General features: G+C 40.3%; 7 protein-coding genes across 10 annotated transcripts; 3 read left to right on the top strand and 4 right to left on the bottom strand.

The window, feature by feature from the left end:
* Positions 1 to 3,027: 3,027 nt before the first annotated feature.
* hsp90ab1 (heat shock protein 90, alpha (cytosolic), class B member 1) lies at positions 3,028 to 9,467 on the bottom strand. The gene is made up of 12 exons (XM_041063749.1): positions 9,323 to 9,467; positions 7,981 to 8,124; positions 7,598 to 7,804; positions 7,230 to 7,389; positions 6,756 to 6,889; positions 6,335 to 6,649; positions 6,050 to 6,215; positions 5,705 to 5,895; positions 5,057 to 5,204; positions 4,685 to 4,953; positions 3,666 to 3,999; positions 3,028 to 3,574 (listed from the first exon to the last, which is right to left on the bottom strand). Exons 2-12 carry the CDS (start codon positions 8,122 to 8,124, stop codon positions 3,456 to 3,458), a joined length of 2,187 nt encoding a protein of 728 aa, XP_040919683.1. The 5' UTR covers positions 9,323 to 9,467; the 3' UTR covers positions 3,028 to 3,455.
* Positions 9,468 to 11,376: 1,909 nt separating this feature from the next.
* On the top strand, positions 11,377 to 22,977 carry rbm25b (RNA binding motif protein 25b). The gene is made up of 17 exons (XM_041064239.1): positions 11,377 to 11,515; positions 12,044 to 12,144; positions 12,416 to 12,633; positions 13,022 to 13,079; positions 13,297 to 13,457; positions 13,622 to 13,807; positions 13,922 to 14,005; positions 16,431 to 16,702; positions 16,912 to 17,029; positions 17,309 to 17,398; positions 17,760 to 17,833; positions 18,177 to 18,327; positions 18,562 to 18,973; positions 19,751 to 20,046; positions 20,358 to 20,456; positions 20,557 to 20,604; positions 21,147 to 22,977. The coding sequence occupies exons 2-17, from the start codon at positions 12,066 to 12,068 to the stop codon at positions 21,237 to 21,239; spliced, it is 2,439 nt and encodes an 812-aa protein (XP_040920173.1). The 5' UTR covers positions 11,377 to 11,515; positions 12,044 to 12,065; the 3' UTR covers positions 21,240 to 22,977.
* A 286-nt stretch (positions 22,978 to 23,263) lies between these two features.
* LOC121199944 (RNA-binding protein 25-like) lies at positions 23,264 to 27,672 on the top strand (the record flags this gene model as incomplete). Its single annotated transcript, XM_041064961.1, has 5 exons — positions 23,264 to 23,627; positions 24,427 to 24,722; positions 25,032 to 25,130; positions 25,231 to 25,278; positions 25,842 to 27,672. Coding segments are annotated over 5 exons (900 nt in total), but the record flags the coding sequence as incomplete, so codon positions are not given.
* On the bottom strand, positions 27,066 to 65,846 carry eif2s1b (eukaryotic translation initiation factor 2, subunit 1 alpha b). Its single transcript, XM_041064242.1, has 8 exons — positions 65,673 to 65,846; positions 63,882 to 64,124; positions 63,123 to 63,202; positions 62,721 to 62,872; positions 62,415 to 62,521; positions 62,199 to 62,296; positions 61,915 to 62,058; positions 27,066 to 27,748 (listed from the first exon to the last, which is right to left on the bottom strand). The coding sequence occupies exons 2-8, from the start codon at positions 64,120 to 64,122 to the stop codon at positions 27,623 to 27,625; spliced, it is 948 nt and encodes a 315-aa protein (XP_040920176.1). The 5' UTR covers positions 64,123 to 64,124; positions 65,673 to 65,846; the 3' UTR covers positions 27,066 to 27,622.
* Positions 65,847 to 65,885: 39 nt separating this feature from the next.
* Positions 65,886 to 69,606, top strand: atp6v1d (ATPase H+ transporting V1 subunit D). The gene is made up of 9 exons (XM_041064243.1): positions 65,886 to 66,137; positions 67,114 to 67,231; positions 67,471 to 67,550; positions 67,636 to 67,703; positions 67,792 to 67,836; positions 67,947 to 68,050; positions 68,336 to 68,402; positions 68,503 to 68,581; positions 68,875 to 69,606. Exons 1-9 carry the CDS (start codon positions 66,097 to 66,099, stop codon positions 69,017 to 69,019), a joined length of 747 nt encoding a protein of 248 aa, XP_040920177.1. The 5' UTR covers positions 65,886 to 66,096; the 3' UTR covers positions 69,020 to 69,606.
* Positions 69,607 to 69,830: 224 nt separating this feature from the next.
* Positions 69,831 to 86,254, bottom strand: pals1b (protein associated with LIN7 1, MAGUK family member b). 2 transcript variants are annotated; one of them, XM_041064240.1, is made up of 14 exons: positions 86,059 to 86,254; positions 82,733 to 83,214; positions 82,058 to 82,266; positions 79,009 to 79,086; positions 76,324 to 76,443; positions 75,439 to 75,600; positions 74,576 to 74,653; positions 74,300 to 74,483; positions 73,275 to 73,343; positions 73,069 to 73,140; positions 72,224 to 72,385; positions 71,731 to 71,933; positions 71,339 to 71,449; positions 69,831 to 70,869 (listed from the first exon to the last, which is right to left on the bottom strand). In XM_041064240.1, the coding sequence occupies exons 2-14, from the start codon at positions 83,058 to 83,060 to the stop codon at positions 70,693 to 70,695; spliced, it is 1,953 nt and encodes a 650-aa protein (XP_040920174.1). In that variant the 5' UTR covers positions 83,061 to 83,214; positions 86,059 to 86,254; the 3' UTR covers positions 69,831 to 70,692. The 2 variants fall into 2 exon arrangements, with proteins under 2 accessions (XP_040920174.1, XP_040920175.1); XM_041064241.1 differs by having other exon boundaries at positions 76,324 to 76,431.
* A 2,035-nt stretch (positions 86,255 to 88,289) lies between these two features.
* gphnb (gephyrin b) lies at positions 88,290 to 167,296 on the bottom strand. 3 transcript variants are annotated; one of them, XM_041064257.1, is made up of 26 exons: positions 167,230 to 167,293; positions 142,716 to 142,794; positions 134,706 to 134,763; positions 134,479 to 134,571; positions 130,744 to 130,838; positions 130,481 to 130,547; positions 125,621 to 125,893; positions 123,942 to 124,080; positions 112,817 to 112,834; positions 112,145 to 112,196; positions 104,858 to 104,877; positions 103,134 to 103,153; positions 100,764 to 100,806; positions 99,374 to 99,511; positions 96,442 to 96,534; positions 94,946 to 95,001; positions 94,253 to 94,372; positions 94,088 to 94,146; positions 93,773 to 93,926; positions 92,439 to 92,560; positions 92,159 to 92,246; positions 91,805 to 91,878; positions 91,514 to 91,578; positions 91,298 to 91,401; positions 89,719 to 89,815; positions 88,290 to 89,155 (listed from the first exon to the last, which is right to left on the bottom strand). In XM_041064257.1, the coding sequence occupies exons 1-26, from the start codon at positions 167,291 to 167,293 to the stop codon at positions 89,022 to 89,024; spliced, it is 2,325 nt and encodes a 774-aa protein (XP_040920191.1). In that variant the 3' UTR covers positions 88,290 to 89,021. The 3 variants fall into 3 exon arrangements, with proteins under 3 accessions (XP_040920191.1, XP_040920192.1, XP_040920193.1); XM_041064258.1 differs by lacking the exons at positions 103,134 to 103,153; positions 104,858 to 104,877; positions 112,145 to 112,196; positions 112,817 to 112,834 and adding exons at positions 102,065 to 102,095; positions 106,515 to 106,533; positions 116,449 to 116,463; XM_041064259.1 differs by lacking the exons at positions 103,134 to 103,153; positions 104,858 to 104,877; positions 112,145 to 112,196; positions 112,817 to 112,834 and having other exon boundaries at positions 123,946 to 124,080; positions 167,230 to 167,296.
* Between the last annotated feature and the right edge of the window lie 41,844 nt (positions 167,297 to 209,140).

Below are 209,140 nucleotides of genomic sequence, written 5' to 3'. Positions count from 1 at the left end.
AAGACTTCCTGTCCATGCTAATAGTTAATAGTTGAGCTTCGAAGTTCATTCTTGACCTTGGAAACATAAGTCAACAAACCAGCTTATGAGTCCACAGCCATGCTAGCAGCTCTGTGAGACTGTACTTGGACATCCTGGTGCTTTGAGCTAAATGCTAATCTCATCATGCTAATGTGTATGTACCAGATTTCTTGGCAGTCCATCTCACATTTGTTGAGACATTTCTCTTAAAATCACAAATGTGAACCTCATGGTGGTGCTGGAGGAAAAAGTCAGGGGATCACAAGCATCACCTTTAGGATTCATCCTCTGGGTGCCACGAATGCCATGGCAATCCATCCAGAAGTTGTTGAGATATTTTTTTGTAGACTTGGCACCAATTAAGCTCACACTATAGGGCCAAAAGTATGTGGATGCTCCTGTACACAATACAATGATATTACACACAGTAGTGTCCTTCCCAGTGTCCATGTACTGAGTGTGAGGTCCATTAAGAATTGGTTTTCCTGGTTTCTGTGGCAGTACTAAAATCGTCTGCACAGCAGCCCAGACCTTATCACCTGACATCAGTGTCTGATCTCAGTTGTGCACTTGTGGCTGAGTAGGAGCAAATCCCTGCAGCGAGGTTGCAAACTCTTGTGGACAGATTTCAGAGAAGAGTGGAAGTTGTCATAACAGCAGATTACCGTCCACGGGTCTGTTCAGCAGTCACACAGAAGGCGTAATGTTTGAGTGCCCACGTTCTTATATCTTTCTTTCTGTCACAAGGCTTTGACTATTGATGTCAAGCAGAAGACAGGTTTATGTGCCAGTTTTACAAAAAGAGAGACTATGGCCAGAGACCTATAGTAGAATAACATGTATGGAATTTTAGTGTAAACTCACTTCGAAATGCAATATTTCCACATTTATTTCCATTATGAAGTTGGTACTTGGTCATGGGCACTATGTGTTAAACTTTCCTCTCCAAGGATTATTAAATACAGCAAACGTAAGGAGGTGGTCAAGTTAAGCTGTCAGAGGTGGCACAAAAACCCTGTAGTCTTTAGCATGTTTCTGAATGACACAGCTGAAGTTCCCCCGCTATCAGTCTGACTGGAGCGAGTGTGTGTGCGAGTGTGTGCTCAGGAGGGACAGACACCCACACTTCACTGTTTTACTGACGAGTGCAGAAAAGCTGCTGCCGCCTCCTCAAAATTTAAACAAAACACATGACTTCCAGGAAAACTACAAGCTTTACATTTCCCCCAAAGTGTTCAGCTGATGATGCCTCACACTTTCAAGAAACCCGTGCGTTCAGACCGTGCCTGCATTTTATAACATCATTCTGTCCGCTTGCTTATTTGATTGACGAATTAGCGGGAAGGAGTCATGTGCATGTTTCCTTTTCTAAATGCCCTGTTCCTTACTACTCTGCTTTCTCTACTGTACCACGTGACTTATTGCTGGTAACAGTTACATTGGTTAAACGTTTTACAACACCTCCATTTTTTTTTGTTTTTTTATTGAAATTTAAGCAGTTCAAATCCAGTGAATAACCCTAAATAGTACAAAGGTAAACAGTGAGGTAAAAGTAAAGTTTAGAAAAGTAAAATCATGTAAATTTCACAGAAAACAGATCTCTTTCAGAGATTGTTAAATTACTTGACCTATAGATTTTCTGCACCAATGGAAGTTGTACAAGTTAAAGCACTTCCTACAGGTGCCTTGACTTTTGCTGATGACTTACAAACCCTCTGTCTGTACAAAGGCAGTGCTGGAACAAACTGTGTTACTACACCTTCTGATCTATTATTAGGACAATACTATACTGCAGGAAGCAGTACTGCATATGGCCATCAGAATGGTGAGGAAAAGGCAAATAACAAAGCAAGACACACTGGTTGGTCAGGGGTTCATCCTACAGCAAGATAATGACCCAAAGCATTAGAAACAAAGAAGCAAACAATGGCTTCAAACCCCACTGATCTTCTGGAGCAGTGCTGGGCCAAACTTTCTGAACAGTTTCATTTCCACTGTAGAGAGAACATCACGAGTGTGTTTGGCTACTGAATGGGTCTAAAATTTAGATTAAATTTAGTACAAGAAGATGATTCCAAGATTCCTTGGATTTAAAATCTCCAATTGTTTATTTGTTCTGTGATTTAATTTCAGAGAGACGGAGTTGTTGAATTATGTGAATTTAAATAACAGCTGTAAAAATGGAGGCATTCTAAAACCTTTGATAGTATATTTGTAACCACACACAAAAGTTTTCTTAAAACCTATAAAAAAATACTATAACAATACATTTCTAATCTAAATGAAGTGCCTATAGATTCATACTAGAATCCATAAGACCACTTCTACAGCATTTGTTATTTTTAGCTCAGGCAGATCTGGTTCCATTTACAATCATCTTGTGAACAAAACACAAAGTCTTATAGAAACAAAATCAGTCACCAACAGAGGTGACCAGGAAAATATTTTAATGACTTTTAAATCTTTGTAATCTCCGGTACAGGCATGATTCTAATTCTTTGTATAGAATGGATTTCTGAATAGGCTTTTTATGGTGAGGATTAAGATTGACTTTTTTTGGCTATTAGGATATAGTAAGGGTTACGCTTCAGTAAAATGTCAACTTCTAAAGAAAGTTGTGTTGTGTTTCAGTAAGTGAAACTTTCATGTGGCTGATTTCAGTTGAACACCCTCAGACAGGAGAAAAAGTTCTTTGTTTACAGTAATGAAAGAAGCTCCATTAACATCTGACAATTTGTTTTGCCACTGCAGGAGTTTTCTTTGGAATCTTAAATGTCTGTGTGGGTGATACCTGTGATACTTCTGCCATGATCTCACCTAAGAAAGTGACTTCAATACTACTTGAAACTGTATGTAGCATGTCTCCACCTAGTGGCCACTGGGAGGAACAGACTTTTGAGGCTGGAGTAAAAATAACTGGTTCCTTTTTTTGGTCTCACAAAATATGTTTATGGATTTTAACTTAAGTCTCCCTCTGTTTAAGACATACGACAACAAAAAGTCAAATAAGGTATTACATCTTTAATTTTTTGCAAAACAAGACTTGGAATACAGACAAGCCTGGACTCAGGCAAAGGAATCATACAGTCCTCTCTCCATGCAGCGTGCAGTGTTGCACATGAGCAGAACCTCCCCAAACCCGATAATGGAATGTGCCATTCCCATGTTCACACATTTACCACGCCAACATTTAACACTCAGTGCAACAGGATACTTTGTTAAAACAAATGTGCTGTCACCATGAACTTATACAGCAAAAACCAAAACTGCTTTTCTTAAAAAGGTCTTGCAGAGTAACGCTCTAGACACGAGCAACACTGGTCCACCACACAACATGAATGACTATTTGTTTTGCAGTTACTGCAGTTTTAAGGATGAACAATTGGAAAGTGAGACTAAGTGTTAGAAATCTGTGAGAGGGGGGGGGGGTTGGTTTAATCAACTTCTTCCATGCGTGAAGCATCATCGTCACCATCGCCTTCTAGGGGAGGAATCTCATCTGGGACGGATGTAGAAGTGGTGTCCTCTGTGGGAACATCGTCATCGTCGATACCTAGAGATACAAAGGATTATGTTATTTGTTAGAGATCAATTCAAATAACCAGTGTGATAACTACCAATGTTTATCTTCTGTGTGCACTTACCCAGTCCGAGTTTGATCATTCTGTAGATGCGGTTGGAGTGAGTCTGTGGGTCGTCCAGGGAGAAGCCTGAGGACAACAGGGCGGTTTCGAACAGCAGGATGACGAGGTCCTTCACAGCCTTGTCGTTCTTGTCAGCGTCAGCCTTCTGCCGTAGAGTCTCCACGATGGGGTGGTCAGGGTTGATCTCCAGGTGCTTCTTGGCCATCATGTAGCCCATGGTGGAGTTGTCCCTGAGTGCCTGGGCCTTCATGATCCTCTCCATGTTGGCTGTCCAACCGTAAGTACTTGTCACAATGCAGCAGGGTGAAGACACCAGTCTGTTGGACACTGTCACCTGGATGAGACAGCCAAACAGTGAATGTTAAGAGGGAGATGGGGGTGCGGGGACGACATGCGTAGTGTTTGAACAGCAGGCTGGCCTACTTTAAAAAAATTCATGAGGGTGAATTCGAGTTAATGAACGCATGCAGAACAGTCATGTTAGAAATAACACACCAGCTTGTCCAGAGCAATCTTTTGTTCTACAATAACTTGAAATATTCAGTCTGTGTAAACCAATTTCATGTTAAAACAAACAAACAATTCTGGCCAATACATATTTAAACCAATTGGTTAAACTTCCACTAGCGTCAGAAATTGAAAAGTCACATTCTACAAAACCAAGTATGCAAACTGAAATCCAGGCATGTTAAACCAGAATCAAAAATCACATTCATGAGTTAGGTTTTCAGAAGGTTCTGGGCTTTCAGCATCTCTATGTTATCACCTGAAACCCATAACTAGTCAAAACACATTTGGGACAAACTGCAAATCATTCGGGGGTACGCCTGATAACAGAGATGACCTAAAGTGCCACCTCAAGTCTGCAGGAACTCACCACAATACAAGTTGGGACGAATTAGGGCACCTGTCATCAAACAAAACAGTCAATTGCAGTTATGAACTTTAAGAGCCTGTACCCTAAAATATGAAAGGAAATTTTAGCTGAAGGGGAAAAAAAAAATTTCAGGATCACAGACCTTCTCCACTTTCTTGTCAAGGATCTCCTTCATGAGCTTGCAGAGGTTCTCGAACTTGGCCTTGTCCTCCTCCATCTTTTTCTTCTCCTCCTCATCCTCTGGCAGCTCCAGGCCCTCTTTGGTGACAGAAACCAGGCTCTTGCCGTCAAACTCCTTCAACTGCTGGACACAGTACTCGTCAATGGGCTCTGTCATGTACAGGACCTCGAAGCCACGCTTGCGGACACGCTCGACGAAGGCAGAGTTGGCCACCTGATCCTTGCTCTCACCTGGAGATAAACAAAATAATTTTACTTACAAATGTAATTTTTTTTTTTTTTTTTTTTTTTTTTACTACAAAAAACAAAAAGCTTTTCTCTGAGACAGACTCACCAGTAATGTAGTAGATGGACTTCTGGTTTTCCTTCATGCGGGACAGGTACTCTGTGAGGGAGGTTGTCTCATCTCCAGACTGGGAGCTGTGGTAACGCAGCAGCTCAGACAGCTTTTTGCGGTTTTGAGAGTCCTCGTGGATACCCAGCTACAGAGACACAAGATAATGGACAGTGGTTCAATACTCAGAAACTCAAACCCCATGTGTCAGTATCAAAGTGAGATTATTTGATTTCAGATTAGATCCGTTGTCACAGGCTAGTAGTACTGAAGTAATTTAGTACAACTAGGTGCAAGTCTAGTTACTAATTTAATACTAAAGTAACTAAAACACTAAGCGACTTAAGTCTACAGTACATAAGACTTGTAACTTATTACGTAAACAAAATTCTGTACACTAACTGATGCTTAAGTACATACAATTTTTTAGTTGACTGAACACAAAAACTCCAACTTTTCAACTATGTAGTACATTTGAAGCTGGAAGTAACAGAAGTAAACCTTATGAATCCATGGAGATGCACTGAAGATACAAGGAATGCAACATGGAGAAGGAACTTTCATTAAGAGCTTGTTGAGATTTTTTTTTTTTTTTTTTTTTTTTAATTAAAAAATGAATGCTGCACAACAGAAATTTATTTTAGATACCTTGATGTTCTTGGAGAAAGCTTCATAGAACTTCTTGTAGTTCTCCTTGTCCTCAGCCAGTTCAGCAAAGAGCTCCAGACACTTCTTGACGATGTTTTTGCGAATGACCTTGAGGATCTTGCTCTGCTGCAGCATTTCTCTGGAGATGTTGAGGGGCAGGTCCTCTGAGTCCACCACACCACGGACAAAGTCTGAAATAGGTGCAATAGGTACAGTTTAGCAACATATTGCAATATTACATTGAGGTTTAGCAGTTAAAGACTTCCCTGTAGACAGAGTAATGGTCAGTGCAGAAGTGAGAATATTTTAGTCCTTAGGGGGAAAAAGAAAAGACCATCAGCTTACTCAGGTACTCTGGGATGAGTTCTTCACAGTTGTCCATGATGAAGACTCTCCTGACGTAAAGCTTGATGTTATTCTTCTTTTTCTTGTTCTCAAAGAGGTCAAAAGGTGCACGGCGGGGAATAAAGAGCAGGGCCCGGAACTCAAGCTGGCCCTCCACGGAGAAGTGCTGTGAATGGGAAAAGAGTTTGAATTAAATTTACCTTGTATTTTTTCTTTTTTTTTTAGGCAACGTGCTGCCTGAGGAATATATACACGAAGCAGTTGTTTTGGTGTTGCATCCTTTACCTTGACAGCCAGGTGATCCTCCCAGTCGTTGGTCAGACTCTTGTAGAACTCGCCATACTCCTCGTTTGTGATGTCATCAGGGTTTCTGGTCCAGATGGGCTTGGTCTTGTTCAGCTCCTCCTGGTCGATGTACTTCTCCTTGATCTTCTTTTTCTTCTTCTTGTCCTTGTCTTTGGAGTCCTCCTCATCGTCTGAGCCCACATCCTCGATCTTTGGCTTGTCCTCACCGTCCTCTTTCTCCTCTTTCTCCTCCTTCTCTGCCTTTTCCTCCTCTGCCTCGTCGTCGCTGATCTCCTTGTCGCGCTCCTTCTCCACCTGCAAATCAAAATATCCAGAGTTTACCTTCACTGACAAGGCAGCAGTTTAACTTGCCTGAACTAAAGCAAAGTGGAACAAGGTCAAGTCAAATGTAAGTACTTACAAACAGGGTGATGGGGTAGCCGATGAACTGAGAGTGCTTCTTGACAATCTCCTTGATCCTCTTCTCCTCGATGTACTCTGTCTGGTCCTCCTTGAGATACAGGATGATCTTTGTTCCACGGCCAATAGGCTCACCTGTTTACAGTTTTACAGCCATTAGTACAGTTTGTCCTAACAAAATACCATGTTGAAAGATGAAACATATAAAATACTATAAAACAAAAATACTACTGGAACAACTAAATTTGACATTTTATCTTCAAAGAATTTTATCTGAACAACATAACTGTCAAAACAGCTGCCACTTTAATTTACTTATTGACTAAACTTTCTAAGTTCTAATGCAAGCATAGTGAATGACAAAAAGCTGTCAAACATTTGAAATACTTTGTCAAATAGATCGAACAAGTAGCAAATTAATGAAAATTTTGCCATTTCAGCTGCACTGATACTGTAATGACGCCAGGACACGCACCGTTGTCAACCTTGACTGTGAAGGAACCTCCAGCAGAGGACTCCCAGGCATACTGCTCATCATCATTGTGTTTGGTGATGACAACGACCTTCTCGGCAACAAGGTAGGCAGAGTAGAAACCGACACCAAACTGACCAATCATGGAGATGTCAGCTCCAGCCTAAAGGGAACACAGTTTTGAACTTCAGATTATAGCAGTCAAAACAGTCTTGAACACTTTGATAACTGAAGGTAAACATCATAATCGCAGATCTTTGTGTTGCAACTGTAGACTTTATATTGTTACACGGAAGTGATCTTGTCTTGTTACATGCCGTTTGCCCTCATTTCCCACATGCTGCAATCTAGATCATGTTTTGTTGCAGTACCTGCAGGGCCTCCATGAAGGCCTTAGTGCCAGACTTGGCGATGGTACCCAGGTTGTTAATGAGGTCGGCTTTGGTCATGCCGATTCCAGTGTCGATGAGGGTCAAGGTGCGATCAGCTTTGTTGGGGATGATGTCAATTTTCAGATCCTTGCCACTGTCCAGCTTGGAGGGGTCAGTCAGGCTTTCATAGCGGATTTTGTCCAAAGCCTATGAGGACACATTGACAAAATATGTCAAGACTACAGCTTATATTTACAAAAGAAAAAATTATATTTGTAACTTTTAGTTTGGGTATTGCATGCCCCTTCATCACAGAATCACTTAAGAAAGAGCCATAATATGGTGTGAGATGAGAGGCCACCACCAAGCTCCTGAAGACTTACATCAGAAGCGTTGGAGATCAACTCCCTGAGGAAGATCTCTTTGTTGGAGTAGAAGGTGTTGATGATCAGGGACATGAGCTGAGCGATCTCTGCCTGGAAGGCAAAGGTCTCAGCCTCCTCCTCTTGGTGCATTTCTTCAGGCATCTGCACAAAAGAGGCACAATCAATCAATCAATTAATCAATAAACAAAAAAAACAAATGTTTGTGAACTGACTTAAGTTTGAAAAAGCACAAACTGAGGCAAATGTACATTGTTGTCAGGAAATGATAAATTATGACTCCACCTAAGACTACCAGACATGGAAGGCTGTCATTTGTGAAGAGTGAGGATTCACTCTTTCGGTTTCATTGATTGTGAAGCGGAATCACAACTTGAAAAAGCCCACAAGCCGGTTTTGTAAAACTGGACCGTTGCCATCGTGTTACTACAAATCGGCGGAAGTAGCCCTTAACCAACATGGCGTCGACCGACAGACAATGGACTCCGCAAACACGTGCTGAGGAACGGCCAGAGACGAAAACAACGACACCGCTGGGAAATGCGGCCCTAAACGACCGCTCTAGATTAAAACGTTAATGTGTGTAAGTGTAATATAAGTTAAAAGACAAGAAAATGACGAGGACGGTGGTTAGCGTAGTGTTACTATGAGGCAGCTTTATCCCCTGAAACAAAGATAAAACCAAACCAGCCGCTTGCCTGTAAGATAACGATACTGAATAAATCAAAAATAAATCTGAAACTACGTTTATATTAACATTAACCAAATCCGTTCTTTTACGTAAGTTATGTAACCGTTAACTGGCCGTTAAGGACACCAACCACATTGCGCAAACTCCACCTAATCAGCCATTACTCTAACAATCTTAAAATTCACACGTTTGGCGAGTAAGGTGGGGGATTTAATGAGGGTCGTTATATGATCTGGCCCAGTCGGATGGAGTGTGAATTATCACGCCTAGATCCGTAAAATAAACCAAGTCGGCGTTGTCATCTCCACCACACCTGCCTTGGTGCAACCCAAGTCTGGCCTAGCAGTGCGGCAGAGTGCAGCATATACACTGTTCAGCATCGCAAATTGTCGGTCTGTATACAACAATCACTGTGTAAGGATTAAGCATTATTATCTAACGTGTATGGAGAGTTTGGTGGAGATATTAAGTGATAACATTAATAGCCTAACTGCAGCCTACAAGACAGTAATGATGCTAAGGTTATCGTCGTGACTCATGAGCTCTCATTATAGATACATTCATGGAATAGTTCAGTGACGGGCTGACAAAACTCAGATATTAACGGAGTAGAAAGTATTCTACGCACAAGGAAAACAAGCGTGAACATACCTTGTTAATTCCGTTGACTTTTCTTGAATAAAATGCAACCAATGTTATGTCCCTTGTGCTCTCTGACGCAGGGAAATGGAAAGGGACTTCCTTTTAATAGACCGGAATCTTTATACACATGCGTTTCTACGTGAGGCCGTATCCGTCCGCGGCGCACCATCTACCACTAAAACTAGTCTGTGGGTAAAAGACAGTCAGTAAAATGATTATTTTACTGAAGCAGACAACGACAGTTACAATTTGGAATTACATTGATATATAAAGCGATAGTTAATAATAATAACAATAGTAATAATAATAATAACTGATATAAGTGTATTGCAATTGTGTATTAAATGTTAGTAACAACCTCTCTAGAGCATGGTGATGTGTAAATCATGACAATGAGAAATCAAGTCTGAATTTGCTATATGTTTAGTTTACAAATTGAACACAATGTACACAGTAGTCAGGGATGAGGAACTGGCCTATCAGGCACTGACCCAGTGGCCAACTACCACAAAGAGACACAAAACAACAATAAAGACACTTAAAATGACAACGAGACTCAAAACTGCCACAGACAGACACTATATCTCTTGCACATGCTCCTGTAAAGGAATGGTATTTGGCCTTTTTCATGTTTGCGTCCAGGCACCAGGTTTATCATAATTCGTCCAAGGTAAAAGCTGGTAATAAAGCTTGTACCTTTGAAAATACTGCAATATTAAAATAATGAAGTCAAGCCCTGTGGCCAGCGCACCTTTGCTGCCACCTTTCGACTGTTTATTACCGAAGGATAATTTTAGTCAGAGACCAGATTTTTGGTGACAGACTAGGTGCCATAGCTGCCGCCATTTACTATCGTGGCATAAATATCAGCATCGACTGAAGTAGTCTCATCAATAAAAATGACAAATACATTGTTTGTTTAATGGTAAATTAGCAAAGATTGAGGGTCTTTTTAATCCGATGGAGGAATATTTGAAAAGCAGGAGGGTGTGCTTCGTTTCTTCTAGCACTTTCCACGAAAAAAAAAAAAAAAAAAAAAAAAACCGCCTAAAGTGACGTCACTGACTTGTCAGATGCAGCCCTCGCGGCTCGCAGCACAGCTGCTGTCAGAGAGAACAAAACACCATGGTAACCAAACATTGAAGCGTTCTGTAATGTTAAAATATACGAATAGCTGCGTTACAACGCGGCATGGGCAGATGGTGTAATTGTTTCTTCATTAAAATAAAAATGTCTTACAGATATTTTAGGATTATAGCGCCTGGTAAAATACACATTTTAAAGGTAAAGTTTGCTAAGCCACACAGAGTAGACTGCTTGTCTTTCCAGACTATTTGCATTACACAGTCCCGAAAAGCTGCTAATGCATTGTGTTTTTAAATTTCCGCAAATAAAGACATGGATAAAGCTTGACAGATTGGTTGATTAATTGATTAGTGAGTGGCAAGAAGATTAATAAGCATTTACTTCTGTAATCACTGAATTGTTGTTTGAAAAGTTTTTCGAGTAAAACCACGAAACAGTTGCACAAAACAAAACATCTGGAAATGTTACCTTGGTTTGTGGGAAACCATTGTAGACATTTTTGTGACATTTTATTGACAAAACAGATTGACTGAGAAAATAAAATAATCGGTAGGTCAATCATCATCTTGCCCTTGACATGAAGGCACAATTAAACCAGGAGATCCACTGATATTTAAAGCTAGTTACTGCAAAGGGACAATATCACTGTTGATTGCTTAGTTAACTGCTGCAATTGAGCAATCAGCTGACACACTTTGTATGTACCTGTTAGCTGTCCCTGGCGCCTTTACCTGTGTCAGGGACAGCTGATGATTGTTTCAAAGTAACTCTAAAAGCTTGAACTCAATTCCAATTATTAAATAAAATATTTATCCGATTATTATTGTTGTTAGAAATTGTAATTTCCAACTACAATGACTAGTTGTAGTAATGTTAGAGCAGTACCAGCTAGTACCACTAGTCGCCCTTTTACCTCTATCTTGCCCCGCCCAGCGGTAGCGTCCCTACACACAAACCAAGCGCGCTTACGATCTAGTACGTAATGCGCTTGCGTCAATGTTTTTGAAGGCCCGTGACTAGCCAGCGTGCTAACCCAACATACGGATCGTTACAAACATTTTCATAATTAATAACCCCCAAGCTGTTTCTGCTTGGTTATACGCCACCTGATTCGGGGTATGTATATATGGACATTTTCACATTTATCTGGATCCATATTTAGTCCGCAAAAGTGAGTTTTGCCTGTTAGGTAACATCAGCTCTAGCTAATGTTAGCTTAGCCAGATTTAGCTTTGCCGGGTACGGTAGCGTGCTTAATGCTAGCTATAGCTAACTAAGCTACTAGTTTTTTAGTAACTTAATTTGAGGTTGAGTTACTTTGCTACATAACTTTGTACAGCAACAGATGAAAGTAATAACAGACGAACTGTGGGACTTCGTGATATTGGGTTAATGAACGTTACCTCGCTAAGCTAACAGCTGGATAGTAAAAGTCTCAAATATGATTTGTAACGTTAGAGTAAACTAGCGCCTCAGTTTGTCAGTATTTCACTTAATGTTTGTTTTTAACAAAGTTAGCTGTTGCTGGCAAAAGTTTGAACCGTATTTCTAACGTCGACGTTACGTTGTTTAAAGGACTCAGTCCAATTGTGAATTTAGCATATCAGGCATACACAGACTGCTGACTCTCACTGTTCCCTTCAGGTCGGTCTGATTCACACCCAGAATGTCCTTCCCTCCTCATTTAAACCGGCCGCTGTTGCCCCCTCCTGGTATTCCCCCTCAGTATGCTGGCTTCCCCTCAGGTAAGCACTTATCTATTCTGCCATAAACTTGTATGACATGCTGTTTCACCTCATTCAGTGCTGCACAAAGAATTTTAAGATTAGCAGCCCTAAGGTTCTGAGAAGGAGGGTTGTCATTGTAAGGCTCTATACTTTTATTATCTGATTGTTAAGAAACTATCTGTTGGAAGTTAAAATATTGTACTGATATTAGTCAGCCTCTTTCAATCAAAGTATTTAATTCCAGATTGTCCTGTCTCTCTTTGATGTTCATTTCCTTTGGTGGTTGTAGGAGCTCCAATGATCCCAGTTCACATGGGCATCATGACGCCCACCCCGGCAGTGATGGTGCCTTCTGTGTCGGTGGTCAGTAAGCCTGCAGTTCATAAGAAGGAAATTGCTGACATGCGAGCCAAAGAGAACGATGAGAGCAGTGGCCCCACCACCACAGTGTTTGTGGGGAACATATCAGAAAAAGCTTCAGATATGCTGATCAGACAGCTGCTGGCGGTAAGCAACAGAAAAGGCTTTACAAACATAGCATATAGCCACTCGGTTGTGGAATACTTATGTATTCCAAAGAGAATTGTCCTCTGAGCATGGAAATTGCATCCAAGATTTATCTGAAACAACACAGATATTATTTTACGGTCCTTTTTTTCAAACAGTCAAATCTACACACTTTGATTAGTTTTTAATAGATGTAACATATATCCTCTTTGCATTATATATATATGTATATGTATATATATATGTGTGTGTGTGTGTGTGTGTGAGAGAACTGTATTACCAAAGTACTTAGGCAGCCTGTTGAGATTGAATTCTTTGCTGTTGTGTTAAAAAAAAATCACTTCCACTTGAGTCATGAACTCTTTTTCCCTTTGTGCAACTGTTTTAGAAATGTGGAATTGTTCTGAGCTGGAAGAGAGTCCAAGGAGCCTCTGGCAAGCTTCAAGGTAAGTCATAATATATGCATCAAGCATCTATAGATCAAGAAATACTTTCATTTTTTGCTAACTTGGGTAATCATCTCTAAATACACAAGACATTTTTACTTTAAACCAATCAGTAATGACATGAGACATGAGGTCTGAAACTATTATCTTATTAAATCATAAATGACCACATTTTAACCTGCCTCAATATATATTTCTTTGTCAATATCTGTTGCAGCTTTTGGGTTTTGTGAGTACAAGGAGCCAGAGTCTACGCTGCGAGCCCTGCGGCTGCTTCATGACCTGCAGATTGGAGACAAAAATCTCCTGGTGAAGGTGGATGCCAAGACAAAAGCTCAGCTAGATGAGTGGAAGGCTAAGAAGAAGACCGCGAATGGGGTATGATATGCTGCTTCAGGAATTGATCATATACCAAGATTCATTCCAGACCTCTGAATTGATGACCACATTTCATTCTCACAAATTTTTTAACGGATTCAAATGCATGTTTCTTTTTTGCAATAATTAAATTAGATAAACAAGGTTGTTTTTTGAACTGGCAGAATAAAAAGGCTGAAGATGGAGGAGATGAAGAGGAAGAGGTTCTAGACGAGGAGACCAAGAAGAAAGATCAGATTATTAAAGGTGCGATCGATGGCTTGATGCGGGAATATGCTGCCGAGCTCAACGCACCTTCACAGGACGAGGACTCCCAGCGACGAAAGAGAAAAAAGGAGAAAAAAGAAGAGGTACACTAACTAATTATTTTCCAACTTTGTACCATTGTTTTCTTGGAACTTGCAAGTAAAAATGAGCAGCATTATTTCAAACTGAGAGCTGACTTTTCCTTCCTTTTCACATAGGATGACATTAACACCATTGATATGGAGGAGGACAAGAGAGACCTGATTTCCAGAGAGATTAGTAAATTTCGTGACACTCACAAGGTAAAGTGGCTCCTTTGATCTTGTAGTTGATATTACAGGTTTTGGACAGCAGCTGCTCACATAGTTCACTCCTAGAGCTTGCACATTTAGTTGACACATTTACCAAGGTTTTCTTGATCTCAGTAACATGCATTCCTCGCTACAAATTGGCACTCCTTAAAATTTACTCAACCAAGCATCTTAATTCGCCCCATATTATATGAAATGTTTCATGTTCAGTGCTCAGACACCACAAGTAGGCAGACAGCTAGTATTTTTCTCACCTTTCTCAGGCCTGATTTGACACCTGTGACCACCGTAGTGAAACTATCTAGGTGTGACCATTATAGATCCATTCTTCATTCATCACACAAAAATGCATGGAGACGATGTAAAGTTACTTAAAAGCTAATCTATTCATTAAACCCCACCATTATGATAGTGATCATATGGTGACTAAAGCAAGATGAATCTCAGAGCTTTGGAAAAAGTTACGAGGATAGGATGTAAGTATCAGCCTTCATTTACTATATACATATACTGGGCGTCCCCCTATTGAGGACTTGCATAGGGGCAACTGCACTGCGCGTTTGCATGTGTTGGCCTGAGCTTATGATGCTCGTTATTCAGTCAACCCTTTGACACTATAAAGGAACTTCTCTACTTGATCCTGAATTTATGACAGCATTGGCAGTTCCCCAGAAAGCTGGAAAGTCAGTGAACCTGTGCGAGTCCTCTATGAATTATGGTCTGTCTTACTGGTGTTCATGTTGAAGCACAAGGACTCTGTCAATAACCACTGCAGTGACTTTGGCTGTAGCCTTTATTATGCTAGTGTGGGGGGGCGCCCTGTCCACAGCAGCATGCTGAACTGAAGACTGACAAGGTACGTGCTCTCTGTATGTGTTGTTGTGTGATTTTTTTCTTTCTCTCTTCCATCTCTTGCTCTCCATCAGTATGAGACACTCTGCCTCTTTTCTTTTTAGTAAGATATGATTTATATATAAGTAAAAGATCTATTATAATAATGAAACAGCTGCTTAAAAAAGCACCACAGATGATGAATAAATTCTACAGTGTCTGATAGACTGTTAGATTGTAATAGCAAAATAATCTTAAGATAATTTTTGCTCAGAACAGTGCAATCGGACAAGTATTTGTTTAAGGAGCCCAGGTTGACACTATACAGAGGTAAGTAAAATAGACCAAAATAGATATCAAAATTGGATACCTGAAATTAAATAAATAAAACAGATTTGTAGTAGAGGCAAGGCAATGAAGTAATAAATAATGAAACTTAACCTGAATATTTTAGTAATATAAACATCTCCTGCCTTTCCTTCTCTGGACTTGCATTACACCCAAGGCTTTTTAGGTCTGTGTTTCTTGCTTAAGACCAGCTGACGTCATATGAGCGTGTGAACAGTTAGTTCACATTAAACTGAGTTAATTCTGCTGTTGTACTCACACAGATGCCCTAAAAGCAATATAACACATTGAAAATTGAATTTTATTTTATTATGTACATGGCTATTGTTCTGAATCAGATTTCATTTGAACTATATATGTTACCAAATGCACTCTAAGCCTTGTGTGTAATGCTCACAAAGGCAAAGTTGTGGTGCTTGTGTGTGAGTCTGAGTAGTGAGTCATGAAGATCTGCTGAAGACTTCTGCAAGGGTAAGACTGCTTCTACAATTTCATATATCTGTGCAGAAATGTAACTGATGTTCCTTATGTTCATTTCTTGATTTAGCACTTTACTGAATGACATTGAAGTAAAGGCTATTGATGATGATGATTATTATGATGATGATGATGCTTAAGCAAGACAGAATCCCATAACGTTTTTCCCTTGTATACCGTGTGACCTGCTTTCCTCCCAGGCCTAACTTAAAAGGCTTGTAGGGGCAGCGAAGGGCTGAGTCCGTAGTTCAACACCTGTAAGTCACAAACAACTAGTTCAACAAAAGACTGACGCCTGTTTTCTGTTTTTGTTTTCCTTGTTCTGAGAGGAGGACTCTTAAGGAGAGAAAAAGCATTGTCTTTTGCAGCGCCTTTTTCTCATTATGAATGCCTCAAGCTGAACATGTTCCACAGATCTTTTTGACGTTTAAAGTGGTTTCCAGTAACATCCTTTTTAATCCGTAGTTTACACTATAAGTTTGAAGCAAAAAAACACTTCATTGTGTTGCTTTTGATGTATGTTGAAGCTGTCTCACTGTGATGGAGAGCCTTTTGATCCTTCCAGGTTTTCCCCAGTTTGAGTTCTAGGATTCCAGCTTCTCTTACAGGCCTTGCACTGATTAGTATAGGGCATGTTACCATATGAAATCTCGTAGTCTATCCTCAAAATCTGGAAACCACTTGATCTGTGCACAGTAGCAAATTGACTCGCTGGACCACACGTGGCATCGGCTGAACCTGTCTGTGTTTTGCTCTGCAGAAACTGGAGGAAGAGAAGGACAAGAGGGAGAAGGAGCGGCAGGAGTTTGAACGGGAAAGGAGGGAGCGAGAAAAAGAGCGAGAGCGGGAAAGAGAGCGGCGGGACCGCGAAAGGGAGAAGGAGCGAGAGCGGGAGCGGGAGAGGGAAAGGGAGCGAGAACGGGAGAGAGACCGAGACAAAGACCGTGACCGCAAGACCAGAGAAAGAGAGCGAGACAGAGACTGGGACAGAGACAGAAGCCGAGACAGGAGCACTGACCGCAGCCGATCCAGGTAAAGGGGAAAAAACAGTCACGTCAAAGGTTTGAAATAGAAATACATTAGAGCTGTGTAAATGGCTGTGAGGGATCATCTGTCTGCAGCAAGTCTAAAAATTGATGAGATGTTAAGACTTTTGTTGTGGGCCTATACAGATTGTATATTTTTGACCACTGTTCCAAATCAGATTCATTGATAATATACTTTTACCTTTGTTTTTGCAGGGAAGTGAGTCGAGACCGAGACAGAGAAAAGAAACGCGACCAAGAGGATGAAGAGGAGGCGTATGAACGCAGGAAGCTGGAGAGGAAACTCAGAGACAAAGAAGCAGCATATCAGGAGGTAGGGGAAGGCAGAATGGTGACCTGGAGGGTTGGAGACTGATGCATAGCTGTAACTGTAACTGTCAATCACAGCTCCTACATCTTAAATATTAAGGATAACAGTGAGACTTAAAGGAGACTTTAATGTTTAAATCTTCACATATCACATTACAGGGTCTTTTAGTCCGATTTTTTTTTTTTTAAGAATAACATCTCACGTAATACTTTTGGTAGCTTTGTGTGTTGTGGGGTGTGTTTGTATTTGGTTGTGGCTTACCTAACACTCTGTTTACTACAGCGTCTCAAAAACTGGGAGCTCAGGGAGAGGAAGAAGGCACGGGATTATGCCAAGGAGACCGAGAGGGAAGACGAGCGCCGACGAGAAATGGTGAGAGGAATGAATGTCCAGTGACGTTCATGAACACTTGGTGTACACATTATCCTCGTTTAACTGTCCAGAATGTTACCTAGTTTTACCCTAAGCACAATCATTCTACGACAGAATCTGTTTGAGCTTAGAGTTTCAATTTGAAATGGATTTTCCTTGATGGATATATTTTATAACTTGTTTCAAGGTCTGTTCAATATTTTTTTCCCCATTAAACAGCACTATTAAATGTGCATATGTTACGGTGTTTTCCTGAAGAAAACTTTAATGTGGTGCCATGTTTTCATATAAATATAAATGCATGCAGTTTGTGAGTGAATTTTTCTTGAAAAAGGTTAAGCGTGGTCCTTTGTGTCTTCAGGTGAAAGAGGGCAAAAGGCTAAAAGAGTTTCTTGAAGACTATGATGATGACAGAGATGACCCGAAGTACTACAGGTGAGCAACTGAAAATAAATGCAAACCTGTGCCTCCGTAAAGAGGATTTGCATCTGACAGCCTTTCAGTGGCTTGAATTTACACTTTTTATAATAATTCAATTGAATTTGTCAGAAATGCTGTGAATTTTAAGTAAACATATCAAGAATGTATGTTCCTAAACATCATGGTATTTATTTCATTGCTCTGTGTGAGAGATCTCTGCCATTTGGCACCTAAACATGTAAAAACATAGTAAAAAGTCACAGCAGATGCTCTGTGACCTATATTTGACTTGTAGCAGATGCAATACTGCAGCTACGGCCATTGTTCTGAAGGCTGTTATTTTTGGTGTGACCCCTAGGGGCAGTGCACTGCAGAAGCGTCTCAGAGACCGAGAGAAGGAGATGGAGGCGGACGAGCGTGACAGGAAGAGAGAGAAGGAGGAGCTGGAGGAAATCAGACAGAGGCTGTTAGACGAGGGACATCCAGACCCAGACGCAGAGCTACGCAGGGTATGCTTCTTTATAATAATACTGTGTGTGTTTGCCTGTATATCTGTAGCGAGTGAGCATGCTGTCTGTTGTCTTTGTGAAGGTCACTTTATCATCTGGGTCTCTCTGTAGCTCTGCACAGGCTGTCCAGGGGTTGTCAGGGGTGTCCAGCTTTCATTGTGTGTTGACCTTCTTTTCTGGAAAACACAGCGATTGGATGTTTATTTTCTTCATATGTTCATCTTATTGGTCCAGATGGAAGAGGAAGAGGAGGAGCGTCTGAGACAACCTCCCATCATCCAAGAGCCAGAGCCCGAGGAGGAACGGGAACGCCACAGGGTTCCACGAGACCACCGGGACCGTCGAGGGGAACAGGACAGAGGAGACGCCCGTTCAAGGCCCGCCCACTCAGACGACGAGGTGGAGGAGGGTGAGGAGGAGGACTATGACAACGATGAAGATAACCCTGATGCAAAACCGTGCCTGAAGCCCACGATGCGGCCCATCACAGCAGCACCCTCAGTGTCATCGGCCAGTGGCAACGTGTCCCCCAACACACCCGGGGACGAGTCGCCCTGTGGCATCATCATCCCCCACGAGAACTCGCCCCCAGAGGCCCTGCCACAGGAGGAACACCGGCCAAAGATCGGCCTCAGCCTCAAACTCGGTGAGTTTAAACGAAATGTGTTAAAGCACGCACAGAGAGGACTGTCAGTCGGTCGATTTAACAGAAATTTAATGTGCTACAATTTTGAGTATCAGTTAAATGTTAACTCACTTTTCTGACTGCCTACTTCACTACCAAACACTCAATTTGTTTAGCTTCTTAAATGTCAGATTTTCTCTGTTTTATTGTACATTTAACGAGAATTAATTTCGGCTTTTAGTTTTTTTCTTTTTTTAATATAGAAAGTATAAATATAAATGTACTGGTTGATGTGGGTTAGAAGACGTTGTCCCTTTATGATAATGTTCAGCAACCAAATGGGGAGAAATTCTCAAGATTCAGATACAGTAGAATTTTCTCCTCTTACTGTAGCCTGCATAGACCACAATGCACACTTAGCATGCCTGTTGTCAGTGCTGTTTCTTCTTGAATGGATTTTTGCCATTTTCACAACCACCCACCACACACCATAGTTCTACTGTCTTTTCACACACACTTTCATTCGACTGGAAAAACGCACAAAGCATTCTTTGTTGTGATTGCTCTTTCCACCTTTATGTATGGAGCACAAATTCTCAGTTGAAATTTAGTCTGGGTAATGTGGGAAATCACTAACTGAAGAAGATGTGGATAAGTAAGAGGTCAAATTAAAACCAACAATTTATGAGACTGAACAGTATTTCAGGGTGAATTCTTAATTTAAGTGCACACATAAATTCCTATAACTTTAGCATTTCTAAGTGAAAATTGTATTTTTAAAATCCTTGTTCTCTCCAGGTGCCACAGGAAGCCCAAGTCAGCCCAACGTAGGTAAAAGGAAGAAGCTGCCCGTGGACAGCGTCTTCGACAAGTTCGATGACGAGGAGGCCGACGAACAGCCCCGCAAGAGGAAACTGGTGCCGCTGGATTACGACGATGACAAGAGCCTCGGGGTGGACGGGGCCGGGCTCTCCAGCATAAAGGGAGCTAATGCCGAAGAGAAACGCAAACACATTAAGAGCCTGATCGAAAAGATTCCCACGGCAAAACCTGAGCTGTTCTCCTACCCGCTGGACTGGTCGATGGTTGATACGGTGAGGAAAGGAAGAGATTTAGTTCATGGAATCTTTTTAATACCTTTCCAAGTATAGAAGTTATTTAGAATATTGGCCTCGAGGAGTAATTATAAAGGGGTGACATGGTTTAATAAAAAAAAAAAATAAACAGTGAGTGTATTCACAAACTGCGCTCCTGACATCTGAGCAGCTTCACGCTTTATATTTATCGAGAGAGCAGACAGAAAAATGATTTATTCACTTATCACTTCCTGATCTCAATTAAACTGTAGTAGTCGTGCAGAAATGGTTGCAGATGTAACCAGTGCTTTTATTTTTTTCTTTCACAGACATTAATGGAACGACGTGTTCGGCCCTGGATCAATAAAAAGATCATTGAGTACATCGGAGAGGAAGAGCCGACGTTAGTGGACTTTGTCTGCTCCAAGGTATTGATCATGTTTATACGTTTGACTTCATTCAGATTTGGAAGCAAAGTGAAACCATGAAAATTAAATGATCCTGATGTTTTTGTCTTTGTTTTCTCAGGTGATGGCTCACAGTATGCCACAGAGTATCTTGGATGATGTTGCTATGGTGAGTAACGTTGTTTATAAGTAATCTCTCACACTGTTAAATGGTTTTATGTTATGTTCATGTTAACTTTGGTGACGTTATGGAGAGACGGGCAGTTCTCATTGGAATATTCAGTTCAGTTCTTGTAATAGTCAAATAATGAAAGGGTCAAATCTGTGGGCGTTACTCTACAAACTTGCAAATTTAACATTTTTTTAAAAATTGTGACGTGAGAAATTATGTCTGAATCCAAATGTCCATTTTTTGGACATGCTGCCTGCAGTAATACATACCGTGACATGGTCACCTTCACAATATCAGGCCTGGTAATCCATTTCCATGAATTTGAATGAAAACTTTGAACAAATTTTCATACAAAATTTTTTTTTTAATGAAAACCAGGCTTTGCCATCATTATTCCTGTCTTATATGTTTTAATATTGCTATGATTTATAAGTAATCTGAGCAAAGCCTGAACCCCAGACGGACTTTGGAAAGCTGCTTGAGGACCCTGTGGACTTCTAACTTTGTCTCTTCTAAATTTTCTTTTTGCTCCTGCTTAGGTTCTTGATGAAGAGGCTGAAGTCTTCATTGTGAAGATGTGGCGGTTACTCATTTATGAAACGGAGGCAAAAAAAATTGGACTGGTGAAATAAGTAAATTAACCACTGAATGAAGATCAACTGTTTTTTGTTATTTTGTTCTTTTCATACATAGTGTATAATAGTGTAGCGCGGTTATGTCACCCCAAACTAAGCAACTTGTCCATACCAGCACAGACTGTAACTGCAAATTCTGCTCATTCTCACATTTGCACCAGTTGTTCACGTCTTGTCTATTTTTGTCTCAGCATACTCAGGCTGCATTCACCTCTCCTCACTGTTTGCAGGTGCTGACTGTATTGGTGTACTTTCGTGTATATACAGTACGTCATTATTTTACTATGATAAAATAACTCTGAGAGAAAGCTGCTGACAGGCACCCAGGACTGTTGTTGTGTTACCAGATAATGCTTCTTGGTCCTAGACTTTTTGATTTACATACATGCCAACACACATTTTGTGGAAAAAGTCTGTCTGCAGGATTGTGACAGGGAGCCAGTTTACTGGTCTTACAAGCTTTTCTTTAAAGTAACTAAGGTGTGAAATCTGGCTTGGTTAAGCAGACAGACTTTACAGTATGCATAACTACAATAAGGATATGATTTTTTTACAGGGTTATTTATTCAGGGTTTTGGATTCAGCTCCAACTTACTAACATACTTTGCTTCATTTTTCCTTGTCACATTCCTGATAAACGTGTTGGCATGTTCCTATCCTCAGACCTTCTCAAAAACACCTAGTTGTCATTTGAAATGCGTCTGACAGGACCCACAGAATGTCTTAGGTGGTGACATCCCAGCAGCCCCAAAAGCACACACACATCATGACCACTATAGGAAAATGAGCTAAGAACGGGAAAAATGATCTGAAGTTGTGAGGATGCTGTCCATTCGTTTTTGTATCGGTGAACATTTGATTAAAATTGATTTTTGTAACTAACGGTAACTGCCTTTTGTTTTCCCTCAACCTTGTTTCCTTTTGCAGTTAGACAGTAGAAATTTGGCAAAATGTATTACAGTTCCAAAACAGCTAGCAATGTAATTGAAACTACTGCAAGTGAAAATTAATTCTTGACCTTAGAATCAGCACTTCACAAATCCTTTGGTTAATTTACCCATTGATCAGCGTGTAAGGTTAAGTCTACTTAACAGTCTACTCATAACAGCAGACAAAGACGCATTGAGATCAAAACTTCCAGAACTTTATTGATGTCATGTGAGCTAAACAAGAGCAGATCTTGCCAGTAAAAACTCTAACTGGAAGAGAAACAGCAAAAAATAAAGTCACCACTGACTGGTGCAAAGACAGACGAGCCTATGCGTTTCCCCTTTAATCAATCACATCCAGTGACCAGCCAGAGATGAAGCGCCATGGATACTGAAGACACTGGGCTCTGAAGCAAAACGCAAGTGAAGGCCACTGCTTGTAAACAGCTTTTGTTTTTTTAGAATTATCATTTATTCAAATCGGTGTACTTAAAAATAGAAACTATATTGATGTGTAATTGGAAATTTAACTCTCCATGTGTCCATGTCTGGATACGAAAACAGTATTTTGAGTGACTGTCCTCTGAGACAAACCCTGCTAATGAACAAACCTGGATGTTTGCCAATGAACTATTAACACCAGTTAATGTTTGCAATGTGAAAGTTAACATCTGTTGGACCTAGTGACTGTGGCCATGTCCGTCCACATTTTCTCCATTGATGTTTTTCCCACCAGCCTTCTTCCAATGAACAACTCTAGTCCTCTGCTTTGGCCTCCATCTCCTCGTCGTCATCATCTCCGTCCACCTCAGCGTTCTCCCGCTCTAACCTCTCCAGCTGCCGGGCGAGCTCTGTCTCATCCGTGTCTGTCACCACCTTGGGCTGAAGGGGACAGATTACAATTTTACAGGTTTACAGACTTACTATACTATGACCATTTTTATGACATTTTGAGGCTAAAAAAATTGTGACTTTTTTGGTCCGATTTTGACGCCTTACTATACTATGACGTTTTTTATGACATTTTGAGGTCAAAAAAAAAATTGACTTTTTTTGGCAGATTTTGACGCCTTACTATACTATGACTACTAAGAGCCAGAGCCCGAGGAGGAACGGGAACGCCACAGGGTTCCACGAGACCACCGGGACCGTCGAGGGGAACAGGACAGAGGAGACGCCCGTTCAAGGCCCGCCCACTCAGACGACGAGGTGGAGGAGGGTGAGGAGGAGGACTATGACAACGATGAAGATAACCCTGATGCAAAACCGTGCCTGAAGCCCACGATGCGGCCCATCACAGCAGCACCCTCAGTGTCATCGGCCAGTGGCAACGTGTCCCCCAACACACCCGGGGACGAATCGCCCTGTGGCATCATCATCCCCCACGAGAACTCGCCCCCAGAGGCCCTGCCACAGGAGGAACACCGGCCAAAGATCGGCCTCAGCCTCAAACTCGGTGAGTTTAAACGAAATGTGTTAAAGCACGCACAGAGAGGACTGTCAGTCGGTCGATTTAACAGAAATTTAATGTGCTACAATTTTGAGTATCAGTTAAATGTTAACTCACTTTTCTGACTGCCTACTTCACTACCAAACACTCAATTTGTTTAGCTTCTTAAATGTCAGATTTTCTCTGTTTTATTGTACATTTAACGAGAATTAATTTCGGCTTTTAGTTTTTTTCTTTTTTTAATATAGAAAGTATAAATATAAATGTACTGGTTGATGTGGGTTAGAAGACGTCCCTTTATGATAATGTTCAGCAACCAAATGGGGAGAAATTCTCAAGATTCAGATACAGTAGAATTTTCTCCTCTTACTGTAGCCTGCATAGACCACAATGCACACTTAGCACGCCTGTTGTCAGTGCTGTTTCTTCTTGAATGGATTTTTGCCATTTTCACAACCACCCACCACACACCATAGTTCTACTGTCTTTTCACACACACTTTCATTCGACTGGAAAAACGCACAAAGCGTTCTTTGTTGTGATTGCTCTTTCCACCTTTATGTATGGAGCACAAATTCTCAGTTGAAATTTAGTCTGGGTAATGTGGGAAATCACTAACTGAAGAAGATGTGGATAAGTAAGAGGTCAAATTAATGCTTATGAAAACTAAATCATGAAAAACCAACAATTTATGAGACTGAACAGTATTTCAGGGTGAATTCTTAATTTAAGTGCACACATAAATTCCTATAACTTTAGCATTTCTAAGTGAAAATTGTATTTTTAAAATCCTTGTTCTCTCCAGGTGCCACAGGAAGCCCAAGTCAGCCCAACGTAGGTAAAAGGAAGAAGCTGCCCGTGGACAGCGTCTTCGACAAGTTCGATGACGAGGAGGCCGACGAACAGCCCCGCAAGAGGAAACTGGTGCCGCTGGATTACGACGATGACAAGAGCCTCGGGGTGGACGGGGCCGGGCTCTCCAGCATAAAGGGAGCTAATGCCGAAGAGAAACGCAAACACATTAAGAGCCTGATCGAAAAGATTCCCACGGCAAAACCTGAGCTGTTCTCCTACCCGCTGGACTGGTCGATGGTTGATACGGTGAGGAAAGGAAGAGATTTAGTTCATGGAATCTTTTTAATACCTTTCCAAGTATAGAAGTTATTTAGAATATTGGCCTCGAGGAGTAATTATAAAGGGGTGACATGGTTTAATAAAAAAAAAATAAACAGTGAGTGTATTCACAAACTGCGCTCCTAACATCTGAGCAGCTTCACGCTTTATATTTATCGAGAGAGCAGACAGAAAAATGATTTATTCACTTATCACTTCCTGATCTCAATTAAACTGTAGTAGTCGTGCAGAAATGGTTGCAGATGTAACCAGTGCTTTTATTTTTTTCTTTCACAGACATTAATGGAACGACGTGTTCGGCCCTGGATCAATAAAAAGATCATTGAGTACATCGGAGAGGAAGAGCCGACGTTAGTGGACTTTGTCTGCTCCAAGGTATTGATCATGTTTATACGTTTGACTTCATTCAGATTTGGAAGGAAAGTGAAACCATGAAAATTAAATGATCCTGATGTTTTTGTCTTTGTTTTCTCAGGTGATGGCTCACAGTATGCCACAGAGTATCTTGGATGATGTTGCTATGGTGAGTAACGTTGTTTATAAGTAATCTCTCACACTGTTAAATGGTTTTATGTTATGTTCATGTTAACTTTGGTGATGTTATGGAGAGACGGGCAGTTCTCATTGGAATATTCAGTTCAATTCTTGTAATAGTCAAATAATGAAAGGGTCAAATCTGTGGGCGTTACTCTACAAACTTGCAAATTTAACATTTTTTTAAAATTGTGACGTGAGAAATTATGTCTGAATCCAAATGTCCATTTTTTGGACATGCTGCCTGCAGTAATACATACCGTGACATGGTCACCTTCACAATATCAGGCCTGGTAATCCATTTCCATGAATTTGAATGAAAACTTTGAACAAATTTTCATACAAAATTTTTTTTTAATGAAAACCAGGCTTTGCCATCATTATTCCTGTCTTATATGTTTTAATATTGCTATGATTTATAAGTAATCTGAGCAATGTCTGAACCCCAGACGGACTTTGGAAATCTGCTTGAGGACCCTGTGGACTTCTAACTTTGTCTCTTCTAACTTGTTCTTGTGCGACATGCTAAATTTTCTTTTTGCTCCTGCTTAGGTTCTTGATGAAGAGGCTGAAGTCTTCATTGTGAAGATGTGGCGGTTACTCATTTATGAAACGGAGGCAAAAAAAATTGGACTGGTGAAATAAGTAAATTAACCACTGAATGAAGATCAACTGTTTTTTGTTATTTTGTTCTTTTCATACATAGTGTATAATAGTGTAGCGCGGTTATGTCACCCCAAACTAAGCAACTTGTCCATACCAGCACAGACTGTAACTGCAAATTCTGCTCATTCTCACATTTGCACCAGTTGTTCACGTCTTGTCTATTTTTGTCTCAGCATACTCAGGCTGCATTCACCTCTCCTCACTGTTTGCAGGTGCTGACTGTATTGGTGTACTTTCGTGTATATACAGTACGTCATTATTTTACTATGATAAAATAACTCTGAGAGAAAGCTGCTGACAGGCACCCAGGACTGTTGTTGTGTTACCAGATAATGCTTCTTGGTCCTAGACTTTTTGATTTACATACATGCCAACACACATTTTGTGGAAAAAGTCTGTCTGCAGGATTGTGACAGGGAGCCAGTTTACTGGTCTTACAAGCTTTTCTTTAAAGTAACTAAGGTGTGAAATCTGGCTTGGTTAAGCAGACAGACTTTACAGTATGCATAACTACAATAAGGATATGATTTTTTTACAGGGTTATTTATTCAGGGTTTTGGATTCAGCTCCAACTTACTAACATACTTTGCTTCATTTTTCCTTGTCACATTCCTGATAAACGTGTTGGCATGTTCCTATCCTCAGACCTTCTCAAAAACACCTAGTTGTCATTTGAAATGCGTCTGACAGGACCCACAGAATGTCTTAGGTGGTGACATCCCAGCAGCCCCAAAAGCACACACACATCATGACCACTATAGGAAAATGAGCTAAGAACGGGAAAAATGATCTGAAGTTGTGAGGATGCTGTCCATTCGTTTTTGTATCGGTGAACATTTGATTAAAATTGATTTTTGTAACTAACGGTAACTGCCTTTTGTTTTCCCTCAACCTTGTTTCCTTTTGCAGTTAGACAGTAGAAATTTGGCAAAATGTATTACAGTTCCAAAACAGCTAGCAATGTAATTGAAACTACTGCAAGTGAAAATTAATTCTTGACCTTAGAATCAGCACTTCACAAATCCTTTGGTTAATTTACCCATTGATCAGCGTGTAAGGTTAAGTCTACTTAACAGTCTACTCATAACAGCAGACAAAGACGCATTGAGATCAAAACTTCCAGAACTTTATTGATGTCATGTGAGCTAAACAAGAGCAGATCTTGCCAGTAAAAACTCTAACTGGAAGAGAAACAGCAAAAAATAAAGTCACCACTGACTGGTGCAAAGACAGACGAGCCTATGCGTTTCCCCTTTAATCAATCACATCCAGTGACCAGCCAGAGATGAAGCGCCATGGATACTGAAGACACTGGGCTCTGAAGCAAAACGCAAGTGAAGGCCACTGCTTGTAAACAGCTTTTGTTTTTTTAGAATTATCATTTATTCAAATCGGTGTACTTAAAAATAGAAACTATATTGATGTGTAATTGGAAATTTAACTCTCCATGTGTCCATGTCTGGATACGAAAACAGTATTTTGAGTGACTGTCCTCTGAGACAAACCCTGCTAATGAACAAACCTGGATGTTTGCCAATGAACTATTAACACCAGTTAATGTTTGCAATGTGAAAGTTAACATCTGTTGGACCTAGTGACTGTGGCCATGTCCGTCCACATTTTCTCCATTGATGTTTTTCCCACCAGCCTTCTTCCAATGAACAACTCTAGTCCTCTGCTTTGGCCTCCATCTCCTCGTCGTCATCATCTCCGTCCACCTCAGCGTTCTCCCGCTCTAACCTCTCCAGCTGCCGGGCGAGCTCTGTCTCATCCGTGTCTGTCACCACCTTGGGCTGAAGGGGACAGATTACAATTTTACAGGTTTACAGACTTACTATACTATGACCATTTTTATGACATTTTGAGGCTAAAAAAATTGTGACTTTTTTGGTCCGATTTTGACGCCTTACTATACTATGACGTTTTTTATGACATTTTGAGGTTGAAAAAAACACCTTACTATATACTATGACATTTTTTATGACATTTTGAGGTCAAAAAAAATTTTGACTTTTTTTGGCCGAAAAAAACGCCTTACTATACTATGACGTTTTTTATGACATTTTGAGGTCGAAAAAAATTTTGACTTTTTTTGCCCGAAAAAAACGCCTTACTATACTATGACGTTTTTTATGACATTTCGAGGTCAAAAAAAAAATTGACTTTTTTTGGCAGATTTTGACGCCTTACTATACTATGACGTTTTTTATAACATTTTGAGGTCGAAAAAAATTTTGACTTTTTTTGGCCGAAAAAAACGCCTTACTATACTATGACGTTTTTTATGACATTTTGAGGTCGAAAAAATTTTTGACTTTTTTTGGCCGAAAAAAACGCCTTACTATACTATGACGTTTTTTATGACATTTTGAGGTCGAAAAAAATTTTGACTTTTTTTGCCTGAAAAAACGCCATACTATACTATGACGTTTTTTATGACATTTGGAGGTCGAAATTTTTTTTGACTTTTTTTGGCTGAAAAAAACGCCTTACTATACTATGATGTTTTTTATGACATTTCGAGGTCAAAAAAAAATTTGACTTTTTTTGGGAGATTTTGATGCCTTACTATACTATGACCTTTTTTATTACATTTTGAGGTCAAAAAATTTTTTGAATTTTTTTGGCCGAAAAAAACGCCTTACTATACTATGACGTTTTTTATGACATTTTGAGGTCGAAAAATTTTTTGACTTTTTTTGGCCGAAAAAAACGCCTTACTATACTATGACGTTTTTTATGACATTTTGAGGTCGAAAAAAATTTTGCCTTTTTTTGGCCGAAAAAAACGCCTTACTATACTATGACGTTTTTTATGACATTTTGAGGTCGAAAATTTTTTTGACTTTTTTTGGCCGAAAAAAACGCCTTACTATACTATGACGTTTTTTATGACATTTTGAGGTCGAAAAAAATGTTGACTTTTTTTGGCCGAAAAAAACGCCTTACTATACTATGACGTTTTTTATGACATTTTAAGGTCGAAATTTTTTTTGACTTTTTTTGTCCGAAAAAAACGCCTTACTATACTATGACGTTTTTTATGACATTTTGAGGTCGAAAAAAATGTTGACTTTTTTTGGCCGAAAAAAACGCCTTACTATACTATGACGTTTTTTATGACATTTTAAGGTCGAAAAATTTTTTGACTTTTTTTGTCCGAAAAAAACGCCTTACTATACTATGACGTTTTTTATGACATTTTGAGGTCGAAAAAATTTTTGACTTTTTTTGGCCGAAAAAAACGCCTTACTATACTACGACGTTTTTTATGACATTTTGAGGTCGAAATTTTTTTTGACTTTTGTTGGCCGAAAAAAACGCCATACTATACTATGACGTTTTTTATGACATTTCGAGGTCAAAAAAAAATTGGACTTTTTTTGGCAGATTTTGACGCCTTACTATACTATGACGTTTTTTATGACATTTTGAGGTCGAAAAAAATTTTGACTTTTTTTGTCCGATTTTGACGCCTTACTATACTATGACGTTTTTTATGACATTTTGAGGTCGAAAAAAATTGACTTTTTTTGTCCGATTTTGACGCCTTACTATACTATGACGTTTTTTATAACATTTTGAGGTCGAAAAAAATTTTGACTTTTTTTGGCCGAAAAAAACGCCTTACTATACTATGACGTTTTTTATGACATTTTGAGGTCGAAAAAAATTTTGACTTTTTTTGGCCGAAAAAAACGCCTTACTATACTATGACGTTTTTTATGACATTTCGAGGTCAAAAAAAGAATTTGACTTTTTTTGGCAGATTTTGACGCCTTACTATACTATGACGTTTTTTATGACATTTTGAGGTCGAAAAAATTTTTGACTTTTTTTGTCCGAAAAAAACGCCTTACTATACTATGACGTTTTTTATGACATTTTAAGGTCGAAAAAATTTTTGACTTTTTTTGGCCGAAAAAAACGCCTTACTATACTATGACGTTTTTTATGACATTTCGAGGTCAAAAAAATTTTTGACTTGTTTTGGCAGATTTTGACGCCTTACTATACTATGACGTTTTTTATGACATTTTGAGGTCGAAAAAAATTTTGACTTTTTTTGGCCGATTTTGACGCCTTACTATACTATGACGTTTTTTATAACATTTTGAGGTCGAAAAAAATTTTGACTTTTTTTGGCCGATTTTGACGCCTTACTATACTATGACGTTTTTTATAACATTTTGAGGTCGAAAAAAATTTTGACTTTTTTTGGCCGAAAAAAACGCCTTACTATACTATGACGTTTTTTATGACATTTTGAGGTCGAAAAAAATTTTGACTTTTTTTGGCCGAAAAAAACGCCTTACTATACTATGACGTTTTTTATGACATTTTGAGGTCGAAAAAAATTTTGACTTTTTTTGGCAGATTTTGACGCCTTACTATACTATGACGTTTTTTATGACATTTTGAGGTCGAAAAAATTTTTGACTTTTTTTGCCCGAAAAAAACGCCTTACTATACTATGACGTTTTTTATGACATTTTGAGGTCGAAAAATTTTTTGACTTTTTTTGGCCGAAAAAAACGCCTTACTATACTATGACGTTTTTTATGACATTTTGAGGTCGAAAAAATTTTTGACTTTTTTTGTCCGAAAAAAACGCCTTACTATACTATGACGTTTTTTATGACATTTTAAGGTCGAAAAAATTTTTGACTTTTTTTGGCCGAAAAAAACGCCTTACTATACTATGACGTTTTTTATGACATTTCGAGGTCAAAAAAATTTTTGACTTTTTTTGGCAGATTTTGACGCCTTACTATACTATGACGTTTTTTATGACATTTTGAGGTCGAAAAAAATTTTGACTTTTTTTGGCCGATTTTGACGCCTTACTATACTATGACGTTTTTTATAACATTTTGAGGTCGAAAAAAATTTTGACTTTTTTTGGCCGATTTTGACGCCTTACTATACTATGACGTTTTTTATAACATTTTGAGGTCGAAAAAAATTTTGACTTTTTTTGGCCGAAAAAAACGCCTTACTATACTATGACGTTTTTTATGACATTTTGAGGTCGAAAAAAATTTTGACTTTTTTTGGCCGAAAAAAACGCCTTACTATACTATGACGTTTTTTATGACATTTTGAGGTCGAAAAAAATTTTGACTTTTTTTGCCTGAAAAAACGCCATACTATACTATGACGTTTTTTATGACATTTGGAGGTCGAAATTTTTTTTGACTTTTTTTGGCTGAAAAAAACGCCTTACTATACTATGATGTTTTTTATGACATTTCGAGGTCAAAAAAAAATTTGACTTTTTTTGGGAGATTTTGATGCCTTACTATACTATGACCTTTTTTATTACATTTTGAGGTCAAAAAATTTTTTGAATTTTTTTGGCCGAAAAAAACGCCTTACTATACTATGACGTTTTTTATGACATTTTGAGGTCGAAAAATTTTTTGACTTTTTTTGGCCGAAAAAAACGCCTTACTATACTATGACGTTTTTTATGACATTTTGAGGTCGAAAAAAATTTTGCCTTTTTTTGGCCGAAAAAAACGCCTTACTATACTATGACGTTTTTTATGACATTTTGAGGTCGAAAATTTTTTTGACTTTTTTTGGCCGAAAAAAACGCCTTACTATACTATGACGTTTTTTATGACATTTTGAGGTCGAAAAAAATGTTGACTTTTTTTGGCCGAAAAAAACGCCTTACTATACTATGACGTTTTTTATGACATTTTAAGGTCGAAATTTTTTTTGACTTTTTTTGTCCGAAAAAAACGCCTTACTATACTATGACGTTTTTTATGACATTTTGAGGTCGAAAAAAATTTTGACTTTTTTTGGCCGAAAAAAACGCCTTACTATACTATGACGTTTTTTATGACATTTTGAGGTCGAAAAAAATTTTGACTTTTTTTGGCCGAAAAAAACGCCTTACTATACTATGACGTTTTTTATGACATTTTGAGGTCGAAAAAAATTTTGACTTTTTTTGGCAGATTTTGACGCCTTACTATACTATGACGTTTTTTATGACATTTTGAGGTCGAAAAAATTTTTGACTTTTTTTGCCCGAAAAAAACGCCTTACTATACTATGACGTTTTTTATGACATTTTGAGGTCGAAAAATTTTTTGACTTTTTTTGGCCGAAAAAAACGCCTTACTATACTATGACGTTTTTTATGACATTTTGAGGTCGAAAAAATTTTTGACTTTTTTTGTCCGAAAAAAACGCCTTACTATACTATGACGTTTTTTATGACATTTTAAGGTCGAAAAAATTTTTGACTTTTTTTGGCCGAAAAAAACGCCTTACTATACTATGACGTTTTTTATGACATTTCGAGGTCAAAAAAATTTTTGACTTTTTTTGGCAGATTTTGACGCCTTACTATACTATGACGTTTTTTATGACATTTTGAGGTCGAAAAAAATTTTGACTTTTTTTGGCCGATTTTGACGCCTTACTATACTATGACGTTTTTTATAACATTTTGAGGTCGAAAAAAATTTTGACTTTTTTTGGCCGATTTTGACGCCTTACTATACTATGACGTTTTTTATAACATTTTGAGGTCGAAAAAAATTTTGACTTTTTTTGGCCGAAAAAAACGCCTTACTATACTATGACGTTTTTTATGACATTTTGAGGTCGAAAAAAATTTTGACTTTTTTTGGCCGAAAAAAACGCCTTACTATACTATGACGTTTTTTATGACATTTTGAGGTCGAAAAAAATTTTGACTTTTTTTGGCCGAAAAAAACGCCTTACTATACTATGACGTTTTTTATGACATTTTGAGGTCGAAAAATTTTTTGACTTTTTTTGGCCGAAAAAAACGCCTTACTATACTATGACGTTTTTTATGACATTTTGAGGTCGAAATTTTTTTTGACTTTTGTTGGCCGAAAAAAACGCCATACTATACTATGACGTTTTTTATGACATTTCGAGGTCAAAAAAAAATTTGACTTTTTTTGGCAGATTTTGACGCCTTACTATACTATGACGTTTTTTATGACATTTTGAGGTCGAAAATTTTTTTGACCGAAAAAAACGCCTTACTATACTATGACGTTTTTTATGACATTTTGAGGTCGAAAAAAATTTTGACTTTTTTTGCCCGAAAAAAACGCCTTACTATACTATGACGTTTTTTATGACATTTTGAGGTTGAAAAATTTTTTGACTTTTTTTGTCCGAAAAAAACGCCTTACTATACTATGACGTTTTTTATGACATTTTGAGGTCGAAAAAAATTTTGACTTTTTTTGTCCGATTTTGATGCCTTACTATACTATGACGTTTTTTATGACATTTTGAGGTCGAAAAAAATTTTGACTTTTTTTGGCCGAAAAAAACGCCTTACTATACTATGACGTTTTTTATGACATTTTGAGGTCGAAAAAAATGTTGACTTTTTTTGGCCGAAAAAAACGCCTTACTATACTATGACGTTTTTTATGACATTTTGAGGTCGAAAATTTTTTTGACTTTTTTTGGCCGAAAAAAACGCCTTACTATACTATGACGTTTTTTATGACATTTTGAGGTCGAAAAAAATGTTGACTTTTTTTGTCCGATTTTGACGCCTTACTATACTATGACGTTTTTTATGACATTTTAAGGTCGAAAATTTTTTTGACTTTTTTTGGCCGAAAAAAACGCCTTACTATACTATGACGTTTTTTATGACATTTTGAGGTCGAAAAAAATGTTGACTTTTTTTGGCCGAAAAAAACGCCTTACTATACTATGACGTTTTTTATGACATTTTGAGGTCGAAAAAAATGTTGACTTTTTTTGTCCGATTTTGACGCCTTACTATACTATGACGTTTTTTATGACATTTTAAGGTCGAAAATTTTTTTGACTTTTTTTGTCCGAAAAAAACGCCTTACTATACTATGACGTTTTTTATGACATTTTGAGGTCGAAAAAAATGTTGACTTTTTTTGGCCGAAAAAAACGCCTTACTATACTATGACGTTTTTTATGACATTTTGAGGTCGAAAAAATTTTTGCCTTTTTTTGGCCGAAAAAAACGCCTTACTATACTATGACGTTTTTTATGACATTTTGAGGTCGAAAAAATTTTTGACTTTTTTTGTCCGATTTTGACGCATTACTATACTATGACGTTTTTTATAACATTTTGAGGTCGAAAAAAATTTTGACTTTTTCTGTCCGATTTTGACGCCTTACTATACTATGACGTTTTTTATGACATTTTGAGGTCGAAAAAATTTTTGACTTTTTTTGGCCGAAAAAAACGCCTTACTATACTACGACGTTTTTTATGACATTTTGAGGTCGAAATTTTTTTTGACTTTTGTTGGCCGAAAAAAACGCCATACTATACTATGACGTTTTTTATGACATTTCGAGGTCAAAAAAAAATTGGACTTTTTTTGGCAGATTTTGACGCCTTACTATACTATGACGTTTTTTATGACATTTTAAGGTCGAAATTTTTTTTGACTTTTTTTGGCCGAAAAAAACGCCTTACTATACTATGACGTTTTTTATGACATTTTGAGGTCGAAAAAAATGTTGACTTTTTTTGCCTGAAAAAAACGCCTTACTATACTATGACGTTTTTTATGACATTTTGAGGTCGAAAAAATTTTGACTTTTTTTGGCCGAAAAAAACGCCTTACTATACTATGACGTTTTTTATGACATTTTGAGGTCGAAAATTTTTTTGACTTTTTTTGGCCGAAAAAAACGCCTTACTATACTATGACGTTTTTTATGACATTTTGAGGTCGAAAAAAATGTTGACTTTTTTTGGCCGAAAAAAACGCCTTACTATACTATGACGTTTTTTATGACATTTTGAGGTCGAAAAAAATTTTGCCTTTTTTTGGCCGAAAAAAACGCCTTACTATACTATGACGTTTTTTATGACATTTTGAGGTCGAAAATTTTTTTGACTTTTTTTGTCCGAAAAAAACGCCTTACTATACTATGACGTTTTTTATGACATTTTGAGGTCGAAAATTTATTTGACTTTTTTTGGCCGAAAAAAACGCCTTACTATACTATGACGTTTTTTATGACATTTTGAGGTCGAAAAAAATGTTGACTTTTTTTGGCCGAAAAAAACGCCTTACTATACTATGACGTTTTTTATGACATTTTGAGGTCGAAAAAAATTTCGCCTTTTTTTGGCCGAAAAAAACGCCTTACTATACTATGACGTTTTTTATGACATTTTGAGGTCGAAAATTTTTTTTGACTTTTTTTGGCCGAAAAAAACGCCTTACTATACTATGACGTTTTTTATGACATTTTGAGGTCGAAAAAAATGTTGACTTTTTTTGGCCGAAAAAAACGCCTTACTATACTATGACGTTTTTTATGACATTTCAAGGTCGAAATTTTTTTTGACTTTTTTTGGCCGAAAAAAACGCCTTACTATACTATGACGTTTTTTATGACATTTCGAGGTCAAAAAAAGAATTTGACTTTTTTTGGCAGATTTTGACGCCTTACTATACTATGACGTTTTTTATGACATTTTGAGGTCGAAAAATTTTTTGACTTTTTTTGTCCGAAAAAAACGCCTTACTATACTATGACGTTTTTTATGACATTTTGAGGTCGAAAAATTTTTTGACTTTTTTTGGCCGAAAAAAACGCCTTACTATACTATGACGTTTTTTATGACATTTTGAGGTCGAAAAAATTTTTGACTTTTTTTGTCCGAAAAAAACGCCTTACTATACTATGACGTTTTTTATGACATTTTAAGGTCGAAAAAATTTTTGACTTTTTTTGGCCGAAAAAAACGCCTTACTATACTATGACGTTTTTTATGACATTTCGAGGTCAAAAAAATTTTTGACTTTTTTTGGCAGATTTTGACGCCTTACTATACTATGACGTTTTTTATGACATTTTGAGGTCGAAAAAAATTTTGACTTTTTTTGGCCGATTTTGACGCCTTACTATACTATGACGTTTTTTATAACATTTTGAGGTCGAAAAAAATTTTGACTTTTTTTGGCCGATTTTGACGCCTTACTATACTATGACGTTTTTTATAACATTTTGAGGTCGAAAAAAATTTTGACTTTTTTTGGCCGAAAAAAACGCCTTACTATACTATGACGTTTTTTATGACATTTTGAGGTCGAAAAAAATTTTGACTTTTTTTGGCCGAAAAAAACGCCTTACTATACTATGACGTTTTTTATGACATTTTGAGGTCGAAAAAAATTTTGACTTTTTTTGGCCGAAAAAAACGCCTTACTATACTATGACGTTTTTTATGACATTTTGAGGTCGAAAAATTTTTTGACTTTTTTTGGCCGAAAAAAACGCCTTACTATACTATGACGTTTTTTATGACATTTTGAGGTCGAAATTTTTTTTGACTTTTGTTGGCCGAAAAAAACGCCATACTATACTATGACGTTTTTTATGACATTTCGAGGTCAAAAAAAAATTTGACTTTTTTTGGCAGATTTTGACGCCTTACTATACTATGACGTTTTTTATGACATTTTGAGGTCGAAAATTTTTTTGACCGAAAAAAACGCCTTACTATACTATGACGTTTTTTATGACATTTTGAGGTCGAAAAAAATTTTGACTTTTTTTGCCCGAAAAAAACGCCTTACTATACTATGACGTTTTTTATGACATTTTGAGGTTGAAAAATTTTTTGACTTTTTTTGTCCGAAAAAAACGCCTTACTATACTATGACGTTTTTTATGACATTTTGAGGTCGAAAAAAATTTTGACTTTTTTTGTCCGATTTTGATGCCTTACTATACTATGACGTTTTTTATGACATTTTGAGGTCGAAAAAAATTTTGACTTTTTTTGGCCGAAAAAAACGCCTTACTATACTATGACGTTTTTTATGACATTTTGAGGTCGAAAAAAATGTTGACTTTTTTTGGCCGAAAAAAACGCCTTACTATACTATGACGTTTTTTATGACATTTTGAGGTCGAAAAAAATGTTGACTTTTTTTGTCCGATTTTGACGCCTTACTATACTATGACGTTTTTTATGACATTTTGAGGTCGAAAATTTTTTTGACTTTTTTTGGCCGAAAAAAACGCCTTACTATACTATGACGTTTTTTATGACATTTTGAGGTCGAAAAAAATGTTGACTTTTTTTGTCCGATTTTGACGCCTTACTATACTATGACGTTTTTTATGACATTTTAAGGTCGAAAATTTTTTTGACTTTTTTTGGCCGAAAAAAACGCCTTACTATACTATGACGTTTTTTATGACATTTTGAGGTCGAAAAAAATGTTGACTTTTTTTGGCCGAAAAAAACGCCTTACTATACTATGACGTTTTTTATGACATTTTGAGGTCGAAAAAAATGTTGACTTTTTTTGTCCGATTTTGACGCCTTACTATACTATGACGTTTTTTATGACATTTTAAGGTCGAAAATTTTTTTGACTTTTTTTGTCCGAAAAAAACGCCTTACTATACTATGACGTTTTTTATGACATTTTGAGGTCGAAAAAAATGTTGACTTTTTTTGGCCGAAAAAAACGCCTTACTATACTATGACGTTTTTTATGACATTTTGAGGTCGAAAAAAATTTTGACTTTTTTTGGCCGAAAAAAACGCCTTACTATACTATGACGTTTTTTATGACATTTTGAGGTCGAAAAAAATTTCGACTTTTTTTGGCCGAAAAAAACGCCTTACTATACTATGACGTTTTTTATGACATTTTGAGGTCGAAAAAATTTTTGACTTTTTTTGTCCGATTTTGACGCATTACTATACTATGACGTTTTTTATAACATTTTGAGGTCGAAAAAAATTTTGACTTTTTCTGTCCGATTTTGACGCCTTACTATACTATGACGTTTTTTATGACATTTTGAGGTCGAAAATTTTTTTGACTTTTTTTGGCCGAAAAAAACGCCTTACTATACTATGACGTTTTTTATGACATTTTGAGGTCGAAAAAAATGTTGACTTTTTTTGGCCGAAAAAAAACGCCTTACTATACTATGACGTTTTTTATGACATTTTGAGGTCGAAAAAAATTTTGCCTTTTTTTGGCCGAAAAAAACGCCTTACTATACTATGACGTTTTTTATGACATTTTGAGGTCGAAAATTTTTTTGACTTTTTTTGGCCGAAAAAAACGCCTTACTATACTATGACGTTTTTTATGACATTTTGAGGTCGAAAATTTTTTTTGACTTTTTTTGGCCGAAAAAAACGCCTTACTATACTATGACGTTTTTTATGACATTTTGAGGTCGAAAAAAATTTTGACTTTTTTTGTCCGATTTTGACGCCTTACTATACTATGACGTTTTTTATGACATTTTAAGGTCGAAATTTTTTTTGACTTTTTTTGGCCGAAAAAAACGCCTTACTATACTATGACGTTTTTTATGACATTTTGAGGTCGAAAAATTTTTTGACTTTTTTTGGCCGAAAAAAACGCCTTACTATACTATGACGTTTTTTATGACATTTTGAGGTCGAAAAAAATTTTGCCTTTTTTTGGCCGAAAAAAACGCCTTACTATACTATGACGTTTTTTATGACATTTTGAGGTCGAAAATTTTTTTGACTTTTTTTGGCCGAAAAAAACGCCTTACTATACTATGACGTTTTTTATGACATTTTGAGGTCGAAAAAAATGTTGACTTTTTTTGGCCGAAAAAAACGCCTTACTATACTATGACGTTTTTTATGACATTTTAAGGTCGAAATTTTTTTTGACTTTTTTTGTCCGAAAAAAACGCCTTACTATACTATGACGTTTTTTATGACATTTTGAGGTCGAAAAAAATGTTGACTTTTTTTGGCCGAAAAAAACGCCTTACTATACTATGACGTTTTTTATGACATTTTAAGGTCGAAAAATTTTTTGACTTTTTTTGTCCGAAAAAAACGCCTTACTATACTATGACGTTTTTTATGACATTTTGAGGTCGAAAAAATTTTTGACTTTTTTTGGCCGAAAAAAACGCCTTACTATACTACGACGTTTTTTATGACATTTTGAGGTCGAAATTTTTTTTGACTTTTGTTGGCCGAAAAAAACGCCATACTATACTATGACGTTTTTTATGACATTTCGAGGTCAAAAAAAAATTGGACTTTTTTTGGCAGATTTTGACGCCTTACTATACTATGACGTTTTTTATGACATTTTAAGGTCGAAATTGTTTTTGACTTTTTTTGGCCGAAAAAAACGCCTTACTATACTATGACGTTTTTTATGACATTTTGAGGTCGAAAAAAATGTTGACTTTTTTTGCCTGAAAAAAACGCCTTACTATACTATGACGTTTTTTATGACATTTAGAGGTCGAAAAAATTTTGACTTTTTTTGGCCGAAAAAAACGCCTTACTATACTATGACGTTTTTTATGACATTTTGAGGTCGAAAAAAATTTTGCCTTTTTTTGGCCGAAAAAAACGCCTTACTATACTATGACGTTTTTTATGACATTTTGAGGTCGAAAATTTTTTTGACTTTTTTTGGCCGAAAAAAACGCCTTACTATACTATGACGTTTTTTATGACATTTTGAGGTCGAAAAAAATTTTGACTTTTTTTGGCCGAAAAAAACGCCTTACTATACTATGACGTTTTTTATGACATTTCGAGGTCAAAAAAATTTTTTGACTTTTTTTGGCAGATTTTGACGCCTTACTATACTATGACGTTTTTTATGACATTTTGAGGTCGAAAAAATTTTTGACTTTTTTTGGCCGAAAAAAACGCCTTACTATACTATGACGTTTTTTATGACATTTTGAGGTCGAAAATTTTTTTGACTTTTTTTGGCCGAAAAAAACGCCTTACTATACTATGACGTTTTTTATGACATTTTGAGGTCGAAAAAAATTTTGACTTTTTTTGTCCGAAAAAAACGCCATACTATACTATGACGTTTTTTATGACATTTCGAGGTCAAAAAAATTTTTTGACTTTTTTTGGCAGATTTTGACGCCTTACTATACTATGATGTTTTTTATGACATTTTGAGGTCAAAAAATTTTTGACTTTTTTTGCCCGAAAAAAACGCCTTACTATACTATGACGTTTTTTATGACATTTTAAGGTCGAAAAATTTTTTGACTTTTTTTGTCCGAAAAAAACGCCATACTATACTATGACGTTTTTTATGACATTTCGAGGTCAAAAAAACTTTTTGACTTTTTTTGGCAGATTTTGACGCCTTACTATACTATGATGTTTTTTATGACATTTTGAGGTCAAAAAATTTTTGACTTTTTTTGCCCGAAAAAACGCCATACTATACTATGACGTTTTTTATGACATTTTGAGGTCGAAATTTTTTTTGACTTTTTTTGGCTGAAAAAAACGCCTTACTATACTATGACGTTTTTTATGACATTTCGAGGTCAAAAAAATTTTTGACTTTTTTTGGGAGATTTTGATGCCTTACTATACTATGACGTTTTTTATAACATTTTGAGGTCAAAAAATTTTTTGACTTTTTTTGGCCGAAAAAAACGCCATACTATACTATGACGTTTTTTATGACATTTCGAGGTCAAAAAAAATTTTGACTTTTTTTGGCAGATTTTGACGCCTTACTATACTATGACGTTTTTTATGACATTTTGAGGTCGAAAAATTTTTTGACTTTTTTTGTCCGATTTTGACGCCTTACTATACTATGACGTTTTTTATGACATTTTGAGGTCGAAAAAAATTTTGACTTTTTTTGTCCGATTTTGACGCCTTACTATACTATGACGTTTTTTATGACATTTTAAGGTCGAAATTTTTTTTGACTTTTTTTGGCCGAAAAAAACGCCTTACTATACTATGACGTTTTTTATGACATTTTGAGGTCGAAAAATTTTTTGACTTTTTTTGGCCGAAAAAAACGCCTTACTATACTATGACGTTTTTTATGACATTTTGAGGTCGAAAAAAATTTTGCCTTTTTTTGGCCGAAAAAAACGCCTTACTATACTATGACGTTTTTTATGACATTTTGAGGTCGAAAATTTTTTTGACTTTTTTTGGCCGAAAAAAACGCCTTACTATACTATGACGTTTTTTATGACATTTTGAGGTCGAAAAAAATGTTGACTTTTTTTGGCCGAAAAAAACGCCTTACTATACTATGACGTTTTTTATGACATTTTAAGGTCGAAATTTTTTTTGACTTTTTTTGTCCGAAAAAAACGCCTTACTATACTATGACGTTTTTTATGACATTTTGAGGTCGAAAAAAATGTTGACTTTTTTTGGCCGAAAAAAACGCCTTACTATACTATGACGTTTTTTATGACATTTTAAGGTCGAAAAATTTTTTGACTTTTTTTGTCCGAAAAAAACGCCTTACTATACTATGACGTTTTTTATGACATTTTGAGGTCGAAAAAATTTTTGACTTTTTTTGGCCGAAAAAAACGCCTTACTATACTACGACGTTTTTTATGACATTTTGAGGTCGAAATTTTTTTTGACTTTTGTTGGCCGAAAAAAACGCCATACTATACTATGACGTTTTTTATGACATTTCGAGGTCAAAAAAATTTTTTGACTTTTTTTGGCAGATTTTGACGCCTTACTATACTATGACATTTTTTATGACATTTTGAGGTCGAAAAAATTTTTGACTTTTTTTGGCCGAAAAAAACGCCTTACTATACTATGACGTTTTTTATGACATTTTGAGGTCGAAATTTTTTTTGACTTTTTTTGGCCGAAAAAAACGCCTTACTATACTATGACGTTTTTTATGACATTTTAAGGTCGAAAAATTTTTTGACTTTTTTTGTCCGAAAAAAACGCCATACTATACTATGACGTTTTTTATGACATTTCGAGGTCAAAAATTTTTTTTGACTTTTTTTGGCAGATTTTGACGCCTTACTATACTATGATGTTTTTTATGACATTTTGAGGTCAAAAAATTTTTGACTTTTTTTGCCCGAAAAAACGCCATACTATACTATGACGTTTTTTATGACATTTCGAGGTCAAAAAAATTTTTGACTTTTTTTGGGAGATTTTGATGCCTTACTATACTATGACGTTTTTTATAACATTTTGAGGTCAAAAAATTTTTTGACTTTTTTTGGCCGAAAAAAACGCCTTACTATACTATGACGTTTTTTATGACATTTTGAGGTCGAAAAAAATTTTGACTTTTTTTGGCAGATTTTGATGCCTTACTATACTATGACGTTTTTTATGACATTTTGAGGTCGAAAATTTTTTTGACTTTTTTTGGCCGAAAAAAACGCCTTACTATACTATGACGTTTTTAATGACATTTTGAGGTCGAAAAAATTTTTGACTTTTTTTGCCCGAAAAAAACGCCTTACTATACTATGACGTTTTTTATGACATTTTGAGGTCGAAAAAAATTTTGACTTTTTTTGGCCGAAAAAAACGCCTTACTATACTATGACGTTTTTTATGACATTTTGAGGTCGAAAAAAATGTTGACTTTTTTTGGCCGAAAAAAAACGCCTTACTATACTATGACGTTTTTTATGACATTTTGAGGTCGAAAAAAATTTTGCCTTTTTTTGGCCGAAAAAAACGCCTTACTATACTATGACGTTTTTTATGACATTTTGAGGTCGAAAAAAATTTTGACTTTTTTTGGCCGAAAAAAACGCCTTACTATACTATGACGTTTTTTATGACATTTCGAGGTCAAAAAAATTTTTTGACTTTTTTTGTCCGATTTTGACGCCTTACTATACTATGACGTTTTTTATGACATTTTGAGGTCGAAAAAATTTTTGACTTTTTTTGGCCGAAAAAAACGCCTTACTATACTATGACGTTTTTTATGACATTTTGAGGTCGAAAATTTTTTTGACTTTTTTTGGCCGAAAAAAACGCCTTACTATACTATTACGTTTTTTATGACATTTTGAGGTCAAAAAAATTTTTGACTTTTTTTGGCCGAAAAAAACGCCTTACTATACTATGACGTTTTTTATGACATTTTGAGGTGGAAAAAAATGTTGACTTTTTTTGGCAGATTTTGATGCCTTACTATACTATGACGTTTTTTATGACATTTTGAGGTCGAAAAAAATTTTAACTTTTTTTGGCCGAAAAAAACGCCTTACTATACTATGACGTTTTTTATGACATTTTGAGGTCGAAAAAATTTTTGACTTTTTTTGGCCAAAAAAACGCCATACTATACTATGAAGTTTTTTATGACATTTTGAGTTCGAAAAATTTTTTGACTTTTTTTGGCCGAAAAAAAAAAACGCCTTACTATACTATGACGTTTTTTATGACATTTTGAGGTCGAAAAAAATTTTGACTTTTTTTGGCCGAAAAAAACGCCATACTATACTATGACGTTTTTTATGACGTTTTGAGGTCGAAAAAAATGTTGACTTTTTTTGCCCGAAAAAACGCCATACTATACTATGACGTTTTTTATGACATTTTGAGGTCGAAAAAAATTTTGACTTTTTTTGGCCGAAAAAAACGCCTTACTATACTATGACGTTTTTTATGACATTTTGAGGTCGAAAATTTTTTTGACTTTTTTTGGCCGAAAAAAACGCCTTACTATACTATGACGTTTTTTATGACATTTTGAGGTCGAAAAAAATTTTGACTTTTTTTGGCCGAAAAAAACGCCTTACTATACTATGACGTTTTTTATGACATTTCGAGGTCAAAAAAATTTTTTGACTTTTTTTGGCAGATTTTGACGCCTTACTATACTATGACATTTTTTATGACATTTTGAGGTCGAAAAAATTTTTGACTTTTTTTGGCCGAAAAAAACGCCTTACTATACTATGACGTTTTTTATGACATTTTGAGGTCGAAATTTTTTTTGACTTTTTTTGGCCGAAAAAAACGCCTTACTATACTATGACGTTTTTTATGACATTTTAAGGTCGAAAAATTTTTTGACTTTTTTTGTCCGAAAAAAACGCCATACTATACTATGACGTTTTTTATGACATTTCGAGGTCAAAAAATTTTTTTGACTTTTTTTGGCAGATTTTGACGCCTTACTATACTATGATGTTTTTTATGACATTTTGAGGTCAAAAAATTTTTGACTTTTTTTGCCCGAAAAAACGCCTTACTATACTATGACGTTTTTTATGACATTTTAAGGTCGAAAAATTTTTTGACTTTTTTTGTCCGAAAAAAACGCCATACTATACTATGACGTTTTTTATGACATTTCGAGGTCAAAAAATTTTTTTGACTTTTTTTGGCAGATTTTGACGCCTTACTATACTATGATGTTTCTTATGACATTTTGAGGTCAAAAAATTTTTGACTTTTTTTGCCCGAAAAAACGCCTTACTATACTATGACGTTTTTTATGACATTTTGAGGTCGAAAAAAATTTTGACTTTTTTTGGCAGATTTTGATGCCTTACTATACTATGACGTTTTTTATGACATTTTGAGGTCGAAAATTTTTTTGACTTTTTTTGGCCGAAAAAAACGCCTTACTATACTATGACGTTTTTAATGACATTTTGAGGTCGAAAAAATTTTTGACTTTTTTTGCCCGAAAAAAACGCCTTACTATACTATGACGTTTTTTATGACATTTTGAGGTCGAAAAAAATTTTGACTTTTTTTGGCCGAAAAAAACGCCTTACTATACTATGACGTTTTTTATGACATTTTGAGGTCGAAAAAAATGTTGACTTTTTTTGGCCGAAAAAAAACGCCTTACTATACTATGACGTTTTTTATGACATTTTGAGGTCGAAAAAAATTTTGCCTTTTTTTGGCCAAAAAAAACGCCTTACTATACTATGACGTTTTTTATGACATTTTGAGGTCGAAAATTTTTTTGACTTTTTTTGGCCGAAAAAAACGCCTTACTATACTATGACGTTTTTTATGACATTTTGAGGTCGAAAAAAATTTTGACTTTTTTTGGCCGAAAAAAACGCCTTACTATACTATGACGTTTTTTATGACATTTCGAGGTCAAAAAAATTTTTTGACTTATTTTGTCCGATTTTGACGCCTTACTATACTATGACGTTTTTTATGACATTTTGAGGTCGAAAAAATTTTTGACTTTTTTTGGCCGAAAAAAACGCCTTACTATACTATGACGTTTTTTATGACATTTTGAGGTCGAAAATTTTTTTGACTTTTTTTGGCCGAAAAAAACGCCTTACTATACTATGACGTTTTTTATGACATTTCGAGGTCAAAAAATTTTTTGACTTTTTTTGGGAGATTTTGATGCCTTACTATACTATGACGTTTTTTATGACATTTTGAGGTCGAAAATTTTTTTGACTTTTTTTGGCCGAAAAAAACGCCTTACTATACTATGACGTTTTTTATGACATTTTGAGGTCGAAAATTTTTTTGACTTTTTTTGGCCGAAAAAAACGCCTTACTATACTATGACGTTTTTTATGACATTTCGAGGTCAAAAAAAGAATTTGACTTTTTTTGGCCGAAAAAAACGCCTTACTATACTATGACGTTTTTTATGACATTTCGAGGTCAAAAAAATTTTTTGACTTTTTTTGGCAGATTTTGACGCCTTACTATACTATGACGTTTTTTATGACATTTTGAGGTCGAAAAAATTTTTGACTTTTTTTGGCCGAAAAAAACGCCTTACTATACTATGACGTTTTTTATGACATTTTGAGGTCGAAATTTTTTTTGACTTTTTTTGGCCGAAAAAAACGCCTTACTATACTATGACGTTTTTTATGACATTTTAAGGTCGAAAAATTTTTTGACTTTTTTTGTCCGAAAAAAACGCCATACTATACTATGACGTTTTTTATGACATTTCGAGGTCAAAAAATTTTTTTGACTTTTTTTGGCAGATTTTGACGCCTTACTATACTATGATGTTTTTTATGACATTTTGAGGTCAAAAAATTTTTGACTTTTTTTGCCCGAAAAAACGCCTTACTATACTATGACGTTTTTTATGACATTTTAAGGTCGAAAAATTTTTTGACTTTTTTTGTCCGAAAAAAACGCCATACTATACTATGACGTTTTTTATGACATTTCGAGGTCAAAAAATTTTTTTGACTTTTTTTGGCAGATTTTGACGCCTTACTATACTATGATGTTTTTTATGACATTTTGAGGTCAAAAAATTTTTGACTTTTTTTGCCCGAAAAAACGCCTTACTATACTATGACGTTTTTTATGACATTTTGAGGTCGAAAAAAATTTTGACTTTTTTTGGCAGATTTTGATGCCTTACTATACTATGACGTTTTTTATGACATTTTGAGGTCGAAAATTTTTTTGACTTTTTTTGGCCGAAAAAAACGCCTTACTATACTATGACGTTTTTAATGACATTTTGAGGTCGAAAAAATTTTTGACTTTTGCCCGAAAAAAACGCCTTACTATACTATGACGTTTTTTATGACATTTTGAGGTCGAAAAAAATTTTGACTTTTTTTGGCCGAAAAAAACGCCTTACTATACTATGACGTTTTTTATGACATTTTGAGGTCGAAAAAAATGTTGACTTTTTTTGGCCGAAAAAAAACGCCTTACTATACTATGACGTTTTTTATGACATTTTGAGGTCGAAAAAAATTTTGCCTTTTTTTGGCCGAAAAAAACGCCTTACTATACTATGACGTTTTTTATGACATTTTGAGGTCGAAAATTTTTTTGACTTTTTTTGGCCGAAAAAAACGCCTTACTATACTATGACGTTTTTTATGACATTTTGAGGTCGAAAAAAATTTTGACTTTTTTTGGCCGAAAAAAACGCCTTACTATACTATGACGTTTTTTATGACATTTCGAGGTCAAAAAAATTTTTTGACTTATTTTGTCCGATTTTGACGCCTTACTATACTATGACGTTTTTTATGACATTTTGAGGTCGAAAAAATTTTTGACTTTTTTTGGCCGAAAAAAACGCCTTACTATACTATGACGTTTTTTATGACATTTTGAGGTCGAAAATTTTTTTGACTTTTTTTGGCCGAAAAAAACGCCTTACTATACTATGACGTTTTTTATGACATTTCGAGGTCAAAAAATTTTTTGACTCTTTTTGGGAGATTTTGATGCCTTACTATACTATGACGTTTTTTATGACATTTTGAGGTCGAAAATTTTTTTGACTTTTTTTGGCCGAAAAAAACGCCTTACTATACTATGACGTTTTTTATGACATTTTGAGGTCGAAAAAAATTTTGCCTTTTTTTGGCCGAAAAAAACGCCTTACTATACTATGACGTTTTTTATGACATTTCGAGGTCAAAAAATTTTTTTGACTTTTTTTGGCAGATTTTGACGCCTTACTATACTATGACGTTTTTTATGACATTTTGAGGTCGAAAAAATTTTTGACTTTTTTTGGCCGAAAAAAACGCCTTACTATACTATGACGTTTTTTATGACATTTTGAGGTCGAAATTTTTTTTGACTTTTTTTGGCCGAAAAAAACGCCTTACTATACTATGACGTTTTTTATGACATTTTAAGGTCGAAAAATTTTTTGACTTTTTTTGTCCGAAAAAAACGCCATACTATACTATGACGTTTTTTATGACATTTCGAGGTCAAAAAATTTTTTTGACTTTTTTTGGCAGATTTTGACGCCTTACTATACTATGATGTTTTTTATGACATTTTGAGGTCAAAAAATTTTTGACTTTTTTTGCCCGAAAAAACGCCATACTATACTATGACGTTTTTTATGACATTTCGAGGACAAAAAAATTTTTGACTTTTTTTGGGAGATTTTGATGCCTTACTATACTATGACGTTTTTTATAACATTTTGAGGTCAAAAAATTTTTTGACTTTTTTTGGCCGAAAAAAACGCCTTACTATACTATGACGTTTTTTATGACATTTTGAGGTCGAAAAAAATTTTGACTTTTTTTGGCAGATTTTGATGCCTTACTATACTATGACGTTTTTTATGACATTTTGAGGTCGAAAATTTTTTTGACTTTTTTTGGCCGAAAAAAACGCCTTACTATACTATGACGTTTTTAATGACATTTTGAGGTCGAAAAAATTTTTGACTTTTTTTGCCCGAAAAAAACGCCTTACTATACTATGACGTTTTTTATGACATTTTGAGGTCGAAAAAAATTTTGACTTTTTTTGGCCGAAAAAAACGCCTTACTATACTATGACGTTTTTTATGACATTTTGAGGTCGAAAAAAATGTTGACTTTTTTTGGCCGAAAAAAAACGCCTTACTATACTATGACGTTTTTTATGACATTTTGAGGTCGAAAAAAATTTTGCCTTTTTTTGGCCGAAAAAAACGCCTTACTATACTATGACGTTTTTTATGACATTTTGAGGTCGAAAATTTTTTTGACTTTTTTTGGCCGAAAAAAACGCCTTACTATACTATGACGTTTTTTATGACATTTTGAGGTCGAAAATTTTTTTGACTTTTTTTGGCCGAAAAAAACGCCTTACTATACTATGACGTTTTTTATGACATTTTGAGGTCGAAAAAAATTTTGACTTTTTTTGGCCGAAAAAAACGCCTTACTATACTATGACGTTTTTTATGACATTTCGAGGTCAAAAAAATTTTTTGACTTTTTTTGGCAGATTTTGACGCCTTACTATACTATGACGTTTTTTATGACATTTTGAGGTCGAAAAAATTTTTGACTTTTTTTGGCCGAAAAAAACGCCTTACTATACTATGACGTTTTTTATGACATTTTGAGGTCGAAAATTTTTTTGACTTTTTTTGGCCGAAAAAAACGCCTTACTATACTATGACGTTTTTTATGACATTTTGAGGTCGAAAAATTTTTTGACTTTTTTTGGCCGAAAAAAACGCCTTACTATGCTATGACGTTTTTTATGACATTTTGAGGTCGAAAAAATTTTTGCCTTTTTTTGGCCGAAAAAAACGCCTTACTATACTATGACGTTTTTTATGACATTTTGAGGTCGAAAAAAACGTTGACTTTTTTTGCCCGAAAAAACGCCATACTATACTATGACGTTTTTTATGACATTTTAAGGTCGAAATTTTTTTTGACTTTTTTTGGCCGAAAAAAACGCCTTACTATACTATGACGTTTTTTATGACATTTTGAGGTCGAAAAAAATGTTGACTTTTTTTGCCCGAAAAAACGCCATACTATACTATGACGTTTTTTATGACATTTTGAGGTCGAAAAAAATTTTGACTTTTTTTGGCAGATTTTGAGGCCTTACTATACTATGACGTTTTTTATAACATTTTGAGGTCGAAAAAAATTTTGACTTTTTTTGTCCGATTTTGACGCCTTACTATACTATGACGTTTTTTATGACATTTTGAGGTCGAAAATTTTTTTGACTTTTTTTGGCCGAAAAAAACGCCTTACTATACTATTACGTTTTTTATGACATTTTGAGGTCAAAAAAATTTTTGACTTTTTTTGGCCGAAAAAAACGCCTTACTATACTATGACGTTTTTTATGACATTTTGAGGTGGAAAAAAATGTTGACTTTTTTTGGCAGATTTTGATGCCTTACTATACTATGACGTTTTTTATGACATTTTGAGGTCGAAAAAAATTTTAACTTTTTTGGCCGAAAAAAACGCCTTACTATACTATGACGTTTTTTATGACATTTTGAGGTCGAAAAAATTTTTGACTTTTTTTGGCCAAAAAAACGCCATACTATACTATGAAGTTTTTTATGACATTTTGAGTTCGAAAAATTTTTTGACTTTTTTTGGCCGAAAAAAAAAAAACGCCTTACTATACTATGACGTTTTTTATGACATTTTGAGGTCGAAAAAAATTTTGACTTTTTTTGGCCGAAAAAAACGCCATACTATACTATGACGTTTTTTATGACGTTTTGAGGTCGAAAAAAATGTTGACTTTTTTTGCCCGAAAAAACGCCATACTATACTATGACGTTTTTTATGACATTTTGAGGTCGAAAAAAATTTTGACTTTTTTTGGCCGAAAAAAACGCCTTACTATACTATGACGTTTTTTATGACATTTTGAGGTCGAAAATTTTTTTGACTTTTTTTGGCCGAAAAAAACGCCTTACTATACTATGACGTTTTTTATGACATTTTGAGGTCGAAAAAAATTTTGACTTTTTTTGGCCGAAAAAAACGCCTTACTATACTATGACGTTTTTTATGACATTTCGAGGTCAAAAAAATTTTTTGACTTTTTTTGGCAGATTTTGACGCCTTACTATACTATGACGTTTTTTATGACATTTTGAGGTCGAAAAAATTTTTGACTTTTTTTGGCCGAAAAAAACGCCTTACTATACTATGACGTTTTTTTATGACATTTTGAGGTCGAAATTTTTTTTGACTTTCTTTGGCCGAAAAAAACGCCTTACTATACTATGACGTTTTTTATGACATTTTAAGGTCGAAAAATTTTTTGACTTTTTTTGTCCGAAAAAAACGCCATACTATACTATGACGTTTTTTATGACATTTCGAGGTCAAAAAATTTTTTTGACTTTTTTTGGCAGATTTTGACGCCTTACTATACTATGACGTTTTTTATGACATTTTGAGGTCGAAAAAATTTTTGACTTTTTTTGGCCGAAAAAAACGCCTTACTATACTATGACGTTTTTTATGACATTTTGAGGTCGAAATTTTTTTTGACTTTTTTTGGCCGAAAAAAACGCCTTACTATACTATGACGTTTTTTATGACATTTTAAGGTCGAAAAATTTTTTGACTTTTTTTGTCCGAAAAAAACGCCATACTATACTATGACGTTTTTTATGACATTTCGAGGTCAAAAAATTTTTTTGACTTTTTTTGGCAGATTTTGACGCCTTACTATACTATGATGTTTTTTATGACATTTTGAGGTCAAAAAATTTTTGACTTTTTTTGCCCGAAAAAACGCCTTACTATACTATGACGTTTTTTATGACATTTTAAGGTCGAAAAATTTTTTGACTTTTTTTGTCCGAAAAAAACGCCATACTATACTATGACGTTTTTTATGACATTTCGAGGTCAAAAAATTTTTTTGACTTTTTTTGGCAGATTTTGACGCCTTACTATACTATGATGTTTTTTATGACATTTTGAGGCAAAAAATTTTTGACTTTTTTTGCCCGAAAAAACGCCTTACTATACTATGACGTTTTTTATGACATTTTGAGGTCGAAAAAAATTTTGACTTTTTTTGGCAGATTTTGATGCCTTACTATACTATGACGTTTTTTATGACATTTTGAGGTCGAAAATTTTTTTGACTTTTTTTGGCCGAAAAAAACGCCTTACTATACTATGACGTTTTTAATGACATTTTGAGGTCGAAAAAATTTTTGACTTTTTTTGCCCGAAAAAAACGCCTTACTATACTATGACGTTTTTTATGACATTTTGAGGTCGAAAAAAATTTTGACTTTTTTTGGCCGAAAAAAACGCCTTACTATACTATGACGTTTTTTATGACATTTTGAGGTCGAAAAAAATGTTGACTTTTTTTGGCCGAAAAAAAACGCCTTACTATACTATGACGTTTTTTATGACATTTTGAGGTCGAAAAAAATTTTGCCTTTTTTTGGCCGAAAAAAACGCCTTACTATACTATGACGTTTTTTATGACATTTTGAGGTCGAAAATTTTTTTGACTTTTTTTGGCCGAAAAAAACGCCTTACTATACTATGACGTTTTTTATGACATTTTGAGGTCGAAAAAAATTTTGACTTTTTTTGTCCGAAAAAAACGCCTTACTATACTATGACGTTTTTTATGACATTTCGAGGTCAAAAAAATTTTTTGACTTTTTTTGTCCGATTTTGACGCCTTACTATACTATGACGTTTTTTATGACATTTTGAGGTCGAAAAAATTTTTGACTTTTTTTGGCCGAAAAAAACGCCATACTATACTATGACGTTTTTTATGACATTTCGAGGTCAAAAAATTTTTTTGACTTTTTTTGGCAGATTTTGACGCCTTACTATACTATGATGTTTTTTATGACATTTTGAGGCAAAAAATTTTTGACTTTTTTTGCCCGAAAAAACGCCTTACTATACTATGACGTTTTTTATGACATTTTGAGGTCGAAAAAAATTTTGACTTTTTTTGGCAGATTTTGATGCCTTACTATACTATGACGTTTTTTATGACATTTTGAGGTCGAAAATTTTTTTGACTTTTTTTGGCCGAAAAAAACGCCTTACTATACTATGACGTTTTTAATGACATTTTGAGGTCGAAAAAATTTTTGACTTTTTTTGCCCGAAAAAAACGCCTTACTATACTATGACGTTTTTTATGACATTTTGAGGTCGAAAAAAATTTTGACTTTTTTTGGCCGAAAAAAACGCCTTACTATACTATGACGTTTTTTATGACATTTTGAGGTCGAAAAAAATGTTGACTTTTTTTGGCCGAAAAAAAACGCCTTACTATACTATGACGTTTTTTATGACATTTTGAGGTCGAAAAAAATTTTGCCTTTTTTTGGCCGAAAAAAACGCCTTACTATACTATGACGTTTTTTATGACATTTTGAGGTCGAAAATTTTTTTGACTTTTTTTGGCCGAAAAAAACGCCTTACTATACTATGACGTTTTTTATGACATTTTGAGGTCGAAAAAAATTTTGACTTTTTTTGTCCGAAAAAAACGCCTTACTATACTATGACGTTTTTTATGACATTTCGAGGTCAAAAAAATTTTTTGACTTTTTTTGTCCGATTTTGACGCCTTACTATACTATGACGTTTTTTATGACATTTTGAGGTCGAAAAAATTTTTGACTTTTTTTGGCCGAAAAAAACGCCTTACTATACTATGACGTTTTTTATGACATTTTGAGGTCGAAAATTTTTTTGACTTTTTTTGGCCGAAAAAAACGCCTTACTATACTATGACGTTTTTTATGACATTTCGAGGTCAAAAATTTTTTTGACTTTTTTTGGGAGATTTTGATGCCTTACTATACTATGACGTTTTTTATGACATTTTGAGGTCGAAATTTTTTTTGACTTTTTTTGGCCGAAAAAAACGCCTTACTATACTATGACGTTTTTTATGACATTTTGAGGTCGAAAATTTTTTTGACTTTTTTTGGCCGAAAAAAACGCCTTACTATACTATGACGTTTTTTATGACATTTTGAGGTCGAAAAAAATTTTGCCTTTTTTTGGCCGAAAAAAACGCCTTACTATACTATGACGTTTTTTATGACATTTTGAGGTCGAAAATTTTTTTGACTTTTTTTGGCCGAAAAAAACGCCTTACTATACTATGACGTTTTTTATGACATTTTGAGGTCGAAAAAAATTTTGCCTTTTTTTGGCCGAAAAAAACGCCTTACTATACTATGACGTTTTTTATGACATTTTGAGGTCGAAAAAAATGTTGACTTTTTTTGGCCGAAAAAAAACGCCTTACTATACTATGACGTTTTTTATGACATTTTGAGGTCGAAAAAAATTTTGCCTTTTTTTGGCCGAAAAAAACGCCTTACTATACTATGACGTTTTTTATGACATTTTGAGGTCGAAAATTTTTTTGACTTTTTTTGGCCGAAAAAAACGCCTTACTATACTATGACGTTTTTTATGACATTTTGAGGTCGAAAAAAATTTTGACTTTTTTTGTCCGAAAAAAACGCCTTACTATACTATGACGTTTTTTATGACATTTCGAGGTCAAAAAAATTTTTTGACTTTTTTTGTCCGATTTTGACGCCTTACTATACTATGACGTTTTTTATGACATTTTGAGGTCGAAAAAATTTTTGACTTTTTTTGGCCGAAAAAAACGCCTTACTATACTATGACGTTTTTTATGACATTTTGAGGTCGAAAATTTTTTTGACTTTTTTTGGCCGAAAAAAACGCCTTACTATACTATGACGTTTTTTATGACATTTCGAGGTCAAAAAATTTTTTGACTTTTTTTGGGAGATTTTGATGCCTTACTATACTATGACGTTTTTTATGACATTTTGAGGTCGAAAATTTTTTTGACTTTTTTTGGCCGAAAAAAACGCCTTACTATACTATGACGTTTTTTATGACATTTTGAGGTCGAAAATTTTTTTGACTTTTTTTGGCCGAAAAAAACGCCTTACTATACTATGACGTTTTTTATGACATTTTGAGGTCGAAAAAAATTTTGCCTTTTTTTGGCCGAAAAAAACGCCTTACTATACTATGACGTTTTTTATGACATTTTGAGGTCGAAAATTTTTTTGACTTTTTTTGGCCGAAAAAAACGCCTTACTATACTATGACGTTTTTTATGACATTTTGAGGTCGAAAAAAATTTTGACTTTTTTTGGCCGAAAAAAACGCCTTACTATACTATGACGTTTTTTATGACATTTCGAGGTCAAAAAAATTTTTTGACTTTTTTTGGCAGATTTTGACGCCTTACTATACTATGACGTTTTTTATGACATTTTGAGGTCGAAAAAATTTTTGACTTTTTTTGGCCGAAAAAAACGCCTTACTATACTATGACGTTTTTTATGACATTTTGAGGTCGAAAATTTTTTTGACTTTTTTTGGCCGAAAAAAACGCCTTACTATACTATGACGTTTTTTATGACATTTTGAGGTCGAAAAAAATTTTGACTTTTTTTGGCCGAAAAAAACGCCTTACTATACTATGACGTTTTTTATGACATTTCGAGGTCGAAATTTTTTTTGACTTTTTTTGGCCGAAAAAAACGCCTTACTATACTATGACGTTTTTTATGACATTTTAAGGTCGAAAAATTTTTTGACTTTTTTTGTCCGAAAAAAACGCCATACTATACTATGACGTTTTTTATGACATTTCGAGGTCAAAAAATTTTTTTGACTTTTTTTGGCAGATTTTGACGCCTTACTATACTATGATGTTTTTTATGACATTTTGAGGTCAAAAAATTTTTGACTTTTTTTGTCCGAAAAAACGCCATACTATACTATGACGTTTTTTATGACATTTTGAGGTCGAAATTTTTTTTGACTTTTTTTGGCTGAAAAAAACGCCTTACTATACTATGACGTTTTTTATGACATTTCGAGGTCAAAAAAATTTTTGACTTTTTTTGGGAGATTTTGATGCCTTACTATACTATGACGTTTTTTATAACATTTTGAGGTCAAAAAATTTTTTGACTTTTTTTGGCCGAAAAAAACGCCTTACTATACTATGACGTTTTTTATGACATTTTGAGGTCGAAAAAAATTTTGACTTTTTTTGGCAGATTTTGATGCCTTACTATACTATGACGTTTTTTATGACATTTTGAGGTCGAAAATTTTTTTGACTTTTTTTGGCCGAAAAAAACGCCTTACTATACTATGACGTTTTTAATGACATTTTGAGGTCGAAAAAATTTTTGACTTTTTTTGCCCGAAAAAAACGCCTTACTATACTATGACGTTTTTTATGACATTTTGAGGTCGAAAAAAATTTTGACTTTTTTTGCCCGAAAAAACGCCATACTATACTATGACGTTTTTTATGACATTTTAAGGTCGAAATTTTTTTTGACTTTTTTTGGCCGAAAAAAACGCCTTACTATACTATGACGTTTTTTATGACATTTTGAGGTCGAAAAAAATGTTGACTTTTTTTGGCCGAAAAAAACGCCTTACTATACTATGACGTTTTTTCTGACATTTTAAGGTCGAAAAATTTTTTGACTTTTTTTGTCCGAAAAAAACGCCTTACTATACTATGACGTTTTTTATGACATTTTGAGGTCGAAATTTTTTTTGACTTTTTTTGTCCGAAAAAAACGCCTTACTATACTATGACGTTTTTTATGACATTTTGAGGTCGAAAAAATTTTTGACTTTTTTTGGCAGATTTTGATGCCTTACTATACTATGACGTTTTTTATGACATTTTGAGGTCGAAAAAAATTTTGCCTTTTTTTGGCCGAAAAAAACGCCTTACTATACTATGACGTTTTTTATGACATTTTGAGGTCGAAAAAAATTTTGACTTTTTTTGGCCGAAAAAAACGCCATACTATACTATGACGTTTTTTATGACATTTTGAGGTCGAAAAAAATTTTGACTTTTTTTGGCAGATTTTGATGCCTTACTATACTATGACGTTTTTTATAACATTTTGAGGTCGAAAAAAATTTTGACTTTTTTTGTCCGATTTTGACGCCTTACTATACTATGACGTTTTTTATGACATTTTGAGGTCGAAAATTTTTTTGACTTTTTTTGGCCGAAAAAAACGCCTTACTATACTATGACGTTTTTTATGACATTTTGAGGTCGAAAAAAATTTTGACTTTTTTTGGCCGAAAAAAACGCCATACTATACTATTACGTTTTTTATGACATTTTGAGGTCGAAAAAAATTTTTACTTTTTTTGCCCGAAAAAACGCCATACTATACTATGACGTTTTTTATGACATTTTGAGGTCGAAATTTTTTTTGACTTTTTTTGGCCGAAAAAAACGCCTTACTATACTATGACGTTTTTTATGACATTTCGAGGTCAAAAAATTTTTTGACTTTTTTTGTCCGAAAAAAACGCCTTACTATACTATGACGTTTTTTATGACATTTTGAGGTCGAAAAAAATTTTGCCTTTTTTTGGCCGAAAAAAACGCCTTACTATACTATGACGTTTTTTATGACATTTTGAGGTCGAAAAAAATGTTGACTTTTTTTGGCCAAAAAAACGCCATACTATACTATGACATTTTTTATGACATTTTAAGGTCGAAATTTTTTTTGACTTTTTTTGTCCGAAAAAAACGCCTTACTATACTATGACGTTTTTTATGACATTTTGAGGTCGAAAATTTTTTTGACTTTTTTTGGCCGAAAAAAACGCCTTACTATACTATGACGTTTTTTATGACATTTTGAGGTCGAAAAAAATGTTGACTTTTTTTGGCCGAAAAAAACGCCATACTATACTATGACGTTTTTTATGACATTTTGAGGTCGAAAAAAATTTTGACTTTTTTTGCCCGAAAAAACGCCATACTATACTATGACGTTTTTTATGACATTTTGAGGTCGAAATTTTTTTTGACTTTTTTTGGCTGAAAAAAACGCCTTACTATACTATGACGTTTTTTATGACATTTCGAGGTCAAAAAATTTTTTGACTTTTTTTGGGAGATTTTGATGCCTTACTATACTATGACGTTTTTTATAACATTTTGAGGTCAAAAAATTTTTTGACTTTTTTTGGCCGAAAAAAACGCCTTACTATGCTATGACGTTTTTTATGACATTTTGAGGTCAAAAAATTTTTTGACTTTTTTTGTCCGAAAAAAACGCCTTACTATACTATGACGTTTTTTATGACATTTTGAGGTCGAAAAAAATTTTGCCTTTTTTTGGCCGAAAAAAACGCCTTACTATACTATGACGTTTTTTATGACATTTTGAGGTCGAAAAAAATGTTGACTTTTTTTGGCCAAAAAAACGCCATACTATACTATGACATTTTTTATGACATTTTAAGGTCGAAATTTTTTTTGACTTTTTTTGTCCGAAAAAAACGCCTTACTATACTATGACGTTTTTTATGACATTTTGAGGTCGAAAATTTTTTTGACTTTTTTTGGCCGAAAAAAACGCCTTACTATACTATGACGTTTTTTATGACATTTTGAGGTCGAAAAAAATGTTGACTTTTTTTGGCCGAAAAAAACGCCATACTATACTATGACGTTTTTTATGACATTTTGAGGTCGAAAAAAAATTTGACTTTTTTTGCCCGAAAAAACGCCATACTATACTATGACGTTTTTTATGACATTTTGAGGTCGAAATTTTTTTTGACTTTTTTTGGCTGAAAAAAACGCCTTACTATACTATGACGTTTTTTATGACATTTCGAGGTCAAAAAAATTTTTGACTTTTTTTGGGAGATTTTGATGCCTTACTATACTATGACGTTTTTTATAACATTTTGAGGTCAAAAAATTTTTTGACTTTTTTTGGCCGAAAAAAACGCCTTACTATGCTATGACGTTTTTTATGACATTTTGAGGTCGAAAAAATTTTTGCCTTTTTTTGGCCGAAAAAAACGCCTTACTATACTATGACGTTTTTTATGACATTTTGAGGTCGAAAAAAACGTTGACTTTTTTTGCCCGAAAAAACGCCATACTATACTATGACGTTTTTTATGACATTTTAAGGTCGAAATTTTTTTTGACTTTTTTTGGCCGAAAAAAACGCCTTACTATACTATGACGTTTTTTATGACATTTTGAGGTCGAAAAAAATGTTGACTTTTTTTGCCCGAAAAAACGCCATACTATACTATGACGTTTTTTATGACATTTTGAGGTCGAAAAAAATTTTGACTTTTTTTGGCAGATTTTGATGCCTTACTATACTATGACGTTTTTTATAACATTTTGAGGTCGAAAAAAATTTTGACTTTTTTTGTCCGATTTTGACGCCTTACTATACTATGACGTTTTTTATGACATTTTGAGGTCGAAAATTTTTTTGACTTTTTTTGGCCGAAAAAAACGCCTTACTATACTATTACGTTTTTTATGACATTTTGAGGTCAAAAAAATTTTTGACTTTTTTTGGCCGAAAAAAACGCCTTACTATACTATGACGTTTTTTATGACATTTTGAGGTGGAAAAAAATGTTGACTTTTTTTGGCAGATTTTGATGCCTTACTATACTATGACGTTTTTTATGACATTTTGAGGTCGAAAAAAATTTTGACTTTTTTTGGCCGAAAAAAACGCCTTACTATACTATGACGTTTTTTATGACATTTCGAGGTCAAAAAAATTTTTGACTTTTTTTGGGAGATTTTGATGCCTTACTATACTATGACGTTTTTTATAACATTTTGAGGTCAAAAAATTTTTTGACTTTTTTTGGCCGAAAAAAACGCCTTACTATACTATGACGTTTTTTATGACATTTTGAGGTCGAAAAAAATGTTGACTTTTTTTGGCCGAAAAAAACGCCTTACTATACTATGACGTTTTTTATGACATTTCGAGGTCAAAAAAAAAATTGACTTTTTTTTTGGCAGATTTTGATGCCTTACTATACTATGACGTTTTTTATGACATTTTGAGGTCGAAAAAATTTTTGACTTTTTTTGCCCGAAAAAACGCCATACTATACTATGACGTTTTTTATGACATTTTGAGGTCAAAATTTTTTTTGACTTTGTTTGGCTGAAAAAAACGCCATACTATACTATGACGTTTTTTATGACATTTCGAGGTCAAAAAAAAAATTGACTTTTTTTGGCAGATTTTGATGCCTTACTATACTATGACGTTTTTTATGACATTTTGGGGTCGAAAAAAATTTTGACTTTTTTTGCCCGAAAAAACGCCATACTATACTATGACGTTTTTCTTGACATTTTGAGGTCGAAAATTTTTTTGACTTTTTTTGGCAGAAAAAAACGCCTTACTATACTATGAAGTTTTTATGACATTTTGAGGTCGAAAAAAATTTTGACTTTTTTTGGCCGAAAAAAACGTCATACTATACTATGACGTTTTTTATGACATTTTGAGGTCAAAAAAAAAAAGACTTTTTTAGCAGATTTTGATGCCTTACTATACTATGACGTTTTTAATGACATTTTGAGGTCGAAAAAAATTCTGACTTTTTTTGCCCGAAAAAAACGCCATACTATACCATGACGTTTTTTATGACATTTCGAGGTCAAAAAAAAAATTGACTTTTTTTGGCAGATTTTGATGCCTTACTATACTATGACGTTTTTAATGACATTTTGAGGTCGAAAAATTTTTTGACTTTTTTTGGCCGAAAAAAACGCCTTACTATACTATGACGTTTTTTATGACATTTTGAGGTCGAAATTTTTTTTGACTTTTTTTGCCCGAAAAAACGCCATACTATACTATGACGTTTTTTATGACACTTTGAGGTCGAAAAAATTTTTGACTTTTTTTGCCCGAAAAAAACGCCATACTATACTATGACGTTTTTTATGACATTTTGAGGTCAAATTTTTTTTTGACTTTGTTTGGCTGAAAAAAACGCCATACTATACTATGACGTTTTTTATGACATTTCGAGGTTAAAAAAATTTTTGACTTTTTTTGCCCGAAAAAAACGCCATACTATACTATGACATTTTTTATGACATTTTGAGGTCGAAAAATTTTTTGACTTTTTTTGGCCGAAAAAAACGCCTTACTATACTATGACGTTTTTTATGACATTTTGAGGTCGAAAAAAATTTTGACTGTTTTTGTCCGATTTTGACGCCTTACTATACTATGACGTTTTTTATGACATTTTGAGGTCGAAAATTTTTTTGACTTTTTTTGGCAGAAAAAAACGCCATACTATACTATGACGTTTTTATGACATTTTGAGGTCAAAAAAAAATTGACTTTTTTTTGGCAGATTTTGATGCCTTACTATACTATGACTTTTTTTATGACATTTTGAGGTGGAAAAAATTTTTGACTTTTTTTTGCTCGACAAAAACGCCATACTATACTATGACGTTTTTTATGAAATTTTGAGGTCGAAAAAAATTTTGACTTTTTTTGCTCGAAAAAAACACCATACTATACTATGACGTTTTATGACATTTCGAGGTCAAAAAAAAAATTGACTTTTTTTGGCAGATTTTGATGCCTTACTATACTATGACGTTTTTTATGACATTTTGAGGTGGAAAAATTTTTTGACTTTTTTTGGCCGAAAAAAACGCCTTACTATACTATGACGTTTTTTATAACATTTTGAGGTCGAAAAATTTTTTGACTTTTTTTGGCCGAAAAAAACGCCTTACTATACTATGACGTTTTTTATGACATTTTGAGGTAAAAAAAAATTTGAGTTTTTTGGTCCGATTTTGACGCCTTACTATACTACGATGTTTTTCCATGACATTTTGGGGTCAAAAATTTTTTTGACTTTTTTGGTCCGATTTTGACGCCTTACTATACTACGATGTTTTTCATGACATTTTGAGGTCAAAAAAATTTTTGACTGTTTTGGTCCGATTTTGACGCCTTACTATACTATGAGGTTTTTTAGGACATTTTGAGGTCAAAAATTTTTTTGACTTTTTTGGTCCAATTTTGACGCCTTACTATACTACGATGTTTTTTTATGACATTTTGAGGTCAAAAATTTTTTTGACTTTTTTGGTCCGATTTTGACGCCTTACTATACTATGACGTCTTTTCTGACATTTTGAGGTCAAAAATTTTTTTGACTTTTTTGGTCCGATTTTGACGCCTTACTATACTACGGTGTTTTTCATGACATTTTGAGGTCAAAAAAATTTTTGACTTTTTTGGTCCGATTTTGACGCCTTACTATACTATGACCATTTTTATGACATTTTGAGGCCAAAAAAAGTATGACTTTTTATATCTTACTATACTATGACCTTTTTTATGACATTGTGAGGTCTTACTAAAGACCTATTTTTGGCCTATTTTGACGCCTTACAGCTGTATGACGTTTTATCACATTTTTAGATCTTACCAAAAAAATCTATTTTTTTGGCATATTTTGAAGCCTTACTTAACTATTTGGAGAGGGGTAGTCTAAAAGAAGGTTACTCTTTATGGGTATCTGTTTTGAATGTAATATATATTTACTGTTAACATGATTTCCTGTTTTTCTGACTTTCTTTTCTGACATTACACTTACCCAATCGGATTGGAAGTGAAAAAATGTGGATCAGTGCATTCCCAATAAACATATATATATATATGGACCCCTCAAAAGCAGCAATAGAATTTAAACCTAAATGTCCTTTTATTTAAAATTCATTCAATAAACAAAAAAAAACCCAAACAAAATTAGAATTCACTTCAGAAACTAACATGCTGAAGCAGTTAAAGGATCAGTCATGTTAGAATATGCGGGGAAACCAGGGATCTGTGAACATTTGTAGTGTGTAAATAATAATAATTCATAGTTGAGATTAAAATTATCGCTGTTAAAGCACACTCAACCTAAGACAACAGACATTTTGAAGAAACTAAATCATAAAAAACACACAGCAAAGGCTTCTCATGATTGCAAAAGTGAAGTCACTCACCTCCATCTGGATGTTAAAGACACCCCTCTTCTCTTCAATCTTCTCCTTGATAGCAGCCATGGCCTGGTTGAGGACAGACAGACCCTCTGTGCGCTCCAGGGTGGTCGTTGTCATCACATAGCGAGGGGGAGCAATCAGGTTGATCTGCCAAGCACAAGACCACATCAGCCTCATTTACACTACATTTCAAACAATGACAGTAGCAGCCTTAAAAAGCCAACATATTCAGTAGGTTCACACACAAAAAAACGGGTGATTGTAGTCGATAAAGGGAAGAATATTACCTTGATGGGCATAGCCTCTGTGGAACAGCTGAGACCGGCCCTCAGAGCTTCCTTGACTGCATCAATGCCCTCATACCCGTAGCACGCCACTTCAATGTCTGCAGGGAAAAGCAAATGTTACTTCATATTTTAAGACCAACTCAGACACTATCACACTACAGCTTTGCTGTTTTGTGCCTAATTAAAGCCACTGCTGCACGAGCAACAACTTTTTACCTGCTCTGATTTTGACAGCCTGCGGAGTGAGTCGCCTGTTGATGTTGTCAATCAGCACACTCCTCTCTTCCTCTGTTAAGTCCAGACCATCCAGAATGGCTGGATCTCTGGATGACGGAAGACATTCAACATTTGATTTGACCTTATCAAATAAAATAATCGTTGATGAAAAGTAAAACTCAATTTGTAAAAAAAAAAAAAAGAAATAAAAATACTGACGTATTGTGACTGTTTGTGGTTTCAAGAGGATGCAGTAAACACAGAATCTAACTGTGAACAGGTTTTTGCTCTGAAATAATAACTTACGATACAGCCTGTTTGAAGACATCATAAGCTCCATATCCTGGCCGCTTGTATTTCTCATCAAAGACCCAGGCAGTGCGCTGGTACAAGCTCTCTAGCTGCTCGTCCTTACTGTAATCCAGCACCTCCGCCACATGTCGCAGGATACTGTATACCTGCACGCACACAACACTTCCAATCAGCCCAGTTCAAACCCACAAAATTGCTGATAGGTTTACAAATAAGGGAGCTTTTAATAATTCAGAGACTTAACATGATTGATGAGAGGCTTTCAACTGCATTTACAATATGTTTTGGCACAAATAAACAAAATTGATCAACACGTGCAATGATGATTTTAATGTTTATGAGGAACAGAAAAAAAACAGACCAAACTTCTCTGAGTGCAACAACAATTTGACTTACAGTTTTAGATTTGGTGAATTTGTCTTCACACTTGATGGCCTCCTCTGGTGAAACTCTTCTTTTTGATAAATCAATGTATCCTGAAGAGAAAGGATCAAAAAGATCAGGTGTCACTATTACTTCAAATATTATTAACTCATCAACTGAGCAACAGGAAATCAATCAATGCCAACGTCAATAGTCATTTCATCAAGTAAAATCTCTGATCACTTGTTGAATAAAGTTTCACAACATGCTTGCTTTTCTATCATTACAAGCCTAACACTGGCATTTTTGCAGCTGGTGTGACTAAACACGCTATTTTCTCTTATCTCTTCTCTTCAGTAAATAATTCAACGACATGAGTTTGTCTTCTGGAAATTTCTGATAAGCAGCTGTCACTACTAATATCTTAGGGTAAACAATTTTTCTAGTTCTCTAACAAAACCTTTTAATGATAATAAATTAACAGTTACTAATATCTTTAGCTGCAGCCCTAGTTGATCACTATGAGACATACAACAATATATCAGTAACAATCACTATTATGAGGGACATTACATCCATATCCTTAATACTTCTACTTTTGCTGCACATTGTGAGAAGACTTCTCTTTCCAGTTTGCAATGTCTTGTGTTTACTTCCATGGAACTCACAGATGTTTACTGTGGATGATCCATCATGTCTATTCCAACAGCCACTTTGCCACTGGCAGCCAAAAGAAAGCGTGCAACCAAACACAGACCCTTGGTTCCCAGGTGCAACTCTGCCTGCACTCACCCTTCTCTTTGTCTACTCGGATGACAACCACACACTCATTGCGGCCTATGCGGATGAGCTTGTTGATGGAGCGGATACGTCGACGCGACAGCTCGCTCAGGAGGATCATGCCCTCGATGTTGTTGTACTCCAAGAGGCTGACGTAGGCACCCATCTCAGCGATGGACCTCACGTTCACCATCACGACATCCTCCACCTCTGGGAACCGGTGCTGGTAGAATCTACAGCTGAGCCCCGGCATCGCTGCGTGGATAGAAACAGTCAGTCAGGGGTTACATATTTAAAGCAGACAGTGTATTACAGGTGTTGGCATAAATCATCCTGGGAAGGGAGTACCATCAGTTTTATACATTATGACCAGTTTGTATGGCATGAAAAGCAAAATTCGACTCATAAAATCAGCAGAATAACGTTAGTACATTGTCTACTGTGTGTCTGGAGGGAGCTTAATAAAGTTTGAGAAAATAACCCTGATGATATGATGGAGATGTAATCTAGGTCATCTGGTTTGCACTTGAAGGCTACATATTTTTTAACTGAAAGCCTGTGTTCCAAACCGAGCCTGTGGACTTCTGAAAGTCATGGGAATTTACTGAGAGAAGGAAATCTTCATCAGGATTTTTTGTGTGTCTCAAGTCCCACAATCTTATCAAAGTGCAATACAAAATTAGTAGCAAGTCCATCTAAACAGATTAATTGTCATTTTCTTTTTTTTTACATTTTCGAAATTGTACAGCTCAGTTATTATTTGTGAATTTGATGATGATATCATCTTGAGACATGGTTCCCAACATGAGGGTCCAGGCCCTCAAGGATTCCAAGATACTAAGATTCATTCACATTTTCTTAGCTCTTAAACCTATTATTAAAACACAACTCATATGGATGGAGTGATCCAACTAAATCGATTAGTTGTTTGGTCTATAAATAATCATAAAACTGTGTCCAGTACAGTTTCCTGAAGACCAAAGTAATCAAATACTTATATAACATATATAATATATAATATATTATAATCTGACAAAGTGCAAAACCAAAGATATTCAGTTTACTATTCAACTGAGACAAAAAACCTATAATTGTTTCAAACAATTTCAGATTTGGGAAAGATGATTTGGGAACTGGAAGCTAACTCAAGCGTCGTACCTTCACGAAGCATTTATTGTTTACTTGTGGCGCAGCTGAATGGTACTGTGCTCTACTAAAAGGTGTTTCTAACACTTAGATGATAGAAATGCTGTGGATAAGATAGCAGAAACACCCCTCAAACGTTACCGGAACAGTCCAGAACCATTTGAATGGCACATTTGTTCAGTTCGATCAGTTTCAGTTCGCGTTTTGCACTTTCAGAGGTCAAATACCTGAGTTTAGCCTGTTCCCAGAACAACAGCAGGGAGGTGAAGCAGTAATACGTGAAATGGCAGCGTTGGTACTGGCATTTTTATTTCACATTTGTTTGCCAGTGAATGGGATGATGCAACGCAGACAAACGAGAAGCCCCTTTACTGTTAAAGAGCAAAAACTGACATGAACAGAATCTGGAAACAAAAAGGCCCTTAACACTACGTTTAGCACAATAACAGCGTTTGTATCCGGAAACAAATATCACATTTAAATAAAGGATGAACACGGCTGCTTTATTATCCGTTAGCTTCCCAGCTAATAACCTGGTTCCCAGCTCACATGCGGCACATGTACCGCTCCCGAGGCTAACAGTTAGCTAGCCAGCCAGCATCCCCGTCTGTTCCCCAATCCCCATCAAATAAATCTCTTCTATCAATAAGAACTCACCTGTGTCATATGGTTACAGAACGATACACTGGAATCTCCTGTACTGGCAGTGTTTAAATGTCCGACTACGTTTTCTTTTTGGTCTTTTTTAAATGAAGAACCCGGGCCCGCTAGCTCACATTCATGGGTGTGCTAATTTCTCGACCCGGAAAAAGATCGTACGAGCTTTTCGGCGTGCGGATGTGCAGAGCGAGTTTTGTTCTATCACATGACCAGAGGCCAGCTGATCATCACTGACAGAGTCTCGGACAAGATCACGACCGAGAGCTCGGTCTCTGCTGCTAATCCTGCACGAAAAAAACAACTGCTTTTCTTGTATTATATGTACAGATTAGTACGTTAATACCAAATCTAACGTTTTGGTATTTATTTGAGGAAACGGAGGTAAACAGAAGACAGCAATTATCGACCAAAAGACGAGAAGATGTCTGGAAAAGACAGGATCGACATATTCCCCTCCAGAATGTAAGCAGCTTGTTTGCAAGCTAGTTGCTAACCCACCGTAGCCTCTTAGCCAGCTAACACGATGCTGTTTTGTTGATTTGTTGCTCTCAGATTAATGATTTCCTGCTCACATCTGCTTGTATCTGATATGAATGGATGCCGGTGCTGTGCTCCGATCCGAAACTAATTTCAGTTTACATTAGTGTTGCGTTTAAAAGAGGAAGAGTCTGTTCTGTTGTCATGTGATGTATCTAACATCACCCAAGTGTGAGCTGTCAGTCTGAGGTATTGACTGAAACCTACTGACCTTCCACACAGTAAAAATCTTGACTTTAACCGTTGTGTAACTTGAAAATCTACTGATCAGTTGGATGTTCCTGTATTGTCTGCAAGGAATAAGCACTTTGCCATATTGATTCAATCATGTCTGGAGCTTCTGTCTGTCTGTGTGTGTGACATAGAGAGAGAGAGAGAGAGAGAGAGAGAGGAATCCTAGAAATAGCCCTTTTTTCTGATGAAATGATAAAGCACCAGTCCTTGGTTGTAAATGTAGATGAGTGATTCAAACCAGGAATACATGTATTCCAAGGGGAACATGGTGGGGTTGTGGATCAGCTGAGCTACTTGTTACAGTAACTTTCCTACTGTGTTTTCCAACAACTCAGTTTTCCCACAACCTGATTCCATTAACAGTCAGTGATTTAAATAAGATTGTATGAAAACTAGTCAGAAAAGACACCAAAAATAATGGATACATGGTTTAAATGCCCAGTTTGTGCCTAAAGCTAAAGCTAAAAAAAAAAAAAACAGAGAAAAGACACCAACTCCAACATCAACAACACCTGGATAACTGTGCCTTGTATGGATTCACATACAGCCGTGTTTTTCTTTTTACTCACTTGTGTCAGAGAATGTAAATGATTGAGCCCTGCATACTTGTGACTCCAGATTCAGATAAGCATTCAGATGTTATGGCATGTTTTGTTTGTTGCTGCAGGGCTCAGACCATCATGAAAGCTCGGCTGAAAGGGGCGCAGACCGGCCGCAACCTGCTCAAGAAGAAATCTGATGCCCTCTCCATGCGCTTCCGTCAGATCCTTCGCAAAATTATTGAAGTCAGTTGAAAAAAAAATATGAATAACTGACTGTCTAATACAACAGTCCTGCAACAAACCCTCCCTTCATGAAGAGATGTGTAGATTCAACTGTATGATCATTTTGGAAGCTGTTAGTTTGTGGTACCGTTGGATTGAATTGCATTAGATTGCATAAATTGGCAGCTAAATGTATTTCTCTTGTGTGTCACAGTTGTCTCCTAAATGTGGACTTTGTCTTCTTATCTCTGTTCATTTAGACTAAGACCAAGATGGGAGAAGTGATGAGAGAGGCAGCCTTCTCTTTGGCTGAAGCCAAATTTGCAGCTGGAGACTTCAGGCAAGAACCAGAGTGCGATGATGTGGTGTGGTGTGATTTTTCTTACAGATGCATCTGTAACTCCCATCTGTAATTCTGTCCACAGCACAACTGTAATCCAGAATGTCAACAAAGCCCAAGTGAAGGTCCGAGCCAAGAAAGACAATGTGGCAGGTTAGCTTAAAAACAGTCATCCTCTTCGTTTTAGAATCATCACTGAGTGATGGGACAAGTTCTTACGTGTATTTTGACCATCTTTCAGGTGTTACCTTGCCAGTTTTTGAACACTACCAAGAAGGCGGGGACAGTAAGTCATGTCTCAGTTGTTTATTTTGCAATGAATCCACATTTTGTCTAGATAATAGTTTTTGTGACGAATGACTTACAGAAAGTTCTCACCCTTGCTGTGTCTGTCAGGCTATGAGCTGACTGGCCTGGCCAGAGGAGGAGAGCAGCTCTCCAGGTTGAAGAGGAACTACGCCAGAGCTGTGGAGCTGCTGGTGGAGTTGGCCTCCTTACAGGTAGGGGGTGCTGTTACAAATAGGTCACATTTATTTTAGCTCAGCTTTGTTGCTTCACATTGGTGTAAAGTAAGTGCATTTATTTAGGTAGAATTTCTAGCTATGTGTAAGTAACTTGAACATTTCCATTTTATGCTACTTTATAAATACACTTAATTTCAGAAGGAAATCTCTGTTAAAACTATGTTTTTGTCAATGAAACCCTGGTGAAAATTAACAGAACTTCACTGTATATGTTGTAAGACTGAAACATTCTGACACATGCTGCCCACTTTCCGTCTGCAGACATCCTTTGTCACTCTGGATGAAGCCATAAAAATTACCAACCGCCGTGTGAATGCTATTGAGCATGGTAAATTCAAAGTGTATATCAAGTTGTTGCCTTGCCTTTTCAAACGGCATAAGAGAAAGGGTACTATCGTAGCTTAAATCGTCTTTATCCCACTTTCCAGTGATTATCCCCAGGATTGATCGCACCCTCACCTACATCATCACGGAACTGGATGAGAGAGAACGAGAGGAGTTTTACAGGTGAAAACATTTTATTTAAAAAAATCCAGATTTTTACCATTACCTTTAAAATTTAAAAGACAGGTTTTCCAGTGAAGGGTTTATCTGATTACGTATGAAATTAAGTGCACTGATTATTCATTCAGAAACTACCTCAGTTGATTAGCGTTAGCTGATTCTTTTTAAGCTGACCAACTAGCCACTTCTTTAAATTTATACTATCACAACCCCCAACAAGTAAAGTCCATGTACTAGACACATGATCTCAATTTTTGTTGTTGTTGTTATAACACTTACATTTTGTCCTGTTCCAGGCTGAAGAAGATCCAAGAGAAGAAGAAGCAGCTCAGGGAGAAGACAGACCTGGAGATTGCAGCTCGCCTGGCAAAGCTGGGTCCCATCGCAGAGCCCTCCAACATGCTGACAGAGGAGATGGATGAAGACCTGCTGTTCGAGTGATGGGCTTCTTTGGGGTGGCAGTCACAGACTTCACCTATCATCCTATTTATTCTGTGCCTCTCTGGCCAAGTCTATGTCTTCTCATGCAAGTGATGAAAGTTGTTTTTTTGTGTACTTGTCATTGATGATTTGATCTGTTGTTTCAGTGCTGGAAAGTACTGTGTGTCTCCAGATGTGTCACTGTACAGAACCAAAGTGTTGTTGCACTTGGTAGTTACCCACAAGGGAGTTAATTTACTGTTATAAAATCTAAATAATAAGAATATAAGTATGTTTACACATGGCTTGCGAGTGAAATTAAGAAAGCATTCTGTGTGACTGATTAACTTGTACATACTTCAGTTTGCTCACAACATTTAGAGCCATTGCATGCTGAAAAGCTTAAGGTGGTTGTAGATTTCAAAGAGTGAATGAGTCTGTGTTGTGGAGGCCCGTCCCACTGCTGACCTCATATCACGGGGTTGTTGTTGTTTCCTCATTTCATGAGGATGTTTACCATTGAACTAGAGCCCCTAATGTGACCCCGCTGTAAAATGTGTGCAAGTCAACAATGTCTTCATCCAAATAAAGATATTCGAAACATTCAACCATTGTGTGAACGTCTTGTTAAGACTGCTGGGATCAAATTTCTCTCAGCTTGTGCTGAGGAGCATTTTGTCTCAGCTATGTGAGGGATGGTGGCCATTTTGCACCAGAATGCTACATGTGACACAGTCTGTTTAGATAGGAATTTGCAAAGGTTCAATTAGTATTTAAAATAACAATTCCTCCAAGGTAGAAAAATCACTGCATGCAGTGCATTACATCCATCAATTGTTCACATATGAATCTTATTTTATTAACACTTTTCAAGAATTGTGCTTATAATTAAATAAGTATCCTGCAAAGATGCAATACAGTATTTGTTGGAGTTACTGTTCACTAAGTGATATGTTTTGTTCTTACAACACTGGTAAAAAAAAAAAAAAAACCCAAAACAATCTCAGCAGTACTTTTCAGTATGATATACTGACAGTAATGATACCAGCTAGAGACAAAACCTTAGATTTAAGGTCTGTTTAAATCACAGCGTAAATGAGACATGAGACAACACAAACTAATACTGACATTGGTGAAGAAAGTACCCAACAACTGTGCAGGTTACAGCAGATTTTGCCTTAGTGTCTATGAATGGAAGACGTTACACTGCTGCCACTTTTAGCTTCTCTTCTGTTTGGTACATTAACAAATTTTGGCTTACTGCATTGACAGGAAGCCATTCAATCATTGTGACATCAGCACTCTGTACTGTTTTAGATGTCACACACACAAAACGTAACAATAAAATATTTTGTCTAGAAAATATATATTTACAATTATAAATAGCTATTAAGAATAGGAAATAGTTCTATTTGGTTGATAAATGACTTTGCATAAAACTGTGAGATCAAGAAAATTAACAAAAAACAAAAAGACACACACACAAACAAAAAGAAATGTAAGAATCTTGAGTCCGTCCCTGCAACATGTGGTACCAACCACCTCCTCTACAAACGAGGATGCGTGCAAGTGAAAATCCGCAGACAATTCACCACTGTCTGTCCTTCAGTTTTCAATCTCCAGCAACATAAATGTTTGCTCGCCCGTTTACCTCTGTCCACCCTGAGACTTTGTGCGTTGACAGCCTGTGACCTCTAGCACAGCCAGGAGGTGGGCACCCACTGTGGCTCAGTGTCCAGCTTGTCTATCAGCCTGCGCAGCTCGTGGAAAGCCTGGTCCGGATCCATGTTCACGATGGTCGCATCAAAGAAGTGACCGAAATTGTGCTCCATCTCACGGGCCTTTTCAATGACCTCCTTCAGCTCCTCTGGCTGTGCCCAGAAAATGAGACATCAGTTGAGAGGGTGAGAGGGTACTGGACATGAATACTGGATGCTTAATGTTTTATTTTTTATGATATTCATAGGTTGACATATATGATAGCAACAAATGCCTCTTTGTTATTTTACAATGTGACACAATATTGCTTATTTTCTGTGAATTGTCTATTTAAAACACCAGGTGTAAACAATCTATTTTTGCCTTTTCTGCCCTGATAAAGACCCTGTGAGGTTAAAACCAGTATTTTAAGCAGCATACCTGAATAAAAGAGGATTTAAATATAACGTCTTTCCTTGATGTGCCTGAAGAATGTTTTTTTTTCCTATGATAAATCTTAAATCCATAATTTTGTTGGAATATATTTCCTTTGTTATGCAAATAACACCATGCATCATATACAAACTATGACATTTACAACACAGAGTGAAAGAAAATTTTGCAACACTGTGTAGTGGATACCTTTGGTGTTTTCCCCGCTGTGGCCAGCAGGGTGCGTAGTCGTTCCTGAGAAGGAGGAGCGATGAAGATGACATATGGCTTGAGGTTGGAGGATCTCAACACTCGCAGTGACTGACAAGAGCAAGAACAGGGACATACACATATACGAAATGAAAAGAAAAAAAGCAGGACTTTAAACACACCAAACCAAGCACTATAAAGAGTATATATATATATAGTAGCAAAGGACAAAAATGATTGAAGATTTATGTTCGGGATATGAAAAGGTATAATTATGTTCAGACCAAGCCACCATGGTTAAGATCATGGGTGTGGGATAAAGTAAGTTTCGTAATTAATATGTTAGACAGAAACAATGTTGACAGTTGTCCCAACAGTGACAAGTCTCCTACCCTCGTGTGCAGACAGAGCAAACAGATGCGTCCAGAGTTGACAACGTGTCGGACTGAGTCGGTGCTGGTCCCGTACAGGTTCTTCTCATATTCTCCTGACTCAATAAACTTCCCTGCTGCCAAGTCTGTTTCAAAGGCAGACCGACTCACAAAATGGTACTCACGCCCATTTCGTTCATGTATCCTTGGGTTCCTGGTTGTGTCTGAGTCATGAAAAAGATGGGGAAAAAAGTTGAATTCGACTTATTGCAACAATCCTCAAGCCACTTTTGCACTAAATGCACTTTAATCATGTTGTAAGTCCTAAATCACAGTTCTAATTTTTTCTCAACACTGACAATGAGCATTTGTGCAGTAAAAGTTGACAAAGCTGATGCTGATTTAAATTCTTTATTGAATCACCCACACGTTTGTGCCTCATTTGAAATACTGAAAAATGATTGTGCATTTAACACTGCCATGTCCCCCAGACCTCGACAAAGAGCAGACTTACGTGGCACCGCAACAGCAAACTTCTCTGGTTCGATGGAGAGGAGCCTCCGACGCACCTCATCGTGACCGCTGTTCGTGGGACCAATCAGAGCTATGGGGCGTTTACGATTGGCAGGCTGGTGATAAAGGGACATCTCCTCATAGGTCAGGATGTCATCGTAGTCTGAGGAGACAGTTGGGAGGGGTTAATGAAACATCCCTGACCAACATACTAAATCTCCTCTAGATCTTCTGTTCTGTAACTTACTCTGACCTTTAACCTGTTAAAGTGTTGAGAGGATTTAGAGATTGAAAAAATATCACAAGATCATGTTATCATTTGAGTGTTAGTGTGAAAGTTTTTCAGTGGATCCATAGTGTTCCCTTCCCTACGTCCTGCTTTGTACAAACAACCACAGCCCTCTACCATCCGCCAGCGAGCCGTGTGCGTCTGTGTGTTAAATGTGTTTCTATTTGTGAACCAGTAACACCACAGGTCCCTCCAAAGCATTTAGGCACCTGCTGGGCACCTGTTGGTGCCTCCTCTGATCCTGTCTGTGAAGACGGGACTAATCTGACATGTAACACACCGAGTCTGGACAAGCTGCTGCGAGAGTGACAAAACGTGTCAACTCCAGCTAACCAGTGGGGTTAATACTGACAGTGTGTGGACACTTGGCAGCTGCCCAGTGTGGAAGCGATCTGTGACAAGTGGTAAATGAGGAGAGACAGTGGGAGATGTTTTGTGGGTTAAGTGAGTAGCTTCTCAATGGTAGTGATGAGTAAGAGGGAGCAAATTATTGAGCCAGCAACTCTCTTCTCAATTTGTAAAGCTGCTGATGAGAAACAGAGAGAAAAAAGTCTTACCAGTATTTTTGCTCAAGTTTGATGTGCTCTTCTTCCTCTGTTTCTTGTTCTTCTTTGAATACCAAAGTTTCCCTGAAATAATGGCAAGTGAAAAGAATTTAGCTGTCAAAGTCGGATTATCATTTCACTTTTTTTTTCTAGACACTATGAGGCAAAATGTTTCACTTTGCAAATCATATCTATTTTTTTCAACAATATCCATTTACCTTGGTGCTCTCGACTCCTGTCAGTTATAGTTTTCTTCAAGGACTCTCTCTGCTGCTGGAAGCTTTTCCCTGAGAAAAGCAAGTGGAAACAGGTCAGTTACCCAACACTGCATATATAGATAAAGGAATCCAGCGTATTTTCCATTTTAAAAAAACACATATTTATTTTAAAATGTGTTTGAACTTTATGGTTGGTGTTCAACAACATATTGATGGGATAGTTGATAGATAATGTGCACCACTGAATGCTCTGGACGACCGTAATAAGTGGTATGAAAACATTACAAGTCCAAAGCTTTTGTAGACCTAGAAATATTTTTCATACTCTTTCTAGACTTTCCAGACGAGGCAAAAATGTCCTGCTTTCCATTTCCAATGCTTAACCTAATTTTCTTCCAGCCACAACAGGCCTGGGTCAGAGAGTAATCACAAATAATTCTTAGGTGTTTATTGTAATCTGCTTGACGTGCCAGATGGGTTGTGTTTCCAGCCAGGATAGTTCATGTAGTGCCAGGTGAGTTATGAGTCACAGACAAGTTTCAAGCACTTTCCTGTTACTGTACTACTCTTTGTTTTATGTGTACTGGTGGATTTCACATACTATTTTTTTTAGAAGACATAAGCCATGTGTTATTTTAGAATGCTACTACAAAACATATAAATACATTATTACCTCTGTCAAGGAGGTTATGTTTTCACCCATGTCTGTTTGTTTATTTATCAGCAGGATTATGCAAAAAGTACTGAGCCAATTTGCACCAAACTTGATGGAGGGATGGGGTATTGGCCAGGGAAGTTATGGTGCAGATCCGGTTAAAGGGGAGGAAGCAAGGAATTTTTTTAATCATGTTCCTCAACATTGTGAGACAGGGCATTTTTCCCTTTGGGAGAGGTATGTGATCTACTGAGTACTATTCTAGACTCTTTTTTTTTGGGCATTGGTAGAATTATGCCACTGTAGTTCTTATCTATCCTTGTGAAGTATTACACTAAATATTGATATTCAGCTCCAGTTTGATCCTAACCTGGAATGAGTCCAGCCAAGGGCTGGTTGTCCTCGTCTCCGTCCCTGTAGGCCTGCCACCAGTTGGGGTCGTCCTGGCTGATGACATGGAGGATGTCTCCCTTCTGGAAGGACAGGCCCAGCTCCCGACATGGCACGAAGGGATCATCAGAGGGATCGTAGTCAAAGTAAGCTCGTACGTGCATCTGAGGACAGGGTTTACAATGTCAAGGTTGCCGTTACGTGCATGCAGATAGGCGTTCTCACACACGCACACGTCCACATCATAGAGACTTACCACAGTCTGTCTGTGTGGGGCAGGTTTAATCTGAGAGCTTGGGATGAGGAGGAAGGTCAGAGTGCCGTGCATTTGTTGCTGATGGAAAAGATGAGATGCAATGAATTAAACATGGCTGAAGCAAATTTCAGAAGTAAATGCAGTCAGCAATAATGTTAGTTATTCTTTTAGGTTTACAATAAAATGTATGTATATAATCACGTACAGTGGTTTTGCTGCAAATTGTCTTAACCACACAATCTCAAACTTTTTTCTGTCCACAACTCCAAAAGAAAACAATTTCATTTTAATTATGACAGAATTATTTTGTTGAGTATAGCGTTTGAAAGAAGAAGAGTAATGAGAATGAAACAGACAAACACTAACAAATGTCAGAATACAGATGGTCCAAGCAAGACCACTATTAAATTCTGATGCCTTTTATGGCATCCAATGTACGAGCCAGGACTGATAAGTTCATCAAAATGGTGATCACTAAGCTCCTTCTTCACCTTGGTGAAGAGGCAGTAGTCTGAAGGTGCCAAATCAGGCCAAGGACCTCTTTGGGTGACATGCCCTTGAGACTGAGCTGGCACATGACTGCACAAACTCTGATGTCCATTTCCTCCGACAGTGCTGACTTGCAACTTTCAATTACCCGAAACAAAAAGTGTTGAACTACACATGCATGTAAAGAGGGCTGTATAACTCATCTCCTTCTACCTTAGGCCACGAACTTATCAATAACCCCTCGTACATCACTTTAAATGCCAAAACATCTCAACACCTGTAGGTACACTATAACTATTCTCATGAATTTCTGCAAATAATAAAAAGAGCTACAGGAGTTTCTGTGCACCACTGAGATAACCCCTGGCCCTCACCAGTAAGTCGTGGACTTCATTGACATGTTTCCCACGTATAGAAATCCCGTTGATCTCCAGGATCTCGTCTCCCTCACTGAGGAGGCCGCTCCGCTCCGCCGCTCCGCCTTTCACCACACGACTCACCACCACGCTGTCCATGTCGTTACGTACCGTCGCACCCTGATGGCCACACATACACACACAGAGTTCATATACAGTAGACAACTGAGATGATATTACAAAACAAGCAACACACTGGACTACTAACATGTCAATGAAATGAATCATCTGAAACTGATAATACTCAAACAACACCGATCAGAGAGATCCTAGTCCAAAAGGAGAAGGAGAGGCAACAGCTCGAAACATGTCACATACTGTGAACACCGTTATGTCATTGCAAACGTTTCTAGTTGGATGTCTGGAATTCATACTGACAGGCATTTTGCTGCCCTGTTGGCTTGTGGGTACACTGACACTGACACGCCCAAGTGATAAATGTGAGAGGTGGTGCATAGTGAAAGCTGAGATTGAAGGCCCATTCACTGGACTTACACACAATACACAAAAACCCATGCAATAATTCAATATTCAGTGATGTTGAGTGCCCATATATATCTGTGATTCATGGATCCTTGTGTTTTTTTGTTGTTCTATTTAAATAACTCAATGTGAATGCTGTGTGACATTTTTCAGTTTTTATTGTACTGTAATTAGATTCATTTTTCCTTGTTTCTCATGCTTTGCTTTGCCTTCTGCTATGCTGATTTACAACATTTACACAACAAGTTGATTATAAAGCATAATCCAGTTTAAATGTCTGAGAGGCTGTGATAAAATGTAGACAGATGTATGCAAACAGTAGGCACAAGTGCCTGAAAATGAATAATGGTGGTGTCTTACCAGCGGAGTGTCACGGGTCTTCTCTAGCCGCACCAGTTTAACCGTCTCTCCAAGGTACTGGGTCACATTTTCCTCTGCCATTTCCTGCACTGCCACACTGTCATGGACCTGCATCAGTGCCTGCCATATAAAACAAATACAGAGACACATACACAGACAAAGAGTACATACACACAGAAATTTTACAAACACACAAGAGACAGAAACACAGACAGACAAAAATAATGGAGGAGGCAGCGTGAGATAAAGAGACTGCATGGGAAATGTTGTCCTTTATTACAGCTATGGTTGAAATGGAAATAAAAGCATTACGTTCATAAATCTAGCACCGTTTCAGTCAAACTGTATGTGCTTTGTGCTTTTATGATACCAAACTAGTCTCCAAACCTTTTACCTTACACATGCACCTGCTACCAGAAACCTACCTACTGCCCATCTTTTTTAACAAGAGCAGTCAACAAACCCACCTCTAAGCCAGAAATAATACAGAGATTGCTCCTTCACTTCATTTAATGTGACAAGCGCTGCGTACCCCACAATTAATAACTGTCGGTCCAAATTAGTTTCTCTGTGCTGCAGCAGAGAGAACCTGAGAGACCAGAGGCCGGGCTAAGCTTTGGCGTACACACAATCCGTCTTAATCTCCCCTTGCATTTAGGAGTCAGGATCCACTGCCATCAATCATCAAACACCTTTGGCTTCCCTGCTCGTGAGGATAATGTGTCTTAGAAAATGGTGTAAGGGGTGGACTTGAGGGGGACTTATTCCTCTCACACACGCACCTGTCTCCGTTAGTTTCGGGTATGAGGTTGTTTACCTGTGCAGACTACAGGTTGACTCATGTGATCCTCTGTTCCCCGCAGAGAAACCATCATAATCTGTTCCACTTTCTGTGCCACAAGGCAAGCTCACATCACATCACAACGCCCCCGCTGGCTGCATGGTTCCGACTCAGCGGAGGAGTTAACGGGCCAGTGGGAGAATTGGAAATTCACACGGTCACATGGGTCAAACGTCAGACCCCTGGCGCCCCCTTGTCAGGACCCTCAACCGTAAAATCACAACAGAGTTGTCCACCTGAGGTCTTTTCTCACCTTACTGCCTGGCTAATGGACGATGACAGTCTGATAATGTGACTACGTTTTTTCTACAGAAAAATCACTGAAGCGTAAACTGACAAATGTAGAGCATCAACAGCTGAAGCCACTTCAAAGCGATGCAAGTTGAATATCTTTGATTCTTTTCATGTTGACTTAAAAAAAAGCTAAACAGACGTCCCATTAAATGAATGAACAGGTAATTAGGTAATAATGTTGTGGAGGTGACCTGCTTATACCTGTGATGTTTGATCACTTTTGTAAGGATAGAGCAAGCGGCATACCTAAGAGGAACATCTAAACTGTCCAGCTAATCAGCTGTGCCATCAGCAACCTTGGTAAGATCATTACTAAACAGGTTGCAGCCACATTGAACCTCCTTAAACTCAACCTTGAGCATGTCCCACAAGTGGACAGAAGCAAAAGTTCTCTCCATAAGCAGCAGGGCTCCCCCAACACCAGTGTGACAATAATTTTGCTAACACCTACAGATTAGAAGTTTCTGGACAGATATTCTACCTCTTTGCAAATCATTCATTACATACACTCTAAATCTTTCATAGTATAAAATCCTTCATCTAAAAATATCTGCTCACTTGCATCCAGATGCTCTGTCATAACAATGGCACTGTTTTTTTTTTAAGTATTAGATACTTTTTGGATCACAGATTAACCATTTACATTTTACCTTAATAAAGTCATCGTAAATTTGGCCTTCATCAGTCTAAGCTACTGTGTATCACTGCAAATAAACTATAAACTACACCAATTCTACAGGCTGTGTTCAAAAAGCAAATACACAGATCCATTACTTTTCACACAGCCTTTTTATAAAATTAATTTAAAGGAAACTGACAAACACTGTGCGGCAAAGAACAAACCAGAGATGCTTTTTCATTACTGAGAGAGCTGACCCATATTACAGCCTAATCTACATAATGGCCTTTCTTGAGACCAACTAGATTAATCTTTGGAGCAAAACACTAAGCACGCGACCTTGAAAAAATTGACTTTTGCACACCCAAAAACAACAGCCAATAATAACTATGTGTCTTTAAGAATTTAATTTGTAAAACAATCACCTTACCCCTGCCCAAGTGTCCTTGAGCAAAACAATGAATTCCTGCCTGTTCGAGGGGCACAAACATGATATGACCGCATGACTTCCTTCATGAAGTGGGTGCTTCATTCTTTCCGGATGTACAGTGTACTGTATCATGATGGAGCAACCTGCCACTTGGTCTGCCTTTTAATGATGCACACATGGTGGCAACAAGTTGGCAAAGTGAAACTGTCCTTTAGTTGTCTTTGAGCTGGTAAGCCGCTAAGTCCTATTCTTTCCTCTGATAGTATATGGGCTATTCTATACTTAACCCTGACCTCTGATCTCCCAGTGGAAGGTGCAAGAGAAACAACTGTCCCACTGGAATCAGTATTCCAGTGGGACAATTATGAGCACTTTAACTAAATAAATGAGTTGACCTATAAGGCTCTGCAGGCTTGCTGAGCCTCACTGGTGTTATATTATAATCATATTGGGGGTCAAGGGGAGATATGATAAGCCACAGCTGGCAAGCTGATCTCTGACCTGGAGATGAGGATTTGTGAGCAGAGTCCTGAGCTCCAAACCCTCCTTCTGTTGGCTGGACTGGAGAATCCTCTGTACCTGTACAGAAACACAGACACACAGCACTATGGTGAGGTAAACTGTACGACTGCTGCTAACAGCTATAAACTGGTGACCAAGTAAAGAAAGAAGAAATGAATACATATTATATATAATAAGTTTCTAATACCACTTCTGTTAAATTAAAGCTTCCAACTTTACATCAGTATCTGAAAAGCAGAATTCCATGATATTCGCTGAATACATTAATACTCCTCAGAGGATAAATTCTTAGGCATTTGTGCAAACCCTGACAGGAAAATTATTTTATGATTGTGTGCCTTTCTTTCTAATCACATGATATATTCTACAATTTACAAAAGCACACTTTAAATGAAGCTGATGTGCTGGCAAATGTTGCAGACTTTACCACCAAATGCAAGCTAGATAAATATCTGTATGAAGCCTAGACAATGTGATTGTGATTGTATTCTAAACCTAGATACAGTACATTAAAAAAATATCATGTTGCTACTTTAGTAATGAGCCAACTGCATGATTAAAACAGTTTGGATTCTCACAGAGCTGCAAGAAAAAATAGAAAGAAATGTGTACAGACATACGTGTGCATATGTGCACAAACACAGCACACACACGCACACACACACGCACACACACACACACACACACACACACACACACACACACACACACACACACACAGTGTTTGGCTACCCACTGATAACTCACAGTAGGGTTTCACATTCCAGACAGAGAAGTGCTCCAAATTCACTCTGCTGTAAAGCAACTTGTTGAGTGCTGGCTGTTATCCTTGGAAAAACAAAAAACTTAGGCAAAATCCACAATGGGATTCATTTTCACTGAGTGTGTTTACACATGAAAGTTGCATTTAACCAAAATGTAACAAGCACAAACTTGGAAAGCACCTGTCTGAACTACACACACTACACTTCTCTTCCTTGGCTTCTCAGACTTTCCGCTCTGCTCCATTTTTATTCCTTTCTTTCTTAGCTCCTCTGTTACATGTTTCTATTTTAATCATTTGGTTCTTGTGTTGTCATTTGGTGGGAAATGCTATTGTTTGTGGCTTGCATTGTTTACTGAATTGTGACAGTTGGCATTTTGGTGTTCTGTTACTCTGTCTTCCTGCCTCTTCCTCTTCATCCCCTGTTTAGAGCTTAGTTCATCCATTACACTAATCAAAGCTCTCACTAACAAGGTGACGTACTTTCCCCTCCCCCCTAGCAGCGCACCGCCTCGGCGCACGCTGCTGTAAGCTGCTGGAGTTTCTTTTTCTAGCCGCCCAGATCCTGGCCTCCTTCCTGCGGTGCACAGGACCGCTCAGCCAGCACCGAGGGCTGCTGGGAGATTAGTTTACCCAATGGTCAATCTGAGTGTCACACAGCACAACCACTTAGTTTAGACACACTGCAGCTCAAACTATTACACGTTGTTAAGCGCATCGGGAGCTGTGCCCGGTGGGTGAGTCCACATGCCTCTTTACTGTGTGCAGGAAGACAACGTGTTGTGTGTGTGTGTGAGGCAAAACCGATCATCTCACCCAGCCCCTGTACGTTCAGACCACTGCTGTCAAGACTCTAATAGAGATTTGGTAGCAGTGCTGCTTGGTGCCCTGTGAATGAACTCTACACAGCTCATAGCAGCATGTTTCGTCAAAACAGGGTTGACTCTTACACATCTAGCCATCAGCTAAAAATCACACTGCACCAGTCTGACTGCGCTGAAAAGCATGTATTACATTCTTTCATGTTACACCTATCAAAAGTTGACATTAATCCGTATGAAGTGCCTATTGTGGGTGTAGCTTGTCACAGATGTATAGAGCTTCTACCTAATTCACAGAAAACCCTATCACGGTTTCTGTCTTTTTACGGGGACTGGGCTCTGTGTGACAGGCCGCATTTGAGTTCTCAGTGTACGGAGGCCCCGCTCTGCAGGGATACGAGTCAATTACTGTCGCTTTGCTTCGGTGGAGACCAACTAGCTTGTGTTTTGTCAACGAGGAAGTCAGGTGTGGCAGATTCCCACCTACTCAAACCTGAATACTGAGGTGGTTTCTTGCTCTCTGTCACTCTCTGCACTGGGGATCAGGAGACAGCACTGTCAGCTTATTTAAAGAGGAAACAGCAACTGGTGGACGAGGAAATCTAATAAAAATTCACTCTGGGAATACCAAACCCCCTGTCTACATTTTGTTTCATGCCTTCCTCCTTCTCCTTTCTTGTCCATCTCAAATGTAGAGTATCTCCTTGGTATCTAATGCTCTTTTCATCATAATTCACCAACTTAAAATTTTCTTCCCTCTGCCTCTTTTCCCTTTTTTCCCAGCTCACTCAATTTTCATGCATGGCCCGCATCCCACAAATCCCTCATTTTTGTCTTCACTCACCTTGTTAACCACAAGACAATTTACATTTCATAATTATTCAGACTGGCATGCCTGTCTATTGGGCAGCTTTGCTGAATTAATCATCACCACCAGCAAAGATTTTTCATGCTTCACTGAGTTTGTTCAGTTACTTTACTCACAGAGGTGCCTGCCTTTAAATATAAGCTTAACAGGGTCCAAACCACAAATTGGAGAGTACAATCTAAGCGCTTTTATGCACAAACTGCCTCCTCTTTAGAGACCATTCCTAGCCCCATGAGGTACAGAATAGGTTTTTGTGGCATGGTTAAAAATGTCAAGAAAAATTTAATTGAGTTATTCATTATTCTGGGTAAAAGTCGTCCTGTTCTGCCTAAATCGCTTTCTCCTGGAGCAGTGGACACAAAACCACTTACATTTATAAAACCATAAGACCCAGCAGCATAAACAAGTTAACAAGTTAACTGCCGATGCAATAGTAACAGCAATGTTACCTCTGAGCCCTATGTAAACTGTCATTACTTTTCCTTAACTTCTCATACTGCAGAAAAGTCAGAGTGCTTCTACGTGATTTGTGTTTTCAGCTTTAACAGGTTGCTTCGAAATGACCACTACGTGTACCTCCTGGCACAGATCCTGTGCCTGTGCTGTGAGGGGTGAGGTGGGGCTGACTCTGTTCATCTGCTGGGCAACAGCGCTGTAGATGGTGTAGGCATTTCTGAAGTCCTCCTTAGCAAGGAGCTGCATTATCAGCTCCACATCCTGCTGGCTCTGTGCATCAGTCAGACATTGCTGCATCCACTTCAGAGCCTGCAGCAGCTCCTCCAGTTCTGCGAGAGAGGCACAGACAGTGAGGGGAGCAGTAGAGAAGCAATGCAGAGGAAGGCAGGGACAACATAACAGAGGTCAGGACATTTTTACTCCTTGAAGATGTGAATGCTTTTTTTTTTTATCTTCCATGTTTAATTTTCTGATAAAATTGAATGTTCACATGTATCACACATCCATTAATGGATCCGAGAACTTGGAACCAGACCAGACTTAGTAGCAAGACACTAACCAGTGGAAATGGTAGACAACCCCTTTAACACATCACCCTCCTCCACTGCTGCCCTCTGCTCTACCCCCTAAATAGTGATTGTTTTAACTCCTTTTGTCTTCACTGAACTTTTTATAAAACCTCACAGTTCCCTATTCTTCTCTGCTATCTGCATTTCTCCTCTCCTTTGTGACCTCCCTTCCTCTTTCCACCCTCTCTGACCTCGTAAAAACCCACCAACCCCCCCCTCAACCCACCGGCTACAGGGTCCTGGGAGCATGCGTCTTTGGTGGCCTTCTCCTTTCCCTCGAAGGTGGGATTGTCAATCCCCACTTTGGGGTTCTGTGACAGCTTCTTGAGCCTCAGTGAAGCGTTGGGGTCGATGTCGTGCTTCCCCCTGCTGTCTTCCTCTCTCCTCTTCCTCAGCTCCTCCTGGTAGTGCTGGATCCTCTCCATGTGGGCACTGCAGTGTGGAGATTTGACGAGGCTACTTTCCTCCCCTGGACAGTCCACAGCCCTCTCCCTGTGGCTCTTGGCCTGACCAGAGGCCTCTTGCACATAACCGTTCATATGGGACGTGATCATCCTTGCTGCAGAAGTGTACAGCTCAAACCACCCCAGCGTTTACTGAGATCTGCTTGAGTGTTACGAGGCGCTGGTGCTGAGACTGTTCAACTCAGGGGCCATAGCACACCAGTGGAGGACGTAGACGTTGATGTTCTTTCTGTGAACTGTCATCCTGAAATACAAAGAGCGTTCAAATGGATTTCTCTTGATTTTTTCAGCTTTTATTTTAAGTATTTAAATGGTAAACAAAGTCAAGTATTTTAATAAATGGTACATTTTATTTTTTAAACAGGACATCACACAAAAATTATTACAAACAAAACTTATACAATTATAAACAAAATATATATTTGCACAAAATATCTGAAGGATTCATTCATATACAAACTCACAGTCACCCTAAGAAGTTGTTTTATTATATATTAATATTAACACTTTTTTTCCTTGTAGCTGGCTGCCCATCGATCAAAATTTGCTACCACCTACTCTCATTTATCACACCACTAATCTAACTCCCAACATGGAAAGCTCTCTGGCCTCAGTCACCTGAAATCCCTTCAGTTCAGCCTCATCCAGCCATTTGCTTGGGTACACCTGTCCTCAGTTGTCCCCTCCTAATGAACAGCTTAATCGAAATATCCATCTGTAGCCTGTGTACGGATGGCCAAATAAAGAAATGAAATGTGATACATGACACACCTACTACTACTACCTGACTATGTTGTGATTGGTGTGGATTATAATCTATTTTAAGGATGCTACGTGCATTAATCTGGATTAGCAAATTTGGTACTATGACTTGGAGTTTATGTTAGTTCAGTATGTGGGGGAAAAAAACTCAATCTACATTGCATAACATTTTGAAACAACAGTCACAGTGGTTTTTGCAAGCCAAAAAGCAGGCTTTATAACTAGACAGCCATAAGAATGTCTTTATCTTTCACATAATGACATAAGCTTTTGTTTAAATACAATGCAGTGGCTTAGGTATGGCGCGCTTTTGCCAGCTTGCTGTGGCTTAAATACATCACAGTCTTGACATATACCTGTGCACATATTTCCTGGAAACAGAATTGTGGAAAAGATGTCCATGTTTACCTGTCCTCATTACTACTACTGGTGACAAGTTAAAGACACCATTCTGTATATATACAGAAAAATCCTCAATTATTATTAAGATAAACACAGATTTGTCACTGAAAACCACCTTTGAGACTCATGTCATATAGTCAGTCATACACTCGTGTCGTCAATCACCAAAGTCCTCCCCCACATCTACCTACTTCCCACAGCTAATTACGTCTGGCAGGTCTATCCCCCCGGCTCTTGGTCCAAGCTTCCAAACCCCTCCCCTGCAGGAGCATTTAGCTCCGTTTAGAGTGGCAGTGTACGGCTGACAAACAGCAGAGACTGCCAGTGGGCCATCTGTTCCTGTGGGCTTAATTAAGCTTGGGATCTCAAACTCTAGTGTAGCTCAGTGGCCACAACAACACTGGAGGGGATGCTGGGAAGGGACAGAGGGACGTGGGTAGAAGAATGAGGATGACTGCAAGTGCACACACCCACCTAGGCATAAATCCACAAGGCAATGTGAAAAGTTTGGCGTCAGTCAGATATGTGGAATAAGTTTAGGGTCACTGCATGATTACAGAGATGGTGAAACCATGTCATGTGATGTCAAATTAACCAGTTAGCGAAACTACAAACTGAACGGGGTGAGGTGATAACAGAGGGCCAAAAACACAAAATACTAACAAAATAATCCAGGAACGCAGGTACAAAGTACAGCATGTGAAAAGGATCTCAGCTGAGTTCAAATTAAAATTGGGTAAACTAGAACTTGTATTACATTTTTTCCTGTCCATTACCTTTCATACTACCCAAGCAAATGTCCAATAAATCCACAATTTAAGAGTGAAAAAGGCACAGGAATATCCTCCTTTGATAGCAATGCTGTTACTTATGTGCAAAACAATTGTTCATCAGAAGTAATGTTTATGTAATGTGTGTTGCAAACTAGTGGTGTTGTTTTGCTGAGGGAGATGGTGAGATTTGCTTGAAAGCTCCAGTAAAAGTCTGTAAATAAACCATGAGTATAGAGTATGTTATCACAGATATACCTGCTGAAGACTACTCTGTGTGAACAACAGTTGCTATAACTAGCAGAGACATGGACATGGCCTATGCTGGCACACTGAGTATAATCATTCTAATATAAACACAATTAACAAACCAATCTCACTGCAATTTTGTGACAACCTTCAAAGTGGTAAACATCTTTCCTTTAGGACAGTTTTCTCACATATATCATTATAAGTGATTTCCACATGACTCTAATCCCAGCCAAAGGTGGAAAATCCCTCTGGCTGTGTCATAATAGCATTCCTAAGCTACTTTGCAACTCTTTCCTAAGGTAAACACATAAAAATTTAACTCAAGTGAGTTTCATGTGTGCTCAAAAAAGAACCAATTTATAAATTTTTACTCAGCTACAAGATTTGTTGTGATTAATTTCTTCCCATGTCTGCCAGACTTGGGAAGTAGTCACAGAAAGTCACTTAGCTAAACGATTGGTAAACAGAGTTTTGGTGGGTTTACCCTCCATCACCAGATCTCTGGATATAATTAGCTACATGTATACATCCAGAGGGTGAAAATAGAAGATATCCTAATTAATTAGTCATAGTCCTGTGGTTTAACAACAAGGAGCTGCTGGCTTGGCTTGAGGTAAGTGAATTAACTTGAAGCAGGCGTACTTCAATGAGAGTCACCGGAGGACCTACAGCAACTGAGTCTTTCCTATTGCTATTTACAAAATAGCAATGCTGTAGCACACCCACACACACCAGCAGACTAAAGAACGTTACACGCATTTAGAAAAAAAAAACACTGCTCTTAACGTGTAAACCTGGACTTGTACTAACGTAACAATAGCAAGGAACTTAGCTTAGTAGCCTGGCACCGCTAACTGCGTAGCTAAACGGTTGCTCTCCCTTAACATACTGTGTGTACTCACCACTTCAAAGATAGCGCCCTGAATGGGTTTGGGTAAGGCGCGGGTATTCCTTTATAATCCAACGCCCTGAAAATGCGGGTTTAATTCCCACACGGACGGTCGGGAAAAGAACAATGTCTCTCTCGGTCTTCACGGGACCGCGTTCAGCCGCTGCAGTGAGTTTTGTCCAGGCACAGTCGGGACACTTGTAGCCATTGCTGAGAAGCTACGCCTGGTGTTTTGAGTCGTCTCCCTGGCAACAATGCGGCTCTACAACGCCCCCTTTCCACCGGAAGCGGAATCACAACATTACCATACTTCAAAGATGTAAAGGTGAAAATCAGTGGTGAAGAAATACTCACATCTTTTATACATATATTCTTAATCACATAACACATCACAATTTATTTGTTGTTTGTATTCATGTTCTGAATCTGCAAAGTAACCGGTGGTTATGGTTGCCAAATAATGTCGAGAAAAAGTACAATATTTTCCTCCCAAGTGTAAAGTAGGATAAAATGCAATTACTTAAGTAAAGTAAAAAGCAGTAAGTAAAGTTTTGTGGTACCAACTGATATGTTTGATTCTTCTTCTGTTTATTTCCTACTTAGCGCTGATGCTGTAAGGAACAGATATCATATAAAACGTGTTTTATGTGGCCAACTCTTGTTAACTGTGTTCTTTCTCAGGCTGATCTTTGGTACAGTCTGTGGTGAGCTCCAGAGGTAAAATAATCACACACATTTTGTAGCTCTCTATCAAATTCTCAGACGCACACATTACTAATCAACAATCATTAATTGGTAACCATTTCGTTTTTATCCCAACGGCCTAAACAGGCCCAAGTCTCTCTAGGAAAATGATAAACTCATGGAGCAACTGAGAGATAAAATGCCTGGTAAATCTCTTGTTAGCCTGTCAGTGTATGTTTTAATAAACATACACTTATTGCACTTTAGGGTATGAAGAATTTGCTGTTATTTTCTACAGTCATCTTCATACTGATCCCCTTACATGCATTTTATACACATTCACAGAGATGAATTTAACTAAGTTCTTGTCACAGCACTATTAATCATCACCAGCTAATGGGATCTACTGTCATTTCACCTTGCAGAGCAGAACAGAAACTGTCTAATCTCATACTGCCTCAGAAATATCTTCACCAAAGCCTGAAGCTGCCTTTTTCCTGCTGCATTTTCTATTAGGTTAATCCTTTCTGACACCTCTGTGCTTAACCTCTTTTCTTCATTAGGCTCTCTCCTGCCAGTTCCTGATTCTTAAATACTTACCTTCCTGGAAAGAGAGACAGTTAAACCCCCTTTTCTTTGCCATGATTCATTCTAGTGCAGCTGTTTTTTATTTATATATTTAAGGAGCAATGGTAGAAGAAGAACTCAAATGCTTTACTTAAAAGTAAAGTAAATATTGAATTACAAGTCAAAGTTCTGCTTTACAAATTAGTATTTACTTTTAGGCTAGGGTTAGGGTTAGGGTTGCTAATCTTTGCTTTTTTGTACAAATTGTGTAAGTAAAGCACCTTGCAATTGCACTTCAAAAGGTACTTGAGAAACTGTTTTTAGTTACTTTTAGTTACCACTTTTTTCTGTTTTTCTTTCTAAAAACCTTTATATTAATGCATCAAATTTGGGAACTGTATCCACTGGGGATCTTTGGTCTTGAACCTCGACAGTGGTTAGTGAGGGAGGTATGACCATTACTCATTCACTGAAAATTCAAGCACTTCTCTAATCTTCAGGTTACAGCACCACCTACTAAACCTTTGGTTCCAAAGAAGAAAATCACTGCTTTTTCTTTAGATATATTTTATTAAAAAAGGAAACCCAACAAGATTTTTTTTTACATAATCATCAAGGATTTTTATTATCTTAGTCTCTTTCATCAGTTTCATATCATTACAGAAAATGTTATAGTACAGCGTTGTTCAATGTCTCCTCATTGCTTAATAATTTCCTTAGGAGTGCTGGTCACATATATCTGTACAATATGGTTCTTATTTTTTCTGTACATTTTTTGTGAAGTTGGTTAAAAAGGCTGTCAGCACTTAAAGAAGCTGTTTCTTTTCTTTCTTTTTTTTTTCTTAAATAGTTGATCAAATAAAAGATTATTTTCCCCAGGTTCAGCTTGCCCCTGGGCGGGGGTTTGGGGCAGAGTTTACACCCGGTCACCGTGAATATAAGGAAGCTTGAGGGTCTGGGCAGACTGGGGCGTGCCCCCCCCACCACCCCCTCCCAACATCACCTCTTCCCTGCCCAGGCATTTGGCACTGCGCACATAAACAAGACTCACAAGATAAACAACAAGCAAAGCTCTTTGTGAAGCCATTATGATGCATACTAATGAGAGAAAAACAGAAGTGTCACCTTGATGGGCGCTCAAAAGAGGAAGCGGCCTTGATGTGCCCCCTCTTCCTCTCTGCTGAGCACCATGGGAAATCTGGAGTCTTCCTCAGTGTTTTCTTCATTTTCAAAAAACAGATTATTTTTTTCCACTAAAGATGAGAAAATAATAATTTTCTTTTTTTTGTCCTGGCAGGCACCTACAGCTGTCTATTAAAATGCTACTGCTATAGATAAGGTCTAGCATTGAACACACAAAGCAATTGCAATGAAAGGAACAAAGTTGCCTTAATATAATAATGATAATAAGAAGAAGAATGATAATAATAATAAGAATAATCATAATAATATATTACAGAATAAATCTCTTTTTATAATTTGATTTTTTCATTAAAAGTTATATTTTCTTTGTTTGAAATACTATAATCTTTTTAAATTAATTTTTTCATATGTATCTAGGTTGTGATCAAGATGTTGACTATACCTCAACGTTATCCAAATCAATAAAAACTAGCTGTGCCGTTGCATATTACAGAATAGTCAATGATATGTGGACATGCACCGTGAACCACCCATTCCGACCCTCGCTATATGACGCCAACTCTCCGTCCCTCTGTGATGACATCATAGCCGGCCGATGACCATGACGTCAACCACCTCGCCCTTGTGCAGCTCCACGTATTGCTCTGTTTTTGGAGGTAGCATCAGGAGCCCGTTAGCACTGCGCATACTCATGAGCCTGCTGCTCACCTGGTTCCCTGCAGCAGAGAAGAGGGGAAGACAGAGGGGGCAAAACACTTGAGATCAGAGCTTTGAACCATGGGGACAGAGTGGGATTTTTTTGTATTTCATCCCACCATAATGCCATTATAAAACTTAAATTTATTAAGTTTTGCAGTTTGAGACTGACGGGTGTTTACTTTATTATGTCTGCCCTCTGATCAGAACCCGCTGAGGTTGTAACTAGTCTGCGTTTTAAACCATTTTGCCTGACGGAAAAAAGGCTTTTAAAACATCCATTCTGAACTCATTCCATTATGAACTTTAAAATGCCAAAAAACATATTTTATAAAATATGAAATGTGAGACAAATAACACATTGTAAATGCATTTCAGTGAATTTGTTTATTTTGAGAATTTTATGTACTTACAGATATGAAAAACAGTAACTCTCAAAATGATCCTATTTAGCTACATTTGTTTTCTTTTTACTTCAGATTCCTTGCTTGACAGAGAGAAATACATTATCTAATTCAGCTACAGTATGTGGTTGTTATACAAAATTCTTCAGAGTGTTGTTTGGTGGCTATGGGTTTGGTACCTGTGCTCTGTGCCCACGGCAGAGGTTCCTGGTGATGCCATGTCAGAATGCAGCGGTGGTATTCAGGGCGAGGGTCCAATTTCACATCACAAGACAACTGGAGAAAAAAACAGACAATTTAATTATGATGATATGTGTCAACAAGTCATCTTTATCAGCTAGGATCTAAAATTCTTAAAGAAAAGGCTAAGAGTAGGACTTGTGGTTAAGTGCAGACTGTTTCAGACTTTGACTGTAGATTGTTAAAGCTATGGTCTCATGACCCTGATGAGGACCACAGTGCACTGGACTCACAATAATGCTGTTCTTTGTCCTACTAGTGTTGCAAGGATTTTGACCTCTTAAAGTTTTTTTCTGCTTCTCCATGCACCTTGGAAGTAGGACAAGTTGTGCCATAAATCCATACAAAGCTTTGGAGTCATTTCATGTTTGTTTAGAGTGTATCTCAAGGATTGATTTTTGTGCTTAAATTAGGAAAGTCCTTGGTATCCAACTTTAGCACATCTAGCACATGGATGTGGCACAAAAAATACAGCTAAAAATACAAAAAAAAAAATCAAAATGGCAAAAACCCCAGATCTGGGCCATAACCAGAATATAATGAACTGGGTTAAAAATGCTATCTGCCCACCAAATTCTGCCAAATACTTTTGTACACTTTTAAACTTTATATATTTGCAAATAGGCAAACAGAAAGCAGAGGAAAGCTCTTCCAACTTTGCTGACAGACATAAAGGCTTTTCCAGAACACTATTTGACCTGGGTCTGTTGCCATCTGCTGAGGGAAATTATCTGGCTTCATCTGCGCTTTAAGGCCATCAGTACCAACACTAAGTGGTAGTAATGCATTCAAGTTGATTTCTAACCACTTTATAACAGCAAGTGATGTAGTATAGCACTCTGGATAGCACCCATGATGGCAGGGGACCAGACCGCGTACTTGATGATGCTACTTGGGGACACAAGCTATGTCTGTTCAGTATGTATGATATTATTATGATTTTTCTTGCTCAACAATTATGAATATTCATGACCGGGGAGCAGGCCTTCAGGTCAGTGTGGGTTGTGATTGCCTCCTCTGCCAAGTCAGAGCAAAACATGGTGGTCATAAATATGTATCAAGCGGATGATGAAAATAGTATAAAATCATGAGTTAAGACGCAATGGACTGCAATGTTACACTCTGAAACTTTGGTACAAATATAATTGTAAATATTCTGATGTTTTATATTTCCTCTGTGCTGCCGTTTGTTGCATCTACACTCAAATGTTCAGATCGTTTTGCAAAAAAGAAACTTGTCTTTCTACCTATTATGACTTGTTTGAGACAGAGACAAAACAACTTTGATGAAAATGACAACATTGCACCCTTCTATAGATGAAATCTCAGATGACTGATCATTTTTGTTCTACCAGAACGGCTGGTCTAACACTGAGTCTCAGTCGAGATCATTGTGCCTGGTCATTAAACATAAAAAAGTACTGTTTGTGACCACTAGTACTTTAAAAACTGATGAACTTTGACTTTGTGTGTCTTGGCCAATAAGTCAGGATGCTCTGGTTGCCCTGTGCATCCTACCCTCGCTTTGATGATGGTGGGCCTAGGGTCCAAAATGCCCTGCATCTTCCTTAAGGCAGGGATGACAAAAAGATTACAGGTGACAACAGCGGACACAGGGTTTCCTAGGACAGACGGACAGACAGAGAGAGGAGAGCAAGAAGAGAAAAATAATTGAGTAACACCTCTTCAAAATCAGCTGAGTGAATCACTCTTTCTCTCAACTTCACACACTACCTGGGAGGGCAAAGATTAGTTTGCGAGCACCGTCTATGTCCAAGGTGGCAAATGTTGTTGGGAGACTGAAAAAAAAAAACATGTATTAATTTAGATTTTTATATTAAATGTGTCTTTTATTTTGGTACAAATCCTATTTAAGTATAATGTCCATTTTGTGCAGCACTGTTTCAAATGTACATCTGACACATTGATTATTTTGTTGACTTTTAGACATTCTTTTTGAATTGTCAGTAAAGCACCTAATGTTGTGGAAAGTTACACTGGAATAAAGCTGACTCCTTTTCTTACCCTGGTTTCATGAAAACACGACCAAAATGGATCTGAGCATGAAGATCGATATCCAGCACCTGCTTAAGGTAGTCCTGAAAAAGACATCACAAACAAAATTGCAAACCTTAATAATACTGACACAAGGGACTAAAATAATCAACATTTAACAAACAGCAAAGAATAATACATTTATTACTTTGTAATAAAAACATATCTTACAGCACTGTTAATTCAACCTCTGATAAAAAAAACTGACTTTCTGTGTTTTCACTATTTACTGTAAAATATAAACCGTCATCCCACTCTGTGCCACAAGGTGTCAGTGAAACACAATGCCGTAACTGAATGTGTGCACTTTCTTGTGCCACATACCTTCTCTCCCATGGACACTCCTCCTGAGGTGATGATGACATCAGCGCGGCTGATGCCTTCATTCAGAGCGTTGAGAAGGTCATCGGGGCTGTGGGGCACACACACAGATAACCATCAGCTCATAGGAGAGGAAATTATATAAGGAAAAGGAAAATAGAGAGCTAGGTTTGGAAAAGAGGAAGTATAGTGACATGATGAATATTATATTAGAGGTGTGAAAAGTATGGAAAGGTTTATGTGTAAAGGAATTTCTCTTAGAAGGATAAATGTGAAGGCGTACTTGTCTCCCACGATGCCCAGGTTGATAGTGGGGTAGCCATGCTCCTGGATGGTGGCCAGCAGGGTGGAGCGATTGCTGTCCCTGATCTTCCCAGGATGGAGGTCGTCTTCTGGGTTCAGCAGCTGCCACGACACAAGCAGAGAAACACTCATTATATATCCAATAGCCATCCTTTTTTAAATCACTAAAAACTAGATCTGGCATAAACATTATTCAGAAAATATTCTTAGCATCTCTTTGGGTAGAAGAGAAGTCTGGTGGGTAAAGAAGAAATTGTTAAGCAGGAAAACAAGGGGCTAAGATGCTTGTTGGCAATCATCCTCAGTTTACTATCATATTATTGCTGTATTTAGCCTGCTCTTGGAACCAAATGTGTGGGTTCTGAAAAATAGGTCAATACAGGGACTGCCAAAAATGTTACTCCGTTTAAAAATATCATACAACACTGAGTAAAGATAACACTGTCTGATGTCTCAAATTAACATCACAGATTTGTTTTTTTTTTCTTGTGCTTTCAGATGGTGTTAAAATGATTAGTCGATTAATTGATAGTTTTATTTATCAATATTGTAAAAAATCACTAGTTGCAGTCCTACTTTCAGACAAAACTAACAACAACTTACTAAATCAATTATTTGCATGATATAATGCATATCTTCTATTTTCATTAACACTTCCGGACCTTCTTACTTTTCACAATAGAACTACGATTCTGAACTCACTGTTTCTTTGATCAGTAGACATCAGAATGAGGGAACTCCAACAAGCACTGCTAATTACTACAATTATTAAAGGAAAACAACACCACAAATTAACATACACCTAATTTAGCATGTTTGTAGTGGGTCTGTGGGCAGATATACGACACACTTTCAGTTGTAAACAGCAGCTCGGATGTTTCTGTTCTTCTACATTTGGGTCTCAGGGAACCATGTATAATAGTATTAATATCATGGCATGTGGCCATGAAGTAGCTGACAAGATGTTATGGGTATCTATAGTCTCCTGAGGGTCCCCGTGAAGGTTACACACCCCGTAAAAATTTAAACTGCACATCAGTCACACAGAAAACGCACAAATGTGATTCTAGTGTTTAAAAGAAATCACCTGGTCACAGATAAACACTTTCTTCACAAGTCAAAGCACACATGACACAGATGAACGCCCATTTAGTTCTGAATGGTATTCTGGTGTCCACAGTCAAAGCAAACAATGTTGATTGTGCATAAATATGAACAAGGTACGCTGTCAGCAAAGTTGGTACACTGCTATACTTTTTGCAGCTGAGGCACAACCTTTGAGTGCATAAGAGGTTATAATTTCTTAACCCTTACCTCGTTCCCTGTGGACATGACGGCCACCACAGGGAATTTCTGGACCTCCACCTCTGTGACTCCAACAGTGGCCAGGAGGCCAATTTCAGATGGGCCCATGTGGGTGCCCTTTGCCAGCACACACTCCCCACGCTTGATGTCATGACCGATAGGCCTATGGAGAGATGACCACCGCGTGATTAAAACCTTTATAAACCCAAAATAAAAATTTAACATTGTACTTACAACTGTCCTTTCAGTAATCTTTTCAGTTATCTTTAATTTAAAAGACCCTGTGTGGCCTCTTGATAGCAACCAACACAAGAAGACACTAACCTGATGTCCTGCCCTGGACGAGCCTGTACTAGGATTCGTACCTCCAGCTCCTCTGTGCCCTGAAAGACAAACCACCACTGGTTAACTTCTGTTTGGGCTAAGTTATAGCTCTGACACGGGACACCCTCACACACTCATGTATAGTGGGTGAAATGCCACACTTACGTCTTCAGACTCACGAAGGAGCTCGGTGTCTTCCACTTGGACTACAGCGTCGGCCCCACAGGGGATAGGGGCACCCGTCGTCACCCTCATCACCTGGCCTGGCATCACTGTGTGAGTGGGCTGTACAGGGACACAGAGCAGACAAAACCTATGGTTAAAATTTAATAACAAAGAAAGATTAATCATGACACACATTTAGTCTTTTAAAATTTTGTAAAGTAAATTAGAGTAAAATCAATAATACAACTGAAATAACAGACTCCACTGAAGATCCTAAAACTGATGACAGCTTTGAACTAAAACAGTGATCAAACACATCAAGTAAAACACATCTAGTAGGTCTCAAGTGCAAGTTTGCATGTGTGCTGATTTTGTTCAAGATGAGAGGTCAAGGTGGCCAATAAATCTGTGTCTACTCTTGTCTCAGAGGTCTAATCTGTTTTATAGTTTGGCAGCACTTTGACTTTCTCGCCCTGCCTTGGGGTGAAGGGCTTTTCATCACCTGCTAAGGGAACACACTGGTGTGCAATTACATCTGGTCAAGGCATAAGGTGAAGGACGAAAGTGAAGCACTTTATTTTCATATACAGGTTGTGTGGGTGTTTGCATGAGATTGACTGTGTCAGTGTGTGTGAGGGTCTTTTTCTGAGTGAGAGAAAGCATGTGTGTCTAAGTGTCAACGTGGGCGCGAACCTGCTCTCCAGCTTGGGACTCTCCAATGATGAAGCGGTCGCCTGGGCCGTCAGCCGCTAAAATAAAAGAAAGATTTAATAACATTACACATGTGTGCAGCTGAAAATGTGTGTGTGCGTAGGAGTGTGTCATTTAGTTGAGTCATTTTATTTCAGTGGGCTACGGAGTGAACAAACAGGAGGAGAAGGAAAGGCAGCAAGAAACTTTAGCGTCTGATGAGCTTTAATTGAACAACTTAAAAACAGGAACAGGTTTAATCATCATTCATAATCATTCATACAGTTACAGTTTTTTGCTTTGTTAAATTACAAACAGGACAGAGCAAAAACTATTTCTGCAGAAAGCAATAGGTTATTGGCTCTAAAATGTCTAAAATCCGCACATGCAGGCCTCAGCAAGCACCAGGCCCTCAGGACATGTGTACAAAGTCCAAAGAGACCTGTGGTGTTCTGCTCCTCCTACTCCATCAGCAAGAGCCAACAGTAGATGTTCCATGCAAGAGTTTTTGAGCTGCCTGGAGCCAACAAGCTGCCACCCTGCTCTCCAGGTTAACAGGGCCCTCACTGCTCTCCAGGGCTCTCAGCCACCAAATTACTGACCAGGAGAAGCCAAGGAACTTCACCTGGATCTCACCTAGAACAGCGCTCTAAGGACTCAGCACAGACACAGGAATGAAACCAATCTCTCTGAACAAAGGTAAAGCCCTAAGCAGTTTGAGAGCTATCTCTTGTCACTTGTCTCCACCTGACAGCTACGGGGCAGACCCCCCCCCCCCCCTCCCCACTTCGTTTCCCACAGTGAGCAGAGCCTCAGTCTTCCTCCAGTTCACCCTGCCAGAAGAAACCCTTGCATAGTTCCTGAGGCAGTTCTCCACTGTCCCAGTGTCCTGCTCATGTCTAACTGGGACACTAAGGTCATTTGAGTAGGAAGAAAGACACACTGGCCTGGTTAGTCTCTCCACTGAATCTACCATATGCCCTGTAATTTACTTGTATGCAGAATCCAAAGAAATGGCAAACTGGAGTGGGTTGCACCATCAAAACTTGGGAAACATCTGTTGCACTGTCCAATCAAAAGCAATTAACTATGCAAACAGGAAGTGTAGCTGCTGTAATAGAACTCCCCCCAAAATATAAATTATAAAATATTTATTATAAAATATTATTTACATTTAAAATATCATTTTAAATGTAGGTATGACTTTGTTTAATTTGATGAAACAGAGAGACAACAAAGAGACAAATGAAGAAATATGGGTGTTTCAGCATAAATACTTTGTGTAGAATAATGTGTTTTAATTTAGTGATGTGAAAACCTTCACATAGCAAACTCCATTATAACTAAGATAAAGCCTAACAAGGGCCAGAGCTGGATTAAACAATGAATGTACCCTATGAGCATGGGCTCTACTTTATATTTCTAAAGTCGACATCCCTGAAAGATTCTCAAAGAGAGGAACATATTTTACATCACCTGCCATAATCTGTGGTACTTACCTCTCACAGCATAACCATCCTTGACAGAAGCAGGGAAGGGTGGCAGGTTGTCTTTGGCATAAACGTCCTGAGCCAGGACTCGACCCATCCCATCTGTGGGAGAAGAGGAAGAACATGGGTATGAGGAGAGGAGGAGAAGCTGGAGAAAGAGAGACAGAGGCCGAGAGAGTGAGGGAGACAGTGCATCTGATTCGGATTAAGATACAGAGAGACAAATGCGCCGGAGGTGTGTATGTGTGTGTATGTGTGTTTTTCAAAGAGACACAGAGCGTGACACCATGCATCAGGATCTCCCTGTATGACTCACCACCTGACCAGTGGGCTACACATGGACACGCACTCTCCTTTTCTATTTCAGCTTGACTGATTCATGTACAGCAAATGGAGGCTTGCAAGTGTCCCTATCCAAATTTCTTAACAATTTCCACCAGCCTGACAACTTAAAAAAAAACACTCAGGAAACACAGAAACAAAAGCTCAGAGAAAGTGAGGAAAGGAAAGAAAGACAGGGGGAGAGTGGGTGGAGGAGAAAAATCCTGGCACTAAAATACCTTAAGCTGCTGTGTGGCTATATATAGCATTTCTCTGAGCCCTTATTCTGTGATTATGTGGGTGTTAATATGAAGATCTAAGCCTTGATATCAATGAAGGAAAAAAAAAATGCATGCACTCACAGGCATATACACATCAGCTTACTAGTTGACAGTCATAACGAGCTGCTGTAAATAATGCATCTCAGTCACAGAGGAAGACACATGTGCTCTTGTCCAATCCTTGCATCTTTTTTTCAAGTCAACAGCATTTCATTTGAGATATTCTAGTGTACTTTACTCCTTCCAAGCTGCCATTTAAACAGCTTGTTAAAACCATGCACTGAAGCTGAGTTGTGCATAAAAATAGAACAGAGGTGATGTCTTATTGCAGCAGCGAAGTGTGTGTTTGAACAGATGCTTTGTAGAACATCGCTTACAGTATGTCCAGGTTTTTAAAAAGGTTACATAATGGGCATTAAAGCTCAGGGAATGGCACCATCAACCAACCAAATAATCTTCTGCTACAAAGATGAATGTTTTGAAGACAGTAGTGGTGTGATATAAAAAACATACATGCATGTGCACCTGCACATTCACGACAAACGTGTATATATTTCTTGCATAAAGATAGATGGGATTTAAAGGAATTGTTCAACATGTCTATACAGTAAAAAAAAATCCTTTTTAAAAACACAACAGTAAGTAAAGCGTGATATTCCATGTAGATTAATTATATCATAACACTAAAAAGAGACTCATGAGATGGAAAAATACAGCATATAGACCCATTACCACACAATGACACCATGCATACTTCACACACACACACATGCAGACCTCTCTTAATCCAGCAGGGGAGCTGCTCCAGCTCTTGTCTGTCTAAATATTTCATCTCTTAAATCCCTTCTTCCTCTCGTCCTTACCCCTCTGTCCTCCTTACAGCTGTGTTCCTGCAAATCCTGCAACTGACTCCCCTTTCCAGGAACACGAAACATCACTTTACACTTGGGAAAAGAAAGAATGTTCCTTCTTCCATCATTGATCTGGATGTCATGTGTGCCACAGGCCATCATTGCCCCCAGTCCTTGCCTTGCCACCTTGTCTTCAGAGTTGAATTAAAGAGTGTCTTTTTTCGCCTCTGGCCCAGAGCCTGGCTCTGTGTCACCCTCCACTGGTGCTGAGGCCAGTCTGCCAGGAGGACCCTCAGATTCTACACTAACTTCTCTGTATATGTCTGTTTGAACATACAAATACGTAAATAACCTAAGATGATTGTGGTGCGAGTGAACCTGAACAGTAAAGCTGTAAAACTAAAACACACGTATTCACTGATCCATGGTAAACATAAAAATATTGATTAAAACAGCTTTAAAGGAGAAAATTTCAGGAGAATTTCAGGGGCAATATTAGCTATGTGTGTTGTGTGTTAACAATGATGACAACTTCTGCCTATAGAATTTCTGAAAACACAGTTAAGCTCAGCTCCATCTATACTGTGCAGTATTGTGTCAAGGAAACACAGCAGTGATCCTACAGCAAAGGTGTGAAGCTGGATATCACTATAGGTGCGGGGCTGAAGATTAGGTAAGAAAACTCCCACTCTGCTCCATAAATGTTCTTCAACATAAAAACACAATGAAGAAACCTGAAAAGGCCTGGTGTCGGATCAAAGTCTGTCTTTTCTATCTTAGGAAACAAGTAGCAGACCAAGTGAGCAGACCAAGGGTTCTACTTATCATTTGGAAGATGTAAATTCTTAAATGGTGTAAATCTTAATCATTACTGAAGCTGGGGGCCAATTTATTTTTTATTTTTTTTATTTATTTATTTGTTTATTTAACAGGGACAATGCATAGCTCTCAGCCATGCCAGAGTTAGCTACCAGCTAATTTTCATCTGTTATGTTAACGGGTCTTTGTGGAGTCCAAGTAAATTTTTCAAATTTCCAGTTTTTAGGGTGAAACTAGACAGGATAAAAACATAAATGTGTGTTTGCTGTGTGACAAAATGTGTTTGGATAAAGATTTGTGTGCTGCGAGCTACATGCATGCCTGGGTGGTTCAAGCATATGGATCATTTGGCAACGCTTGTTTGTTATGTAGATGCCCTTGTAGCCACATAACAATGTGTGTGTGTGCGTTTGATTGTTTGTGTGAGTGACATTGTGGCCTGCAGACAGATGCTGCTGATTCAGTAAGGTGTCCAGTTGTGGACAGTGTTTAAACGCTGTCATGTGAACTTAGCGAGCACATGTTTCTGCATTGATCTGAAAGGTGTAATACCTCAACATCCCAGCATGCTCAGTTGCTGATGTCAGCAGATGCGATGAAAAGGTAAACTAGAGATGTCAAGGGGAAAGATTAACAGTTTAAAGAGAACCAAACGTCTGTCCTCCTCACCTCTGTAGTTGATGATCTCAGTGCCCAGGACGGCAGTCATCTCCAGCACAGTGATGAAGGCCTTGTCCATGGAGGTGAGGGGGAAGGGGGACATGCGGTGCCTTCGGGCCACCTTGGTGATGTCCACTGCACTGTGACCTGTAAAAAATTACATACACTGTTGTGAAATGGTCATAAAACCAAACCAAATCCCATAATAGTGACAGTGTATTTGGGTAGACCAATGCGATGTCTAATATCACTCCCTCTGTCAGTCATTCACTATTTTCTACATTTTAAATTCTTAAGAATAGATTGATTTCAGACAGCTCTAGGAAACACACATTATGTCCTTTAATTTGAAAATTTTTCCTAGGAGTATGGGCATGCCCTTTTTAGCATTTTAATTCTTAATTTAGACATTTTGAATGTTGAGAGGAAGACAGAAAAGATAGGAGCGAAAGGAGAAAGAAATCTGCTGGGACTCAATCCTGAGAAAGTGGAGGCATACATGCAGCTCCAAAGGCAGGGAACTAAACCACTCAACTACCTCCGGAGACAAAAAAACCCAGCATTTTAAGAATTTTCTTTTAGCCCAAGAGCCACCAGAAAACCTAAAAAAAAATAAAATATATATATATATATACTAAGACATTCAAACTGATCTGAGCACACTGGATTTGCAGCTGTAGCGGTAAAGCGTAAATTCCCAAACCCAGAATATGATGTGCACACATGCAAAACATACAATTATATAAATAAACATTTGTAATCTAATGTCACTAATATCACCAAGACAACTGGATTAACATGATTTATTTTTTTTGGTGCATGTACGTATATATTTGCAATGATACAATTTAAATGTCCATAAAGATGGATTGGCAAGAAATAGTCCTGTTTGTTTGCAGAAGCTGTGGAACCCAGCTGCATGATAGAGGTGCTCGATAGCAGCCACGTTGGTCTAATAATACCTCTCTAATAATTCCAAAGGTAAAAGGAACAAAGCAAGGTGTAACTAATGTGTAATCTGCTCTCTCTCTCCCTCTCTCTTTATCTCTCTCTGCCTCGCTCTCCCTCTGCCTCTCTGCCTCACAGCGAAGAATAGGCGCTGTGCTTTGATTTCCCTTGACCCAATTTCTCTCCTTTAAACATACACTTACGCTTCCACAGCATATTCTGATGCTTAACATGAGGCTTAACAACCTCTGGCAAAACATCACATACACACACACGGGCGTGCAAACACAACACAGCAGCCACACACAGCCAAACACACAAACCATGCTCGCATTGTCACATCGCATGCTCATTTAAAATCTATTTTTGTGTGTTTGAGAGTACACTTGGTGACATACAGATATGACACACAGAAAAGAGAGTGCTTTTGAATTGGAAGCTTAGTACTCACTTGATCTTAGGATATTTTCTTTGCTGCTGCATCGTGACTGCACCTAGAGATGGAGGGAGCGATTTGGTGCGAAAGACGAAGGGCAAAGAAAAAGAGAGCAGAGGTAGTGGTAATTTGAGATAAACCGGGCTGCTCTTTTGACATGCTTGAGATGAGAAGCTGTTTATACAACAGTCAGAAGCACTGGCAAGAGCCGTGTCACACTACACTGTGCACTTTGTCCTGCTGTTGGGAGATGGCTGCATCTCCTGCATTACCATTATGATCACTGACTGTACACTACATCATCATATCATAGGTGAGGTTCACACTGTTAAATGCACTGACATGTCTACTGTTAGATTAAAGCACTTAAATATACGGACAAAGGCAACAACATACAGAGTGACAATATTGTATCACAAGGTCATAACATGTATTAACTGTGCTACGGTGTAACATCAAATGTAGTGGAAATGTAGTGTCGAGTATAGATAGTGGCTGTTCAGATGTGGTGCAGAACGGTGAGACTTCTGTGGAAATCGCTGATGCTGCATGGTAGCTGCACTAGCGCTCAACTATGTATAATCTATGGCAAGGAGGGGAGGAGAGCAGAGTGGGTTAACACTGGGCTGAGTTTCCCAAAACCATCCTAAGACCACAGCTCAGTGACGTCCACGGTGAGTGAATGGAGATTAAAAAAAATAAATAACAGAGAACAAGTGATGTTTGTAACTAATTGGCCTGCAACACCTCAGTATAGTTATGAAAGCAAACAAAAAGAATGATGGAGACAATTAGTAGTAATCTTGTAATACTCTTGATCAAACATTTCCCATAAATCCTCTTTCTTCCTGTCAGAGTAGGAGCAGTTTTAGCCATGGCTGAACATCTACCATAGTTGCTGTGTCCCAGTTCCATACTAACCATCCATACTAACCGTTTACAGTATGAGCTGTTATAGTTTAATGCATTTGCAGGTACTGTACAAGAAATCATTGTGCCCTGGTGGCCTATAGGAGTTCAGTCATGAACCACAGAGTCCCTGATTTGAGCTTGGCCGGGAATCTTTGTTGCATGTTGTTCCCTGTCTTGTTTCATGTTTCTTGTCATCTCTCTGTTGTTGACAGTCAATCAAACTTCGACTCTACTGTCAATTAAACTTTACAAAAAAGAAAGCAAAATGTTTTTCCAAAGATTCAATGCTTTCCTTTTGTTTTCTTGGGGCAATTTTACCACCACTGTCAATTTGTCTTTCCAGTTGTAACCAATTTCAGCTCTGTGTAATGTGCAGGGAGACAATACTGCACACAATCACGCACACTGACTTTCTGAGCATACTGCATGTTGCCACTGTGAACACACTACATACTCAAAACTGGCTTAAATTTTGTAAACAGTATGGAATTTGGACACAGCTAAGATATCCAAGCTTTAGTTTTAAATGTGCTGAAAGAACAGCACCCTCTTCCTATTTAAAATCGTAAAGTAGATTTGAACGGGCAGACTTCCCCTGAGATCTGTTCAGCTTGTTACCTGTTTAAAGAGTAACTTAACAGCCCTTTACCTTCAGTGCTTCAACTTCCCACCTTGCTGCAGTGATGCACAGGTGTGCTCCAGGACACCGCACACTTCTGACCACATGCACCCAACCACATGTATCAGTGATGGTGGGTGTGTGGAAACAGATTTGAAACCTTTAATCAGAGGGAACAGTCAAACACTCCTTTTCAGCCTGCTGTTAAGTTACTCTTTAAGCGCAGAAGATTAGCGGCAGATGAAAGTGAGAGGTAGGTGGCAACTGCCAAGTAGAAGTAGTGCACAGACAAATCAGGGGTCCCTTTTTCATCTCATCACTGCCATTAGAAACTGAGAGCCTCCTGCTGAACATGTTTTAATCAGGGTATTTACACAAAACAAACATGGCATCGATGCATGTTGATGTTAAGATGCGCAACAACTGTTTTAACAATCTGTGTAAAGGAGATGCTGTGTTAAAGCACGATCATGCTTTTGGGAAGCTCAGCCTTAGGGAGAGACTACAGACGTGAAAGAGAATCATTGCTGTAGTTTATTAAGCTACAAGTTTGGCACAGAATTGGAGAATCATTATTCTTTATACCCCTACACAAATATAGGCCCAGTTGGATAAACTGGGTGCAGTGAAAGTATATAAATTTAGCCAAAATCAAATTCGATGCCAGAATTTTTCAGGCTGTATAATAATTCAGGGAACTTACTTGAATTTACTTGTCAAGTGCATCGGTTGGCTAATTGTCAATTGGGCATGATTCTCACATTTCTGGGGTGTGTTTAACTCTCTGTTTTTTTTCTTGCCCGCTTGCTGGCCTGGCTTTCTGTCAAACTTTACATTCTGATGTGTCGACTGACATTACTAATTCCCTTGATGTCTTTCAGCCCTAACATGTCTTCATGTCACTCTCTGTGAGCTCTGACAGTCCTCCCTTCCTTTGTTGCTGCATCTCAATAACCTCTGTGACCTGGAGGTATCACATAAGTTGGGTGTGGGCAGTGTGTGGTGTATGGAGAACCAAAACACCCATGGTGAAGGTGAAGGTCTCTCTACCCATCCACCCGCCCGCCCACCCCTTTCTCTCTCCTCCCCTCCCTCACCGCCATCATAACTAGGCTAATGCTGCGACACCACTGGGCACCAAACAGCCAAGGTGAGAGGGTGGGAGATGGGAGGTAGGGTGGGAGATGGGAGGTGGGGTGGGCAGGGTGGGTGGGATGGTGGGAAAGGAGGGATGGAGAGATAGAGAGATAGAGAGATAGAAAAACATAGGTAGGTAGAAAGATAGAGAGACAGGGGGTGGAAGGATGAGGATCAGCATGACGTGGTCCCACAGCCCAGAAAAAAAAGATAGAAACAAAAACAGGAAGCACGGACTAGACAGACTTCACTAAACTACAGAGCCGAGACATAGCAGAAAGGAGGAAAAACAGGAAGAAAAGAACGAAAACAATAAAGACCACTACAGCGGCCTGATGGCATCTACTTAACACACATCCAGCAGACCAGACATAGCTACTGAAAGCAGAGCATGTTAACCGGAGAGACAGAGATAGACAGACAGATGGAGGAAGAGAAAGAGAGAGACGGACAGAGAAAGTGAACAACGAGGGACAGAAAACTGTGCGTGGGAGACAGAGAAAGGAAGAATCCTAACAGACCGGACAGAGAAATAGCAAGACAAAGAGTGACGAGAGTGAACGACAGGCAGATTGAGAACAAGAAAGAGACCAGTGGCCACAGACAGATAGACATACAGAGAAGGAGAGTGAGCGACAGCTAGAGAGAAAGCTAGGCAAGCGAGAAGGGAGGAGGGGAGGGGGGTTGGGGAGACACAGAGCGGGGCGTTTGTTTTGCGCGCTCCTCGGAGGAGGGTGAGGGAAGGGCAAAAGGGGAGGGGAGGGGGGGGCGGGATAGTTACTCGAGAGCTGAAGGTCCTCCTGCGATCATCTTTAAGCCCCTCCAACCTACACTGGAGCTAGTGGAGATAAAGCATCGAATCACAGGCATCAGTGCATCTGTCCCAGCAACCACAACACTACAGACAGACAAGACAGACAAGACAGACGGACGGACGGACAGACGGACGATAGGACAAACAGACAGACAGGCATCCACTACAACAAGCAACCCTAGCAGGAGAGAGGAGAAGGGGAAGGAGCAGCAAGGAGGGAACTGAGATTGAAAGAGAGAAAAAAAGAGATAGAAAGAGTTTCAGAGTTTTCAAGGTGGCCTGATGCACCCTGTGGCAGCCAAACTGGAGGTCCCAAACTCTTGGACAACTGCGATGATGAACAGCTGATCAAGTTTTGTCCTACTTTTGACTGTGATGTTATGTCTCTATAACTATTAACTTTTACTAACTTTTACATCATATATTTCTGAGTTTTATGTCATAACTTTGTATCCACGTTTTGCCTCCTATTTCTATCTTTATTATTGTGTGTGTGTTTATATATGTACATACTGTATGATGTGTCTTCTGTTGTATTTATAATGGCTGCTACCAAAATCAGTTTCCCTAAATTATCAAAGACTTATGTTACAACCATGGATGTATTATAACGACAGGATATCAGACTCCAGTTTAGGTGATGTCTGCTCATTCCAGTCACAGCAGCACATAATGCTGGTTTGCTTCTGTGTTGTGCAGCCCACTGCTCATGTGCATTAGTGACTCTTTTCCCTGAACCTGCCGGTCTGTACGGTGGGCTTTACACGGATAAAATATAGCTTTCTAAATCACGCTATAATATGTTAGTGGTTATGGCCCCAATATAAATGTAGCATCTAGGCTTTTTTACCTAGGTGGATGCTCTTGTTTGTTCAGCCGAGCTTCCTCTTCCTAAGCTAAAGAGCTAAAGACAAGACATTTAACTGTATCACAGTGGCCAAACTTTCAAAACTTTTAATATTTACTGTTTCCAAACTCACTTTCAGCTGTTTAACTGCCTGAGACCTGCATCTACTTATCAGTGCAGTGTAATTTTTACAGTCTTATCTCTTTCTCTAGCTCAGTTTTTCTTTACACAACCTATTTTCCAGTGGACGTCCATGATGGTGCCAGCTGTGGTTGCTAGGAGATTTGTGCCACAACTGCAGCACCTTCATATATATAGAGAGAGCGAGAGGTATGATTAAAAAAAAATAAGAAAGAAAGAAAGAAAAAAGACAAAAGTGGGGATTAAGGGAGCTAAATACAGCTACAGCAAGACACAGATCAAACTTGCAGACATTGAAAAGCACATATGAAAACTAACGATCGACAGCTAGGACATTTTTGTACAAGGTGTACCTTGCTAAAAAAGAACTACAGAGGACATCTAAAATAAAAAAAAAATGACACGATTAACGCAGAACAATTACATCAGAATCTTACTACCTATCTAGTCTCTTAAAAAAAACACAGACAAACCACAAGATAAGACAAGTTTTCTACTTCCTAATCCAGTTTCACATACTCCTTTACAGTGATGTATCATTAACCTGTCCTGTAGCTAGGGTTAATGCAGTAAATATACAGTCACCGTAAACTAAGACACAGCTGAAAACCTTGATGCAGTGTGGAGTGATGACACTAAGACTGACACAGGTGGAAAACAAGACCTCAGTATGGCAAAAAATGGCTCAGTAGAAAAGATCATACCATCAGAGAGCCATGGGGGGAGACAGTTTGCATATGGAGATGGAGAGACACAGTGGAAAAGCTACAGGGGGTGTGTTAGGAAGTGAGGAGAATAAGTGGAGAATGGGTGCGGGAGCAGAATGGGGTGTTTTAGACTCATAGAGAGAGGGGGGGGGGTGCAAAAAAGCAGACTCTGTCAAACACTCTCACACTCATTTCTAATCTACCCTCTGCTGCAATCCCCCGTTACCCGTGAGAGACCAACCAAGTGAGAGAGGAGAATGAGCTCATGTGAAGGATGCAAATGTTAACACGCACACATCATACACGCGAAAACAAGAAGAGCAGGTTTAATAGTTTAGAAACTCCCTTAGCAAGCAAAAATAAACGAAACAAAGTAGAAATAAAGTGACTGAAAGCCATTTCTCCGTGAGTGTGTGTATCTGAGGATTTGGGCCTGACAGCCCTTCACTGGTCTTTAATGGTACGTTGCAGTACGCTGGGAATGCAGACATACACACATACACAAAAATCCAAAAACACCAGCCTCCAATGCCAGAAACACTAATCACTCTACACGCCAACCCCATCGTCGCCGCGGAAACAGCCTGACGACAGGTTGTCATGGAGATCTGCCAGGAAGATCAATGGGCTGGGGAGCGGGGTGGCGGTGGAGGTGTGTACGGACACAGAATAGTGAGCGTGGCCAGGTCAGCGAGGCACGTGGCCCAGGGACTGTGAGCCACCCAGGGGAAATCGATGGGGCCAATAACCGGCCAGCTGAGGAGACGCTCCAGGAAATGATGGGATGCAACCGCCGCAGTGCTGAGCTCAGCACAAAACAAAGGAGCTGTCAGACAAATTATGCAAAGAGAGGAAGATTTATCTGTCCGCCATGAGGAGGAGAGGGCTGTGACAGGGCAGGGAGGCTTGTTTCAACCGGCTTCAACTGCCTTGCCCCGAGGGATGGAGCGAGAAAGGGAGAGGGATGGAGCAGAGGACAAAATGCTGGAGTGATAGCGACAGAGTGGTAAAGGGCAGGACAAAATGCTACTGTGGCAATCCAGAGCCAAGTCCTCCTCCTTGGGGACTGAAGGCAGGAGCTTGAGGGGCGGAGACGACAGCGGCAAAGAGAAAGACTGACACAACGGTGAGAAAGTCTGTGTTTCGGCAAAGGCCTCTGCTCTCCACGGTCTGTGGTGTCTCTTTGGCCTTCCAAAACGCTGCCCAGCGTCTCAACTGTAAACCCAACGCCACACACACTCAAATCCATACCAGGTACATACCCACAGATGTGTTCACATCCTCTGTAGAAAAAATAATACAACATCCAGCCACTGATACACAAATCACATCAAATGACCAGGTGGGTGATGAATGAGAAAATGAGTGCTGGTGGAGATCTCAAGAGAGAGGCAATGGGGAGGAATGTTGCTGACCACTAAACAACGGTGATACACAGGGCAACTTCTGAGGGTCAACAACATCCAAACTCTTTTGACTTGTCATCAAGTTTAACTTAATTTTTTTTGGCCACTGTGTTGCCATGTGTATCACCATACTGCTTCTAAACCTTGTTCTGAATTACTTCCACAACAGGTATCTCCCCCTGTATAAATCTGCTATTTGGTGTAAAATGTGTTTTCTTTTTTTTTTTTTTTGTTTGTTTGTTTATAGAACAAGACTAAGACCCAGTTTATGCTCTGTATTAACATACAATAATAATATCAGACCACTGGCATTTAGAGCTGGTATTAATAAGCATTCTTGATATATCACTTGTGCCCACATTGTGATCAGATCTCAATATGTAAATTAGGTAGGAGGAATTGGCAGACAGAAACATGGTGGATCCCAAGTCAAAAGTGAAAAGTGATGCTGCTTCATGAGCCCAACTTAATAAGGAATGGTTTGTCTGTTTGTCTGTTATGGGACTTTGCAAAGTGGTTTGGTGCATTTCTTTGTACAGGTTGCATCTACACTTGGCTGCGATCACAATACAATGTGAGCTAGACCACCTCCAAAGTGGTCTCACTTATTAGATATCATTATGATGCTTTCTGTCTGCAGTTACACTTTGCATTACCATGGGTTTTTTTTTCTAATCCAGATAAGACATCCACATACTGACTGCATGTTAATACTAGATGTAAACTGGGTCTATAAGCCTACTGAGGCTTCACATATAATATCAACCCACTGTGATCGATTGCACTGTGACATCTTCACTTTTCTGAATTTTAACTTTAACTCTTGTATCTCTTACTACCACTTAGTAAAGCCTTCTTCTATTGTGTATGTGGTAATTGTTGCTCTTGGACCATCAGCAATGACAACAAACTAAAGTAAGTCCAGGTTTGCTGACCTGCTCTCTCCCTCAGCGGCCTCTCTGCCTGCTGGTGTATGTGTTGGTGTTTGTCACTAGTGTGGTGAGGTGCTTTGTGGGATGCCAGTGGCCTGCATGCTGGTAGAGAAGAGGTTGGTAGAAGGTTAGCGGGTTTACCTGGTCCAAGGTAGAGTACCTTGACTTGAGCGTGATGACCTCATCCAGGTGAGCCCTGAATTCTCTCCGTGAGGCCTGGGGGAAGCCACAGGATAGTCACTCACCTTCATGCCACACACACACACACACACACACAATCACACAGGTACAGGCAACACGCATGCATGCCCACCCTGATCAACACAACATATCAGTTAGTCGGAAAACACATTTGCACTCCTTATTTTGCACATAGATGGACTAAAAACACACCAAAAGCACACACACACACACACACACACACACATATCCCAGAACTAAGCCAGTACTAACCTGACACACATTCTGCAACTGGATCAAAGGAAATTTAAAAATAAAAAGATGTGGCAAACAAGTCACTAGAAAACGCTAACCAACACCAAAACAACAAAACCAAAGATGGACCAAACATAACAGAACCAGTTATATGTTGGATTTGACAACAGTTCCAGTTGAGCTCTGCTACTGTGGACACATCTCTCAGTTAGTGTGTGTGCAAGCGAAAGTTGAGAAGTGAATCAAAGTGAGTGCTTGACCCGTGGCCCTACCCAAGGCCTCTCTCTGGCTACATGTGACCAGCTGAGATGAGATGGGAGCAACAGATTACAAGTAATGGCACCACAGTAATCCAGTTACAGTGACCTGTTTGGTATTGAACTTTAAATCATCCTGTTAGGAGCACAGTAATTGGATTACAGTTACTTTCAGGAAAGGAGGTGATGCTCGGATTTTTCTTGCCATATTTTTGTCGTTGACAAAAATTTACATATACAATAAAGCAGAAATCTGTTTCATTTACATTAAAACATATGTGCTAAAACTGATCACAACCAATACTGGATTTTTTTAGGCCAATATGAAAAACAAAAACATCTAATGTTTTTTTTCTGCCAAGAATCATTTGGATTTGGTCATTTAAAAAGCTGCAACCAACATATAAGCTGAATGGTAAAGTTTACAGTTGAAAAATAAACATGTTAAAAACACTAATATAAAATATTCTAAGAAATTTGAGATGATATCCTTCACAGGAAATTAAATTAGAATTAAAAAGACAAATACAACAAACATAAGCTAAAGTTCTGATAACAAAAATAAGACAGGAAAAGTATGATGATGAAGCCTACAAACCTTGAAAAAAAAAAAAAAATCAAACAATAGTCAACTATATTGAACTATACTGAACCAGGTAAATCTGCATTATAACCATAATATGAATTTCTAAATTACCTTTAACATACTGTAAAGCATATGTAGCATTTTATTACTTACAGCTAACATACATGCTAATACCAATATATCTGTGATAAACTAAAAGTGGTAGGAAATATAGGCCCAGCAGGTGTATCTGTCAGACTCTAAAACAGATTACAAGTAATGGGATGACAGCTAATCCAATTACGGTGATTTGTTTATGAAGTAGTTTTGAACTGTAACTAATACTGCTTAGAAAACAGTAATTACATTTACAGGAAAACAGGTAATTGATTGGATTCTTTTTCTTCATCCTTTATTTACAAAAAGGTAAATAAACCTAAATTATCTCCAAACATAAGAGAAGCAAATGAGATTAAACTGAACATAACTACCCACCACATTTGAGGTGGACATTATTTTTTTGAATCTGCTACCAAACTCTTTTTCATTACTGGCCAATTACAGGTAATCAATGGATTTCGAAATCACATTGGACAAATGTCAGCGCTATTCTGTGCCCTTGCACTGACGCCATGTCTTTATCACTCACAGATCAGAGTCACTGGGCCCTGAGTAACAAGCACAGGAGAGCTGTAAAGGCTTATAGCACATATACAGCACCTGCTATGTTCACAAGCTGCTGTGTGTGTGAGAGAGAGGCCCCTTTAAAGGAAGTGAGGTGTGTGTACACAGAGGGAGAGAAACGCACTTTGTTTGTGCAAGCAATATCACTTTCATTCAAATACATAATTCAAGCGTCTTTCAACTTCAGTTCTGAGGTTGAAATGCAGTTGAGCAATATGCCAAATGATGGAGGTGTGTTTATTTTGGAGGTTGTGTGAGTGTGGAAACAAGGCAAGGGTTAGATACAGAACGTGTACCAGAATGAGGGCAGCAGGACATTTAACTACAAGACAAAATCAGAGTAAAAAACATGACAAGAACACATCCACACAAAAACAGAGGAGGAACAGAAAGGATTGTAAAAAAAAAAAAAAAAACACAGAGAGACAGCAGGGGTGTAGCAGGCAGGACAGCACACACAAGAGAGAAAGTATAGGGGGTGAATTAGGGGGGAGGCAATCATGCCAGGCAGGAAGTAAGAGATGCGTTTGGAGAGGGAGGGCATAGAAACCGATGCCATGATGACGGCCGTAACGATGCATTAGAACACATGCAGGAGTACCTCAGCAATGCTTAGGGTGGATGAACAGGAGGGGAGCCGCGCCTGGTGCCACGAGAGAGAGGAGGGGAGAAGAGAAGAGGGTTAACAGAGCCAAAGCCGGGTTGCGCGGGGGGGAGGGGCGGGGGTGGGGGTGGGGTTCAGAGGCACACAGAGACTGACGGGTGGACCAGACAGTGCCCTCTGTCTTTCAGGAGGACATCTGTGTGACAGGTCTCTGTGTGACTATCTCAGATGGGCCAAGGCAGCCAAGGGTATGACAGGACAGGACAGGACAGGACAGGACAGGACAAGTCAGGACAGGACAGGACAGGACAGGTCAGGACAGGTCAGGACAGCAGGTAGAAGCTTCATGGGGTTTCACCCCCCCATCAGAACAATAGGAGAACAGGTTTCACAGGAAACATCACACATTTTGAACATGTCAATTTCTCATCAGCTTAAATATAAGTGTGTCCACTTGTTTGCAGAGTGAGTGTTTATGTTTAAGAAACCTGACGGCTAAAGAGAACCCACATGTCCACTGTTTATACCCGCTCATTAAAGTTTTCACTGCTCTGGGGACAGGCCTGTCAGATCATGATGGGAGGAGTATCCCCCTGGTAAATCCTTTCACTCTGATCTGAATTACTGGCTGCAATGCCTCTGTACTATTACATTGTTCTGATTGTACTCATCTTAATCCAGCTTGTAAGTACTAAGTTTGAGCTCAAAAAAATTAATTTTCATTGTGACTTGTGTTATGTTTGAAAAAAAAAAAACATACACACAGAGCTAATTTGTGCTTCAAGTCATGATTTCATCTATCAGTTGTCTTAAAATAACACCACTGAAATCACCTGCAGCCTCTCAGATAACCTGCACTTTTACACTAGTATTTACCTCTATGCTTGGTCACACATTCACGGGAAAATTAACATTTTCCAATGCTTTAGAAGATCCCACAAATCCAAATCGATTGTAACTGATTAAACATGCAAACCCCACCATACACAGTTCTGTAAGTGAACCCTGTAATCAATAAAGGCATCAACTGTTGGTCCAAAATGTTCCCAACTTTATACGCCTTCTTCCCATCATGTTGCACACAGTAGACTTCTAACATGGCACACTGTAAAATGGAAATTGCATCGGAAATAAAATGAGCCAGGAAAATGCAACATAATTTATTTCTAGCACCCAAAAGAGTCACCAATTACTGCTCTACTGGGGTCATGGACCATTTTCAATCATGCTGTGGTAAGGCACTTTTAATAACAATGCCTCCACCAAAAGGCACATGAAGAATTTTATTAACTCCACTAATGAGACTGGAAGAAAGTAATGTTTCTGCCTCTTTTACATTTCAGGGAGTTGCCTGTGGATTTTTTTAGATTTTGATGGACAGATTGTTGCTGGATCAAATATTAGAGGCGATCAGGATTTGGATTTTTGTTTATTGCCAACAGCAATTATGTTGTTCATGTGCTGGTGGGTAAACCACTCACTATGTCCAAGACAGCTGCTCTGCAGCATCGCATTCATGTACTATTTTGTCAAAATTAAAAATAAAACAAGAACATCACACAACCACAGCCATCTGCATTAGCAGAGGTTCTTGCTGGTTCTTGCCAAAATCCTTCCAGCTCAAAAAATAACACATTACTGGGAATTCTATTTAAAATATCCCATCTATTCCCAACAAAATAATGGCTGGCGTGAAAGCCAAGCTCACTGTGAGTTATTACTAAAGTAAGACTTTTCCGCATGTAACATTTTAGATTATATAATAAATTGTCTTTTTAAAGTGGGGCTGTCAAGGAGATGAGCATCCCATCCCTCCTAATTGAAATGCTGTAGATTCACAGTAGTTGCCCTCATCAGACTCAGTGCTGAGATAATGGACACTGGCAGGAAACCACAGGCGGTTACAAATTGAGACTCAGGAGCGAACTACACAAGGTTCTCGTACTGTAGCAGCAAGGTAGCAGCACTACATTATTAGCACTGCGCTCAGTTCCCCAACATCGAACACACCTTTCTGGCCTCTTCACTTCCATCATTTATTGATTGCCACAATGAGTTTTATGACACTGCCAAAGGTGTGACCCATTTACAGCATTAGTAGTATTCTGATGCTTTACATACTGTAGATAAAAGAAGCAATACTACAATTTAAAATTACCCCAAATACAGTACAAGTAAAACATTGCTTGAATCTAAACTGAATTATGTTCGATCAGTGTAAACATCTTTTGAATATGACAGACCGTGACTTTGCAGGATTCTGATGATTTGCTGTGTTTACTTGTCAGATTAAACCCGTGCGCTGTCAGTGCTTTAAACTTATTTCAAGTTTTGTGCTTACGCTCTGGAAACAGCGAGTTATTGAAAAAGAAAACTTGCTCTCGGATGGCTCCCTCGTGAATAAATAACGGTGAGGAAGAATCCACAGCCAAACAACCAGTAACCACAGCTGACCAGGAGCATGTGCTGCGTGCTCCCTCGTCACGCCGCGGCCATTCATCATTGCCCTCCCATGGCCGTCTCCATGTCTACATGTATTAGAAATTAATGAGCTATTGAGTGAGTTGCCAGCGTGGCAGAGAGTGAGAGCTAACACAGCTGATTTGACAGGCCTCGTGTTATGCTGCCCACCAGTCTCCCCCGCTTCTCATCACATGGTGAATGAGCACGCTCAGTACAGCTGGTCAGACAGTCTCATCCATTCCTCTTACCGCCTTTCATTTCCTGTCTGTCTTCTCCCTCTTTCTCTCTCTCTCTCTCTCTCTTTCTGTCTCATGCTATTCAGAGCTCTCTTGTACTCTTTCCATTCTCTCTCCATCGCCCTCAAGGCAAACTCTCAAAGTCAGTGGGCGTGAGTAACTCAAGACGAATACAATATCGCACACAATGCACGCAAACTTCACACATACAGATGCATGTGTGCTGAACTAAGTACATATTTCAACACTCTTTGTTGTGGGTGTATTTATACTGATATCCATTAGCCTTTATAAGAAAAAATAAAAATCCCATCTAGTACAAACACTCTATACACACATGAACAAGCACACTGGATTCAGCTGAAGTGATTTTGACTTAAAGCCTAAAGCAATTTGACCCAAATGGTCCATGGGTACTAGGAGCCAAATAGAGGAAGGGAGGGGGCTGAATGCGTGTGCATTAATCAGAGACAAGTGAGCACTTTCCTTCTGGCTGGAGCCACTGTCATCTGGTCTCTGCAACAATATATCACACATATTATAATACATCCTGTTTTCTAAATGACTAATGTTTCTCAGCTGCTACCCCCCCCCCCCCCCCCCCCACACACACACACACCTGACATTTAACAGGCTGGAATCATTCTTCACAGCTAAATTAATATCACACTGCCTTTTCCATCCAGTTATTGAAAGCTGTTGTCTCTCTTGTTAAGAGACAGGAGGATATATGCCCCGGCTTGACATGTAAGTTTCAATTTCCCCTCAGGCCAAGTAAAGATTGGACTAAGCAGATTTTAAAAAGGGAGAAAGGATAGTACTCTGCAAAAAACTCCTTGTGAAATCACTCTGGATAAAGTCTTATTTTCGTAAAACAAGCAAAAGAGAGAAGGTCTGTCAGTACAGTGAGAATATTTTAGTGTCTCCGAGGCCAGTAAACTTGTTTCATATGTTTTCGAAAATCAGTGAAATGTTTTCCTAAATCCTAGTGCAGCAACCTCTGTTGTTTTGCCTTATTTCAATATGCAATCACTATGATGCTTGACATGTAGACACTTACTGGGCTCACCAGACAACTAGCGGAGACTCCAGAAAGTCACTGCACCCAAGAAATAATCTGGCACATGATCCTCTGTTAAAAGGCTAATTTGTCGTTTTTTACACTTTGTTTAAACAATTAAAACAAACAAGATATAAAGAGTTAATTAATGAGCTTCAGGGGGGCTGGTAGGTGGATTTTGTTACCTTTTCACAGAGTCCAGCTAGAAGTCTCCCCTTGTTTCCAGTCTTGCTGAAGTGTAGCCTACTGAGTACATCCTTATTAGGTTTTTGGTGAGTTAAATCCAGATATAATTTTGGATTTAGATTGGATTTTCCATTGGCCTGCCTCGACATTAACTCTGTCAGTGTTTTACTGTCTCTGTAAAATGGCAGGAATTAACAACTCAGACATAAAAAGGCACAAAAAGGCATTAACTTGCCTGCATGGATCTATTCTCCCCACACTGTGGGAACCTGTGTGTAACGTAGCATCAATAGGGCTGCAAATCTATCGCTCTACCTGACATTTAGCTATCGGTGGAGTCTTTCTCCACAGCTACATCAATACCCTGCTGCTTCTCCTTGTCAGCTGTTTAAAACCGTCATGGATTTTGAAGGTGCTGCTTCCACACTTCTTCATCCATAATGCCCTATTTCCATTTACAGTAGCGCTCCAGCTAAGCAGCTATGTTGGTGACTGGAGGGAAGCACATGATAACTCCAGGGACAAGGAATAACAGAATAGGCATTAGGATCAAGATGTTTCCTATTCCTTTCTTGCATCAATTTTATGGCGCTCTGGATGAAAGCAGCAGCTATATGAGGAAGGGAAATGTGGATGGAGAAGCTTCTGTTTCTGAGAAGGTGACTGACTGCTTGCTTGACTTAAACACTGAGGGACCGAGTCCTGTGAGATTGCTTCAGCGTCTCGCTCGCTCATGCTGATCCTCGTTTCTCTGTCTTTTTATGTAACCATGTCCACCACCTCCTAACACTACAGAAACACCACAGCTACAATATCAGGCACATCAGCCCCTTCATCATCCTCTCCTTCTTCCTCCTCTTCCTCTTCATGCAGCCCCTCTGCTAGTTTAAGCTAGTCAACAGTCCCATCGCTACATTACTCACCCTCCTACCCCCTAAACTCATCCATGGCCTGACAGCATATCTCCTTCAGGCATCCTCATCAACATCATCAGCTGCAGCACACACATGCACAAATATGTATGCAAGAGCACAAATTATATTTACAAAATACACACTGCACACACAATACGTCCACCCCCATGCCCACTCAGCTAATAATACAAAATCCTTCACTTATTAAACAGGCACACAAATGACTTCTGCACACACACACACCACACACACACACACACGCACACACACACACACACAGCCCTCTACACTCAAAACCTGTAAACATTCTCTCAGATATGCAGGAGGAAAGACATTACTTACCATCTTCTGCCTGGAGTCGGAACAGAATGAGCTCCCCGGCACATGCACACAAGAACACACACACTCACACACACTTTTACACACTCACTAACTGGGAGAGGGTGAGTGAGGAAGGGTGAGCGAGAGAGTAAGAGACAGAGAGAGAGAGAGAGAGAGAGAGAGAGAGAGATAAGAAGGTTGGAGTGAGAAGGACGCACAAGAGAGCGAAAGAGCAGCAAGGAAATGCAACAGCCAAAGAGACAATGAGGAGGAGGAGAACGAGGAGGAGGAGGAGGAGGAGGTTACAGTTGCACATACGGTGCTGTGTGCTGCACTAAATCATACACGCATGACTGAGGTCTGTGTGAGCGCATGTCTGTGTGAATATTTGTGTGTGTGAATTTCCCATGAGCGTTTTCGCTGAGGAAAGAGACGGATGTGACTCTTTCTCCCTCCCAACCCTCACTCTTTCTCACTTCTTCACTCCCCACTCTGCTTCTCTTACTGTCGTTTTCATACTCATTTTAGATGACTGAGTTGGAGGGGGTTTGGGGGACAAAGGCTGATATGAGGTGAGGACTCGCCCTCAGGGATGGACAGATGGATACAGGCAGACATACAGATAGAGAGACAGACCCTTGCCGCATGGGCCTAGCTGGAGTAAATGCCCTCTGTTTCCTCTGAGTGCATTTCTTTCATTTTCATTTAGATCCATCTCCCCTTCCCCACCTCCCACTCTCTTTCAGTCCTGTGTCCTCTCTAACTCATTAGCTCTCTGTCCCTTTCTGTCTCTTTCACTCCCTCCCACTCTCTGTTCCTTCTCTCCTTCTCTCTCTCTTCGCCTTTCTTTCTCACTCACTCCATCATAAATCCTCCACACCTCCAGCGGGCCAGGAGACGAAGAGTCACTTTTATGAGCTTTACTGCACTGGAGGAGGACAATAACACATATCTACTAGTACTCACACACCAACAGACACACAAGTGGTCAATAGTGTCAGGTAAAAACCAAGCTTGAATAATTTCAGTAGAACACAAAGGCATATAACAGGTCCTATCTATCCTTTCCACGGGGGAATAAACCTTTGAGGAATGACGACACAGGCTGTAAAACAGTGCCGGGGCATCACACTGCGCCAGGCCTCGATGTCCTCAACTAAGCTGACCAACAAAAGCATACAGTCACACGCTCACTCAATGCAGTGCTGTACATGTGCACACAAACATAGTCTGAGGGGCTGAGAGAAGCATGTGTTCATGTTTGTATGCATGATGAGTGATATGGACGTAACTATCGTTTGGGCGTATGTGACATTCAAAAGAAGAAAAAACAACGACAAAAAAACTTCAAATATTACTACCATGTGTCCACACTGACACTCAAAAATTTATCAGACTGGTGAGTAGTGAGGCTGGAGTTCCTGTGTATATTTACCCCCCAGAAATAGACACACACACACACACACACAAATGCACATTAACACTTCCAAATCCCCAGCAGAGGTCCTTGACAGTGCAACCTAACAGAGCCATACATCCAGCGGACATTAACACCACCACTCCAGCAGAACACTCCCTACTTAATCCTCCAGACTCAAAAATGAGACCAGAGAAACAGGAGTTTTCAACAAACACATGCAAAATACACATGTATTCACTCACGTTCTATTAGATATCTATAGTTAGAGACAGTGTGGAGTCATGTTTCCTGCACTGTTCTGGGTTACAGGAGGAGAAACTGCTGTACAGGCCGTAGATGATTGATCCGTCACACCACGGCCGGCTCATTTGACATTGGAAAGGCGCATACGCATAGAGCCAGGACATAAATCATTCATCTCCCTCTGTCTGATCACTTCACTCTGTCAATGATCCTCTGTCACTACTCATTTGCAAGAGATGATTCTGTGATGGGTGTACAGATCAGGCCTAGGCCAAATGGCATGGACAATTTTTTCCATGCTTGTTTCACACACCATAACTGTCACACTTGTTCTGACTGCTGTCAAAATCCTGTAAGAGACAGATTACAAAGACTGTTCAATAGCCAAGTTTGTTCTTGTTGTCCTGCTTCTTTTAACTAAGCATTGTGAATCTAGATAAACCAAATGCTGAAGTGCAACAAACATTTTCTCATTACCGCTTTTCAAATGTGAGGATTAGAGGTGTGCCACCCCTGTTGTCCAGTAGGACATATTACAGGTCTGGTATGTATGCGTGACACACGTGTGCACATTAACGCGCTTTTGTTTTGGCTCGTGGCCGTGACTGGAAAGGTAATATGTCCATGGTGAAGGTCATGGAATTGCCGTGGGCTGAATTACACCACTGTACTGTGACTCAGTTCCCACATTTCAGTGGAGGAGGAGGAGCTGATTTCCATAAGCCTTGGCCTTGGCTCCACAGCCATGCATCAAACCATTAATCAGAAAAAAAGAAATGCTATAGGATCAGGGAAATGTGAGGCAGTGTCCTCTAGGTGTACAGCCAGCACCTCAAAGAGTTTGTGCAAAGGTGCCATGAGAGAGTGAGAGCACTGAATACTTTAATCAAAATAAATGTCAATATCAGTCAAGTTGATGGGATGTTTGGAACAGTATACAATACACAGAGCATAAATAATGTTAGCACTTGCAGATGCACCAAGGTTAAAACTCTAACATAGAGGGGGGAGAGCAGATGAAAGGGCAGCAGACGGGCTTCAGAAGCACACATAATTTCATGGATTGAATTCACATTAAAAATGAGGTAACATTTTGAATTATCCTTATATTTTTGTTCACCTTAACTATTGGTCATAATAACAATTTACTCACCTCTATTAGAGATGTGTGATATGTGGTACGTGGGCCACCTTTGAGCCCCTGAGATCCCCAAGTTAGTTTAGTTATAAGTTGATAAAATATAAATCTGTTTAGGAATATGCACCATGTATGCATAACATCATCTGGTATTAATACTAGATTTTGGCACACGGTCATTTAACAAGACAGGGCCTCAAGATTAAGAATAAATGCAGGAGATGCCTTAAGACCCTTTGTATTTCCGTTTATACTAACCAGTTGATCAAATTACCAAAAACTAATTGCTACACAGTATAATGGGGGGCTTTGCTTGGTTGGTAATCCTGCTTTAACTCCCCTGGAAACTGCTGTAGTTGTTGTAGAGAACTGTATGACATGTGGGATTCACTTCTGTAACATCAAGCATCAACTTTAGACTTTTCATGTAAAATACAGCACCAGACACTACGTTTTGAGCACGTAAAATAATCCTACATCTTATAATAAACACTCATAAAACACCGAAACATGAGAGAAAACCTGACGAATAAACATGTTCTTCATCATTTTCAGTGTTACACCAAAATTCAGATGCTAGTTTTTTGTGGTTATGTCTCAGCAAACGAGTGCACATAAAAATTCTAACCAAAACTGCTCCAGTGAGAATAGGAACAGGAGACACAACCCCAAAACACACACACACACACACACACGCACGTACGCACGCACGCACGCACACATACACAGACACGCACACACACTGTCAACCATCCTCTGAGTCAAAGCCCCATCTCCCATATGCTTCATTAATCCAAACTCACTATTACATAACTGTACTAAATGCTCACAAGAGTGGAAGGGTACAACTACCCTCTCTGTGTCTTGTGTAAGCGTGTGTGTGTGTCTGTCTGTGTGTGCTTTCTTGTGTGTGGACAAGTAAGAGACAGTGTGACAGAGAAAGAAAATCTGGTAACATGAATGGTTGTAGAGCTGCTCAGTTTGTAATCCTTTTGTATCTGCTTGCATTTGTGGGCTGTGGGCTGTGTGTGTGTGTGTGTGGTGCATACGAGTGTGAGACAGACACGTTCTCCCTTGAGGATGATTTTGTGCGTCCAGATTTACTGTATGTGTGTGTGTTGTTGCACTGCAGACCGACAGGTCTGAACAGAAGTTCAGAGTGTGCGTTCCTCTGTGTTGTAGAGGCACATACAGGCTTTATGCTTAATAGCAAAGCCTATGAGCCAGAGACTCCTCTGACACATACACATAGATATACAAACAACATTTGCGCATCTGCAGCAGTACAAAACACACAGGTACGAACACTGACTCCATACACATTTAATTGCTTCTTTATTTTGTCTTAACCCACATGCTATCCGCCTGAAAACACACACGCAGTCCGATAATTTGACAAATGCTCCTTGAGCTGGAAGTGCTGATACAGTACCTGTGTGTATTTATGCATGTTTCTGTTTGGCAGAATAGCGTTTCCTTGCTTGCGCTTTGCTCTGTGAGCCATGGCATCGGGCCTGGTTGTATGGGAACCGCAGCGCCAGCTCTGGCAGTGACAAGATTAAGACCTACTCCATACCTTCTCCTCTCAAAGCCACCACGCAGCGCTGCCAACAAGACCCAGCTAACAAACTAACACAGCCCACGGTGGCACATGAAATGCATCAGTGAAGAGAGCCATTCTGGCTCTGGCTCCGGGGACATTGTGTACATACTGTCGGCAGCCGCTTGCAACGTGGGAATTTCAAAGAACATATGGCAGCTTGTCGCTGGGAAACAGCCTGTGTCAGAATCTAAACAAGCTAAGAGCTATACCTGGAAAAGCCATTAGCTGTCTGTTATCTGCCACGCACAAAAACACACGTCCAGACAAGCACGTCACACACAAACGCTGACTAATGTGGTTGGCATGTGATCTTGACAGGCGAGCAACGCTCAAAGTGGGTCATTGACAAAGAAAGGCATCAGTGAAGAGACAGGTGTTTGTGTGTATTTGTGTGTTGGGGCAAGGAAGCGAGGGGGGGCAGATTGATGGAGGAGGACTATCTCACTGCATCAGTGGACCCAGCAGCAGCTCTGGGACAGCAGCAGCAGCATTACAGCTCCCCTCTGTCCAATTATTTACAGCTACACACTCTGTAGTTCAGCTGAGGTCAAAAACATCTTGGCTAAGTCTGAGGCTTTCTAACCATTATCAGTGGAATGAACTGTAATCATTGCAAGGCTGGGCAGCCAGCATTGCGCTGAGGCAAACAGTAGTAGTAGATTTATGTAGACAACATGAACCACGTCGCAGGAAAACATTGAGAAACTTGACAAATCCTATATTTCTGTTCAGCATGAACATCAACCTTTTTCTTTTTTTCTTTTTTGTCACAGGTCACTTTCAGGTTACATTACAGACAGCTATAATTTCATTGGTTGCCCGCCGAAAGGACATTTAGAAACAAGGTCAGAAATGTAACTGAATAAACTCTCAGCGCAGCATTAAAGTTTAAAATCCAAAGTAGCACTGCGGCATCTTTCCTCTCCCCATAGGAAAACAAAGGCTCATACCAGCACAAAGCATTTCTGCCACCATGATCATGAACTTCAGTCAGAACCGCAATCAAAAATAAAAAAAAAAACACTGGGATTCTTTCTGGGGACAAATCAAATCAAAACCTGTCCTGGTCTGGGTTGAGACCAAGTTGAGAATCAGTACCAGTTTTTACAATAGCTGGAGAGGAAACCATTTTGCTAAGCTCCTGTCATTTTAAGCTACTGCTAATGTGTCAGTCTTGCGCAATACAAAATAAACCAGATAAAGCAGAGCACCAGAGATACTATGGAGACAAAATCACAAAAACCTGCAAACTGAGTTGTCCAGGATCATGGAAACAGGACTTGTCACCAAACTGGAGCATAAGATCTCCAATGAGATACAATAGAAATGTCCCAAAATGATATTGTGTAACCCAACTGTACTGTACTGTACTGTACTGGACTTTAATGTATGGAAATTTCAAATGACACCTCAGTAGGTTTGAGCCTCACCAAGATTATAGCTTAAAGCTGAGAATTCAACAGTCCCTCTACTCACTGTGCCACCTCATCACTGCTCAGTTCTCCACATCCACATTGTTTTCACATCTGGCTGAACCACTGTATATATTCAAATAACTACATTTTCACCAGAGTTTTAAAAAATGTGTTGCCAGGGTTGACTGACTCTCTGGCACTGGACTCTCACCGCTCTACAAACACCCAAACACAGCTGAGCACAGAGAGAGAGAGAGAGACTGCTGCCTCTGGTGCATGACCCGCCTATGCACCCGCCCTCATTCCTCCGCTAACGTCCCATCCCTCTGTTCCCATGGCAACCCCTTCATATATTCCCATGGCACCTGCCTGCTGTCCGGGAGACACATGGAGACGTGACACTTACAGATGAGGTGAAAGAGAGAGGAAAGGGAGACAGAGAGAGAGAGAGAGTTGACGCCATTCTGTATTTTAAAAACCTGCAGGAGAGATGAGTTAAAACATAGAAGGATACTTGGACATTTCATATCACAGTTTGTTGTATTCGGCATTAAGAGTTGTGTACTGTACATCTTCAGTTAAACAGGAAACAAGTTAGCGCTCGTCATTATAACCAAATGGTACCGTCAGCCTCAGACTAACCTGGGAGGTCTCAACATGTTGTTGATGTAGGCTACAAAACTGATCGCTGAGACAGTTTTAGGGAAAAATGAGGGACACAAGTGGACAAAATGTTTAAGTATCCCTTTGAAGCGGGGACAGATGAAGCAGACTGGGGGTATAGAGTTACAAACACTGCAATATGTTGAATTAAACCTGGGGAATAATACTACAGGCATCCAAGCATAAGACCCACAACCTGCTGTCTCCATAAACACACAAGAACACACACTCGCACACAAAACAACAGGGGTTTCACACATAAAAACACACTGAAACGAACACAAAACACACACTTTGCAAAGCTGAGAGACTGAAAGAGAACAGGACAGTTTGTGATGTGTGATGTGTGTTGGTGTGTGTCAGCATGTAGGGACACTGCAATTTTATATTAGATCATCTGAACTAAAATCAAGACAATAAGCAGAAATGAAACACACATTTAACTAGGTAGAATACAATAAAGTCTTTTTATCAAAAAAAAATGAATGAATCACAATCTGAAGTGTAGGTCTTTTGACTATAAAGGTGATTCCACAAGAAACCAACAAGCTTTTTTTGTTTGTATACAAAATAGCAAACTGTATAGGTACAATAATCATGTTCTGGAGAGATACCTTTGAGCTGTGGGAGACAAGCAGAAGGGCTGAGCAGAGGGGAACAAGAGCTCAGGCAGAGTTTGTGTGTGCATGTGTGTGTTAACAGAGGTCTATGTCCTCGCACTCCTATCCTGGTGAGAACCGTGTAAGTTGCAGAGTGAGACCTTCTGGCTCACTTTTTTTGCATCTCAGTTTTTTTATGGATAAAAACAAACAAAACAAAAATAAAAAAAAACAAAAAACAAAAACAAGATACAACTTAAATTAGTTTGAGCTTTAGTGATGTTACTAGGCATATTTTTGAGCACTGGACAGAGTCAGACTTGCTGTTTGGCTGTACTTACTTTAACTTATGCTAAGCTAATCGACTTCCAGTTCTGGCTCCATAGTTTATGCACAGACATGAGAGTAGTAACAATCTTCTCATCTAACTCCTGGTAAAAGTGAATATACAGGTTTTCAAAAAAGAAATTTATATTTCTTAACATACTCATCTCCATGGCAACATCTGACAAACTCTGTGTGACAGGGTTAAAGCATCCAGAAAAAGCCTCAGTAAAGCTGTTCAAAGTGTGGTCACGTTTATTGGGCTTGCAAAGAGAATTTCAAGAGAAAAGAAAGATCTAATGTAACTGATGGAGTCCAGTTTCTGGATGTTTTGTTTGGAAGTTTGTAACTCACTCTTATACAGTTTTCTGTTGGATAAACCTTCTTGCAACTCATCGGATTTATCTTGCAACCAGGTTGGGTACCGCTGATTAATGGGCACTGTTAAAGGAAGGGTTTAAGGTGGAGTTTAGGAATAACTGTAAGTCTTCACAAGGATATACGTACACCAATGACATTTGTGCAAATGTGTGTGTGAATGTACAAACTCACTTTGGGTGTGGGACAGGAAGCCGTAGAGAGGCGGGAGGTGGCCTGGGCGCGGGGCGACTCCGAGGGCGTGGTGCTGAGAGAGGCCGTATCCCTGGGCAACACCTGCACACCCCGCGAGATAATGGAGTCTGGGATCTGAGATCACACACACACCACGTGCACACACACACATATGCAGACACACGTGCATACAAACACCACACACACCATGTACCCATATGCAGGGAAGCACACACATGGTGATACTGAAGATCAAGGAAGACACACACATATACAGTACAATTTCCAGACATTACAAACGTAAATATAGTACAGTCACACACTCACAAACCAGCCCTGAGGACAAATATTTTAAAATCTCTAATACGTGATTGGATGTCAAATGATGTTGATACAGTTGAAAGACAAATTACATCCAAATTAATGCATGACGATGACAAATAATGGTGTTGATATTTCAGGGTGCAGACTCTTACCAACATCCATCTGTGACTGGACAATGAGGTGGGATGTTACCCGGACAACGGAGCCTTAAATCAGGTCCGGGCTGAAGACCGGGTAGGATGGGATGATGGGTATGATGTTACATGTGAGTGGACAGAGCAGACACACACACACATACACACAGATGTATGTAGAAACACATAATTATAGGATGGGATAGGTTTAGGTTTTTTTGGGTTTTTGTTTTTTTTTTTAATTTTAACTTCATTTTAACTCAGTTTGACAGGTATGGAGCAGGTGAAGCAACTAGCCCCACAGAAATGGGACAAAACAATAAAAATGTCTGATTGTGCACTTCCTGCTTATGAAAAAGAGATTAATAGGTTTCGAAGGTGTAAATGACTGCTCAGTTGGACAGTAGTTAGGTACAGCAGGAAGCAGCAGCAGAGACATTTCAGTAAGGTATGGGTTAAAAAACACATCAATCCTTTAAAGGTGCTACCTGAAGAATTTTAAACATCATTAGATCATGATCAAAGTGATTGCAAATGTTCAGTATAATGAAAGACAGTCTTTTAGCAGCAATTATGATCAAATACTGGAAAACAAAACCCTGAAAATCTTCAAGCCCTGATGAGACATCTAACAAAAGTAATTCACACATTTAGGCTTTGTCAGATATCAGTGTTATCAAAGGCTATATCTGCATCTAACCTACAGTCCGTCAGGTTTATATATATTGACAGCAAAAGGAGCAACATCTTCCATAGATCAGAAGAGCAATGAATGAACAATGATGAAAAAAATTTCACTTGCTGACCCATCTTCAAACTGCAAACTGCTAAAAAAAACATGCACCTGTCTGATCATCCCAGTCTGTATCAGTAGGACAAAATGTGACTATCCCTTTAAGAACACACTTCCCATAAACACCACTGTTGCTGGACAAACAAACTCAAGAAATTAACTATAATGTGGAATACTATAATGGTGTGCACTTTACAGTCTGTATAGTATTCATAGTTCATAGCAATTATACTCTTGCCCTTTAATTATTTTACTCACTGATGTCAAAATACTGCATGTAGCACCTTTAACACATGCTTGTACTGTGTGAATGATGTGTGAACATGTAAAGATGGCAGTTTGAAATGGATTCGCATCTATGAAAACTGCAGTTTTGTGTGACAACAAACCCTTGCCTCCCCTCTCCTCCCCTCCGCCCTGATACCTTGGCGGCGATGGATGCAGCGGTGATGTGGGAGGAGGAGCTGTCCTCGGTGGATGCCACGCCGCTGTCCTTCTTCTCCTCATCCTCCTCCTCGCACTGCACGCCCTTGTCCTCCGTCTGGCGGCGCGGCGAACTGTTGGGCGGCGGCGACAGGGGTGGTGGTGGCGACGGCAAGTCCTCCAGCTCATCTGCCGCCTCCTTTACCTTCACCACTGCGTCCCGAAGGAGGTCAATGGCGTGCGGCAACGCCGGCAGGATGAACTGGAAGCATTCCTGGAAGGGAGGATGGAGTGGGAGAGGAGTGGAAGGTGGGTAAGAACATCAGTGACAGAGATACAGTATGGGTGACATGGGCGGTTGTCTTGCTACTGTCACTGAAACCCAACACCTGCAACTGTTTCACTCTGAAAGTCTTACATCCTGTCTCAAGTACACTATGCTTTATTTGCCAAACATCTAAAAGCAGGGATGTGGGCATTCTCAAACTTTGAGAGTGTCACATGAAAAGCCTAAGAGGAAGGGGACAGATTTTGCCCTATAGCCGCGGGAAGGCTTTTAATGTGAAACATCCATGCAAAAAACATGGCAAAGTAGAACTGAAGAACTGGAAATAATTCGTGAGAAAAAACACACTTTGCTCTAAGATAAAAACGTAACAGCAACAGATTGTTAGATGAGCGTGGTCTGAATTATTGCTGTGGAAATGTAGAATATCCTGAATTCATCAAGGCAACAAGTAAACATGGAGGAGGAGGTGAGTTTGCATTAACAAGAAACAGCATCTACATCAACATGAAAGGGATGAGATCAGGAAATAGGGAAAAATCTTGTTTAAAACTACTTGTTTCAAATGCGGGTCTATTTCTCTCCAAAGTAGAGTATTTATAATAAACTATTACTACCAAGAATATTGCCCCCAGTTGAGGAAGCAGAATAAAAAAACAGAGACTTCCACCTCATCCTCAGCAGATCACAGCGCCTCCCTCTGGCCGCACATATACGAGCCTGTGCTGCTTCCTTCCTCCCTCCATCTCTGTTTCCCTCTCCGGTGTCTCTCTGTGTGTCAGTGTGCCTGTGGGCTCCTCGGCTGTGCTAAACGCTCCATTCTCCTCACTCCCAAGACAAGAGCTAATCTGTGAAATTATTTATCTTCCTGTGTATTTTAAGCATTGAGAAGCTACATTATTAATCGCCCCCACACTTTACAGTATCTACGCTGGCTGCAAACAGGCTTTCGGAGCAACCCCTCCACTCCATGTCCCTATTTAATGTGTGAATATCACAGGTTGGATAAAATATGACGATGTTATCCTTGATTTGACTGAATTTAAAGCCCATGGATCTATACTAGGATGCGTGCCTGACTGGAATAGCATCTTCCACTGATGTATATGAAAAATACAAAAGGGAGAGAAGAAGGACTCTTCAGACCAGCAGATGAAAGAGGTTGAATGGGTTAATCTCAGAAGTCAACCACGAGCCTGCTGTGTAGCCGCAAGCTAACCTTTCCACCTTGTACCCCCACCTTCCTTCACATACACACACAGTCCAAACCCCTCAGCACACAGTGGACTGTTTATGCCTCTTGCTGGTGTGTTTGAAGCCCACATCTGAGCGTTTTTGAGAGACGTGGAAAGGAGGGCCAGGTGGGTCAGGTTGAAGTGGGGAGGGACTGGGCAAAAGAAAGAGTGAGGATGGTGTCAAGAGCCTGGAGACATTCCTCCTTTCCCGTTTTGTGCTTTCATTGCGTGCCGGGAAAATGTTTTAGGTACGTCAGGAGTGTTTTTTTTTTTTTTTTTTGTTCTTATTCTCTGTTTTGTCCTGGAGGAGAGTAACTGTCAAGAACACTAAAGAGCAGAATCCCTGGATATACTGCCAACGGATGAGAAACACAAGCAAGAGAGAGGGATGGAGGAAGAGGGGAAGGCGCCGCTGTTCTGAGAGGGGGCTTGCAGGAGAGGAAGAGAGGGGATGACAGACAGAAAGAGAGAGAGAGACAGAGGGTGAGAGAGACAGGGAAGAGGAGATCTCGAGAGATTAAGAGAGATGGAGATTCAGTGCGAGAGTGAAAAGAAACTGCAACAAAAAGACAGTGAGACAGGCAAAAAGTGAAGAAGAAAGAAGGAGAAACAAGAGAAACAGAAACAGGGACAGTAAAGAACAACAGATGGAGAAAAGGAAATTTTAGACTTGCACGAAAAGATGCAAAAACCTGAAATATCAAGTACAAAAATTGGTAAACACTAACTGTTATTAATTCTGGGACAAAAGAAAAATATTGTGAAAGTGAAGAATAAAAGAGCATGTACAGAGAGTAGATATGAGCTATGGTGGCCTGAGATAAACTGAACTGGACTATTCATTTACGTTTTGTCCCCAAATGGGAGATTTACTCCCACAGTGCATATGTTGTTTGTGCCACAGTAACATAGAAACTTACACTGAAGAAACACCAGAAACACACAGATAGAAACATCCCTGTACATATAGTATACACAAACACACACACACATATATGAATACGTAATGATGTTAAGTTTTGAATAGATAAGTTCTGAGTCAAAGACAGATAATGTCCTAGACACTGAAACAAGGGTGTGAATACAAATCAAGATGTTCATGTACACAGTGATATAAATATGATAAGTGATCATGTATCTCAACAGTCAAGAGGGTGAAACTGCAATCAGTGCTGTGGTTCTGCTAAAAAATATCTGTCCCACTAGATAGAAATGTCACTGCAGAGTGGAGAAATGTCATCACAGTGGGTATAAATGTCTTCCCCACAGGTAAATATCAGCACTGCAGGTGGAAGCATCATCACCAAAAGTTGATATATTTTTGTGATGAAGTCATCATCACATGAAAAAAAAAACAAAAAACCCAAAACTGTCAACATTACAGGGAGAGGTAGCAAAAGTCATCAGTGCAGGGGCAGAAGAAAAGAAATGTCATTTCTGTGGGGCAGAAATACCATCGCTGCTTGTGAAAACATTATCGCCATGTCACTTACTAGAGGCCTGAGGTCATCTCTGGCTTACATCCTTTTCTGGATCAAATGAATCAATATCATTATTATTATTATCACAAGTGTTAATGCCTTTGATCCTGTTATTCTTGTGATTATTATTGTGAAAAGCTCAATGAGCCCGTATTCAAGGATCCCAACATCATTGTCCTGCCCTGTCAAAGTGTCTTTGTCCCGTATTTACCTGGTATTTACTAGGTAGGAAAGGTCTAAAGGAAAACCCTTCTGAGTTGGAGTTTGGTAAATGTAGGAATGAGTATCTCCTCCTCTGTTGTTTTAATTTTGACCTTTCTTTTTTAATCTTTCTCTCCTAATCTGTCCAGAAACTTGACAAAAGTATGATGCAAAATCGCTAGGGTACCCCTTTAAACAAGTTTGTCACATCAAAACAATCTCTAAATGTAAAGGATTCAGTGTTCCCTTCAGGCATTTATTCATAGAAACATTTATATAGTCATGGAACACTAAAACTTTTTCTATAAAGACACGATTTCCATGGATCATTAAGGAAGATTTCATAGGAGATTTTCCAGATGGCTACCTCTGAGGGCAAAATCATATCCTCACTTCCATCATGTTGAACAACCACCTCACAATGAGGGCAAAACGAAAACAACAAGATCACAACAGTAGATATTTAAGGTATAGTAAATACAAGGGTGTGACTGAGTTCTGTACTTTCCCAATACAATAAGCAGATGTACTCTGTGTTTTATCTGCAGAGTAAATGAGGCCAAAGAGACAAAATGAGCAGCTAAAAGATGCATAGCCGACACTCTGACATAAGGGGCTTCATCTGGCTGGCTCAGCTGGACTTCCCCGTTATCTTTATGACAGGAGATCATCGTAATAAAAGCCTGCGATGGGCTGCTTGTGCCGTTAACTTTAACTGGGGGTTGATGAGGGAGACACTAATATGGCAGCAGATGGGGGAGAGGTGGCGTAATTGATTAAAAGAAATACTAAAATCGATCAGGAGAAGCGGGCGCGTAACGAGACAGAGACAGATGTGCAGGTCAGCACAGCAGAGAGGGAGACAGATGGAAGGGGAGACAGAGACAGCAGTGGGCGGACGCACACACACATATGCGTATATACAGATTTACTTTCCCATACACAAACACGCTCACACACACATAATGTAAACACAAACCCACACATGTACTCTAACAGCTACGCCTTTGTACATATAGAAACACATGAAAACACAAAAAACATACACATGTGCCACACAACCACAAACAAAAAAACACACAGATCTATATGCACACACAACATCAATTAATCATTCAAATGAATGCACAAAGAGACAAAGTCATACTCCTCCAAATCCATACACATGCTGCTTACGCAAACACACACGCAGATAACGACACACGTAGACACGTTTAACATCACAAACGATGTGCAGGTCAGACTCTAAAGTGAAGATGACCTTAGCAGCATTCACAAAGGGGTCACTACACAGATGATGTTGTGTACATGGAACCAGAAGTGACCAAAAAAGTGTTGACTTTTTTCTATATTTTGCATTTTGTGTCCCCTTTCTAAAATAGATTGCATTTATGTAGTGCTTTTAACCAGAGCATGTGAAAATGGTGCACACCAACAGCAGCAAGGTACCATGTAAGTCGCCGACCTAACCATCAGGTGCTATTGGGGTTAAGCGTCTTGCTCAAGGACATTTTGGCATGGGGACTGACGGCAACCCAAATGATTCACGGATCAGGTGAATCTCTTTTTACTTAAGTTTGCACTGCAGGCATAACTACACCCGACACTAACATCCACAGGAGAAAGCTGTTGTGAAAGCAGTTTGCAGTGTTTCCTACCTGGGAGCCTTTCTTGCTTCCTGGTAAGTTAATGATGAGTGTCTTCCCTCGGATACCACACACAGGTCTGTAACACACAAACGCAGAGGAAAATTTAAATGAATGCAGCAGAAAAAAAGTGCATGAGTGCAACAAATACATTTTACTATGATGATGTTATAGAGATGAGTGCCTCTCCTTCCACCTTAGAGCCTCAATTCAGTGTGTCCCGGTATTTTAAGCATGTGTTTTGGTTGTGTTGTGCGTGAGACTGCGTGCCTGACCTGGAAAGCATGCCTAGTGGTGTGACGTTGAGGGATCCCATCAGCATTGCCAGAGACATCCCTGGAGCCTCGCGCTCTATCACCTCCTTAGTGGCCTGGAGAAAGAAAAGGAGAGAGGGAAAGGAGGGTTGTTAGTATACTCATAGTCTAACAAAGCATGTGTCCAACTTAAAAAACAGTTTAGAAATTTAGTTAAAGGTGAAGAAGTAAAACTGTAGACATCATGTAGATAACCAGGGAATACTGATAACAGACCCATATTTCCACAACAACCTCCTGTATGCTGCCTTGACTCAAAAAAACACCAGGATTGCCCTTCAAATATTGATTTACAATCCCTCCTGCACAATTCATGTCTCAACTGTCTGAAGGCTGGAAAAATCCTTATCTGACCTGTCTCCTCCCCATCTACTCCCTCCATTAGCAATCAAGATTGATTCAATCTTTGAAATCAATACAAGGATATGTCTTTTTCTTGGTCAGTCTGTGCAATTAAACGCTTTAATGATAAATGAGTTTCACCTACAGCCTGGACTTTTATAGAAGCGTGCAGCATATATACTTGCAAGGTTTAGATTTGGAAGTGGGATTTCATTACACACAATGCAGCAGGGATACAAAATTCTAGAGATGGTGTTATCATCAGTTTCACTGTCTTTGCAGAGATATTTATTTGTTTATGTGTGAATGTGTATAAGTTTGTGGGACTGCGGCTGATGTGGCATGTTCCTGACAGATAGATAGCAGAGAAGATATTGCCTTCTCCTCCAGCTGTGTGTGTTGGGTGCCCTTGAGTTGAGTGACACTTCAAACGCACCATTAGCGAGGGAGAGGGGAGAGAAAAGACTTCAAAGGAGAGGAGCCACTGATGAGCATCGTGGGCTTGGACTCAGGAGAGGTGAGGGATGGAGGGAGGAGAGGAGGGAAGAGGGATGAGGAGAACAGAAAGAGTGTGGGTGGGGACCAAGGAAGGGTGGGATAGAAACAAGAGAGAAGGAGGGAGAGAGAGGGAGGGGTGAGGCTGGATTTATACCTCATCATACATCACAGAAAATCACTGAATGGAAGACGAGGGAGATGAGTTTGATCAGATGAAGTTGAGATTCAGATGGACTGCACATGATGTATGATGTGGGAAATATGTTTAGGAAAAATGGGGGAGGTTTAGTCTTAATTACATGTATATGTTGAGAGTGAGGGGGTGGGGGGGTGGGGGGGGGGGGGGGGGGGGGGTATCACAAGGACAAGAGAAGGACTCCAACTACAAGGGTATGAGATAAAATCTAAGCAAATGAGATCCTCTGGCCACGCACATTCTTTAAATGTAGCTCGAGATCAGTGCCTTGACTAGGGAAGATTATTTTCTAGGGGAAAATTTAGTCCCATTCATCATGCCTCTTGTGCTGGAAATCAGTGTTCTTGCATGAGGAAAGCAATTAACTGACCCCTTACTATGGGCAACCACTGACACCATTTTAACTTTCATTTTGGTAATGCATTTACTGTACATGGGTTTTCAACCACTGCCATCCACTTAACACTGAAATATTTGCTGCAAAACTATAGAAAAATATATGACCAGTAAAATGATTCTTAGGATGAAGAAAACCAACATGATCTCGTGTAATTTTCAGAGAAACGTGTATGTGTGGTAGGAATTGAACAGAAAATGTCATTACTACTTGTAATCATTACTCCAGCAATAGCAATCAGGCTGCAGCAAAGCATTAAAATGTCCATAAAATGTAACTTAGTGACATTTGAGCCGGTGATGTCCCTGCAAAGAGAGTGGCACTAGCAAAACCACCACCTCTGAAAACTGAATGTATCCATGTTGGTTTGTATGTAATGATACCTGAGCATGCCAAATAATGCCAGCACACATTGCGTACAAAATATAATGAACAACTGGTCTTTAAAGGAAACCCCAGATTGTAGAATCATTCATTAAATTGCTTAAGTACACAGGCAGATCAAGAAAAAGATAAATTCCCATATTGATTACAAAGATTGAATCAATCTTGATTTCTAAATGGGGGCGTAGATGGAGAGGAGATAGATCAGATGAGGATTTTTCTGCCTTTAGACAGAAAAAAAATACAGCAACACGTAACACTTACTGTAAAATAACATTCATATTTCCATGTAACAGAATAATAAAAATATAAGTCTTCAATTAGAGAAGAGACATGGAGTGTAATCTATTACTTCTGTCCTGATTTCATCTACACAGAATACAGTCATCTGTGTCCTGTACAGCCTTCAAACACACAGAGACAGACAGAGAGATATCGCTGTCTCCAGCATACAGGGTTGAATCAGATAGCAGGTATTATCAGTGACTACAGTGTGTACGTGTCTTCCCCCTTCCAGGAAGGTTGCTGCTGTCTACCATGATTGATGGGGACCAATGATACTGCTGAGAACCACGGCAGCTCATCCCCTGACAAACTGCTTGCATGTGTGTGTGTGTGAGAGAGAGAGAGAGAGAGAGAAAGAGCGAGGTTGGTTGAACACATGTAAGAAAAGTAGAGCAGTGTATATAAAAGAGAAAGACTTATTTCATGTATATGTGTGCGTATACCTTTAAGTTGGGTACACAAAGTCTTCACACATTTTAAAACTTTCTATTTTACGCTGTCTGAAATAAAACCAGTTGTATCTGATGTGGCAAACAGCAATGTCAAGGAAAAAAAACACAAACATTAAACCGCTTTTTGAAGCAAGTGACGATCATTTGTTTAATGTAACTGTTAAATAAACTTGTTCATGTTAATGTACCCTAGAGTTTCCCCTATTGCTGAAATGAGTGTACACAGCCCTTATAACCTGGGGTTGAAATATGAAATACACACAAAAAACACATCCATACTGAGACCTGCCTCCCATTATCTCTGGTTTGCTTGCAACACAATACCACTTTTTTTTTTTTTCAAAAAAGTGAGTTAATAAGGATCTAACTTCTGCCTCTTTATTTCCCATGTGACCGTGGGGCTAATTACAATGTGTGTTAATCGGTGCTGCAACACACGTGTGTAATCAGCAAAAACATGCTGAGGTTCTTGGAATAAAGCACAGAAAACAACAGGAGGGATCTACCTTTCTGCAGTCTTTCCTACATATCACTGTAGCTGTCATCATTCTTCTGTTGCAGAGGTTTAACTTCCCTTAAATGACCTCTTGGCGAACACAGTGTCCATATTTCACCCCAAGTTGTCCTTGTTCATTCTTATGTAACGTGTTACAGACTATATTTAAATCCAACTCTCAAATTCAATTTTGCAATCTTTCGAAACACAGCAAACACAAAAATGTGACTAAGTATTTTTACGGCCTGGCTGAAAGCAAATACAAAAACCTGAACATCAGCAACAACCATAAGAGGAAAAATCTGTAAGTACTGATTGAGATGTTTATGTTGATCAGTGTTCGGTCAGTTTGCTCAGTATTTTATGCTATCAGACAAAACTTAATCACAGAATCGCACTGGGCAAGTTTCTACAATAAGTACTTCACATATTGGAACAATGCACTGTATATTAGAGAGAACACATTTCAAAATGCCCGCAGTCACGTTTGAATTATTGTTCAATGTGACGCTGTCACTGAGCTAGTTCATTTTCTTTCTTCATAAATAAAAAAGCAAAAGACAAAATTGTGTGTGTGTGTGTGTGTATTTTTTTATGTATATATACTCATGTTTGACACATTCTAAAGAAAAGCAGGTAAACCCACCTCTGGTGTGACGTCTCTCGGGGCGAAGCCTGTGCCTCCGGTGGTTAGGATGAGGTTAAGTTCCTTTTCATCGCACCAATCCACAAGAGTCTCCTATTGGTTCACACACACACAGATACATGGTTAACTCTAATTTTGAAAATCATCATTAAAGATAAGAAGACGGAAAGACAGACACAGATAGAAAGATCCAGAGAGATAAATGGACAGATTGATACATTACATACCTTGATTTCATCTATCTCATCTGGCACTATCTTGTAGGCAGCGATCATACCTCCCAACCTGAGAAAGGAAGGAAGTTATTAGATCACACACAAAGGTCATCCATGTATTAGATTCCAGACAACATGCTTTATGGATCCCGGTAAGAAAATCCTCTTTTGTTTTGCAGCCCTCAACAGGGAGGTCAAAATGTTTAGGTGAGGAGCAGCAGATCTCGCCAGAAGTCAGTGTTTTCTTTAATAAGCACTTAGCAGGAGTGGAGAGTTTAAACACCGGGTGACCAGTTGAAGGACAGTCTCTCTTCTCTATTTATACACCACCCTGCTCCCACAGGTGGAATATCCAAATGGATCAGCAGGTCAGGGTGCAGACTTAGGATGTTGTGGTTCATCTCTAACTTTCTCAGAGTAATAAGGCAGAAAATACCCCTGTAAAAAAAGAGACTGATGCCAGACATGCACTCCAAAGCCCCGTAAATATAGATTTAAAAAAAAAACAAAAACTGAAACATCCTCTGCCCTCCAGCCTCTCTGGCCTTGCAAGCAACAAAACCCTACACCACTATAACAGAAAATGCGGGCCTGTGAAGACAATGATGGAGAGAGAAGAGATGACAAGTGTGAGAGAAACAGGAAATAAAGACAGTCAAATCAAACCAAAAAAGCAGCAGGAAGAAGTGAGAGACAGAAATATAACAGCAAAAAGGAGGAGAGAGAGAATGCCCTTGAACATCCCCTCCTGAAAGGATTTTTCCACAGGATGGCCCACTGAAGAGGGAGCTCTGACAAGGACAGAGCTACTGCTGCAGAACAGCGAGCCATGGCGACCTCCTGTGGCCAGTCTGAGTATGACACCCCAAAAACAACAACCCCAGGCTCAAGGTGAAGGCTCTGCACAGACACCCCTTATATAACCCTTTTTTTTTTTTTTTTTTTTTTTTAAGGAGCGCTATTTTAGGGACTCAACTGCATCATGTTTCCCCTCCGCGTCAGCTACTTAAACACCCTCCCTCAGACAAATACCCGTGAACTTCATGAACATTAACGCATCCTCTTATTTTTCTGCCTTTCAGATACTTTTACACACACACACACACGCGCACACACACACACTCACACAGAGAAACAATAACTCTTCGCACGCTGAGTTTACAAAGAGTAAATTCTGCACCCGGGAAATATCATTCACTAAAATCCATCGGCTCTGCTCAGTTTTCAAACTGTGCGGTGGAGCAGCATAGAGACGCGCTGAGCAAGACAACGGCAAAATACTGCAGCGAGCATGCATGGAGACTAAGCCTGAAACTCAGAGAGAAGCTGTCTGCTTCTGACAAAAGAGGCTGAGAAGTCAGAAAGAATCATTTAAGAAGTGCTTTTTCATGAAACACTGCACACATGTAGGGCTACCAGGAGCATCCACTAACTTGTGCACCCATACACACAACATCGACACGCACACACCCCTGCTGACATTCCTTTGATGGCACGAGTGATTTACTCCTCCTGATGTGCTTGGGAGGGGTGTGGGGTGGGGGAGGGGGGTTGGCATCTCTGTATGTGTCTGTGTGTGTACGTGAGTGTGTGTTTTATATGTGTTCATGCATGTGCATTCGTCCACTTCCTGTGTGTTTGTGTTTGTGTGTGCGTCTGTGTTACACCTCGGGAGAGTAAAGGAGCTGTCAGGACAAATCACCTCTCTCCCTCTCCTGGGGTTTTTATGCCTCTCTGTTTCAGCCCAAATGAAAATATGCTCAACACAAATAACTAGGGTTCCTTCCCACCGTTTCCAAGGCAACCCCTCCTGTCTGATGCCTCTAGTTGCCATGTTGTTCATCGTGAGAGAGTGTGTGAGAGTTTGTGTGTGCCAGCGAATGTTTGTGTTTCCGTTTTCTTTCTTTCTTTTTTTTTGGGTAACCTTCGGGGATACCATTTCTGTGCGAAAGGACCAATATGTTGGTGACTGGACATTTTTGAGTGTGTGCAGGTGAGTACAGTTGTATGTTCATGGAATATCTTTAATGTATGTATATGTCTGTATGTGCATGCCATTAAACAGAAATGGAATCTGTGTTTACAGACATATATGGTGTATACACCACATGTAGAGAGCACACTTACTGACATAAAGCTCTCATGTATTGCCCATCACTACAGACAGGTAAAGAATGTGTCTGTAGTTTTGCCACACACACTACATGTGACCTATGTATGCTTTTCTATATGCATGTATGTTTACATATGTATATGTATGTAATTTTATTGACATATGTGTGTGTGTTTACAGTATAGACAGAAATGGGCGAACATGTGAATGTGAATTTGTGCAATATATCTGAATGAACATGAATATTATATTCATTATTATATTCATGTAATAATATGCACCAATGCATGCGTATAGTGTGTGTATGTATATATGTATAGATGTGAATGTATCCATAAATGTGTGTTTCAGCATGACCGGCTTCTTTGCAGATAGAGTGCTCGGCTGTATTTTGGGTGGGTGTGCTCTGAATTGAGGGAAGCCTATTATAGGGGAAAGGGCCTGCGACATTTTAATCTCCAACACCCATCTATGTCTCTTTCTAGTGTGGGGGGTTATGACATATAAAGCTCTTCTTCAGACCGCAGGCTAAAGGTAGTCAGCGTGGAATAAAGGCTTTTTACTCGAGGTGTGGAAAAATCCTGATGCGGGCAGAGGAAGGAATGGATAGGAAAAGAGTGGGGCAGGCGGAGGGAGGTGAAGGGGGGGGTGAGAGCACGGCAGTAGTTTTGGCCTGAAAGCCTGGACGCCACAGCCAAATCTTTCTATGAATAAAAGACGAGCACAGAGAAGAGGATAAAGAGAGAAAGACAGAATGAGAGAGAGAGAGAGAGAGAGGCACAGAGTGAAAAGAGCGAGAAAAAGGAGGGATAGGCTGTCAGAGGCACACTTAACAAGAGAGAGGAAAAGTACGAGTGTGTATGTGGGTGCATGTGAGCCAGCTGCAAATCTCAGTGGTTGTGGGACACTTCCAAGATGAGACCCATCTGCCAGGGTGATTTCATTAATAATACAAGCTCTTTGTACAGGGCACTCAATCTCACTCTCTCTTTCTTTCTCTTGCTGTCTTACACCCACACTCCATCCAGGGAGGAGACGAGAGCCATGGCCATCTCCACACTCCCAGTTGTAGCATGGAGTCGAGCCCATTACAGCTGAGTTGTTGGTTCGTCCATATGTGGGAAAGCTCTCAAGGGGTCACCCCTCAACATGTTAGCTGATGGAAGGAAGGATGGAGGGATGGAGGAGGAGGTGGTGGAGGAGGAGTGGACTAGTCCACCTCTTCAATACCCTACCGTGACGAGAGCCCTGAGTGCTCAGCGAGGGGTTCCACTCCCATGATTCCACTCACAGCCACTAAACAACACACACAAAGTCTCAGAAACACAAACACACACACACATACACAGTCACACGCACCCACACTGTAAAATATTCTGCAGACCACTCCACCCTACAAGCATTCTATTTATTTACAGAATAAATGTCATCCTGGTTCAGAGCTGCCGTTGCTGACAGTCTCTCCCTCTCTCATTTCATTTTCTAACCCATCCCGGCTACGCCACATGTCAAACAAACTTCCCATATTTAAACAACAAAGTTAACATCTGTGGCAAAAACAAGCACTGCTCACCTGTGTGTTTCAGTCACTTGCAATATAAACTACACCTTTGCTCGGGTGTGCAGGTTAAACCTCAGAAACTGAGGCTTCACTGTCACACAACTGAGTCACATAGTTATATAAATATGTTTGCTTTTTATTTGCAGGGAGCAGATAAACAAAAGAACACAAAAGACCAGTCTTGTATGTATAGCATATGTATGTATAAATGATTCTTAAATACCAAATCTTCTAACTGAATAGAGGCACATATGTAGATCCTGAATATATTGGTAAAATGTAAAATAAACTTTGTACAGAACTGAAGACAGAGACAGAGTTATCGTGTTTATCAGCATTAGCTGTTCCTTGAGGGCAGTGGAATCAGTAAGCACAACAGCCATATACAATCACTCTGTAACTTGATATAAGCAACTTAATCTCTCTTATTTACATACAAGCTACACAAGAACATTGTCAGTCATGTGGAGTTGTACTTGTGTCACCTGAAGTCCATCATTCACTCTCCTTTTAGCTCTGTTTTGGCCTTTGCATCTCCTCTTAAGCTCTATTACGTTCACCAGCTCGTTGCTAACTCGGTCTGCATGCAGGTAAGTGTGAACCAAAACAGTAAAGCTGAGGGCCGTAAAACCAAAACAATGCGCTGAAAAAAGCTAAAATGCTCCACAGTGCTGAAGCGGAACCGGTGGTCAGGTGAGGATTCACGGATGATTTGTCATTTAAGACGATCTTTTAACATTTACACATACACATACACATACACATTCAATCCATTGTTAATATACAAATATTGATTACAGCAGCTTTAAGAATGTGACTGTAAGCACTTACTGATGTGCATCTGGACGATGATGTGATTGCTTAACTTAGCATAAAACACTGTATGAATATTTTCAAGAAAGTTGATCCAAGTAGGATTTATGGTTATTACAGTGTTTATCGATCGAAGCTCTAACAGCACAGGGTCATGTGTGAATGTGTTTCTGAGTGTGTGTGTGTACTTTTGTCCCCTGACTGTCGCCTCGCTGTGAAATTGGGCCCACTGTCACCCATCTGATTGACTTCTAGCTATTGTTAGCCACGACAATTTGTAAAATTGACAAAGGTTGTTACCACACAAGTTGCTGGAGGGCAGAGACACAGAGCTGGCTCCACAGCTCAGGAGAAAGGCTCGCTCAACCTTCAACACATAAACACACACGCACACAGAAATGCAAACCCACAGCATACAAAAACATGAATCTGAACAAAAGTACTCGCTCACACTGGAAAGGTAAAGATGCAAACAAAAAATGAATTCATACAGACGGGAACACACACACACACACACACACACACACACACACACACACACACACACACACACACACACACACACACACACACACACACACCTCTGCCTCGTCTGTGTGTCCTTGAGTCTGGGTATCATTTGTTTGACCCCCCCCCTCCTCCTCTGTTACTCTTTCTCTTTTTTTGCCACATATCATTTTTCTCTCCACCTGACACACCTCTGGAAGCTCCTGAATGCCAAAGTGGGCAGACTGATTGATTGCATGTGCCAATGTGTGTGTGTTTGTGTGCCTGGGACACACTATGATTATAGTTTATGTTATGTGTCCTGCTGTGGCCCCACAGTCCCTCCCTCCTTCCCTCCCCCGCTCTCTCTCTCTCTCTCTCTCTCTCTCTCTCTCTCTCTCTCTCTCTCTCTCTGTGTCTCCGTCTATGTGTCTCTGTCACAGCAGCAGTGGCACATTGAGGGCACAGCGTTCCGGCTGGTCAACCTGATGGAGCCGCTGACTCGTGGTGTGGCGTGGATTAAAATGGCATGGAGGATCTCAGGCCAGTGGAGGTCAGCCAGAGCCCGTCTGCATCAGCTACCATCACCGAAACACAGCAGAGCAGACGGGGATGCTAACACGGACTGGCTGTCCTAGTGTCCAGTTTTAATGTTTAACAGCACCGTGTTTAATCCGAGTTTAACCCTATCAGTTCCCTGGTATACAACACATCCATCCAAAGTGCCTTTTTAGTGAAATGAGTGGACCACAGAGCCCCTAACTCTGCATTCACACTGAGCAATGCCATCAGCAGTCACTGGAAGTACATTCATATTCTATCGAGCTCAACAGCACGGCAACCTAGCCAACAAACCTTTCATCAGTAAAATTGCCAACCAAAATAAGTAGGCCACAACTGAGCCTTTTATCAACTGTCACCAGCCAATCACATTTCCTTTACTTATGTGATTCTATTCTATGAACATTAGCTCCGTCTTGAAAGTGCAAAATTGATAATCTCTTGATTTTAGCCATTGGAAATGTCAAGAGTTCCCCATAACTTTTATAGCAGTGACATTAAGGTGGAATTCAAAGCCCCTTGGGATGCCATGAATGCAGACCTTGCCTTGACTTGTATCCAAATATTCAATTATATAAATCCACTAAACGGTTTGTCATTGTCATTGTACACTTACTATCAATAGTGACCTTCTTTAACAAACCACTTTGTACACAGGTTTTCAATTATCAGTGCAAATCATTCCATAGCATGCATGTAAAAAACATGTCCTGTTTCTAGTTGGTTTAAACACTTAAAGATTTACTGTCTCATTTACTGTTCAAAATGAATTATTAAGTTGTTCAAACCTTCCACTGGCAAAAACCCACATTACAGTTGCAACTGGAAGATTTTGCACTCTCAGTAGCCAATGACAAAAGACCAACCCAACATCACACAACATCAAGTTGCTCACAGTGAAAAAAATTCACTAATTTTAGCTCAAGAGAGAAAGTGAATAAAATGTCATTTCCATGATTGACCCTGTAACACACACAGTCTAAAGCATGTCCACGTGTGCATGTACAAAAACATAACAGTACAGTCTCTCAGTTGAATTTCTCCAGCGTACCCCACTGCAAAAATAAACATGCGATGATCCCTGATCGCTATCTAATGCGACATGCCCATGACATGGACAAGCCCCCTCACACTCATGCTCTCTGTGTCACACTCAGACCCAACACATACATTACACATCAGCCTCAAAATAAACATACCGTAAAAGACATGACAAGCATGCACCGGTCCCCACAGCGGGGGACCGGTGACACTTCAGTGATATTGACTGGTGTAATACTGTGACAGGGGAGCAGGGGAGCTCCAGCAAATCAATGGCCGTGTGGAGAATGGCTTGGATGTCTAGAGAAGCGTGTCTGAGGTTGCATGTTGGGGTCACAGTTTGCGGTGCTTCAGTCACAGGCTGAGATGTCTGAAAGGCGATGTGTGATATGTGCAGCGATATAAACAGACTGTAATTGATCAGCGCGAACATCACATGAGCTCGACTTATAAATCTTAGTGGCATCAAATTTGACATTTAACATACTCTCTCTTCTGCTGCAGTCTGTTATAGTTGACATATATATAGTATATACCCAAAGCTATATGGACAGGTTTTCTGTTGACTGATATTTCAGACAACAGTGTCCCAGAAGACTGGTTCTTAGAGAGGCATATTAATGACCATGGTTTTTGGAATGAGATATTAAACAGTCGCATAAAGGTGTAATGTCAAGATGTCCACACTGAACTGACCACATATTGTCTATTTTTATATAGGGTGAGGCTTCCTTTTATGAAGCAGTCAGTGATTTGTAGTGAATAGTTTGCCAGGTTTTTATTACCTTCACAATCCTCATGAAATTTCAACTTTTCACTTCTATGTTTTTATGACTGAAACTCACAGAAAACCATGCAACCACCACCTCAGCAATTTCAATAGATCGTGAAACATCCTTTTTAAAGCTACTGAAAAGCTGCATCAACAATGCTTTAATGTGCCTGTTTGGACAAACACTAATATTCACCTGTGACGAAGATTATTGTTTTCCTGTGTGTTTTTTATGCACTTGTCACTGATCACATCCCTGTTAATAAAAACAATGGCTGATTTCTCCTCCTTTAGCTTCTTTGAACAAATAATGACTTCTTGCAGCTACCAGGAGTCATCCTTAAACAGAAGAGTGCTGCAGCTCTTTTGTTGTTGCCATGCATGCTGGGAATTTCTCTCCATAGGGCGACACCGAGCCCCGACATGTTGTGTTGAAGAGATATTTTTAGTTTCTTAGTTACGCTCTGGCACAAAAAGAAGACGGCTTCCACACAGAAACACACACAGAGACGCACACATGCAGAGAGCCTGTGCATCTTCTTTGTGTGGTAGATTTAAGGTAAGTCAAAGGACTTTTCTCCGGATGAGACACTTGTGCGCATGAAGGTACAGTGTTGCTCAACGTTTTCAGTTCTGTCTGTGGGTTGAATTATCTTGTAAAAGGCCAATACTCACAGGGAGGGATCGTGTACAAGATCTTTGAGGTTGACGCCACTGCGGTCCTCTGCGAGGTTTCGAAAACAGCTGTCACTCACTGGATAGACAGAGACAGAGGGAGGCAAAAGAAAATTAAGTTAGCACACAAATTCATGAGCAGTCTGAACTGAAATACATGAGGGGTTTCAACACAAACTGCTATTGTTACATCACAGGTAAATAATTCCTTCTCATGAATGCAGGTAACAACGAGGGAAAAGGTATCATGCTAATGAAAAACTGAAATCTTTTAGCTTCCAAAAAATCGTTTACTCTCGTGCCAGCTAACTTTGTAAGACGAAGAATTACTATTTTCGAATTTTCTAAACTGTGTCATGGTTGGCCACATGTGATTACTCAAGGTGGGAAACTGAGCTAATCTTCAAATGAAAGAACATGACGAAATACACCAAAATTATCCCTGTTTGAAGTAATGATGAAAACTAGAGGAACAAGATCCAAGAGTCTCCAAGCACATCCCTGAATGTATCTGTGCCTCTTTGGGCACATTTCTGAATTCACTCTCACATTTTGGTCCATATTTCACACCTGTGACTTGACAAAAAAAACAAACAGTATCTTGGGCACACGGGGCTTGTCCATTGTGTCTAAATTAGGGAGAATATAATGCTCTCATTTGTTACAGCTCCACTTGTCAGTTTCAATTGTTATAAGACAGGTGTGCCTGAATATAAAAATGATGTCTGGTGTAACTACTACAATGTTCTTCCAGGTATGTTGCAAATGAAATATATCCGCTATCTGAATAAAGTGAACAGTGATATCCCACCTCCCTGCCCTCACCCTGCACACGTTTTGATCACACAGAGCCTATGTGAAGCCACACCTTCATCATCTCCAACCTTTCCTTATAAAACCACGGCGGCCCCTCGACTGCAGAGCAGGTGCGAGCCACATGAGTCATCGTGGTGATCACAAATGGATAGAGTGACGGATAGAGTGAGACAGGGAGGAAGATGAAGACATGGGGAGAGGAAAATGGAAAAAAAAAACACAAAGTGAGAGGAGACAGAAAGAGACAGACAAGGACGATGATGCAGAGAGGGACAAGGTGTTTTGTGAACTGACAGGGCCAAACGTGAATGGACACGCTCAGGTCTTAAAATAGATGCAAAACGAAGCACTGGAGGAGGGCAGATGGTGGTGGTGGTGGTGGTGCAGTGGATTTAATCCAAAAAACTTGATGTGCTAGTTGTAGACAAGACTGGAAATGTCATGATGTTGCTCCAATGAAGTGCCATGATCCATGAACGACAGGAGGGGAGGAGGGATAGGCTGAGTAGATGGGTGAAGCAAGAATGGTGTAAAAAATGGAAGTGGGGTGGCAAAGGGGGGGATGTGAAGTGAGGAATGCAACAGAGGTGAAGAAAAAGGATGGCAAAGGATGGAAGGAAGAGAGAAGGAAGGATTTTTACAGAGAGAAAGAGGAGGAAGGGTGATGAGGAGAAAAGCAGTACCGATGGGGCAGCGCTGTGGAGACAGAGGTAAACAGAGGGTGCAGGACGTTGCTCTGGGCTCTGGCAAATAAATGGGAGAGTGCTGACATTTGCACACTGAGCCAGCTCAGAAAGAGAGAAAGAGAGGGAGAAACAAGAGAGACAGAAAGACTGCGGGAGGGGGTTGGGGGGGGGGGGGGGGGGGGTAGAGATACAGAGAGAAAAAAGGTTGAGGGAGGAGAGGAAAAGGGGAGCAAGCACATGGAATACACACCATCCTGGCTTTAGAGGGGCACTGCTGCAAAAGTGCATATGTGTGTGTGCATGTATTTTGTGTGTGTGTGTATGTGTGTGAAGAGGGAACTTCCTTCAAGACTGCAGTATTCCTTCCTCTCTCTCACACACACACACACACACACACACACACACACACACACACACACACACACACACACACACACACACACACACACACACACACACACACACACACACACAGCCCTCCTCAGTCTTTCTCTCCCAGCTACCCCTTGATCTAAAAATAGCCGTTCCACTCTCCTACAAGAGGCAGCAACCATTCTGAACCAATCAACACGCTCTGTCAAAGGCATCGGTACCCACCACCCCTCTATGTGTGTGTGTGTGTATGCATATGTGTGTGTGTGTACAACAAGGGGAACTCCTGACTGAAGGTAATAAAACTGCCCCTCCCTGCTGCACTGGTTAGTAGAAATGGTGGGAAAGCGATCCCTTCTAGAAAACAATAGCTCAGAGAAGAAACAGAAAGCAAGAGGGAGAAAAGGGGGGAACAAAAAGAGGGAGAGAAGGAGTGAGAGTGGAAGAGGGGGAGAGGGAGATCTGGCTGCAGTTGAAACAGGCTTCAAAGGAATATTAATGTGATCCTGTGCAAGAGCTGAAGACAGGGGAAGAGAAGGGGGAAGAGGGAGGGAGGAAGGAAGAGGAAGAGTGAGAGGGGAGGGGATTAAGGTGCGCAAGGATTCATGACGCTGCTCCCACCCACCTCCAAAGCTCCGCCCATGCACTTTTCTCCAGGTAAATCAGCAGCTTAGCTTTAATCCACCCCCCCCTCCCCAACTGCCCACCCCACCCCGAATACCGCTGTGCACTGCACCATCTCTGGTGTCCCTGAAAGCCGCAATGTAGGAGCGACCTGGGATTTACTCATCAGAACAGAAGTCGACTTGTTTCCTAACCCTTCGAATGGATTAGAATCAAATCTGATCCCTGAGCAGCAAGCAGGTGCCGCTCCATTCCCAGGTCACTGTGAATGTGAAGCGTGCCACCCCAGAGGGCGCTATTCCCCACTGTACACAGCACGCTAAAGGTCAATACTTCTACATGGCTGGACAATCTCTAGCAGACAGACAGCTAATGCCAGATGGACTCTTGTCGGAGCTGAGACTGGTTGAGACTCTGGACTACCAGTGTACCTTGCTGCTATTCTGTGGTCAAACACATCTCATGAGATGTATATTTGATGATATCTCTTGCACAGATATCTTAAACTACACTTTATTTATCCATACCGGCACCCCTGTAATTGTGATAATTTGTCAATTCAAAATCAATTTTCTGGCGCCTATGCCTGTATTGACTCCTGTCATCTCATATTTGCCTCCACCTGTGTGTATGTATGTATGTGTGTGAGTGTAGGGGCCTGGATGTCCCCCAGGCTATATCAGTGGGAGGAGAGCAGGAGGCCTGTGCTTCAGAAGCATTACACGGGGCAACACCATTCACTCATGGGATACAGACATACACATGCTCAGGCACACTCTTAAAGGGTTAATCGCCAAGCCATAACAGAGTAGGGGAGATCAGGACACAGGGGAAGACATCAAGAGACCAAAGAGAAAAGAACTGATCAGGGAGGGAAAAAAATGTCAATATAGAACAAAAATGAACAGGAAAACCACCAAGGGAAATATTGCCTAATAGGGAAGGTAGAGACAACGAGAAAAGTACATATAGCAAAAGGATTTTGAAGCTCTGTTTCCCTGTATCAGCTCTCCTGGAGGTAACACAGTGTAAAAGCAGCGGCCATGTCTGCACAACGCAACTGAACGCTGTGGTGCTGTTTCATATGTCCATTCTCTGTCCTTTTTGCAGTGATGATAAGATAAAAAAGAAAAATGCAAAATGGGCGTGACACAATTTGGTGTCATTATACTACCTTTTTCAGTATACCTGTTTCTTTCTCGTCTAAACACAGAATGTACTCACAACCTACTGGAAATTAGTGTGTGATATGGAATTGGGACACGGCTACAGTCCATCTAACAAGTAGGACAGATGCTGTCTGTCTTACAGACAGCTTGTGTTGTGGTCTATCAGTGAACCAGATAGCAAGGTCAGCAAGCAGTCTAAATTTGGTCTGCATGTGATAAAGGTAAAGTTAGCATGCAGTCTAGCTGTCTATTTCTGTTACAGGTACTCTGGGTTAGTCAGCAGGTTGGAGCTGTCCTTCTGTAAAACAGTAGCTTAGCTAGCTAGCAGGTTATGTGCTGTCAGTCTGTCAGCCACAAGCAGAGGGGGATTCATAAACTGCTACTATGTTCCACTCAATCATTTCCAGGACATAAAGCAGTCAGCACTCATTATCTCCCTGGGATCCCACGCTAATGGGGTTTTCCCTTATAGCAAGTCCTCACACACACACACACACACACACTCACACACACACCCAACACACTGCTCACATGCACAGCGTGCCTCTGTATGCATTTACACACATACTGCACATAGAAAAGTATTACACAATGAACAGACAGTGTCGTGCACACTTTTCCAGGTACATGAACACACCTATACACGCACACAGCCTTGAACACCTTGCCTCAGATCAGCAATTTGACACAACTAGGCACACTGTACAAGACAGTGTGCCTAGAGTTGCGTGTGCCAAAGTCTGCTTCCAGTCCAATTATGACACTGCTTATCTATCATTATGGGACCAAAACCTGCTGAACAATACAGAAATCCAGGTGTTTATCCAGTGGATATTATGTAAAGTTCAAGGAAAGAAAAGAATGTCCATTTCACTAAACTTGCCAAGAATACATTAACATGTTTCAGCAGCATTCACCAGTATAACTGAACTGAATTTATTTTGTCCAAAAACATATCTGTATATCTATACATGTGAAGGAAAATTTTCAAATCCACCAGTGGAAGGGTAGCAGAGCATCGCCTTCTTTGCCTGAGCAGTCCACTTGGCATCTTTATTGCTTCCTGTTCTTTATCTGCTAACAGCAGTGCCAATGGCCCTCCAGCCCTGGAGAAGCTACTATGGAGGTCAAACACTGGATTGGGCTGACATCTGCTGGTGGGAGGGACAACACCTCTGCACACCAATAAGCCTCAACCAAAGTGATATCACTGCCTCCTGTCTCCTATTTTACTGGCTTGTTCTGTGTTAAATGGAAACACTGGGCCCCAGGCCTCGGATTAAATGGGCTTAATGATGAATAGAGGTATGGATCCGCCTCCAGATTGTAATGGGGTGGGGTAGACATCTGACTAGAGGGCTCTCAGTACTACAACCCCCTCCTAGCCTGAAAAGGAGAGGAGAGGAGAGGAGCAGTGGTGCACAAATACCAGCATCTTCATTCCATGGCAGGGTAAATTTCCAAATTAATAAAGGCTTCACAGTGCTGGGTAAAATATAGTAACAGAAATAACAGCAGATAACCTAATCTAATATAAACCCACTGTATCTTAGCAACCTTGTTAATTCTGAAAGGAGCAGTGGGGTAAGCAGCAGAATCACAACATCCATCATCAAAGACACACCCAACAGCAACACACACACATATACACACACTACTTAGTCACAAACTCTCAAACCCACGACAACATGCACATGCACATGCTATCTTACCATTAGCCGCTATCTCAATCACACTGTGATGCAGATGATTGCATACACATGTGTAGAGCTACACGCTCAGGCACATACACACAGATCCTCAGGCTTACTGTAAGCAGCCGGGAGAATGGAGGGGGTGTGGAGCGGAACAATGGGATCCTAATCGTCGGGCTGCATTTCAAAGCATCTCCCCTCTACAACACTTTTCTAGATAAGATTTGAAAATGCTATTTATATCTGCGGGGAAAGGAGCCAACCAGCAGCTTGATTTTCATTTATTTGAAGTCAGATCTAAATTGGGGTGAAGTTACATAATGCAAGGAGTGCGACACTCCACCTGCTACTGCTGAGCCAGCCACTGAAGAACACTACGGAGGGAAACAGCCCGAAAAAAATGCACTGGGGCCACGTTAATACTGCAGCTAATAATTACTCTATCGGCTTAATAACCATTGCTTACTACACCAGCGGAGCCTGGCTCATCCGTGTGGGTACAGCAGTGGGCCGATCCACATCTCAAATCCAAACCTACTCCAGCGTAGCCAGGCCAAAATCCGGCAACCATACTGAGCCAAGGACAAAACAACACAGCACAACATGGCCCAGTCCCCCCACGCACCAGATGTGCAGAGACAGAAAGACAGAGAGGGAAAGACAGCTCTGTTCTTCACAGCTGTGTCCCAGGCAGGCAGGCAGGCAGGCAGGCAGGGCCCAGCCCTGGCCCCGTCTCTCCCAACTCTCCCCCTCCCTGTCTCCCTGGAGAGGAGAGGCAGCTCCATCCCAGGCTGAGTAAAGGAGGAGGAGGAGAGGTGGTAGGATGGACATGTGGAGTTGAGGGAGGGTGAGCTGGAGCCTAACCCTGACAGGATTAAGAGAGCAATTCACACTGGATGAGAGGAGGGGGAGTAGAGAGAAGAGAAGAGAAGAGAAGAGAAGAGAAGAGAAGAGAAGAGAAGAGAGGGGAGCAGCAGTGGGAATACTCTGAAAGAAAAGAGGGAGGGCAGACAGAGCAGGATAGGAAAGAGAGTAGTAAGGTGAAATGGGAAGATGGGGAAATGGGGAAATGACTGGTAGGGGGAGGCTGCGGGAAGAGAGAGATGCAGGGGAATAAATAATATACATGGGGAGCAGATGAGAGTAAAAGAGAGGAAGAATAAAAGATATGGAATGATGAGAGCAACCAGGAGAGAGTTCAGCTGAGCACTGAGCCCCTCCCTTTCCACTGCCACAGATACATTTTGACCATCTAGGTGCTCTGATAGAAATAGTTTCAGCCTCTCTCTCTCTCTAGTATCACAAAATTATTGATTCTTCTCTGCTGTTCACAGAGCCCATCTGGGCAAAAGATGGAGGGAAATTTTTCTGTAAAAGCAGAGTAAGGGTCAGAAATGTAGATATGCAGAGTATGAGAAAGAAACATTTCCACCTGAAAGTAACATGCAATCTTGATGTGGATACGTTATCAGACATGTGATCACAGGCCTTTGCATTAACACCAAATAAGTGTTCTCTTTATCTCAGTTCTGTCTAGATTGTGATCGGATCTCAATTTGCACAATAGGGAGGCACAGTTGGCGGACTAGTCAAAGAAAAGAAAAAAAAGGTTGCTGCTGTATGGGTTCTACATTTCCTGTGCTGAGGAAGGGTTCATCAGAAGCTGTTTGATGGACAGGTTGAGATAGAAGGAAGAGGTTCAGTTAGGTGACCTATGAACATGCTGCATGGAAATGCAGGTACGTCACAGTGTGTGTGTCGCGTATGCTAAAACAGGTCACTTAATCAATTAGTCAATCAACAGAAAGCTGAGGGTTCACTGAGTGCTCTGTTTCAGGAACACCCAGTTCACACTCACGTAATTAAACACATCTGCACCTGGGAACTGCCCGGTACAACCACAATCTAGTCTGGTTTGGGTACTGAGCAGCTGCTGGAGCAGTTTGAAGTACTCTAGGGCACCTCAGTACTGGTAGTGACTCTTCCTCTTACTTCTCAGTTTTGTACAATTAGAAGTGGAATGTTTATGGGGCTGCTGATCGCTCAAAAAAACAAAACAATTTAAGAGATCACCTTGGGAACTGGTTTTGACACAACTCATTAATTGAAAAAGGGGTTTATGAGTAAACTGATGATGATGATGATGATGAATTCAATCATTAGTTGGAGTCCCATATGTGCCGTAAGTCATGGAAAGAGGTAGAGAGATTGTGCTGACCCGGACTGTTCCCACGAGCTCCAGAGGCCTGCTCTTACTGTCACTTTCCACTGGAATAAATAAAACATGAGAGGCTGAACTCCAATTCCAGCGTACAGTAGTCAGCACCCTGGCACAGGAAGCGATGATACACACATACACCACCATCAAAAAAACAGACCCACCCACAATCAACCTCACCTACAACCAAAACAGTAAACATTGTTTTCACCTGCTCTAGATCTAACCTAACCTAAACTTATCTGCCATAATGCAGTGCATGTCCAAAATCTATGCACAGTCTGCTTTTAGTGATCTACCCCAGTCAGCCCACTCTCAGTCACTTCTCACACTCTGCATAGCACTCACCTGAACCTCTCTTTATCATCCAAATATCAGTGAAAAGCCTGAGACTGCAGCACCGTACAGCCTGCAGCTCTCCACAAAGGCCTTACGTATTGATGTTTTATTAACACCGCCATAAATATTGAAAAGACACTTACTAATGAAGCTACGGAGAGAAGTTCCAGAGACAATTTACGGCGCCAGGGAATACAGGGACCTTGAATATGGCAACCTACACCCCTCTTTCTACTTTACTTCTCCTTCATCTCATTTCCCACGCCATGACCGGAATACCCCTGCAGCGCCAACATTACCCCCACCCACACACACACATTTTCCCCTCAACGCCACCCCCTCCCCCCCTCCCCCCTCCCCAATCTTCATGCCCTTCTCTGTTTTTCTTGCTCAATGAAATCAATGGATTGGAGGGGCTTGATGATCTGCCACACCCCTTGCGAATATTAATCATAAATCACAGGCTCTGAGTATAATGAGGCTTGTTTCTAATGACAACGGGCATGATGAATGTGTCTGTGGCTCGGCGTGGCATTATCATATAGCCATTCAGGAGTGTGTGCATGTAGTGTGTGAAGGTTGGACGGATGTGTGGTTGTGGGTGGATGAGGTATCACAGCTTTTCCCCCATGTAGCATGACATTTCGATGGCAGAGGGCCCACGGCAAGCCAGCTCTCCGTGGCATTTCCAACAGCTGTTTACACACACACACATACACACAAACTAAATGTGCACTCTGTTTTCTCAGCACAAGTGCATGCACTATATATGCAATGCATGATTGCAGCCATTCATCTAGTGCTGTTTATTATAAAGCAATAGTAGATGTCATTTGAAGTATCTGTGAGTGCAAGACAGGAAAAACATAGAAGTATCATTTGACTAATTGTACACATAGTAAAACAGACACCAGGTGGTGAAAGTGAGGAAAGAACAGTTTAGAAGGGCAGCACGTCGGTGATGATGATGATCCTACAGTGGTTCTCAGTATGGATGGGCATGAGCCACCTGAGTACATAAAAGATACAGGATATAACTTGATAAGAATTACAAAGTGTTTAAAGGATCAGTTCACCACATTACGAAAGGTTGTGGCCTAATTTTTTTTTTTTATATTATCTCATCTCATCTCATCTCAAAAGAGGGAGAAAAGATGAAAGTTTTAATAAGATATTTGTCAGTATTGTAGCTAAATCTGAAAATGAAACCAGGAATGTTAATCTCACCCTGAGAAAAAATGTCTCTTACAATCCACAGCACATGCTGTCGATTGGTTTGATAAGGTCTATTTCAATAGCAGAAAACAGTTTGAATTAAAGCGACTGTTTGTGGATTTGTGGATTATCAAGTGTGACCTGGAACTTGTTTCTTCAAAGATATGTAATCGAATGTAATTTTTCACAGCTCTAATTACCACTGACAAAATTCCTCTCACCTCTATTACGGCGAGTTAGAAGTCTCAGAAACAGATTTCTCCTAGCCTGAGCAGATTAGAGCCAAAACTGTCTGCATGGCTACATACCATCAAAGGTAAGTGAGAATACATGTTTTTGTGTTATTTGTGTGAACTAACCTTTTACTTTTGACTGATTTGTAGAATTCTGCAGCTTAGGAAACAACAATTGTAAAAGGCAAGATGTTTAATATCAATACAGACTGACAGTAATACAAACAAATAAATAAATTCACACCAAACTGGCATATTCTTTTCCCTTTTTTCCCCCAACTTAGCTCCGTTACTGTGCGTGTTATCTATGGCTGCTCCATTAGTGAGCCAGGTCTTGTTAGAAGCCAAAATGAGCTCGAGAGCAGCTCTATTGATTTCAATACAAATGTGCTTACACTGGCATCAATATAGCTGCACATTTCTGATACCTCCCGTTAGAAGCTTCCCTCCTCTCCCCTTCTGCCTCCACATCCCTTCGTCCCTCATTCCCTCCTCCTCTTCCTTCCACCTCCTCCTCCTCCTACTCCTTCATCCTTCCAAGCTGCTGATGCAGGGAAACCCAGGGCTGCACCAGTACAACCACAGCTTAGCTGCACATGCCAGTGTTTGCAACCATGGACAAGCTGTGTGAATCTGCATGGAAAACACTGAGTTCATTCATTTCACTTCACTCGATATGACTAAAGCTCTGAAATGGATAGCTATTGGTTAACATTAGCAATGGGGCTCTTTATCTGTTGGCTTTTAGGGTTTGCAGTGAAACATATGTGCTGGGGCCTAATCAGATCAGGTATTGATTGGTCTTCATAGAGGAAGCTTAATGTTCTCCCTGCTCCTCTGTGATCTCTCACTCAAGGGAAGGATGGGAAGGATGGGAGGGAGGATCAGAGGCAGAGAGACTGATGGTGGAGGTGAGGTCAAGTTTTATGGTGTGACTGCAGTCAGACTTACGGGTCAAGGTTAGGCTGGCAGATGACCACTCAGAATCAATGCCAGATTTCTGATCAAAGCTAAGAGCCACATTCATGCTGACCAGGGCAATCGTTTGATGGGCAAGGCAAATGCACATCCACAACCCCAACCCTGATCGGGACAAACACGTCTCAAGAGGTGCAGCTGTCAAGCCGATTTCTGGAGCAGGAAACACGACCATATTGTAAGTGACACATTGTTCACTAAGTGGAAAGTTAATCTAAACTGCATCACCACAGGGACCCCATGTGGCGAAGATGGCAGCCTCGGCATCGTCTGGTCTACCGGATGACCTCCCCGTGACCAGCCCCCGCTCTCTGCCCGCAAATCCCATTTCATGCCAGCCATGCTTCTGAAAAGGCAAAACAAAAGCCCGATCAGCAGAGCTGCAGCTTTAGCACATTGTGCCGACAATCATCGTGAAATCAGTGGAACAAAGCAAAGCCGAACTCTGCAGCACCCAAAACTTTGCTGTGGTGCACCAGGCAGCATTTAGCTAAGGGTATGTCCGACTCTTCTTTGAGTAGAGCAAGCTTCCTGCTCCTGCCACCTGAAGGTCAACAAAGACACCTCCATCAGTGAGTTTACTGTCAAAAATTAAACTATTTTTCCTGTAAAAAGAGTTACTTGCAGTAGTGCCCCCTTGTCAGAAACAAGGATTCTGCTGGGATACTGTGACTAATTCCCCCTTGACAAACACATACCTGAACATTAAATCAGGTATGCGTTTGCACAATAAGAGCAGAAGAGCAGGTTAGAGTGGTGGATGGAGCTGTGGCAGCAATGGCCGCATGAATATGACCAGATCAGCTGATGAATGAGCCAGTGACTGCAAAGCATGAATGAAGCAGAGGCCAATCGGCTAATTCAAATCCGACCTCAGTGCTCTGCCTGAAGACTTTAACAAGAAAATCTTAGTTAAAATACAGAATGTGTTGTTTGTCCTGGCATGTTTGGTTAGGTTTAAGCACTAAAAAATGCAAGTTGCATTTCCCCCCAGCTCTGAAACAATCAGCCGATTCAGTGATTAGCCACAGGTCAAGTGACTGACTGACTAAATTGATCAATTTAACAATTATTTTTCATAATAAACTGAGTAATGAAAATAATTGTTACTTACAGCCCTACCTCCTTAATCCCATTACATCCTAAAACACCTTGTATGACCTCCTCAAACATGAGGTGTAGTGTCGCCTATACCACGGTAATATTTTTTGAAGAGTGCCCTTGTTGAGAAAGACATACCTAAAGTAGCAAATGCACAGAGGAAACAAACTCCTATGGATTAAAGTTACAATCAACACGTTCCATACGCTGCCAGGGCTTGTTGTTGATGTGTTTGTTAATGTGTGAGTGGGTGGGTGGCAATACATGAGTGTATGTGTGCGCATATGTGTGTGCGCGACCTATTAGACTCCTCTTATTTCCCAGGATGCTGAGTTTTACATGCCCACACACACACACACACACACACACACACACACACACACACACACACACACACACACACACACACACACACACACACACACACACGCACAGACACACACACATGGGGAGTGCCCCAGGCCCGGCTGTACTAATGAAGCAGCCTGTAAGCAGCTACCTTCATTACATTCAATCCTCTGGACAGTGTCAGCAATTACATTGCAGCTTCCCACTGTCAGAGCTCTCTCTCTCTCTCTCTCTCTCTCTCTCTCTCTCTCTCTCTCTCTCTCTCTCTCTCTCACTCTCTCTCTCTCTCTCTCTCTCTCTCTCTCTCTCTCTCTCTCTCACACACACACACACACACACACAGTCAGTTGGAAGCTTGTCCTTCTTCTCAAGGCTAATGGTAGCTGAGGTTGATGCAGGAAGGACTTCCTGCTCTTCTTCTTCTTCTATGGTGATGAGTGTTTGGCTCAGGCTCAGCTGTTTAAAACCCAAACCCCTCAATGCATCTAACTCAAACCCACCACCATGTCTCTCTCTAACCCAGCCTCTCTCTATGGTGAGGCAGGAGGGAAGCCCGGAGGCGAGGGGGGAAGCTGCCTAATAGAGTGCTCCACTTGCCATATTTCACACATCTCATCACTTATCCCACAGAGACACGCATACATGTACATGTCAGTGTGGGGGCAACCAAGAGGGAAGCCCCTGGAGGAGTCAGAGCATTCAGGGAGTTTTTCAGGGATTGGTCTGACTGTGATGTTGCGCAGGAATTGAAACCTACGACTTCTAATCATTAGGCAAATTTGTACTGAGAGAAATAAGTCCCATTACTACTGGCAATGATGTACAAATGCATCTGATATGTAAATAACCTATGGTGACCACAGATGCATTTTTCTACACCCAAGGCTGCAACTTATGATTATTTTCATTATTGTTTAATATGCTCATTATTTTCTTGTTTACTGTTATTAATCCTTTTTGAGCACCCTAGGGATTCAAGTGCCAAACATGAACTGTGTGTCCGGCCATGGACCTATGTTTCATGTCATTCCCCGTCTCTCTCTCCTCTCATTTCCAAGTCAACTTGGAAGTTTTTAAAATAGCTGCTAATAAATGTTTTGCAGTTTGTTGCTGTTCCAGCTCTAGCTTGAAGGCTCCTCTAGCATCTCCCTCCATAACTGCACATTGTGCTTAGGTGTTGGTAGCTAAATTGAATATCTGGTTTTCAGTGCATTCACGTGGAATTTCCAAGTGGGTCACTAGTATGGAGACTAATTTCTCTCCATAAATCTGCTGCCACAATAGGAAAGGATAAAATAAAGAAAAGAACAGGTGGAGCAATGAAGCAGAACAGAGGAAATCGAGTGAGAAACTCCCTGACTCACTCTTTCAAATGTAAACAGTCATGTGCCGAGATTGAAAAACCACCAGTCATGCCTGTTGTAAGACCATAAATGATGCAAAAGGGCAACAAAGCTGTTGAGCCATGCCAGCTCATGTCAATCAAACTGATTCTTGTGTGTATGTGTTGAGCATTTGTGGCTCTGAGGTGTGCGTGTGTGTGTGTAAGTGTGTGGGCGGGTGTCTATTAACATTTGATTCCCAGGTGCTATGATCTGAAAGGGTTTTGTGGTAGAAACGGGAAAGGCATGACGCTGAATAATGGAGGAGGAGAATGGGAGAACACGCTGACCACACACACATTCACACACACATTCACACACACACAGTGGGCCGAGGTCGGCCATCAAACACACCTCGTTAGGGAGAAGCTGGCCTCCTCCATTATTCACACGTACATGCTCCCCTCGTACTGCTCGCTCCCTCGCTTTCCCGGGGAGATGGAGTGAGTTGAGTGCAGACAGACAGCACAGGTAAAAAAAAAAAAAAAAAAAAAAGTGAGAAAGGTGGACCGAGAAAAGAAGGGGAATAGAGGTGAGGAGACGGGGACATAAATAGCGGGTGAGAAAAAGGGAGATGGTTTAAGACAAAATGTGATATGTGAATGGGAACGGGACACCGAATGCGTTATATTTATCCCCGAAGTCCCAAGTCCTGTAACACTCGTCAAACTCGATTTCAGTCATCATTGCTATGGAATTGATTAGTGAAACTGATGTAAATATAAATGTGTGAGCAAGCCAATGACTGATATAATTACTGTCAATTATGAATGCAATTGCAGAGCTCGCTCCATAGCAACTGTAAACACTGCAGGGAAAAGCCTTTTTAATTAAGAACCATCAGACACAATGTTGATTTTGGACACTTTTTTTTTTTTTCTCCCCCCAAAAATCCTCTCTCTTCAGTGTGTCACCTTTTGCATCTGTCGGTTTAAAAATAGAAACATTTCTCCCCAATTCAGACGACGGAGGTTCCCAGAAGCATGTGTCACACACATCAATCAGCGCGTCACACATCGACATGGCTGGTCTTGTGGCCTCGGGAAGGAGGGAGTAATGGAGGGAGGGAGGAGGTTTGAACAAGTGACAAGCCAATGGACACCCTGGCAGCGTGTCAAGAAGGAGCGAAAGGGTCGTTGCCAAGGGTGACAGCCAGAAGTCACACAGAGCTACGCCTCTTTCCAGCAGTGCTTTTTCCACCTCCTTGGCTTATCTTTGTTCTTATGAATGGCTGATCATATTAAGTCACACGGATTGAAGCTTCCTAACCTCAAGCTTTTTCTGTTGGGTGTTATATGCATGTCTGAATGAATATTAAAGAGCCTATATTTTGCAATCATGCACAACCTTTTGGGAGAAAAATGTCACACCTATTGTGCAATGTATTTACTTGTCATAACTTCACTTTGACTTGCGCTGTTTCTTCTGTCTCTTGTATTCCACCTCGACCCTCTTCAAACTACACCGCGCTCCTTCTCTGTTTGGCAAACAACAACAAAATGTCGAAATACTGAAAACCTGAGTGATGTTGACATAAATGAAGTTCCCTGTCTCTTCTTGCAGTGAAGCAGATTTAATAGCTCCTGCACTACATAGAAGATCTAAGCAGCACTAGCTCTGAGTCCCCCCTCTCTTATCAGCTGCTGATTCCTGTCACTGATGATGGTCCAGGAGGAGGAAGAAACTGTTGCTCTTTGTCACATGAGGCTTCAGTATTTATACACACATTTCCTATTCATGAATTAAGGTTTTGGAAAATATGTTGTCAAAATCATATTGTCCACAGTCACAAGCTATTCATAAATGAAGTATCACAGCAGACCTAGGTTTTGCCTGAAATCATCCCTTCTTCCCTCATTCATTACTCCATATATGATAGACACTCAGTGGTTTACTCATTAGTGAGCAGGAAAATGAGATTTCAGATGCTTACTAATAATCATTTTGCATCATCACCAACAGCTGTAGAGTCACACAATGCTAATTTTCACATCTATAAAATGCACTGCATTTTGTATGTGGAACTTTGGAATACGTAATTTAATGTAGCGCATGATGTAGAAAACAGGGAGGAATTTCGGACGCAGTCACAATGACTTGTGTGTGGATCTAACCTGGGAACATGCTATTCGAAACAGGTGATTGGAAGCTCAGAGAGTCACAAACACATGGACCAGCAATGAGCAAGATGTTTACTATCAGGATGCACTGTAAATGATGCGTCCGGCAGTCTGCATTTTAGAAAACAAATCCCGATTTCATCATTACGCCGGACCCATTTCAAATCACAGGTGTAACTCATCCCAATTAAATCCAGGGTCTTTCTACAGTATGTTTAGAGTCAAGTGTAACGGCGGTCCTCAGGCTAAAGAACAATCTGATTGCATAAGCAAAACTGTTTGTCATTTTTATATAAGAAAAAAAAAATTCTTGCTTCTAATTAATTCCCACGGATATTTTTTTTCTCCACAAGTAACCAGGTGAAACATTCCAGCAAGGGAGGCCCTCATGTTGAGAAAATGGTGGTAGCCTGATAAGACAGAGTAGGAAACTAACCACATTGGCAAACTAATGTATTCATTTTGATTTTTTGCCATTTGTGTAATGGCACAGATTAAATACAAGGTAAGGTTCAATTTCAAAATGGTTTTATATAGTACTAAAGGGTAACACGGTGATACTGAGCCTGTTAGCACTGTTAGTACAGCAACTGCTCTGAATAAGAAGCGGCCTGTGACATCAGCCCCCCGTCAGCCAGTGATAGATGCTACATACATGCGAGCTGACCTCCTCCCGTGAGTGAAACATGAGAGAGGTGTATGTTTCAGACACCTATTAGATGAGGACTGATAAAGACGTGAGGCAGCATGGCAGCACGCGAGGCCACTGATGAATCAGTGACTTTTTTCCCTTTCGCTCTTTTTTTCCTTTTCCCCTGCTCCCTTGTCCTCCTGCATCCTTCGCTCGCTCCGTCCCTCCAGCCCTAATTAACACCTCAAGCCAGGACACGGGATCCAGAGGCAGCAGACCACAAGAGTGACTCATCAGTTAAAACCCACCGCTCTATCTTTTATCTCGATCTCTATCGCCATCACTCAGAGGCTTCTCTCCTCGCACAGGTTATCGCAAGGGACCGACCCAAGCAAAGGAGGGGGTGATCCAATCACTGTCTCTCCGGAGTGGTGTTAAAAACAAATCAGGAAATGTATTTTGTCTTGAAAGTAAAAGGTTCTTTGAAAACAGTGCAGTGTAATTAAGATGTTAAGTTGCCCAATAAATGTATCAATTCTTTGAAAACCAGAATAATTTGGTTTGATTTTGACTCTCAATAGATGTTGTACAACAATAACAAGAGAATGAAACGTTTTGAAAACTGTAAAATATCCCTTCCATCTTTCTCATCTCTCCCCACCATCCAGGTGAAGAAAGAAGAAAATAAGTTATATTTTGATGTAGAGTCTGCCTGCTACTGCTGTAGAACAGCCACAGTATATGCCCAAACTATTCACTGAATGCACAAGGAAGAAAAAGTTCACACAGGGAAGGGCTTTGCAAGAACACAAAATGCAAATCTGTCCAACATTACCGAAAAGGAGAAGATTAATTAGCATTTCTTTCAACAGCTCCATGTTTCCTTTTACTGTCAACCAACTAGAAAGCATCAGAAACTCACAGGAAACTACGAGGCAGCCAAAGCCGACTAATCACAGTTGTTGCCATGTTCAACCAACCACCATTGGAAACACTGTATGATTTATGCTACCCTACACAGGCTACGGTATCCTGTATGTATGCAGATCACAGAAACCTAGCTGTATAGGTGGACGGCACCAGCAGAAAGATGATCACCGCAACACACGTGTAGAAAACCTGCTCAACAATGTTACCTAAACCAAATACGCATTAAAACGTCCTGTTACGATTTTGGGATTAGCATCATCTGAATAAGAGAAATGCAGAGAATCATATTTAACTTATCAGTAGCTTTTCAGATTTATTAAAAAACCCCACTGTTATTACCACTTGGGTCATAACAGGTGAAGGCTAGCCATATCTACCTCTCCACCCATCGAAATTTGGCTGTAAGGCATTACTATTCCTTTCAGAAGTCTATCTTGTTTATCACCAATACAAAAATGGAAAACAATAGCTTCTAGCTCTACATGTCCAATGCCTGGTTTTCTGTCCAAAGAAGATAAGTGCTGACACTAAAAAGCAGCAGCATCTTTCTTGCTCTTTTGCTTACTCCCAAAAATATTGAGAGTAATCTTCCTCTTTTTTTTTTTGGGCTATGCCAGCCTCTTGTGATTATCACCTCAAATGAATGACAGACTATAACACTGCTTTAGGCCGGGAGAGAGTGGGAACCGACCAACTCTCCTACACCTACGCATCCAGTCTGGGAATAGCTTTCCAGGCAGCCCCGATGGAGCTCTTCTCTGGAGAGTTGACAAGAGCCTACGAGAGCGGAGGAGACTCTGCTCCTTGTCCGCCAAATACCGTCTGCCTCTTGTTCTAACTCGCATCCCAATTAAAGACTATTTACAGTATGGGAGGATTATTTCCATGGGCTATGAAAGCAGAGAGAAAGAAAGAGAGCGAGGGGTGTGTGCAAAGGGGAGGAGAGTCACCCCCCTCCCGCTCCAACACACTCCCTACTCCCCACTACTCGACGCTGAAAATAATTCCTTTGCAGTGAAGACTTAATTCTCATTCTGCGTTCGTGTCCCTGATCCCGTATTGTCTATTCTGGTCATGTGGTCTGCCTGCCTTACTGCTGTCCACTGTGACAGCTGTGTGTGTGTGTGTGTGTGTGTGTGTGTGTGTGTGTGTGTGTGTGTGTGTGTGTGTGTGTGTGTGTGTGTGTGTGTGTGTGAGATGCAGAGTGAGAAAGAACAAGCGAGAGAAGGGTCAGTCTGTGTTTTAACTACTGGTACAGTATGAGCCCCACCCATACGAAAAACAAATCCTTGTCTGACCACATGCGAACAAAGAGTTTAGATATTTCTAGTCTAAATAAGGACACACAAATCATCCAGGCTCTTGCTTATTCCCTAACAATGCTACCAATTTCACTTTTTGGCCCTTGGGATGACAATACCATTAACATTTCCAATTATACAGCCTGTTAAAAGCAAACATATCAACAGTGATGCAGGCAACAACCATGAAAATCTGCACAAACTACACAAAAAAACCCTCAGATTTGGCTTAAAGATGATCTAAAAATATTGGAATTGGATCAGAAATAAGTTGCAGGAACAAGTGGTTGCCCAATTTGTGTGCTTTTTTTTCTCCCCTGTTTAGGTCTCCTGTTCCAAGTGTATCCCTCTCAAACAAGCATATTGTTGAACAGATGCCCACATAACGTTGCAAGGGAACACCCCAGTAGCAGCTTAGAGATGATTCAGCCATAGACAGACACAGAGAGTCGGGTCAAAGCAGGAAAAAAGAGGAATAAAATCATGCTAGTGGGTAGACACACGCCTGGGGCTCTCTGATTCCCATCCAAACCACGTATCTTTATATCACCAGTGAACCGAATGTTAACATCTATTTTGTGTTTTTGTTATCCAGTCATGATGTCAGCTATGTCAGGATATTACGTTTGGCTGTCTCAGCGTCAACAGAGTGGAAAATGTGGAGGAATAAATAATGTTGTGATGCTAATGGGAACACAGACTGGTGGCCATGAGGGAGTTAGCTATGACTTCACAAATATGCAGGTGGGATTTTAGCTTTAAACATGAAATGCCTATCTGATCTCTTATTTTGCTAAGTACAACAGTTAAACATTGTCAGAATGACAGCCATTTGATGTCCATTTTGCATCTGCTCTATAGTTTCATAGTGTATTTTTGCCGTCCCTGTGGACGCCTATCCAAATACAGACAACGTGATATTACAAATGCTGCAGCTGAGTGCAGATATTTTAAAGGTATATTTTTGTGTTTGCTCCTCTCATTTTAGAATTTCAAATTCTAATTCCCCTGTGCTATGGTCATTGTCCCTGTTAACTGTGCTGTTGACCTAAATAGTGTGTGTTCTCATGCACGTCTTATATTTATATTTTTTCAATTATCAATACACATTGCAACAGAGCAAAAATATGAAAAATAATACACTGAAATATCGACTTGGTTAAATGGAATTAACTGAACCACGATTTGAATAGTTTCTCATAACATCGTAGCTTGTGCTACGTCCTTCCACCAAGTTGGAGTCAAAGTGCAGCACCCAGGGCATGATCCCTCAGTGGCTTCCCAGCAGCAAAAACCATCGCTGACAATCCATGATATTTAATTTCTCTACCAACAAAAGCCCAAATAGATCAGAGTGCAATGCAGCCATCAACATATTGCATTTTGTTGCAGCATGAGATCCACTTTTTATTGGACGGAGCTCGATCTCAGTATTGCTACCAAAATGTAAAACCCAAAGCAAAAAAAACATGCTGGTGAAGCGAAGGCATTCTGGGAAATGTAGTAATTTCCTCACTGAAAACAGAAGAGGACAAAGCAGGTTGCGGTAAAATGGGGACACCAAAACAACAAATGACACAACAGTCTCAAAATATCTTCAGCAGCACTAAATGTCACAGTCTGATGACTTTGAAACACTGTACAGTATCAGTGATTGTGGATTTCCTTTAATTGTAAAACACCAGACTGGCATTGTAGACAGTAGATTGAGTCATTCAGAGCCGCTGACAGGAGATTGCTCCATAACCTGGCACCCACCCACGCCATTCGGTGACAGATGACAGTGTCTCCCAGTTTTGGTCAAGGTGCTCTGGCACGCTATGCCGCCTCTCGCTGACTTGACTCCTGTTTCTCTAGTGAGCCTCTTTAGCGCCTGAGCTGTTAAGGTGAGCTTGGGACAAACTCCAGAGATTAAATCATGTGGAAAAGCAGATTAAATAGTTATTATCCTATCTGCAACCAGGCAAGTACACACATGAGCAAGCACGCATACATGTTCGCAAACCCACATGCACGCACACAGGCAGAACAGACGGGAAATATGCACACACGTGATCTACACCAAAACCATTTTGAAACCTCTTCTCTTCCCTCTTTCTAGGAGAACCCTTCATATCTTTAACGGGCCAACAAAATGCACACCACATATGATTAAGAAATGGACCACCACAACGCCAAAATAAAAGCTTACACCCATTCTGCAGGGAGTCACAGAATTAGTTCTACTTTAACAGGGGGATTGAGAGACCGATCTAAATATGGTTGTTTTGGGAAGCCTGTCTGCTGTCGATTCGTGTCTTTCTGATAGACAGGTAAGTTTGGAGAGCCGCCCACACATCCCTGAGCCTCTCTCAGTTGTTACAACCAAGGGAGATAGAAAAAGAGCAAAAAAAAAAAAAAAGGAAAGAGAGACAAAAAGAGAGAGGGATAGGAAGAGATGGAGACACAGTGAAGGAGAAAGAGAAAAGAGAGAGAAAAATGTGTGCTGTCTGTCGCATAGTGGAGCTCTCCTGCCCTGGCTCCTCATTGGAAGCTCTGTGCTGAGTGTGTGTGTCCACATCTCTTTGAGGAAGGGCTGGAGTTAACCCACACACTCTCAGCAGTCAGCATCAATGGGGCTTTCTATGGGCTGTGAATCAAGCCACACATCCAAGAGCATCCGTGGCCCATGCATGGAGCGCTGCCGTGTAATAATACCGTATGGTCCCACACATACACACTGGCTTTACAGAGATTAAAAGCCACTGAATGCCTTTTGCAGGGCTCTCTCTCGCTTTGCCAGCCTCTCTCTCTCTTTCTCTCTCGGTGTATGATCATGGGAGGTATGCATACAGTAGCTATATTTGGGGCTAGGGGGATTTTCTAAGCTGTGTTTTCCAGCCAGAGCTCAGTATTAGTGCACAAAGACAAAGAGCAGAGCAGAGTCACATGCATATGCACATACCGCACATGCAAAAGGCACACACACAGGGCGCATGAATGTACATTGCAGCAATGTGTACACACTCATATGTGCATGAAATACTTCCAATGTGTGGCATAGTCCGGCACAGTCATCACGTGGGTAGAGAGTTTCCTAGAAAAATCCAGTTTTAAAAAAAGATATCCAGATTTTCCTCTGAGGGATTCTTGAGTCACCTTTTAAAGGCAGAACGAGTGTTTATGTAAATTCACAGTATATATCAGACCAAGTTGGACTCGCATCTGTACAAGAAGGCAAATAAATATGTGTGAAAACAATTTATCTTTGGTGTGTTTGTACGGTCCTTTGCCTTTGTCATATACTTGAGGCCACAATCCACCATCACCTTAATTCACGGCTGTATTTCTGCACACACAAATACACAAGCATCAAGCAATGCAAGCACGCATATTTAGCTGAAGTGTGTAGCTGAGTGCTCAGACCCTGAGGCAGACCCAGGGAGAGAGACATAGGACAATTAAAACTCATGCTAAACAGGAAGAAACACTAACAGCTAGAAACCGGGCACTGAGCACTCATGCATCAAAATACACAAACACACATTTGCACAGGCACGTACGCACAGGTAGAAAGAAAAAACAAAAAATATAAACACACATCACAATAGGCTGAGCACAGCGTGAGAAGCTTTCATCCACTCCTAACAAAGCTCACATTTTCAGTGTGACATCTTTGACAAGTGACAGTATGTTCACCCCAATTATCCTGTTTCAAGTTTCCTACCTCCCTCTTCTCACAAATAAACCCCACCTCTTATTCTCACATTCCACAAAACGCATACATTATCTGACACACACACACACGTACACTTGGACACATCAACCTCACCTCCCTTGCACTGTGTGTCCAGGGTCTAAACAGAGCTGTCCCCTGGGCTCTGTCACCTGTCTAGAGGGATGTGGGGCTAAGTGATGGAGGAGGGTGAGCCAAGGTCTCATCTGCTCCCTGGTGACTGAATGCAGGAGTGGACGGATGACCTTTGACCCTGGCAGGGAGCGAGATTGAGCACTGCTTCAGACTCCATTAGCATTCTGCTCACACAGGCCCCATACCACAGCAGACTAACGGCCTGAGCACTGTGGATGTATAAGACTGAGGTGTGGCGACAGTGTTCTGCATCGTAAGAAAGATCCAGTCAACCTGAATATTTGGAGCCTTGCTTCCTCTAGGCAGCACAGCAGGGGAGTTTTTGCTGTCAAAATACATCATCTCACAACCCCTCCCCACCCCCCCAAAAATGAGGGAATCACACAGCGGTCTTTGTAACCACAAGTAATCCCGCCATGATTAGATTCGTAAAAGGCTAAAGGTCAGGTAAAACATGGCAACTTAATGCCACCTTGCTCGTTTCCTCTCTGTCTTTTTCCCCCTCGCTTCTCTGATGCTTTGTTTCCCTGACAGTGCAAGCCCTCCTATTCCACATACACACACAGATACATCAAAAAGACAAATAAGCCTGTCGGTTGTGTCTCTGCGCGTCTCAACATCGGCATATGTATGCGCGAATTGTCAACACTGCACAGGGAGATCAAACTGGCAATCTGTCACTTCGCTGGGGATACAGTTGGGGATTCACATATGACACATAGAGAAATTAACCCTCTCTGATGTGGCGTGGGCACTGATGTGGTGTTAAAAAAAACAGGGATGGGTATACTCTGACCTCTGGGTGTTGATCAGCATGAGGCAAACAACCACCTGCATGTTTATTTCCCCCTTCAAACACCAAATCCTCATCAGTTTGTGACAATATCCTTTCGCATACTCTCCAAAGTCCACAACACAGTGATGTCAACCCAAAAAATGAATATGGTGATGGGGAAAAAAAGTGACCTGAGAGGGGCTTATCCTCTCCTAACATCCCTGGGTGTATCTATCTGATGCAGTATTTACCGTGGTAGGGTCAGTACCGCACCGATTTGTGAGTGACGCTGGATTTCAGCACCACGGACAGCGCTCTCTCCCTCTCTCTCTCTCCAGCACGAGGAGGAGGAGGAGGAGGAGGCATGAGGAAGGAGACGACGGGTGGCTGTGGTGTTGGTGTTGTTGGTGGTGGGGGTTTCCCTGGCAGATTTCAGGAGAGGGTCTTCACAGTCACTCCTCCATCGCTACACATCGCCTACCACCTCCTCCGTACCGGATTTCCATACGGAGGAATACCGTATGTGTGAGATCACGGCTTTCATGAAATATTGATCGACCCAGCCTCACACAGGATGGACAGAGGGAGAGGAGAGAGGAGGGAAAGGGGGGGTGAGGAAAGGAGGGGAGGGGGTATTCCTCTGGACATGCATCCACCCCACCACCACCACCACCACTATCACCACCCTCCTTCCCTCATTCCACAATCTCCCGAAAAAAAAAAAATCTGTTTCATTTACTTTTCGATCATGACAACAATCGCTGGATTCGCCTAGCGTGATGGTTGACGATCAGAAACATGACAAAGCAATAGGCAACACACACACACACACACACACACACATAGAGGAAAAAAAATTAAGGCCGGCAGCGACCAGATCTAACACCATCCGCCGCCTCATAGCCGCACATTGCATGCTGGCGCATAACGTTACCAGTATTGGTAAGTGAGAGACGCGCCGTCATCGAGTTGCATTTAGAGGAATGTCAGGAGGATTTACCCGTGTGTTCAGCCCCACCAAACCGAGCCAGAGCCCCTGTCATGTGTCATGTAAACTCCTCTGGGTCGGCACTGTCATTCACAAAATGAGCCACATCCGACGTCTACACGCATTTTCACAGATTTTCTCACATCATCCACGGCTCTTAATAGGCCGGGGACGCGCTCATCATCAGCAACAGCAACACCACATCCACCACCACCACCACCACCGCCGCCACCACCACATCCACCTTCAGCAACTGTCGTGAGCAACACTTCAAAAATCGCTGTGGTCAGCTGGGTGTCAATAACGCAATCTACAGCCTGGGCATCTTTAGCAGCGACACAGCACACGATCAGCTGTAATTTTCAGCTCTGACACGCAGATAGGGACATGAATTATTCAATACACATAAACTGAGCTCTTCTTCTTCAGCAGGGAAAACGGCTCGACAAGAAATCTAGGCTACATGAGCGGACACAAACCAATGCAGAGCCCACATCTACCGCTTCCACCGCATAAGCACTGGATGTAACGTAGCATGTACATTTCTGCATACCGGCAAGAGAGGAGGAAAAGGCACGGCTTTAAAATCAGCGTCGCCTTCAAGAGGCTGCAAAAGCCAGCGAGAGACCGAGAGCCGCCGCCGCCACGCAAAAACCTGCCAACATGTATGAAGATCCGGGCGGACAGCCGGCGGAAATGAATTCATGGAAATATGAAAGAGCCGATGGAAATTTCTGCGTTTACCTGTCAAGACTCCGACCCGGATTTGGTGGTCGTGGTTCGTTAAAATCATCCCGTCTGACGCCATGTTCAGCAGCGCTGTCGCCCGCACCGAGAACTCACGGCAGGGCCCAGAGCCGATCGCATCGAACTTAGTGGGGAGAGGGAGGGGAGGAGGAGGAAGAAGAGAAGGAGGAGGAAGAGGAGGAAAAGATGGAGGAGGGCTGGGATATAGAAAAAAAAAAAAAAAAAAAAAAAAACAGCCAGACGAGATGAGTAGAAAGCCGAGCGATCATCGGGACACCTACTGATAAGCGGGCTGGATGCGGGGGCCGTTTAAAACGCACACATCACTCAGCTGGCCGCCTGCCATGGTAGTAGTGTGGATCCCAGATTAATTCTTATGGAGACCACTATTGATTTCCTGTGAAGGCTTTTAGGGGAGACAGACGAGCAGTACGTCTGCAGACGCCACTCAGTTTTCTCATGGCATTCATTTGATTTTTGAAGCTGAAATTTTACATCCCTTCTGCCCACAGGCCTCAAAATTCACCCTGACTGCAACATCTTGGGGCCCCATAAAACAAACAAAAAAAAAACCAAACAAACAAAAAACAAAAAACAAAACCTCCCTACCAATTTCCCCTGGATGAGATGCACCTCTGCTTTTACAGATTAAAGGGGCCCCTCTAAGAGCCAGCAACAGCACCCCAGAGATGTGTCGGCTCCGTCTCAATGCAGAGGCTTAAGAGAAGATCACAGTCTGACCTGTAAAAACGCAACTACATCCCCAGGCAAAAAAGCACCACTGCTATTTATAGACTGGCTGCACGCTTCTGTGGTGTATAATTTCTCTTGTTTATTCTCATGGAAAAAAAAAAAAAGCCCATCCTCCAGCTTCTGTTGGGAATCTATCGATATACATAATTCACTAACACACATACATGCGCACAGTAACCGTCTGTGTCCAATGACCCAACCAGAAGAACTGACACAATTTCTGCACTTTATATAGTAGCCAATTCCCTCCTCCATTGTGTTACACTTAGCAACAAGAGGTGTGTGTCTGCCAAGGACACTAAATAGACCTTCAAGGCTCATCTGATGTCTTAACCTGAGTTGGATTTTGACTCAGTGGATCTTATTTTCCTCCTGTAAAGTCCAGCCAAACCCGTCTACTCCATGTCCTACTGTACTAATTCACATCATTAAAATATAAGGGAAAAAAAAAAATCCAACTAACCCAGAGGAATGCAGATTTTCATTTTAAGGTAAGTTCGGGCACATTTAGCTGACAAAAATGGCTGAATTATAGGAACTGTTTGACATTTTGGAACGAAGCTTATTTGATTTCTTGTCGAAAGTCAGTGGAGAAGATTGACACAAAGTCTGTGTGTTAAGTATGGAGCTAAAGCTGGAAGATATGCTGGAAGAGATTAGCTTAGCATAAAAACTAGAAACAGCCTATTTCCAAAGTTCCTAAATATGCCAGCCAACGCTGCTAGTACTATATTTCATTAGTTTAATCCGTACACAAATAATGTAAAATGAAAATTTGAGGGTTTACATGGAGGCTGCGACTGTTTCTTGACAAGCAACAGTGTATGTTGACCATGTGCAGTCTCTACTGATAACTTAGTGAGCTCCCTGTTACTGTTAAGTTTTAAGTTATTGTAACTGGCTAATGTTTGCACAGGAATAATTACAGCATTGTTTAAAAAGATTAGATGAGATTATCAGTAGAAAAGGAACTAATTTGTCTGCAACATGTGAGGAGATGTTGCTCCATGGCATCATGACAGTATCCACATCTGTCAGCCTGTCCATGATGGCGAGAGTGCAGTGCTAAATAGGCCCTGTTAATGGTGAGAACCATCATGCAAAGAGGCGCTATATGCTTCATACAGTGCAGACAGACACACACACGCTCCATGGTCCAGAGCTGGCAAGCTTTCCTGGAAGGCTGGAATTCCCTTGTTGGTGTAGAGAGAGAGAGAGAGAGAGAGAGAGAGAGAGAGAGAGAGAGAGAGAGAGAGAGAGAGAGCAGAGGAAGAGATAGTAGAGCAGAGATGTATGGAGGAAGGGAGGGAGGGAGGCATCAGGCTGAAGACATTGGGGACCCCATCTGGTGCATAGAGGACTGTGTTTATGTAGTGTGAGAGTGTGTATGCTTGTGCACAAGTGCGTATTATAATGACGGTGTAATTACCTCACCACCGCTCGAACTGCTCGCTGTTCATGGATAGGTGATGAGGAGGCCAGGGCCATCGCTCTCCCCTTTTCCCTCACCATCCATCACAATAATAAGGGGAGCCCCAGCAGACAGAGGGAGCTGTAAACGTATGCTTCCCCGTCTTTGTGGTGATCCCAGGGAAGCCCCTCTTTTTCTTTTTCCCCCAAGGCTCCAGATGTAAGGGGAGGAGGGGGGGGGGGGGGGGGGGGGGGGGCAGCAGCTTGTTCTGGGTGTTTGTGTTATGCAACATTAGAGGTGCTTAAGCCTTGTCTTTAGTCTGCTGGGGCATGTGGCAGAGGGTGGAATCTCTCCCAAAACCACATGGAAACCAGGCCAGGCAGTATCCATACTCTACATCAATGCAAACGCACAACATAGTGGATGACTTATTCAGCAACAGAGATTACAGGAGATATTTTTGGATGCTGTTTTATTACTTCTGTCTCTGTGACTTTTCCCTGAAGTCTCTGGACTCGTGAAGAGGCTGGAAAAAGGTGCACATCCATCCATTGTCATAAAGCATGCAGGACATGGTTGCCAAAGAGCCATAAAGCTTTACTTCCACCCCAATAAGCCCAAGCCTGCCCCATTCTTAAAAAGAAAACACCAGGCTAAAGTTGTTAAATGCATGATAAAGCATGCAGCTGAGTTCCACTAAGTTAAACACCTCTTTATGGCTCCAACGTTGTACCTCGTCATTTTATATGGGTCAAATATTTCATTGGATATCAAGCTACACTTGATGTGCGTTTGATTAGCCAAGTATATCCATTTTTTTTTTAAAGAAGGGGTCAGTGTTTTTATTTTTGTCATTTACAATGTGATGGCAATGAGCAGACAGACTTGTTACTCCTTTGACTAATCATATGTTGTCTTGGATAGGTGCCCTGCTCAAGATAGCAGGCTGCTCTTCAATTAAAATAAGGAAAAAAAAAAAAAAAGAAAAACAAGGAAAGGGAAACTTACCCTGGGGCTTATTCGAAATTATCCCATGATGCCTTCTCCAGACTACCTGACTAAATCTGGCCTCAGCTGAAGAGAAGAAGTCAGCGAGGAAGAAAAAAAAACAATTATCCATCTGTGAATGAGCAGCAGACACTTAATTCAGGACTGCTGGGGACAAAGTCCCTTGTTTAGAGACAGTAATTAGGCAACAACAGGGCGAGGAGGTTGGGGAGAGTTGGAGGCGGGGTGGAGTACACCTCTGGCCATCCAAGGAGAGAGAAAAATGGAGGGGCAGAGATGAAGAGAGAGTAGACAAGAAGGGAAGAATGAGAGAGCAGACATGAGAAGGAAGGGAGTGTGTGTGTGTGTGTTAGGCAGCATTCTGATGAGTGCAGGATCTCTGCTGACTCCCACCACCATTACAGCAGCGCAGAACATTGCCCCAGGGCTTTGGAATCAAACCCATTACATCTGATACTGGATTTCTCTCTGCTCAGAATTAATGCAATGTGGACTCGCCTTCTCTAAAGCTGGCCAGTGTCGCATAGCATCGCTGCGCAAAGAGCTGCACCACAAGGAAAAAGAGGACAGGGGAGGAGGAGAGTGAGGGCCTGAGAGTCTGAGAAGGATACTGAAGAGGGAGGCTCGCTGCAGCCGGAGGGGTCATTTCATATTTCAATTTTTTTTAAATATTGAAACAAGGGCTGGCTGTCTCTAATAACTCGCAGGATATATGGTACTGTGTACACATAAAGGGGCCTACGTATATGTTTATACAGGGGCCTTGTAGTCCATTTGCATAATTAACAGACTGGCATTTGAAAAGCAGAATGTCAGCACAAACAACCTTGGACACCAAACTACCCCGGGTCATTTTTTTCAGCCGTGTAATTGGCTCCTAATGCAGAGGAGTTAAACATAGAGATTTTCTGCCCTTAAAGCAAAAAAAAAAAAAAAAAATTTCTCCTCTTGTTAATGGGCTCAGCACTCCCAGATTCCTGCCAGTGATCATCAGTCAGCTTGGACTTTCGGAAGTTCACGAAGGGTCCTCCGCTAAATTATGGATCCGAAAAATATTTCCACCTTTAAATCCATCAATTCCTTACTCTTGCATGTATCTACAACGTAAACCTGCTTCCAAATGTAGCTTAGATCTCTCATTGGTTTTAAACATGGCTGTGAAAAAGTGTTCTCATTTCGTTTTGCAATGTCTCTGGCAAGCCTGGCCGTCATTTTGTCTGAGCTGCCCTGTAGTAGAGTGAAGGTAACACATCCATCCATCTCTGCCTCTCCGCCTATTCGTAGTGGCACGTCTGATGTAATGTTTGTGTAAGCGACCATACTCTCTGTGGCTACATAGCTGACTTTGTACATCATGTCGACGCTACGTCCTGAACACATTCGCTTGACAGCTACATGCAATCTCAAGCAAATTGGCAGCGTATAGGATGAAACTTTATGTAAGACAGCACCATGGCTGATAAACAGCCAGCAAGGCTTATCACACAGGGAAACACCTTTTAAAAAAGTTCTCTATTGAACCATGCAAGGAAACTGTTATAAATAAAAGCCTTCAGTGTGTTGCATTGACCTTTTAAAATAAAATAAAATCAGTGAGCTTTGATCCTTCTTTAGGACTATACAGAAGAATCCAACCAGATTTGAAACTTCATGAACTTGTTAATGGGGTTAAAACAACATATTGTTTTGCCAATTTATCACATCTATACTGATTTTGTTTTAAAATTTTAAACTGGATAACGGCCAGTTAGTTGTTCTCTGCCAGTACATGGATAAATTTCACCACAACCAAAATACATAAAAAATGCTACAAAATATTTGTTGTGTAAATATGTTGAGCCTGTTCTCAGCTTGGTCCATAGGTACAGATTTAGAGTTTTGCCATAAAAAGCAGCATTACATTGATGAAATTAGAGCAGTCTGGTTCTACAAGGGACCAATAATCAATTTTCAAACAGAGGTAAAGAGCTATTTTAAAGCCATTTAAAAGGTTTAGTCCATGAAGAACCAGCTCTTCCAGCAGTGGAGGTGCACTGTTGATGCATTTATGCCTTCAGATGCACAGAAATGTTCCAGACACTTGCGGCTGTCTCTTGTCATCAAATCTGATATACAAGTCAGGGAGCGTGAACAGAATAAAAAAGAAAAGAGGGGGGAAAAAAACACCCTCTGGCACCTGTCCTTCTAAGCTGTTCCCAGGCAAGAATTGAATTCCGGGATTTGCCGGACACCATGTAGCCTTTGGGATGTAATCTCACATCCACACACCTATTAACCTCTACCAGCAGAGAAGTTGGAATGACTTTCAAGCTCCAGTGGGTCCAGTGCAGGATAATGACTGTGGTGAGTTCAGGTAATGTGGTTAGCGCGCTGTTGGGGCCAAGCTGTCAGCTCCGTAGCAGAGTTAGAGGTGGGGTGGGGGGGGGTGGCAAGAAACTTAGAGGAGAAAGGAGAGAGAGAGAGAGAGAGAGAGAGAGAGAGAGAGAGAGAGAGAGAGAGAGAGAGAGAGAGAGAGAGAGAGAGAAGCAGGACCTGACAGGGCCTGGGAGCAGAGTCAGCGGCCTGGGATCAGTGGCATAGCCTGACTGGATCAGACATCTTCCTGCAGAGAGCTCTCTCCTGAAGCCACATCACACACACACACACACACACACACACACACACACACACACACACACACACACACACACACACGCACAAGCACACGTAAATGTAGACACGGATACATTTACATATGCACGTGCAGAAATATAAGTATGCATAACATGCACAAACTCATTTCAGCAGATTGCAGAAACGGCCCACATCGTCCTTGTCTCCTTTACCCCTTATCTTCACTGTTAATCTGTCTTCCGCTGTCTGTGAGCCTCCCTTTCCTCCTCCTCCTCCTCCTCCTCCTCTCTCCATCCCTCAGGTTAAGGTGCTGCAGGGAGAGGAGGATGTCCATAGCAGCCAGCGCTACATGACTTATTACTCATCCAGGCCTTTGGTGGACCTCAGAGCCTCATTGATGCCTGCTGGCAGTAGCGTGGAGCTGTGAACCTACACTCTCCTTGTTCTGCCAGTTAGCCTGTCAATCAGCCAGCCGGTCTGTCAGTCACTGAAGCAGCCATGCAGTTAGCCCTCTCTGCCTGGCCCAGGTGCCCCCACCTTTTATCCTCTGCTCCTACAACTACACCACCAGAACACCCTCAGGGTCCACTCCACACCCAGCTCCTCTCTTCCTGTCCGGCTTGCACGCGGACCCTCGGCTGTCACCCCTGGTGCCCCCCTGCATGGTCTCCCATTTCACTGCAGGAGCCCTGACTCACACCCAGGCCAGTCTGAAAAATGAGCCAGCCATGCAGAAGGGATAAGATGCGGGGAGGGAATACACGCAACCAATAAAGACACATCATTCAAAGTAAGGCTATAAAGAGGGAAAACTGAGGTGGAAGAGAATGTAGAATAATATGAGAGGTGAGAAGAACAGCAGGAAAAGATTTATTGTATTCATGGCTGGGCAGAAAAGCCATTTCACACATTCAATATTTGCCTAATCCTATACTTGGTTTTATTTGAAAATGTCACATTGATGGAAAATCAGCAGTTTGTATGTTTTTCAGTTAATCACAATTGAAAATATGTTCCTGTTTACCACAGAAAACATCACTGATTTAAAAAAAAAAAAACCTTTCACAGCTCTAAAAAAAAAAGTGTGAAATGTACTTAGATTTGACCCTGCAATCAATTTGGGATTGATGTTACAATTCTGTGTTTTAAATTTTGGTGATCGGTTGATGTTTTTGTCACAGATTGCACCTTTATCCTCTTTTGGATATCTTAACTGTGACATTAATAGAAACAAAAAACACATTTTCTTGAGCTCAGTTATCTTATGTGCTTCGATATTAAAATGTTTTTTTTTAATCTGGGTGAAATGCTGAGATATTGAGCGTCAAAGATTTGACATAACAGCTGGCAAATGCCATCTTTTTAAATATTTAATCCTAAAAGGGTCAGCGTTCACAAACAACAACATGCAAGCATAAATGCTGTCTGTGAGTATGAATGAACACACAGATACTGAGTGCATTTTGACTTAAAAAAAAAAAAAAAAAATCCAGATCTAATCATTTCAAGCTTGTGATTTAAAGATATCACTATTTTTGACAAGAACGAGAAGAGGCAAGAATAATTAGCAGCCTCGCTCATCCTCTGCTTTCTAAACCCCGAACCCCACTCTGTCTGGCCCCATTTGCGTTGGTGTGTCGTCACAGGGCCAGGGGATTTAAGCTAAGCCATATCAGCAGCTGAAAAGGACTCCTCTGAGAAAATACACTGGCCTGGATGTGGCAAATATATTGCTATAATGCGTTTGCAGGGGCCAGAGATCAACAATGGAGCCAGCTGAGGCAGAAGCAGAGAGCTTTGCCTCTGGTAGAGTGCTCCTCAAGGACCCAGGATGCACATGTTATAGTTTAGCACAAACATGTTATATTCTCAACAAGTACATGTTCCATTCAACCTTGAGCTGCATCGAAGGCAAGAGCAATGTTGGTTGCTAAGATCTAAAGTGTGCCTATTATAAGCAACGTTGTTGAACCTGAATCTGCAAAGTGCAAGTCCACTCAGTCATGAAGAGAGACCCCAGGGACGGGTCACAGCGTTCCTCCTCATCCGGTCTCCTCTTCTCACGCAAATACATCAAACACTGCAGCATACACTAAACACATGCACAGTCAAACAAACATGCATGAATGCACATGGAGGGAGACACATTTTAACAGAAATTAACGAATTGAGATGAAAATCCATGAAAATGGATCCTCACACCGGCAGCCTTACTGTGCTATTGTCTGTGTCGTTGATTCCCAGCATGGGGGGTCGGGACACACATCACAGTCTTTTCACAGGTCTTGGGGAGCACTGCTGCATAATCAGAAAAAAAAAAACTGTCTCAAGTGATGTCAAGTGAGTCAGGATCGGTCCTGATGGAGTTGCCACCAACACCTACACCTGCAACATGTGCTGAAAGGTCTCTACTGACTTTCTTTGTTTTCACAAACTACTGGTCAGGGATGTACACGCAATGCAAATATGAAGGCTTCATTGCAGGCATACTTCTCAAAATCACTTTACTAAGGTCAACACAGAAACAGAACTGATTAAGCATTCAACAGAAGCTATGGGCAGTCTCCACCATAATAATTTCCTCCCTTCACACACAATCTGCAGACTAAACTCTGACCTCTGCACGACACTGCATTATTGGATAATGACGACAGCGACGTGTATGACAATAGTGTTGCTGCCACGCTGTGACAAATGGAGGCGATCGTGACAAAGATGTTAAGGAGAGGGGCTCATTTAGAGCTCAGTACATGTTGAAGATGTATGGGCCCAGCATGCAATGCAGCCTTAAGCAGAGCCTGACCTCCCAAGGACACACATAGGCCAGAATCCTTAACTTACAGGAGGCAGGCACATGGGCAGGGACACCAGATATTGAAGGGGGAGATGACGACAACGCTGGGAGTCACCCCCCCTGGCTAGAACGCCTAATACCCTGCAGTGCAAGCTTTTATCTGGCAGACCTTAGTGGCCCACCTGAGAGTAGAGCCAGCTGGGGAGCAGAGTGTTAAGCTGCTGGCTGTCGCTGTGTCATGTCTGTGTGTTAACAGGAGGCCTAGGCTCTACTGCCGCTGCTGCTGCCGCTGCTGCTGTATCTGAGGGCTTCTGCGAGATGCGTGTTGCAGTTTGATGAGTGTTTCTTGCTGCAGTGCGAGAAAGAAAGAAAGAGAGAGAGAGAGAGAGAGAGAGAGAGAGAGAGAGAGAGAGAGAGAGAGAGAGGGGCAGAGAATCCTTCACATTCCCCACTGTTGCCAGCATGGTTACATACACATATGCACATATTTACATGCAGGCACATGCACATAAACACATGCAAACTGTAAAATGCAGACATGAATATGGGAGCATACTCGCAGAGGAATATACAAACACTGCACACTCAGGCACGCACACAGCGAGAAAGGAAGTGCTTCAGTGACCCAGCACGGCGAGATAAGGCTGCTCTGCAATTCAGAAATATGCAACCTGCATGTTAACAACCCCTGGAGCGCAGCCTCCCTGGGGCGCTCTGCCTCCTCTCTCAGCCCCCTCTCCGCTCCACCCATCTCTCCATCCCGGACCTCCACCTCGCCTCACCTCACTGCAAACACAGAGAGAGGACAGGAAAGGAGAGGAAAATGGAGGGTGGACGTTTTCAAAGAGGGAAAGGGGGAAAGAGAAATGGAAGGAGACACAGAGAGATGTGTATGACTGCAGAGAGGAGCTGACCGTATTTGTGCTGTGTTTTCCTGCTGGTCTGCAAGCATGGCCAGAGTCCCAGTGAGCTGCTAAGTGCAGAGCAGGGGCAAGAGGGCTTGGGAAGGCGAAACACAACATATGGAGGACTAATGAGGTTCTATGTGGAGGGCTTCTCGAAGAAAGGTTAGATGAGGCCAAATATGAGGGGATGTGAGAGGGCGGAGTTATGGGAAAACGGAAGGGATCAAAGTGGCCAGAAAGGGAAGATGTTAACCAGAAAGAGAGAGAGAGAGAGAGATGTTGAGACAGAATGCAAGAGAGAGGACAAGGAGGGAGGGGGTGAGAAAAAGAAGAAGCATTAACAGAGAGAACGACGAAACCAGAGAAAGAAAGCTGAGATCCATTCTCAGTAGTGGAAGGAGATTGGCAGGTTTCCGCGCTGGAGATGCTATTGAGAGTGACACGTCCACACGACACAGCCGTAACACATTGGCTTTGATACTAATATCAGTCTTTTTAGTGGGAGGTTGATGAAATTTGCATTTAGATTGAAATGACTTGGGGACGGCCAGGAGACCACAGAGGGCCACAGAAAGGAAGAGGGAGGCACGGCGAGAAGGGGTGGGGGTGTGTCTTCACTCACAGCGATGGGATGCTCCAGCTTTGCCTGCCCTCCCCAAAATAAAAAAAACAAAACACACTAACACACTCTTCCCCACACATAACAACACACCCTAGCTGAATAATACACACCACACATAAGTATTTACTGCAGATTCAGTGTTGATCTTCTGCATCCCTAACTCCCACCTCTATGGGTCAAGGATGCAGGGGATCTCTACACAGCATCCACATCACCCCTCCCTCTGTTCTCCAGCTACACATCCCTGACATTTGCATCGTCCAGAGACAGAGGAGTTATGAGGAGGAGGTGGGTAGCGCGCTCAATTTGTGTCTTAATCACATTAAAACGGCCCTGTGCAATTTTCTAAACGATTTAACGAGGGTTGTGCCGACTGAGACGGATCACGCACTGTGTCCTAATATTGAGCCCTGCCCGCCTAATGGAAGAGAAAGCAAACACTTTCTTTCTCCTCACGCAATATTGGCACCGTATTGCTTAGATAATATTATCATAGCATTCAATAATTTTCTTCTTGGGGTATTGAAAATATATTGTTTATCTGCCATAGTCATTGGCTTTGCATTCACTTTCTTCACTGGAATGACTTTATCAGAGGCATTGCTGCCATGTTGGTTCAGAAAGGTTACATTTTCAATGGCCATCAAGTGAAAACCATGATCATTTGTTTGGTTTGACACTATTTCATTTCATCACAAGTTATTACATCATTATCAGTATACCACACTGACTAGATTTAATACTTAAAGGCACTGGAAACCTAATTTATCAATCAGCTTCTTCCTATGAATGATGAATGATGGAGTCCTACATAAACACACAGATTTCTGCCAAAGTTATAACAGATTTGGTTAATTCACATGAGAGATTTGTGTGTTTTCGTCTCGGTGGTTTGAAGTAGAATCATTTGGAAAAAAGGGAAGTCATTTATTCCTTGATTTCGTTGTTCACTGTGTAATGACAATAACGTCTATTCTATTTCCATGTAACAATCCATATTTTGCAATGTTTGATTTGGAATTTGATGACTGTTGTGGAGCTGTTTGCTCATGTGGCCATGGTAAGATGGAGTTTTGGGGTGTGAAACCACTCCACATAAATAATACCCAAGGATGTGTTTTACTAATTATAATTAGTCATTTAGTCATGACTATTTAACTTTATAGAGAAATAGTCAGGATTCAAAACAAAGTTTACAGTTAAATTTACTTTAACAGTTCAGTAGCAGTACAGTTTCATGCTCTTAATATTTCACCCCACTTATAGCTTGTGCTAAATTAAAATGTGGTCATAGTGAAGTCGACTTTATAATTATATGATATGTGTCTTAACATTAGGCCACTGGATGACTTTCATTATTGAAGATTTAAATGTATTTTTTTCATAATTTTTAAAAATTGTTTAATATTTTGAATGCTTCTCTGACCATCACAAGATCGGAGAAGCCCATTCCTGTCAATGTTGTTGTAAGTATGAATATTGCTTACTTAAAAAAAAAAAAAAAAGAAAAGAAATCCTTTCTGCATTATGAATTGCGTTTCCCTCATCCCCTGGATGCTGTCTTTGTCTTTTATCATGCCTGTCAAAGTGTCAAATATTTTGACAAACAGCTGAAAACATCAAAAAGCCAGTAAGTGACAATCAGCCTCCATACATATGCAACCAGCATCAGGTTGACAATGGCCTTTTCCAGAGGACAAGAGCACCACCTTGTGTTATTATTTAATAAAGGCACCAGACTCTGCCTCAGCTTGCATTCTGATCACACACAGCCAGTGCACCCTATACAGATGGCTGTGGACAACTAACTAGACAACTTCCTTACCGCAACAATTACGTGGAAATGAATTGTCTGTTGGTGTCTCGTTATGTCTCTATAAACCCCAAACCACCAAAGCTGCATCTGCGCAAAAGTAGCAAAGCTCTCTGGGAAAAAAATATGTCTTTCTTGGAAAGCCATTTAATCTGGTGTTGAATCTATTTAAATCTTCTTTAGAGCAAATCTGAAAACCTGCCCTTGGGGTTACATCATTACAGCAGAGTGTTTTCTACCAAAACAGATGAAGATTTTGCTCTTTTTGAGAATCAATACTATATTAAACGTGTTAGAATTAATATTCTGCAGTGAAACTGAGAAGGTCAGTGTGAAGACAAGAACAAAGTGATTATTCTGCAGTTCTAAATACATGAATGGGATGTAGTCAATAGGATTGTAAGACGAGCCTTTACTATTAATAAACAACAAACTACACTAGATGCAATCTGAATCCATGCATTACGGCCTGAACCTGAGCTCATATTACTAAAACTGCAAGTGTGACTCACCATGGCCCAATGGAAAGATCAATACAGCTCGTTAATGAAGTGGTATCATATTGAAACAGCGGTGATAGTGGATTTCTCCAACCACCAGCCATTACAGTATGCTAATGTGTTCTGAGGAGACCGAGATATGCATTAAGTGGGAGATAGGATTGCATTAAGAGTTAATAGCAACTTACAATGCCACAGCCCCTCCAAGGATTTATAATCTTCCGTGTAAAACAATCTAATCCTCTCTGTCAATATAATCCTGCTGATATTATTAAAAACACCCGTGATGACATGTTGATATTACTATTTTGCCTCAGAGCCAATATCTTTAATTTACCTGGTGGGAGGGAGAGCGTGTGTGTGTGTGTGTGTGTGTGTGTGTGTGTGTGTGTAAGAGAGAGGGAAAATGAGTGCACGGAGGGATGATGATGGGGGAGTGCAAAAGACATTTTAGTGATGAAGAGGCCCCAAGGGTGAAATGGCTCTGAACTACCTAGGTACTTACATTACAAGTTGGGGAATCAAACAGAATTCACACACACACACACACACATGCTTTAATATCTCAGCTTCCAACTATCAATTTTAATACAGATACTAGCGCTGGTGCTGGGTAGGGAGGTGGAAGAGCAGGGAAAGTTAGCAGATAAAGCAACTTGATCGTGATACAATTCTCCATATTTAAACAGTGAGTGAGTACCCAGTCTCTGCTCAAAAAAAAAAAAAGGAGAGTGAGACAGAGAGAGTGAACAAGACGTATTATAACCAGACTAGGACACCACTCTGCGGACTGCCTCAGTCTTGTAATTCATTAAAGGCAACGATGGGTTTAAAAAAAAAAAAAAATTTAAAAAAAGGCAGAGAGAGAAAAGAGAAAGTAGGACATGATTTAATGTCTTAGGGGAGATTTTAAGCCACTCTTAAAGGCTTAGCCCTCCCCCATCACACCTTAATAATGGGCTACCATTTGTCCAGAGTCATAGGCTAATGGTCAAATCACCATATGAATGCAGCCACTGTGGTGTGCGCCCTTAGCTGTGTAACATTTTTATCATCACGCCAATATGAGGATCACTGCATGGGTTAATGGAGATGGAGGCCGTTTTGCTCTGAGGTACCACCAGTGACCAGCAGGTGCCAGTGTAGCCCTCAACCCGGGCTGCAGGCATCTGGAATGGGGGTTGAACCTTGAGTGGAGTACAGAGGGGAGCGGCCTGCAGTGGACTGGCCAGCCAGAGCCGCACTGCATCAAACACAAGGTGGGTAAATTGCTATTAATAAGAAAGAGCAGGCTCGGCTGGGCATTGTGACATGGCCCACTCCAGGATTTATGTAGCCTCTGGTCTGCAAGCATCTTATAACTCATCCATTATAAATCATTTTTAACCATCAGCAAGTGTCGGATACTCAGGGCATAAATTTGTCCTGTGTGCTGTTACAAGTGAGAGAGACTATCTGGGTGTGTTAGGGAGACAGAGAAAGCCCTATTTGGACTTTAAAGTCATAAAACATCTTCCCCATCCCATCTCCAGACACACAGAACCAATGCAGATATACAGTGCACACAGGGCCAAGCAGTAAGAGGGTGGGGGTGACACTGTGGGTTTATCCATCTGATTTGAATTTTATTATTCTGTTAAGCTCCCGCGTCTTCCTGTGGGTTACCGTACATGCAAACATTTAACTGCTCCTGTGTGGATTTCGTCCTAGCTGGCGACGACACACTGAGGGAAATTCCTTGTTAACCTGATTGGCTGAGTAATCTAGTTAATGATAAGGCTCAGTGCCTGTAGAAGCCACATCCAAGTTAGAACATACAGGTTGTGTAAGAGCCACGAGAAACATGACAGGATCATGGGCTTTTTCCACTTTTACAGTCACTGTTATGTTACATGTTTTTTCCTGTCACAAAATGAAGCACAGGGTTACAGGTACTGGGGCAGCAATTATTTTCTCAATTATCTGACTAATTGTGTGGTCAACAAAATGTCAGAAAACAGTAACGCCTAGGGCAAGTTCCCAGAACCCAAGGTGACATCTTTTGACTGCTTCCAGTCAGTAGTTTGAAACCCAAGCATATTCAATTTACTATCATTTGATTATGAAAAGAAAAGCAGAAAATCTACATATGTAAAACAGTTAAATAGCATAAAAATTAAAGACCAGGGGAAACAGGCATCTTGGTTTCAACTGGTTTCAGCAGCAAAGGGTACCAAACATCACGCACACATTTCTTACAAGTGCACTAGCCATGCAGATCAATCTAGCCGTGAGCAGAACACCTGCAGGTAAAAATACATTAAAATTCAAAATATTTTGGCAGGTGCTTTAATCGATTCTGCAGAAATACACAATGCAGGATATTAAATGTTCATGTAAATTGCTTGTAAATACAGCATAATCAGAGTATGGCCAACAGCTGGTTCTCTGTGCATTTAACTAGTGACAAGAAAATGCCACCTTAAGACACTGATTCACACATCCATGCATTCGCCATGGCAACAAGTATCTTCCCATTCTGTGAACCAATGTACAGCATGTGTGTGTGTGCATTGTTTTGGCTCATTGCATTGTTTGTGTGTGCTGCACATTATGTGAAGCTATGCGAGGTTGTGCCTTCTGTCTCATTCTGCGTGTCCACATTTCATTCCAGACTAACGGGATGTTAACACACCTCTGTGACACCATACTGTGCACAGAGCTGGAGGAGCAGAATGAAAGCAGCGCTCTGCCCAGGAAGTCAGATAAGCAGTCCTTTTGAATACCAGAGTGTGAAAACCTCAGCTTCCACCACAAAGTGAGCAGTCAATTCAGTAGCAAACAATGGCTAGATGAAGTAAAAAAAAACAAAAAAAACAAAGAGATTGGAGATCATTTGCGTAAAAGGTTGACAGAGTGAGCGGAAGAAAGGGGAAGAGACACCAAGCACAAATATTGTCTGGTGGTAGAGAGACAGAGGGAGGCAGGGAAGGCAAGAGCAATTAGTGAGAGATAAAAAGGATGGCAGGGAGGGTAAGACAACCTCCTATTACTCCAATTAATCCAATTTGAAAAAAAAGGAAAGAAAAAAAGAACTTAGCGCACCAGAAAGGCAGATCTATTTCCCTGACAACAGCAAGTGTTTGAGGGTCATGAGTGGGTAGCCAGAGCAGGCCTCCTGCCAGGCTGAGCAGAAAACAGCATGCTGGCATTTCAGCCGGGCGGAGGGGAGCACGCCCTGTCAGCGGGCACATTAACACTAATTCAACATGACTTGTTGATATATTTCCATGGCGGTAACGATGTTAATAGCAGTATTTTAACGCCCGTGTGCATGGAAATCAGAGGGAATATTAATGCTGCCTGCCACTGAACGTGCCAAGGGTGGAGCACATTAATATGTATTGAGCAGGCCCATGTGCATTTGTTTAAGGGTCTGTGTGAAACGACTGATATCATTCCAGTTAATGTGTACTTATCTGGAGCTAAGTTAAACAAATCCTTTCAAAAAAAAAAAAAAAAACAGTCGTCACTTATCTTGCCGTTGCTGCAAAAAGTCCACGTTGTGCAGCATATGTCAGTGACCACTGATCAAGTGTAGGTTACAGACTGTAGGTAACAGCCAAGTTGAATTTATTTATATAGTGCCATAACAGAAGTTATCTTGGGGCACTTTTCATATAAATAAGGTCTAGACCATACTCTTTACAACATTCACCTATGGGGAAGCACTTGGTGACAGTGGCGAGGAGAAACTCCCTTTTAATGGGAAAAAAAAAACCTTGAGCAGGACCAGTTTCCGGGTGGGCGCCATCTGCCTCAACTGCTTGGTTTGAGAAAGAAAGAGAAAGTTGGAGAGAGGAATCTCAGATCTAGACCAGGACAAAATTACTAAAAGGGGGAGCAACAACAAAAATAACAAACAAACAAATAAGGAGGATTAAGTACAGAATATTCCTGAAGAGGGGGGACATTTTTATTTAAAGAAAGAAAGAAAGAAAGAAAGAAGAAAGAATTTTACTTCTTAGTAAGCAAAACAGTTTATCTCTGCATATAGAGAAAGTGAAGAACACAGCAGTGACCTTTCTCAGTTGCAAAAATGGATCCAAAACAAATACAACCAGATGGATTGAGTCTAGATAGTCTGGTGATCTACTACCCAGAGGACATGACCAGTGAAGCTGGGAGGAAGAAATACTGAAGCAAGCTGCTCCAAGACCACCCTGAGACTCTCAGTGCAGACTTTAAAAGGCGAGGTGACAGAGGAGTTATAACAGACCTGCTGTTCTTTACGGATCGCACAGAAGCTCGGCATTCCACTCTCCATGAGCAATATTAGGACCTAAAAAGGACTGGCAACAAATCTATCCGACAGCCATGTACAGATACTGTACCAAAATTCAACATCAATCTCGGCAACACACACAGAGTGATGGTTATATGATGGTTTATAGACTGAAAGCTCTCCCTAGTGGGGAAAAAGGCCTCTGTGCCTGTAGCAACAGTGTCTACAGCTCCATCAGACTCAAACACCCAGCCCTCAGTTTCAAGCTGTACTGCTGTACAACCTCCCATGTCTATGCAGCACCCACCAGCCCACTTCAACAGCCCTCACACACCCAGGACCTGAGTGTCAGTGCAGTGCATTCAGGAGTGTCTCTCCATCCTAGAAGTGGAGATAATAGAATTCAAAGAGGACAAACTGTCCAAGTCTGAAAGAGGAGATGAAACTGTTTAAAGACGAAACCAAAGCTGCTGTTGAACACTTGAGGAAAAATATGAATCACCTTCATAGAACCATTGAAACTCTCAGACATGAGCTATGTCGGATGAGAGAGGAGATGGAGCAGCGAGACACACTTCTTGTCAATCTGGAGAAGAAGCTGCTAAGGACCGAAGCAAAAGAGCGGCACCCTCAAAGTCAGACAAGAGACACGGGCTCACAGACTGGCCCCAGAATCCAAGCAGTACCACAGGCCCTGCTTCAGTTGTTCAGTCTCGTTCTTCAGTCCGTCAGGTTGCTTTCTTGAGATCTTTAGCCAGGGGCCTATCTTCCCAATACATAAGAGTGGAAATCAATTAGACCCTGAGAACTACGGAGGCGTCTGTGCGAGAATAATCTGACGAAGGTTTTTTTTTGCATCATTATCAATGCCCAGATGCTGGCCTTCCTTACGGAACACAATGTCCTGAGTAAAGGCAAATTGGCCTTTTACCAAATCACCGCACCACTGACCACATTTAAGCTCTACACACACTAATTAATCATCACGGACACCAAAGAAAAAAAACAAGGGTAAAATTTTTGCATGCTTTATTGATTTTAAAAAGGCTTTTGATTCTATTTGGCAAGAGGGATTATATTATACAATTCTCCAAATTAGTGTAGAGGGTAAACTTTATGACACAATTAAGTCAATGTTTGTCAGTAATAAATGTGGAGTAAAAATTGGCAACAAAACTACAGATCTCTTCACTCATCAGAGAGGCGCCTTTCACGGCAACAGCTTGTCTTCAATTCCACTTAAAATCTATATTAATGACCAAACAGTACCACTGCAACAATGTGGAACCCCTTGCTTAACCCTTAACAGTGAGGAACAGTGCTCTGTGCTAAGGACCTAGTGTTGCTGTCACCTGCACTGAGATTTAAAGTACCACAAACCCAAGAACTGAGCCCCCAGAAAGAGTCAGCTGGTGCTGAGACATACGAGTCAAATAACATCCAATACTGTTCAACCTCAGACCGACACTGCTTCCCAACCACTAGTGACAATAAATCTAATTATTAAATTAAAAAAAAAAATGCCTGGTGGGAACATTGACCAAATCAAACCAAAACTCAAAACAAACGTAATTGCGATCTGGTCCCAAACCATGAATGTAAATAAGCAGAGTATCTCTTTACTGTCAGATACAAAGCAGAGACAGACCCTGATCAAATACAGACTAAGTGGCCGCAGTAGAGACAGAGAAGCACCTCCTTTTAAAATGTGACAAATATAATAAAATACCAGAGAGGAATAGTTAGAGAAATTTGATTTGATAATACTTCACAGAGCAAGATGACAGTGAAAAGCAACAGTTGTTTACTTTTTTGAAAAATCCATTTTCTTGCTCTTTTTATCTACTTATTTTACTCAATGACATTTTTTTTCTGAACTGTATTATCCTTATTGTTCTGGCAGTGTTGTTAACCTGACATTCATGCCGGTAAAGCACGCTGAATTGAACTGGGGAGAGTGAAAGAGAGGGGGACAGAGAGACAGAGCAGGAGGAACGATGACACACCACAATGCAAGTTCCACAGAGAGAATAATAATAATGACAATAATAATCATCATAATAACGATAATTGTTGCAGTGGGTGTTGAGCAGGATCACGGGGGCAGCAGGTGGTTTGCAATCACAGATACAGACTCTGCAGCTCCGGAGGCAGAAAATACCTGCAGAAAGCGACAGAAGGAGAGAGCCTTGAAAGCACAATACTACGGGAGCAAGACGATGCCGTGTTAGTAACAAGCATTAATGGGATATGAATACGTACAGATGGCGGAGGAGAGGAGGAGAGAGGAGCTGGCACTCTACGCCTATGACGAGGGGGAGGTTCAAAGCAAGCCTAACCTGGCTCTAACTGTAGGCTTTACCAAAAAGGAGAGTTTTATAAATTAAATGTAGAGATGGTGTTTGCCTCTTGGACCCAAACTGGGAGACAGTTCAGCATGAGGGGAGACTGAAGGCTCTACCCCCCATACAACGTTTGGAGAACCTAGGAACCACAAGTAAGCCTGCGTTCTGGGAGAACAGTGTTCTATTGGTGTAGTAGGGTTCTCTTAGTCTGCACTCTTTAGAAAGAATGTTTGGTGCCAGTGGTGAGAACAGACTATTTTGAGAGTCTGACCTTTGATGGACATGAAAGCGTTTGCGGTGGCACCCTGCCACCACAAAGTTCTTTACTGACCCAATTAATGTGTTGCCTTAGCCACAAAATGGGTGGAGCAAATGTCCACTGCGGACGTGAGATCTGTGCCACTAATTACCTCTAAAACTCTGTCATGTGTGTGATCTTGCTTCATGGCCCTGCTCTTTAAAAAGCTAATGCCAAAATAGGATGCAGCCAAGACTCATGACTGATATTACCTGGTGTAAATTATAATCACTCATGCACAAAACTGCTGGTAAAATGTGGTTACTTTGACTCACGTCTGGGATTCTCAGCCTCAGACGCAAGCAGAAAAGCAATTTATTTCAGTATTCAAGCTGCAACTTCATTAGTCTTATCTGCAGCAATTGTTTCAAGATGTGTAAGATTGTGTTTGCGTCCAGACGCTCACAATCAAAATACCATTTTTTCCGCTAAACATGCTTTGAGTAATCCCACAAATAATCAGCTTGACTTGTGATCAGATTACTCTGGTATTTCTTCCAGTGGCAGTAATGGATTAGACCTGCATGCGATAGCAAAGTGGGAGACTGCTGCCCCTGTGTGATCTACCAAGTCTTCATCCAGCCTGTTTGACAGCTGTATTGTTTGGAAAGACAGCAAGCAGGGAAGCTGCTGTGAAATCCCACCCTGTAGGGGCTCTTTAAGCTGTTCGCCACCCTCACGGCTGCACCAGTCTCAGTGATGGAAGTGTGGCTCTCACTTCTCTCCCCAACGTCAGCAACGAGCTATTTAGTGTTGTTGACATTTGGGGCCACGTTGTTGTCTTGGCACCCCATTATCAAGTCTTCCCCTCCAGTAAGCACTATCACTACTGTCAGATATCAAGCTAGGCATGGGACTTGTACACGCACTGTACCATACACCACAAAATACAGATATTACACATACATTTCAAATGTTACGAATGTGAATACACCCTCGGTGGATGTGACGTGCAAGTTTAAGCTACATAAATTAAATAGCCTGTCACTTCTTAAAAAATAAACAATGAAATAAGCATCATTAGGCGCACAACACAATGTATAAACAGTATAAACTCCACAGTGGCTGCAGCTCACAAACACAAACCTAAAAGAGTGCCTGAACAGTTTTTTGCACACTATGTAGACATACAGCTGTTGACATTCTCTGGAGAGAGAGTTATAAAAAAGGGGCCATTCTGCATGATGAGAACTTTTATTCCGGATACTTTAAGTACCTTGCTGTTAATATTTAGGTACTTTTACTCAAGCTGAATTTTGAACACAGGACTTTGACTTGTATTAGAGTATTTTTACACAGTGGTATTGCTGTTTTTGCTTAAGTACAGTATCTGAGTACTGCTTCCAACACTTATGCTTACCAGCATCTTGGGTGCATTTGGTTTTACCTCCAATTAAAGCGGTTACATCACCTGGCCACAACCTGACTGATTGCCTGACCACTTCTGTTTGTCGTTGAAAGTTACCTCATCCTCATATCTCAACAATTACTTTGATGAACACCATATGTGAATAACCCATAATAAAATCGTCGTAAATGTTAAATGTTAAAAAAAAAAAAAAGGAATTTTCCTTTAACACTCTGATTCTTCTGTCATGACAGGTTCCACTATCTTGGTCCCATCCTGTGGTACTCAATTATGTAGCACTATACACTTCCAGCAGTAAAATACAATCATTTTAAGCACCTAATCAGAAATCATTGTGACAATCCAATGTGTACAGCCAGAGGGGGATTACAGGACCTGGGAGCTGGGCTCTGAAACAGCGCTGAGGACTTGGCAGAGAGCCAGAGCCTGTTAAGGTTTGAGCTTTAGCTAAGGAGGAACAGGGGAAGCTCAGGCCTTGAGAGGGCTTAGAGACAAGCATGTGGATGAAAGCCAGGCAAAAGAGACACGCTTGCAGGTGGGACATGTAAAATAGGCTGGACTCCACAACCAGGGATGCAGCCTAATAACATCAGAAGCGTCTTTACCCACAAGCCCTTTTCATTCCAGGTGCGTGTCAGCCTCCACGACAGAGCCGCAGCTTGACGCACACAATTGCTTTTTGCCAAGTGAAGCAGCAAAATCCCCAGGCCCTGCTGACATGTAATGACAAATGTGTGAACACTGGCTGGGAAACCGGCTGTGATTTCTAAAACATCGTCTGAAATAATGGTGGAAGAGGGAGGGGAGAACGCTAGAGAGTGCAAATTACAGCAAAGGCAATGGGCTGGAAAAAAGAACAGCCTTGTTGATGACAACACTGTGTGCTTTTCTGACAGAGGCCCTCACTTTAGTATCCATCTCTCAACTTATTCCATAAAACACATCGTCAGCTCTAAGGGGAAATGGGCCGCTGAATGGCACTATACCATAACAATTCCTGACCGAGATCTGAGGAGATATGTCTTGTAAGTGTGTCTCGTAAATGTGTAAAAAGGGTCGGGGGTACTCAATTGTTCACTCCCAACAATCTGAAGTGGCACTGGATTGGAGCTGATGTAAATATTATCTCAAGGTTAACTGCAAGCTGTTTGCAGTGGAACTATTCTGCCCGGCAAAGCTTCTCTAAACTTCCTCAATGAGAGCTGCTGTTGTTCCACATGTTTCTGTGCACAATAATGAATTCCTGACAAGTTTAACTTGCTCCCTGGCATTTCTCACAAAACTAATGGGCCAAGAGTGAATTATTGATGAGTGTTGATCAAGGAGAGAGCAGAAAATAGGTTACCTATATGCTCACACTCACAGTGACATGCCTGAATATTTCATCAAAAGGGGTAAATAGGCATGTGATGTGATGATAATATTCCAGTGCTTTCCTTGTAATTGCTAATTTGAGAAATAAAATGAACCCCAGTGTTGCTATTGACTTGTGTCCTCTTCAATTCACGAAACCTAATTCGGCTGCAAAGCGCTGCTCAGCAGCAGTCTTATCTCTCTTTCCTTTAACTCCAGCATCCCTTGCTCTGTCTTTATCCCATGTTTGCTGTGGGCAGCTGTAGCGCAAGAGTGATGTGAGTGACCTTGGCCTGGTTCTGTGGGCTCCAGAGGACGGCCATGTCTCACAGCGATGCGTTCCTCCCCACCAATCCCGATTAGCAGGCGGGCAGCAGGCAACGGAGGGGAACTAAGTGTCGCAGTGCAGAGATGGCTGTGGAGGAGCTGGAGCCAGATCTCTGGCCCAGAAGAGGTGTGAGGAGGGGAGGTGGAGAGGGATTGGGACAGGGGAACAACAGCCTGTGGGAGGGGAAGTGTGTGCATGAGCAGGGAGGGTTCTGTAGGGTGAGGATAATGGAGAGATGGTTCAGCAGAGGGTCAAGAAGGACAAAGAGTCGTCACAACTGATCTCAGTGGGGAAGGAGATGAGAAGGCATAAAGGCCTGGGAGGAGGTCGCAATCTGGGCTGTGCTGCTGAATGTTTTACTGCTCTTCAAAGCCATCACTGCACACTGAGATGACACACAAACAGACCCAGACATGCGCTCACACTGTTAGAAAGCACCAACTCTAGCCAACCATACTGTGTAATGCTCGGAAAACCAAAATAACAAGTGTGCATGTATGGTTTTCAAGAAAAGCACCAGCACTGGTTTTGTAATTCTCTGAGTTTTAAAAACCTCAACTAAAAGTTTGATTTAACCTCCAAGTTTTTCTTTGGAGACTAAGCAACTAAATGACAGCTGGTTTTCTTCGAGCCTCGAGGCCAACATTATGTTTTGCCCTCCTCAACCTTCTCCACACAACTTTTCATTGCCACACACACACACACACACACACTGTACATGCGTAATGTATACACACAGATCCACAGCAGATGGGCTCATGCTATGACAGCCACCTTTCCAGTGTCCTTGGCTCCCTCCTCCTATTACCCCTCCCCTTCCTGTAATTCTGCCCTCTGCTGTAACTCTTTCCTCTTGATTCAAATCAATTTCAGGGCGCTTCACTTGCAAGGTGACAAGGTTTACCATGCAGAAGCACTGGAAGTTTTCTATCTCCCTCCCTGCCTTCCTCCGGCCCCGTCCATTTCGTTCTCCCTCCTTCCGACTCTCCCTCCCATTATGCGCTTCTCTTACATCAGGCCAGGGCAATCGACCCCAGTGATAATCCAGTCTTTCATATTGGCAGATTAATATTGACTCAGAGTCCTGGCGCTGATGCTCGGCCCATCCTCCCGGTGCTGGGGTATAAGAGATGGACCTTAATATACATTCTGCTGGTGCCTCTCACCCCAGAGGAGCTGCATGAGAAACACTGTAAAGAGGAAGCAAGTGATTGTGGCTTGGCGGCTGTTCAGGTGCACGCAGCCACACATGCTTTAGAATAACACTCCTTGCCAAGTATGTGTCCAGATATATATGCATGTGCACACAGGTGGACGTGCTTATGTTTTAAACCCCTAGATGGTATGGAGACCAGAACAACAACAACAACAACAAAAAATACCGTGAACAACCAATAAAAGAATATGCCACAAGATTTATTTAAATATTCTTTATCCATTTGCTCAGTCGACCAGCTACTTTCCAGTGGAGTACCCATGATGAACACACTCTGAGTCAGTTCATGGTGATTAATGGAGATTTGATGAGGGCGAACCAACGATGTTCATTAAACAGAAATCAGTGAGACACATGAAATCGAATGCTCCACAACATGGGTTAAAAATAGGTGAATATGAACTAAATGGAGAATAGATGGAGCCTATGGCAGCGTGACACTTGAATCCATAGCCATAGATTTATTGACGAGCTCTCTAATGTAAACATGCTGATAAGTAAAAGAAACAATGGTGGGTCAAGATTATCTGCTGGTGAACCTTCTAAAAGAGTAAGCTCACGACAAAGGATTTTAATTCTCCAACATGACTCATAAGTAGACGGGCATGACCTGTTCCTTTTTCCAGCAGAACAGAAACTCTTTTCAAACAGCTACTGAGAAAGAACTGACAGTTAAATTGTGCTCTCATTAGCTTGATACATCTACACCTGTCTGTTCATGGTTGCTAATAACTATACAGTGGTGGGACAATCACTGTAGAGGGGAGGAGGGAGGTGTTTATAATGCCTCATAATAGTCAGTTGTACTCCTCAAGCCACAGCCTTTTCTGTTGTCTCAATTATTAACAAAACCAAATGATTTACAAGTCTCATAAAGCTGTTATCAAGCAATTAGGTCTAAAGCTGGTCATGACTCAAGGTATTACAAGCAAAAAAAAAAAAAAGAGAGCTAAAATTCCAAATGTCACAGCACCCATCTAATTAGTAAGCATTATGTGGCTCTTGCACCCCTTGCCCTGCACCTGAGCCTCCATCAACAACCCGACAAGCAAACACATGTAAGCAAAAGCACAGAGTGGAGTGCTTTACAACCTGGCAATCACATTTTCACCTTTGTCCTTGGGATTTATCAACCTGAAGTGCAAAACGATATAAATCTAACATCACTGTGACCATAAAGCACAACCAGAGTTCAGTGTTGAGAACCTCCTGGTCATTACATCTCTGCGGCTCCAAAATAATAACAACAATAACAACATGAAAGCAAATGAGGAGGTTCTGGCAGTGATGTGTGACTAATGTTTGTACTCTGTTATTTTACCACTGAACATGCAGTCAAAGTTCAAGTTTTAGCTGTTAGAAGTGTATCCAGTGTGTGGGCACTGCTTGGGAATTTCACAGTGGATAATGCACTAGATGGGCACAGTCATGTTGACGTTATGATTGTACACGTCGGCGTGGGGGCATTTTCTGTCCAAGTCTTCAATTTATTACTTGAAACTGTGACACGTATCTGTAGAGATGATTCATAGCTGAAAGAAAAATAGCTTTCTGCTTTGACAGGAGTGATGCGATCAGGAAGGGGAGACAATGAAAACAAAATGTTTGGCCGTGTTTGAGAAATGGCTGACAACGAAGGACCAGTCAAGTTGACAGCCAAAGTATTCTCATCCTCACTGACTTCTTTCCTCCGTGTTGATGCACAATTTGACTTTTAGCACAAGTCTGAGTACCGCAGAACGTCATGAAATTATAAGCTTGGGCCTATGTGGTCCCATCTGTGTTTGGAGTAGTTTTTAAGTATCACACATTATGGTTTATGCCATTTATCCTTTTAACTGAGCAATGAGCCATGAGAGTCTGTTTTACTGCGGCTTAAGAACAGCTGAGGTAGAATTAGGCATCACATAATGTGAAAACACCTTTTCGAGCAGCAACTAAATAACAGTTGCTACAAAACTCTTTTCAGCCCATGTGTTATTTGTCAAAATAAACAGTTGTAGCTGTCAAAGGTGTTCGTTTATACCCTGTTTTGTGTCTTTGAATTGGAATCATCCGGTAAAAACTGGGGACTATCTGATAAATAGTCATTTTACAGAAATAAACTATTTCCAGAAACAAAACAAACCTCAGACAAATTAAAAGTCCCATTTTACTATGTCCTATTAATTGTCAGATGTAGCTTTACAATCTGCACCACAGGTTTGAACTCTAATTTCAGGCCACAAAGCTAAACTCGTCTCAGCATGGAAATCTGAACTTTGCATGACACTGCACCACTCAGGGATCGTTTGTTGTTTAAGGTCCAGGCTTGACAGAGAGCATACTTAGTGTAATGATCCATTGGCCATGTGTCTAATGAAGAAACGGAGTACATGTGGATGCCTGCCCGCTTCATTGGCTTGTTAATGAACACATTTGTTTGCATATATGTGGGAATCTGCGTGGTAGTGTGTGTGTATATGTGTGTTTGTGTTGAATATATAGCAGGGGAGCATGCAGCACAGCCAGCCTGATGTGGAGGGGTTACTGAGCCAATCACAGTCCATCAGGGAAGCTATCAAGTGCCCAAACAAGTCCACTGGTCATTCACTCTGTCTGGTTCTCCTTTTTACTCTTTCCCCCAAAGTCCTGTTCACTCTTCAGCCATACCTCCCTCCTCTTTCTCTCTCTTGAACAGCCTCCCTCATTCGCTCTGTCTTTCACACTCCCCACAGATTAGTGTTAACGAGGATATTAGCGATCGCAGTAAACACAGACCCTTTCTCTGATCCATTTGGCAGTGAGGAGGTGAAGGGAGTATTGGTCCCCACTTTTTGCTCCCTTTTCTCATCCCTGTTGAGGCGAGAGTGTGTGTGTGTGTGTGTCTGGGTATCTGGGTGTGTATGAAAGGGTGGCGAGCTGGAAAAGACAAAAGGCAGAGGAGACAGTGCCACTGGGAGGGGTCAGATCACACAGGCAGCAGTTCACATTAGAGGTCCTGTAATTTCAGCCATCTGACTGAAGGAAGGGAATTTTCTTTTCTTTCTTTCTTTCTTTTTTTTTTTTTTTTTAAATCAAAGCCAGCACTAACCAGGCCAAAATACTTAGGATGCTTGCCTGTAAGGAACCCCACTCCCAAGCTATTTCTTTCTGTGCAACCTAACTACTGCTGCTATGTTTTGTGCCCTAAAACGTGAACCTCATTCCAATTTTGTTTATTTATAAAGGTTTGCTTTCTCCGGGGGGAGGAATCGACCATTTCCATCCGTAGACAACTATACATTTCCCCTGTGAGTGCCTGAGTGGTTTAATGAGTACCTCGAGTTCACCTTTGTACCCCCCCCCCCCCCCCCCCCAAAAAAAAATACAGACACACATACAGACACAAATGGGATGCAGTAGGTTAGTGTGGTGCAAACCCTTTGGGGAGGTCGCTTTGATAGAGGGGTTTATGTCCCTCCCAAAGGGCCTGAAGCTGCGCTCACAAAACAGCCACAAATCAATACTGCACACATCTGTCAGGGTGTGATTAAAGTCTCCCATTCTCTCGACATCACCCACCTCATACCCACAAACAAACAGTGTATGAATGTACACATGTTCACACACACAGAAAGGCAGTCAAACCGACTCTTTGAGCTTGGCAGGAAGCAGATGAGAAAGAAGAAATGTGAGAGGGGGTTCAAGGCCTGAGAAAAGGTTAGTATGAAGTGTTAAATTTACCCCAAGGTACAAAGTCTGCTAGCTTGACCTCAAAAGCACAACTTCACATCGTAACAGAAACTTATGGGGCCATTTTCCTCTTGTCGAGACCCTGGTGTAGAGCTTCAAGTGACACTGACATTTGCCCTCAGGGTATGTGCAATTTGACTACAACTTTAAGGTTACAGTGGCACAAAGAGACAAAGACTGACCCAAATAGATGAATATGAGCATTGCTCTTTTTGGACACAATGGGCTGCCACAGCTGAGGTACCTAAGGACATGGAGGAAAGAAATTCATCAAAAAGCAATCATCAGCGCTAGGTGGTGACTGATCTAGCGTGGCATCCGTTCATTATGTAAATCTCACAACCTAGCTTTCTTTATCATCAAAGACCCTCATTCTGAAAAATTAGCCACTCTGCGTTTGTGGAAAAACAACAGAACACTAAAACTGGACTGTTGCTATGGAAACTATGTGGGAGAAACCATTTTAGGGAGAGCGGGCTGCAGGGGTGTGTGTGTGTGTGTGTGTGTATACCGTCAGGCGGGTGCATGAGCAGAGCGGTGTTAGCAGTCAACAGGTGTACTGGCAACAGCAATATCTGGGCCCCAAATGGAATGGTAAATTAGATTTAGGATACCGTGACATCGGACAGTGGATTAGTCTAGCAATATGATGCCGCCTGTGTCAACCAAGATTGAGTATTAAAGTGAAGGTGCTGTACTTATTGTCACTGCCACAGATGGACCTCATAATGAGGAGATTAGTCCATGCCTGCACAAAAAAAATAATCCTATTCATTGATGTCTATCAACACTGCAGAGCTGCAAGGGAGGCGCCAGCTCACACTGTCATTTAAAGCAAATGTGGAATTCCTATTGTGGTGGAAAAAAAAAAAGCTAAAATAATACAGGAGGATATGAATATTGCAGGATATGAAGAATTCCCCCCAACCCTCAGCATCACGCTTCCTTTTAGCGAACTGCAGCTAACATGGACTTGATAAAAGATTCAAAGGAGAGAGAGCGAGAGAGAGAGAGAGAGAGAGAAAGAGAGAGAGAGAGAGAGAGAGAGAGAGAGAGAGAGAGAGAGACTCCCTTCAAGGGCACATCAAACCCTGAACGATCATTTACATTCATGAATCAATAATCCTTGTCGGATGAAAGGGGGAGATAAAGGGTTGTCTCATCTTTGGAGTCATTTCTGTGTTGAGGGACCTAATTTTCATTACTCTGGATGAAACGCACCAAAGCACAGGAAACCTCCGTTCACCCAAGCATCGGTCATCTCTGATGGCGCCCTACCTTTTCATTCTGGAATTTATGAAGGTTTTTTATTCTCCCCCTTTTAGCCATAACTTAGCAAGGTTTGACAGCAAACAATGTTCTTCATGCCAGCTTCCGGGATATCTGTGTCTGGAATTTAAACTGTGATCTGTAGCCGCGGCCTCTGTGTTCATGATCTGATAGGAAACCGTTAAACACATCAACATCGTATCAAAGTCTGGCCAAGCAGTTTGTCTTTCTCTGTACCTGTGGTTGACGTAGGCTGGGGATAGAGCCAACTTTATCCAGGATTTGTTCTCAGGCCGTGAAGGATTATCAGCACAGGGAGTTCTTCTGTAGTGTTGGGCTGCTTCTGTTGAGTGATAAGTTCACACCACAAGAATGCATGGATACACAAAAATACCAAGTATGAAGGATTTAATTGGATGAAGGGAACACAGGCATGGGCACAGGTGCAACAAATAAGGGCTGGGCAGACAATCACAAAAGTGGGAAAATGCACAAGGGCAGGAGGTAAATCAGTAACAACAGACGCACGCGGTGAGTAATTTCAAAGTAAAACAGCAAACGAGAACCCAGAGAGTCACTTGGAGGGGCAGACATGACAACATACTTAATGCATCAGTCTCCTCACCGAGGAATCAAATAAGCACATTTCCCAAAATGTCTAACTCTTACATAAAGGAAAGAGAGAAATTGTGGCCCCCAAGGAGCCTTTTTGTTAAGAAGCAGCCGATCAAACTTATCATTGCTCGACTAAAGGCAAGCTGAAGCTTCAGATTACACTTTGTAGAAACCTGATAACACATTTAGCAGTTTAAATCAGTTTCCTTTTGGATTGTGTGTCAGTGTTAGGTCTATCTCACAGCTATTAACTTCACATCTTTGGAGGGAACCATACATGCTGTGGATACTGTGTGTAAGTAAAATAGATGACTTCTCAAAAATGAATCTGATAATCTTAAAACTTGTGGTTTTAACATTATAAGCCAATGGTGCTGTTAAATTATCCTTGAGACTCCCACGCAGCTATGTTGGTAAACATTAAAATTTCTATTTAAAGAAATCTTTCAAATGCTAATTTACAGCTGGGCAACATACTTTTGGGAGAAGAGCTTCCTTCCATTTTGCTACTCTCTCTATATATATATGCACAACACACCAGGACACCCTCTGCTGCAAACCTCCAGGTATCTGTCTTAATCCACCACTGTGTTATAAATCACTCTGATGTGAAATTACTTACAAGAATCTACAGATTTCCTTGTAATATTCTTCCTGATTTATGTGCCATAAACAGCACCCTGAGCCTAATCCAGCACCCAACTTGGTTGGGTAAGGAAGAGGAGGAGGAGAAGGCACCATTTGGGGAAAAAAATCTGAGAGCGTGGTGAACTTCAGATTATTGGGTGAAGAAGACAATGAAGAAGACACGTGTGCACGTGTTTGTGTATACGTCTTGGGTACAGATGAGCGATAGATTGGGCGTCGTTCTCTGTCACCTGCTCAGGCCTCACAACAATGTTATCATAAGCCAGCGCCTCAGCACCTGTCACACACGATAGATGGAAAGCAGCCGAGTGGAAATACCTGTGTGTATACCTGAGAAGTGAACATTGCAGCCTTTCAGCCCCTGATAAGTGCAGGAGTTAACAGCTCACTCCCACCTTTTGCTGCTGCAGCTGGAGCCTCTTCCCTTCTCAGCCACATCCACAGGGAGAGGCTGGCATGCGGTGAGTTCACCTCCATGATTGCATGCTGAGGAAGTATTCAAATCCTTTACTTGAATAAAAGTAGAAATAGAAACAATCCACTGGAAGTAAAAGCCTTGCTTTTAGTTTTTTTTTCTTTCTTAAGTGACAGTTTTTGCAACAAAATGTAGTAAAGTATTGTACTTAAAGCACTCCTCATGAAAAACGGCTCCCTCCGGGGTGTTAAATAATTGATGCCTTAATGTGCAGCTGGTCCAGGTGGAGCCAAGCTTAAAGGCCCTGAAAACCTGTTTCCTAATCAGCTTCTTGCTATATGGGTCATATTCTGACTGGCCACTGGGACTACCAGGAAAAATCCTGCATCAGTGGGCGTGCTGTGTTTGTGTTTTGGGACTGGGCTCACTGCTCACTGGCCAATCACAACTGGGTTTCAAACCTCACCAACCCAACTCGAGCACCTGGGGTTGCTTGTTTTATGTAGATAATAAGTGGATATTGAGTTTAAGCGGATATTTTTCTTTTAATAAGTGAAAGACCATGAGTTAACTTGAGATTTTGTTTTGCCAAATTAGGGTCTCCATGGTCAAGAACGAACTTTTACATTTTCAGCTGCGTTTACTACTTTTTCATGATTTGGGGGGATTTAATCTATTAAATAAATTAAATTCATAAGCTCCTCATGTGTTTTTAACCCAAAATCTTTATCTGCAAAGTAAGAAATAACTACTGCTGTCAAAATAAAATAAAATAGAATTTCCCATAGCACAGTAGTTAAGCAGAGGTATGAGGGAACTTAAATGGAAAATACTGGGATGAAATAACTACCCCAAACTGAACTTAAATGTTTCAGTAAATGTACTTAATTAAAATTACTGGTGCTGAGTTGTGCTTGTGTCAGACTGACCTGGCCTTTCTGTTGCTGTACCTCATGAGTTGTTGTAGCTTTGGGTCTTCCTCGTTTTCTTTTGCTCGGTAGCGTTCATCCGAAGCCTGTTTTGTAGAGTCTGGTTCTAGTTCTGTACTCAGAATGTGTCCTAGACAGCGCAGTGTTCAGTGATCAGTGTGATCTCATAGAGGATATTGTGGCTTTGGGTCTGAGAATAAAGCTCCTGGTTGGATATCTTGCTGAGCCAGAACACACAGCAAACGCTTCTCAGGGATCTGTCGTGGAAATTCTCCAGATTTTTCACATCAGACTTGACAACGCTCCAACTTTCAGAAACAAGCTGGAAAAAAAAAAAAAAGAAAAAAAACCCAAAACATTTCAATTTCACATTTCTGACTGCAGGAAAGAACCTCAAAACAAAACTGTTAGAAGGTGATGAGCGTTAAAATGTAAATATAACAACGAACCAAGGGCGAACCGGAGTCTGGACTGATGCTGACATCAACCTGTTCTTTTGATTATAAAATTGTATACATTTGACTACATCCCCTGAGTCAGTTTGCAATGCATTACACTTTTTGGCATTTCTATTTTTTGTGCTTTTCAAAATATAGACTTTCTGCTGTCAAACAGTTCTTGAAGTTAACTGCTGTCTCAGCGACAATGATGGCCTAAATATAAAAATATGGATGTGACAAGTTTGAGAGGCAACATTTTTTTTATGAGGGATTATTTCCTGGTGGAGGCTTTCACCTCTTCCCGTGAGTTTCAGGTGAGTGACATTAGAAGGAGCATGAGGTGATGTGTGTACCGATATAAACACACACTGCATGGACACAGAAACACTGGCAAAGCCCAATGAAGGCTTCCTGTTTAATTTGATTCCTCCCACTCAGTGAGACTTAATTTTCATACTGTAAAAGAATGTATGGTGCGGGATGTTGTTCTGTTCAACTACGCTTGGCCGTGTTCCAACACAAGCACAGATAATGTCAGTTAAATTTATTTGTAAAGCCCTTAATCTCATAAACAGTCTCAAAGTTCCCAAAAGGTGACATGGAACAAAAAATAAATAAATAAATATGACCCTCAGTAAAATAATGAAAAGCTTTAAGGAGAAGAAAAATGTATACAAATGGTAGCCACATAAAAAGCCTTATCTGATATGGAAGCAGAGAAGGATTGCATTAGGGTCTATCACCTGGAAACAGCACCCTAAGTGTCAAACAAACTTCTTCACAATCAGGACACCTTCATCAGCTGTTTACTAAAAGCTGATACTAAAAGTCTGCACAGGAATGGCACAAGCATGACAACCGCTGGGCTGAGATCCACAACAGTTAAATGGATGTATACTCATACCGAACAGGCAAAAGATGCTGAATTCACATAAATCTAAATCCCACTACAGGAAGAGGCTTAGGAGGTGGAGGGACTTAAAGTGCTGGGAAGTGGACGGTGCCTGGAGCAGAAGGGATGCAGCACTGATTGGTGGTGGTATGTGCAGAAAAAAAAATAAGAATCAAATCTATTTATATGGATTGTCCTGATTTCTGAGCTATAGGTCATAGTTATATATGACTGGAAGGCGCATTGAGCCTCCCGGAATGGATGACTACACTAAAACACATATCTGGTGCGGTCCAGGCAAGAAGTGGCAGCTGCAAGCAAGTGTGATTTTATTACTAACTATAACTGACCTCAACCCTTACATCATGATTGTGTTTATTCGCGTTCTTTAAAGATAAACCATTTGCCTCAAAATATTACTTGGTAACCTGAAAAAGACAAGTGACTTGGATTTTTTTTTTTAGGTATGCTTGAATACTTTTGTAAAACTGTCAAACACAGTGAAATGATCAAAACTCTCCCTCACCCTCTTTGTTTCCACTGGTGTTCGGACTGTGTTGCAGCAAACCCTCATTTATCATCATCACTGTAAACCTGAGAGACCTCCACCTCCCTAAGCTGCGTCCTGCTCGTCTTTCATTAACTACTCTCCACTGGTTACTTTGCTCACATCTACCTCACGTACTCTAACAATACTGCCATCTCTGCAGTCCTCCGTGACAAAAACTCTGACAGCCTAGCAGCAGTCCATCTCTGACTTCATCTTTTGGTGTGACACCAACTTCCCAGGAGCTTAATTGCTCTGAGAAAAGCGAACTTTTCATCAGGCTTCTCTACCACGTCTGACAGATCCCACTCATCAACCGTCGTAAGCCATCATTAACAGAGAGACAGAGGAGCCACCGGAGGCTCTCGGAACTGTTGTATGAGGCTCAACAACAACTCTGGCTTTTACCATTGTTCTGCCAACATCCGTGCATTAGTATTTGTACATGCTGCCAGAAATGAGACTCATCCATTGATGGAGAAAGCATGAACTCACTGTCCCAGTGTACACATCAGTCAGTCATGAACCCTTGGTGTAATTACCATAAACAAATGTAGCTCGTCACATCAGCACTATCATTAGTGCCAGTTGTCACACTCAGGCTCAAACTACAACAACTTAAATACAAAAATGTAAACCTAAACTGAAAAAGTAGATGGTGCAGCAAACACTAATCAAATGCAACCAAACCAAATATAACCAAACCAGTAACTCTTCCATTAGGTACACCAAATTCCGAGTACTCACCAAGCAATGTTCTTGAATCTAGTTTTGTGCCAGGCAGAAATCCACTGGTATTTCTGAAACCCAGCTGGTGGAACACAAAGTCAAATGAACTGTGAAATCCAGTGTTCTAGTGTAATAAGCAAGTGTACAGTCCCTCTACACAATAATTAATCCAATAAGAATGATAATAGTGTGAGGTGCCCTGCCTGAAGAGATGCAACAGAGCTAATAGAGTGTGCAGGATATGTCAATCAACCACGGAGTTAAAATGTCCTCACAGTCGAGAGAAGAGGTCTGATCAGACACAACAAATGAAGATGTGTGTACGTGTACTGTGGGTGTGTAGAGCCTTTAAAGGATGACATAACGCTGTGGCTGCCTACTCTCCCTGGTTCTGAAGTTTAAAGAGCCTGAACAAAAGAGACTTAATCATCTTCAGTTTTCATAGACGTCAGAGCTGCCAGGAAGGTCCTGTCTGTGGATTTAGGTTTGCTCTCTGGCTTGCACTCGGCTTATCTTTCCATAAGATATGGTCAGACAAAGTCAAATACTTTCACTACACGGATGAGAAATCAGAGAAAAAAAGAATTTAAGAGCTTGAGCAGGAAAACGCTGACGATTTAGGTCGAGTTAGAAACACAAAAACTGGAGGGACAGGTAGATTAAAGCAGCCTGAGCACTGGGGAAATGGGGTGTTTCACATCAGCATCTGCAGATTGGTATTAATAATACATATTATGGAAAATAACTTTTCATTAAATCTTTCATAACCAAGCCAGAAGTAAGCATTTTACTTCATCCTAAATGTAATTCCCAACCACATGTGGGAAGCTATTAACAGGCCGATAGCTGGTAATTCCATCATCTATACAGTAACCTTCAAGATGATCTATGATTCACAGAACTCTGGCGTATGTAATCACACCTGTTCCACCTGGTCCAGTTTATCGTTTCTGTAGGTTTAATTTAATGTACAGTTCCAGTCCCGCATCGTGGGCGTTTACACATTTACACAGGTTATGTACATGTGTGTACACCCAGCTTTGCAAGAACATTGTATTGACCTACAGTAATTTTCTGGAGGACTGCATTAGCCTTAACCATTAGCACAACATCGCAAACATCAACTAACCTCAACTTTGATCAAAAACAAGATCTTACTCCTAAAATTTTACTAGCTTTCATAATTTAACAGCAAAAAGTTTACAAAGCACTGCATTCAGAATTAGCTCCTAAGTTTATTAAAGAAACAGTTACTGTGCCGTCTCTGTGGTTAAGTGTCGGTAGCTAAATCATCTTGGTTAAAGCGGCTCTGCTCAGGGCCGTGCTCCCAGCAGACGGAGTCCCCTGTGTCCCCAGGCCTGGGGATCCAGAAGACGACCAGCCTCCCTGTGTCGCTGTGAAGTCAGCACTTTCGTATCACATCAAATGACTGGATTCCCATTTGTCAGCAGGATACACGCGTACCCCTACGCTCAGCAGATCCCCATTAGAGTGAGGACAGGGTGAGGAGATGGAGGGGGGTGTAATAAAACATTTCCATGTGAAGGAGGTTTTAAACAAATTCTTTTACCTATTGTGTGATTTTCCAAACAGGCCAATTCATTATCACAAGACTTTTTATAAAATTTCAGAGCACGCTAAAGAACACACTTCTCTTAAGTAGAGTTTTAAAAATGGAACTGAGAAACCAGATTTAAGTACTTTTAAAGAAGATTCCTTCTGTGCTGTCAAAGACATTCAGATCCTCACTGAGACTCTGACACTGGTCTTGTTTCAGTCGATGCCAGTAAAGGCAGCAGCTAAAATCCTCAGTGCAATAAATCATTACTTCACTTTCTCCCTCAGGGACAAAAATCTCGTATTGGAAATCTGAAAATTTAAATGACTCTGTGACCCCTTAAGGCTGAAGGGGGAAAATGTAGTCTAATGTGATACTGAGCAGAGGACAAACCCAGCACCTGACACGTGGGGAAAACTGCACCTGGTCACTGTGAATATCCACACGATATAACAGCTCGATTGAAGCTTTCACATTGACACAGTCACAGTGACTCGATATTCCTAATAACTCAGGTTTACTTGATTTGTTTTCTAATCAGGTTTGTCTTGTAGCTTACAGGGAGCGTCTTCACACCTCAAAATGTGAGAAGAAAAATGGAGGATCTCCTCCAGCCATGCCGCTGTTTGTGTAGAGAAGCATAAGTTTCATCTAATTTGCTCTGCCACCTCTGGTGAATGTGCCAAATCAAAATATCAAAACAACTGTGATATGTAGAGTGTTAACTGTGCCACTTGTATGTTTGCTATGCATCTGATATTTTTAGGGTTGCAACAAGCAATTTGCCTTAATGTGGAACTGAAATATTAGGAGCTTTTCAAAAGATGTGGTCCCTGAGATGAGCCTTATCACCAGCAGTCTATTGCTTTCTGTTCCCCTTTGATCTCTCTGCTGACCCTCTTGAAACCAGCCTGTAGTGGCCATTAAAGGAAGCAGCTTAATGTATTTCTGCGCCAGTTCAGCTCTCAGCAGGTAGCACTTAAAACACTGAGTCAAAGTTCAGTCAATCTGAACTCTGACCCTGTGTGTCACAGTCTCACCGGTGACGTAAGTAGAAGATAGAGATAAAAAAATATATAGTTTAATACATAAAAGGAACTGACCTCATAGTCGACAGAATGTCCTGCAGCTCCTACAAATTGTACCTGGATCTTGTAGAAACAAAAAGTAATAGATGGAGTTTTGTTTCCAGCTGAAGCTAAAGAATTTGAAATTTTGACCATCCTAATAACAGGAGGAACAATTTTCCTACATTTTACCATTATATCCTCTCATCAGTTGTTGTACTTCTGTCTAGACTAGCACTCATCTGAATTGCAACCTATCTAAAGGCAGCAGAAACATGCTGGAAAATATAATCAATCCAAAAGACCAGAGATGCAGACATTATCTCTGTTCCATAAAAATGGTTTATTAAATGCAAGTACCGCAATTTGTCCACAGCTCACAGAAAAACAAACCAAAAAAGTTATTTTTTTTCCTTCTTTTTTTTTTAACCTTTGATAATCTCTGTCATAAATAAACTAACAGATATGGCTTTCAACTCAGACTTCCCCCAAAACACAACCACTGTAACGTGTTTAACTGGTTTTCAGTCGGTAGATCAGTCCAGATTGTTCGTCCAGATCAAACTACCTCAACAACAACTATATCGGTACAGATATGTTCATGTGTCTTCTATGCATTCAACTCAGAGCACAGCTGAGCCTAAGAAAAGCTGAGGCTGACAAGGTACAGCATAGACTGATGAAAGTTGAACCAAATTTAACATTGTAGAGCAGCCTGTGAGCGAGATGTCCAAAAACCACCACTGTACAGAGGACCTTTCCTTTGTTAGCGCTCTCAGGCCAAAGTGATGGTTTTTTCCCCCCCACAGTTGTAAAGATCAAAATCTAATTTTTGATCCACCGACAGTTTTGTTCCACGGTGTGTAATGAGCATCACAGTCTAATGGGACCACTAACAAGGCAAGACACTGTTGGTCTTCGTTTATTTTATTTTTTTTCTGCTTCTTTTGCTTTGATAGATGCGTTTTATGGTCTGTTTACTTTTGTTCACCTGCATCTGCATGTGTGTGCTGTGTGTGCCTGCTGTGCATGTGTGTGTGTGTGTGGTAGAGAGGGTTGGTGGGTGATGATGGGTAAGGGTAATGATGTGATAAGTTTTAGGACAATCAGGGATCTGGTATTTCAGCCTCTTGTTAACTTTCCTCATCATTTCTCCTGCATATCTTTCAGTGCCTTTCCCCAGTCTGCTTTAGATGTGCAAATAAACCAAACCAAACATGTTCTCTACAAACGTGAATCCCAGCTAGCTTTGGTAGTGCAGAGTAGCCACTGCAGAGTCTATGATTAGCATCATGTTTGAATGATAATTTTTTCATGTGCAGTGAAAAAAAACCCCACTGAAATATGATGGTGGAGTTTTAAAAGGGGCACTTTATTTGGAACTAAATTGTTGCCTCGTGGCAACATTGCATAAATATTGACTATGTAACCAAATTCAGTTTTAATAAAATATTTCTTTTGCTCATAAATATTGTCTTGATTTATTTCTGAGCACAGTTGGAGTTTAAGAATTTATCATTTGTGCTGTGCACCAAATAGTAAAGTACCGAGCCTATCCTTATTTCTCGTCTAGATGTGAAATGAATCGCACTTTGAAAAACTGGAACACAAATTGCCGTAACATTCATAGAATATTGAAAAATATCATAAACATGTTGAAAAATATATTTAAAATTGCAAGCCATGAAAGAAGCAATTTCTCCAAAGCTTTGAAAATGGTATCACAGACCATTACAGTGAATGAAGGCACCAAATGTGCATTTCACAGGAAATGCCTCCAAGCATGACGTTACCATATGAAAATAATTACATGTTATCAAAGAAAAAGTTAAACAATCTAAAGATGTTTTGATGAAATTCACATCTTAGCAAACCACAGACTGTTTTAATAATTCTTATCAGTATATCTGCTGCTAGATTATGAGGGAAAAGCAGATTCTTGTGACACAAGAAAAATGGAAAATAGAGTACTAAATGTGAATGTGTAACTCCCCCCGAAAACACAAATCTCATAAACCCTGGGAAGAAATATGGTTTTGCTATCCCCTGATGTCAGCGAGCCACAAAGAAGCAGAGGGAAGAAGAAGCCCGTTCACTTTAGATTATGTATGTGTAAGAAATGAAGATGGACGCCGGTGGATGCCCAGCTCTGCAGATAAAATTTAGAATAAAAGATAATCCATCAGATTGTCAGGAAATTTCCAGTGTGTGCGAGAGATATCCTTAGCAGTCTCACAACAAACTGACTGTCGTGCCACTAAGCAGCCGTTCTGCACAGGTCTTCTGTGGCCAGAGAATTCGGACGGAGCAACTAAAGGGCACCATGAGAAATCCTGGAGGCTGGATGACAGGACATCCATGTTGTCAGGGGGCAATCCCTGGATTTGGTGCTTCCTAGGCCAATGTTCTCTGTAAGTTTCTAAAACAGAAAAGGGACTCTGGCATTTTTTCAGCCAACAGAAAGAGCTAGACTTCCTCCTCTCTTATCTATTGCCCTTTTCACTGGGTTTTAGTTTAATAGCTGCCTAATGTTGGTGTAGCCAGAGAAAAAAAGCCCCAGCTTTTGCACCCAATGTAATTACTTCTGTCTTTACCCCTCATAAATGTTTGTTAAAAGAATAGTTTGACAATTTGGGCTGGATGAGAAAACCTATACCACTCTAATGTCTGTACTCTAAATATGTTGCTAGAGCCAGAAGGCAGTTAGTTCAGCTGAGTATGAAGACAGGCAGCTCACTAATTAACACGAGTGTTTAATCTACACAGACTCACTGTACCTCCAAATTATGTAAATCATTTATGTAAATGTATAATTTCTTACAATGTACCAATGATGAAACATGATGAGGAATTTAAACAGAATATCACAGGTTTGGAACCAGTCCAGTCCAGTTTTAGATGGATTGGACTGGATTTACTGGGACTTTAAAAAAAAAAAAATCCATACCAGGTCAAACTAATATCTTGCTGGATGAGCGGGGACAATTATAACACTGATCTATTTCTTGTGTGCATGCCCAAAAGGTCAGAACCTGTGGTTAGAAATTCATGAAACCATCAAGCTTGTTGCTGGTCAAGACACCCATTTACACCTTTAACTACGTGACCTGCAGTTGCCTAAGGGCCTCCTTGTGCCTTGAGTGTGCTGTATATCTATATTACATGGGGTGAAATAGCCCCCCCCCCAAGACTGGAAATCTGTGGTGTGAACCCCAGCTGCTGTAAAGTTCATTCGAAGTTTAAAAAGATGTATTCATGTACTTCTAATCTAACACAGACATACAACATGCATTTTTAATCATTTAAAATGTTATTTAATATTGACCAATACCACATGTTGTTTTATCTGATTATATTTTGTTTGGCTTGTACATCATGTGGATATTCTCATCTCCCTGTGCTCTGTACGTTGTAAAAAAAAAAAAAAAAAAAATGCAATAAAAATTTGATAACAGAACACAGCCTCCTTTTAAGTTAGAGCAGCCTTTTTGACTATGTTCTGCTTCTGCTGCATTCGTCCTGTATTTGCACCAAATAATGTAGATGTGTCCACAACTGGTGGTGGTCAAACCCACAAAATTAAGGTTATTTAGTTAAACTAAACGAAGCAAAAGGAATTCCATGACGAAATATAAATGTTCATTAACCAGTAAAGAATCATATAGCACTAATGGTGGTTGGTTAAAAGGTAAGACCTTGCTCGCCGCTGTGTCCCTGCTCAGTCTCCCACCCTCGCTACTTTGTCTGAAAAGTCTCCTGGGATCCCAGGGAACTCATCTATCTGTAAGGAGTGAGAACAAGGTTTTTGATTTTATTTTTGGCGTGTATAAATTATTCAGAGTGCATCCCCCTACATTTATCTCCAACGGAGCCTGGCTGTTCCATCGGTGTCAAACTCTCTCCATCTAACTCTTACCCCATCTGTCTTTCTCTTGCTTACTTGCTCTGTCTCACAACCCCCTACTCCTTCTTTCAAACACACACAGTAGATAAGATCTGTCTTTACCTCATCTCAGAGGGGCCTTGGCAGGCACTCTGAGGAATATTGATCATGACACCCTTGTGTGGCAGACCTTCTCTGCAGCAGCAGCAGCAGCAAACAGCAGATAGAGCAGGAGCTCTTTTGGGACGGTTAGAGTGGGATTTTAGCACCATGTTATGAGCTCTGAGCGAGCTCGGTGGCCCACAAGGCACAGCAGGAAAAGCCTTTACATGGAGGTACCAACATACTGTGGGGCTCTCAGGGGCTTGGATTAGTCGTGGAGACTCTGAATAGTGTCACTGCATTATTAATCTGGAAGGAGGCTGAGGCTTACTTTCTGTCTTGTCCTACCCCACAGGCTAGACAAACCATTCTTGGCTCCCTCAGAGCAGCTGGGAGAAACCTGTCAGAGAACGAACAAGGCTCTACCTCCCCACACTAACTGCTGCTGAGGTGCTTTTAAGCAACAAATTTGACAATGAGTTGCTCAAGTTAAGCAGCTCCACATCAGACACTGGAGCACTGTGGTTGCACTGGGCAACTCCCAGGCGGGAATCTACTGTATACAGGAGTTGAACTGTGAAGTAGAGCTGAGCTAGAAAAGAACGAGTATGCAAAAAGAACATGCCTGCTCAGCAGAAACTTACCCTGGATGAATAAAGCTTCAACTAAGTTCATCCTGTGACAGTTTGAAGACACAGTTCTGTACATTAATGTTTTGCATTCAAGCTGCCAGATACACTATGTACCCATCACAGTCTACAGCGGGGGTCACAGTATGTTTATGTTAATCTGCAAAAGCAAAGCCAATATATTGTATCCTGTTTTTGAAGAAGCATGTAACAAGCAGAAAACTGTACACACTCAAGGGAATTTTAACTCATTAAACCTAAGGGTCGGTCAGTCATTACAAACTCATGAAACATTCATCAGATTCATAGAAACAGCAGACATCCCAGGAATTTCACTGATACACCAAATGTGTCAAGTTAAATTTTGAAAATCTGAATAAAACGACTTCTTGTCTTATGACTATTTCACAGTAAGCCTCACATAGCTGGACAAGTTTCATTCACAAAAATGTCAACCAAGAATAAAAAGAAGAGCTTTACACTGCAGAACTTGCACTGCAGACATCTGAAATCAGCAGATGAAAAAAAACCATAACAAATTTAGCACTGTCAGTCGCAATATTTCGGGACCAAAAAAAAGGAGAACATATCACCAAAGCTGTCAACACTGTGTCATTGCAGAGCTGTACAGTGACAGATGTAAAGGGGGAATGGAAATGCCATAATTTAGATGGCAGATGGTTAAGGGAAGGTGACAGTCCTCAGTTCCTCTGGACTGCGGCTTGCATAAAGACCTTGAGTCAGCTATTGGAGTGTGAGAATTTTCCTAGCTAGTACTGAATTGATGTAGTTGACATACCGAAACACCCATGTCAATGCAGCCTAAAAGCAAAAACTCTGCTGCCAAACTCTAAATTAGCCAGCCACTGTGTCCATCAC

Source organism: Toxotes jaculatrix, chromosome 19 (assembly GCF_017976425.1).
Source record: "Toxotes jaculatrix isolate fToxJac2 chromosome 19, fToxJac2.pri, whole genome shotgun sequence".
NCBI lineage: Eukaryota > Metazoa > Chordata > Actinopteri > Toxotidae > Toxotes > Toxotes jaculatrix.
The sequence above is the reverse complement of the archived record's forward strand: the minus strand, read 5'-3'. Positions and strand labels throughout refer to the sequence as shown.

Coding starts and splice junctions, on each gene's coding strand:
- hsp90ab1 (XM_041063749.1), bottom strand. CDS start 8,124: ATGCCTGAAGAAATGCACCAAGAGGAGGAGGCTGAGACCTTTGCCTTC. Junction 7,805..7,980: donor TGATCTCCAACGCTTCTGAT/GTAAGTCTTCAG, acceptor GTGTCCTCATAG/GCTTTGGACAAAATCCGCTA. Junction 7,390..7,597: donor CCTTCATGGAGGCCCTGCAG/GTACTGCAACAA, acceptor TGTTCCCTTTAG/GCTGGAGCTGACATCTCCAT.
- rbm25b (XM_041064239.1), top strand. CDS start 12,066: ATGTCCTTCCCTCCTCATTTAAACCGGCCGCTGTTGCCCCCTCCTGGT. Junction 18,328..18,561: donor CAGACGCAGAGCTACGCAGG/GTATGCTTCTTT, acceptor TTATTGGTCCAG/ATGGAAGAGGAAGAGGAGGA. Junction 20,457..20,556: donor TGGACTTTGTCTGCTCCAAG/GTATTGATCATG, acceptor TTGTTTTCTCAG/GTGATGGCTCACAGTATGCC.
- eif2s1b (XM_041064242.1), bottom strand. CDS start 64,122: ATGCCGGGGCTCAGCTGTAGATTCTACCAGCACCGGTTCCCAGAGGTG. Junction 63,203..63,881: donor CCGAGTAGACAAAGAGAAGG/GTGAGTGCAGGC, acceptor CTTTCTCTTCAG/GATACATTGATTTATCAAAA. Junction 62,522..62,720: donor GTCTTCAAACAGGCTGTATC/GTAAGTTATTAT, acceptor TCCGTCATCCAG/AGATCCAGCCATTCTGGATG.
- atp6v1d (XM_041064243.1), top strand. CDS start 66,097: ATGTCTGGAAAAGACAGGATCGACATATTCCCCTCCAGAAT. Junction 67,704..67,791: donor CAAGAAAGACAATGTGGCAG/GTTAGCTTAAAA, acceptor ACCATCTTTCAG/GTGTTACCTTGCCAGTTTTT. Junction 68,403..68,502: donor TGTGAATGCTATTGAGCATG/GTAAATTCAAAG, acceptor CCCACTTTCCAG/TGATTATCCCCAGGATTGAT.
- pals1b (XM_041064240.1), bottom strand. CDS start 83,060: ATGATCACGTCCCATATGAACGGTTATGTGCAAGAGGCCTCTGGTCAG. Junction 79,087..82,057: donor CACAGGATCTGTGCCAGGAG/GTACACGTAGTG, acceptor GTTTCTGTACAG/GTACAGAGGATTCTCCAGTC. Junction 72,386..73,068: donor AAACTTGAGCAAAAATACTG/GTAAGACTTTTT, acceptor CTGTCTCCTCAG/ACTACGATGACATCCTGACC.
- gphnb (XM_041064257.1), bottom strand. CDS start 167,293: ATGGCGTCAGACGGGATGATTTTAACGAACCACGACCACCAAATCCGG. Junction 142,795..167,229: donor CCGGGTCGGAGTCTTGACAG/GTAAACGCAGAA, acceptor CTGTCTATCCAG/TGAGTGACAGCTGTTTTCGA. Junction 99,512..100,763: donor AGAAAATATCCTAAGATCAA/GTGAGTACTAAG, acceptor AATTTTTTACAG/GTCACAGTGCAGTGGACATC.